General features: G+C 44.1%; 5 protein-coding genes and 4 long non-coding RNA genes across 20 annotated transcripts; 3 read left to right on the forward strand and 6 right to left on the reverse strand.

Annotated features, from left to right (window-relative positions):
• Nucleotides 1–5,722: 5,722 nt before the first annotated feature.
• Nucleotides 5,723–19,804, reverse strand: hpgd (15-hydroxyprostaglandin dehydrogenase). The gene is made up of 7 exons (XM_049721580.2): nt 19,331–19,804; nt 18,813–18,936; nt 14,265–14,371; nt 12,373–12,469; nt 9,982–10,058; nt 9,704–9,867; nt 5,723–7,825 (listed from the first exon to the last, which is right to left on the reverse strand). The coding sequence occupies exons 1-7, from the start codon at nt 19,421–19,423 to the stop codon at nt 7,702–7,704; spliced, it is 786 nt and encodes a 261-aa protein (XP_049577537.1). The 5' UTR covers nt 19,424–19,804; the 3' UTR covers nt 5,723–7,701.
• Nucleotides 19,805–20,336: 532 nt separating this feature from the next.
• Nucleotides 20,337–186,497, reverse strand: glra3 (glycine receptor, alpha 3). Of its 7 annotated transcripts, XM_049721541.2 has the most exons (12): nt 185,767–186,492; nt 170,968–171,050; nt 146,185–146,333; nt 97,485–97,615; nt 94,654–94,721; nt 58,653–58,876; nt 57,416–57,498; nt 39,913–40,050; nt 38,996–39,210; nt 32,841–32,987; nt 29,665–29,793; nt 26,320–27,630 (listed from the first exon to the last, which is right to left on the reverse strand). In XM_049721541.2, exons 3-12 carry the CDS (start codon nt 146,247–146,249, stop codon nt 27,304–27,306), a joined length of 1,527 nt encoding a protein of 508 aa, XP_049577498.1. In that variant the 5' UTR covers nt 146,250–146,333; nt 170,968–171,050; nt 185,767–186,492; the 3' UTR covers nt 26,320–27,303. The 7 variants fall into 7 exon arrangements, with proteins under 7 accessions (XP_068506685.1, XP_049577498.1, XP_049577501.1 ...); XM_068650584.1 differs by lacking the exons at nt 146,185–146,333; nt 170,968–171,050 and adding an exon at nt 20,337–24,725 and having other exon boundaries at nt 27,465–27,630; nt 185,767–186,497; XM_049721544.2 differs by lacking the exon at nt 146,185–146,333.
• LOC125969482 (uncharacterized) lies at nt 24,551–31,131 on the forward strand. The gene is made up of 2 exons (XR_007481593.2): nt 24,551–24,653; nt 29,672–31,131. It is a non-coding gene; the product is annotated as an uncharacterized lncRNA (long non-coding RNA).
• Nucleotides 168,223–176,296, forward strand: LOC125969456 (docking protein 1). Of its 2 annotated transcripts, XM_049721549.1 has the most exons (7): nt 168,223–168,385; nt 168,936–169,014; nt 173,475–173,611; nt 173,692–173,802; nt 173,924–173,993; nt 174,203–174,369; nt 175,241–176,296. In XM_049721549.1, exons 1-7 carry the CDS (start codon nt 168,329–168,331, stop codon nt 176,171–176,173), a joined length of 1,554 nt encoding a protein of 517 aa, XP_049577506.1. In that variant the 5' UTR covers nt 168,223–168,328; the 3' UTR covers nt 176,174–176,296. The 2 variants fall into 2 exon arrangements, with proteins under 2 accessions (XP_049577506.1, XP_068506683.1); XM_068650582.1 differs by lacking the exon at nt 168,936–169,014 and having other exon boundaries at nt 168,381–168,385.
• Nucleotides 186,498–187,251: 754 nt separating the features above from the next.
• LOC137840285 (uncharacterized) lies at nt 187,252–201,143 on the forward strand. Its single transcript, XR_011086818.1, has 2 exons — nt 187,252–190,675; nt 192,879–201,143. It is a non-coding gene; the product is annotated as an uncharacterized lncRNA (long non-coding RNA).
• Nucleotides 190,899–200,998, reverse strand: LOC137840284 (uncharacterized). Its single transcript, XR_011086817.1, has 2 exons — nt 196,151–200,998; nt 190,899–196,105 (listed from the first exon to the last, which is right to left on the reverse strand). It is a non-coding gene; the product is annotated as an uncharacterized lncRNA (long non-coding RNA).
• A 933-nt stretch (nt 201,144–202,076) lies between the features above and the next one.
• On the reverse strand, nt 202,077–227,634 carry gpm6ab (glycoprotein M6Ab). Its single transcript, XM_049721579.2, has 7 exons — nt 227,442–227,634; nt 214,090–214,282; nt 212,442–212,598; nt 210,916–211,069; nt 209,904–209,980; nt 209,732–209,797; nt 202,077–207,832 (listed from the first exon to the last, which is right to left on the reverse strand). Exons 1-7 carry the CDS (start codon nt 227,476–227,478, stop codon nt 207,680–207,682), a joined length of 837 nt encoding a protein of 278 aa, XP_049577536.1. The 5' UTR covers nt 227,479–227,634; the 3' UTR covers nt 202,077–207,679.
• A 15,477-nt stretch (nt 227,635–243,111) lies between these two features.
• On the reverse strand, nt 243,112–246,526 carry LOC125969478 (uncharacterized). Of its 5 annotated transcripts, none has more exons than XR_011086891.1 (8): nt 246,000–246,525; nt 245,182–245,560; nt 244,992–245,045; nt 244,805–244,910; nt 244,393–244,714; nt 244,189–244,320; nt 243,459–243,859; nt 243,112–243,271 (listed from the first exon to the last, which is right to left on the reverse strand). It is a non-coding gene; the product is annotated as an uncharacterized lncRNA (long non-coding RNA). The 5 variants fall into 5 exon arrangements; XR_011086890.1 differs by having other exon boundaries at nt 243,459–243,735; nt 243,802–243,859; nt 244,189–244,714; XR_011086889.1 differs by having other exon boundaries at nt 243,459–243,666; nt 243,802–243,859; nt 244,189–244,714; nt 246,000–246,210.
• A 33,920-nt stretch (nt 246,527–280,446) lies between these two features.
• On the reverse strand, nt 280,447–287,837 carry hand2 (heart and neural crest derivatives expressed 2). The gene is made up of 2 exons (XM_049721586.2): nt 286,761–287,837; nt 280,447–284,086 (listed from the first exon to the last, which is right to left on the reverse strand). Exons 1-2 carry the CDS (start codon nt 287,373–287,375, stop codon nt 283,958–283,960), a joined length of 744 nt encoding a protein of 247 aa, XP_049577543.1. The 5' UTR covers nt 287,376–287,837; the 3' UTR covers nt 280,447–283,957.
• Between the last annotated feature and the right edge of the window lie 521 nt (nt 287,838–288,358).

Below are 288,358 nucleotides of genomic sequence, written 5' to 3' on the forward strand. Positions count from 1 at the left end.
TCTTGCAAGAGCATTTTTATTGAGAGAAACAGGGTGGGGGTGAGAGGGGTTGAGAGTGGACAGGATGGGGTTGAAGCCCCTGGCCTCTGGTCAAAGCATAGGAGGGTTTTTTTTACGACGTTGTGTAAACAGAACAACTTTGATTGCTTCCTCTGCAGATGGTCAATCAGTTCAAAAGATTTTAGCACTTTGTTCTACTGCTTTTAAGACAGGACAATCTAGGTTAATTATTACAGGTTACATTCCAACATAAGCGTAGGATCAAACTAATCTATCAACCCTAACATATCCCTCCTGTTTATCATATGATTATGTCACCCCGATTAACAAACATATGCAAGAAAATATAATGAAGATAGAAAAATAAAAACAAAGAAACAGTACATCAACGTATTCATCACTTGCGAGGCATTTCCAACGGTCAGATTATCAAGTTTCTGTGAAAAACGTTCAGCTAATCGGCATTATCGCAATCTTTTGTCCGCAGCGCATTAAAATTATCACATTCAACATGCCTGAGCTGTTGCATTCGCACTTCAGCTACGGTAGAAGACACAGATCTTGATACAGCTGACTTCAAACATGAGATGACACAGGTCGTAAACGAGCACAACAATACCAGCACAACAAGCATAGGAGTCACAAGTTTCAACAGCAGTTGCCACCAGCCCCCGGAGAATAGTCATGAAAAGAAATTCCATTGATGTGGGACTTTGTCTTTTGACAAGGCCTGCTGTAAGTTCTTCAGTGAGTTCACGGCGTCGTTGATGTGAGTGTCATTAACTCCTGGAATGTATGTGCAACAGGAAGTCCCAATGATGTGGCACACGCCACCTTGCTCTGCAGTCATCAAGTCCAGAACCATCCTTTTTTGCAAGACCATCAGTCCAATAGCCTGAATCTCTCAGTTGTGTTCATCATTGACTTGCAGTGAGAGATTCACAAAGATTTGAAAATGATAGTTCAGTGTCTCGATGAAGACTGATTGTTTTCCAACTCCGATCCAAGGAAAAAGCGCATGAACGACTTTGTCTCTGACGGACCACATTTTGTGGCTGTCAGGGACAGTCGCACCCCAGACGGGGTAATGTGGTTCAAAGGCTGCAACAGCCCTGCGTCGACGTCCAGAAGAGTTGTGTGCTGTCGTCAGCTGATGATGTTGTATCCTGTAGGTGTGGTCGGTCCCCCACACTGGTGCACACACCCGTGTCAAGTTGGCGGGCAGCATCGGACAACTCTTGTGACCACAAAACCACGAGCCATTCTGAATGAAGTAGGTCCCGTCCGATGGTGCAGCCATGTTGGTAGGAGAGCCCTTACGCCTTGAAATGGCTCTCCCATCCTGGCACTCAGCGGTGATGTCCAAAGCTCCCATCCAGTTTCCTCCTGGAGAGCAGTCGTTAATGCATTCGTGGCTTTCATTTTCTTGGATGAAACACGTGTAGTCCATTCTAGGTAGCCTTTTTGTTTAGGCCACTTGTGGCATCTGTCATCCTTCAACAGTCACATTGAGATTAATACAAAAGAGTTTGATCACAGGTTCTTTTCTGTGAGTCCAGGGCAGTAGGGGTAGCGTCACTGACTGTGATAGGACGGAGTTGAAATCCAACTCCTCCCACAGAGGTCATGCATTTCGCTTCGGTGACAGTCATTGTTCTGGCCTCCAGGTGAACTTGCGTGGAGGAAGGGGGGGGGAGTTTGGAACACACAGCATCCCTCCTGTGTGTGGGATCGCACAGTGAACGTCACACACCGGTACCAAGTGTTGGTTTTGTATGGGTTTCTGGAGTCCCATGACCAGTAAAGAGTTCTCATCATGTGACCATCTTTTTCCTCGGACGACATTGTCACTTGGTCTATTCAGATGAGCCCATAGACCATAGCACGCTTCAGCCACAACGCAGCAGAGGATCCACCTGGCATATGGAGCCCCATTGCTATGAGGATGGCAGAGACACCGATATTTCCCATTGCCGAGTCAGAGTGGGGATCTTATGGATTCCATTCTTCACCAACATTGAGACGACCCGCCCTAAACGATGAAGCCCCTTTGTAGTCAGACTTCCCCCCACTCCGAAAATGGGGTACAGCATTCTCTGTAACGTCCAGTAGTTGAGGTGAAACTTCGCTGGCCCTTCCAGCAATGTTCAGTGCAGTGGGAGTAGTCAGCAAGACTTGGAATGGTCCCTCCCACCATGGCTGGCCCAGTTTGTCCTTTTTGACGACCTTTCTGTCGTCTCTGGCTTGGAGCGGTTGTTGACCTGTGGGAAAGAAAGATCAGGCGGCAGTAAATTTGCATTTGACACATCTTTCAGTTTGAGTCCTCTGATCATGCTATCTGCCAAGGACTGTTCTTCGTCTGTTCTTTGCAACTCTTGTAGTCAATTGTATTGCCCTTTTGAATTGGGCAAATAGGAGTGTTTGCGGGAAGAGTTTGAGCGCTTCCTAATGATTCCTCCTAACCAAAGACCATTTATGACAGTGGCTATCCCATTTATTGCCTCCTGTTTTAAAGGAGATTCTCTGATCTTGGTTGGATTTGTACTGGAGTAATGGACATTAAAAGTCCTACATCAGATGGGCACTTTGTCCACAGTTTTTCACCAAGCCCAGCCAATTCCCCCTCCTCCTTTTCATTCAAGTGTTGATTAGCCAGGGAAGCGCATAAGTGCGTGCCCTTAACACCTACGCCACTTCCTCATAGCTTATTTAGTCACTTTTCAATCATCTTCCGATTGCTTCAAGCAAAAGTTTGAAGAGCTTGAGAAAATTTTAACTTAATGGTATGACGCCATTCCACGTCCGGCCCTCGCTGTGTGGAGTTTGCATGTTCTCCCCGGGCCCGCGTGGGTTTTCTCCGGTTTCCTCCCACATTCCAAAAACATGCTTGGTAGGCCGATTGAAGACTCCAAATTGTCCCTAGGTGTGAGTGTGAGTGTGAATGGTTGTCTGTCTCTGTGTGCCCTGCGATTGGCTGGCAACCAGTTCAGGGTGTCCCCCGCCTACTGCCCGATGATGGCTGGGATAGGCCCCAGCACGCCCGCGACCCCCGTGGGAACTAAGCGGTTCAGAAAATGGATGGATGGATGGTATGACGCCAAATGTATTAGAGAATCAATTTGTCGTAAAGTGTTGTATTATTACTATCTTTCACTATCTGTCCTACTCCCTCCCTCCTTCTGAGGCTTGGCAACGCCCATGCCTCACACTTTGTCAAACTTGTTTTTTTTTTTTGAAGACGTGTCCTTTACTACATATGATTCTATCATCATTTAATTTGACCTTCTTTCCAAAACACTTCTCAATTTCCCAGTTCACACATTAATTCAAATTAATCAGAATTGTTTTCTTTGTTTTTTCATTTAAAGAACTCAATCTCTCAGATTTAGCTCACATATAGAAGTATGTATAATCTTATAACACAACCAATCGATTATTCCTATTAAATGTAGCATTGCAATGTCTTAAATTCACAATTTTGCTTCTTCCAAGCATGTTCTGTTGTTTTTTTTTTTTTTCCCGAATTTCTCATGAGGGCTTGACACTAACATGCACTAGTGTGGATCAGTTTCTTCGCGCAAACAGATTTTTCTCTTTTCCTCTCATTTTTATTTTTCAAAATTCTTTCTGTTCTGCGGTGCAAATTGGATAGACCACAGTCTAGCAAATTTCTTTACACTACAAGTTTAGCCAATTGTCATCATTTTAACACATACACATATACATGCACAGCTCTCGCGCGCGAAAGGTAAGTCTCAGCACCAATGATTCGTCACAGGCTGGCCATTTCCTGCAGTTGATCATGAGCTGGTTCCTGCCCACACACGCGAGGACAGCACATTCTAATTTTTTATTTATCTTCTAGAAGCAATTTGCATTTATTTACCACTTGATTTGCAAATTTTAACTTTAGTGTGCACACAATTTGATCTCTGGTCATTTGTCATTGGGCATACAAACAGCATTGTCATACTTCTTGTATGGACAGGAGCTCTAATAATCTAAAAATAAATTCTAATAATCTGACAATGACATGTTTTGTTGTATGGACATCTATTATTTCTTTCTCTGTATGAGCATGAGCGGTCAAAGGGGAGGAAGCTTGTCATGCTGAAAATTTGACTTTTGCTCTGCCTCTTCCTCCGCCCTTTGATGGGTTTTGTTTTTTACGACGACACTCTCTTGACCAGTGTCCATGTTTCCCACAGTTCCAACAGTTGTCTGAATCTGATGAGGGTTTTGATTTGAATAGTGGCTTGTGACCTTGTTGGTCTCTAACTCTTCCTCTGCCCCTTTGGGAACTTTGGAAGAAGACCGTTGTATCTTCATCTAGATCATTACCATCATCATCTAGATGAAATTCATCAGAACTTTCGCTTTTTTTGATCACTTTGTCAGCGTCTCTGGCCCACTGCATGGTCGTTGTAACACAAGCAGTGTCCGCTTCCACCAAGTGTTTCCTCACCCAGTTGCCTAAGTCAGGGGGGAGACCAGTGAGGAGCGCATTTTTAAGATGTTGCTGATAAGCACTCTCAGCTGCATCATTGAATGGGATGCCACTGTGCACCCTGAATTATTTTTCAAATCTTAATTAGTAAATGGCGGCCTCATCACTTTTTATCTATTTTTTGTCTTTTGAATTTGTTCTCTTCTCTCTTGTGAAGCTTTCAACCACACTCTAGCACAATGCACTTCTCTCTCTTTTCTTTCCTTTCTCAATCCCTTTGGCTTCCTAGCCACACTCTCCTCCAAAAGTTCTACCACAACGTTCCACATTTCAACTTTCCTTGCACCCCATACTTTTTCTACCACTTCGGTATGTATTGCATACAATTAGAAAATCTACTCGCCATGTGCTTCTCATCTCCTTCAAGAGCTAGAGATTTACCGTTTTTATTTCCCATCTTAATTTTAGTAGTTTTAGTTTTTCCAATTTTTTTCAAGTTTTTTTTTCTTTGAGGATCCTCAATGCTACTAGCCAGTGTTATTGCCGTGGATCAATGCTAGAACTGCTTTTTAGTCAATTTATCCTACCAGTCACACTCAACCACACAACTTTCATGCAAACAGCTTGGAAAAACGGACAAAAAAAAAATCTACGCCCTTCTTCAATTAAGAAAAAGAAGCTCTGTTTTTTTTCTAGCCCGTTTATTCCACTGGGAGTCGTACCCAAGCTGTTCTTTGGCCGGAAAAACGGACAAAGAATAATCTACGCTCTTCTTTGATTAACAAAAAAGAAGCTCTGTTTTTCTTAGCACGTTCCTTCCACTAGGACACTAACCCAAGCCCGATCCCTTAGCTTGGAAAAACAGACAAAGAAGAATCTACGCACTTCTTCGATGAACGAAAAAGAAGCTCTGCTTTTCTTAGCCTGTTTCTTCCACTGGGACTTAAACCCAAGCGATATCTCGTGCACCTCTACTTTTTATGCGTTTCACATCTTTTACTTTAGGGCTTTTACTTACTTGTGCCCTGGTTCGTTGCACTACCGGACCCCGTCAATCCACTGTTGTCAGACGAAGGCAGACCTAAGATGCTGGCCCAGCGAAGAATTTTCTTCCCAGGTCTTTCTTTTCTAGGTCCTCCTAATGGACGCTGGCTTGTCAGCACGCCGTCCTCCGTCCACCAGCAGCGGGTATGAGGATCCGGGTCACGGCACCAAAATGTTAGAGTGGTGCTCACTCTAACTTATTTTTGCAAGAACCACACGGGAGACAATATGCCCTTTTTAAGCACTTGCAAGTGGAGAATCATTCGTCGCTGTGCGTACAGCGATGATCGAATGAGGTCTGACTCAGGCCTCTTGCAAGAGCATTTTTATTGAGCGAAACAGGGTGGGGGTGAGAGTGAGGGTGAGAGTGGACAGGATGGGGTTGAAGCCCCTGGCCTCTGGTCAAAGCATAGCAGGGTTTTTTTTTTACGACGTTGCGTAAACAGAACAACTTTGATTGCTTCCTCTGCAGCTGGTCAATCAGTTCAAAAGATCTTAGCACTTTGTTCTACTACTTTTGTTAAGACTGGACAAGCTAGGTTAATTATTACAGGTTACATTCCAAAATAAGCATAGGATCAAGCTAATCTATCAACCCTAACAACAGGTGTATTAAATAAGTACGTACATGAGCTATAAAGGTGTCATGGTCTTGATTTTATTTCATTTGCTTCCACCTGCTCCAAAGCTTTAATAACTTTTGATTTTCTCTTTTAGTCTCCAAGCACAACTCTGGCAGCTGCTCCCTTTGCATACATGCATTTGAGGATAAGGTAAAACAACATCAACAAACAGTATATTCAAATGTCAATTATCACTGCTCAATGTGTGGTAATTGGCAGCAAACATCCTTCTAAGTCAAAACACAAATGCAAACAATCCCACGTTTTTTGTGCAAATATTACTTAGGTAATAATAGTTAGTTACAGTAGTGACTGCTTAATTACAGAAGCTTCATGATTGACTATATATGCAATATATATATATATATATATATATATATATATATATATATATATATATATATATATATATATATATATATATATATATATATATATATCAGCATATATATATAGCAGCAGTAGTGCTTCTTCCTGGTTTTAAAAGAAGAGAGAAGAAAACAACAAGGACGAAGAAGAAGAAGATGACAACCAAGAAGATAACAACGACCAATAAGAAGCAGCAGAGGAGGAACAGGCATGGCCATCAAACTTGATTTTAAAGGTTGAACGTCGCATTAATCCACCAGGATTGTACCCTTGGCTAAAATGCATGGCAGGAGTCTTGTTCTGGTAAACCATTTTAGGTTCAAATAAAAATATTTTAACTGAAGTTTTAGCCAAAGTTCCGTTGTATTAGTCTGTTGCCAGCGGGCAGAAGACACTCCTCACAGAGCCTGCGGCTCGCTATTTATTCTTCATTTTGCATTTTAAAAGGTAAAATTATTAAGTCTATCAAGTTTTAGAGGAAAAAAAATTGTCATCAAAAGCCAACCTCGACTTCGCGGATTTCACGTATTGCGGGCATTTTCAGGAACGATTTGAGGAACGAAACCCGCGCGATAATCGAGAGACCACTATTTATACAAGCACCCTATAAGATAAATGCTATAAGACCCTTCAAACCTAGCACAACTGGCGCAATTTGGTCATGATGAGTGGGCCAAAATACCCGTTCAGAGGTGTATGTCTCATTGAAAGTTCATTGTAGTTATTACTCTATCAAGTCGTATTTGTCATTATTTTTGTCCAGGCCAATTTCATGCATTTGTTTTTCAAAATAATTCTGATGAAACAATTCAAAAGTAATATCTGATTTTCATTTTCTATTTTGCACATCCATTTGAATGTATTACTTTTGTCAGATTCTATGACCACTGTGGTTTTTTGGGTGGTGGAATAGCGGCCGGGGGTCCATTGTATTGCACTTTTGGTTTTCTGAGGGTTGCATTGGTAATAAAGCTAGTACTGCATTAATTATATTATTTTGTCATAGAAATTTGTTCCTTTATTTGTATTGACATACTATTTAAGTAATGTTCAAGCCACGTTGTGCACTAGAATCCAAACATTTGTGGGTTCTATGCTGATAGGATTCCCACCACATGTCCTGACATATCAGACTATTATGTTCCCGTCTTTCAGGTTACAGCTTTGTACCACTGCTCTCTTCAGCTCTCCAGCACGGGGTAATCCATTATGCAATGGTCAAGCAGACATGGGTTCATAAGTGTGGAAGTGGATTCCTTTGGAGCATGTAATCTTCATCACTGCACCGTTTAGGCTGGTGTCGTTAATCAATCTCATCATACCTTCTGCGATCATTGATGGCCTGGAGATGAGGAAGGAGATTGGTATTAAACGACATTTAAAAAAAAAAAAAAAAAAGCCACTTAGATTAGCATAGACGAGACCAGGCATGTCTAGCTCCCGTCCTGGAGGGACGCAGTCCTACCTGTCTTCTAAGATCCTCTGCTGCAAGACACCTGATTCAAATAATGAATTCATCAGCAAGCTCTGATGAAGCTTGATCATGGAAAACAGGCAGGACAGCAGCACTCCAGGACTGAGTTTGGACACCCCTGCACTGATCTGGTTTAATCACTTCTCTGGAGAGGCCTCTTTACTATTAAAAAGCTTTGCCAACATCTTGCACTACGCCATAAAATACTCCCCACAATCGCAACTATATATCTATACTTATATCAGCCTCAATTATGGATTGGGGCTTGTAGTGTTAGTGTTGACTTTATTATTTAAACAATGTTCATCATCACCTCTGACACTACTGGTTCACTTTAATGTGAGTAATTTAGTGTCACAAGCCATTTGTTGGCTGATTATAACTATACTATACATGAATTTCCTCAAAGACAAAACATCCTCCCAACTCCAAACAACATAAACAACTTGACAGTAACAGGAATCTAAACAGAATAGGGTAAAAAAATCACAAAAAAACTGTGCTGTCTTCTATACTTTTCAACAAATGGTTTAACTAAATCTTTAAGAACTATATCTGGATTTATTGTCAGCCTTTTGATGTCCTGTATTCAAAGAACATATTGCGAGCTGAGTTAATTCATAGGCCACAGATTCATACATTTTCATTTCAACCCAATTTTCTGTCAACCAAGACATCACACACGAAGGCCGTATTTTTCTACACTGGCGACTGTGCGCTTGCCGTAAAATTAGCTTCATTCATGCCAGCGCAAGTCTGGTCAAGCATTTTTGGGCCATCTGGCCATCAACTCATCTGGCAATTTGGTAAAAGAAAGAAGTCTGTGTTTGGCAAAAAAATGGATGCATCATCATTTTAATGCTGGGTTTAGTTTGGCATGTTTGTGAATTTGTTGACACGTTATACCGCACTAGGTCTTCTTGGCGTGCCTCAGGGGCATTTTGCAATTTGGCAACAAAAAATAGACAACATTTAAGACAGGTCAAGGGAGCTTTATTTCGATGCGCAGGTGGTCTAACACAATTTTGGTGTATTTAATTGAGGTGCAGGCAGACAAATTTGGCGCTCTGCGGTTGTTCATGGTGGACATCATGATTTTTCATTTAGAAATATGACGACAGCGTGGGACACTCTGAATCATTGTAGAAATCCATTGATTGAAGAAATTATAATCATTATCATCTCAAATATATTTTATTAGCAGTGCCTTCAGTATTAAAAGGAGAGGGGGGCTGGCATCCACAGCACCCACACCCCCACCACAATTTCAAAATCCCCGGTCAACGTACATGAATTAAGTGCACGTTGATCGGCTGATCAAGAAAAGATTACCATAATGTCAGGCACGATGTACTCGGGTTTGTGTGTTGAACACCCCAATTTTGATGCAAATGAACACCACATTAATGTGCAAGGAAAAGTCTACTTCCATCCAACAATGGCGCGCACAGACAGGCCTGCTGGGTGAGAGGCCTGGTCCTGAGGTCCACCACAATAATATAAATTTCCTTAAATTCTTTCTTGTACAATTAAAATTAAATGATTAACTGTAAAAGCAGCAAATTAAGATGATAGTTCCGTAACTACTTTTATTTCTATTAAATCAAAATAAATGGTCAGCTACTATTTCAGAAGAGACTGTTCAAGCTTAGTTGTTCCACTACATTCCATTACAGTTGGTAATCGCATGATTACAGAATGAATTACAACTTTTATGTTTGCATGTGTTATGGAAGGCATACTCACTGTAAAACTCCAAACTTGTTCATGCTGCGCTTGAAATCATCCTTGAATTTGACAAATTTCCCCATGTTTTCCTCCTGTTCTACTGAGTGGAGCAGAGGAGTGTCGACAAAGGCAGGACACAGCACATTGATACGCACGCCGTAGTCACTCTGCGAAGATGCATCCTGTAAAATATGACAGTGATGTCCCACCGTAGACAGCATTCAAAGTATATGTTTGGTTTACATGACTAGCTCCTATCTAGCTACTAATGGTGCATTTGAATATGTGCTACTTACGGCCATAACCCTGGTAAAACCAATGACTCCATGTTTTGTGGCTGTGTAGACAGGCTGGTGAGGAGAGTGCAGGAAGGCTGTAGCAAAACGATGCAGAAAAGACAGCCATATTAATGTTAATTAAACATATAGCAATAATCTAAAGAAAATATCAACAGCTACTCCTTCAGCCATCACCTTATCATGGCGGAGGGGTTTTTGTGTCTCTACATTGTTGTGTTTTTATGCCTTTATGCCTAGGTGAAAAACCAGACAAAGCACTGCTTAATAACCCCGAAGTAAAGATATTCATTGGGCCATATTTTGTTTCGCCTGGACGCGGATCACCAAGGCCCTTCCCTGAAGCTAAGCCCGAAAGTTGGTGGAGGGGTTTTGTGTCTCTACGTTGTTGTGTTTTTTATTCTTTATGCCAAGGTGGAAAACCAGACAAAGCATGGCTTAATACCCCAAAGATGAATAAATCCATTGGGCCATATTTTGTTTCACCTGGATGCGGATCACCAAGGCCCTCCCCTGATGGAGTTGACTGAGTAAAATTAACCAAATGGGGTCATATGTGAAAAGCAAACCAGTTCCACCACTCCACTGTCGATTCAGGTCCTTGGAGAAAGTCATACTACTCCATATATGTTGACTACCTACAATAGTTAGTTTCCCCATTTATATAGTTTACCGTAATTTCCGCACTATTAAGCGCACTTAAAAACTTAAACTTCACTAAAAAAACCACAGTGCGCCTTTTAATGCAGAGCGCCTTATATATGGATCAATTGATGAATTTGTTGATTCACACTGGTTTGTACACAGCGCTCTGCCAAAATGTTTCAGTACGTCTTAGTACGACTAGTAAATTACAAGGTCGCATTGCTTCCCAGCATTACGGCAACCGTGGTCAGGGGGCGTCACTGAGTAGCTGTTGTACCCACGAGGCTATTTCATTTCAAAAGAGGCTGTTCCGTTAATGTTTTCGAGTACGTTTACGGATCAATATCCAATGGAATCATGAATAAGCAGCACCAATGTGTTAAATCAGTCTTTAGTCCGTTGCGATCACTTTTATGGGAGAGAGTTTGAGAAATGTGATTATTTACAGGGGGCTGCCACGACACTTTGCTGAGGCTCATGGGAGTCTGCGAACTGAGGCTCATGGGAGTTTGCGGGTGGCTAGTGCTATAATGATAGCTGCTATAAGCACGAGGCTATTTCATTTCAAAATAGGCTGCTCCGTTAATGTTTCGAGTAAATTTACGGATTGATATGGAAGGGAAACCTAGGTAAGCAGTACCAATGTGTTAGATTGAACTTTAGTCAGTTCGGATCATTTTATAGGAGATTGTTTGAGAAACGCGATTGTTTACAGGGGGCAGCCACGACACTTTGCTGAGGCTCATGGGGTCTGCGAGCTGAGGCTCATGGGGGTCTGCGAGCTGAGGCTCATGGGAGTTTGCGGGTGGCTCATGCTATAATGATAGCTGCTATATGCACAAGGCTATTTCATTTCAAAATAGGCTGCTCCGTTAATGTTTCAAGTAAATTTACGGATCGATATGGAAGGGAAACATAAGTAAGCAGTACCAATGTGTTAGATCGAACTTTAGTCAGTTCCGATCATTTTATAGGAGATAGTTTGAGAAACGCGATTGTTTACAAAAGGCTCATTGTTTATTGGCTAGTGGATGCATACCGCAACCATAGTCAACCTCAGTTTGTTGCAATATAGCTTCTATTTTATGCGCCTTTTAATCCAGTGCGCCCTATGTATGAAATAATTTCTAAAATAAAAAATTCTATGAGGGTGCGCCTTACAATCCAGTGCGCCTTATGGTGCGAAAAAACGGTAATACACTTCTGCTTTATGGTAGGTCTCAGGTCAAAGCACAAGGTGAGACAGGATGTTTGTGGGACAGTTCTATAGGTAAAAGTACTCACCAAAAGGTCATTTGTTTATAATGAGGCTTTGTCATTTTATATGAACAACAAGAAGCAAGATGTTGATCCATCTAGCAAGATGTGCATTTCTCTATTCATTCAGTACAGGGGTCCCTGATCCCAGTCCTCGGGGTCTGGTGTCCTGCCTATTTTTACATGTCACTTCTGCAACACACCTGATTCAAATCTTCGGGATGGTTATCCAGCTTCTGTAGAACTTGCTGATCACCCAACCATTTGAATCAGATGTGTTGCACCAGGGGAGACATGGAAAACATGCAGGACACTGGCGGACACCGAGGCCCAGAATTGGTAACCCCTGATCTAGTGAGTCAATGTCTGTGTATGAATTTAATTTGTGAAAAATTTGATTTGCTCTTGAAGGCGAAAAAAATGGTGGCAGTGCAAGCTATTTGTCCACATGTGACAGTGTGCACAATATAGTGTGTAACTGTTTAGTACCTGCCATAGAAGAAACATTGATGATTGTGCCTCCTTCCTTGCCATGCTCCTTACTCATATGTTCTAGAGCCAGGTAGGTCCCATTTATGACAGACGTCTGTAACAAAATGGACAACCTCATCATGGTGACATTCTTCACAACAGACGTGTGGCACACAAGCAGAAATTAAAATCTTAATAATTTTTTAATTACATGTTAATCAAAATTGGAACATTTTGTTCAAACATGGTAACAACTTAGGAGCGATTTTACGTCCTTACTAGCACATACCAAGAAAATCCTATAGAACATCAGATAAGTCCCCTGGAAAACAATCCCTGCTTATGTTTGTTGATGAGGAATTTCCTCCTCTTAATTAGCTCAGCAGTCAAAGATGGTAAAGAAAGATAAACATTTCTGCTCTCGGTGCTCAGCCAAATTGTAGAATTACAATTACTTTGCAGTCATATAATAGTTCACGAGAGCAACTCCTCTTTTTTCCTTCTCATGTATTTTTCTGTGTGAATCCATTCCCGAGCTCCACAATGCATCACATGAGGCACGTGGACGGAAAATGTGTTAAAACGGAAGACTATTGCTCTACCTTGTTGTCTGTCAAGAATAGAACCTCTGGATTTACATTAGTATGATCTTTGGTGTTGAAATATCATATACAAAATGCTTAATTACAAATTATTTTATGGTTTGAGGACATAGGCATATTTATAGAAGAAAATGCTGAGTGCAAAACGATGATTTGTTATCGTAACATTTCACTTTCAACGAAAACTTTATAAATCTCCCAGGGAGTCTAAACATTGCTTTTTTATTTTGTTTGCTTGGCAGAATTTGTACAGTGCTAAATCTTCCCCGGCTCCCAAAAAAGTGTCACTCCTGCTCCCGAGGCTGTGTGAATGACAAACTAAGAGTTGACAGCATTATGCCTCTGGACAAAGAATTGGCAGGAACAGGAAATTAGTCAAGCCACACAAAGGAAATATAACTCCAAACAGCACTAAAATAATCGAGAAACAAGTTTAATGTACACAATCGCTCATAAATTCAATTAAATCACATTTTAAAGGCCGCTCCTCCGGTGAATATGATGACCATCTACTCAAAACACTTCACTGTAAAAAAAAAAAAAGTTTTTCTAATTCACTCGCTGGGTAGCTGTAGTTGGTTTACTTACTTTACTCATTTGGACCCAGCAGACTTGGTCAGAGATTGAATTTGCGCGGTCAAGAAATATGAAGCTGACTGCCTATTTGAAGGCTAAAGCTCAACTAAAGTTAAAGCAAAATAATACTGAAAATTGATTGTCCTTCATTTGATTAGGCAGTATATGAACATTAAATTAGTAATGCAAGTATTAATGGGAACTGATTCCCTGTAAAAAAAAAGAGCTAAATTTGATTAAGTATCAAAATAATGACATAACCTGCGCAGCATCCGTTTGACCTGTTTTGACATAGTAAAATAGTACATGGCACTGTTCTTCTTTTTTTCCTGGTTTATTTTGCTGTAAAACTGCATCAATAAGTGCTGCCATGATTCAGATAGCACTCCTAAAACTGTAAGGTGTCATGTTCTCATTTACAGCGGCAGTGGTTGGCAAAGGCAGGTAGCCTGTCAGCCTCCACTGTAGGTCAGGGAGGCCCAATTCTGATTCTCAAAAGCCCCTATCCAGCCTGTTTTAGGTGTGTCACTTCTCCTAGACACCTGATTTAATAGATCAGCTAATCATCCAGCTTTGGGAAAGCTTGATAACGTTTCAGATTTGTAGTCTGTTGAGTGAATCAATATTTGGAAGCTCACAAATGTACTTTGTGGGGATTCTAAGGAGTACATTGAAGTTTGTAGTATTAGTTAGCAAAATAAATAAACTCCACACCTATTATCATCACCTCACCAAGTTCACTTGAATGGTCTTCTCCCAGTTCTTTTCATTGTTGATTCCAGCATTGTTGATGACAATGTCTAGACGACCAAACTGATCGACGGTGCTCTGGAAGGCATCTAAATGACAGAAATCAAATGGCATGAGTGAATGATTCAAGACATTTGTATAACAAAGGATAAAATTTGACACGGGCTCTTATGATAACAATCGTTGAATGCAGGGTTTCTCAAACTACGTCAAGAGGAGCAGAAAAATAGTACTTTTATGATTCTTTTTCAACAAACAAAATTTAACTTTGACAAGATAGTTGTGGATTTTTTTTGTTAAATTCCATCATTTTATGTACTCATTCACTTTCCAAAAACAAATGTGAATGGAACGCATTTGTGATGTGACACACATGCACACAAAGCAAGACGCCGAATGACAAGTACAAAAGACGACCGGCAGTGTTTAGCCTCCATAGAGGCTCATCCTATAGAGGAGCGATGTGCGAGGAGGTCAAAATAGGTAGGGAAAATTAGATGAGGCTTTTTGATCACTTTTCCTGGAGACCTCTACTAAAGAAGACATCACATCACGATTGCCGCGCATGATGAATGAACCACGTGTGACTTATTGCAATACACAGGTCAAGTGGATAGTTTTCATTTTTTGTAATCTTTGCTTTAATATGAATTGTTATGCCTCAAAAAAACATAGTTTAAATCAGTGGTTCTTAACCTGGGTTCGGCCGAACCCTAAAGGTTCGGTGCGTCAGTATCAGGGGTTCGGCAGAGCCTCCACTGCGGAGGTCTGAACACACCTGAATTATTGTGTAAATTCGTGACGACACATATCTGAACTGGTCTCACAAAGGCAACAGCACAAGTCACACTGATTTGCAGGTATGTACCGTATTGGCCCAAATATAAGACGATATTTTTTGCATTGAAATAATACTGAAAAAGTGGGGGTCGGCTTACATTCGGGGTCTAGACATTATACCCAGTTACAACGCTAGACGTGGCAGATATCTTTAAAGGTAATGCTGAACTTAACTCCCCAGGACAAAGCAAACCCGTCACAAAGAATAAAAATAAAAATAGCTGTTAGAAAGGTTCCTATGTTGATGTTAAAATGTTGGAAAGTTACGTCACCGTGCCTTAAGTCTCGCGTGAGTTACCTCAGCTTATCGCGATTATTGGAGCTTGTGCGCAGCGGTAATTTAAAGGTTGCTGGTATCGACTGAGTATGTTGCTGTGATCGTGTGCGTCTTTGACACAAAGTGAGTATATGCATTTCATTGTTACTACTGTCTACTGTTGTGCCGTTTGTCTGATTGCGGTTTGTTTCGTGCGTGCGCCGTTTGATAGCTTCGTCAAACTCCTTTAAGTTTGCTTCACATTGTACGAGTAGCCATTACGCAGCGGCACGGCGACTAACAGTCGCCAGCAAATGTATTTTGTTGTCTCGATGACTTATGTTTGGTGTGTTGCTGAGAGTATTTCATTTATGGTTATTTAGTATAGCGTAACCGTTATGCGCAGTTAGTTATGTAATGTTTGCCGTCTACTAGTGTTGTGTGATGTTAGAAGTTGAGCGTTGACTTGCGTGCTGTATTTCTGTCTGTTGCAGAACCACACACCACACACACCACACACACCCCACACACCCTTCACACGCTTCATACAATAATCACACACACAAAAATCACATTCACACCCAAAGACTCACCCATGTGCACTACACACACCTGCTCTCACATCCTTACGACCAAACATGTGCCTATACCCTTTTGCCAGTTTGCCTGTATGCAACTATGAGCCACAGTGCCTGTTACTTTTTTGCCAGTAATTCAGTAAAGCAATCAAAACTGAACCACATCTTCCCTCCTGTGTTCTGACCGACACCCGGGGGCGAAAAGAGCATAACCATCCGAGCCAATGCCCTGTACAGTCCTCAGGCTCCCCAATAATAGCGGTAGCAGTTTTCATTATTTTATTGCAATGTTTTTCCTTATTCAGCTTTGTTTCAAGACTAGTTACAGTTAGACTTCACTTTGATGGTTAATGCAGTTATTGCAATTTTGTTGTTTTATCACAGTAGATTGGTTTATTTACAATTCAAAAACCAGAAGCCATTCATTTACAAATGTGATTGCATTTTAGTTTATACATTTAAATATTCAGATATTAAGATGTGATAGACAGTTTTTGCATGATTTGAATGAGGCAAAATAACATGGTTTTTCTCTCGAATATATTATTATAATCATTTGTTTCAGATTTACTGTAATTATTTTCTGTATAAATATTACATTTGGTGTTCAAAAAGTCTTTTTTCAAACTTAAGTCTTGAAAAAGAGGGGGTCGTCTTATAATCAGGGTCATCTTATATTCGGGCCAATACGGTAATTTGTTTTGAGTTCATGCATTGTGTTGGTTATGTTCTTTGAACAAGGTGATGTTCATGCATGGTTCATTTTGTGCACCAGCAATAAATAAATATTGAAGTCTTGAATTTGAAAAAAACACTTTGTTCACTAAAGAGGGGTTCGGTGAATGCGCATATGAAATTGATAGAGTTCGGTACCTCCTATAAGGTTAAGAACCACTGGTTTAAATGTTTTGAATAAATCTGCCCAAGAGGGACAGAGAGAATATTGATATTGATTATTTTATATCTACAATGTTTCAGTGTTTTTGTTTTGCAAATAATTTCCTGGAAGATTTCTTATTTCATTATTACATTATTTTGCTGCATTACACTTAATTTGAGGTCGTGTTTTAATGCCCGCCATATGATAAAGGATGATGTAATACTGGTGAAAAATAAACTAATCTCGTCTAATGGAATGTGACTTATACTAGAAAGCAACTGCCACGGGGAACGCTACTCCCACTGAAAATTACTGACCAATAATTGCAAAAAAATTGCAAAAATTATTTCCAACCTTTGTTGCCATGAGTACAAAGGAAGAAAACTCATGGTATAGCCAACATTATGCCATCAGGCCATGTGGAGCATCCTTTGAATTAAGATCAATTACTTGTGACATATGTTATACCCCCCAACAGCAAGGAAATTCTTACTTCCTCAAATGAGATGCAGGCAGAAACTATCCATGAACTATCCATTAGAGTGGATGAGAGAGTTGTTAAGATGAAGAAGAAGAGGAGGAGGGCATCTCGGGGACCCACCCTAATTGGTTAATATTGATCAAAAAGACCTTCTGTCTGGGGTTGTTGGCCCCCATAAATTAGTCTGTACCCCTTTACTCAAGGTTTAGTCTTATGGCACAACCTGTTTGAGGTCTGCGTGCTTCTTTTTTGAGACGACATCCGGAAATTTCCAAAGGCAAAAAGCTACTACTTGTATGTTGTTGGTCATCAGCTTTATTTTTTCTTTTAATCGTGATAGTATAGATGGGATAAATTCGCTGCAAAACAGGGCTGGATGGTTCACAGCTTGCTTCAGCGGAATGCGGCAAAAATTAAGAAAGTAAAAAAGTATGAATTGTAGCCCCTGACAGCTGAGCTTCTATTCACTTAGAATCACTTTCTGGTGATTTCTGGTGACTGTTGATAGCTTTGTAACCCATTCCTTCTTTTATTACCGAAGAACGTATCTAAACTTGGTCCATGATAGCTCATTTTGAACTAGAAATGATATTTTATGCTTTCTCTATATCTTCAAAGTTTCTCTTCAGCTGTCTAAACCACACGTCATCTCCAGTTAGTTCAGAACGGTGTCGTTGTACTGTCTCCCTTTTTATTTACGGATTCAGTACATTTTCAGTCACTTAAGGACCCGTCAATGGCTTTTTCGTGCACAAATCCCTCCCACAGGGAGCCACCAGTTTGTTTATCTCCACATGTGAACAGACAGATCAGGTTTCATCAACAACTGAAGAGGTGGTAAAACCTGCATGTGTCAATAGCGGCTGCATTCCACACTTGGCCAACACACAATCAGAAACAAACACACCTGACTTCAGAAAAGTTATCTTTTCATCACATACTAGGTAGACACATTCTAATTGACAGCAGTCACACATTTAGAAGCAACGTCAAACAGCATTCCACAGTTCCTGCAGGGTTTTGCAGTGTCACACATGGAAAGCACTTTCCTTTTGCTTCCTCGAAGGCGCATTTCCCCATATACAGTGCACAATGTTCAACATAACGCACTGTCGAACCAACAGTAGAAATGCAGCGAAACAAGCAGTCATGTGACTACGTACAAGAACAGACAAGCTTCATTTGAACTGAACTCTGATTGCTGCTTGTCAGCGAGAACCTCAAGTGACCGGATTGTCACAGCTTGTCTGTGGCAGCTGTTCTCACACTCTCAATGTAACCGTCAGCATATGCAAGCATAGAAGCAAGGAAACGCTTCTGGAAAACGTTTGTAAAGCCTCTTGGAAAGTCGGAAATCATTTACCAATCCGAGACCTTTTATGAATTCGCTATCGTGTTGGGCTAAAACCATAGGAACAAAAATTTGACTTTTCTATTATGGGATAACTATATGAAATGTTCCCTATTACACTATGTCACTCCCACAAGCTGTTACCTCTCAGTGAGTCACCATTGGAAACATCACACTGAATAAAAGTGCAGCTGTCAGCTCCAAATTCCGTGTCCAGTTGTTTCTTGCACTCGTCACCACAGGTCTTGTTCAGGTCAACCACAGCCACCTAAAGGACACAAAAGCTTGAAGGAAAACATCAAAAGGACTGTGCTGATGTTTTTGTTTGTTTGTGTAAAATAAATACACTCGACTGCCAATCAGTCTCAGGTAATATTGTCAGTATTTCAGCCAACAATCCCCCAGACCGCTTCATCAAAACAGTCACTTTCATGACTAGATCATTCTATGACAGTGATGCAAATTAGCACACAGAATCTGTGCCACCAGGTGAAACCAAAGCAGTTAGGTCAAAACAGGTTGTGCAGCAAAAGATAAGAGTCAAGACAGTTGTGCAAGAGCTGTCTATTCAGGGAAACACAATTGGTTTCATGGCAATGTTTCGACAGAGTGAGAAACGGTCAAAGTGATGACAAGAAGCGGTTAGACAGATCAGGACTGACCTTAGCTGAGCTCTGTAGGAGGGACTGGACTACGGCTCTCCCAATGCCCTGAGCTCCCCCGGTCACCAGAGCCACCCTCCCATTCAAAGACATGATCCTATACACTTTGGCTTCTCTGTGTCAACCTATCGCTCACTTTGAATTCTTTCTTTTTTGCTGTCCACCTACCTGAGGACTCACATACCTATCTGACGCCTTCTCTGTCTTTGAACACACTCGGAGGCTTGCTCAGTATTCCGTCTGTTTCTACTCTTTTGGTTGGGTATTGCTTTCCCTCCCCCTTTTCACTGTCTCCCTCTCTCCTTCTGCCTATCAGTCCAAACAAATACTGTGTGTGTGTGTGTGTGTGTGTGTGTGTGTGTGTGTGTGTGTGTGTGCGTGTGCGTGCGTGCGTGCGTGCGTGTTTGTGCGTGAGTGAGTGAGTGAGTGAGTGAGTGAGTGAGTGAGTGAGTGAGTGAGTGAGTGAGTGAGTGAGTGAGTGAGTGAGTGAGTGAGTGAGTGAGTGAGTGAGTGAGTGAGCGCGTCATATAGTCTAAGTAAACTGTTGGATAATAATTACAGATTTATTCAACAGTTGTACCTGCCCTCCTAACTCCACCTATTTCCTTCCCCACCCCTTTCTCAGCACTCTTTCACGCCTCTCATTTTCACATTCATAATCTACGGGATATCCTACAACTGAGTACAACCATTTGGATCCAGTATTAACGATCTGCATTTCCCATCTGGAAAGACGTTGAACTCACCCAGGTTATGGGACAAAGGAGAAGCAGTGGGTGCAGGATTTCACTCCAGTGTTTGGTAAACGTTGCATTACATTGAGTAACAATGGGCTTGAACAGATGCCGTGTAAACATCTACAACTCGGAGAAGGAGGAGACCAGGAGCTCTATTTACTACTATTCACTTGAATACGATTTATATTTTAGGTGTATCAGTTTTAACCTTGTTTGAAAAGAACCCTATTATAACAAAAGACTTGTCGTTTTAACAACAATGCTATTGGATAATAAAAACTAACCAGTTAATTTTCCAGTTTGATAAATTATCCTGTTTCACCTCACACATCTTTCAATACAATTTTTTTACAGTCACAATTTACAATAACCGCTATAATAATCAATAATATTTGGTCATTTTGCCAAAACAGCCAATGAAAACACATGTTTTCAGTATGTCCTATGGCCACTAGAACCACCCTTTAAACACATTCTACAGATTCACACCACACGGGGGGGATCTAACGACTTATTGATGTATTAAATCTATCATGATCTGTCATACAACTTACTCAGAGGAGCAATTAACATCAATACACTGTAGGAAGAGCCCTGCAGCAATAATTTGACAATTCAATCCATTCATCCATCTTTTTTGACAGTGACGTCGCATTTGCTTATAATGTGTACAAAGATTGTGATTTTAGCAACTATCTTTAAACATAAAGATATTTCATTATCATTTTTATTATTATTGGTCCAAAATACACGAATTGCATTGAGTGTCATTTTAGCAACTATCTGTAAACATTTTATTATTATTATTGGTCCAAAATACATTAATTGCAGTGAGGGTAATTATTTTTGCATGGTTATCACGTTTATCTACCACAGCAACTCGCTCAAGGCAGGACTGAAAAGGTTCCTGTTTATTCCTGGGGAGTTTGGAAGCCAAGCTATCGCGTGGTGTTCTTTACTATATCTTCCCCTTGTTGGAATGAGACAGGCCTCATGATCACAAAGAAAGGTGATCCTTAACTATATGTTAAGGGTACTGAAAGTTTGCTGAAGCAGGTCTGTCTATCTGTTTATTGCTTTGTGTCTGTTTATACCTGAACGCGTTTAATGAATGAAGGTTCATGAACTCGTTCATATTTTGAATGAATGTGAACTGGACGTATCACATTTTTGCTTCGTGAACGCTCACAGCAACCTTCTTTTTTTTGATTGGGGGAAAAAAAGAACTACGAACTCTTCATTTTTGGAATGATGAACTTAATTTAAAAAAATCAATTATGAACTATGAACTGAACCAGTTTATTTTAAAATTCGTGTATTGAACTTTCAACTAGCTTGTGTAGAAAATGAACTTTTCCAACACGGGTTTAATGAAATGTATCGTGATAATGCCTGCAATGGCATTTGATATGACATTAGTAAAGCAAATCATTGAGGGGATTTCAAAGCCACTTGTGCACATCTGTAATTTGTCATTTTTAACTGGTAAATTCCCAAAGGAGATGAAAATTGCTAATGTCATTCTGCTTTATAAAACTGGGAGCAAACACAACTTTACAAACTACAGACCTATCTCAATATCGCCTCAACTCTCAAAAATATTGGAAAAGCTTTTTAACAGTAGAATGGAAGGATTCATGGTAAAACATAAATTAATTGCAGAGAACCAATATAGCTTTAGGGTTAACAGATCAACAACACAGGCTTTAATGGAATCAATCGAGGAAATCACAGATGCAATAGACAACAAAAGACATGCAATAGGAGTATTCATCAACCTCAAAAAGGCTTTTGACACAATTGATCATAACACACTCCTTAATAAACTGGAAAAAATATGGGATAAGGGGATTAGTATTAGACTGGATAAAGGATTATCTGAGAGGACAGCAACAGTTTGCAAAGATGGGTAATCACAGCTCTGGATATTTGGATATTGCTTGTGGTTTCCCACATAGGTCAGTATTGGGCCCTGAATTATTTATTTTGTATATAAATGATATGTGCAAAGTATCTAGAGAATTAAAACTCGTCAATTTTGCAGATGACACCAATATGTTTTGTTCAGGTAATAACATCCAACAAGTGGAATCAGTGTTAAATGAGGAAAATATGGTTTGACTGGAACAATTGATCATTAAAGGCATGTAAGACTAAGTTTATGTTATTTGGCAAAGGCACTGCGAACATAAAGGTACAAATAGAAATAGATGGGACTGAAATTGGGTGCAGGAAAACACATTTCTTGGGGTTACAATGGAGGACAGGCTGAGTCGGAAGCCACACATCAAACACGTACCGTCCAAAATCTCAAGAAGCATTGGAGTCATACAAAGCAAAAGAACTACTGGATTATCATTCACTTCGGACACTTTATTGTTCACTTATCTTACCATATTTGCATTACTGTGCTGAGGTTTGGGGTAATACTTACAAAACTTCACTACAGCCAATATTCTATTCTATTCTATTCTTATCATCCTGCAGAAAAGAGCAATAAGGACTATTCATAAAGTCAACTACTTTTCATACAATCCAAACTATTGAAATTTACTGACATAGTATCTTATCAAACAGCAATCATCATGTATAGGGGAAAAGCAAAACAACTACAAGAAATTATCCAAAACTTTAGGATTCGGGAGGGAGTTAAGGGGGAATCACAACTTCAAAATCTTAAACATAAGAACAACCTTAAAAGGTATCTGTATAACTATTACCAGGGTCAAACTATGGAACAATCTGAATGAGGAACTCAAGCAAAGTCCAAATATCCACCAGTTTAAAAAAAAAAATACAAAAATATGTTGTTTAGCGGGTACAAGGGCTAAAAATGCCAAATGGCTACACACAAGCAAAAATGAAACAGAAAAATAAGTGTGAAAGTGTGTCTACTTGTGTTCTGTTGTAGATTTATATGTTGAATCATTAGTTTGATGGATAAAGTGAGAAAGGGGCAGGAATCTAAAAAGCTATGCTTCCTCCTACTCCTTTTTGAGCATTCTTTGTTATTGTTTTTTTTCAGTTTGGTTTATTGTTTGTTTGTTTCATGGACTTAAATATGGCACTTTAAAATGTTATTTCTTTTATTTTTCTGTTTTTCTGTTTTAAATATGTTCGAAATAAAGATATATCAATCAATCAAATAATCCCAAATACAATTTGTCTTTCACCTGCCTCAGTGTGGCTTTCTTTGAAGAATACAATGATGATGTCATATGAGTGATGATCATTGCAACAATCACGCAAAGTGACATTTAATTAAAAATGCTCTTTGCTCTTATAAAATCACAACCTCTCAGAGATTTGTATTTAAGTGATAAAGTGAAATCCCCACAAATCCAAACACCTATACCACCTTTGGACCACAGTTGAAGAAATAATACAAAATCAGAATAGAGCCAGTTCATTGTTGAAACAATACCAATAAACAAAATGAGTCTATCATGTATACAGTACATATAGTGCAATAAATATAATTTTAATTGAATGAAACTACAATGGAAATCTAGCAAGGAAAGGTTAATATTTTGAGGATTTTCACTTTCATCAAGTGAAATTGAGTGCTACTTTTCATTAAAAAATACTGGGAAAAGAGCCACCGTATTTGCGGTTCCACTCATCTTACCTGTCTGTGAATACAGAATCAATTTTGATGTTTGAAATTAGAGCAGCACATCAATGAAAACGATCATTTAAAATAACATTTAATAGAGTCAAACTGCAAAGGCAGAACTTTGTGTCCAGAATGAAGACATCCACATCGATTTGAATTAGTATTCTGATTAGGAGTTAGGAGGGTGCGGGTTCGATTCCAGCTCCGGCCTTCCCTGTGTGGAGTTTGCATGTTCTCCCCATTGTTTGTGCCTTTTCAAACGTGTTAAACTGTGTCCGTGTTCAAGGGCCAGAATGTTCTGCAAGACACATCTGCAACCCAAATTATGTTACACCATCTTCATTCATCATGAAGTGTCTCTAAAATCTTTAGTAATTAAATTTGTTCTTGTTATTGCTAATCAATAGTAATTATATTCTACGCTTGTATGACGCTTGTATGGTCATTCAGAATATTAATATTAATTTTGAGGATTTTGAAATTCCATGGTGCACCAATTTAACCAAACAGTGATAGAGATAAAACTAAACTGACTGTTGATGAGTTATATAACAGCTAACAGGAATTAACACACAGGTTTACAGTGTCAGTTTTAACGGCGACTGCTTACTCTTCTTTGTCTTTGTCCTGTCTTGATCTCTGCTACTGTGATTCAGATTACTATGGTAAACTGATTTTTTTCCCATCTCCCCCGATTATGATGGGACATTTCTATAGATAACAGCTTCCATTTTATTTCACCAAAAATCTCATACCTGTCACGCCCGTGCCAGAGCACGCTCGGCCGGCAACTTCCCTCAGCCACACCCCTTCATCACCGTATTGTCTGTCACCTGCTTCCTCTTGTTACCTCTTATTTAAGGCCTGCCCGTGTGTTTCTACCTGTCGGTGTCTACTGTTGTCTTCCGTGCCTGTCCGCGCCCGGTGTTCCTGTTGTCTGGTTTTCCCCCGGATTGTCTGGAGGCTCACGGTCAGAATTTTCCCCTTGTCCAAGTGGACTTCGGTCGGTCGGTCGGTCTGTCTGTTTTTGCTGGCCGTGAGTCTGTGTGATAACAAGTGATAACAAACTTGACTTTTCCAGCTAGCAATAATATGAAACACTTGTAAGACTCTGCCCTTTGGTGTGACATCTTTATTTGTACACATTTAAAAAGACACAAATAGAAAGTGTTCAAAACAAATAGTCATGCTCGTATATCATATAAAACCTTAAAAAAAAATGGAATACAAGAACCCAACTGCGACCAGAACTGCTTATGTGGGGAGGTGAAAATGGACTACTATATTTTAAAATACAAATACATGTTTAAAAGATAAACAGATTTTGAATTAACTCTGAACGCTTTATGTAGCATTTAATTACTGCTGCATACGTATATACATAAATTGCATACATGTAATTTTAATTCATTTATTCATTCATCCATTCTCTGTACCACATTTTTAAATTCATATTTTAAATGTTGCGCTGAGCCAAATGCCATGAAATTCATTGTGTGTCATACACCTGTGCAGATCTTAACGGTTAGGTTAGTTTTCTGAATGACAAAGTCTGTCAAAGTGTATGAGCTCTATTTTTGTGTTCTGACAAATCCAGAGTTGATGTGGGTTAGATCAGCAGTTGGTAGTTTTGCAGACAAGTGCAAACTGGCATACTGTACTGTATTTAAAAAGGAGCAGTTTCCGCTGTGAACAGAGCTGACCATTCTCCGCCAATAAAGGTGGCTCCGAATTCCCTTTATATGGAGCACCCTAACGTCTCTTATTGAGATAGCTCTGTGCAGAAAATGAGGCATGCCAGAGAATTTTCATTGCTCTTAGCCAGTGTGGCGACAGACAACACAAGGTGGTAACATCGTTACATTTGGTGGTAATCACTAGCGAATTAAATAGTTGGCATTTATGATGTCCGCTGTTGTCAATTTTATTAATCCACACACGTCCGGAGAGCTCTGAGTCTGTCTGTGCCCCGATCAAATCTGTCAAAAATCACATTAGACTACGTGTGTCACTATTTAGACATGGTACGGGCAGGCATATCCTTGAGTCCGACTTTCCGCTACTCAATGGTCATTCAGGCGGTCCAGCCTCTGATTAAGCAAAGCACGCCTATACCATGAAGCTCCCTTCACCATGCTTCCCTTCACACATGGTGTTGTAATGTGTGTTCCTCCCAAACAATTCAATTTGGTTTCATCTGTCCACAGAATATTTTTACAGTAGTGCTGTGAAACAGCCAAGGGCTCGTTAGCAAAATTCAAAATGCCCTCCTTGGTGTTCTCCCATGAACTTCATTATTGTTTGATGCTTGTAGATTTGTCAACAAACATTGGGGTTTGCCAGTTATTTCCACGTCTTTAGAGAATTGGTTCTTTTTTTACCTTTTGCAGACCCCTTTACTTGATAGCCATACATTAGAAGAGAAGCAACAAATTCGTCTGACCATAGACTGATGAACATCAAGACTCTTAGACACTTGTGTAACCTATTCCATCGTTATACAACTTTAGTTTAAATACAAAGACAAAACCTGACCTCAACCCATCCGAGATGCTGTCATAAGACCTCATGAGAGATATTCACACCAGGTCCCCCACCCCCAAAAAAGAAACAAATAATTCTTTGTGTGGTATTAGTTCATGCAAACTCTGTGTTTATTCTTGTGATTTTGATGAGACTTCATTTTATGACCAACCTTTGCAGAAATTCACAGAATTCCAGAAGCTTCCCGGCAGTGGTGGCTCATCAAAAGAGGGCGCGAGCGAGGGCACCGCCCTACGAGATCAGTTCTTATTATCTTTCACTTCTTTTCAAAATTAGTGCACTTTTTTTGTAATTAGCAAAAAGTGGACAGAGTTCAAACAAGTCAAGAACAGTCTGGCTGGATTTAGGCGAAACGGTTCAAGTGACCCAATTCTGGTGTGTTTTTTTTTCCTCCAATGTGGCTCAGTCTGGATAGAGAACGAGGCAGTATAATCAGGAAAAAACAGTACAAATGCAAACCATATCAGGCCTTAAACATATGAGTTATGAATTGCGTCAGTTACGGAAATTTAAGTAAACTGGTTAGATGCACAAAGCCATTGTGATCCGGATGTCATTGCAAATCTCAATCGAATAAACTGTCTCTCGGCTGGCCTAGGAAACTGTGAAATGTAAAAACTGGCCAAAGTATCAATTAAGATTAGTAGATTTACAGTCACTTCCATTTTTTTTGTTCTTCTGCCATGTGTTTGCCTGCTTGCCTTTCTGGCATGAGTGTTGTTTTTGGTGTTAATTTAATATAAGCACGTGATCATAATTTGAACGTGATGGAGATGAAACAATACAGACCCTCAAAAATGAAGTAGGCACTGAATTGAAATCAGGCATTGAAATTTCAAGCACAGATCTCAAACCCTGTTTTCTCATAAAAAAAAAAAAAAAAACATAACCATCTGAGTCATGCCGAATTGTCTTCAACATGACCAAATCATGATTATCTTACATCTTTGTTTGCTTGTTTCTTCTTGTACATCTATGATTGTGGCAACATTGGGGCAATTTGAGGTCACAGGTCACATGATAGAGGAAATGTGACCAAATAAAGGAAGAAAACATGTCCCCACAAATGTCTTTGTTTATGGATAATGGAAATCTTCATGGCGAAGTATTTTATAAAGAACCCAGTAGAATATGTTGAAAAACAGGAAGGCAAGGGGGAAACCGGCCCTCGACACCGTGTCAATCTTTTTGGCTCGGTCGATAAATAACTTCCTCATCTCCTCCATGCTTTTCCCACCTCCTGAAGCGACGCCCGGGCGTTTCAGAGCAGTGTTTGCCGTGGCTCCTTGAGTGTTGGGTGCAGTGACAGTATTGTTAGTGGTGGCCTTGGAGTCCTTGCTATTGCTGGGAGTGGAGGTTACAGCAGCTGTAGAGGTCACTCTGGTCTCATGCACTTCCCCTTCCTGTTGGACAGAAGAGAGCAGTAGAAATCTCACTGTTTTTGTGTGCTTCATAAACTTCAAATTTTTATTCTTAAATTTAAAGGACAAAACAGTGAAACCTCCAAAGCCAAATAATTTGTGGTCTGATGCTGGTTGACATTACACTTGGTCTAATTTTAAAGGCAGTTTGCTTTGGTAAACAAATAATTAATAGTACATTAATTTGGCCCACTCTTTTCTTCAAAGATCCACAAGTCATTCCATATTTTTCCCCTCCTATTTACAGCAACATTTTACATACATTCAAGTGACAGCTAAAACATTTAACATGTCATTTAAAACATGATTTGTGTAGTTAATAAGGGTTTTGTTGACACCTGACATTTTCAATATTTCCTATTAATATAATATTTTTCTCAATCAAAGATTTGCCACCTTCTCAAAAGAGATTGTTTGGGTAAACTACCCTGTTTGTATTCTTGATGAGGAAAGATCTTGTGCAGTACAAATTGTAGACCGTAGATCCTGAGCTTTTCTTAAAAAAAACAAGTATTTTGTGTGAAAATGTTGGGCATCGCTGCTTTATTGTAAAATTGTGGGTACACATATATTTAAATATGGCAAGTTCAAATTGTCTGCTTACTGTGTTTTACAGTATGCAAATAAGCAGCAGTCTGTTAATTGTCTAGAGGCTTGATTTACTAAGGGTTTGTGCCAGCATAAACGTTTGCAAACTTGAATGATCACACAAACAGATGTAGATGCTGATCTGCTAACCGGGTGCTCAGAGGATTTGCCAAATGGGCAAAATGAACGTGAGGTTCATTTCGTAGGTTCCCGCGAGGACTATAAGAAAATAGATTCATTTTGCATGCAAAGTGAGATTTGTCAATCCCGAACCAAATTGTGTAGCTGATTGAGCTAAAATACCATGTCTGATACGCAGGTCAAAAGTGGCACACAGTGTGGCACCACTCTGTCGTCCAGGCATGATGAGAGGGGGCAGCGAAAACCTTGACGCTTGGGTAAACATTTTTGAAATGCCAGAATAAAAAAAAAAAAAATGGAGACAACGGAATTCTGGAACTAAATGTTGAGCCAGTCTCGAGGTGTTAGGCCATAGTCTCACCTGTGACAAACCTCCTTTTTTCTCTGCATTTCACAGTGTCAATTGCAGCTGGCATCTGCAGAGCACATTTATGGGTCTGCTGTCCTAGTTTTCAACACTATGATATGCAGGATATGCACATCCGATTGCTGTGCACTCTGGACAACACGGCTTTTACTGAATTGCTGGCTTCCCCCAAAATTTACTGGAGGGATCTTTTTTTTTCTACACCTCACATTTCTTTACCTCTTCAACCAACACTTCCCACTCCATCACGACAACCTTTATTTTGCATTTTTCCAAGACAAAAACAATGTGCGCTAAATTAAAGTGCAAAATCCTCTTTTAAATGCTTGACCATTTTTACCCCTGTCAACATTACGCTCAATCCTGTCCTGAGTGTTGTTGTTAGTCACCTAAATGTTGAACAGAGGCTGTGATTTACCGAAGTCAAATTCCTTGTTTGGCACGCTCAAACATGGCGAATAAAAAACTCTTGAATCTTGAATCTTGAATCAGTTGGAGTAGGTGAACACGCAATTCCTTATTCAGGGTCTAAATAAAAGATGTCAATCATGTGTAACACGCCTACAGTGCACGCAATGTTAGTGTGACATGCAATTTAGCACACACTATTGGGGAATTTAGTAAATCAGGCCCTCAGTGTTTAGATTTGTCTGATATTTGCTTAGAATACAAGCAGATACTTGTAGAAATACATGACAAAAATGTTTGGTGCAGCATGATTTTAAATATACTGTAGGATATTTCCCTGTCTTTGCATTTTTCTGTGATTAATACCCTCCTTAAGGTTATGCCCTGATCTCCTCTCAACCAGCTTTATTTGCCGGCAGAATGCTGGTGAAGAAAGACAATAAACTCGTTGCATTGTCACATGCACATGCAAATACATGCCAACACACTCAATGTATTGTGCCATTCATTACCCTGCAGTTGCTGCTGTAGATGTTGGTGATAGATCCATAGAGAGGGTCTGATGCTTTGAGGCCGTTGTTGACGTTTACATGATGGAGGGATTCAACTAGCGCATCTGCATCAACTGCACCTCCACCGCTCTACCAGTTGACAGCATGCACACCAGTGATCAACGAAGAGAAACCAAAAAGGGGGAAGGGGGGTGCATCCAACACAAATACCAAGTACGGAGTGCTCATTCATTCAGTCAAGGTATTATACGTGTTCGTTACATTTGTAAAGTCATTCAATTATAGTTACACAATTACAATTATAGTTACATTTTATTGCTGTGGGTTGAATTTCAAACTACCTGCTACATTTTTAGAAAAATTTACAAAACACTTTTAATTACAGATACTTAAATTTGAAATGTATATATCTTTTAGACTGATGTTTTTCCATCCTTAATTATCATGGTAAAGCTACATTCAAAATAAGATCTTACACATGTACGTATGTCTTCTTCCTTTTTTAAAATCATTTTCTTCCAGTCCAGTATTCCACTAACACACAAAATTTCTCATTTACATCATTATCTTGTGTTAGTTAAAAACTTCATTTTCTCAAATAGTAGGCAGAAGTCAAAAGGAGAAAATTGCTTGAGAAATACACTGTCATTTTCTAAAATTTTGCAATCATTTGCTATCATATATTTGTTTTGTTCAGCGAGAAGAAGTGGTTTAATCTAAAAGAGAATTTTCAGCGAGAAGAAGTGGTTTAATCTAAAAGAGAATTGCCTTCTAATTCGTATGCAAAACTTCTAATGGAAAAAAGTCCACCACTTCTATTAATTTTCCAATACATTGAAAGAAGTAAACGTGTTATCTGCAGTAAATGTGAAATCTGCATGTTGACTGAATGCTGGATGCTCCCAGAAAACAAAGATTCAAATCATGCTCATCTTGTTTAGATGGCTTGTGAAAAAAACAAAACTACATACTGCGATGAAGCCATGCAGAGCCATGCATTAATTAACACAGTGTAGCGACAATCACCTCGGCATTTAAACTCCACAGGAGTTGTCTGAAGACCCATCCTGTGCATGCACATATCAAACATTTCACCCCCCTCAATAAGCATGCATATGCAATTTTGAGGAGAACTTTGAGAGAATTTCATTTCCGTTTTTAATTTTTCTTAATTTGTATCTGATTATGTTCTATACAGTGATCTATTAATTAACCTATTGGAATATGAGGTACGTAGTATATTTTAGAAACACAATGTACAATGTTTTTCAGATTTTACTCATGGTGGATTATGTGACCATTGATTAGATTTCAAAGCTAGTTTTAGGCACAAAGTAATCATTGCACATTTCAATTTTAGGAATGGGTGATCCTAACTCCTCCTGTTCAAAAGACCGGATTGGATTACAGAGTGCTTCAGCCTATCTGTGAAGCGGAGGCCGGATTCCCTTTTTTTTTTTTTTTTTTGCACTATAAAAGACAAATCACTTCCTCCACTCTCTCGTTCCTTTCTTTGTTTGCTAGCTTATCTCCCTAAGGCCTGTTTTACGACCTTCACCCATGGGCGCGGCTGGACTCTGCTGGCACGTGGTCTCACTTGGGAAACCTGTTTTCTTTGTTGGCTGAATGCCAGCACTGGTCCACGCGTTTGTACAAAGGCCGTGACTGTGAGCTCACGTCGGCCCCTGACCGACTCCGCAATAGGGGGACTTAGCGTGCTAAAACCTTTCTGAGGCCTAAAACAGGCTGAACATTGCAAAAGCCGGGTGTGCATCACCAGGCCGGCACTACTAGAGAACTCCCCCTGACCACGTGCTGTGCAAAACCAGCCTTTTCCAATTTCCAATTTTTATTTTTGCCTTTTTCTTTCAACCTTCTTTCTACGTGGCCTGGCTGGACCTCTAAGTTTTTTTTTAACCAAACTCATTTATTAACTGTAGCCTCCTTCAGATTAATAAACTGATTTCAGGTTTCCGTTAATTTAAACTTTTTTTGAAACTATTAAGAAAAAAAACAACGTGGTGCCCTAGTGGCAGTTGATTACACCGCTGGCAGTAGATTTCTGCCACCACTAACAAAATGGATAATTATTTAACTAACTAATTAATAATTAGTTACTTAGTTAATTAATTTCATCCTTAATTACCCCATATTCGCTACAACAGAAATAAGGTGAGGAAACTTAATCATGCTCAGTCAGTGCTCGGTGGCGCACTGGGTAGCACGTCCGCCTCACAGTTAGGAGGGTGCGGGTTCGATTCCACCTCCGGCCCTCCCTGTGTGGAGTTTGCATGTTCTCCCCGGGCCCGCGTGGGTTTTCTCCGGGCACTCCGGTTTCCTCCCACATTCCAAAAACATGCTTAGTAGGCCGATTGAAGACTCCAAATTGTCCCTAGGTGTGAGTGTGAGTGAGATTGGTTGTCTGTCTCTGTGTGCCCTGCGATTGGCTGGCAACCAGTTCAGGGTGTCCCCCGCCTACTGCCCGATGACGGCTGGGATAGGCTCCAGCACGCCCGCGACCCCCGTGGGGACTAAGCGGTTCAGAAAATGGATGGATGGATGCTCAGTCATAATAGAAGTCGAAACCTCAGTGTGTCGGGAATGATTGGAGCAGGACGACCAAATACAGCTTGAACCAGGGTTTATTAAAGGGAAAGGGAGTTGGAAGGGAGGTAGGTGGGGAAAATGAAGACACAGACGGGATAGAGACTTACGGCCAGCAAACAGACAGACAGACACAAGTCCACTCGGACACGGAACAGAATCTGACCGTGAGCCTCCACACAAGACCAGCGGGGAAACTGGACGAGCTGACAGGAGCACTAGGCACGGACACAGACGGGAGACAACAGTAGACACCGACAGGGAGAAACAAACGGGCAGGGTTTAAATACATCAGATAATAAGAGGGAGCAGGTGACAGACATTACGATAACGAAGGGGTGTGGCTGAGGGAAGTTGCCGGCCGATCGTCTCTGGCACGGCACGTGACAGAGTTCTCATTTCATGTTGCAGCAAGGGAATGAAGTACTAGTATTTCACTACTGGGGGGCAGCCTGATGCCCTTAAATTGACATGCTTAAAAGATAACATGAATCACTATTTCATTGTCCAGCTACAGAAAAATGCTCCAATATTGGAGTATTTATTTTTCCCCCGTACATATCTTTGAGTACCTTGCTCTTCTTGGGATATCGCCTGAATCGTAGCAACTCTTTATGTTGCCTAGAAACAAAATTAACTGCAGCATACTCCAACAGTGCAGAGAAGACAAAGAGAAGACACACTGCCATCCAGATGTCTATCGCCTTCACATAGGAGACCTGTAAGATACAATGACACAACTCATAGTCAAGGTCCAGATTTGAATATGAATTGAGGATTTTGTTTATATTTCATTAATTCACTCGAAAGCGCATGTGAACCTTGTCTGTAGTAATTATTGTTTTACAGCAACTCTCCGTAAAACGCTTTTAAATATTATTTTAAAGTAGAAGCTACTAATTGAACATCTGATGCCTGTTGTGTCAGAGGATGTGACCTCATTTTTTAATGAAATTATGCTGTATTCAGACATGCGGAACATAGTAGAGTGGAAAGCTCTGTTTGGCACTGAGAACACGATAAAACTCCTTGCTCCTAAACACACACGCACACGTTAATGTGGTGTTGGTTGGCAATACGTGAGAGCGAAACGGGCATGCTAATAAGGGTGACGTAACAAAGTGCTTCATTTCTAATTTTTTCTCATGCATACAAGATGCCACAAAAAGACTGAGGGGCTCTTTCTCTCCCTCTCTCACACACAAAAACACACATACACACACACGCACGCACACACATGCATGCACACACCAGATGTGCTTAATTCAAGATTCAAGAAGTTTATTGGCCATGTTTGGGCATGCCAAACAAGGAATTTGACTCCGGTAGATCTCAGCCTCTGTTCAACATTTAGGTGATTAACATTCAGGACATGTGCAAAAATTGACAATTATTCTCAAGCATCCCCTGATCTTCTCCATCCATCCATCCATCCATCCATCCATCCATCCATCCATCCATCCATCCATCCATCCATCCATCCATCCATCCATCTTCTTCCGCTTATCCGGGGTCGGGTCGCGGGGGCAGCAGCTTTAGGAGGGACTCCCAGACTTCCCTCTCCCCAGCCACTTCATCCAGCTCGACCCGGGGGATCCCAAGGCGTTCCCAGGCCAGCTGAGAGACATAGTCTCTCCAGCGCGTCCTGGGTCGTCCCCGGGGTCTCCTACCGGTGGGACATGCCCGGAACACCTCCCCAGGGAGGCGTCCAGGAGCCATCCTGATAAGATGCCCGAGCCACCTCATCTGGCTCCTCTCAACGTGGAGGAGTAGCGACTCTACTCCGAGTCTCTCCCGGATGACCGAGCTTCTCACCCTATCTCTAAGGGAGAGCCCGGACATCCTGCGGAGAAAACTCATTTCGGCCGCTTGTATCCGAGATCTCGTTCTTTCGGTCACGACCCATAGCTCGTGACCATAGGTGAGGGTAGGAGCGTAAATCGACCGGTAAATTGAGAGCTTTGCCTTTTGGCTCAGCTCTCTCTTCACCACAACGGACCGGTACAGGGTCCGCATTACTGCCGACGCTGCACGGATCCGCCTGTTGATCTCACGCTCCATCCTCCCCTCACTCGTGAACAAGACTCCAAGATACTTGAACTCCTCCACTTGGGGCAGGATCTCATCCCCGATCCGGAGAGGGCATTCAACCCTTTTCCGATCAAGGACCATGGACTCGGATTTAGAGGTGCTGACCCTCATCCCGACCGCTTCACACTCGGCTGCGAACCGTTCCAGCGAGAGCTGGAGATCACGGCCTGAAGAAGCCAACAGCACCGCGTCATCTGCAAAGAGCAGAGACGCGATGCTGAGGTCCCCAAACCGGACCCCCTCAACGCCTCGGCTGCGCCTAGAAATTCTGTCCATAAATTTATGAACAGAATCGGTGACAAAGAGCAGCCTTGGCGGAGTCCAACCCTCACTGGGAACGAATCTGACTTACTGCCGGAAATGCGGACCAGATTCTGGCATCGGTGATACAGGGACCGAACCGCCCTTATCAGTTGGCTCGGCACCCCGTACTCCCGAAGCACCCTCCACAGAACCTCCCGAGGGACTTCTCCAAGTCCACAAAACACATGTGGACTGGTTGGGCGAACTCCCATGCACCCTCGAGGATCCTGCCGAGGGTATAGAGCTGGTCCACTGTTCCACGGCCAGGACGAAAGCCACACTGCTCCTCCTGAATCCGAGGTTCGACCTCCCGACGGACCCTCCTCTCCAACACCCCTGAATAGACCTTACCAGGGAGGCTGAGGAGTGTGATTCCCCTGTAATTGGAACACACCCTCCGGTCCCCCTTCTTAAAGAGGGGAACCACCACTCCAGTCTGCCAATCCAGAGGCACTGTCCCCGATGTACACACAACGTTGTAGAGGCGTGTCAGCCATGACAGCCCCACAACATCCAGAGCCATTAAGAACTCCGGGCGGATCTCATCCACGCCCGGGTTTTTGCCTAAGCAACCGCCGAAGCTGCGTTCCGCTTGGTCATCCGGTACCTGTCAGCTGCCTCCGGAGTCCCGCAGGCCATAACGGCCCGATAGGACTCCTTCTTCAGCTTGACGGCATCCCTTACCGCCGGTGTCCACCAGCGGGTTCGGGGATTGCCGCCACGACAGGCACCAACGACCTTACGGCCACAGCTCCGGTCAGCCGCCTCAACAATGGAGGCGCGGAACATGGTCCACTCAGACTTAATGTCCCCCGCCTCCCCCGGGACGTGGGAAAAGCTCTGCCGGAGGTGGGAGTTGAAGCTCTTCCTGACAGGAGATTCTGCCAGACGTTCCCAGCAGACCCTCACAGAGCGTTTGGGTCTGCCAGGTCGGACCGGCATCTTCCCCCACCATCGGAGCCAACCCACCACCAGGTGGTGATCAGTTGACAGCTCCGCCCCTCTCTTCACCCGAGTGTCCAAAACATGCGGCCGCAAATCCGATGACACGACTACAAAGTCGATTATCGAATTGCGGCCTAGGGTGTCCTGGTGCCAAGTGCACACATGGACACCCTTATGTTTGAACATGGTGTTCATTATTGAAAATCCGTGTCGAGCACAGAATTCCAACAATAGAACAGAATAGAACGGGTTCAGATCGGGGGGTCGTTCCTCCCAATCACGCCTTTCCAGGTCTCACTGTCATTGCCCACGTGAGCATTGAAGTCACCCAGTAGAATGATGGAGTCCCCAGAAGGAGCGCTCTCCAGCACTTCCTCCAGGGACCCCAAGAAGGGTGGGTACTCTGAGCTGCCGTTTGGTGCATAGACACAAACAACAGTCAGGACCCGTCCCCCCACCCGAAGGCGGAGGGAGGCTACCCTCTCGTTCACCAGGGTGAACCCCAATGTGCAGGCGCCCAGCCGGGGGGCAATAAGTATACCCACACCTGTTCGACGCCTCTCACCGTGGGCAATTCCAGAGTGGAAGAGAGTCCAGCCCCTCTCGAGAGGGCTTGTACCGGAACCCAAACTGTGCGTGGAGGCTAGTCCGACTATATCTAGTCTGAACCTTTCTGCCTCGCACACCAGCTCGGGCTCCTTTCTAGCCAGAGAGGTGACATTCCATGTCCCAAGAGCCAGCTTCTGCAGCCGGGGATCAGACCGCCAAGGTCCCTGCCTTTGGCTGCCGCCCAGCTCATATTGCACCCGACCCCTTTGGCCCCTCCTACAGGTGGTGAGCCCATGGGAAGGGGGACCCACGTTTCCATTTCGGGCTATGCCCGGGCGGGCCCCATGGGCGAAGGCCCGGCCACCAGACGCTCGCCTTCGAGCCCCGCCTCCAGGCCTGGCTCCAGAGGGAGGCCCCGGTGACCCGCGTCCGGGCGAGGGAAAACAAAGTCCATTTGTGTTTTTCATCATAAGGGGCTTGGGTGAGCCGTGCTTTGTCTGACCCCTCACCTAGGACCCGTTTGCCATGTGTCACTCTTCTAGGGGCATGAAGCCCCCGACAACATGGCTCCTAGGATCATAGGGGCACGCAAACCCCTCCACCACCTGATCTTCTTCATTTTATGGCTGGTGCGACTTGTACTCCGGAGCGACTTATAGTCCGGAAAATACGGTAAATGATTAATGGACTGCACATAGCGCTTAATCTACAGCGTATGGTGCCCAAAGCGCTTTACAATGCATCACATCCACCCATTCATACACCAAATGTGAGTGACAACAGGCCATATTATTGTGTCCAGCTGCTCGCTTTTCAGGCCGCACGCATTCTCCTGTCCACTCAAATCTGTCAATTATGCTCCCTCACACCAGGTACGCACTCTGGGTGGAGCAAACCTACACTGTGGGTGTTCTCTGTCAAATCTGGCTCTGTGCGCATGCTATGTGTACCGCTGATCTACAATATAGGACCTTCTCACTGACACCAATTTACACAAAATGCTATGCTTCCGGTCGCCAGATTCCAGGACAAAATTGCAAAAGGAAAACACTGTTTCAAAGTTAGTTAAATGCTATCTTGGTTAGTTGGAGAATAGGGCTGTCACAACCAAAACGTTTCAGAATCAAATTATCCTATCAATAATTCCATCAATTACTCTGCTAATTGTCTCTTCAAACTATGAAGTAGCTGCCTATTTTTTAAATGCTTGACAGTGATAAGCATGCATCTGAAAATAATTGTGTTTGCCAAGGTGGGTGTATATTAACAGTATTCTCACATATTAATAATATGAGTGAGCCCACGAGCCGCTGGAACAACGAACGTGCATTATATTGGTTAGCTATTTATTTTTGTTGTACACGTTTCCAAGACATGTACATGTTTCCAAGACCCCTCCGTGAGTCGTCACCTTATCGTGGTGGAGGGGTTTGCATGTCCCAATAATCCTAGGAGCCATGTTGTCGGGGGCTTCATGCCCCTGGTAGGGTCACCCATGGCAAAAGGGTCCTAGGTGATGGGCCAGGCAAAGCATGGCTCACAAAAACTCCTTATGATGAGTACAACAAATGGACCTCATTTTCCCTCGCCCGGCCGCGGGTCACCGGGTCCCCCCTCTGGAGCCAGGCCTGGAGGTGGGGCTCGAAGCCGAGCGTCTGGTGGCCGGGGCTTTGCCCATGGGGCCCTGCCGGGCACAGCCCAAAAAGAAAGCGTGGGTCCCTTTTTCCATGGGCTCACCACCTGTAGGAGGAGCCAAAGGGGTCGGGTGCAGAGTTAGCTGGGCGGCAGCCAAAGGCAGGGGACCTTGGCGGTCCGAACCCCGGCTGCAGAAGCTGGCTCTTGGAACATGGAATGTCACCTCTCTTGCTGGAAAGGAGCCCGAGCTGGTGTGCGAGGCAGAAAAGTTCCGACTAGATGTAGTCGGACTTGCCTCCACACACAGTTTGGGTTCTGGTACATGCCCTCTCGATAGGGCTGGACTCTCTTCCACTCTGGAGTTGCCCACGGTGAGAGGCGTCAAGCAGGTGTGGGTATACTTATTGACCCCTGGCTGGGCGCCTGTACGTTGGGGTTCACCCCAGTGAACGAGAGGGTAGCCTCCCTCCGCCTTCGGGTGGGGGGGACGGGTCCTGACTGTTGTTTGTGTCTATGCACCAAACGGCAGCTCAGCGTACCCACCCTTTCTGGAGTCCTTGGAAGAAGTGTTGGAGAGCGCTCCTTCTGGGGACTCCATCGTTCTACTGGGTGACTTCAATGCTCACGTGGGCAATGACAGTGAGACCTGGAAAGGCGTGATTGGGAGGAACGACCCCCCGATCTGAACCCGAGCGGTGTTCTATTGTTGGAATTCTGTGCTCGACACGAATTGTCAATAATGAACACCATGTTCAAGCATAAGGGTGTCCATGTGTGCACTTGGCACCAGGACACACACACATCTGGGTGTGGCGAAATTTGTCTCTGCATTTAACCCATCCCTGTGTGATTTTGATCCATCCCCTGGGGGAGAGGGGAGCAGTGAGCAACAGCGGTGCCGCGCTCGGGAATCATTTTGGTGATCTAACCCCCCAATTCCAACCCTTAATGCTGAGTGCCAAGCAGGGAGGCAATGGGTCCCATTTTTATAGTCTTTGGTATGACCCGGCCGGGGTTTGAATCCACAACCTTCCAGTCTCAGGGCGGACACTCTACCACTAGGCCACTGAGCTGACTGGCAGTACACGCTCCAAGTTAGGCAGTGCTCTAACTGTCAAATTGCTGTTGGATGTTAAGAGGAGCGTAACGCATCGAAATGAAAGCCAACCAGACTAAAGCTAAACAACAAAATACCCCACCTGACCTTTGGCAATGAAGTCCTGGAGCCTGAGCTCTGTGTTGTCATTGTGAGGACAGTAGTGATGCCAAGTGCCACTCTGGCCGGGGCCGCATCCATGTTAATCCAAAAGGAGACCCAGGAGAGAATAACAATCAGCAGAGACGGGATGTACATTTGGATCAGGTAGTAGCCCATCTGACGCTCCAGGTGGAACCGCACTTCAATACAAGTAAATTTTCCTGTAACAGGGCACATATACAAGGTGGAGATACTGCTGTCTATGTTTCACAAACTATACAGTGAAGGCCGGTTGATGACTTTTCCAGTTTCAGTGTTTCAGTGTAGTACCATGTTGTGCCATGACATGCGTTGTGGCATTGTAGTCTGTTAATAAAGATGCAGTGTAATAACATCAAGAAGAAAAAGCAGTGAGGGTCCTCGAATTATACTGAAGTACCCAACAGTGAGAGTTAGTCATAAAGAGAAGAGAACATTTGCCTGGGTGTATGCTCTAGTTGGATGTGTTATTTAAACCAGTGTTAAAGTAGCAATTGTGTGAAAGTTTACTGTAACATCCATGCTACATTCCATTACAAACTTATGCGGGCCTGCCTTGTTTTTGTTTCAATACAGAATGTTTAATTCTCATCTGTATTGTGTCAGTTTCACAGTAGAGTTCAACTCTGAATAACTAATAAATACTTTAGTCATTTCCTGACTGATATAGTGGGAAAAGGCACTTAGGAACACTAAATGTGTATTTTAGGAAGTGCAACTGTGTTTTATTATCGAATAAGTTTAACTTTCAAAATAATATGTACTCTCTATTTAGCAGATGCGTCTGGAATGTACTATGTCCTGCAATAAAGGGGAATTTATTGTACTTTTTTAGGGAGTGGAATATTTTCGTACATTCAGAAGTGTATGAGTATGGATGTTACCTGTGTTGTAGTGCTTGGTACAGTATCTGAGGTCGGATTCATCTTTAAGAATGAACTGTGGGAGCGTTAGTCCTTCGGCCACTTGGACCGGTCCATTCTCCTGCCACTCGAAGATCAGGTCATTCATGGTGTAACCGACTGTAAAAGGTAATTCATAAAAAACAGGATAATTTCTTTTCATTCAACTTGTGAGGCAGTAGGTGCTCATCTGGGACATTTACACTGCTTTATCTCTAGGGATAGGATGAGACAAATCCAACAAAATGAGATGTCTCACAAGATTGAGTCCTCGGGAACCAGATGAGATTTTTGCAAATTTTTTTATATAAAATAATGCCTTTGTCAATTTACAAAATGTTTTCTTTTTATTGAGCAGACTGCAAGAAATTGTATGATTTAGCCCTAAAGTGCAAATGTGAATACAAACACGAGAGTTAGTTAGTTAGAGGCAAATTTTTCAAATGCAGCTGAGGTCTTTCCTCCTACTGAATAGTTTAACAAAAAAAGTATCCAGCCATCCATTATCTGAACTGCTTAGCCTCACGAGGGTCGTGGGCAATGGCGTGCTGGGTAATCGGGAAAGCCGGGCATTTTCTCGGAGGGCCACTACAATGTGTGTGTGAGTGTGTGTGTTGGGTGTGTGTGTGGGGGGGTGGACCATCATTTTCATATAGGCTACTACTTAATTAAGTTGTATAAATGGTTTTAATCCATGAAAAACCAACATGTCTTAAAACACCCCTTTTCCATCGCAGTTTTCTTTCATGTGTTTTCAGTTGGGAGCTACTGTCACGCCCGTGCCAGAGCACGCTCGGCCTGCACTTCGCTCGGCCACACCCCTTTCGTTACCGTAATGTCTGTCACCTGCTTCCTCTTGTTACCCTGTGTATTTAAGCCCTGCTCGTGTGTTTCTCCCTGTCGGTGTCTACTGTTGTGTCCATTCCTGTTCGTGCCCAGCGTTCCTGTTCTTGTCATCTGGTTTTCCCTCTGTCTGTCTGAAGGCTCACGGTCAGAATTTTAACCTTGTCCAAGGGGACTTCATGTCGGTCAGTCTGTCTGTTTGCTGGCCGTGAGTCTCCCTCCCGTCTGTGTCGTTGGTTCCCCACTTGCCTCCCTTCCAACTCCCTTTCCCTGCAATAAATCCTGGTTCAAGCTGCATTTGGTCGCACTCGATGGATGGATGGATGGATGGATGGATGGATGGATGGATGGATGGATGGATGGATGGATGGATGGATGGATGGATGGATGGATGGATGGATGGATGGATGGATGGATGGATGGATGGATGGATGGATGGATGGATGGATGGATGGATGGATGGATGGATGGATGGATGGATGGATGGATGGATGGATGGATGGATGGATGGATGGATGGATGGATGGATGGATGGATGGATGGATGGATGGATGGATGGATGGATGGATGGATGGATGGATGGATGGATGGATGGAGAAAAATCAAAGCAATTGTGTTTGTCTAATTTGTAAAGAGACGGTTGTCGTGTTTAAGGATTTCAACCTAAAGAGACACGATCAGACTAAACATGCTTGTTAAAGTTAAAAGTTAAAGTCCCAATGATCATCACACACACATCTGGGTGTGGTGAAATTCGTCCTCTGCATTTAACCCATCCCCGTGTGATTTTGATCCATTCCCTGGGGGAGAGGGGAGCAGTGAGCAGCAGCGGTGCCGCGCTCGGGAATCATTTGGTGATCTAACACCCCAAATCCAACCCTTAATGCTGAGTGCCAAGCAGGGAGGCACTGGGTCCCATTTTTATAGTCTTTGGTATGACCCGGCCGGGGTTTGAACCCACAACCTTCCAGTCTCAGGGCGGACACTCTACCACTAGGCCACTGAGCTGGTATGTCACGCCCGTGCCAGAGCACGCTCGGCCGACAACTTCCCTCAGCCACATCCCTTCATCACCGTAATGTCTGTCACCTGCTTCCTCTCGTTGTCTCATGTATTTAAACTCTGCCCGTGTGCTCCTCCTGGTCGGTGTCTACTGTTGTTTTCGGTTCCTGTCCGTGCCCAGTGTTCCTGTCATCTAGTTTCCCCCCGGTCTTGTCTGGAGGCTCGCGGTCAGAATTTTAACCTTGTCCAAGTGGACTTCTGTCGGTCGGTTTGTCTGTTTGCTGGCCGTGAGTCTCTCTCCCGTCTGTGTCGTCGGTTCCCCACCTGCCTCCCTTCCAACTCCCTTTCCCTGCAATAAATCCTGGTTCAAGTTGCATTTGGTCGCCCTGGCTCAACTCAATCCTGACAGATACCATTACATGTTGCCCCCCCCCGCAGTCATTGAAGTTGGTAGAGTCCAATTTAGCTTTGAGCCTGAATGACGCAAGTTGTAGGGAAGAGGAGTGGCCTGTGAGTAAAAAGAAAATCCAGGTGGGGTTGAAAAAACTAAGAAAAAAGGAACGCTTTAGATCACAGATGTCAAACTCAAGGCCCGGGGGCCAGATACGGCCCAGCACATCATTTTATGTGGCCTGCAAAGACAAATTGTGCATCAAATTCGTGTCATTACTAGAATTGCAAATTGTCTTCACTTTTAAAAATATCTTTTTTTTTAAATATTTGACCAGTTTTTACTAGTCTGATTTAAAAACGAGTTATTTGTCAGTTTGTTTTTTAGGTTATACTGTATATACTGTGAGGTGCTCATACAATTATTTGGGTTGACATTCATAATGGCCCTCCGAAAGAAACTATGACTACAATGCGGCCCGCGAAAAAAAAGAGTTTGACAGTGAAGGAATGGGATCGAAATACAAAAAGTCCTGCCTAGCTACAAAAACCTCATTGAATAAAGTACATAAGCAGACAAGTATATTCATATATTAAATCAATAAAAGAAACATTTTAAGCATATAATTATACCTACACACCAAATCAATAAAGAAGACATAACTATACATTTTTGATTGGTGGTGATGACAAAGGTTTTTATAACTTTATGATCTGATATGTATTTTTGTGCACTTTGAAATCCATCCATCCATCTTCCGCTTATCCGGGGTCGGGCCGCGGGAGCAGCAGCTTTAGGAGGGACTCCCAGACTTTCCTCTCCCCAGCCACTTCATCCAGCTCTTCCCGAGGGATCCCAAGGGGTTCCCAGGCCAGCTGAGAGATATTGTCTCTCCAGGGCGTCCTGGGTCATCCACGGGGTCTCCTACGGGTGGGACATGCCCGGAACACCTCCCCAGGGAGGCATCCAGGAGATATCCTGATTAGATGCCCGACTCACCTCATCTGGCTCCTCTCAACGTGGAGGAATAGCGACTCTACTCCGAGTCTCTCCCAGATGCCTTCCATTCTACTGGCGTACGTTCGTTCGCGGGACGACAAGATGGGTTGCGTTCGCCTGATAAGATCCACGAACCGGACAGTGCGTGCCTGCTGTGTGCTCGTGTTCACAGTGGCCTGGTTGACTGTCATCTTTCCGGACTCTGCTGTGGATCGGGAGCGGCTAGCGTGCTATCACTCTTATTGTTCATCTTCTTGTTTTATTTTTCCTGTGTTGTTTACTTGTATGTGCGTTGTGAACTCTGTCTTGTTACCCTGGGATAGTGAGAAACGTAATTTCGATCGCTTTGTGTGTCTTGACATGCGGAGCTATTGACAATAAAGGAGACTTTGACTTTGACTTTTTTTGACTTTGAGATGACCGAGCTTCTCACCCTATCTCTTAGGGAGAGCCCGGACATCCTGCGGAGGAAACTCATTTCGGCTGCTTGTATCTCGTTCTTTCGATCACGACCCATAGCTCGTGACCATAGGTGAGGGGAGGAGCGTAAATCGACCGGTAAATTGAGAGCTTTGCCTTTTGGCTCAGCTCTCTCTTTACCACGACGGACCAGTACAGAGTCCGCATTACTGCCGACGCTGCACCGGTCCCCTGTCGATCTCGCGCTCCATCCTCGTGATCCGGAGAGGGCATTCCACCCTTTTACTACGACCGAGGACCATGGACTCGGATTTGGAGGTGCTGACCCTCATCCCAACCGCTTCACACTCGGCTGCGAACCGCTCCAGTGAGAGCTGGAGATCACGGCCTGAAGAAGCCAACACCACCACGTCGTCTGCAAAAAGTAGAGACGCAATGCTGAGTTCTCCAAACCGGACCCCCTCAACGCCTCGGCTGCGGCTAGAAATTCTGTCCATAAAAATTATGAACAGAATCGGTGACAAAGGGCAGCCTTGGCGGAGTCCAACCCTCACTGGGAACGAATCCGACTTACTGCCGGAAATGCGGACCAAACTCTGGCATCGGTGATACAGGGACCGAACCGCCCTGATCAGTTGGCTCGGCACCCCGTACTCCCGAAGCACCCTCCACAGAACCTCCCGAGGGACACGGTCGAACGCCTTCTCCAAGTCCACAAAACACATGCGGACTGGTTGGGCGAACTCCCATGCACCCTCGAGGATCCTGCCGAGGGTATAGAGCTGGTCCACTGTTCCATGGCCAGGACGAAAGCCACACTACTCCTCCTGAATCCGAGGTTCGACCTCCTGACGGACCCTCCTCTCCAACACCCCTGAATAGACCTTACCAGGGAGGCTGAGGAGTGTGATTCCCCTGTAATTGGAACACACCCTCCGGTCCCCCTTCTTAAAGAGGGCAACCACCACCCCAGTCTGCCAATCCAGAGGCACTGTCCTCGATATCCACAAAATGTTGTAGAGGCGTGTCAGCCATGACAGCCCCACAACATCCAGAGCCCTTAAGAACTCAGGGTGGATCTAGTCCACCCCCGGGGCGTTGCCACCGAGGAGTTTTTTTTAACTATCTCAGTGACTTCAACCCCAGAGATTGGAGAGTCCGCCTCAGAGTCTCCACGCCCTGCTTCCACAATGGAAGGCGTGTAGGTGGAATGGAGGAGGTCGTCGAATTATTCTCCCCACCGACTCACGACGTCCCGAGTCTAGGTCAGCAGCACGCCATCCCCACTGTAAACAGTGTTGAAGTTGCACTGCTTTCCCCCTCCTGAGACGCCGGATAATGGACCAGAATTTTCTTGAAGTATTCCGGAAGTCATTCTCCATGGCCTCGCCAAACTCCTTCCACGCCCGGGTTTTTGCCTCCGTAACTGCCGAAGCCGCGTTCCGCTTGGCCATCCGGTACCTTTCAGCTGCCTCCGGAGTCCCGCAGGCCAAAACGGCCCGATAGGACTCCTTCTTCAGCTTTGACGGCATCCCTTACCGCCGGTGTCCACCAGCGGGTTCGGGGATTGCTGCCACGACAGGCACCAACGACCTTACGGCCACAGCTCCGGTCAGCCGCCTCAACAATGGAGGCGCGGAACATGGTCCACTCGGAATAAATGTCCCCCGCCTTCTCCGGGACATGGGAAAAGCTCTGCCGGAGGTGGGAGTTGAAGCTGCCTGGTGCCAAGTGCACACATGGACACCCTTATGTTTGAACATGGTGTTCATTATAGAAAATCCGTGTCGAGCACAGAAGTCCAATAATAGAACACCGCTCGGGTTCAGATGGGGGGGCCATTCCTCCTAATCACGCCCTTTCAGGTCTCACTGTCATTGCCCACGTGAGCATTGAAGTCACCCAGTAGAACAATGGATTCCCCAGAAGGAGCGCTCCCCAGCACTTCCTCCAGGGACCCCAAAAAGGGTGGGTACTCTGAGCTGCTGTTTGGTGCATAGACACAAACAACAGTCAGGACCCGTCCCCCCCACCCGAAGGCGGAGGGAGGCTACCCTCTTGTTCACCGGGGTGAACCCCAATGTGCAGGCGCCCAGCTTGGGGGCAATAAGTATACCCACACCTGCTCGACGCCTCTCACCGTGGGCAACTCCAGAGTGGAAGAGAGTCCAGCCCCTCTCGAGAGGGCTAGTACCGGAACCCAAACTGTACATGGAGGCAAGTCCGACTACGTTTCGAACCAGAGAGGTGACATTCCATGTCCCAAGAGCCAGCTCCTACAGCCGGGGATTGGACCGCCAAGTTCCCTGCCTTTGGCCGCCGCCCAGCTCACAATGCACCCGACCCCTTTGGTCCCCCCCACAGGTGGTGAGCCCATGGAAAGGGGGACCCACGTTTCTTTTTCGGGCTGTGCCCGGCCGGGCCCCATGGGCGAAGGCCCGGCCACCAGACGCTCGCCTTCGAGCCTCACCTCCAGGCCTGGCTCCAGATGGGGGCCCCAGTGACCCGCGTCCGGGTGAGGGAAATCTAAATCCATATGTGTTTTTCGTCATAAGGGGCTTTTTAAGCCGTGCTTTGTCTGGCCCCTCACCTAGGACCTTTTTTTCCATGGGTGACCCTACCAGGGGCATGAAGCCCCAGAAAACATGGCTCCTAGGATCATTGGGACACGCAAACCCTTCCACCACGGTAAGGTGACGACTTGCGGAGGGGGCACTTTGAAATAAATGTTTTTTGATATATTGCCTGAATAGCTCAATGACCCTTAAGGAACTGTTTAATGCATGCCTGATAATTTTCTAAATCACGGACACTGCCAAAGTTGTCTAAAAACGCTCAGTACTTGGTTATATCTTATGTTTGTCACGTCTCGTCCCCAACTGCGCCACTATGTGTCTGTTGTCTTGGTTTCTGTCTGTGTGCTCGCCCCTCCCCTCCTGTGTGCCCATGATCAGTGTGATTGTTGCCACCTGCCTCTCGTTACCTGTCGTGTATAAAAGTCCTGTCTGCCCCTCACTCCCTGTCGGATCATTGGTTGCTGTCGTGTTGGTTGCTGTCGTGTTGGTTGCTGTCGTGTCGTCTTCATGTCCTTTTGGTTCCTGTCGGTGTCAAGAATGTTTTCGTTGGGAAGTCATTTTGTTTTGCTAAGTCATGTCAGTTTACCGAGTCTGTATTTTGAGTTCCGCCAATAAACCCTGGTCCAAGCTGCACTTGGTCGTCCTGCTCCATGCTCCACCCGACCGTGACAGAAGACACCGACCATCACAGCGACCAGCGCTTGGACCAACCGTTGCCGGCTCCCGCAACTGCTGCATGGTCGCCAAGGAGATGAGTTCCAGCGACGCAAGATGCACGGTTGCCCCCCCCCCAAATCAGATCCGATGGCGCGGATGTTGCGGCCGCCACTTGTTCCGGCGGCGCGGATCCAGCGGCTGTCACCGTCGGCCTTCAACGGTGCATGACGCACGGCCTCCCCCCGACCCAGTCCCGACGGCGCGGATGCTGCGGCCGCCACCAGTTCCGGCGGCGCGGATCCAGCGGCCATCACCCAGTCGGCTTCAACGGCGCATGACGCACGGCCGCCCCCCGATCCAGACCCGACGGCGCGGATGCTGCGACCGCCACCAGTTCCAGCGGCGTGGATCCAGCGGCCGTCACCCAGTCGGCCTTCGGCGGTGTGTGACGTGCGGCCACCTCCCCATTTCCTCCCGGCCCTTGTTGGACAGTCTTGGATTTTTTCTTTTTCGGGACGTCGGGAGCCGTCCCTTGTGGGGGGGGTACTGTCACGCCCGTGCCACAGCACGCTCGACCTGCACTTCGCTCGGCCACACCCCTTTCGTTACCGTAATGTCTGTCACCTGCTTCCTCTTGTTACCCTGTGTATTTAAGCCCTGCCTGTGTGTTTCTCCCTGTCGGTGTCTACTGTTGTGTCCATTCCTGTTCGTGCCCAGTGTTCCTGTTCTTGTCATCTGGTTTTCCCTCGGTCTGTCTGAAGGCTCACGGTCAGAATTTTAACCTTGTCCAAGGGGATTTCATGTCGGTCAGTCTGTCTGTTTTGCTGGCCGTGAGTCTTCCTCCCGTCTGTGTCGTCGGTTCCCCACCTGCCTCCCTTCCAACTCCTTTTCCCTGCAATAAATCCTGGTTCAAGCTGCATTTGGTCGCCCTGGCTCAACTCATTCCTGACAATGTTTTGACTAATAATAGATGCCAGTTTTCGATTACTACGTTCTGGACAGAGGGAAATATTTTGCCTAACAAAGAAAAGATATGGTTGGAAGCATGATTAAACTAAGAATATGATGACGTAAGCATCTACATGGAGTATCAAAAGAACAAACAAACAAAAACATGGTAAGTGGTGATTACAAACTTTGCATAGTCAGGTAACATTAATAAATTGAAGATGTCACAGCCAAAAACTCACATAATTCCGTACAAAATGACAAAATTGAAAGAATGATGAATGGGCGGTGTGCAGCAGTGGGTGAAGTGGATGTATGTGCAAGAATGGTTTACAGGAAGGATAAAAACGCTACAGATGCCAGAGGAAGAGCGGCAGGAGGAAAACAACCAAGAACGAAGGTGATCGCCAAGGCCGAAAGACGGGGTGGAAAACAACAGCCCCCACACACACCGAATCGCCCATAATCAGCACCCACCCCCACGGAACCAGCTCTCACCGAACAAGCACCCACTCCCGTGGAATCAAACTCTCCTGCGAACTTGCCACACCCCCTGACTCATCACCCATCAAACTCGGCCCACACTGGCATGTGCAACTGAATATAAGCTGACCAAAGAACCTTGAACGTGGCCTTTTCTGAATGGAGACCTTCTGCTCTTGAGCATGGTTGCACAAAAAGCCCAGCGCTGTATTGTACTTTCTTGAAAACAGAGCTTTCTTAACAAGAATTGTGATTGAACTCAACCAACCTGTGTAAGTCTAAATTTTGTTTCGGTGTCTTAGCCTATTCCTAAAACTGAAGAAATAAAAAGAGCACGCGGTGAGTAAATTGGATAACAGGTGATTGGCTATGGCTTTTGCCGTGAGGCGCAGATAGCGCGCTTCCCAAATTGTGGACCAAATCCAACAACACCCCTGATGATCCTGCCAAGTGTGCAAAGCTCACAGATATGTTTGCATGAAAACGGACTGAAGAAGAAAATGGTAGAGAGCCAGGGCCATGGGCACACGCTAATTAGAATAGAATAGAATAGAATAGAATAGAATAGAATAGAATAGAATAGAATGCCCTTTATTGTCAGTTTACAACTTAGTTGTACAACGAAATTCGGATAGCTGCTCCCTTCTTAGTGCAAACATTACAAAATTTAAAAAAGTATAAAAGGAAATCTGAGAATAAAAGTGAAAGATATTTACAGTATAGCTATTAGTCTAAGAATGAAGGTTAAAAAAATCTTATTTACAGTATTTTCAATGTGGTTATATGTATTAACATGAATGAGGTTTGTACAGAAAGTACACTTAGAAACTGGTTTATTTTTAGTTAAGAAACTACAAATCATAATTATAAAGTGATTGCCGGTACATAGAGTTCAAAATTCGTCTTCATCGTCGCTATTTCCGAAAAGCTCGTTCCATTCGTTTTCGTTTAGTTTGTCGTCATAAAGGGCATCTTCTTGGTTTTCTCTATCCTGAGAGCGTTTGGCGAATATTTTCTAAGTGCCAACAGCTCTTGCGCCATAAAGAGTCCGCCCCGGCTGGTTCCCCATGTCGGCCAGAACAAGTGAAAATTCGGCCTCTTCCCCTGGAAGTCTGGCCAAGTTTGGCGAATATTTTCTAAGTGGCAACGACTCAACCGCTGTAAAGTGTCCGCCTCGGCTGGTTCCCCATGTCGGCCACCACAAGTGAAAATTCGGCCTCTTCCCCTGGAAGTCTGGCCAAGTTTGGCAAATATTTTCAAAGTGCGAACGACTCAACCGCCGTAAAGTGTCCGCCTCGGCTGGTTCCCCGTGTCGGCCACCACAAGTGAAAATTCGGCCTCTTCCCCTGGAAGTCCGGCCAAGTTTGGCGAATATTTTCTAAGTGCCAACGACTCAACCGCCGTAAAGTGTCCGCCTCGGCTGGTTCCCCATGTCGGCCACCACAAGTGAAAATTCGGCCTCTTCACCTGGAAGTCTGGCAAAGTTTGGCAATTATTTTCAAAGTGCGAACGACTCAACTGCCGTAAAGTGTCCGCCTCGGCTGGTTCCCCGTGTCGGCCACCACAAGTGAAAATTCGGCCTCTTCCCCTGGAAGTCCGGCCAAGTTTGGCGAATATTTTCTAAGTGCCAACGACTCAACCGCCGTAAAGTGTCCGCCTCGGCTGGTTCCCCGTGTCGGCCACCACAAGTGAAAATTCGGCCTCTTCCCCTGGAAGTCTGGCCAAGTTTGGCGAATATTTTCTAAGTGCCAACGACATTCATTTAGACACGGCGATTGAATGTTTACGTACCGGTAGTTATTGTCGTTGCTTGACGCGCGATGACTCGCACATTCGCACATACCCAGTACTTCCCCCTAGCAGTCATCGTCGCTGCCTGGCTTCCTGTCCGTTATTGAGGTGAGAATATTTGAAATTGTTGCTGAGGATGCGTGTTAATGCGACGAACGCTTTATAATGATTCAGTTTCTCGCTGTTTGATGAGCCTGACGGACGCACACCCACGCACAATGAGATGCATGAGAAACGGCCTTGGTTACCATCACATTTGAAGCGATGAATACGAAGTTAAATTTTATGACTCGGTGTATAAGTCGAGGTCGATTTTTTTCGGTCGATTTTGGATCGAAAACGGTCGACTAATACACCGGCAAATCCGGTAAATAATGCAATATAAAACATACGCTACATATGCTACAGCAGCCTACTAACCATCTGAATTATGTGTTTTTGGACAATAAACTGTGTGTAATTAAATGAAATTAACAATGTACTAATGAATCATAAAGATCAAACAGCCCTTACCAATCGCCATCTCTGTGGTTGCACAATGAAGTGTTGTTCCTGTCACGAACGGATGGAAATGGCGACCAAGTGCAGCTTGGACCAGGGTTTATTGACGGAACTCAAAATACAGACTCGGTAAACTGACATGACTTAACAAAACAACATGACTTCCCAACCAAAACATACTTGAAACCGACAGGAACCAAAAGGACATGAAGACGACACGACAACAAAACAACAATGATCCGACGAGGGGTGAGGGGCAGACAGGACATATACACGACAGGTAACAAGAGGCAAACTGAACATGGGCACACAGGAGGGGAGGGGCGAGCACACAGACAGAAACCAAGACAACCGACACATAGTGGAACGGCTGGGGACAAGACGTGACAGTTCCGACTTCTTATCAAACGCCTTTGAATTAGCCACATAAGTTAAATACCATATTTTTCAGACTATATGTCGCATTAGCCATAAAATGCACAATAAAGTGAAAAAAATCATATATAAGTCACTCCCGAGTATCAGTCGCATTTTGGGGGAAATTTATTCGACAAAACCGAACACCAAGAACAGACATGAACGAGCAACAACAGGCCAAACGATAGGTATGCTAACGTGACATGAACACAAACGAAGAGCAGAGAACGGGCCTGACGTAAAATTCAGTTATTCAAATACTATTACATAAATAACACGTTTATCAAACTATCTGTGTCACTCCAATTCATTAAATCCATCGATCGTCCTTTATGGAAACAATGCCGCCTATGCACCACGCCGCTGACGTCTATATATTCTAAATATTCCACAGACCCATATAATGATATATAAAGTATATATCAAATAACTATCATATAAACAACAATATTATCAAACCATCTGTGTCACTCCAAATCATTAAATCCATCGATCAAATTCCTCGTCCTTTGTCAACAACGCCACGCGTGCGCCGCTGACGTCAGCCTCGTCGTTATTCCACAGATTAGTATATAACTATATTGTAGCGTTAACAAAGTACCAGGAAAGACGTGGGTTTGGTAAACGGCTCTTTATTCAACAAAACAAGAGTTCAACAAGCCAACAACTACTGAACTGTAACGATAAAAACATATACAAGTTGTTACACTAAATAAAATATATCAAAGAACTATCATATAAACAACAATATCAAACCTTCTGTGTCACTCCAAATCATTAAATCCATCGATCAAATTCCTCGTCCTTTGTCAACAACGCCGCGCGTGCACCGCTAACGTCAGCCTCGTCGTTATTCCACAGATCTAGTACATATATAACAACAATATTGTAGCTTTAACAAAGTACCAGGTAAGACGTGGGTTTGGTAAACGGCTGTTTTTTTAACAAAACGAGTTCAACGAGCCAACAACTACTGAACTGTAACGATAAAAACATATAAAAGTTGCTACATGAAATAAAATACATCAAAGCACTACAACATAAATAGTTCACCGCCACACGGCCCCAAGCACCGGCGTCGACTTTCAGGCGTGTGGTGGCGTGGACTTCCATCCCCGGAGGTGGCACTTCCAGCCATGAAGGTGGAAGAGAGCTCCATAGAATAGGACCGGGCGTGCATAAAAGCCATGTCCGTGCCCCATCCACCGTCCCTGGACAGCCACCCGAGCGCCGGCCCCCGACTTCCATCCACGGAGGTGAAAGAGAGCTCCGTAGAGAAGAACCGGGCATGCGTAAAAGCCATAATAGTTTTTCAAACCTTGTGTGTCACTCCAAATCATTAAATCCTTCAAACTCTTCGTCCTCGGTGTCACAAACAAAGCTGCAAATGATGCCGGTAGTACGTGGGCCCCTTCGTCATCCCATGATCGAATCCTTTGTCCTTTATGTTAACAACCGCTGCGCCGCTGACGTCACTTGCAGTTCAAACTACAAACTGTAATCCCTTGCTATTTTTTTTTTAATTTGTGAAAAAAATCACATATAAGTTGCTCCTCAGTATAAGTCGCTCCCCCCCACCCAAACTATGAAAAAACGCGACTTATAGTCTGAAAAGTAGAAAAGTGTAATATATCACTCCAGATGCTGCAGAGAAACTTTTATGATCATTTTGGGGGGGCTATTTTTTACTCCGTTCTTCGTTTTCTATTACCGTAATTTCACAACCATAGGATGCACATAAACGCGTTTAATTTCCTCAAAAAACAAAGGTGCGCCTTTTAATAAACAGGCGTAATGTCAGGCATGTCAGATGGCGAACTTGTCCAACTCTTTAATTTGGATACAGAAGATGAGGACTTGGACGGATTTGCGTATGAATATCGATCAACAATAATGTGAGTACAGTAGAGTACATGGTTAAACAGCAGAATAAAGTACAACGGAACTCACTTTCTTGCTCCCGTGACGTTTTTTGTTTGTTTACCGTAGATCATGGCATGCGTGCGCCCTATGATGCGGTGCGCCCTATGTGCGTGTTAAATACAGTAATGGTACACATAACTGAGACTGCGCCTTTCAGCACGGTGCGCCCTTTGGTCGTGTAAATACGGTACGTATTTTTATTTATTACATCACATCCGTTGGGGCGTGACAAACCAAACAAGGTAATGGGTGTTGCCAAACAGAAATCCGAGTAACAAACATGGTGGATTCGCAAATCCGCCATGTTTATTACGATTCGGACATGTTTATTACTTGTGGCCCAAACAACTCAAGGATGTCGAAGCGGAGAGATCAAAATGTTCCGTTGTTGGATGCATCAATCCACACAAATCATTGCACCATCCCCTAACATCACAACCTCAAAGAAGTGCCAGGTCAAATTTCATATTTCAAGCAGTGTTCCCACGCCTGTGGTCGAAGTCCTGCTTGTTCAGGGAGTGTTTCAGAAATCTTTTGTCAGTATAGAGAAGGATTTGCTGAAAGACTTTGTTTCGTTGATGTTTCAGGTCCTTTAACTTTTAACTTTAACTTAACTTCAATCTATGGAAACGATGGACACAGTAAAGCTTGAGATGACACGAACATAAACTGTATTTCACTTTGTCTATGCACTAGTTTTCATATCATTAGCGTCAGTCTTTCTGCTGATTTTGTAGCTGTTTTCACTTCTTCTGGGTGTATTTTGAGTAGTTGTATCAGATAAATAGCATCGAAGGTGCTGTATTATTCCTGGGGAACACAATAATGTGTTAAATGCATTCGTTAGCGTCTCGCTAACGCTAGTGCTAGCTTTATCTCAGCCTCCCACAGTGCTACGTATCCAATCTTCCATTTCGTTCATGTCAGCAGAATTGGCAGCAATTCTGATTTGCACTTCATTTTGTCACGAATGAGGCAGGACAACCAAATGCAACGCGGGCTCATACTAAATTTAAAGGAGAGTGTTTAAAAAAAGTGTTTAAAATACAATAATGTATTTAAAAGTACAATAGAGTGTTTAAAAATAAACACAAGGTGTCAGGCAGGGGACAAGGCGAAGGACTCGGATGCAGAGTCGTATCTATCTGGGATTTATTCCAGCAAGCACTCAGAGCAAAAGTACAAAACAAAGCGCCTCTTGCGAGGGAAAACACGGGGCAAAAAGTACAAACAAAAGGCGTCGCACTGTGGCGAGTCAAAAGGCTAAAAGTACAAATCAAAACGCCTCTTTCGAGGGAAAACGTGTAGCAAAAAGTACCAACAAAAGGAGTCACACTGGAACGAGACAAAAAGGCGCTGGAGACCCAGGCACAACCAAAAGCGTCGCTCGGCGGCGAGACAAAAAGGAGAGTTCTTTCAGAGAGTTCGAACATCAAGGAATCGCTGGTGGTCGGGACGAGGCTAGACACACTGGCACAAGACAAGGGGAAGACACGGACTAAATACACACAAACGGGCGGGGACACAGGTGATGACAATTAGTATCGATTACGCGGGTGCACACAATCGGGATCAGGGAAGACAAGACAACCAACACCGAGGAAGGAAACACGAACTGAAACGGAAGGAATGACAAAATAAAACCGGAAGTAAAGTTACGACAATTGACGAGACAAAAAACTGAAAAAATAAACGCGACCGCATGACACAAGGGACGCGCCAACCGGCCAGCACGCAAGGGCAGAGAGGAGTTAGATATGTTTACACTTCATAAAAGGTTCATAAAAGTCTTGTGTGGATATTGTAACAATGTATTTACTCTAATTCATTCTCTTATTTATTCAAATGAATTAGAACGTTTCTGAAAGGGTTAACATTTCTACAAAAGTGTTTAGAAATACAAAAAAAGTGTTTAGAAAAAACAATGAAGTGTAAAAAAACTATTATAAAGGTTCATAAAAGTCTTGTGTGGATATTGTAACAATTTGATGGTTTTTAATTACAGATTTTACAGAACCTGTGAAGCATGGAAAATAAGGCTGTTTTGAACTGATTTCATATACTGGTCCAAATACTGCATCATTTGATTTTTGGTACCTCATATGCCCATGCAGGCTGGGCTTTCAGTAGCATGCATGACACATGCAGGCCCCCTACCACACACGCACACGCACGCACGCACGCACTCGCGCGCACGCGCGCACACACACAAACACACGCGCGCGCGCGCACGCACGCAACGCACGCACGCACACACACACACCCACCCACACACACACACACACACACACAGGCATGCACACAATAGAACCTTAAGAGAGAAGACCAACTTCATCTTTTGTGTATGGCTTTAGGCGTGTACCAGCTTTTACCAGCTGTTCCGCTTTTTAAAAAAATGGTCCATAGAGCACCATCTCAATGCAGGTTTTTAAAATCTTCCTCCTCTTGCGTAGTTTAGTGGTTTCTGTTTCTCCATTTTACCATTTTTAAGCTTTCTCAAGCTGGGTCATCCTGGTCAGAGCATGGTCATTTAAATGATTATCTCAGTATAACACCAGTTTGTCCAATCTGTCTTCATCATCTGAATACAGATGCGGCTTGAAAATAATTACTTTTCTCATCCCAGTAAGCACGACAGTTGCATATGGTTTCAACATACATGTTAGCATTGGACGTTTAGTTTAGTGCTATAGTGAATGAATGAATTTGTGTGTGCGCGCATGTGTGTGTGTGTGTGTGTGTGTGACGTGTGCTCATGTGCATGCAAATAAGTACCGTGATTTTTGGACTATAAGTCACAGTTTTTTTCATAGTTTGGGTGGAGGGGCGACTTATACTGAGGAGCGACTTATATGTGAATTTTTTCCCAAATTTTCAAAATTCAAAAAAAAAAAGAAAAAAGTTAAACTGCGATAAACTAACCGCGATGTAGCAAGGGATTACTGTAATTTGAATTTCAAGTGACGTCAGTGGTGCGGTGCAGCGGTTGTTTACATAAAGCACAAAGATTCGATCACGGGATGACGAAGGGCCCCACGTACTACCGGCATCATTAGCAGCTTTTTTTGTAAGTGACACGGAGGACGAAGAGTTTGAAGGATTTAATGATTTGGAGTGACACAGAAGGTTTGAAAAACTATTATGGCTTTTACGCACGCCTGGTCCTACTCTACGGAGCTTTCTTTCACCGCCGTGGATTGAAGTCGGGGGCCGGCGCTCGGCCGGGTGGCTGCCCAGGGACGGTGGATGGGGCACGGACATGGCTTTTACGCACGCCTGGTCCTACTCTACGGAGCTCTCTTTCACCTCCGTGGATGGAAGTCGTGGGCCGGCGCTCAGCCGGGTGGCTGTCCGGGGACGGTGGATGGGGCTCGGACATGGCTTTTACGCACGCCCGGTCCTGTTCCATGGAGCTCTCTTCCACCTCCGTGGCTGGAAGTGCCACCTCCGGGGATGGAAGTCCACGCCGCCACACACCTGGAAGTCGACGCCGGTGCTTGGGGCCGTGTGGTGGTGAACTATTTATGTTATAGTTATTTGATATATTTTATTTCGTATAGCAACTTGTATATGTTTTTATCGTTACAGTTCAGTACTTGTTGGCTCGTTGAACTCTTGTTTTGTTAAATAAAGAGACGTTTACCAAACCCACGTCTTTCCTTGTACTTTGTTAACGCTATAATATAGTTATATACTAGATCTGTGGAATAACGACGAGGCTGATGTGAGGGCGCACGTGCGGCGTTGTTGACAAAGGACGAGAAATTTGATCGATGGATTTAATGATTTGGAGTGACACAGATGGTTTGATAATATTGTTGTTTATATGATAGTTATTTGATATATACTTTATATATCGTTATATGGGTCTGTGGAATATTTAAAATATTTAGACGTCAGCGGCGCAGCGCATACGCAGTATCGTTTCCATAAAGGACGATCGATGGATTTAATGAATTGGAGTGACACAGATGGTTTTATAAACGTGTTATTTATGTAATAGTTATTTGAATAACTCTGAATGTTACGTCAGGCCCGTTCTCAGCTCTTCGTTTGCGTTTATGTCACGTTAGCATACCTATCGTTTAGCCTGTTGTTGCTCGTTCATGTCTGTTCTTGGTGTTGTATTTTGTCGAATAAATTTCCCCCAAAATACGACTTGTACTCTGGAGCGACTTATATATGTTTTTTCATGTTATTTTTTCATTTTATGGCTAATGCGACCTATATTCCGGAGCCCCCCGATTAAAATTTAGAACCAAATTCGGCCCGCCAGTCAAAAGGTTTGCCCACCCCTGGTTTAGACACAATGCACGTGACCTCTGAAATCACAAATGCTGAGTATTTTATAAGATTTCTCACACCATTCACGGCTACCATTGAGGAGTATGGTGAGTCCCAGCAGACCATATTTCTCATTTCAAATAAATGATTCAAGACAGCATGGTATGTAATGCCAGATACCCAAGCCTCATTGCACAAATTAAGGCAGCTATATTAAAGTGGTGAATTTGTATTTGTGTCCAGTACTTACAGCTTTCCAACTGCATAATGCAGGTCTGAACATCCATGGGGAAGTTTTTTAGGTCCATGGGACATGAGAGCGTTAACGTTAATCTGAAAGCGTACAGAAAAGTGTATAAGTCAGAAGTAAGTGAAATACATTGACAGTGTTGAACTGTGAACTGAAAACTGAAAATCACAAAACAAACACGACAGGTTTAAGCATTTTATGTGCAAGTAAAGTGCTTATAAATTGTATGAAATAAATAATTACAAATGGGTGTTTATAATAGTAGAATATAATAGTTCACTGTGAATTAATCCTGTGTTATTGTGTTTCAATGAAAAAACAATGGAATGCACTTGCTTAACAACTACAAAGTTGCATTTGAGTACCGTAATTTATAATATACATTAGTATATTACAATAGTATAATACATTATGCCCTTCAAAAGCAGTTTTTTTCCACCTGGACTTGTGTATTATGAACTTCACCATTTTGCTGGTAAGCATTCTCAAAAATGTGACTGTTATCGGCATAGTAATTCGAGAGAATGGAATGGTCTTATGTTCATGACATGTTTATGTGTAAGATAAGTGTAAGTGTAAGATGAGTTGTCTTAGCTTTCTAACAGTTTCTGCTTTCACTTGTCAACTCAAGATATGAATACTGGTACCTAGATGCATGTCCCTTTTGAGCTGCGTGCCTATGACAACGCTTAATTTGATCTTTCATTTTTTGTCATTTTTCATTTCCATCATTTATTTAATTCATTATAAAGAAAAAAAAAAACATAAATACAAATGTTCTCTAACCTAGAATGAAATGGAGCAGAAAGACGACTAGTCTTACTTTATCTGCTGCTTTTCTTCCCATAATTAAGTTACAATATGCACTATATTTAATTATCACGTCAACCTTGCTGACATGGCTGCACGTACGTACCCAAAATGGGGGAAAATGAGCTATGTGTCTTGGATGCAATCAAGCAATGCTTATGTGGTGAAAAAGACTGTGTGGTTCTGCTAATTATTACTTTTAAGAGCCTGAAATAATAATCAACAGATTTGGATCATCTTTAGTTAAACAATTTTCAAACAAAATTGGTTTGGTTTTTCAACCTTTTTAAATTTTATTTATTGGTTTTAGCCTTGTATTTGATTATACATTGTACAATGTCTCTGCGGAACCAAAAGGTTGCTGAGGGTCTGCTGGACTGTTTCTCTGCTCCTTTTCTACTTGATGTAAGAGTCACGTGGAACTCACCTTATAGAATATAAAACATTCCCATTCTTAAAAATCCGCAGCAACTTGTTGTCTGTTGTAACCTCATGGAAGTGTGCACCCTTTTCATTGGCGAAGAACAGATCTGGCTTCCAAATGGAGTCTAACATAGAGGGGTCCAAATCCAAAGAGTCATCTGGATATTCTGCATAGGCAAGCCTGGGATCATTCCACTGCTGACGAAGGAAAATGTTTACGCGATAGTCCTAAATGCACAAGAAATAACAATATGAAGATTAAGCAATACCACATGGCATCTGAAAATGCATCAACACACAAATTGCATTTGGTGATAGAAAGTATTGAATTAGATTACGCATGTTACTTCAAGAGGGATTTTTTTTTTGTGTGGACTGTGCAAAAGCTAGAGTTGTAAGTTTATCTGTGTAAAAAAGTTGTATTTGTACTGTATGTAGTATGTATTCAAATCATACAGTAAACCATTAGAATTAGAACCCTTTATGATAATGACACTAGATGAGCTATGATTGATTTTAATACAATAAGATAAAGCATGAAGCAGAGAAGTGACATTTTAAATATTTTTATTCAATCATTGTTTTTTTCGGACTTCATGAGTTCATGATTTTTCTGCCTTCTCTGAGCATCCCTGCTACAATGTAAAATATTACTTAATATGTAACACACTTAGCTAAGTGGAAGTAGTTCCCACCATACAGGTCATTAAATCAAGATCACTATAGCTTAGTCACCTTCCCCTGTATACTAAGGATATAAAGTATGTTAACCCTCGAATGACTGAAGTATCAATATTTCGATTTGAGAATCGATTTCAGCGAATACAGATATGGTATCGGACGTACTGATATCTCAGTATTGACCTGCACATCACTGACTTGTGCTGCTTGTTGCATTCAACTATCAATTACGCAACTTCCCAACATGGAGTAAAGAAAAAACTGTGACTACCGCTACCTGTGAGTCTAAGGGCCTGATTTACTAAGATCCAAAATAATGAGCGCAAAATAGCATGTTCACAGAAGGTGCCTAGTTCACAACAAGGCCACTGTATCTAAAAGAGGAGTTTTAGGTAGCTCTATTGGTTTCTTTTCACCATGCAACATTTGAATGAGCACTGCGAGCACAAACAAGCATATGATTGAGTTACAGAAATATATCGCTCCAATAATTTTTGTGAAGCCAACGATTTATCTCATTCTAGTACTCGGCCATCCTGCATAATTGCATTTCAATGTTGGAATAGCTGTTCTGCGATACCACCAGACAATTGTCACAGTGCGCTGAAATGATTTTGACACAAGGACATGCATAGTGGAAACTAGTTTTGTAATAGGTGTCCGGATTCATTGTCAGAGATGGGACGAGACACAAACATAGTGAGACGAGATACGTATCTCACGAGATCGATTTCATGAGAACGATTTCTGCAAGAAAATCCTAATAATGTCTAATCTAATAATTCTCCAGTTTTTAAAGTGTGCAGATGAAAAGAAAATGAATGATCTACCGTAATTTCTGGACTATAAGCCTTTACTTTTTGCTCAAGTTTTGAACCCTGCGGCTTGTCGTCCGGTGCAGCGTATCTATGGATTTTTCGTGATTATTGTGATGACTTGATTACTTGTACACTCATAAAAAGGCTGTAGACCGCTGTTGTGCGGCACCGCTTCACTGGGTGAAGGGATATGTGACACGGTCACTGAATAGAATAGTGGTGTGTTGATCACATGTCCATCCGTCAGGCAAATAGTGCCGTATAATTGACACAAAGAAGAGACAGAACAAGATCAAGACGGATATTACTGAAGAACGGAAGCTTTTATACACAAACCCTCATTTTGGGGGACAAGAGAAATGCATATGATGCCGCTTTTAAGTTAAGGCAGTCGATTTGGCTCTTAACAAGCACTGTAGAGGTTTCTGCCAGTCATTAGGGGGCACTGGGCTATTGTTGATGGCATCTTGTTGCGTCACCCTTTATTTATTTCCTGGTCACACGTCTCAGTGACTTCTACTGGTATGTTTTTTTTTTATCCAGCCCTATCAGTGCTGTGTTACTTCCGTCTTGCTGCGGTATTACTGCCACGTCACAGGCAGTGTTTGGAACGAAATGTTAAGGTATGTTATTAAAACTTTAAAAAGGCTTTCTGTGTACTGTCTTTCTTTGTAAATAACTCACGTGCACATGCGGCTTTTAGTACGATGCGGCTTATTTATGAAAAAAAAAAAAAAAAAACACATTTCCCTAATTTTTGCTCGGGTGGCTTATAATCAGATGAGGTTTATGGTCCAGAAATTACGGTAGCTCTAAAGTGCAAATGTGAACATAAACAGGGGAGTCACTTTTGTTACAGGCTTGTTGTTAGGTTCAAAATCAGAAAAAGGATCAGCAGACAAAACCAGTGAGGCAGAATGTTGAGTCTTTTCTCGCGAGGAGTGCATTCAGACTTACAGTAGTCCCGAAATACACTAAAGGTCTGTTTGCACTCCTCACTCTTTTATTTAGGAATGCCCTACCCACAATGTGAGACTAGCCCCTGAGGTGGGGGGAAGCGTGGGTTTTGTCTCATGAGAGAAGAAACAAGATTCTATAAACAAAAAGAAGTCATAGACAAGATGTCATGAGAATCGAAAAGAGTGCAAGGACAAAATGCTATGTGAAATAAGAAGTCACAGACAAGACACCATGAGAAAAGAGTGCAAGGACAAAATGCCATGTGCAGACATCAACAAAATAGTTTGAGCTATCAACAGCTTTCTTGGATTCCCAGAGCAGTAGAAGGTCAGGAAGCTCCAGACAGCATCGTATGACTTGTTGTGGTCTGGTGGACGTCTGCAAGGCGAAACAGAAAGCATTCTGTGCAATAATTTTATTAATAAGTACTCATTAGGGAATGCATGATAACATATATATACAATTTATCTAACACTTGTTTTTTAAAATACTGCTTGCAGTAACAGCTGCAGCTGAGAGCTTTTCTTTTACTGAAGAGTTTAAGAAAAAATATATTGATTTTAAAGTGCCAAACATAAAACAAATAGCATTAATGCAAATAATTACAATAGTGACCTTATTACTACTGGGCACCATACCGTCTATGGCCTCTTGAGTTATACCATTTAATGGCACAATAAGTCCACAATTAGTTTGTGCGTGTTTGTGTGTTAAGACCTCAAAAGTACTGTTTCTGTCGAGATTCAGTGACTATAATAACTACTACTAGGCGACTGATACGTACCAGCAAACGTGATATGCGGCCAACTTTAAGATCAGACTGACCAGCGAGATGTTGCGATCTTTGTCTGTCACAACAGACTGTATGATTTGGACGAGAAAGCTCCAAATAGGTGAAAGTTCTCTTCAGGACATCGGCTATATTCACCACAGGGTGGGTCTCAAAGTGGGCGATTGTACAAGCGCAAAATGACAAAAGCCACAGGAAAATAGATCTTATGCTGCGCAAGGACTGTCCATTCTCCTTGTTGTCTCTCATCTTGCCTACGCTTCATTATACTTAGGCACAGAGGTGTTGTTTGCACCTTACTTTCTGTTGCGGTATTTAGAGATACAAAATCCGCTCCTGTCTCAGGTTTGACAAATCATGTGAGTGCTAAATGAACCTGTTTGCATGCACTCCTCTCAGAATGCACAAAGTAGTGTGGACATTTTGTGAATTTGGCAGGCACAATCCTGGCTGTGCTCGGTTAGTAAATCAGCTGTTTGTGTGTGCAATCAAGTTTGCTCCCCTTTTTGCACATGCAAAACCTTTGGAACTCAGACTTTAAATGGCAGCAATTCTATAAAAGTATTTTTGAAGATACTGTTCAATTTAGATATGATGAAATCAAACATTTAAACACAATCCAACAGAGCATGTAAATATACAATACTACAAGTAATTCAATACAATTAGATCTTTAGAAATTTGTTTCACTCTCTGTAATTTGATGTTGCAGGGTCCTCTTCCATACAATTATTTTTGAAGACGCTGTTCAATTGAGATGATGAAATGAAACACTGCACAACTCAAGTTCACAGTTCAATTAAGACATGATGAAATTAAACACTACACAATTAAACGTGTCTGTTTCACATGGATGTACTATACTATTCAGTAATTCAAACAATTTAATCTTAATGACCCTTACATGCATTATCATTTACTGAGCTGTACCTCTTTGATCTACGTCATTAATTTTTTTTACTCCCTGTAATATCATTTTGTAGATTCTTCCTAAGGCATTTGATGTGAATGTAATTCCTTCACATTGCGACAGTTTCATAATCATCGATGAGAGAGAGAGAGAGAGAGAGAGAGAGAGAGAGAGAGAGAGAGAGAGAGAGAGAGAGAGAGAGAGAGAGAGAGAGAGAGACACAGAGCGAGGGAGATAGAATTATAGAATTATAAATATTTAAAAAACATCCACAATTATGTGGAGAAGCCTTTTTATGGGGAAGGAGGGTAACACTGGTTATATAAACTGCAATTACTTTTATCCTAATGTAATTTGTGGATAGATGTAATTTTAAATGTGTTACTCTAGATAGAGTTTGTGTTCTTATATTGCAAGTGAGTCCCACAGATGACATTTATAGTATTGTTAGGAGCAAAACATTTAGAAGTGTCAAAGTGTTTTGGTTTTCTGTCCTGCATATTTCCTCATACTAATTCCAGTTATTAGTTGTAGCATTGACATGTACACAAAATGAAGAAATATGAATGTACCCTTATATCACCACTGAACTGGTGGACTGTAGTTACTGTGAGGAACACTTGAACGAACATATACATGTTTTTACTTGAAGTGTTCTGCTCTGAAGCCAAACTTTTGCTAATGTAATTTCTCTCTTTGTGCTCTGCTCACACACAGAGAGAATGGATTAAGAGGGATTGCGTGAGCAATTGAAAAAAAGAGAGTCGAACAGCAGTAAATCTGTTTAACATAGATAGCGTGTGCAGACCACAGCGACCAAACCGGGCTTTAAGCCTTCCTTCTGTGTATACATGTGTGTGTGTGACTTACATTAGATATTTAATCTTAACCTTAAATCTCTTGACCTTCCTGTATTTGTTTCCACTTTCAAGGTAAAAAAAAAAAGTGTTTCAGAAAAAAATATCTCTGAAAAAGGAACTCTTTTTTTAAATATTTACTTAAAATTATATTATTGACAATACTGACTCTATTAAATCTCTAATAAGACTAAAATAACCACTATTTATTATCTATTAATGTCATTTCCATTCATGGCAGTAAACCATATTTAAACATGGTAATGATATCATGAGGTTATGTCACTGGGAACTCCCATTTATCAAGAGGAAATGAGTTGTGGGTGGCTCATAAGACAGATGGTAAAGAGTAGAAAAAGGTCTTAATCCTAAAGTAACATATGTCACGTGCTGGTGCCACCTGCGACAGGACCACGCCCCCCTGTCAGTGGAATCGCCGTCACCTGCCACGGGCTCATGGACAGCGCTATATCAGCGCCGCCAGCGCAGACCTGAGTGTCAGTCTGTCCCTTGATGCTGCTTCGCTCATCAGTCCCTGAGATACTGACTCGCTTGACTATTGGAAATCCCGCAGAACCGCTTGTCCTCTCCAGCCCGATCGCCGCTCCAGCGCCAGCTGTTACCATCATCCCCTTCCACAATAAAGTCTGTCGCTACGCACTTGGCTGTACTGTCCGTTCCCTTACAGTACAGACTGACCAACGCTATGCAGCCAGCGAACGACGAGACTGCATTGAGCCGACTGGAGCGAGCCGAGACCGCCGTCAGCAGCCTGTCTGCCGACATTCGGTACCTGATCAAGGTTGGTCAGCAACAACAGCTACAGCAGCAGGAGATGGCCCAAGCCCTCCAGAGACTGTCGGTAGCTGCGTCCCCGGCTGTCACGGCACCCCCTGCCGAGGCCAGGACGCTCGTGGACGTCCCGGAGCCCCGCCTTGGCAACATTGAGAAGTTTAACGGCGATCCCAAGCACGTGAGGGCATTCGTGACCAACTGCCGCATAATGTTCAGCCTCCAGCCAATCACGTTTTTGTCGGAATCAGCCAAGGTCGGGTTCGCCCTAACCCACCTCGCGGGCGAGGCGCGGCTGTGGGGTCTGGCCGAATATGAAAGGATGGCCCCGGCTTGCGATTCCTTCGACGCCTTCGCGGAGGAATTGCTCTGCCTGTTCGACCTGGGATCCGACGCCGAGGACGCCGCCGAGGAACTGGCGACGCTGCGTCAAGGTAGCCGATCGGTCGCGGAGTACGCCCTTAAGTTCCAGACGTTGGCCGGCAGCAGCGGATGGAACACGCCGGCGCTCGTTAGCACCTTTCTAAACGGCCTCGCTGAGTACATGAAAGATGGACTGGTGTCTTACGATTGCCCGCGAACCCTGAAGGGCGCGATGGACTTGGCGGCCCGAGTAGACCGGCGGATCCGGACGCGGCGGCGCGATCGGGAGAGGAGGTCTCCGCGAAACCCGTGTGGTCACATTCCTCCGTCTGCTGGGGACCCGCCAACCACACCACCCGCCGAGCCCATGGATCTGGGAGGGGCTCTGGTTCCCTCGGAGGAGCACCGTCGACGCCCCTCACTGGGCTTGTGTTTTTACTGTGGGGAGGGGGGTCATCGGGTAGCGGGGTGCCCGTTAAAAAGGTCGGAGCTCACGCGGCGTCGGGGGATCCGCGTGAGCTCGACCAGCACCGGCTCTCCCAGCCCCAGCACGCTCACGCTACAGGCACGCGTCCAGCTCGCGGCGGGCGACCAGAACGTGGCGGCCTTGGTGGATTCCGGCGCGGAGGGGAACATCATGGACATTAGCCTGGCACGCCAGTGGGGTGTCGGCTTCCTCCCTCTGAGCCCGTCCATTCCCGCACGTGATGGTCGTCTGATCGGCGAGGTGGCTTTCGTGACGGAACCACTTAAGTTACTGCTCTCCGGCAATCACCACGAGACCATCCAGTTTTTTCTTCTTTCCCTCCCAGGACAGCAGCTCATACTGGGGCACCCTTGGTTGCGGCAGCACAACCCGGTGCTGGACTGGGAGGTGGGGGTTGTTCGGCAGTGGAGCGAACGCTGCCATCGGGTGTGCCTGAAGGCGGCCACCAGCCCACTTGGCAGAGCCCCGCCCAGGTACAGTCCCGACATCCCCAATGTCCCAGCGTTTTATCACAAACTCAAGGAGGTTTTTAGTAAAGCCAGGGCCACTTCCCTTCCTCCACACCGGTCCTACGATTGCGCTATCGATCTGTTACCCGGCACCTTCCCTCCCAAGGGACGCGTCTACTCCCTGTCCGCTCCTGAGCGCCGGGCTATGGAGGAATACATCCGGGAGTCCCTGGCAGCCGGTATCATACGGCCGTCCTCTTCACCTGCGGGAGCGGGGTTTTTCTTCGTGAAGAAGAAGGGGGGCACGCTACGCCCGCGTATCGACTACCGGGGAATAAACGAGATCACTGTAAAGAACCGATACCCTCTGCCTCTTCTGTCTTCCGCCTTCGAGAGCCTTCAGGGTGCCACCATTTTCACAAAGCTGGATCTTCGCAACACCTACCACCTGATCCGCATCCGGGAGGGAGATGAGTGGAAGACGGCTTTCAACACCCCGAGCGGACACTACAAGTACTTGGTGGTTCCGTTTGGGCTCACCAGCGCCCCAGCGGTTTTCCAGTCCCTGATAAACGACGCGTTACGAGACATGCTGGACAAATTCGTGTTCGTTTATTTAGACGACATCCTCATCTTCTCCCGCTCGCTCCCTGAGCACATCAAGCATGTTCGGGCGGTGCTGCGCCGTCTCCTTGAGAATTCGCTCTACGTGAAGGCAGAGAAGTTCCACGCCTCCTCTGTCAAATTCCTCGGCTATGTGGTGCGTGAGGGATCCATCGAAATGGACCCTGGGAAGGTGCAAGCGGTCACGTCATGGCCTGTTCCCGAAACACGCAAGCGACTGCAACAGTTCTTAGGGTTCGCAAACTTTTATCGCCGTTTTATCCGTGGATACAGCACGGTGGCCGCGCCCCTCACCGCCCTTACCAGCCCCGCCTCCCCGTACAAATGGACGGAACGGGCAGAACAGGCATTTCAGGAGCTTAAGAGGAGGTTCACATCCGCTCCCATCCTCAGGGTTCCCGATCCCGACAGACAGTTCGTGGTCGAGGTGGACGCCTCGAACGTGGGTGTCGGGGCGGTGTTGTCTCAACGTAGCCGCCAAGACGATCGTCTCCACCCGTGCGCCTTCTTTTCTTGCCGTCTGTCAGCCTCGGAACGAAACTATGACATCGGGAATCGGGAGCTCCTCGCCGTCAAGTTGGCCTTGGAGGAGTGGCGGCATTGGCTGGAGGGCGCCACCACTCCGTTCATCGTCTGGACCGACCACCGCAACTTGGAGTATCTGCGATCGGCCAAGAGACTGAACGCGAGACAAGCACGGTGGGCTCTGTTCTTTGACCGGTTTGAGTTCTCTCTTTCCTATAGACCGGGTTCCCGTAACGCAAAGGCGCGTTTGTTTCCTGGGGGGGAGGAGGGACAGGGTCCGCCTCCCACTATCCTCCCGAGCTCGGTTCGGGTGGCGGCTCTTACATGGGAGATCGAACGCCAAGTGGAAGCCGCATCACGCGATCAACGGCCCCAGCAACTGCCCGGAGGGTCGCCTGTTCGTCCCTGAAGGCCTGCGGTCGTCCGTGCTGCAATGGGCGCATGACTCACGCCTGGCCTGTCATCCCGGCGCTGCACGCACGAGGTACGTGGCGGCACAGCGTTTCTGGTGGCCCACCGGGCAAGTGGTTACGTCAGAGCCTGCTCAATTTGTAACCGCTACAAGACGTCTACTCGTCCTCCAGCCAGGCTGCTTCAACCCTTGCCGGTTCCCCAGCGTCCCTGGTCTCACCTGTCAATCGACTTTGTCACGGGCCTCCCCCCCCTCAGAGGGAAACACGGTGGTCCTCACGGTGGTGAACCGTTTTAGCAAGATGACGCATTTCATCCCTCTGCCTAAGCTCCCATCTGCAAAGCAGACGGCGTCCATCATGGTGCGGGAGGTGTTTCGTCACCACGGTCTCCCACAAGACATCGTGTCAGACCGAGGTCCTCAATTCGCTTCCACCTTCTGGGCGGAGTTCTGCCGACTCCTCGGCGCCACGGCCAGCCTCTCCTCGGGGTTTCACCCTCAGTCCAACGGTCAAGCGGAGCGCCTGAACCAGGAACTGGGCAGGTCTCTCCGATGCATGGCCGCCGGGGACCAGCGCGGGTGGGTCCAACAGCTTCCCTGGGTAGAGTATGCTCACAATTCCCTCCCCAGCTCGGCTACGGGACTTTCGCCTTTCCACTGCGTCTTCGGGTACCAGCCACCCTTGTTCGCCCACCAGGAGCGTGGTGCGGCGTGCCCGTCGGCCCAGGCTTGTGTCCGCCGTTGTCATCGTGCCTGGGCGAGGGGCCGGGTCACTCTTCTCCGCTCTGTTTCAGGCTACGCCCGCCAGGCGAACAAGCACCGGACGCCGGCTCCGGAGTACAGAGTGGGGCAGCGTGTGTGGCTCTCGACGCGGGATTTGCCGCTGCGAGCAGGATCCCGCAAACTGGCGCCCCGCTTTGTTGGACCGTTCCCTATTCAGAAGGTGATTGGCCCGGCCGCAGTCCGTCTTCTCCTAACCAGATTCCATGAAGGTTCACCCCACGTTCCACGTGTCCCGTGTGCGGCCCATCCATGAGAGCGCGTTGGCGCCGGCGCCCGTTCCGCCGCCGCCGCCTCAGCTCGTTGATGGGGGCCCGGCTTACGCTGTCCGCTCCCTGCTCCGATCACAGCGGCGCGGTCGTGGTCTCCAATACCTCGTGGATTGGGAGGGTTATGACGACGCGCACCGCTCCTGGGTTCCGAGCCGCTGGATACTCGACCGTTCGCTCATCACGGAGTTCCATCGCTGCCATCCGGACCAACCGGGTCCTCGGCGCGGGCGCCCGAGGAGGGACGAGGGGACCAGGGGTGAGGGTCCGGGGAGGTCTTGTCCGCCGGTACCGGGGTCTTCTGCTCCCGCGTCCGTCGATCCTGCGTCTGGCGAGGTGTTGGACGTTTCGGCGGTGTGCTGACCCCCCCACCTGGTCGCCCGGGGTATTTCCTTCCTTTTTTTTTGTTTTTGGTTCCTGGGGACGTCGGGAGCCGTCCCTTGTGGGTGGGGGGGGGGGTTCTGTCACGTGCTGGTGCCACCTGCGACAGGACCACGCCCCCCTGTCAGTGGAATCGCCGTCACCTGCCACGGGCTCATGGACAGCGCTATATCAGCGCCGCCAGCGCAGACCTGAGTGTCAGTCTGTCCCTTGATGCTGCTTCGCTCATCAGTCCCTGAGATACTGACTCGCTTGACTATGGGAAATCCCGCAGAACCGCTTGTCCTCTCCAGCCCGATCGCCGCTCCAGCGCCAGCTGTTACCCTCATCCCCTTCCACAATAAAGTCTGCCGCTACGCACTTGGCTGTACTGTCCGTTCCCTTACAAACATATAGTCTCTGTATATCTCCCTCTCTCTGGACCGGTTTGAAGTATGAACTTTCGATCAAAACCTCACTGATTGTCTTGACCCTTTCACTTTCCCTCATAACTCAATAGGCCCTTATTGGCCATATGCCACTCACAAGTTTTCAAATCACTCACCAGCTTAGAGCAGGGGTGGGCAAACCTTTTGAATTGTGGGCCGAATTGGGTTCTAAATTTTGACTGGGCCGAACCAGCAGCAGATGGATGTAGTGTTTGTGTGAAGTAATACTAACGACATGTAAAGGTAATTGCATAAAAGGTTTTGGCCTTCAGTAGGTAGTAAAGCATGGATATTCAAAAAAAGCTTCTTGAAAACAAATGCATTTATTAACAGCATTAAAAATGAAATTTCACCCAAAAACTACTATCAGTGATTTTCATTAAATATGACACTGTTATTATGAATAACTTCAGTGCCTGCAGATCAGATTTATGAAATATGTTTATCTTATGAGGTGAAATCACATCAAAGTCAAAGTCAAAGTCAGCTTTATTGTCAATTTCTCCACATGCCAAAGACACACAAAGAAACCGAAATTTCGTTCCCCCCTATCCCACGGTGACAAGACATGGCTCACAACAGACAAACAAGTAAACAAGTATAACAAAAGCGTGCTGAATAAATAATGAATAAATAACACAACAATAAATAAATAAATAAGAGGAGCAGGAAAAAAAGGAGCAAGTGCGCGTACAGTAGACATTCCCGAAAATAGCGCAACAGTGCCGCACGCTACGCAGAAGGGGGTAGCGAGTTCAGGGCCCTAACAGCCTGGAGAAAGAAGCTGTTGGCAAGTCTGGTGGTGCGGGAGCGCAGGCTCCTGTACCTCTTCCCAGAGGGCAGAAGGTTAAACAAAGAGTGAGCCGGGTGACTCACATCTCTGGCAATCGAGGTTGCCTTGCGGGCGAGATGGGAGGTGTAAATGTCCTTCAGGGAGGGGAGCGAAGCACAAATAATCTTACCAGCCGTATTCACTATACGCTGCAGGGCCTTCAAGTTCTGTTCAGTGCAGTTACCACCCCAGACAGCGATGCAACTGGTGAGGACGCTCTCAATGGTGCCATGGTAGAATGTAGACAGGACTGCCTGAGGAGCACATGCACGCCTGAGCTTCCGCAGGAAGTACAGGCGGCGCTGAGCTTTCTTTGCCAGTGACGAGGTGTTTGCGGACCAGGAGAGGTCCTCACTGATGTGCACCCCCAGGAACTTGGTGCAGCTCACCCTCTCCACCACAGCACCGTCGATGATCAGCGGCAGGTGTGTTGTGTGACCCTTCCGGAAGTCAACAATGATTTCCTTGGTCTTATTGACGTTCAGCAGGAAGTTGTTGTCCCTGCATCACGTGGTCAGAAGGTCAACTTCCGACCTGTACCGAGTCTCGTCGCCCTTCGTGATGAGACCCACCAGAGTCGTGTCGTCAGCAAACTTCACTATGTGGTTGTCGCTGTAGGTCGCAGTGCAGTCATGCGTCAGCAGGGTGAAGAGCAATGGACTGAGCACGCAGCCCTGGGGGGCCCCCGTGCTCAGCGTGATGCTGGCGGAGATTTTGTCGCCAACACGCACCACCTGAGGCCTCCGACAGAGGAAGTCCAGTATCCAGTTGCAGAGGGAGGTACTGAGGCCCAGCTCGTCGAGTTTGCAGATGAGTCGCTGCGGCACAATGGTGTTGAAGGCAGAGCTGAAGTCCACAAACAGCAACCTCACATATGAGTCCTTTCTCTCCAGGTGGGTGAGGGCCGAGTGGAGGGCAGAGCAGATGGCATCCTCAGAGGACCGCTTGGCACGGTACGCAAACTGGAAAGGGTCAAAGGTGGGGGGGAGAACGGACTTGATGTGCGCCATGACCAGCCGCTCAAAGCACTTCATGATGATGGGCGTCAGTGCCACAGGGCGGTAGTCATTGAAGCAGGACGGTGCAGGTTTCTTCGGCACAGGAACGATGGTGGCAGCCTTGAAACACGAGGGGACGACGGCCTGCTGCAGGGAAACATTAAAGATGTCCGTGAAGACACCCGACAGCTCCCCAGCGCAGTCCTTCAGCGCTCGACCCGGGATGTTGTCAGGGCCCACCGCCTTACGGGTGTCAATAGCGGCAAGCGCCCTCCTCACACCGTCGGCAGAGAGGCGCAGGGGCTGCTCGTGTGGGGGGGGAGTGGTCTTCGCGGGCAAGTGCTGTTCTGGGCGTCGAAGCGAGCAAAGAAGCGGTTCAGATCGTTCAGCAGACGGACGTCGCCCTCACAGCTCCTCGGCGCGGGCTTGTAGTCCGTGATGGTCTGAATGCCCCGCCAAAGGCTACGTGCGTCCTTGCTGTCCTTGAAGTGGGTGGAGACCTTGCACGAGAACGCCTTCTTCGCTTCTTTGATGCCTCGGGACAGGTCAGCCCTCGCTGTCCTCAAGCCAACCTCATCCCCCGCTCTGAAAGCCTTGTCCCTGGCCCTCAACAGTCTGAGGACAGCCCCCGTCAGCCACGACTTCCAGTTCGCGCGAGTGACGACGGATTTCGAGCAAGTCACATCATCGATGCACTTCGTGACGGCAAACATTCTGACCAAGTACATCATCTTTAAGAATCAGTGAAAGTATACATCTAAATAAAGTAATAAAGACATCAAAACGGTGACGGATATCTGAAAATCAGAGCAGAGCTTTAACTCACAAATATCTGGTGACAGAGGTGAGGAAACAGGAAACACTTAAAGTCAGCCTTAAAAACTTTAAAAGTTAAGATTAGTCGAAAACAGGAGCATCAAAAACTTGCCTCTGTACTTGACTTTTGATCTGCAGTTTGTTGGTGAAAAAAGTTTTGCTGAGTCTTCAAAGTAGCTGTCAACCTCTCCGCTGTAGCCGCTCGTTCATGTGTTGACTGCTAGCGTAGTTAGCATTTCATTGTAGCAGAGTGACTGCTAATATTGTATTCCTTGAATACTGCAACCGTTTCTTGGCATATTAGACAAACCGGCATTGATTGGACTTCAGCAAAAAAATATTTTGTTGTCCATTCTTTTCTAAACAGTTGGCACTCAGAGTCCACCTTTCTTTTCCTTTCATTTTAATGGAAGGATTCCAGGGGAAGGTTTGTGGGTGGCTTTAGCATAAAACTTTATCTGAAAGCTCAGCACGCAAATTACGAGAATGCTAACGTCACAGCCCACACTCACAATTCTGCACTGATAGAAATCGATCGCGGAGTGCGCCGGGTCTATACTATTGAGTACTTACAAGCACTTGTGAGCGTGCACTGAGCTTTCTGACACGGCTTTCGGGAGTAAATGCAGGGGTGGGCGGTTCCCCATCTACTGGGGAAACACAGTCATTGCAGGGAAAATGACCCAAACACATTTTTAACAATACAATTTATTCCGGTTTGGCGGGCCGGATTAAACGGGCCCGTGGGCCGGATGTGGCCCGCGGGCTGTATTTTGCCTATGTCTGGATTAGAGTAACAGTATGTATACACATCCTGCTGCCACCATTAGACGTTCATCTATTGGTCATTGAGTTATATTGGTTTTAATTTTAAAAAAAAATTCTTCTCACAAACACTTCTCACAGTCTGCCTGTCACAAACAAGAGTTTATTGTTGCTCTTTTATTAACCACAATAACCAGCTCTCCCAGGATGAAAGTTCCTCTTGTGTGTTTCAGTTGCTCCTTTTTGCAAGAAGGTAAGATATTATTTTGTCCACCATTTCCAAAACAGAGCTGCAAATTACTGTGCTTCTATCCTTTAATAATGATCATTTTTGTCAAAAACACTTGATGGCATGATTGCTTTCTCCTTGAGCTGAAGCAAATGATATGGACTTAATCGTTGGGGTCAAATGACACTATAGTTATTGGTTGGTCTTTGACGATGGCTTCTATCTCACAAACTAGTGGTTGTTGTTTTAGAACAGGTGATTCATCGTCATAATTCAGTTATTGTGTGTTGTTACCCTGTCTTTGTTTAATGCCGATGAGTTTGTTCCATTGTGTATTGCTGTGGTCCCTTTGAGAGGGACGCATAAGGGGTTGACAGGAGTTTTCTTCCTGGGTTATGTGACTGTGGAACACGGGAGTAGAAAAATAAACAACACGTTGTTGCGTAGTTAAAAAGTAGAACTTGCCTTATGTTTTCACTCTGCAATTTCTACAATGCAAAGATCTTTATGACTAGTCTGATCAGTCTCTCCCAGACTCTGCCACGGTGGGAAAGAAAGGAAGGATCAAAGTCCATTTTGCTCCTTCTGTTCGAAGACTGTTTTGAATCACGCAATGTGAGCTGATTTTAATGGGAAAGAGAAGCACTTGTGAATGTGAACACCAGACCCTTGAAAATCAAGATTGAAATTAAATTATATTTTAAATTGGTATCGTGTTCAAACGTCAACATGAGGCCCGGAAGAGCGAAGTCAGTGTAAAGTGAGGAGGATCTAATTGGAATAAAGTGAAAAGGATCTAATTGGAACTGGAAAATTGACCAATCTTTCTCTGACATGTTCCTCACCAATGGACGCAACAGTTACTTGCTATTAAGGATGGGATGAGACACAAATCCCATGAGACAAGATGTCTCACGAGAATGAGTCCACGAGAATGAGGCAAGATTTTTGCAAACTTTCTAATATATAATAATTATTCTAATATAATTATATTAATATTATAATTATTATAATATAATTATACATTTCCCAGTTCTCAAAATGTTTACTTTTTATTGAGTAGATAGCTAGAAAATGAATTATCTCATGCTACACTTGATCTGGTGAGACTCCCCCTCCACGCAAGGAAAATGTTAGATTTGTGCACACTCCAACTTATTTTGCAAGACCCACACGGGAGACAAGTAAGTCCTTTTAGACACCTGCAGGTGTAGAGTCCATCCGTCGCTGTGCGTACAGCGATGATCGAATTGAAGTCTGACTCAGGCCTCTTGCAGGAGCATTTTATTGAGAGAAACAGAGTGGGGGTTGAGAGTGGGGGTCAGAGTAGACAAATGGGCCGAAGCCCCTGGCCTGCTGATCAAAGCACAGCAGGGGGTCTTTCACGATGTTGTGTGAACAAAACAACTTTGATTGCTTCCTCTGCAGCTAGTCAATCAGTTCAAAAGATCTTAGCACTTTGTTCTACTACTTTTATTAAGACAGGACAAGCGAGTTTAATTATTACAGGTTACATTCCAACATAAGCATAGGATCAAACTAATCTATCAACCCTAACAGAAAATGTAATGGCCGTCATGATTAGGGATGAGGATTGATAAGATTTTTACGTTTCCGATTCCATTTTTGATCCCGTTTAACGATTCAAGACCTTATCGATTCTCTTATCGATTCTTATTCAGGAAAAAAAAAATCATTTTGTTTTATATATTGCAACTTTGTGTAAATATGACATTACAAACCTAAGAGTGAAGAATGCAAAAAATGTTTTTACAATAGAAATCATCACCTACCGAAAATCAGGGGCTTCTACAGTGGCACTTCCTTGCCTCCGTGAACGGATAAGCTAGAGCAGGGGTGCTCAAACTTTCTCAGTTTAAAGTTAAAGTCCCAATGATCATCGTCACACACACATCTGGGTGTGGTGAAATTTGTCCTCTGCATTTAACCCATCCCCATGTGATTTTGATCCATCCCCTGGGGGAGAGGGGAGCAGTGAGCAGCAGCGGTGCCGCGCTCGGAAATCATTTGGTGATCTAACCCCCCAATTACAACCCTTAATGCTGAGTGCCAAGCAGGGAGGCAACGGGTCCCATTTTTATAGTCTTTGGTATGACCCGGCCGGGGTTTGAACCCACAACCTTCCAGTCTCAGGGTGGACACTCTACTACTAGGCCACTGAGCTGAGCTTACGAGCTACTTTTAAAATGACCGAGTCACAAAGATCTACCCACTACAATAAAATAAATAAATAAATAAATAAATAAATAAATAAATAAATAAATAAATAAATAAATAATATAGTGCGTGTATTTTTGTAACGCACTTAGAAAATGACATTGTGAGAAAAAAGTCCAACTCCCATTCCGTATAAAAGTGATACGTTTTTGGCTTCTTACTTGGTCCAGCAACCCCACTCATTTTTGATGGTCATAAACTTTGTTTTGTTTAAAAGAAACAAGCGAGTGCGTGCGTTGATAAGCTTATAAATTTTGGCGGTTTGTGTGTGCGCGGCCGTTAAACTTGCTGCGGTGAGGGGTTGTAGTCACTGTCTATTGCGCATGTGCAGTTCACTGTGATTGCCTCCCGACAGGCCTACCTGTATGTCAATAAAGCGATGGGCTGGATTCTCGCATACAGCATTTTTTTTTTTTTTTAAACGTCATGCGATCGACCAGGAGGAGCTTGGCGATCGACTGGTCGATCGCGATCGACGTATTGAGCACCCCTGAGCTAGAGGTACAGTATTGCTGGCATCTGACGAGTCAGACGATGTCTCTCGTTGTCATCTAAAATAAAACATGAGACGCGATTTGCATGACAGATTTTACAATTATAGAAATAGAGCTACCACAAAAAAGCAGTGTTACCTGCAGTAAAACTGCACGTCGAGCTCTGGTTAATGCTGCTGCTAGGTTTTTGGCAGTCCCTCCGCAGCGGATAAAACACGTGACATTCCGTTAAACTAATGGCATGCTGCATGTACAAATTATTTTGTGTATTAGAGGTACTTCCTCCCTTTGTTGAAATTAGCAGGAAGCAAGAGCGAGACAGACGAAGAAGAGATAATGCGCCGAAGAAGACGTGCTAGTTTGTGTTTTGATCGTCTCGCGCATCACGCACACACCCGCGCTCACACAAAGACAGGAAGCTTTTATACACAAACCGTCATTATGGGGGACAAAAGAAATGCATATGATGCCGCTTTTAAGCTATACGTGTCGCTCGCTAGTTTAATGTAATTTAGCGCTTCGTGCATGACTAAGATTAGCATGAACAGACCCTCTTCACACTCGAAGAAATGCATAAAAGCGACGACGAAAGAGAGACTGAGAAAGTGTGAGGCGAAGGATATCTAACGCTATTCCAATCGGACACTAAGGAGGAAGACTTCGATGGCTTTTACTGGTATGTTTTTTTTTAACCAGCCCTGTTAGTGCTGTGCTACCGTGTTGCTGCTGTGTTACCGCCGCGTCTCAGTGACTTTGCTGTGTTACTTCCGTGTTGCTGCGATATTACTGCCGCATCACAGGCAGTGTTTGGAAAGAAATGTTAAGGTATGTTATTAAAGCTTTAAAAAAACGTTCTGTGTCCAGTCTTTCTTAGCTAATAACTCGCGTGCTCACTTCCGCGTTGCTGCGGTACTACTGCCATGTTTAGAAAGACATGTTCAAGTATGTTATTAAAATGTTAAAAAGGCTTTCTATGTACTGTCTTTCTTTGCAAAAAAACTCGCGTGCACGTGTGGCTTATAGTCCGGTGCGGTTTATGTAAGAAAAAAGCTGAAATATCCCTGAATTTTAGCTGGTGCGTTTTATAATCCGGTGCGGCTTATAGTCCGGCAATTACGGTATGAATAAATCAAAGATTTGAATCACTTAGAGTTAAAAACAACAAATAAAAACGACATTGCAAGGGGGCACTTTTTATCAAAAGAACACCAAGAATAGTATTAAGTAGTGGGCATTCGTAATTGGGATTAAATTAAGGATAAAATTAGGTCAATGATTAGAAATCAATGGTGCTCTACACAAAAAGGCTAAAATTTTAATGAGGAAATATTTGGAGTACTGTGTGGGTCCACATATGTCATGGTTCTAGTATATTTGGTTTTGATTGTGGGTCGGGTTTATTTTGTTTATTGTTAAGGTGTTCCTTGTTATTCTCTTATTCCCTGCATTGTAAATGTCTTCTTTATGCAGATAGGTTAACAGGCTAAGAATTTAGTGAGGAGATAATTGATCAATTGATGGGGGTTAATAATTGTCCAAATCCTAGTCACATGTTTTGAGGGACCACAGCAACAACATTATATTTAATTTGCAGGCCATTATTATGTGATGACAGTGTCTAGCTAAGTAGACTGTTCTATCAAAAAATGTGAGAGTGAAGGAGGAGGTTTGATTTGTAATCTGGCATTTGGGTGACACTTTGAAGAGTCTGTGCAGGAGCATAGATTGTTTTTGTTTGTTTTTAAAGATATATTTAACAGTTTATCTCGGTGCAGGAAGGATATAGCAATTTTGAAAGACTTAAAATTAAAAGAAAAATTACATTTTAATTCTGACATATGACCGCTAACATCAGGATGGAAAATAAATACATAAATAAATACTAGCTCAAATGTGGCATGTGTTTTGAATTGGGCGATAAGACATTCACTTTCAAGCACTATCATTTAGCACTGCTGACAACAATAACTTATGAGATGGTAAACCAAGGAGGAGTGTCATAGTTGTTACACAGGCGCTGTATGACCTATAGATTGAACAATAACATTCATCGCATATACAACCATGTTGGTAGATTGTTAAATTACATTACAGTTTATTACCAAAGATTTCGGAACTTTATTTGATGATAAACACTGGAACGAGGATTTTAGCCGTGTTAATTGGATGGATTACTCAAAAAAAAAAAAAAGCATTTGATAAGGGCGGCTTGATAGTAAGATGATGAGTGCGCGCAACTGATAGGATGCAAAATGTTAATAGGAAGATTTGGGGTGTAAGGAACAAATACTACACAGGAAGACTGATAACACGAAGATAGTTTCGTGAAAATTGTGTCCCAGTGTGTTCTGCCCTAGCGTGTGAACTGAGTCCTTGTACTCTACTGGCTGCATCAAAATCAACAGAGGACTGTCCCTGGTCATGAGACACCTTTGACCTTTGGGAGAACAACAGGAACTATTATCATGCTTGAAGGGGGCAAGCACAGCTCTTCACAGGACAAGAACCATACAGTTGGTGCAATATACACAGTTGCAGATCAAAAAGAAAATGGACTGAAAGAACAAAGACAAGATGGACGCATTTGAGAATGGCGGACGACCCAGCCCTGAGTCATCATCATGAGAATCTAAGATGAGTAGGGCTTTAAAGGCCTAGAGAAATCCCTTTTTTTATTTTTCAATTAGAACGGAATTTGATAGAATGTATAAAGTGAACACATTTGCCGCGTTGGAAATTAAAAATGGACAACGATTACTAAGAATAAAGCCAAAATGAAATGCCAGTTTATCGATCGGGTCCCGCACGAAGCCACACTGGCGGCGCCATTACTGTGATGTCACAAGTTGTACATCTGGATGTCAACAAACCCAAACAACATGGCAGATGATCGCGACAGCTCCGTTTCTTGCGGCAATATTAGCATCATTTTATCCGATTCAGAAACCTCTTTTGACGTAGAATATGATGAATTTAGCAGTTCACTTGGGCTGAGCTGAGCACATTTTCTGAATTGTGCCCCTCCCGTCACTCTGGTTAGGTTGGCATAGTAAAAAGTGCTCTTGGGGGCTTTAGAGTGCTGAGTTGATCTCGGCACATGAAGAAATGACCACCTGCAACGTTTGGTTTAGGTTTTATAAGCATTTTTAATTTTATTGCTTAAGTCGCATTTTCTCGACGAGCTGAGCACGTTTTCTGAATTGTGCCTCTCCCGTCACTGTGGTTAGGTTGGCATAGTAAAAAGAGTAGAGTGCCGAGTTGACCACTGCGCATGGAGAAATGAACATCTGCAGCGTTTGGTTTAGGTTTTAGGCGCATTTTTAATTTTATTTCTTAAATCGCATTTTTTCGACGAGCTGAGCACGTTTTCTGAATTGTGCCCCTCCCGTCACGCTTCGACATACTTTTCAAAGTCAAAGTCTCAAAGTCTCCTTTATTGTCAATTCCTCCGCATGTCAAGACACACAAAGAGATCGAAATTACGTTTCTCACTATCCCAGGGTGACAAGACAGAGTTCACAACGCACATACAAGTAAACAACACAGGAAAATTAAAACAAGAAGATGAACAATAAGAGTGAAAGCACGATAGCCGCTCTCCTTACACAGCAGAGTCCGGAAAGATGAGTCAACCAGGCCACTGTGAACACGAGCACACAGCAGGCACGCACTGTCCTGTTCGTGGATCCTATCAGGCGAACGCAACCTATCTTGTCGTCCCGCGAACGAACGTACGCCAGGACGTCTCCGCGCTGGCCCCTCTTCTCTTTTTGTTTACATTCACTGAAGCTAAACGCGTACAACTTGAGACGTCATGAGACGTCACTTCCGGCTGGCGGCTCGGTGCAGTCAAACTCGTCTGCGCGGCAAATTTAAATAATATTTTTCAGAGCAACAGCTTCCTTTTTGTTGTTTCGATCGTCAATTTATATTTATAAGCTCATAAGCTAACTAAAACCGATTTATACATATACTGGTGTCTCTGGGCCTTTAAATAACAGATACATTGACATGACCCTTGCGACAAATTATTTAAATTGCAATTTATGATACGCATTTGGGGTTAGGATTAACAATCCATCCATCCATCCATTAGTGGTGCGGCTTGTCCTTACGAGGGCCACGGATGATTAACAATAATAACTAGAATTATTAATTTCTGTAGAAATTGCGTGTGAAGGCGAAGAGGCTGAATAAAAATTTGGGGAATGCTACAAGATTGTTTAAATTTGGAACGTGTTGAATTGGTCAGAAAATTGATAAAAATATAGAAAGAATTTTGTAAAATTGGGCGTGAATTTTAAAGTTGAAAATTTGAAATTTTTCACAAGTGGGAAGTTTTGGAATAGGTAGGCATACAATGAACAGTTAAAAATTTTTAAATGGGTTGAGTCAGTGGGGAAAAAAAAGAAGAAAAAAGGAAAACTAGAAGAAATTAGAAGGGAAAAAATGAAATTTTGCAAAATTTTACCGCAACGTTGGAAGTGAGGATGTGAAATTTGAATTTGAATCTAGGAGGTTAAAAGTGTAATGGAGTAAATCAGATGAATTATGTGGAAGTAGTTAAGATCCATCCATCCATCCATCCATCCATCCATCCATCCATCCATCCATCCATCCATCCATCCATCCATCTTCTTCCGCTTATCTGGGGTCGGGTCACGGGGCAGCAGCTTTAGGAGGGACTCCCAGACTTCCCTCTCCCCAGCCACTTCATCCAGCTCATCCCGGGGGATCCCAAGGCGTTCCCAGGCCAGCTGAGAGACATAGTCTCTCCAGCGCGTCCTGGGTCGTCCCCGGGGTTTCCTACCGGCGGGACATGCTCGGAACACTTCCCCAGGGAGGCGTCCAGGAGGCATCCTGATAAGATGCCCGAGCCACCTCATCTGGCTCCTCTCAACGTGGAGGAGTAGCGACTCTACTCCGAGTCTCTCCCGGATGACCGAGCTTCTCACCCTATCTCTAAGGGAGAGCCCGGACATCCTGCGGAGAAAACTCATTTCGGTCGCTTGTATCCGAGATCTCGTTCTTTCGGTCACGACCCATAACTCGTGACCATAGGTGAGGATAGGAGCGTAAATCGACTGGTAAATTGAGAGCTTTGCCTTTTGGCTCAGCTCTCTCTTCACCACAACGGACCGGTACAGGGTCCGCATTACTGCCGACGCTGCACCGATCCGCCTGTCGATCTCACGCTCCATCCTCCCCTCACTCGTGAACAAGACTCCAAGATACTTGAACTCCTCCACTTGGGGCAGGATCTCATCCCCAATCCGGAGAGGGCATTCCACCCTTTTCCGATCGAGGACCATGGACTCGGATTTAGAGGTGCTGACCCTCATCCCGACCGCTTCACACTCGGCTGCGAACCGTTCCAGCGAGAGCTGGAGATCACGGCCTGAAGAAGCCAACAGCACCACATCATCTGCAAAAAGCAGAGACGCGATGCTGAGGTCCCCAAACCAGACCCCCTCAACGCCTCGGCTGCGCCTAGAAATTCTGTCTATAAAAATTATTAACAGAATCGGTGACAAAGGGCAGCCTTGGCGTAGTCCAACCCTCACTGGGAACGAATCCTACTTACTGCCGGAAATGCGGACCAGACTCTGGCATCGGTGATACAGGGACCGAACCGCCCTTATCAGTTGGCTCGGCACCCCGTACTCCCGAAGCACCCTCCACAGAACCTCCCGAGGGACACGGTCGAACGCCTTCTCCAAGTCCACAAAACACATGTGGACTGGTTGGGCGAACTCCCATGCACCCTCGAGGATCCTGCCGAGGGTGTAGAGCTGGTCCACTGTTCCACGGCCAGGATGAAAGCCACACTGCTCCTCCTGAATCCGAGGTTCGACCTCCCGACGGACCCTCCTCTCCAGCACCCCTGAATAGACCTTACCAGGGAGGCTGAGGAGTGTGATTCCCCTGTAATTGGAACACACCCTTCGGTCCCCCTTCTTAAAGAGGGGAAACACCACTCCAGTCTGCCAATCCAGAGGCACTGTCCTCGATGTCCACACAACGTTGTAGAGGCGTGTCAGCCATGACAGCCCCACAACATCCAGAGCCTTTAAGAACTCCGGGCGGATCTCATCCACCCCCGGGGCCTTGCCACCGAGGAGTTTTTTAACTACCTCAGTGACTTCGACCCCAGAGATTGGAGAATTCGCCTCAGAGTCTCCAGGCTTTGCTTCCTCAATGGAAGGCGTGTAGGTGGAATTGAGGAGGTCTTCGAAGTATTCTCCCCACCGACTCACGACGTCCCGAGTCGAGGTCAGCAGCACGCCATCCCCACTGTAAACAGTGTTGACGTTGCACTGCTTCCCCCTCCTGAGACGCCGGATGGTGGACCAGAATTTCCTCGAAGTCGTCTGAAAGTCATTCTCCATGGCCTCACCAAACTCCTCCCACGCCCGGGTTTTGCCTCAGCAACCGCCGAAGCCGCGTTCCGCTTGGCCATCCGGTACCTGTCAGCTGCCTCCGGAGTCCCGCAGGCCAAAACGGCCCGATAGGACTCCTTCTTCAGCTTGACGGCATCCCTTACCGCCGGTGTCCACCAGCAGGTTCGGGGATTGCCGCCACGACAGGCACCAACGACCTTACGGCCACAGCTCCGGTCGGCCGCCTCAACAATGGAGGCGCGGAACATGGTCCACTCAGACTCAATGTCCCCCGCCTCCCCCGGGACGTGGGAAAAGCTCTGCCGGAGGTGGGAGTTGAAGCTCTTCCTGACAGGAGATTCTGCCAGACGTTCCCAGCAGACCCTCACAGAGCGTTTGGGTCTGCCAGGTCGGACCGGCATCTTCCCCCACCATCGGAGCCAACCCACCACCAGGTGGTGATCAGTTGACAGCTCCGCCCCTCTCTTCACCCGAGTGTCCAAAACATGCGGCCGCAAATCCGATGACACGACTACAAAGTCGATCATCGAACTGCGGCCTAGGGTGTCCTGGTGCCAAGTGCACACATGGACACCCTTATGTTTGAACATGGTGTTCATTATTGAAAATCCGTGTCGAGCACAGAAGTCCAACAATAGAACACCGCTCGGGTTCAAACCGGGGGGGCCGTTCCTCCCAATCACGCCCTTCCAGGTCTCACTGTCATTGCCCACGTGAGCATTGAAGTCACCCAGTAGTACGATGGAGTCCCCAGAAGGAGCGCTCTCCAGCATTTCCTCCAGGGACCCCAAGAAGGGTGGGCACTCTGAGCTGCCGTTTGATGCATAGACACAAACAACAGTCAGGACCCGTCCCCCCACCCGAAGGCGGAGGGACGCTACCCTCTCATTCACCAGGGTGAACCCCAATGTACAGGTGCCCAGCTGGGGGGCAATAAGTATACCCACACCTGCTCGACGCCTCTCACCGTGGGCAACTCCAGAGTGGAAGAGAGTCCAGCCCTTCTCGAGAGGGCTTGTACCGGAACCCAAACTGTGCGTGGAGTCTAGTCCGACTATATCTAGTCGGAATCTTTCTGCCTCGCACACCAGCTCGGGCTCCTTTACAGCCAGAGAGGTGACATTCCATGTCCCAAGAGCCAGCTTCTGCAGCCGGGGATCAGATCGCCTTTGGCTGCCGCCCAGCTCACATTGCACCCGACCCCTTCGGCCCCTCCCACAGGTGGTGAGCCCATGGGAAGGTGTTTGTGTATTGTGAATGGTTAACATGATTCAAGGTTGGGGTGATGTGATCACAGCAGAGGATAACATTCCTCTCACCTGAAAAATATAAAGATAATACAGATTTGAAAAAGCAAGATTGATCAGGGCTAATTTTGGACTTAATATGGGTTTAGGATTACTCTGGGGCACCATTGACAACAAAAGACTTCAATGGAGAAGGCCCATTTCAAGATTATGACCAGACGTGACTATACCAGCATTGACAATCAAGACTCTGAGCCAAGACAGTGTATGACAACAACTCTGGACTTACCTGACAGTGTAAAGAAATGTATGTGACGGAATTTGTGATGACTTGCTTTGTTTTGATGTTTTACCTAATTGTATTGCAGCCTCTAACAGCAACCCAGGGAGATTGTGCTTTATTTGTTAAACTTCCGTTTACTTTGCAGGTTGTCAACTGCAGTCTTGGAGAATTTTGTGTCATGTCTGTGAACATGCATTAACAACTAACCCCTTACTTTTCATAATGAGTTTGTAAATGTGATCGTTTTCATGACAGGCTCGGCAGGCTCCAATTTTCAATTTCATACGTTTGACATGCCCGTGTGTGTTAACCATTGTGACACATTTTTTAGAATGTGTCAAATGGGGGAGGTGGAAGACCAAAAAAATAAAATAAATTAAAAAAAAAACAAAGGGGGGAATTGTGAGATTTTAAGTGTTTTCAGATTTGATGGTTTTTAAGTCTTCAACATGCTGGACGGAGGAGAAGAATTAGCTCGGCAGAAATGAAGTGAATGGGAGACATCGTCATGAGATGGAGCCAAAGCCTGGTAACAAGTGTGAAGAGTTTCAAAATAGCTTATAATAAACTGTAGACCTTCACAAGATAGGATCAAATAGGTGGGAGAGTATTAAATGTAAAAAATTAGAACAATAACATACAGACTCCAAACAAATTGGGAACAGGTGGATTATGAACGTTAAAGTTTGAATAACACATTATTCACGTGATTCATTTGCAGGATAAACAATGGAAGGGATTGATAAACTGAACAAATTTAAGATGATTGCGGAAGTATTATGTCGAAAACAAATAGATTCAACAAGTTTTTTCCCTATAAAATGGTGCCGTTTGGGTTTGAAGTACATAGTCACTTCAAAGGAGGAAAAGCATGATTTAAGATACGTGATCGATCAATGAGAAGGCTATCCCTTGTACCAGGGGGGTCAAACTCATTTGTTCACGGGCCGCAGTGTAGTCATAGCTTCTTTCGGAGGACCGGTATGACTGTCATACCCAAATAAATGTGTGAGCACCTCATATTATATAGAGTAAAAGCTACAAAACAAACTGACAAGTAACTTGCTTTCAAATCAGACAAATACAAACTGGTCTAATATTTAAAAATAAAATTAAATATTATTAAAAGTGAAGACAATTTGCAATTCGAGTAATGACACATGAATATGAAGCACAATTTGTCTTCGCGGGCCGCATAAAATCTAATATCATGTGGCGGGCTGCATCTGGCCCCCAGGCCTTGAGTTTGACATCAGTGCCTTATACAACGGTAAAGTAGGATTAGAATTTGATAAAACAGATATGGACATCCACATATTCCATTAGAGTTTAAATTGCTTGCAATACAATTACAAATTAGTTAACGGCTGTGTGATTGATTGATTGATTGATTGATTGATTGATTGATTGATTGATTGATTGATTGATTGATTGGTTGGTTGGTTGGTTGGTTGGTTGGTTGGTTGGTTGGTTGGTTGGTTGGTTGGTTGGTTGGTTGGTTGGTTGGTTGGTTGGTTGATTGATTGAGTGATTGATTGAGTGATTGACTGAATGACTGAGTGACCGAATGGGCAATTGTTCGATGTCTGTCTGTCTATAGCATGTACTATACATGTATGTATGTATTTCGTTATTTGTTTATGTATTTCTCTTTCACATTTTCTTTCTCATCTTCCACTTCTTTCGGCTGCTCCTGTTAGGGCCCGCGACTGCGGAGCGATCGTTTCCATATCTTTCTGTGCCACCAACCATCTGCATGTCCTATCTTTGTCTCTGCCACACTCGCCATTATTTTGGCCAGTAGATTTCCAAGCCTCGCTTCTAACATTCTTTCCGATAACTTCATGCTTTGCTTAATCAACATAACAACACCTCTGTAGCTACTACAGTTCTGCGCATCGCCGTGGTCTAAAATAAAAAAAATAGAAGTCAACACTTTTCCGGGAATCTTCTCGCTTTTTAAGAATCTAACCCTAACCCTGTCATCTCTCCTTGATAGTTCCATGCTGTCACTGGAATGTCGTCTAAGCCAATTGCCTTTCCACTCTCCATCTTTTACAAATGTCTGGGTATGAATTTTATCTATATTTATTTTTCTCACTCATTGGCGGCCCCACAGAGGGACTTGAAGCGGCTCCACAGAGGGACGTGGTGTGCCAACAGAGGGACCCTGGTGGCATCAACGATTTTGGTGACCTCAGTTAAACTGAGATCAACAGAGGGAGTGAAGGAAATGAGGTCAAAATACAAAAAGTCCTACAAAAACAGATAAGGTTAAGAAACTAACTACTTTTGGCAATTATCATATATTACATTATGTACGCACATTATGTATATATACTCATGTAATCTATGAAGAAACGCGGGAAACACAACATATGTGTAATTGAAGAACATTGAAGGAATGGGGTCAAAATACAAAAAGTGCTGCCTAGCTACAAAAACAGATATGCTCAAACCTCATTGAATAAAGTACATAAGCAGACAAGTATATTCACATATTAAATAAATAAAAGAAACATTTTAAGCATATAATTATACCTACACACCAAATCAATAAAGAAGACATAACTAGACATTTTTGATAAGTGGTGATGAGAAAGGTTTTTATAACTTTATGATCTGATATATATTTCTGAGCACTTTGAAATAACAAATGTCTTTTGATATATTGCCTAAATAGCTTAATGACCCTTATAAAAATGGGACCCATTGCCTCCCTGCTTGGCACTCAGCATTAAGGGTTGGAATTGGGGGGTTAGATCACCAAATGATTCCCGAGCGCGGCACCGCTGCTGCTCACTGCTCCCCTCTCCCCCAGGGGATGGATCAAAATCACATGGGGATGGGTTAAATGCAGAGGACAAATTTCACCACACCCAGATGTGTGTGTGACGATGATCATTGGGACTTTAACTTGGGACTTTAACTTTAAGGAACTGTGTAATGCATGCCTGATGTTTTTCTCTAAATCATGGACACGGCCAGAGTCGTCTTGACCGTTCAGTACTTAATTGTATCTTATGTTTTGACTAATGCTAGACGCCAGTTTTTGATTACTACTGAACGCTCTGCACAGAGGGAAATATTTTGCCTAACAAAGAAAAGATACGGTTGGAAGCATGGTTAAACTAAGAATAAGCAAAGACATGAAGTATCAAAAGAACAGCAATAGATTAATGATGTCACAGCCAAAAGCTAACATAATTTCGTACAAAATGACAAAATTGAAAGAATGAGGTACGACAGTGTATGTCCAAGATTGGAGAAGAATGTTCACAGGAAGGTCACGTGGAGATAAAACCAGCAGGTGCCAGAGGGAGCCAGCCAAGGACTCGGCCAAAGATGATCGCCAAGGCCAAAAGACGGGATGGAAGACAACAGCCCCCACACACACCGAATCGAACTGAACCAGCACCCACTCTCATGGCGAACTTGCCCCACCCCAAAGACTCCTCACCCATCAAACTCGGCCCACACTGGCATGTGCAGCTGATATAAGCTAACCAAAGAACCTTGAACGTTACCTTTTCTGAATGGATACTTTCCGCTCTTGAAGGGCCCAGCGCTGTATTGTACTTTCCTGAAAACAGAGCTGTCTGAACAAGAATTGTGATTGAACTCAACCAACCTGTGTAAGTCTAATTTCTGCTTCAGTGTCTTAGTATTTTCCTAAATCTGAAGAAATCAAACGAGCACGCAGTGAGTAAATTGGATAACAGGTGATTGGCAATGGCTTTTGCCGTGAGGCGCAGATAACGCGCTCCCTAAATTGTGGACAAAATCCAACAGTACAAAACGTAATAGAGTTTGTATCAATTGAGAGCAGTAAGAGAAAAGGTAAAAAAAAACATAATATCTACATGAGTAATTTGCTTGCTAATCTGAATCAGAATGAGGCCTCCCTGTGTGAAATAATGATGTCTGTGCATCTGAGGGCCTTAAAAAAACAGTCAAGAGTTCATTGCTACAACAATACCATTGTCAGCATGTCAAAATGATGAAATGTACCCCAACTTATTATAACTGAATCTGGATACCGTATTTCCTTGACTATAAGTCACAGTTCTTTTTATAGTTTGGCCAGGGGTGCGACTCAGGAGCGACTTAAAATTATGAACACATGACAGTAATCCCTCGCTACATCGCGACTCCAGTACATCGTGGATTCCCCCCCCAAAAAAATAAAAAAATAAATAATTCTAAATAAAAATTCTAAATTGAGGAATTATGGAACGAAAGTTGCCCGCACACCAGCAAAAGGCAGGGAGTGCTCACACAATTGCAGTACGTACACTTGTACCTTGTTATAAAAAAGTTGTTATAATAATAAGAGTTCTAAAACATATTTACGGTATTTTTATTGTACCTTGTTTAAATTATTATAATAATAAAAGCGTTCTAAACACATATTTACAGTATGTACACTGTATTTATGGAGCTAGGCGATGGGCAGGACTGGATAAGCAAAATTGCTTCATCCCCTTGCCCATTTCGGCAAGTCGTGTTGTGTTAACTGTGTAGGAAATGTTATAGTGATGAATGGTGACAATGTACTAGCCAAAACAAGCAAACAAATAAAACAAACAAACAAACAAACAATGTACCATAGCAATGTTTAGCTCGAGTTTGCAGAACAGTTGCTTAATTTATTCATACTTATTTATTGTTTAATGTATTTATACATCCATCCATCCATTTTCTGAACCGCTTAGTCCCCACGGGGGTCGCGGGCGTGCTGGAGCCTATCCCAGCCGTCATCGGGCAGTAGGCGGGGGACACCCTGAACTGGTTGCCAGCCAATCGCAGGGCACACAGAGACAGACAACCAATCGCACTCACACTCACACCTAGGCACAATTTGGAGTCTTCAATTGGCCTACCAAGCATGTTTTTGGAATGTGGGAGGAAACCGGAGTGCCCGGAGAAAACCCACGCGGGCCCGGGGAGAACATGCAAACTCCACACAGGGAGGGCCGGAGGTGGAATCGAACCCGCACCCTCCTAACTGTGAGGCGGACGTGCTACCCAGTGCGCCACCGAGCCGCCCCCTGTATTTCTACATATTTTTTTATTTTATTACATGTGTAACGTCATTATATTCTCTGAAATAGGAGGTCAGTAGGTCATAGATATGTGATTTTGTGTTTTTTTTTTTTTTTGTGTGATAGTATGTTTTTTTAGGAAGAAAAAAAAACTTCCTCGCAGGACTGTTTTATTGTGAAATATACCAGATCCACCTCTTACAGGGGTCGGCAACCCGCGGCTCCAGCCGCATGCGGCTCTTTAGCACGCCCCTAGCGGCTCTCTGGAGTTTTTGCAAAAATGCGTGAAAATGGAAAAAGATGTTTTTTTGTTGTTGGTTTTTTAGATATGGTTTTTAGACGCTAATCGTGACACAACCATAGGTCACAACGATTCTTATACCGTAAAATGTATGTAGTTGTAAATATATTAAAAATACAGAATTTAAGAATGACACCAAATAGCAAAATTGCGTCATAGCCTGCGACACAGCACAGGTGAGTTGTAAACAAAGAGTGAGTGATGGGTCATGGATTCAAAAGGCAAAAAAAAAAAAAAAAAAAAAAAAGTATTTTAACACTGATATTTTCAAATTTATTCATTTTCTAATCTAACAATGTATATTAAGTTGTGATACAGTACTTGAGGGCAGACTCTGAATACTACGTGTGTGAGGGTATTCGATAAATATATGTACAACACAATTTTGGGTCTGGACTGAATTCATGCCACCTAAAAGAGTATTTGCTGTCAGAGTTACTAAATGTCTTGACTGCACATCTGCTATTCCTGTCTGCTTGACTGTCACTTCTCATTTTGATCACTTTATGCTTCTCTCTGTCATTTTCTCTGTGCAATATTGTTTCTGGTCAGAGTTTAGGACTTGAATTCTAAACTAAACTAAACTTCTAAACTTCATAATTTTCTTTGGGAAAATTATGTACCGTATTTTTCGGACTATAAGTCGTTCATGTCTGTTCTTGGTGTTGGATTTTGTCGAATAAATTTCCCCCAAAATGCGACGTTTTTCACTTTAGTGTGTATTTTATGGCTGATGTGACGTATATTCCGGAGCGACTTTTAGTCCGAAAAATACGGTAAACTTCAGATGTAAATAATTGTGCTTGACCATAATTACCGTATTTGCCGGTGTATTGGTCGACCTTTTTCGATCCAAAATCGACCGAAAAAAATCGACCTCGACTTATACACCGAGTCATAAAATTTAACTTCGTATTCATCGCTTCAAATGTGATGGTAACCAAGGCCGTTTCTCATGCATCTCATTGTGCGTTGCACTTAGAAAATTTGAACCGGGCGGCGTGCGCGAGTGCGCGGCCCGCTGGAAGTCCAATGAGGCGCCGCGATCTCCTGCGCGGTGCTTATAAAGTGCCGATCCGCTCGGCTTGGAGCTATTTCCGGCCTCCCGTTGGTGCCGGGCGGCGTGCGCGAGCTCGCCGGCCGCGATCTCCTCCGCGGTGCTTATAAAGTGCCGATCCGCTCGGCTTGGAGCTATTTCCGGCCTCCCGTTGGTGCCGGGCGGCGTGCGCGAGCTCGCCGGCCGCGATCTCCTCCGCGGTGCTTATAAATTGCCCATCCGCTCGGCTTGGAGCTATTTCCGGCCTCCCGTTGGTGCCGGGCGGCGTGCGCGAGCTCGCCGGCCGCAAGCTCCTCCGCGGTGCTTATAAAGTGCCGATCCGCTCGGCTTGGAGCTATTTCCGGCCTCCCGTTGGTGCCGGGCGGCGTGCGCGAGCTCGCCGGCCGCGATCTCCTCCGCGGTGCTTCTAAAGTGCCGATCCGCTCGGCTTGGAGCTATTTCCGGCCTCCCGTTGGTGCCGGGCGGCGTGCGCGAGCTCGCCGGCCGCGATCTCCTCCGCGGTGCTTATAAAGTGCCGATCCGCTCGGCTTGGAGCTATTTCCGGCCTCCCGTTGGTGCCGGGCGGCGTGCGCGAGCTCGCCGGCCGCGATCTCCTCCGCGGTGCTTATAAAGTGCCGATCCGCTCGGCTTGGAGCTATTTCCGGCCTCCCGTTGGTGCCGGGCGGCGTGCGCGAGCTCGCCGGCCGCGATCTCCTCCGCGGTGCTTATAAAGTGCCGATCCGCTCGGCTTGGAGATATTTCCGACCTCCCGTTGGTGCCGTTTAATTAAAGTTTAATATAATGCAACAATTGAGCTCGACTTATACAAAGGATATATCATAAAATCGTAAATTTCCGTCGAATTTTAGGGGGTCGACTTATACACCGAGTCGACCTGTACACCGGCAAATACGGTATCCAGATTAGCTGATTTATCAATTATGCGACCTATTAGTGTTTGCGCTTTCAAAATGTTTGCAGTTTTCCAACCATTTTGAGTGGTTTTGTGATTGATATTAATAGTTTTACAAATTGAGGTTCAAGAATCATTGTTAGAGTTTAACCATTTAGAATAAACTGTAATGAGTAACAGTAATTAGAAGTAATTCTTGGTTTCCAAAACGTTGGTGACATACTCTAAGGAATTTTTTAACAGTAGTCTACTACATATCTACAGATTGTTCTACTAAGTTTAAATGTAGTATTTATTGTGGACGAATCTGTGGTAAGTCGAATTGAGTAACGATTTGGCCATAAAATATGAATACTGATTGCTATATGCTAAATGTATTTATATATATTTAAATATACGCTTGTGGAAGGCTTTTAATGCCTTGCAGCATTTTTCACTTTTCTTATTAGCACTTGTTAGATAAATTGTATATATATGTTATCATGCGCTCCCTAATGAGTACTTATTAATAAAGTTATTGCACAGAATGCTTGCTGTTTCGCCTTGCAGACATCACCCAGTCCACAACAAGTCAAACGATGCTGTCTGGAGCTTCCTGACCTTCTACACCTCTGGGAATCCAAGAAAGTTGTTGATAGCTCAGTCTATTTTGTTGATGTCTGCACATGTCATTTTGTCTTTGCACTCTTTTCACATGACTTCTTTTTGTTTCACATAGCATTTTGTCCTTGCACTCTTTCTGCGACTTCTAGTTTCACATAGAATCTCCCTTCTTCTCTCATGAGACAAAGCCCACGCTCCCCCCCCCCCCCCCCCAACCTATCAGGGGCTAGTCTCACATTGTAGGTAGGGCATTCCTAAATAAAAAAGAGGAGTGTAAACAGACCTTTAGTGTAGTCGGATTGATGTAAGTCTGGATGCACTCCTCGCGAGAAAAGACTCAACATTCTGTCTCACTGGTTTTGTCTGCTGATCCTTTTGCTGATTCTGAACCTAACAGCACTTTTGAATCGCGTTTTATGTTGTTTTATATATTGTTGTCTTTATCCTATTGTAAGGCACTTTGCGTACCAGTTGGTTATTGTAAAGGGCTATACAAATAAAATTTGATTGATTGATTGATTGATTGATTGATATAAATACATTAATATATTACGCGTCCATGAGCAGTCACCTTATCGTAGTGGAGGGGTTTGAGTGTCCTAATGATCCTAGGAGCCAAGTTGTCTGGGGCTTTATGCACCGGGCAGGGTAACCCATGGCAAAATGGTCCTAGTTGAGGGGCCAGACAAAGCACGGCTCACAGATAATTGAGATGATGATGATTAATTGAGAACATTGGAGTCAGCTTTCCCTTGCCCGGACGTGGGTCACCGGGGCCAACTCTGTAACCAGGTTTAAAGGTGGGCCTCGAAGGCGAGCGTGTGGTGGCCGGGCTTGCACCCATGAAGTCTGCTGCTGAGTCTTTTCTCTTTTCTTTATAGTACACGTCAGTAAAATAAACCTGACAGAGGGCATGATGGAGCACGACATCAACAGGCGGATCGTTGCAGAGTCAATTGTGATGTGGGCTCTGTACCGGTCTGTCGTAGTGAAGGAGCTGAGCCGGTCGATCTATGTTTCTGCCCTCACTTATGGTCACGAGCTATGGGTTGTGACCGAAAGAACAAGATCTCGGACGCAAGTGGCCAAATTGAGTTTCTTCTGCAGGGCGTTTGGGCTCTCCCTTAGAGATAAGGTGAGAAGCTTGGTCATCCACGAGGGACTCATAGTCGACCCGCTGCTCCGCGTTGAGAGGAGCCAGATGAGGTGGCTTGCGCATCTCATTAGGATGCCTCCTGGACGCCTCCCTGGTGAGGTGTTTTGCCAGCAGAATGCCCCGGGAATGACCCAGGACACGCTGGAGAGACTATGTCGCTGAGCTTCCCTGGAAATACTTTGGGATCCCCTGGATGAGCTGGACGAAGTGACTAGGGAGAGGGAAATCTGGGCCTCTTTGCTAAAGCTGCTGCCCCCGTGACCCGACCTTGGATAAGCGGTAAAATATTGATTCTGTTTGAAAATAAAAGCTTATAACATACCGTAATTTCCGGACTATAAGCCGCCACTTTTTTCCAAAATTTTGGACCCTGCGGCTTATAGTCAGGTGCGGCTTATATAAGATTTTTTTCGTGATTGTTGTGATGACTTGATCACTTTTACTCTTAACACTATTATATACAATAAAAGCTACAAAACAAACTGACAAATAATTCGTTTTCAAATCAGACGAGTAAAAACTGGTCATATATTTAAAAAAAGAGATATTATTAAAAGTGAAGACAATTTGCAATTCTAGTAATGACACACGAATTTGATGCACAATTTGTCTTCGTGGGCCACATAGAATGATGTGGCGGGCCGTATCTGGCCCCCGGGCCTTGAGTTTGACACCTGTGCTCTAAACCCTTTCTCTTACTCCGCCATGTGACTCAGAGATTACACAAAGCAGTGGTGCTGTTTGGACCATCTGCATTGTATTAAAACCCAATCAATCAGCATTTAAATTCAATTCTTCTGACATTTTGCTCACTAAAAACAAGTTGTAATCAATGAACTTTTAATGGATTTTATTCAGAAGGTTACTTTGAACCTTAAACGGCGGCGCGGCGTACTTATGGATTTTTACGGCCTCCGGCCTCCAGGGGGCGCTCTAGCAGGAAGCAAGAGCGAGACAGGCGAAGAAGAAATAATGCGCCGAAGAAGACGTGCTAGTTTGTGTTTACATTTCGCGCATCAAGCAGAACGCGATTAAGACGGACATTACTGAAAGGAAGCCTTTATACACAAACCGTCATCATGGGGGACAAAAGAAATGCATATGATGCCGCTTTTAAGCCAAATGCAGTCGATGTTGATGACATTATGTTGTGTCTACACTGGAGCGTACTTATGGATTTTAACGGCCTCCGGTCTCCAGGGGGCGCTCTAGCAGGAATCAAGAGTGAGACAGACGAAGAAGAGATAATGCGCCGAAGAAGACGTGCTAGTTTGTGTTTTGATCGTCTCGGGCATCACGTACACGCCCGCACTCACACAAAGAGACAGAACGAGATCAAGATTGACATTGCTGAAAGGAAGCTTTTATACACAAACCGTCATTATGGGGGACAAAAGAAATGCATATGATGCCGCTTTTAAGCTATACGTGTCGCTCGCTAGTTTAATGTAATTTAGCGCTTCGTGCATGAATAAGATTATCATGAACAGACCCTCATCACACTCGAAGAAATGCATAAAAGCGACGACGAAAGAGAGACTGAGAAAGTGTGAGGCGAAGGATATCTAACGCTATTCCAATCGGACACTAAGGAGGAAGACTTTGATGGTTTCAGTGCACAGGAGGAAGATGAAGACGGCTCTTTTTTTACTTCTACGCTACCGTTTTGCTGCTGTGTTACCGCCGCGTCTCAGTGACTTTGCTGTGTTACTTCCGTGTTGCTGCGGTATTACTGCCGCGTCACAGGCAGTGTTTGGAAAGAAATATTAAGGTATGTTATTAAAGCTTTAGAAAAACTTTCTGTGTCCAGTCTTTCTTTGCTAATAACTCGCCTGCACACTTCCGCGTTGCGGTTTATAATCCGGTGCGGTTTATAGTCCGGCAATTACGGTAACTCGCATAAAGTCCACTTTAAAATGTCTCTTAGCATTCAAAGATATGTCCGGATCGCTCAACTCATTATTTAGTTGATGTCTTGCATGAATATACTTGACACATGATTGTAATAAAAATGCATTGAAATTGCCATTTAGTGGTGTGAAAAAGCGGACCTATAAACCCACAAATTTCTACACATTGTGAATGACTTGAGATTTATTCATTCTCATTATTATGTACATACCATGGTGGTTTCAGCAATGGAACCAAAGCTGTTGATGAAAATGTTACAGGAGACATTGACTGGAGGACCTGTAAAGGGAGAATTCGAACTATTATACATTTTGTTGTTGTTTTTTTCCAAACTTCCCACTGTTGGATACATAGTAGCAATGTGTACTCTGACTATTCTATCATTAAACATACTATCTTATTTTGAAAGAAATTACCTGTAAGAGATTCAGTCAAAATGTTAGTGCCAGTGTGGCTAATCTGATGAACAAAAAAACTGTGGCTATGTCAATCAGGTGCAGGCTTTGAACAGGCCAAGGTGGCACCAATGAAAACTACCAATCTAGTTGGTTAAAGATAATATTGGTTAGATTAACCCATAGATCCGTCAGACATTCTTGGTCAAAATGACCAATTTTCATTGGTTGGTCCTACCAATATAGACTGGTTGAAAATGGCTTTAGATGTTGGTGTGGTATTATGCCCACTGAGTGTTCTTCTTATCAAGATGCATTTTATGTTACTTGACAGATAAAAGAGTTTTGTCTTTATTTCTCTATTTACGGTCAGTTATTGTGTTGCTTTGCAGGTTAGTTGTTTTTAGGTCATGAAATTTGTTATCTACAGCATAAAGTAAAAAGAGACTGATGCCTATTGAAATACACACTAGTTCAGTAAATTTAGATCAGGTCAAGAGCATTGAACTTTGTATACTTTCAACTGCTTAGGCAGAGTATATTTAAAAAGGTTTTAAATCTCAATGGTGAGAACCTGGTTAAATTAAAGGAACAATAAAGCAAACCCAACATTGGCACTTATATGATAGGACTGTATTAAATAATGTACTACAATTCCCCTGTGAAAAAAAAATCTGAAAAGATTTAATGGTATTTGGGGACAGAGTGGTGGTGGTGCATTTACTTACACCCACTTTTTGGGTGGTGTCTGCTTGATTGACACATCAGCCTGGCTACGTTAGACAAGGAAGCGAAGGCATTAAAGGAAAATGTGCTTTCGGGAGTTTGCAAACATATTTTTTAAGGTTGTGTTAAACTTATAATCATATTAATATCTAGTATTGGAGTGCTCGTGTGGATTGGTGGGTGGCGAAGAATGTGCAGGCAAACTGCATGAACTTGTTTTCTTCGAAGTGTTGTGGAATAGGCCCAGACAGGGAGTACCGGACGAGAACACCTCAAGGTCGGTGAGAAACGAGAACAACAGCACGTCTATGTGGTCAGGCTTCGCGGGTAAAACCCAAGATCCTGACCAGCGACACCTAGACGGGGAGGAGATGGCCATCGACCAATCATCTCACAATATTTTGCATTCTTTAATATTCATATTGTGTTTCTTCAAAACTGGGCAACCCGGAAGAATGTGTCGTCTTTTGGTGGTCACAAAAACGCACGAGTTTTAGTGTGAGGGACCCGGGACCCAGGCCTGTATTAGTGCGCTTTGTCAGGAATAAACAATTGGTAAATTTGGTCTGATTGATCTACTGGTCTTCTCTTTGACAGAACAAACTCGCAAAATTGTTAGGTGCGCCAGTGTGTGGATTAGGACATAGCAATTTACGTGTTAAGTGTTGATCGCAATTTGGAGTCAGATCAATAACTAAAATCCGTAATCTAACAGCATGTTACTCTTGTTTTCTGGCTTGCTTAATATGCTTAGTCAACATCCTACTGTTTTGGAATACAGTATTCTTGGAACATTTAAGACAGCTAAGATGCCTAATAGATTCACTGTGGCTGGGTGTTGCAATACGCCCAAAGAAAAAAATCAATGTACATCTATTCCCGAAGGATGAAAAAATTAGGCTTGCCACTCAGCGAGAAGGCTTGACGTGGACCGCGTCAGCTGCGTTCCAATTCAATTTTGGATAAATAAATGCAAGACAAGCCCCCGGAGGTCGGCTTGTTGGAAAGATTGGGAGCACTAGGAGGAGGCTGACTGATAAGCTGAGTGTGGCCGTTTAAAGCACCTCCTTTTCGGATAGGCTGCGGAGGGGATACCCCACACGTGGACTTCAGGGGAAAATGTAAGTTAAATGAATCCTTACAAATTTCAATTGCAAATATGACGGCCTATGAACAATTCAGCTTTTATAAAGTCTTTCAAGACGTGTCGTGTTTGCATATGTAGGTGACTGATAAAAGGAAATAGACAATGTGGCATTTTAGCTGCAGAAATTCTCATTTCATCCTCTTAATTTAGCCATGGAAAGGTGAATCGTTTCATGTGGTTTTCAGAGGTTGAAATGGGCCTAAGTAGAGGTGTCCACAAGCAATGTCTGTACAATGATTTCTAATGGGGAAATTGTGATCGCTTCCTTCCGTGATGTGATCAACCAAGACATGGAGGGGTGTGGCCATATTCCTCATTAAAAGTTGGCCATTCTAAAGGCATTAGTTATTTTATTATTTCTCTACAATTAATTGATTAAATAGAACATTCTAACTGTTTAAATTTTCCTGATCAAAAAATATACAAAACTGCTAGTTAATGAAAAATGGACCATCTTTGGGTTTGTGTCCCTTTAAGGTTAAATAAATGAAAACAAACCCCAATAGTTCAGACAGATATGGGTATGCTGTAATTTAAAATCATAGCTGTTGTCAGCAATATATGAAAAAATTCATACATTACTGCTTATTGTGTCGCATTTGTGTCATTTTTGTGGCGTTTTGGAACTAGACAACAATTTCAAAAACATACTACGGCCTGAAATATTTGAAAGTAGAAAGGTATATTCTTCAAATTATTTTCCTCCTTTGTACAGAAACGTCTTTTGAAAAAAACCCTATAAAAAACAGAACCATCAGCTTGTTTATGTGATACCTTTAAAATTTGGTCTTATTCTGGCATCATATCCAGATGTCCTTCCCATCAGTTTGTCCAGAAAGTCAGAGGGAGACATTGGCACTTGTCGAGTTCTTGGAGCATGGTCAACCTCCTTACACTGGCCAACACTGTTATAGTGGCAAAATACACAAAAAAATATAAAATTTAGCTGCACAACACATTTTTTATTTAATACAGACGAGCAAGTAAGCAATACGGATGAGCGAGCAATGCAGACAAGTGAGCGCGTGAGCAATACGGACGAGCGAGTAAGTGAGCGAGCAACATGAACGACTGAGTGGAGTACGGATGCTGCATTCGAAGAAGGTCGGAAAACGGAATCATCCCACTCTGCTTTTCTCAGTTCCCACCTTGAAACGTTCAAGGCGAATGTCAACAACAGATCTGGGTGATTCCAATAGATTGTTGTTCTCTTTCATCACAACACATTTTCACCTCCAGCAAACCCTCTTCATAATTTCATTAATTTATATAAATAAAAAATAAATGTGGGGCGGCACGATGCGCACTGGCTAAGACGTCCACATACTTTTCACATACATTTTCCATGTTCTCTCGTCTTCGTTCTTAAACATGAGAGAACAAACACAGCATAACATTCAAACCTTGTAAATATTTTATATGTTTTTAAGGTAGAACTACTGTCTCTCATACACTGAATACATTAGAAGCGTGTAGAAGGAATGTTAATCTTACAATGAGAAATGTGCTGCATTTAAAAAGAAATAAATTCATCTAAATATTTTTATATTTTAGTTTGTGGACACTGTACATAGTCTCAGGTTACGTCCATCTGAGTACCAAAGCTGAGGCCACCTGCCTAACCAGAGAAGGGCCGTGCTTTGTTGTTCAGTCAACCCAAAACGCATAGATGCCTGCACACTCGCGCTCCAGACCTTTGGAATGCCCTACCGATAGATATCAGAACTGCTACCTCAGTAGAAACATTTAAGACGACGAAAGACATAATTTTATGCTATGGCCTTTAATTAACCTGTGTTGGCCAATTCGGCTGGAGTTTGTGTTCTCTGTCATGCCCTGAATATGGACATCCACTTTTTCTTTGGATTGCTCTACATTATGTGTTCTATGTGCCCTCTCTGCATCCATTGCAGCATGGTCATCATGGAAGGGGGATCCTCCCATGTGTGGTCTCTTCTCAAGGTTTCTCATTTTCCCCAGTAGAGTTTTTTGGGGGTTTTCCTTGCCCTCCTGGGAGTTTATGATCAGGGGATGTTGAGAATAATTGTCAATTTTTGTACATGTGAAGCCCTTTGAGACTTGTCTGTGATTTAGGGCTATATAAATAAATGTTGTGCTTTTCTGCCCGACTCCTAGCGATGTCAATCAGTTTACAGTTGACCACTTGTTTTCAACCAGATGTGCTTACTCTGCTGTGCTCACTTTGCACATAATGCGAGTGAGAACATAAAAAACTAAAATAAAATAAAAGGAACCTAGCTTCTAAAGATGGAAATTGACAAACACAAAAGTGTATTCTTCATTTTTTTTTTTGAAAACACGCTGTCTACCGCACAGCAACGGCTTTCGCCTTTCACTCATTGCTTGTACGCTCCTGCAGCAGGGGGTGATCACGGGGGTACCTACTTTGGCACAACACCGGACGTACCCAGTCATAAGCTCTACGATTAAAAATAATTTTTAAAATGAACTAGGAGGCGCACGAAAAAGACATTGCATGGATGGCAGCACATACTACAACTCGATGACAGCTGGACTTGTTTACATCAATGCTGGCCACACACTGACGCGACATAATCTGGAGCCAGGCCTAGAGTTGGGGCTCGAAGGCGAGCATCTGGCGGCCGGGCACGGGAATGTGGGTTCCCCTTCCCATGGGCTCACCACCGGTGGGAGAGGCCAAAGGTGCAAAGAAAGCTGGGCGGTGGCCAAAGGCGGGAGGACCCATGTCTCTCAGCTGGCCTGGGAAAGCCATGAGCTCCCCTGGGATGAGCTGGACGAAGTGGCTGGGGAGAGGGAAGTCTGGGAGTCCCTCCTAAAGCTGTTGCAACCACGACCCGACCCCGGATAAGCAGAAGAAGATGGATGGATGGATGGATGGATGGATGGATGGATGGATGGATGGATGGATGGATGGATGGATGGATGGATGGATGGATGGATGGATGGATGGATGGATGGATGGATGGATGGATGGATGGATGGATGGATGGATGGATGGATGGATGGATGGATGGATGGATGGATGGATGGATGGATGGATGGATGGATAATACAATGGTATCTCTACTAACGAACATCTACCTCTAAACTTTAGTTTTTTTTTACATTAGGCATTAGCAAAGCTGAATTGGTTTAAAAATGAAATTCAATGAAATAAGGTATGTTTTTTTTTGGAGTTTATTTACCATTGCCATACCAAAGCCATTGCTACTATATTGAAATATCGTGTTGAAATTGCCTTTATCAGATTATAAGAGAGCAATATATGTATCTGTACGTATATGTCAAATTGTCGGGCCTTATATCAATGCATATTGTATCGGTCAAAAAACATATCGTTACACCCCTAGTATTTACCCCAGCTTTGCAAAATTAAAAGTACTGCGTGGATCAGTGGTAGGGACTGTTCCTTCTAAGCTGCGCAGCTGCGCAATTGCGCACTGCTCACGCAGTCTCTGTGCACAAGAAACTCTATGCTGCACACAAAATAAAATTCAGCATAAACTGTAAATTAATATCTAATGTTAGATGTAATCTAATCTAATCAAATCAAGTGGACGAATGATTTTCTTTCTGTGCCTTTTTGTAGTGTAAATCAGTGATTGACAGGTGTCCAGCCAATGATATGGTTCACTTACAGTCACACATCTATGAAAGCAAGCAAGACTGATAATAAATAATAGTAAACCATACAGTAATCCCTTGTTTCTCACGGATAATTGGTTTCAAGACCACCCGCGATAGGTGAAAAGCCGCGAAGTAGTCACTCTCTAATTTTTAACATACATTTTTTGTGTATCAATAAATGTATATTAAACCATATAAGTGTATATGTTATCATTAGAAGATTAAATAATAGTTTCACACATGTAGATACTATATTAATAGTATAAACGACATAGAGAAAATAATGTAAAATTAATATAAATACCGTATTGGCCCGAATATAAGACAATGTTTTTTGCATTGAAATAACACTGAAAAAGTGGGGTCGTCTTACATTCGGGGTCTAGACATTATACCCATTCACTTGTGCACAGCGGTAAGTTAAAGGTTGCTGGTATCGACTGAGTATGTTGCTGTGATCGTGTGCGTCTTTGACACAAAGTGAGTATATCCATTTCATTGTTACTACTGTCCACTGTTGTGCCGTTTGTCCGATCGCGGTTTGATTGACAGCTCCGGCGCGCTCCTTTAAGTTTGCCTCGCATCGTACGAGTCGCCGTTACACAGCGGCACAGCGTCTAACGGTCGCCAGCAAATGTATTTTGTTGTTTCGATGACTTATGTTTGGTGTGTTGCAGAGAATATCTCATTTAAGGGTTGTTTAGTGTAGCAGAACCGTTACGCGCAGTTACTTATGTAATGTGTGCCGTCTACTAGTGTTGTGTGACATCAGAAGTTGAACGTTGACTTACGTGCTGTATTTCTGTCTGTTGCAGAACCACACACACACGCACACACACGCGCGCACATGCACGCACGCACACATGCACACACACACACACGCACGCACGCGCACGCGCGCACGCACGCACGCACGCACGCACGCACGCACACACACACACACACACACACACACACACACACACACACACATCTGCTGCCATGCCTCGTGTACTGGCCACCATTAAACAACCCAAGATCTTGCTAATAAAGAACCAACTGTTATTCCACATCTTTGTTTTGCTTGCTCAACAACGGACATCTCAAACTACACGCAACAGTATGAAAACCTCAATATACGTATGGTACACGGTACACAGCAAAATATTGAACCATTCTGTCCTCTCACAATATGCCCTAATGTACCGAAGGATTTCGGTACTTCATTTCACACGGATGCATTCACAGCCCACCATTTATGTGTATGTGCCCATCTGCGCTGGTAAAACCGCCCCCTCCGCGAGGTCATGCCCAATCGCTGTTGTGCTTGGACTGGCACTCACGCTCTTGCACTGTTGTAACTGTAGGTGAGTAGAAGGGTAGCCATGCTTGCCGGTTGACCAGTTACTTTGGGCTTCTTGTACAGAAATATTGCTTGTAAATGTTGAGTCGTAAGATAAGGATATCATTTGCTTTTTGCAAAGGTCTATCTACTATTTTGGACTTTTTCTGCTCCCAAATTCAGGAAAGACCAGGGACTTGCTCATGTCTTTCATTTATTTTACTGTACACAGCTGGCAACACAAAGTACTTCTCACATTTACAGAATCGGGAGAGAGTTGCAACACAGAGAAGTCATCGTTTCTGAGATCAATCACAGTCTTGGTTTCATGAAATTAAAATGCAAAACAAGACAGTCAATTATAATTTTTTTATCTTTTCCCTTTGCTTCATGTAGTAAAGAGAATTACTACTAAATGAACTCAGAATTGTGCTTTAACACTAGTTAACACGAGACCCTCGTTACAAGTTAACTTTATCAGCTACGGTATGGATGCAAATTTAGCATTTTCCTTACAAAGAGTCTAAATCAATGATTAAATTAATCCCAGATTTAAAAAAAATACTGCTGAAAAGCAAAATAAAGCAATATTTCCATGGAAAAAGGCGTTTTCTGTACGCACAAAAAGGTGTCCTGAAACTGAACCAAAAACCGTGGCGCAAAAATGGAGGCACAGACCTTATCGTGGGTTATATGTACTGTTGCACCCCTAGTGAATAACACAGATCTCTCTCCATAGAGGGTAGTCATCCAAGGTAATATTTTGTTGACATCCAACAATGCCATCCTCAGCTGCAGTGTGACGTAGGACACCAAAAGGCAGGGATGAAGGCAGGTAGAAAATGGTTGATAACGCTTTATTCATAGAAAAACCCAAAAATATGCCTGACCTGCCAAGAGTAAAAAATCAAAATCAACAATCAAAATCCTCAGCATTTATGGGTGTGATAAGTGTTAGTCTGAGTAGATTTGAGTGGCTTAGTGTCAAAAGCTTTTGAGGGAAATGGCAATGGTCCAATGAGCCTTTTTATTCCTGATTAAAGTCAAAGTCAAAGTCAGCTTTATTGTCAATTTCTCCACATGCCAAAGACACACAAAGAAACCGAAATTTCGTTCCCCCCTATCCCACGGTGACAAGACATGGCTCACAACAGACAAACAAGTAAACAAGTATAACAAAAGCGTGCTGAATAATTAATGAATAAATAACACAACAATAAATAAATAAATAAGAGGAGCAGAAAAAAAAGGAGCAAGTGCGCGTACAGCAGACATTCCCGAAAATAGCGCAACAGTGCCGCACGCTACGCAGAAGGGGGTAGCGAGTTCAGGGCCCTAACAGCCTGGAGAAAGAAGCTGTTGGCGAGTCTGGTGGTGCGGGAGAGCAGGCTCCTGTACCTCTTCCCAGAGGGCAGAAGGTCAAACAAAGAGTGAGCCGGGTGACTCACATCTCTGGCAATCGAGGTTGCCTTGCGGGCGAGATGGGAGGTGTAAATGTCCTTCAGGGAGGGGAGCGAAGCACCAATAATCTTACCAGCCGTATTCACTATGCGCTGCAGGGCCTTCAAGTTCTGTTCAGTGCAGTTACCACCCCAGACAGCGATGCAACTGGTGAGGACGCTCTCAATGGTTCCATGGTAGAATGTATGGTAGAATGTAGACAGGACTGCCTGAGGAGCACATGCACGCAGGAAGTACAGGCGGCGCTGAGCTTTCTTTGCCAGTGACGAGGTGTTTGCGGACCAGGAGAGGTCCTCATTGATGTGCACCCCCAGGAACTTGGTGCAGCTCACCCTCTCCACCACAGCACCGTCGATGATCAGCGGCAGGTGTGTTGTGTGACCCTTCCGGAAGTCAACAATAATTTCCTTGGTCTTATTGACGTTCAGCAGGAGGTTGTTGTCCCTGCACCACGTGGTCAGAAGGTCAACTTCCGACCTGTACCGAGTCTCGTCGCCCTTCGTGATGTGACCCACCAGAGTCGTGTCGTCAGCAAACTTCACTATGCGGTTGTCGCTGTAGGTCGCAGTGCAGTCATGCGTCAGCAGGGTGAAGAGCAATGGACTGAGCACGCAGCCCTGGGGGGCCCCCGTGCTCAGCGTGATGCTGGCGGAGATTTTGTCGCCAACACGCACCACCTGAGGCCTCTGACAGAGGAAGTCCAGTATCCAGTTGCAGAGGGAGGTACTGAGGCCCAGCTCGTCGAGTTTGCAGATGAGTCGCTGCGGCACAATGGTGTTGAAGGCAGAGCTGAAGTCCACAAACAGCAACCTCACATATGAGTCTCCAGGTGGGTGAGGGCCGAGTGGAGGGCAGAGCAGATGGCATCCTCAGAGGACCGCTTGGCACAGTACGCAAATTGGAAAGGGTCAATGGTGAGGGGGAGAACGGACTTGATGTGCTCCATGACCAGCCGCTCAAAGCACTTCATGATGATGGGCGTCAGTGCCACAGGGCGGTAGTCATTGAAGCAGGACGGTCCAGGTTTCTTCGGCACAGGAACGATGGTGGCAGCCTTGAAACACGAGGGGACGATGGCCTGCTGCAGGGAAACGTTAAAGATGTCTGTGAAGACACCCGACAGCTCCCCAGCGCAGTCCTTCAGCGCTCGACCCGGGATGTTGTCAGGGCCTGCCGCCTTACGGGTGTCAATAGCGGCAAGCGCCCTCCTCACACCGTCGGCAGAGAGGCGCAGGGGCTGCTCGTGTGGGGTGGGGGGAGTGGTCTTCAGCGGGCAAGTGCTGTTCTGGGCGTTGAAGCGACCAAAGAAGCGGTTCAGATCGTTCAGCAGACGGACGTCGCCCTCACAGCTCCTCGGCGCGGGCTTGAAGTCCGTGATGCTCTGAATGCCCCGCCAAAGGCTACGTGCGTCCTTGCTGTCCTTGAAGTGGGTGGAGACCTTGCACGAGAACGCCTTCTTCGCTTCTTTGATGCCTCGGGACAGGTCGGCCCTCGCTGTCCTCAAGCCAGCCTCATCCCCCGCTCTGAAAGCCTTGTCCCTGGCCCTCAACAGTCTGAGGACAGCCCCCGTCAGCCACGGCTTCCAGTTCGCGTGAGTGACGACGGATTTCGACCAAGTCACATCATCGATGCACTTCGTGATGTAAGAGGTAACAGAGTCAGTATACTCTTCTATGTCCGTCCAATCGTTGTAGGTGGCTGCCTGCTTAAACAAGTCCCAGTCAGTGGTGTCGAAGCAGTCACGAAGTGCATCGGAGGCACCCTCAGGCCACACTCGAACCTGCCTCCGAACCGGCCTGGATGCCTTTACCAATTGTCTGTATGCGGGCAAAAGCAAAACGGTGAGATGGTCAGAAAGCCCCAGATGGGGGAGGGGGGTGGCTTTGAAAGCTCCCTTTTGCGCCGAGTAGACTAGGTCCAGGAAGCTGTCTCCACGTGTCGGAAAAGGAACATGCTGGTGAAGCCTCGGGAAAACAGACTTCAGGTTGGCATGATTGAAGTCTCCAGCGAAGATGGTGAAACCGTCAGGGTGCGCTGTTTGCTGTTCACTGACAGCCTGGCGAAGTTAACCCAAAAATTCGCTTTACAATAATATGTTTTATGCGCCACCACGTGTCTAAACACAGCATTCTGATTAATATTGTGTTTGTGGAATACGAATTAACCAGCAAAATTAACCCATTTTTATCCATCTCAGTGGACTGCCATTTTACCACCTGCTGTCAACTGAAAATTACATCATAGTTGGTCAGGTCTCTGGTAAAAAACAATCATATCTCTGCAGTTTTCTTGAGCTGATCTGGTTGGTTCCAGCATAGATCGCTGATGTCTTACTGTGGTGCTTTTTGAAACCATGTTGATGGTTGAAAGGTTTTCCATCAGTGCCAGAAGTAATAAAATGTCATGAGTTTTCTCAACAGGCGAAAGAAGGCTGATTGGTCAAAATGATTTGCGTTGACTGATAGGCTTCCCAGGTTTGGGCAGTGGAATTATACACGTTTCCAGATAACCAGTATTTCAAGTGTTTGTTGCGATAGATAGAAGAGTTCTGTGAGATATTGCATGGGGACAGAAACATGGTTTTTGAGGAACATTGTGCAGATCCCATCTGGGCCTAAAGTCCTCATCTCATTGAGAGGCAAACATTTACGAACATTTGCAGAAGTAGCAAAATGCGCATTCACGTCAGAATTGTCAACAGTTTCAGTAATATATATATATATCTATATCTATATCTATATATATATATATAGATAGATAGATAGATAGATAGATAGATGGATAGATATAGATATATATAGATAGATAGATATATAGATATATATAGATAGATAGATATATAGTATATATACACTGCTCAAAAAAATAAAGGAATAGTTTTTTTTTATCAGGGTATGGCATGAATTCAATTACATTTTTCTGATAAGGTTTTGGTCAGGTACGCGGCAGAGGAAGTTGTTAATCAGTTTCAGCTGCATTGGTGTTGATGGAATTAACAACAGGTGCACTAGAGGGGCAACAACGAGATGGTCCCCAAAACAGGACTGCTTTTGCAGGTGGAGGCCGTTTCAAGTTCCTCCCTCTTGGTCTTTTTTAACTGGTTTTCAGCGTGTTGGCTTTAGCTAGAGTCATTATCATGACTGGGAGCATGAGGCGATTTCTTAACCCTCCTGAAGTTGAGCAGTTTGTCCAGCTCCTCCAGGATGGCACATCCATGCGTGCTGTTGCAAGAAGATTTGATGTGCCTCCCAGTACAATCTCCAGAGCATGGAGGAGATTCCAGGAGGCAGGCAGTTACTCTAGGAGAGCTGGACAGGGCCGGAGACGGTCCTCATTCCATCAGCAGGACCGATATCTGCTGCTTTGTGCAAGGAGAAACGGGTTGAGCACTGCCCGAGCCCTACAGAATGACCTCCAGCAGGCTACTGGTGTGAATGTCTCTGTCCAAACAGTCTGAAACAGACTTCACGAGGGTGGCATCAGGGCACGACGTCCTGTAGTGTACCCTGTGCTCACTGCTCAGCACCGTGGACCTCGATTGGCATTTGCCATAGAACACCAGAATTGGCAAGTCCGCCACTGGCGCCCTGTGCTTTTCACACATGAGAGCGGGTTTACACTGAGCACCTATGATAGACATGAAAGGGTCTGGAGAAGCCAAGCAGAGCGCTATACTGCCTGCAACATCATTCAGCATGACCGGTTCGATGGTGGGTCAGTGATGGTCGAGGGAGGCATTTCCATGGAGGGACGAACAGACATCTACAGGCTAGAGAACGTCAGTCTGATTGCCATTAGGTATCGGGATGACCCATGGTCAGACCCTACGCTGATGCAGTAGGTCCTGGGTTCCTCCTGATCCACGACAATGCCCGGCCTCATGTGGCAGGAGTATGCAGACAGTATGTGGAGGATGAAGGAATTGACACAATTGAATGGCCCTCACGATCACCTGATCTAAACCCGATAGAACACCTCTGGGACATAATGTTTCAGTCTATCAGACGGCGCCAGGTTTCTCCTCAGACTTTACAGGAGCTCACTGATGCCCTTAGACAGATCTGGGAGGACATCCCACAAGACACCATTCGTCGTCTCATTAGGAGCATGCTGCGACGTTGTCAAGCATGCATAAAAGCATGTGGGGGCCACACAAGATATTGAAAATAATTTTGAGTTGCAGAAATTGAATTTAGGCAAAATGGATGAGCCTGCATTTTTTCACGTAGATTTTTGGGGTGTCTATATACTTAGCCCTCTGTAGGCTGAAAACGTTTATTTCCATCAAAAGATGTGGCATCTTTTTGTTCCTGAGACATTAAACTGTCCATATCAGTATAGATATCCAACATTTTTGTTGTCACCATTGAAATCTGACGTATTTTCAAAGTGTTCCTTTAATTTTTGAATAAGAGTTATATTGTGTATATCAAGATTAATTGCAATTGCAATTAAAGGGGCTCTTTTAAAATATCTTGGAGCATATACTACTGTTCTAATTAAAAAAAACTGCATAGCCGAGATAAAATGTGTGGGGTTTGTCCTGCCCAGGGAGTAATTCAGTGGAGAATAGCCACTGGCTGATCAGAGAGATCATCGTTTCCTCAGGAGAGTTGTGTTCTACTGACTTGCTTTCTAGTTAAAAAGACCCTTATAAATATTTCTCCATTTCAACAAATGTTGTGTTAAGTGAGAGAAAGATGGTTGAGCAATGTTTGGCAGGGAAAACCCTACATAATGCATTGCATGCGTGCTCACAAAGAGTTGTGTCTCTCTTGAATGTTTTAGTAATGGTGTCTGCTGTCTTTGTCCATGATAAACCTTTGTACGCCACAATAGTGAAGAAGCAAACTGAAAAATCATGGCTCAAAACAACCTTTTTCCTCTATTTTGCTGCCATGAGATCTTGAAGGTGGACCAAAGACTCTGCAAGACTACTTAACAGCGGAACAGTCATGAGTAATGCTGTCAAAAGAACTGATAATTTCGGTACCAATTCGGTACTAATGCGCAAAAAAAATTGTCTTTCATAACAATGGCTTCAGCAAGTGGGAGTGGAAGTCCAACACGCCAACTTGTTGAGAAGCCAGGTCGCTCAAAGAGTCTTGTATGGAAATATTTTGCATTTGAGGCGGGTGCAGCCGGAGTAGCGCAACGGCAGGGGGGCGAGGCTGTTGGTGACAGTGCTGGAGTTGGCGGTGGCAGTCAAAAAACAAAATCCTGGACAATTTTGAAATTCCCCCTAGAAATTTTCTTAGGTCTCAGAAGTAGGACATGTCTGGGAAAAAGAGGACGTCTGGTCACCCTAAACTGGAGCAATAATCTATTCGAACAAGCCAACGTGCAAAAAATGCTTGAGATGTTTGAGGCTTGAGAGGCCCCATGCCACTGCTGCTCTTTTTTAATATATACAGTAATCCCTCACTATATCGCGGTTCATTTATCACAGCTTCAGTACATCGCTGATTCCCCCCCAAATAAATAGAAAATCCATCCCTCCATCCATTTTCTTCCGCTTATCCATGGTCGGGTGGCGGGGGCAGCAGCTTTAGGAGGGACTCCCAGACTTCCCTCTCCCCAGCCACTTCATCCAGCTCATCCCGGGGGATCCCAAGGCGTTCCCAGGCCAGCTGAGAGATATAGTCTGGGTCCTGGGTCGTCCACGGGGTCTCCTACCGGTGGGACATGCCCGGAACACCTCCCCAGCGAGGCGTCCAGGAAGCATCCTGATGAGATGCCTGAGCCACCTCATCTGGCTCCTCTCAACGTGGAGGAGCAGCGGCTCTACTCCGAGTCTCTCTCGGATGACCGAGCTTCTCACCTTATCTCTAAGGGAGAGCCCGGACACCCTGCGGAGGAAACTCATTCCGGCCGCTTGTATCCGGGATCTCGTTCTTTCGGTCACGACCCATAGCTCGTGACCACAGGTGAGGGTAGGAGTGTAGATCGACCGGTAAATTGAGAGCTTTGCCTTTTAGCTCAGCTCTCTCTTCACCACGACAGACCGGAACAGAGTCCGCATTACTGCTGACGCTGCACAGATCCGCCTGTCGATCTCGCGCTTCATCCTGCCCTCACTCGTGAACTAGACCCCAGGATACTCGAACTCCTCCACTTGGGGCAGGATCTCATCCCCGATCCGGAGAGGGCATTCCACCCTTTTCCGACCGAGGACCATGGCCTTAGATTTGGAGGTGCTGACCATCCTCCCGACCACTTCACATTCGGCTGAGAACTGCTCCAGTGAGAGCTAGAGATCATGGCTTGAAGAAGCCAACAGCACCACGTTGCCTGCAAAAAGCAGAGACGCAATGCTGAGGTCCCGAAACAGGACAACCTCAATGCCTTGACTGCGCCTAGAAATACTGTACACAAAAGTTATGAACAGAATCAGTGACATAGGGCAACCTTGGCGGAGTCCAACCCTCACTGGGAACGAATCCGACTTACTGCCGGAAATGCGGACCAAACTCTGGCATCGGTGATACAGGGCCAGAATCGCCCTTATCAGTTGGCTTGTCACCCCGTACTCCCGAAGCACCCTCCACAGAACTTCCCGAGGGACACGGTCGAATGCCTTCTCTAAATCCACAAAACACATGTGGACTGGTTGATTCAAGATTCAAGAGTTTTTTATTCGCCATGTTTGAGCGTGCCAAACAAGGAATTTGACTTCGGTAAATCACAGCCTCTGTTCAACATTTAGGTGACTAACAACAACACTCAGGACATGTGAAGAACGAAAGATATTCTCAAACACCCCCTGATCTTAAACTGATCTTAAACTCCCAAGAGGGCAAGGAAAAACTCAAAACTCCAGCTAGGGGAAATGAGAAACCTTGAGAAGAGACCACAGATGGGAGGGTCCCTCTTCTAGGATGACCAGCCTGCAATGGATGCAGAGAGGACACATAGTACAAACAGTGTAGACCAGGGATGTCAAAGTCAAACACACCGAGGGCCAAAAAAACAAATTTGCTACAAGCCGAGGGCCGGACTGGTTCAATGTTTATTAAAATATATCGGAATGATTGCACATAGCCTTTTGAACTAAGACCTAACACAGTGTACATTATTTAATGATTAAATGAATATGGCAATATTTTGTTATGGCTCTGTCAGTAACTTCAAGGGAAAACATTTTCAACAGCCAAACAGCAAAAAATTCATCCATCCATCCATCCATTTTCTGAACCGCTTATTGTTTTAAAAACAAAATGTGTTTCTTAATATCAATATAAATGCATAAGTAAAAGTGCATGCATTATAAACTGAAAATGTATTATTGTGCTGCTCTATGATCTACCGATCATTGCTTTCAAATCGTAAAATAAAAAAATAATCAAATCAGTTGTATTCTTTCTCATGGCTCTTATCTGCAGTTTTCCCTTGGTCCATTCAACTGAAAAATAAATATAAATAAATAAAATTCAAAAATTTACGGCACACAGACAAAACAATACTTTCTGTTAGAGATTTGCTCACTCCAACTTATTTTGCAAGAACCACACGGAAGACAAGGCAAGTTCTTTTACTAACCTGAAAACCCTAACACTTTCTTCAAAGAAAAATCACGTCTTGTAGAAACAAATGTAAAAATGTAACCGAATTAAAAAACGGAAAATACGTTACTGTTCTGTGATGCTCACTTGTCTGAGGCTGAGCCTGATACTTAGAGGTGTCTCATTGTTTGTACAAGTTCATCAATGTTCGGGGTTAGGCTCTGAGGCTCAAAACCCGTTTTTGATCCACTCTCCTTCTGCAAAGGGCCGGGCTGATTTGGCGATCTCTTTTGCCACAATAAAGCTAGCCTTGGCAGCAGCCTCGCTTTGTGATTTAGCATACGTGAACATAGCCTGTCTGGACTTAAGGCCTCGTTTTAATTCTTCCACCTTCTGTAGCTTTTGTTCATATTCCATATTCTTGTCTTGGTCTGTGTGTTTCTTAGACGTTTGATAGTGCCTTCTTAAATTTAATTCTTTCATTACAGCCGCATTTTCTCCACACAGAAGACACACAGGTTTGCCTCTTACCTCCGTAAACATGTACTCTGCCTCCCACCTGGCCTGAAACCCCCTGTTCTCAGCGTCCACCTTACGTTTAGCCATTTTTGAGGAGGGGGGTATCGGAAAGTTGAACTCTGCTCTGACTACTGATGAATAATGAAGCCGCTTGTGCGAGCTGCAGGGACATCGCGGGCTACCGTTGCATTGTGGGAAATGTAGTGTTGGTGCGTGCAGAACACCAGCGGGCGGCTGTGGCCTACGGGCCGGTTCTAATAGTAATTTAATATCATCCAGGGGGCCATAGATAATCAATTCGCGGGCCGGATCTGGCCCGCGGGCCGTAACTCTGACATATGTGGTGTAGACAAAAAAGGTGTGGAAAGCGGGATGTTATTGCACAGTAATGACTCTGAGACTCTAAGAGTGGTGTGAGTTCATCAGAGCGACAGCCTGGGGGAAGAAGCTGTCTCTGTGTCTGCTGGGTTTAGTGTACAGAGCTCTATAGCGGCGTCCGGAGGGGAGTAGTTCAAACAGGCTGCAATCTGGGTGCGAAGGGTCTGTTGAGATGTTACTTGCACGTTTCCTGGTCCTGGACAGGTACAAGTCTTGGATAGATGGGAGGTTGATTCCAATTATCTTTTCTGCAGTCCTTATTGTCCGTTGCAGTCTGTGCTTGTCTTGTTTGGAGGCCGATCCAAACCAGACAGTGATGGAGGTGCAGAGGACAGACTGGATGATGGCAGTATAGAAGGTCTTCAGCAGCTCCCGCGGCAGGTTGAACTTTTGAGCTGTCTCAGAGTCTATGTGGCCGGTCCATTTCAGGTCCCGAGAGATTGTGGTTCCCAGGAACTTGAGTGAACTCCCATGCCTCCTCGAGGATCCTGCCGAGGGTGTAGAGCTGGTTCACTGTTCCACAGCCAGGACGAAAGCCACACTGCTCCTCCTGAATCCGAGGTTCCACCTCCCGACCGACCCTCCTCTCCAGCACCCCTGAATAGACCTTACCAGGGAGGCTGAGGAGTGTGATTCCCCTGTAATTGGAACACACCCTCTGGTCCCCCTTCTTAAAGAGGGGAACCACCACCCCAGTCTGCCAATCCAGAGGCACCGTCCCCGATGTCCATGCAATTATTTAGAGGCATGTCAGCCATGACAGCCCCACAACATCCAGAGCCTTTAAAAACTCCGGGTGGATCTCATCCACTATGGGGCGTTCCCACCGAGGAGTTTTTTAACTACCTCAGTGACTTCGACCCCAGAGATTGGAGAGTCCACCTCAGAGTCTCCAGACCCTGCTTCCACAATGGAAGGCGTGTCGGTGGATTCGAAGAGGTCTTCGAAGTATTCTCCCCACCGACTCACGACGTCCCGAGTCGAGGTCAGCAGCGCGCCATCTCCACTGTAAACAGTGTTGATGGTGCACTGCTTCCCCTTCCTGAGACGCCGGATGGTGGACTAGAATTTCCCCGAAGCCGTCCGGAAGTCGTTCTCCATGGCCTCACCAAACTCCTCCCACGCCCGGGTTTTTGCCTCAGCAACCGCCGAAGCCGCGTTCCGCTTGGCCATCCGGTACCTGTCGGCTGCCTCTGGAGTCCCGCAGGCCAAAACGGCCCGATAAGACTCCTTCTTCAGCTTGACGGCATCCCTTACCGCCGGTGTCCACCAGCGGGTTTGGGGATTGCCGCCACAACAGGCACCAACCACCTTACGGCCACAGCTCTGGTCGGCTGCATACACATCCTGCTGCCACCATTAGACGTTCATCTATTGGTCATTGAGTTATATTGGTTTTAATTTAAAAAAAAAAAAAAAAAAACTTCTCACAGTCTGCCTGTCACAAACAAGAGTTTCTTGTTGCTCTTTTATTAACCACAATAACCAGCTCTCCCAGGATGAAAGTTCCTCTTGTGTGTTTCAGTTGCTCCTTTTTGTAAGAAGGTAAGATATTATTTTGTCCACCATTTCCAAAACAGAGCTGCAAATTACTGTGCTTCTATCCTTTAATAATGATCATTTTTGTCAAAAACACTTGATGGCATGATTGCTTTCTCCTTGAGCTGAAGCAAATGATATGGACTTAATCGTTGGGGTCAAATGACACTATAGTTATTTGTTGGTCTTTGACGATGGCTTCTATCTCACAAACTAGTGGTTGTTGTTTTAGAACAGGTGTAGCGGACACTGATTCATCGTCATAATTCAGTTATTGTGTGTTGTTACCCTGTCTTTGTTTAATGCCGATGAGTTTGTTCCATTGTGTATTGCTGCGGTCCCTTTGAGAGGGACGCATAAGGGGTTGACAGGAGTTTTCTTCCTGGGTTATGTGACTGTGGAACACGGGAGTAGAAAAATAAACAACACGTTGTTGCGTAGTTAAAAAGTAGAACTTGCCTTATGTTTTCACTCTGCAATTTCTACAATGCAAAGATCTTTATGACTAGTCTGATCAGTCTCTCCCAGACTCGGTGGGAAAGAAAGGAAGGATCAAAGTCCATTTTGCTCCTTCTGTTCGAAGACTGTTTTGAATCACAAAAAGTGAGCTGATTTTAATGGGAAAGAGAAGCACTTGTGAATGTGAACACAAGACCCTTGAAAATCAAGATTGAAATTAAATTATATTTTAAATTGGTATCGTGTTCAAACGTCAACATGAGGCCCGGAAGAGCGAAGTCAGTGTAAAGTGAGGAGGATCTAATTGGAATAAAGTGAAAAGGATCTAATTGGAACTGGAAAATTGACCAATCTTTCTCTGACATGTTCCTCACCAATGGACGCAACAGTTACTTGCTATTAAGGATGGGATGAGACACAAATCCCATGAGACAAGATGTCTCACGAGAATGAGTCCACGAGAATGAGGCAAGATTTTTGCAAACTTTCTAATATATAATAATTATTCTAATATAATTATATTAATATTATAATTATTATAATATCATTATACATTTCCCATTTCTCAAAATGTTTACTTTTTATTGAGTAGATAACTAGAAAATGAATTATCTCATGCTACACTTGATCTGGTGAGACTCCCCCTCCACGCAAGGAAAATGTTAGATTTGTGCACACTCCAACTTATTTTGCAAGAACCACACGGGAGACAAGTAAGTCCTTTTAGACACCTGCAGGTGTAGAGTCCATCCGTCGCCGTGCGTACAGCGATGATCGAATTGAAGTCTGACTCAGGCCTCTTGAAGGACCATTTTATTGAGAGAAACAGAGTGGGGGTTGAGAGTGGGGGTCAGAGTAGACAAATGGGCCGAAGCCCCTGGCCTGCTGATCAAAGCACAGCAGGGGGTCTTTCACGATGTTGTGTGAACAAAACAACTTTGATTGCTTCCTCTGCAGCTAGTCAATCAGTTCAAAAGATCTTAGCACTTTATTCTACTACTTTTGTTAAGACAGGACAAGCGAGTTTAATTATTACAGGTTACATTCCAACATAAGCATAGGATCAAACTAATCTATCAACCCTAACAGAAAATGTAATGGCCGTGATGATTAGGGATGAGGATTGATAAGATTTTTACGTTTCCGATTCCATTTTTGATTCCGTTTAACGATTCAAGACCTTATCGATTCTCTTATCGATTCTTATTCAGGAAAAAAAAATAATCATTTTGTTTTATACATTGCAACTTTGTGTAAATATGACATTACAAACCTAAGAGTGAAGAATGCAAAAAATGTTTTTACAATAGAAATCATCACCTACCGAAAATCAGGGGCTTCTACAGTGGCAAACGGGTACATGCCTTCAACTACAAATTTTGTCACTGCATTATGACATTTATGTGCTTGGACATTTTGCACTTCCTTGCCTCCGTGAACGGATAAGCTAGAGCAGGGGTGCTCAAACTTTTTCAGTTTAAAGTTAAAGTCCCAATGATCATCGTCACACACACATCTGGATGTGGTGAAATTTGTCCTCTGCATTTAACCCATCCCCATGTGATTTTGATCCATCCCCTGGGGGAGAGGGGAGCAGTGAGCAGCAGCGGTGCCGCGCTCGGGAATTATTTGGTGATCTAACCCCCCAATTACAACCCTTAATGCTGAGTGCCAAGCAGGGAGGCAACGGGTCCCATTTTTATAGTCTTTGGTATGACCCGGCCGGGGTTTGAACCCACAACCTTCCAGTCTCAGGGTGGACACTCTACTACTAGGCCACTGAGCTGAGCTTACGAGCTACTTTTAAAATGACCGAGTCACAAAGATCTACCCACTACAATAAAATAAATAAATAAATAAATAAATAAATAAATAAATAAATAAATAAATAAATAAATAAATAATATAGTGCGTGTATTTTTGTAACGCACTTAGAAAATGACATTGTAAGAAAAAAGTCCAACTCCCATTTCGTATAAAAGTGATACGTTTTTGGCTTCTTACTTGGTCCAGCAACCCCACTCATTTTTGATGGTCATAAACTTTGTTTTGTTTAAAAGAAACAAGCGAGTGCGTGCGTTGATAAGCTTATAAATTTTGGCGGTTTGTGTGTGCGCGGCCGTTAAACTTGCTGCGGTGAGGGGTTGTAGTCACTGTCTATTGCGCATGTGCAGTTCACTGTGATTGCCTCCCGACAGGCCTACCTGTATGTCAATAAAGTGATGGGCTGGATTCTCGCATACAGCATTTTTTTTTTTTTAAACGTCATGCGATCGACCAGGAGGAGCTTGGCGATCGACTGGTCGATCGCGATCGACGTATTGAGCACCCCTGAGCTAGAGGTACAGTATTGCTGGCATCTGACCAGTCAGACGATGTCTCTCGTTGTCATCTAAAATAAAACATGAGACGCGATTTGCATGACAGATTTTACAATTATAGAAATAGAGCTACCACAAAAAAGCAGTGTTACCTGCAGTAAAACTGCACGTCGAGCTCTGGTTAATGCTGCTGCTAGGTTTTTGGCAGTCCCTCCGCAGCGGATAAAACACGTGACATTCCGTTAAACTAATGGCATGCTGCATGTACAAATTATTTTGTGTATTAGAGGTACTTCCTCCCTTTGTTGAAATTAGCAGGAAGCAAGAGCGAGACAGACGAAGAAGAGATAATGCGCCGAAGAAGACGTGCTAGTTTGTGTTTTGATCGTCTCGCGCATCACGCACACACCCGCGCTCACACAAAGACAGGAAGCTTTTATACACAAACCGTCATTATGGGGGACAAAAGAAATGCATATGATGCCGCTTTTAAGCTATACGTGTCGCTCGCTAGTTTAATGTAATTTAGCGCTTCGTGCATGAATAAGATTAGCATGAACAGACCCTCTTCACACTCGAAGAAATGCATAAAAGCGACGACGAAAGAGAGACTGAGAAAGTGTGAGGCGAAGGATATCTAACGCTATTCCAATCGGACACTAAGGAGGAAGACTTCGATGGTTTCAGTGCACAGGAGGAAGATGAAGACGGCTCTTTTTTTACTTTTACTGGTATGTTTTTTTTTAACCAGCCCTGTTAGTGCTGTGCTACCGTGTTGCTGCTGTCTTGCTGCTGTGTTACCGCCGCGTCTCAGTGACTTTGCTGTGTTACTTCCGTGTTGCTGCGGTATTACTGCCGCATCACAGGCAGTGTTTGGAAAGAAATGTTAAGGTATGTTATTAAAGCTTTAAAAAACCTTTCTGTGTCCAGTCTTTCTTTGCTAATAACTCGCGTGCTCACTTCCGCGTTGCTGGGGTACTACTGCTGCATCACAGGCCATGTTTAGAAAGACATGTTCAAGTATGTTATTAAAACGTTACTGTGTGGGTCCACAAATGTCATGGTTCTAGTTTATTTGGTTTTGATTGTGGGTCGGGTTTATTTTGTTTATTGTTAAGGTGTTCCTTGTTATTCTCTTATTCCCTGCATTGTAAATGTCTTCTTTATGCAGATAGGTTAACAGGCTAAGAATTTAGTGAGGAGATAATTGATCAATTGATGGGGGTTAATAATTGTCCAAATCCTAGTCACATGTTTTGAGGGACCACAGCAACAACATTATATTTAATTTGCAGGCCATTATTATGTGATGACAGTGTCTAGCTAAGTAGACTGTTCTATCAAAAAATGTGAGAGTGAAGGAGGAGGTTTGATTTGTAATCTGGCATTTGGGTGACACTTTGAAGAGTCTGTGCAGGAGCATAGATTGTATTTGTTTGTTTTTAAAGATATATTTAACAGTTTATCTCGGTGCAGGAAGGATATAGCAATTTTGAAAGACTTAAAATTAAAAGAAAAATTACATTTTAATTCTGACATATGACCGCTAACATCAGGATGGAAAATAAATACATAAATACTAGCTCAAATGTGGCATGTGTTTTGAATTGGGCGATAAGACATTCACTTTCAAGCACTATCATTTAGCGCTGCTGACAACAATAACTTATGAGATGGTAAACCAAGGAGGAGTGTCATAGTTGTTACACAGGCGCTGTATGACCTATAGATTGAACAATAACATTCATCGCATATACAACCATGTTGGTAGATTGTTAAATTACATTACAGTTTATTACAAAAGATTTCGGAACTTTATTTGATGATAAACACTGGAACGAGGATTTTAGCCGTGTTAATTGGATGGATTACTCAAAAATTTGATAAGGGCGGCTTGATAGTAAGATGATGAGTGTGCGCAACTGATAGGATACAAAATGTTAATAGGAAGATTTGGGGTGTAAGGAACAAATACTACACAGGAAGACTGATAACACGAAGATAGTTTCGTGAAATTTGTGTCCCAGTGTGTTCTGCCCTAGCGTGTGGCACAAGTCCTGAACTGAGTCCTTGTACTCTACTGGCTGCCTCAAAATCAACAGAGGACTGTCCCTGGTCATGAGACACCTTTGACCTTAGGGAGAACAACAGGAACTATTATCATGCTTGAAGGGGGCAAGCACAGCTCTTCACAGGACAAGAACCATACAGTTGGTGCAATATACACAGTTGCAGATCAAAAAGAAAATGGACTGAAAGAACAAAGACAAGATGGACGCATTTGAGAATGGCGGACGACCCAGCCCTGAGTCATCATCATGAGAATCTAAGATGAGTAGGGCTTTAAAGGCCTAGAGAAATCCCTTTTTTTTTTTTCAATTAGAACGGAATTTGATAGAATGTATAAAGTGAACACATTTGCCGCGTTGGAAATTAAAAATGGACACCGATTACTAAGAATAAAGCTGAAATGAAATGCCAGTTTATCGATCGGGTCCCGCATGAAGCCACACTGGCGGCGCCATTACTGTGATGTCACAAGTTGTACATCTGGATGTCAACAAACCCAAACAACATGGCAGATGATCGCGACAGCTCCGTTTCTTGCGGCAATATTAGGATCATTTTATCCGATTCAGAAACCTCTTTTGACGCAGAATATGATGAATTTAGCAGTTCACTTGGGCTGAGCTGAGCACATTTTCTGAATTGTGCCCCTCCCGTCACTCTGGTTAGGTTGGCATAGTAAAAAGTGCTCTTGGGGGCTTTAGAGTGCCGAGTTGATCTCGGCACATGAAGAAATGACCACCTGCAACGTTTGGTTTAGGTTTTATAAGCATTTTTAATTGTATTGCTTAAGTCGCATTTTCTCGACGAGCTGAGCACGTTTTCTGAATTGTGCCCCTCCCGTCACGCTTCGACATACTTTTCAAAGTCAAAGTCTCAAAGTCTCCTTTATTTTCAATTCCTCCGCATGTCAAGACACACAAAGAGATCGAAATTACGTTTCTCACTATCCCAGGGTGACAAGACAGAGTTCACAACGCACATACAAGTAAACAACACAGGAAAATTAAAACAAGAAGATGAACAATAAGAGTGATAGCACGATAGCCGCTCCCGATACACAGCAGAGTCCGGAAAGATGACAGTCAACCAGGCCACTGTGAACACGAGCACACAGCAGGCACGCACTGTCCTGTTCGTGGATCCTATCAGGCGAACGCAACCCATCTTGTCGTCCCGCGAACGAACGTACGCCAGGACGTCTCCGCGCTGGCCCCTCTTCTCTTTTTGTTTACATTCACTGAAGCTAAACGCGTACAACTTGAGACGTCATGAGACGTCACTTCCGGCTGGCGGCTCGGTGCAGTCAAACTCGTCTGCGCGGCAAATTTAAATAATATTTTTCAGAGCAACAGCTTCCTTTTTGTTGTTTCGATCGTCAATTTATATTTATAAGCTCATAAGCTAACTAAAACCGATTTATACATATACTGGTGTCTCTGGGCCTTTAAATAACAAATACATTAAATAAATTATTTAAATAATAAATAACAAATACATTGACATGACCCTTGCGACAAATTATTTAAATTGCAATTTATGATACGCATTTGGGGTTAGGATTAACAATCCATCCATCCATCCATTACTGGTGCGGCTTGTCCTTACGAGGGCCACGGATGATTAACAATAATAACTAGAATTATTAATTTCTGTAGAAATTGCGTGTGAAGGCGAAGAGGCTGAATAAAAATTTGGGGAATGCTACAAGATTGTTTAAATTTGGAACGTGTTGAATTGGTCAGAAAATTGATAAAAATATAGAAAGAATTTTGTAAAATTGGGCGTGAATTTTAAAGTTGAAAATTTGAAATTTTTCACAAGTGGGAAGTTTTGGAATAGGTAGGCATACAATGAACAGTTAAAAAAAATTAAATTGGGAAAAAAAAGAAGAAAAAAGGAAAACTAGAAGAAATTAGAAGGGAAAAAATGAAATTTTGCAAAATTTTACCGCAACGTTGGAAGTGAGGATGTGAAATTTGAATTTGAATCTAGGAGGTTAAAAGTGTAATGGAGTAAATCAGATGAATTATGTGGAAGTAGTTAAGATCCATCCATCCATCCATCCATCCATCCATCCATCCATCCATCCATCCATCCATCCAACCATCCATCCAACCATCCATCCATCTTCTTCCGCTTATCCGGGGTCGGGTCGCGGGGGCAGCAGCTTTAGGAGGGACTCCCAGACTTCCCTCTCCCCAGCCACTTCATCCAGCTCATCCCGGGGGATCCCAAGGTGTTCCCAGGCCAGCTGAGAGACATAGTCTCTCCAGCGCGTCCTGGGTCGTCCCCGGGGTCTCCTACCGGCGGGACATGCCCGGAACACTTCCCCAGGGAGGCGTCCAGGAGGCATCCTGATAAGATGCCCGAGCCACCTCATCTGGCTCCTCTCAACGTGGAGGAGTAGCGACTCTACTCCTAGTCTCTCCCGGATGACCGAGCTTCTCACCCTATCTCTAAGGGAGAGCCCGGACATCCTGCGGAGAAAACTCATTTCGGCCGCTTGTATCCGAGATCTCGTTCTTTCGGTCACGACCCATAGCTCGTGACCATAGGTGAGGATAGGAGCGTAAATCAACGGGTAAATTGAGAGCTTTGCCTTTTGGCTCAGCTCTCTCTTCACCACAACGGACCGGTACAGGGTCCGCATTACTGCCGACGCTGCACCGATCCGCCTGTCGATCTCACGCTCCATCCTCCCCTCACTCGTGAACAAGACTCCAAGATACTTAAACTCCTCCACTTGGGGCAGGATCTCATCCCCGATCCGGAGAGGGCATTCCACCCTTTTCCGATCGAGGACCATGGACTTGGATTTGGAGGTGCTGACCCTCATCCCGACCGCTTCACACTCGGCTGCGAACCGTTCCAGCGAGAGCTGGAGATCACGGCCTGAAGAAGCCAACAGCACCACGTCATCTGCAAAAAGCAGAAACGCGATGCTGAGGTCCCCAAACCGGACCCCCTCAACGCCTCGGCTGCGCCTAGAAATTCTGTCCATAAAAATTATGAACAGAATCGGTGACAAAGGGCAGCCTTGGCGTAGTCCAACCCTCACTGGGAACGAATCCGACTTACTGCCGGAAATGCGGACTAGACTCTGGCATCGGTGATACAGGGACCGAACCGCCCTTATCAGTTGGCTCGGCACCCCATACTCCCGAAGCACCCTCCACAGAACCTCCCGAGGGACACGGTCGAACGCCTTCTCCAAGTCCACAAAACACATGTGGACTGGTTGGGCGAACTCCCATGCACCCTCGAGGATCCTGCCGAGGGTGTAGAGCTGGTCCACTGTTCCACGGCCAGGATGAAAGCCACACTGCTCCTCCTGAATCCGAGGTTCGACCTCCCGACGGACCCTCCTCTCCAGCACCCCTGAATAGACCTTACCAGGGAGGCTGAGGAGTGTGATTCCCCTGTAATTGGAACACACCCTTCGGTCCCCTTTCTTAAAGAGGGGAACCACCACTCCAGTCTGCCAATCCAGAGGCACTGTCCCCGATGTCCACACAACGTTGTAGAGGCGTGTCAGCCATGACAGCCCCACAACATCCAGAGCCTTTAAGAACTCCGGGCGGATCTCATCCACCCCCAGGGCCTTGCCACCGAGGAGTTTTTTAACTACCTCAGTGACTTCGACCCCAGAGATTGGAGAATCCGCCTCAGAGTCTCCAGGCCCTGCTTCCTCAATGGAAAGCGTGTAGGTGGAATTGAGGAGGTCTTCGAAGTATTGTCCCCACCGACTCACGACGTCCCGAGTCGAGGTCAGCAGCACGCCATCCCCACTGTAAACAGTGTTGACGTTGCACTGCTTCCCCCTCCTGAGACGCCGGATGGTGGACCAGAATTTCCTCGAAGCCGTCCGAAAGTCATTCTCCATGGCCTCACCAAACTCCTCCCACGCCCGGGTTTTTGCCTCAGCAACCGCCGAAGCCGCGTTCCGCTTGGCCATTCGGTACCTGTCAGCTGCCTCCGGAGTCCCGCAGGCCAAAACGGCCCGATAGGACTCCTTCTTCAGCTTGACGGCATCCCTTACCGCCGGTGTCCACCAGCGGGTTCGGGGATTGCCGCCACGACAGGCACCAACGACCTTACGGCCACAGCTCCGGTCACCAACCTTTCTTAAACCGAGAGCTACTTCCTCGGTACTGATTAAAGCAAAGGGCTACCAGTTTGACACACACTTCTGAAATAGCCAATTTGCTCAATTTGGCTTTCACTGTGTTATTATTGTCATTTCCAACTCACATGTAAGTGTGATTTTAACAAGAATAGCAAAAATACAGTCAAACCTTGGTTTTCGACCACAATCCTTTCCAGAAGGCGGTTCGAGAAGCGAATCGGTCGAATTCCGAATCTATTTTTCCCATTACAAATAATGGAACATTTTTTAAATCAATTTTAAGACAAAAACCCCCCGCCTTTTTAAAGCATTTTTCCATTTGCGCATATTTGTCCGATCGTGCAACTGCAGCGTACCGCCGAACGCGCAACCGTAGCGTCGCCTACCGCGCAACTGCACCGCGCTGGTCACATTATTGTGGCAGAGCCGTCGCTGAAATTTAGAAAATATTTTTAAAGTCCTGATGTAATTTCCAAAATTTAAGTGGACCTAAGTGCACAGGGAGCTTAATTTTGTCCGATCAAGCAACGGCAGCGCACCGCCGAACGCGCTACTGTTGTAGCGCGTCGCCGACCGCACAACTGGACCGCGCTGGTCGCATTATTGTGACAGAGCCGTCGCTAAAAGTGGACCTCAGTGCGCTGGGAGCTTAATTTGGTCCGATCGTGCAACCGCAGAGCGCCGGGCGCTCACTGTTGCATTGTTTTAAGAGCGTCTTTGTGTTTTAGGATGGCTTTATTGCTCCCTCTTGCTTTCTTTGGAGGCATGATTAGGGGTTAATACAAACCTCAAAGTAACAAAAATACAATAACAACGGAGTCAGTCGGCATCCGGGCCGCGCGGTTGGGTTTTCTCGGGTCCTCCCGACTCATCTCGCGAGGTTCGACCCCCGAATTTTGTTCGACAACCGAAGCAAAAAAATCTCAAATTTTTGTTCGAATTCCGATTTGTTCGAGAACCAGGACGTTCGAAAACCGAGGTTTGACTGTAAAATAAATAGATGCAGCTCACTGACAAGTGCCGCCATTTGAGCTAATTTTAGAACAGTCCTGCGGGCAACTCATGCGGTCTTCACGAGCGACCTGGGCATCGTGTTGGTGACCCCTGAACTATAACATAAATAGTTCACCGCCACACGGCCCCAAGCACCGGCGTCGACTTCCAGGCGTGTGGCGGCGTGGACCTATACTATAGGGCAGGGGTGGGCAATTAATTTTTACAAGGGGACACATGAAAAACCTGAGTTGTGTCAGAGGGCCACACCTACGATAACTTAAATCTGCTCAATTTTCTTCTATTGTAAAATGCACTAAATTATTTATTTTAAATTCCTGGTACTGATCAAAGTCAAAGTCAAAGTCAGCTTTATTGTCAATTTCTCCACATGCCAAAGACATAATTAGAAGAATACAATTATTCCGTTTATATTTACATTAAGCTATGTGAAATTGTGGTGTATAGGTCAAATAAAAAAATCATTAATCAGTACAATTTATTCTTAACTTCTTTAACTTTTCTTCAAATGAAAAAGCCACTGCATCTCTGAGTGTGAAGTTTGATAAAAAAGTGCTTGTTGGGCTTGCAGTTTTGCTAGCAATGCATCAGCCTCTGATGCGCGCTGTTTATCAGACAGATGTATTTTTTCTCATGCTTGGTCGTGTAGTGGTGACTCAAATTATATTCTTTAAACACAGCTGTTAGAAAAAAAAATAAAAAAATACCCTAAAAACAATCTTTTTCATCCAATGTTTTTCTTAACTCGTTTAGCTGGTTTGGCTCCCTTATCCATGAAAAGGTTTTATATCTACTTCAAGAAAAGGGCAAAAATATATATTTTTTTTTACACAATAGGAAGGTTAAAGAGTTTGTTAAAATCCACGGGAGGGCGGACTCCCCTGCTTGCCTGTGAGATGATAAGAGTGCGCATTGTGTGTGTGTGTGTGTATGGTTTGACTGAGAGTGATCTCATTTGAGCTCTCCTTTATATAAAACACACAGGATTGTAAACAGTAGCTTTGTGTGGAAGCAAAGGAAAGGAGACTTACCACTCATTGAATATTTTACCACTGTCCTGTGAATTAAATTGGCTTTAGGAGACTGTAGGTGCCATTCGAATTGCCAACTCCGAAATTTAGAAAAATAAACCATGGGAAAATCAAATAGCAAACAAAAGTCGCTACCCCAACATGAATTAAAATGCAAAGATTGGAAATTAATGGAAGGGGTCAAAGTCAAAGTCAGCTTTATTGTCAATTTCTCCACATGCCAAAGACACACAAAGAAACCGAAATTACGTTCCCCCCTATCCCACGGTGACAAGACATGGCCCACAATAGACAATCAGGTAAACAAGTAAACAACAACGTGCTGAATAAATAATGAATAAATAACACAACAAATAAATAAATAAGAGGAGCAAAAAAGGAGCAAGTGAGCGTACAGCAGACAGTCCAGAAAATAGCGCAACAGTGCCGCACGCTACGCAGAAGGGGGTAGCGAGTTCAGGGTCCTAACAGCCTGGAGAAAGAAGCTGTTGGCGAGTCTGGTGGTGCGGGAGCGCAGGCTCCGTACCTCTTCCCAGAGGGCAGAAGACAAACAAAGAGTGAGCCGGGTGACTCACATCACTCGCAATCGAGGTTGCCTTGCGGGCGAGATGGGAGGTGTAAATGTCCTTCAGGGAGGGGAGCGAAGCACCAATAATCTTACCAGCCGTATTCACTATGCGCTGCAGGGCCTTCAAGTTCAGTGCAGTTACCACCCCAGACAGCGATGCAACTGGTGAGGACGCTCTCAATGGTGCCATGGTAGAATGTAGACAGGACTGCCTGAGGAGCACATGCACGCCTGAGCTTCCGCAGGAAGTACAGGCGTCGCTGAGCTTTCTTTGCCAGTGACGCGGTGTCTACGGACCAGGAGAGGTCCTCACTGATGTGCACTCCCAGGAACTTGGTGCAGCTCACCCTCTCCACCACAGCACCGTCGATGATCAGCGGCAGGTGTTTTGTGTGACCCTTCCGGAAGTCAACAACGATTTCCTTGGTCTTGTTTACGTTCAGCAGGTTGTTGTCCCTGCACCACGTGGTCAGAAGGTCAACTTCCGACCTGCACCGAGTCTCGTCGCCCTTCGTGAATTTCGTGAGTCTCTGCAGGAGTATAGATTGTTTTTGTTTGTTTTTAAAGATATATTTAACAGTTTATCTCGGTGCAGTAAGGATATAGCAATTTTGCAAGACTTAAAATTAAAAATTGAAAAGCAAGATTACCTTCTCATTTTCCCAGATGAGAGGAAAATTGAAAGATAAGGAAGACGAAGAAAAGATAAAAAAGAACTTGCTGTTGCACAGACAAGAAGATGATGACACAGTGTCAGCGCGAGCTCACTTAAGAACCGCAGCTGAGAATGTGATGAATGAAGATGAGAAAAATGATCAAATTACAAAGACAGATGTTGTGGCACGGCGATGACAGCGATGCAACTGGTGAGGACGCTCTCAATGGTGCCACGGTAGAATGTAGACAGGACTGCCTGAGGAGCACATGCACGCCTGAGCTTCCGCAGGAAGTACAGGCAGCGCTGAGCTTTCTTTGCCAGTGACGCGGTGTTTACGGAACAGGAGAGGTCCTCACTGATGTGCACTCCCAGGAACTTGGTGCAGCTCACCCTCTCTACCACAGCACCGTCGATGATAAGCGGCAGGTGTTTTGTGTGACCCTTCCGGAAGTCAACAACGATTTCCTTGGTCTTGTTTACGTTCAGCAGGAGGTTGTTGTCCCTGCACCACGTGGTCAGAAGGTCAACTTCCGACCTGTACCGAGTCTCGTCGCCCTTCGTGAATTTCGAAAATTTCGACACAGAAAATATAAAATATCTTGACAAATGCATATTTTGGACAGAGGTGGGGGGTTGCATTATGCGACGTGGCGGTGGCGAGGCTCTCCGCACTACAGTTGCTCCCCCCACCCTTGTTATCAGCTGGGAAGATTGTCATGTCTATGTTGTGGGCCCATGTGTTTGTTTCTCTGTATGTTTGTCTTTGTGTATCAGTTCGTTATAAAGGTTGGAATTGCGTTAAATTGGTGCACGGAAACGGTGTGCTAGACAATGGTTTATCAGATTTGCATTGTTAAATGTAAAAATTAGAAATTATAGAATAATATGAGGGTTGTGGGCAGAAACTCGTCCGACGAGGAGAGTGCCCAACCCTCATAAAAATGTGAAAGTAAGAGAAAACATACATTGTAGAACTGGATAAAATGAGGTTAATGATTAGAAATCAATGGTGTTCGACACAAAAAGGCTAAAATCTTAATGAGGAAATATTTGGAGTACTTGGGTTTATTTTGTTTATTGTTAAGGTTTTTCTTGTGTTCTGGGGTTAGGGTTCAGGTGTTATTATTATTCTCTTATCCCCTGCATTGCAAATGTCTTCTTGCTGCAGATAGGTTAACAGGCTAGGACTTTAGTGAGGAGATAATTTATCAATTGATGGGGGTTAGTAATTGTCCAAATTCTAGTCACATGTTTTGAGGGACCACAGCAACAACATTATATTTAATTTGCAGGCCATTATTTAGTATGATATGACAGTGTCTAGCTAAGTAGACTGTTCTATCAAAAAATGTGAGAGTGAAGGAGGAGGTTTGATTTGTAATCTGACATTTGGGTCCCATTTTGAAGAGTCTCTGCAGGAGCATAGATTGTTTTTGTTTGTTTTTAAAGATATATTTAACAGTGCAGTAAGGATATAGCAATTTTGCAAGACTTAAAATTAAAAATTAAAAAGCAAAATTACCTTCTCATTTTCCCAGATGAGAGGAAAATTGAAGGATAAGGAAGACGAAGAAAAGATAAAAAAGAACTTGCTGTTGCACAGACAGGAAGATGATGACACAGTGTCAGCGCGAGCTCACTTAAGAACCGCAGCTGAGAATGTGATGAATGAAGATGAGAAAAATGATCAAATTACAAAGACAGATGTTGTGGCGCGGCAAATATGTGGAATATAACGGGGTGCCATTACAAATACAAATTGACAAACTATTGGGCAGGATAAAAATAAAATTCCAACGTAGAGCAAATTACACAGACATTGGCCGAACTAAACAAAAAGAAGATGAGTTGTTTGAAGGCTTTAGACACAGACCAGAAAGTGTTCAACTGATGTCTATGATCAACAACTCAAAAATGCTCTACATGCAAATTTGCGACCAGTATTATGTCGAAAACGAATAAATTCAACAATTTTTTTTCCCTATAAAATGGTGCCGTTTGGGTTTGAAGTACATAGTCGCTTCAAAGGAGGAAAAGCATGATTTAAGATACGCGATTGATCAATGAGAAGGCTATCCCTTGTGCCAGGGGTGTCAAACTAATTTGTTCGCGGGCCGCAGTGTAGTCATGCCACTCTCGTTCCCCTTCCTGACGACGGCAAATTCCATGATTGTGTTGGTGCTGCTCAACAGATTGCAAAGGCTCGGCCTGATTTGGAAGATACGCCTCTGCCAGATGGTCATGTGGTTTTTGTTGATGGGTTGAAGTGTAATTTGGAATTCCCTCTCTATTCCTGTAGGTGGCCTTAGAATGTCCACCTGGCGTCAGTGATACGATTCTATTCTATATTTGCTGGTCAGGGAGAATTCAGTTTCAGCAATGTGTGCAATCCTATAATAAGGTAAAGTGGCTGTTGTCGTCCATCACCAACAGCGCTGGTCAAGATCTCCTTTTTAGGACTGAAGTAAACTAGTAGATTGAAAACCGCAGCTGGTGCACAAAGCCATGACATCAGCTCCTTGCCAGGTATAAAAGATACGGGCCTGACAGGGGTTGGGGGGGCTTTTTTACATCCATGCCTGGGGCCACTCAACTTTTTGGAAAGACTTCACTCTGACATCGGTTGAATAAAATCTTTTCCCAATCAGCCGTGGGTCTCTGAAGTGCTCATTCGTCGGGAAACAGCCACCGATCACCGAGTGTTTTTTGGAGACCAGCGAAGCAGCAAAAACCATATACCACAGGGTCTTCTAAGAAAAATGAATCTGGTGTGACCCTTACTGGGTATGCCATTGTTACTGCCGACGAAGTCTTGGAGGCTGCTAAACTGCCATCCTATATGTCAGCACAGGCCGCTGAGCTCATTGCTTTGACTGGGGCCTGCAAATTGTTTGCAAACAAGTCCGTCACTATCTGGACTGATAGTCAGTATGCTTTTGCTACAGTGCACGTTTTTGCTCAGCAGTGGAGCAACCGTGGCATGATAACTTCTACGGGGAAGCCCGTCACCCATTCCACAATACTAACTCAGCGTTTGGACGCTGTCCAGCTACCTTTAAAGGTAGCGGTTTGCAAGTGTGCTGCTCACACTGCAAGCTCTGATCCTGTTTCTCTCGGTAATGCTTTTGCTGACAAATCCGCTAAGGCCGCTGCAGAAGGCCTGCTCCATGTCCTCTCGTCTCTCACAGCTCATGATTCGATGTCACACGTCTCCCCTGATGTGTTGCTTGACATGCAGTGGGGGGGGGGGGGGGGGGTATGGTGAAACAAGTTGAAGCTATTTATACGACATACGGTTTTGCAGCTTTTTCACAAGGCAATTTAAGACCTCAGAGAGGAAAGTTCCCGACTCCATTGTATCCGTTTCAGACAATATATATGGTTTATATCCAATTACATAAATGTGAAGGGAAAGAATATTGTTTTTTCTGCATTTATTTGTTTTCTGCATTTATCTCATTGTAAAGAGGTGATCTCCGCAGACCCAACCTAAGTACGGAAGGTGAGCAAAGTCTGGTAATAGTGCCTGATCCTGGTGCCAAGATCCAGGGTTGACACGAAAGCTAGCAGAAGCCAATTTCCAAGACACCAACCCGAAGCTCAGGGTGTTGACTCTGAGGAGATCCAAAACATGAGCATTAGAGAGTAATTCATAAAGTGCTTTAATCGGGCTGTAGCCTGCGCAAAGTCTACCACTTGCTTTTGGTTGCTTTTGCTGGTTTGTGTTATTGTTACATTTTTTTTCGGGGGTTATTTTATTTGTATGGATAGAGTACCATGAGCCTCGAACATTCTGCTCTCAGGCAACTACCAACGCTGATTCTAATCAATATGGCTCATGGGGAAAAATTGTTAGACATAAGCGCAACACAAAATCCCCTTTTGATCATGTTGTTTGTACACCAGAAACCGTCCGCGTTCCAACTTGCGTGCCATGGCTTTTGTCTTGGACTTACAATAACTCATTAATGTTTACTGTGGCCCCCAATACATCTTCTTCTATTATTTTACCTATGAAAAGTTTGAAAGGTTTTCGAAATGGTCACCCCACTACTGGGGATAAATGGCTCGGATATTGGTGGTATTTAACTAGTCACCGGTTAGCACCGACTGGGGCACCCTTGTCACCACACACACGCAAGATTTTTGGCCCTCTGGTTCCAGTGAAGAGGCTGTATTCTTTGCTAAACGAGTAACTTTGAAGAATCAGGGCACAAGCCTCCTTTTGACTCTTACACTCCCTGATGGTCAAATTCGTCCTCCAAATGCCACCTTGTTTAACACTTCTTGTTGGGGTTTTCAACTGTGGGCTTGGTCCTCTGGAATTGATCCTCACTTTCCTATTGCTATTTGCATTAACAAAACAATGTCGATCGCAGACCGTCCCGTTATAAATAATTACACCCTGTCAGCAGGAGCAAAAATCACAAGTATGCTCCTCACTGATGTAGACAGCTATTTTGTAGCCTCCACAGGAATAAGCGGTCAAACCAACAACTGGCTTCTTATGGCTGAGCAAGCCGCAAAGATGGCTAACACCAGTTGCATTGCATGTATGGGTCCAAGACCTCTTTTGAAAATCATACCTGCAAATATAGTTCCTAAGTGTGCTGTTGTTTTAATGTTAAATTCATCCATTTCACCCACTCATGATTGTTTTAAATGGGATAAGGTTTACCCTGTTGCCTCTATAACATAATATAAACCCCTTTTTCATCTGATGTAGCTAAGGGTAATTTTGACCAATGACCAATGTCACTGCCCCTTTTTTTTGCCCATTGCTCGTAGTGATATTTGGTTTTGGTGTAATAGTAACAAACTTTATGATAGGTTGCCTTTAAACAGCTCTGGAATTTGCGCTTTGGTAACCCTATTGTTTCCTGTTCATTTGATACCAATGTCCTCTTATGATCTAACATCTTTTGCTAAGTCCGTAGTGCCCGAATTCTGGCCGAGAACGAAGCGAAACGCCGAATGGCAGGGCGCAGCTAATCCAATTTACATAGACGCCATTGGTGTTCCTAGAGGAGTACCGGATGAGTATAAGCTGGTGAATCAGATAGCAGCTGGTTTTGAATCCGCCCTGTGTTGGTGGTGTACTCTTAACAAAAATGTTGATAGGATTAACTACATCCATAATTTACGATTGGCCTCATGCGGGCCGGACAGGGATGCACAAAGGGCCGGGGATGCGGCCCGCATTTTGCCCAGGTCTGCTATAGGGGGTTGGCTCGGATGGTTATGCTCTTTTCGCCCCTAGGTGTCGGTCAGAATATAGGAGGGAAGACGTGGTTCAGTTTTGATTGCATTACTGAAATAAATAAAGACGTCATCTGATGGCGCCGCGGATGGCTGCCACGGTGAGTCGCTCTCTGTTTCTTTGTCTTATTTTGTATGTTTTCTGTGTCTTCTGCTGTCCATCCCGGATCACTTTTACTAGAGAAGCACTGTTAAACATCGGTCAGTCTTCTTCTGGTATTTTCTCTCCTGTTCTCTCTGATTCAGACTGTTTGTCGGAGATTTTAGCCGGAGTGGCGGTGCTATACAAGCTAGCGCGACGGCGGCGACGCGGAAAACGAGCGGGAGCCCTCATAAAGCTGAGGCAGAGAGGGTTCCATTCTGCCCTACCGTCAATTCATCTGGCGAATGTCCGCTCCCTGGCGAACAAGATGGACGAACTGCTGCTCCTCACTTCAAGGAACACGGACTTCAGCAGATCCGCCGCGCTGTGTTTTGTTGAGACGTGGCTTAGCGAACGAACCCCCCACCACGCCATGGAGTTAGCTGGGTTTCGGCTAACGCGTGCAGATCGCAGCGCGGAGCTCTCCGGAAAATCAAAGGGAGGTGGTCTCTGTTTCTACATTAATGAACGTTGGTGTACCGATGTCATGGTGTTGAAAGAGTTTTGCAGCCCTCTCCTAGAAACACTTTTCATAAACTGCCGGCCGTTCTATTCACCACGGGAGTTCTCCTCGATCGTCATGGCGGCTGTTTACATCCCACCACACGCACGTGCGAGTGAAGCCACGCAGATGCTGGCTGACCAGGTGACAGACATGGAGAAACTTCTACCAAATTCACTAATCATTGTTCTGGGTGATCTTAACAGGGCGAACCTCGCACACGAACTCCCCAGATACAGACAGCACATAACGTGTCCCACCAGAGGGGCACAGACACTGGACCACTGCTACACCGTAATTAAGGATGCATACCACTATGTGGCTCGTGCAGCTTTAGGACTCTCGGACCACTGTCTAGTTCATCTGATCCCTGCCTACAGACAGAAACTAAAAACTTCTAAGCCTGTGGTGAGGACTGTCAGGAAGTGGACAGTGGAGTCAAGGCAGGACCTCCAAGCCTGCTTTGACTGCACCGATTGGAGTGTTTTTGAAGCTGCAAATTCAGACTTGCATGAACTCACTGACACTGTCACATCATACATCAGTTTTTGCGAGGATCTGTGTGTGCAGACTAAGACCATCTGCACGTACAACAACGACAAACCTTGGTTTACACCGAACCTTAGGAGGCTGCGCAAAGTCAAGGAGGAGGCCTACAGGAGCGGCGACCGGGACCTGTTCAAGCAGACCAGAAACACACTGAACCGAGAGGTCAGGAGGTGTTACGGGGAGAGCCTGGAGAGACACCTCTCTGCCAATCCTGATCCCTCAACAGTGTGGAAAGGCCTGCAGAGCATCACGGGCTTCAAGAAACGAACCCCCCGTCCTGTGGAGAGCCCAAGGCTCGCTGACCAGCTAAACAGGTTCTACTGCAGGTTTGATCGGTCCTCCCACACAACGGGACCTCCTGCAGCACAATCCACACAATCCACATACTCACCTCCCCCCACAACTGCTCTGTCCACACCTCCATCACCGTGGTCACCGACTCTCTCTCTTGCAGAGGCCGCGCCCGCACTCCAGATTCGCGAGGAGGAAGTGCGCCAGATGTTCCGGAGACAAAAGATCAGGAAGGCACCGGGCCCAGACGGCGTGTCACCTTCCTGCTTGAAAGTCTGCGCTGAGCAGCTGGCGCCCACCTTTGCACGGATCTTCAACCGTTCCCTGGAGCTGTGTGAGGTGCCCTCGTGCTTCAAGAGCTCCACCATCGTTCCAGTGGCCAAGAAGCCCGCCATCACAGGTATGAATGACTATAGACCTGTTGCACTGACATCTGTGGTCATGAAATCTTTCGAGAGGTTAGTACTGAACCACCTGAAGGATGTCACGGGCCCCCTGCTGGACCCCCTCCAGTTTGCCTACCGGGCAAACAGGTCGGTGGATGATGCGGTCAACATGGGACTGCACTACAACCTGCAACACCTGGACCCAGGAAAGTACGCCAGGATCCTGTTTGTGGACTTCAGCTCGGCGTTCAACACAATTGCTCCTGACATCCTCCAACAGAAGCTCATCCAGCTCGCGGTGCCTGCCTCCACCTGTCAGTGGATCACCAGCTTCCTGACCAACAGGAGACAGCGTGTGAGGCTGGGGAGCATGACATCTGACATCCTGACCACCAACACTGGAGCCCCTCAGGGATGCGTCCTCTCCCCACTGCTCTTCTCCCTCTACACCAACGATTTCTCCGCAAGTGACTCTTCCGTGAAGCTCCTGAAGTATGCAGACGACACCACTCTCATCGGACTGATCCAGAACGGTGATGAGACTGCGTACAGACAGGAGGTGGAGCGGCTGGTCCACTGGTGCAGCCAAAACCACCTGGACCTGAACCCGCTCAAGACCGTGGAGATGACAGTGGACTTCAGGCGAGGCCCTTCACCACTTTCACCCCTCACTATCCGCAGTAATACTATTCTCTCATCAGACACCTTCCAGTTCCTGGGAACCACAATCTCTCGGGACCTGAAATGGACCGGCCACATAGACTCTGTCCGGAAGAAGGCCCAGCAGAGGCTGTACTTCCTGGGACAGCTCAAGAAGTTCAACCTGCCACGGGAGCTGCTGAAGACCTTCTACACTGCCATCATCCAGTCTGTCCTCTGCACCTCCATCACTGTCTGGTTTGGATCGGCCTCCAAACAAGACAAGCACAGACTGCAACGGACAATAAGGACTGCAGAAAAGATAATTGGAATCAACCTCCCATCTATCCAAGACTTGTACCTGTCCAGGACCAGGAAACGTGCAAGTAACATCTCAACAGACCCTTCGCACCCAGGTTGCAGCCTGTTTGAACTACTCCCCTCCGGACACCGTTATAGAGCTCTGTACACTAAAACCAGCAGACACAGAGACAGCTTCTTCCCCCAGGCTGTCGCTCTGATGAACTCACACCACTCTTAGAGTCTCAGAGTCATTACTGTGCAATAACATCCCGCTTGCCACACCTTTTTTGTCTACACTGTTTGTACTATGTGTCCTCTCTGCATCCATTGCAGCCTGGTCATCCTAGAAGAGGGACCCTCCCATCTGTGGTCTCTTCTCAAGGTTTCTCATTTCCCCTAGCTGGAGTTTTGAGTTTTTCCTTGCCCTCTTGGGAGTTTAAGATCAGGGGGTGTTTGAGAATATCTTTCGTTCTTCACATGTCCTGAGTGTTGTTGTTAGTCACCTAAATGTTGAACAGAGGCTGTGATTTAACGAAGTCAAATTCCTTGTTTGGCACGCTCAAACATGGCGAATAAAAAACTCTTGAATCTTGAATTACTGGCAAAAAATAACAGGCACTGTGGCTCATAGGGGCATACAGGCAAACTGGCAAAAGGGTATCGGCACATGTTTGGTGGAAAGGATGTGAGAGCAGTTGTGTGTAGTGTACATGGGTGAGTCTTTGGGTGTGTGAATGTGATTCTTGTGTGTGTGGTTATTGTATGAAGCGTGTGAAGGGTGTGTGTGTGGGGTGTGTGTGTGTGTGTGTGTGTGTGTGTGTGTGTGTGTGTGTGTGTGTTGTGTCCGCCGTCTGTGTCCATGTGGCCACAAAGTTCTGGGTGCTGTATCCGTGTTCTGATGGAGCAGATATGTTTATATAAAATAATGAGAAGATTTGCACACATATGAACATGAAAACGTATATGAGTTTGTCTAACCTAACAGAATATGTACACATTGCTGTTTCACACACTTCAATACGTACATTTATCGTACTACAAGTACAGCAGGCAGGTTCTGCTCGACATCGGCAGAAGTGGGTTTTGCGGCGTTCTGGACTTTGAAGCGTCGACATTAAAGGCGCTCGGACTGCTACGTGCTGAAACGTCACCGACCTCACCCGCTATTCCTCCCCCGGTTGGGAGCCGTCGGAAACGGTGTGCGAGGAGGCAGAAGAGGGGCAAGCGCGGAGGCGTCCCGGCCAGGCTGATGGCCAACCCAGCGCGCCCGGCGGTGCCCTCCATTCTTTTGGCGAATGTTCGATGGCTGGACAACAAAATGGATTACGTTTGCCTGCTGAGGTCTACGAACTGGGCGGTGCGGAACTGCTGTGTGCTCGTGTTCACCGAGACCTGGTGGAGTGACAACATTCCGGACTCTGCCGTGCATATGGAGCGGCTAGCATGCTATCGGGCGGACCGTGCCATTGTACGAGGGGGAAAGTCGCGAGGAGGTGGAATATGCGTCTACATTCGAGAAGAATGGTGCCGGGACTCTGTGGTGGTATGTAAGCACTGCTCGCCGCTTGTGGAGTTTGTGATCATTAAGTGCCGTCCTTTTTATCTGCCGAGGGAATTTACCGCGATTCTGCTAGTCGCGGTATACATCCCGCCTTCCAACATCGGAGGCGACAGGATCGCGGCGCTTGGTGAACTGTACCAGGCTGTCAGTGAACAGCAAACAGCGCACCCTGACGGTTTCACCATCTTCGCTGGAGACTTCAATCATGCCAACCTGAAGTCTGTTTTCCCGAGGCTTCACCAGCATGTTACTTTTCCGACACGTGGAGACAGCTTCCTGGACCTAGTCTACTCGGCGCAAAAGGGAGCTTTCAAAGCCACCCCCCTCCCCCATCTGGGGCTTTCTGACCATCTCACCGTTTTGCTTTTGCCCGCATACAGACAATTGGTAAAGGCATCCAGGCCGGTTCGGAGGCGGGTTCGGGTGTGGCCTGAGGGTGCCTCCGATGCACTTCGTGACTGCTTCGACACCACTGACTGGGACTTGTTTAAGCAGGCAGCCACCTACAACGATTGGACGGACATAGAGGAGTATACTGACTCTGTTACCTTGACCTTCTGCCCTCTGGGAAGAGGTACAGGAGCCTGACTCGCCAACAGCTTCTTTCTCCAGGCTGTTAGGGCCCTGAACTCGCTACCCCCTTCTGCGTAGCGTGCGGCACTGTTGCGCTATTCTCGGGAATGTCTGCTGTACGCGCACTTGCTCCTTTTTTTCTGCTCCTCTTATTTATTTATTTATTGTTGTGTTATTTATTCATTATTCATTCAGTACGCTTTTGTTATACTTGTTTACTTGTTTGTCTGTTGTGAGCCATGTCTTGTCACCGTGGGATAGGGGGGAACGAAATTTCGGTTTCTTTGTGTGTCTTTGGCATGTGGAGAAATTGACAATAAAGCTGACTTTGACTTTGACATTTACATTCATAATGGCACTCTAATGTAATCAAAGTTCATGGGACCTTACTACTGAAAGTCATTAACGATGTACACAGTGGCTCACAGATAAAGCATTGGCATTCTGCATCTTTTGTATGCGTCTGATGAGAACCCTGAGGGCAATAATTGACCATGATGATGGGCCATAAGGGCTTTGATCAAAAATTCCAATCATGCTCTTTAAATCGACCAATGGTCACCGATTGCTTGGCGCATCCCTAGTGTTATACAGGGTCCAGCATAATGATCTGACGCATTTGTAAGTTTAATAAAATGCAAATAAATTACAGAAACAAAACTTTCTTTTTTAATATTCGAAAATAACATATAATGCCATTTTGTTTTGTTTTGTTTCGTTTCCTTTCATTTTCGTTTCGTTTTTGAATAATGTTATTTTGGTCTTACCACTCCCGCATTTTCTGGAGTGCTGGCGGTGCGAGGTCGGCCGGTTGATTTTCGTTTTAATATTGATCCACTGGCTCTGAAGTTAGTAAACCATAACAAGATCGTGTTTCGAGACTTGGATCATGTCTACCAAGTCTGAAGCGCAAACGGAATGCTCGTTGTGTTGCAGTTACAGATTTGGTGTTGATAAACGTTTCCACTATGAAAGCGTGATGCTCACCGCTCCAATTCATGTTAGCAACTGAAACGAAACACAATAACATTATTCGAAAACGAAACGAAAATGAAATGAAACGAAACGAAACAAAACAATATGTACATTTTTTTTGTTTCTTTAATAATTTATTTGCATTTATTAAACCTACAAATGTATCAGATCATTTTGCCAGACCCTGTATATGCCTGATTAGCGAGCATTTGTGTATTTGGTACACTAACGACCTAATGTTCTTAAGGTGTGCAAACTTGCCAAACGAGCAATAATGCCTTTGTGAATTCTGAGAGGAGTTTATGAAAATAGATTAATTTCGTATGCATGGTGTGATTTATCAGACCATGAGGAAAATTGCGATAGCTGATTTTGAATCTTTATTGAATACTGAATCTGAAAGGCTATGGAATTTGCTTTAAAGGCGTAGAAAATGAGCCGAAAACTTCTCACAATCAGACTCTGTGAGCTGTGTTTATTAACTGACTCCGTAACATCCAATGCGCATGACAGAAAAAGCCGGCAACGGTAAACGTCACAGGAACTCTTCAAGGGACCGCAACTATAAATTTAATCAGAGCGTCATAACATTTAACAGAACACACATATGATAAAGTGAATTATGTCATCCTTGGAGAAAGCACTACACAAGAATTTACATCAACAGAAAACCTGAGAAAAGAAAAAAAAAAAAAAATCGATGATCAACGGCGTGGGGGGCGAAGCAAACGTCCAGTGCGGCTCCACTGCACGAGAGAAGGCAGAACCGCCCCCTCCGTGCCTGTCTGCAGGACTCCCCTGCGGCATGGCAGAGGAGCAGGAGGAACGGGAAGAGGGGGCCTAGTCGAAGGCCGTCCCCGTTTCGGGGGTTGCGCCAACTCAACAGGCCTGGCCAGATCTAGGTGAGCTGGTTTAAGGCGGTCCACAGACACACCCCCAATGTCTACCACAAAGTGCTTGTCTCCTGTTTCCACGACGCGGAAAGGGCCCTCGTAAGGCAGACGGAGAGGTCCGCAGTGGCCGTCAACTCGAATAAAGACACAGCCAGCAGACTGAAGGCCACTGGGGACGTGAAAGTTTGGCAAACCATGGCAGGAGGTAGGAAGCGGAGGAAACAACCTGGCATTGTCCAATATGCTGGAGCGTTGGAGTGCGGAGGACCAAGGGGTCGCGGTGTTGGGGACGAACTCCCCGGGGACCCGGGGTGGTTGACCAGAGACCAGCTTCGTGGAGGAGGCCTGGAGGTCTTTCTTTGGTACAGCCCTGATGCCCAGCATGACCCATGGAACTGTCCTTCAGGCCGGCACGCAGGGAGGCTTTCATTGACCTGTGAAAACGTTCTGTTGGAATAATTTTAAGTGAAGCTTTGGCCTGCCAGACCTGTAGGCCTCGCCTTTACGAGTTTATCTTTCCTTTTATCTAGGTTCTTCCTTTTTAGTGATAGGGATGTCTTTTGATCCCTGTCAGCCATTTGTATCCTTCCTGTCCTTATGTTGTCTGTGTGTTTTGGTTCCCGTAAGAGGCCTTCACTAACAATGAGCAGGGCTTATTTGCATAGGTGACATGTTCTTTGTTTGATTCACAGGAACTTCATTCCTTTTCATTTAGATGTAGGTTTGGTTCATAGATTGTAGTTTATCAGACCTATTTTTCTTTGTTAAGGGTTACATACAGTTAGAAGTAGTTGCATAAAAGTTATCCCATATTTACTCAATGTTTGTTTAAGGAACTGCATACCGGTTACCTCACATTTGTTTATTGTGTGTTGAAATGTTTAGGACAAGTTACTTATTATTATTACGTGTTAATTACCAAGTAGATAAAGTTAGCAAAGGTCTAGTTGCATTTGTTCCACAGCAAAGCGGCAATCAACGTGCTTCAGGGCATTTGACCCCGGTCGAGGAAGAGTCAGCCAACTGAGGGAGGACAGCTGGGGACGGCCTCTGCGGGGGGTCAAGAGCCAACAACGAAGTGCTAATTCACACCACACTACATTCTTTTGCTAATCAGCGTTGCTACAGACACAATCCCCCCTCCCTTTAGTGTAGCAACGCCTCTGTAACCAGGGCAACCATAACATTAAAAAGAGGGGCACGTGGAGTAAGGACTCAGAACTGATGGAGGTTGTAACTGAGATTGCTTTCTCTATCGTTCTCCTCGCGAGTAAACCTGTTCTGGTTGTCTTCTCCTCTTCATTCCAGTGAGTGATTTAATGTTTAATCGTATTTAGACCCAACATTTCACAGAGCCCATTGCCCTGGGGGTGGTAGGCTGTGGTGCGGTGGAGTTTAACACCCAAGCTCCCTGCGACAGTGTTCCAAAGTTCAGAAGTGAACTGAACGCCATGGTCTGAGGAGATGTCAGATGGGGTGCCAAAACGGGACACGCAGGTGCCAATAAACACCAGTGCCACATCAGCTGATGTTATAGATGACAGAGGAACCGCCTCAGCCCACCGTGTGGTCCTGTCGACCATGGTGAGCACGTGAGTGTAACCCTGCGAGGGTGGAAGTGGGCTAACTGGTCGAAACGGCATTCTGGCACTTGAAATTGTTCCAGTGGCGCTTTGGTGTACTTTGGCACGTTGGCATTCGACACAGGTGTTCGCCCAGTCACTCATGTCCTTTTTAAGTCCGTGCCAAACTTGGCTGCCACCAGCCATTGTGAGGACTTGGTACCGGGGTGTGAGAGGCCATGGATGGCGTCAAAAACAGGCCGCCTCCACTTCACAGGCACAACAGGCCTGGGACAGCCCATAGAGATGTCACAAAGCAGAGTGGTGCCAGCGTCTTCGAATGCCACCTGCTGCAGCTGCAGTCCAGTAGTGGATGAAGCATGCACATCCGAGGCAGTGGCCTGCTTTGCTGCCATGCTGTTGTAGTCCAAGCAACAGCACGGGAGAGGCAGTCTGAAACCTGGTTGTGTTCTCCAGAAAGGTGTGCAATGTCCGTCGTGAACTCCGAGATGTAAGTCAGCTGCCGCCGTTGCCTGCCAGATCATGGTTGAGCGACTTTAGACATTGCGAAAGTGAGAGGCTTGTGGGCCACAAAAACGGTGAACCGGCGTCCCTCCAGCAGTGAACGAAAGTGTCGGATGGCAAGGTACACACCAAGTAGCTCCCGGTCGAAGGTGCTATTCTTCCGTTCACTGGGACGTAATTGCCTGCTGAAAATGGCGAGAGGCTGCCAAGCATTACCCACCCACTGCTCGTAAACCGCACCGACCATATAGTCTGAGGCGTCTGTGGTAAGTGTGATTGGGACAGACGAGGCGGGATGGGGCAACATGGCAGCCTTCGCCAGGGCAGTCTTAGCCTTGTCCCTTTCTGGGTTCCAGTCCACAGCGTGTTTAGGCTTGCCACCTTTCAGAGCTTCGTACAAGGGTTGCATGGTTTGGGCAGCCCTGGGGAGAAAACGGTGGTAGAAGTTAACCATGCCAAGAAACTCTTGTAAGGTTTTGACAGTGACTGGGCGCGGAAAAGTAGTGATGGCCTCCACTTTTGACGGGAGAGGAACGATCCCGTCCTTCGTGACTCTGTGCCCCAGAAAGTCCATGGTGGAAAGGCCGAACTTGCACTTTGCGGGATTGATGATGAGCCTGTGCCCTGTAAGGCGCTCAAACAGAGTGCGAAGGTGCGAAAGGTGCTCTGAAGGCGATGAACTGGCCACCAGGATGTCGTCAAGGTATACAAACACGAAAGGGAGATCCCGTAACACGTAGTCCATGAGCCGCTGGAAAGTTTGAGCAGCATTTTTGAGCCCAAATGGTGTGCGCAAGAACTCAAACAAACCAAATGGTGTGATCACAGCTGTTTTGGGGATGTCGAGAGGGTGTAGGGGCACCTGATGGTATCCCCTGGTCAGGTCCACCTTCGAGAAAATGACCTTGCCAGCCAGGTGCATGGAAAAATCCTGGATGTGGGGCACCGGGTAGCGTTCAGGCGTTGTCACGTCGTTGAGCCATTGGTAGTCCCCGCAAGGACGCCAGCCCCCTCCTGGTTTGGGGACGAGGTGCAGGGGGGAGGCCCAAGGACTGTTGGAGCGTCTAACATTCCCCAGGCGCTCCATGGACTCGAACTCCATCTTGACTACGGCAAGCTTGTTCGGCTTGAGGCGACGAGCGCGGGCGTACAAGTGGGCCAATGGTGTCAATGTGGTGCTCTACACCGCGCTTGGCTGTGGAAGAGGAGAAGGTGGGCCGGGACAGTGCTGGGAACTCGGCGAGCAGTGACGGAGAGCAGGCTGGAGAGGTGTAGTGCACCAGAGTTTCTGAGCGCGCAGGCATAAGGACAGAAAGTGACGTCGTCGATCAAGCGCTGATTTTTAACGTCCACTAACAGTCCATATGCACACAAAAAATCTGAACCCAAGTGCGGAACAGCGACCTTGGCCATCACAAAGTCCCAGCCAAAGCGTTGTCCCCCAAAACATAGTTCGACACGCCTTGTGCCGTACGTATGGATAGGGCTTCCATTGGCAGCTTCCCTGGGGCGGGGGCGTGGGTGTCCGCCACCACGTCCACCTGTGAAGCAGGCAGTAGACTCCGCTGCGCCCCTGTGTCGCAGAGGAAACGTCGGCCGGACATGGGGTCGTGGATGAAGAGCAGCCTGCCGGCATGGCCGACGCGTACAGCCACTAGTGAGCGCCGACCTTGGCGTTTCCCACACCACCGAAGCTGCATGGAGAGCGGCATCGTTTGGCCTTGGAGCCAAACTTGGCATGATAGAAGCACACTCCCGAAGACTGTTGACGCGGTTCTGCTTCTGCGACGAGCGTGTGACCATCCAGTACCTCAGATCCAAGACCAGTAGGGAGGAGGGCAGCTGCGCAGAGCTGCTGACTAGCCAGGAAACACTTGTCAACCTCAGCTGCCAGTACTCTGCAATCCGTGCTGGCAGTGTGGGCCAAAGCAGGAAAAGAAAATCCGGCTTGTTGTCACCCAGCAGATCGAGTACCCGGTCCATTAGTACTGAGGGCTTGCTGTCACCGAGCCCCTGAAGAGAAAAAAGCCTACTGGCCCTCTCCGTGTCAGACAGTTGAAACGTCTTTAGTAAGTATTCCCTCAGAGACTCATACTTTCTTGTCAGAGGAGGACATTTAAGAAGGCTCATCACCCTTGAAGTTGTAGAACTTAAGAGGGCAGATACCACGTATTAGTATTTCGTTTCATCGGCGGCAATCTGACGTAAGGCAAACTGTGCCTCAGTTTGAGCGAACCAGGCTGAAGCAGAAGAATCCCAGAACTCGGGGAGCTTAAGAGACACACCGTTGGCATTCATGTCGATCTGGATACGTCCAGTAAACAAACGTCGGGGTCACCAGTGTGGAAGTTGCTTTAAAGGCGTAGAAAACGAGCCAAAAACTTCTCACATTCAGACTCTGTGAGCCGTGTTTATTAACTGACTCTGTAACATCCAATGCGCATGACAGAAAATGCCGGCAACTGTAAACGTCACCGGAACTCTTAAAGGGACCGCAACTATAAATTTAATCAGAGCGTCATAACATATAACAGAACACACATATGATAAAATGAATTATGTCGTCCTTGGAGAAAGCACTACAAGGCACACATACTGCAGGCAAAAATAGAGGAAGAAGGGAGAACTTTCTACTTGTGAAAACATTTTTGAAATGTCAAAAGAAAAAATTATTGCAACACTATCTATTGAGGAATACAATCTTAGAGGTTCTAAAAAATCTAAAAGCTAACATGGAACCAGTGATAAGACGGATACCATGTTTCATGTCTGCATTTCCTTGCATATGAGTCATTTGATTTTAACGCAATGTGACCACTGGTGCTGGCATCTCCTGCAGCAGTTTCCAGGTGTGTTGTCCCAACTGTTAAACACACAGGATGGGAAGATACGTTACATCCTACTCATGCTCAGGACAAGTTAAATCAAATAGATTTGGCGTCCAAAAAATGATTGTAGACATGCAGAAGCTATTCGCCATATTTGGGAAAACAATGTATTTGTACGACAATGAATAAAACCATGACAACAAGTCTGAATCTTCCCCATTCTTCTCCAGCTAGTCTTGCTGACCTGGTGTTCTTTTTGGTCGCCTGACTAAAGCGAAAGGACAATCTTGTCAAAAACCTTGTGCATCAGCACCACCTGCATAAAAATAGACAGCATCTACTCCCTCTCGCACAAGATGGTTCCCCCTGCCACTGTTCTCAGCTGCCTTTTTCATATCGGCCATCTTAGTTTGAGGTCATCCACCACCTCTTGAATGTTTTTGTGCCATTCAAACACATGAAACATCAACATCATCTCCATAAATCTCTCGAAGAAGTTTGAGACAATTTAACTTGGTATGTTTGGTTGTGTAACAAAGTTTACCAGCATCGATTTCACAAATTAATAAAAAGTGCAGAATAACTCGAGAGAACAATCAGTCTAATCATTTTCAATATTACAGCCAAATAGTGTCAAGATTTTGCACAAACTTGTCACATAAGCAAAATGGATAGAGAAGACTCAACGCCTGAGTGTTATACAAGAAACACAAACATGAGGACGAGTCAGTCTTGATTCTATTGAATGACAATAAGCTTGTGAAACTGTGCCTCCGTATCCATGCATGACCTTCTAAGAAGATTTTCTGGCAGGGTCTTAGTGAACACATACAGTATAAGTAGAGCGGAACCTATGTTCTGTTCCACCACCACAAGTGATTTGTATGCCTATAGTTCTGGAATACACCACTTGCCAGCCTTTGCTCCGGCACTCAGACACCAACTCAGCATATTTGGCCCTCTTATGTTCGTTGGCCTCCTCCAATCGATCTTCCGAGGTGACTGTTAACTATATCTACTATTGTATATATATTAGAGCTGAAACGATTCGAGTAATTCGAATAATTCGATTAGAAAGTTGCATCGATTACATTTACTCTGCCTCGAGGATTCGTTTATTCCAACTAAGCTGCAAAACCGAATGCCCGGAACTATGTACACGTGGAGTATGTTTCCGCGTATGTTTCAGTATAACCTTTAATTTACGCAGGTATTTTATGTTTGCACTTTTAAGTCAAAGTCAAAGTCAAAGTCAAAGTCTCCTTTATTGTCAATAGCTCCGCATGTCAAGACACACAAAGCGATCGAAATTACGTTTCTCACTATCCCAGGGTAACAAGACAGAGTTCACAACGCACATACAAGTAAACAACACAGGAAAAATAAAACAAGAAGATGAACAATAAGAGTGATAGCACGCTAGCCGCTCCCGATCCACAGCAGAGTCCGGAAAGATGACAGTCAACCAGGCCACTGTGAACACGAGCACACAGCAGGCACGCACTATCCGGTTCGTGGATCTTATCAGGCGAACGCAACCCATCTTGTCGTCCCGCGAACGAACGTACGCCAGTAGAATGGAAGGCACGGCTGGGCGAGGTGGGGTGGCCGCAAGCCTGGCCCGATGTCTCCGCGCTGGCCCCTCTCCCGCTGCCTCGCAGACCCGCTGCCGACGCATCCCAACAATGCGGAAATATAGTAGGATAATAATGATCTTGTGTCAGTTTACTGAACTTATTAACTCAGTATGAAATCGTGTTAGATTTAACACTCACAGAAAGCCATGACTTATTCTGTTGTATAAATGGCATCAGGTGCATACACCTGTTTATTGTACAGTGGTGCCTTGAGGTACTAGTGCTTTGATTTAAACAAGTTTTTCAAGATACCAGCAATCGCTTGACCATTTCTTTGTCGTCAGATATAGAAAATTCTGATCTCCGCTGCCAGATGGCAGCAGCAAAGTCCACAAGATCTGGCAACCATCAATTGCATCAATTGCTTGCCATGCAATGGAAGGGCACTATTAGTTGGTCGCAGATTAAAGCACTAATTAAGTTAGTTAAGCAACCAACAAAAGACACCACAGAAGAACTAGGAAGGACATTACATTAGGTACAGCTGTGTTTTTGTGTTTACAGGTTATGTGGAGAGCTAATCTCGATACTGTACTGTTGAGTGCATTTTATTCCTATGAAAAAACATTTAAAAATATATATATTGTGTGTTTATATGCTAGAGTAGAACAAACTAATTGCAATTCCATTCATTTCAACATTGAAAGACAAGAAATATGAGCGTTTTGTTGTAGAAGCAGGCCTGTAGTACTTTAATATGGACTCAAAACTGTCTTTTGTCTTCTCTGACTTGACTGAGACTCCTTGTCATTTGACTTGGACTTGTCTCTGACTCAGGCATAGGACTCGCCAAAATATTTTTATTGAATCGACTGAGTCCAACTATTTTTATTCCTGAAGATTAACATCCTTCTTCAAATCCTCCCCAGGCTGTCACTCTGATGAACTCGTACCACTCATAGAGACTCAGAAACATAACATCCTGCTCTCACCACTTAAATGTTGTTCGTTACCTGAATGTTGCCAGTCACTTAAATGTTGTACAGAGGCAGAGATCAACCAGAGTCAAATTCCCTATTTGGCATACACAAACTTGATCAATAAAGCTGATTCTGAAAAGAACCTTGAAATAAAGATTTTCAGAGGCCTATTCTAACATGATCAAAATAGCTATCTGATTGGTTAACCTGACAGCGGTCATCAAATAATCTTTCAGTCATGTCAGCCAAGAGTAGAATTACGAACAATCATGATCTGACATTAGCCACAACATCTTAAAAAAGAAACAACAATGAAACAACCTGTAAGACAATGTTGGCGCTGTTTTGTAACCGCCTCACAGTTTGCTGTTCCCGAGTGACCAATCTCCTCCATATCTAATAGTTATTAAATAATTATTTTGGAAAATAGTTTTTTTTTGTTTATGTCAAACACTTTTGACAAATCAATAAAAAGAGACGCAAATTGTTATTTTCTGTCTACCACAACAGTAATGTCATTTGCCATTTTAATTAGCACAATTTTTTTTGGTGACAAAAATGATTTTACTTGCTCACTAAAAAAAGTTTGTATTGGTCAATAATTTGTCAAGATTGCAGGGTCACCCCCTTTTATTAATGGGAGGGCAAAAGTCGATTTCCATAGAGACAGGATATCCATTTTTTCTACAGAGAGGTGAAAATGAATTGTAAAAAACTTTGCTACTATGTTTGCTGCCAATTTCATGCAAAATCATGCATCTATCAAGTTGCAACCAGAAGGTTCTTTTTACAACTAATGTTTTGAGGGCTTTAAGGACTTCCTTAATAAAAGGATCTCCAGCGTAAGTAAGAATTATGAAGGTTTTCACCAAGACAATTCAAGACAGAGTCAAATATCCCGATTTTATAAAAATACAAATTAAGACCGTTTGGAATTTAAATGCCTTTACAGAATAACATAAAAATAAAATAGTAAAATATGGTAAATATCTTTGGAAAACACAGCTGAACCGCATTCGGGGATCTCATTATTTGCAGTAATGCCATGTTTTGTTCAATGACTGCTATTCTGAAAAGCTTTAATATTGACTTAAATCTCATTTAGAAAGAATGTTTTGCCTAATCACTCATCTGTTCTTTAAATAATGGTTACATATCTCACTAATTTTGTCAAGGAACTGGGTAAATTTGAAGACACATGTATTTTGAAACAATTTGGTCTACTGTTACGCGAGGAAAATAAAGTATTATGCACTTCGTAGTTCGTCTCGAGCAGTGGCGTGGAACAACCGTAATTTATTTAAATGACAATTTATTTGAGTGACCTCTTACCCGAGAAACAGCGACAGTCTCCAGAAGAGTAAGAAAACTCCAATAGAGTGGTTCTTCCTCTTCATCGCTTCAGCGACGTTCGGACGGAGCCGTCCTGTCTCCTCGCGATTTTGGAGCTTTCAGCACAGCAAACACAGCTCTTCCGTCCGCTGTAATTTAAAGACCAAAACGAGGACTGCCAAATTCACATGGTTGTGTTATTTCACATCACTTAATGACATAACACAAAGGTTGGGCTAGGAATCCGCTAGTAAAAACAGGTGACTGGAAAAATACAAACAAAACAAGGACCAATGAGGTGCGCGCACGCCAGCTGTTCAAGCTCAGCTCTGGACTCAATGCGCTCGAGCAAGTACAGAGTCGTAAGCAGTCAGCACGGGGCAGAGATAACCGCCTACCTCATTGGATGATTGACAGAACGCCAACCCAATCATTTTGTCGCGTTTCCCTAAACAGAATAGCTTCTGAAATTAGAAGATCAGCGAAGTGGAACTAATATAACACACGCCAATGAACCAGTATGCGTCCCCGTAGCTTTCCATCCTGCTGCCCTGACATCTTCCTCCTGTTCTTTCCATTTGTTTCTTCCTCCATCTGGCTTAAACACACTTACTCATTCTGCTCTGTTGGGCAGAATTACATTGAGACGCATATGGTTGATATTCCCTGTCGTAAAGTAACCTAAGTTTATGCAAGTTTGCCATATGTGGCCAAAGTGGTGCGTAGAGAGGAGAAGTTGATCGAAATGACATTTGAAGCCACAATTCTGTTCAGCCTACTGCGTTTAAGGTTAAGAAACTAACTACTTTTGGCAATTATCATATATTACATTATGTACGAAATGGACTTAGTTTTCCCTCGCCCGGACGCGGGTCACCGGGGCCTCCCTCTGGAGCCAGGCCTGGAGGCGGGGCTCGAAGGCGAGCGTCTGGTGGCCGGGCCTTTGCCCATGGGGCCCGGCCGGGCATAGCCCGAAATGGAAACGTGGGTCCCCCTTCCCATGGGCTCACCACCTGTGGGAGGGGCCGAAGGGGTCGGGTGCAATGTGAGCTGGGCGGCAGCCAAAGGCGGGGACCTTGGCGGTCTGATCCCCGGCTGCAGAAGCTGGCTCTTGGGACATGGAATGTCACCTCTCTGGCTGGAAAGGAGCCCGAGCTGGTGTGCGAGGCAGAAAGATTCCGACTAGATATAGTCGGACTAGCCTCCACACACAGTTTGGGTTCCGGTACAAGCCCTCTCGAGAGGGGCTGGACTCTCTTCCACTCTGGAGTTGCCCACGGTGAGAGGCGTCGAGCAGGTGTGGGTATACTTATTGCCCCCCGGCTGGGCGCCTGCACATTGGGGTTCACCCCGGTGAACGAGAGGGTAGCCTCCCTCCGCCTTCGGGTGGGGGGACGGGTCCTGACTGTTGTTTGTGTCTATGCACCAAACAGCAGCTCAGAGTACCCACCCTTCTTGGGGTCCCTGGAGGAAGTGCTGGAGAGCGCTCCTTCTGGGGACTCTATCGTTCTACTGGGTGACTTCAATGCTCACGTGGGCAATGACAGTGAGACCTGGAAGGGCGTGATTGGGAGGAACGGCCCCCCTGATCTGAACCCGAGCGGTGTTCTATTGTTGGACTTCTGTGCTCGACACGGATTTTCAATAATGAACACCATGTTCAAACATAAGGGTGTCCATGTGTGCACTTGGCACCAGGACACCCTAGGCCGCAGTTCGATGATCGACTTTGTAGTCGTGTCATCGGATTTGCGGCCGCATGTTTTGGACACTCGGGTGAAGAGAGGGGCGGAGCTGTCAACTGATCACCACCTGGTGGTGGGTTGGCTCCGATGGTGGGGGAAGATGCCGGTCCGACCTGGCAGACCCAAACGCTCTGTGAGGGTCTGCTGGGAACGTCTGGCAGAATCTCCTGTCAGGAAGAGCTTCAACTCCCACCTCCGGCAGAGCTTTTCCCACGTCCCGGGGGAGGTGGGGGACATTGAGTCCGAGTGGACCATGTTCCGCGCCTCCATTGTTGAGGCGGCCGACCGGAGCTGTGGCCGTAAGGTCGTTGGTGCCTGTCGTGGCGGCAACCCCCGAACCCGCTGGTGGACACCGGCGGTAAGGGATGCCGTCAAGCTGAAGAAGGAGTCCTATCGGGCCGTTTTGGCCTGCGGGACTCCGGAGGCAGCTGACAGGTACCGGATGGCCAAGCGGAACGCGGCTTCGGCGGTTGCTGAGGCAAAAACCCGGGCGTGGGAGGAGTTCGGTGAGGCCATGGAGAATGACTTTCGGACGGCTTCGAGGAAATTCTGGTCCACCATCCGGCGTCTCAGGAGGGGGAAGCAGTGCAACGTCAACACTGTTTACAGTGGGGATGGCGTGCTGCTGACCTCGACTCGGGACGTCGTGAGTCGGTGGGGAGAATACTTCGAAGACCTCCTCAATTCCACCTACACGCCTTCCATTGAGGAAGCAGGGCCTAGAGACTCTGAGGCGGATTCTCCAATCTCTGGGGTCGAAGTCACTGAGGTAGTTAAAAAACTCCTCGGTGGCAAGGCCCCGGGGGTGGATGAGATCCGCCCAGAGTTCTTAAAGGCTCTGGATGTTGTGGGGCTGTCATGGCTGACACGCCTCTACAACGTTGCGTGGACATCGGGGACAGTGCCTCTGGATTGGCAGACTGGGGTGGTGGTTCCCCTCTTTAAGAAGGGGGACCGGAGGGTGTGTTCCAATTACAGGGGAATCACACTCCTCAGCCTCCCTGGTAAGGTCTATTCAGGGGTGCTGGAGAGGAGGGTCCGTCGGGAGGTCGAACCTCGGATTCAGGAGGAGCAGTGTGGCTTTCGTCCTGGCCGTGGAACAGTGGACCAGCTCTACACCCTCGGCAGGATCCTCGAGGGTGCATGGGAGTTTGCCCAACCAGTCCACATGTGTTTTGTGGACTTGGAGAAGGCGTTCGACCGTGTACCTCGGGAGGTTCTGTGGAGGGTGCTTCGGGAGTACGGGGTGCCGAGCCAACTGATAAGGGCGGTTCGGTCCCTGTATCACCGATGCCAGAGTCTGGTCCGCATTTCCGGCAGTAAGTCGGATTCGTTCCCAGTGAGGGTTGGACTCCGCCAAGGCTGCCCTTTGTCACCGATTCTGTTCATAATTTTTATGGACAGAATTTCTAGGCGCAGCCGAGGCGTTGAGGGGGTCCGGTTTGGGGACCTCAGCATCGCGTCTCTGCTTTTTGCAGATGACGTGGTGCTGTTGGCTTCTTCAGGCCGTGATCTCCAGCTCTCGCTGGAACGGTTCGCAGCCGAGTGTGAAGCGGTCGGGATGAGGGTCAGCACCTCCAAATCCGAGTCCATGGTCCTCGATCGGAAAAGGGTGGAATGCCCTCTCCGGATCGGGGATGAGATCCTGCCCCAAGTGGAGGAGTTCAAGTATCTTGGAGTCTTGTTCACGAGTGAGGGGAGGATGGAGCGTGAGATCGACAGGCGGATCGGTGCAGCGTCGGCAGTAATGTGGACCCTGTACCGGTCCGTTGTGGTGAAGAGAGAGCTGAGCCAAAAGGCAAAGCTCTCAATTTACCGGTCGATTTACGCTCCTACCCTCACCTATGGTCACGAGCTATGGGTCGTGACCGAAAGAACGAGATCTCGGATACAAGCGGCCGAAATGAGTTTTCTCCGCAGGATGTCCGGGCTCTCCCTTAGAGATAGGGTGAGAAGCTCGGTCATCCGGGAGAGACTCGGAGTAGAGTCGCTACTCCTCCACGTTGAGAGGAGCCAGATGAGGTGGCTCGGGCATCTTATCAGGATGCCTCCTGGACGCCTCCCTGGGGAGGTGTTCCGGGCATGTCCCACCGGTAGGAGACCCCGGGGACGACCCAGGACGCGCTGGAGAGACTATGTCTCTCAGCTGGCCTGGGAACGCCTTGGGATCCCCCGGGATGAGCTGGATGAAGTGGCTGGGGAGAGGGAAGTCTGGGAGTCCCTCCTGAAGCTGTTGCCCCCGCGACCCGACCCCGGATAAGCGGAAGAAGATGGATGGATGGATGGATGGATACATTATGTACGCACATTATGTATATATACTCATGTAATCTATGAAGAAACGCGGGAAACACAACATATGTGTAATTGAAGAACATTAAGGGATGGGGTCAAAATACAAAAAGTCCTGCCTAGCTACAAAAACAGATATGCTCAAACCTCATTGAATAAAATACATAAGCAGACAAGTATACTCACATATCAAATAAATAAAAGAAACATTTTAAGCATATAATTATACCTACGCACCAAATCAATAAAGAAGACATAACTAGACATTTTTGATAAGTGGTGATGAAAAAGGGTTTTATAACTTTATGATCTGATATATATTTCTGAGCACTTTGAAATAACAAATGTCTTTTGATATATGGCCTAAATAGCTTAATGACCCTTAAGGAACTGTGTAATGCATGCCTGATGTTTTTCTCTAAATCATGGACACAGCCAGAGTCGTCTTGACCGTTCAGTACTTGATTGTATCTTATGTTGTGACTAATGCTAGACGCCAGTTTTTGATTACTACTGAACGCTCTGCACAGAGGGAAATATTTTGCCTAACAAAGAAAGAATGAGGTACGACAGTGTATGTCCAAGATTGGAGAAGAATGTTCACAGGAAGGTCATGTGGAGATAAAACCAGCAGGTGCCAGAGGGAGCCAGCCAAGGACTCGGCCAAAGATGATCGCCAAGGCCGAAAGACGGGATGGAAGACAACAGCCCCCACACACACCGAATCGCCCATAACCAGCACCCACTCCCATGGTGAACTTGTCCCACCCCAAAGACTCATCACCCATCAAACTCGACCCACACTGGCATGTGCAGCTGATATAAGCTAACCAAAGAACCTTGAACATGGCCTTTTCTGAATGGAGACTTTCCGCTCTTGAAGGGCCCAGCGCTGTATTGTACTCTCCTGAAAACAGAGCTGTCTGAACAAGAATTGTGATTGAACTCAACCAACCTGTGTAAGTCTAATTTGTGCTTCAGTGTCTTAGCATTTTCCTAAATCTGAAGAAATCAAACGAGCACGCAGTGAGTAAATTGGATAACAGGTGATTGGCAATGGCTTTTGCCGTGAGGCGCAGATAACGCGCTCCCTAAATTGTGGACAAAATCCAACAACATACGTATATTTGGAGACGATCTGTAAGTGGCAAAGGAGCCTCTTGTCTTTTGCATCTCTCTTTAATGGCTAGGAACAACTTTTTCTAAAGGTGTGGACTCCCCCACCCCCCGCGCATGACTTTCGCGAGACTTTGCGAGACCTTCACTGCATCAAATTATCGTACTGCTCTAACGTAGGGGTGGGCAAACTTTTTGACTGGCGGGCCGAATTGGGTTCTAAATTTTGACCGGGGGACCGAACCAGGAGCAGATGAGTGTAGTGTTTGTGTGAAGTAATAGAAATGACATGTAAAGGTCATAGCATATAAGGTTTTTTATTTTTAGTAGGTAGTAAAGCATGTATGTTAGAGATTCGCTCACTCCAACTTATTTTGCAAGAACCACACGGTAGACAAGTAAGTCCTTTTAGACACCTGCAGGTGGAGAGTCCATTTGTCGCTGTGCGTGCAGCGATGTTCGAATGACTCTCGGCTCCTGCAAGAGAATTTTTATTAAGAAAAACAGAGTGGGGGTAAGAGTGGACTGGATAGAGAAAGCCCTTGTCCTCTTGTCAAAACATATCAGGGGGTGTTTTACGACCTTGTGTAGGATGGGACAAGCTATCTTATTTATTACCGGTTGCATTCCAACATAATCATACGATAAGGATAATCTGAAAAACCCTAACATCTCCCTCCTGTTTTATCATATGATTATGCCACCCCAAACAACAAAGACAAGTAAAAAAACATATATATATGTACAATGAAGAAAGAAGAATAGTAAAAATAAAAAACAACAACCAATGATAGCAACATTTCCAGTGAAGATGAGGTTTTCCCTCAATACCCCAGATCCAACTTATTGTGTAAGCGAAAAACCTGCTGGCCAGATGTTATTAGCAGGAAAAGTCTCACACGGTCTTAGGCGACCAGAATGCTATCAATAAAAAAAAGAAAAAGAAAAACACAGAAACAGTACATCATTGTATCCATTACTTGCGGAGCATCTTTGATGGTCAAATCAACAAGTTTCTGTAAAACATGCTCAACAGAACAGCATCTACGCAATCCACGTCTCATTATCATTATCACATCTGTCACATCTAAGAAGTTGTATATGTGCTCGTGTTTTCGTCAGCTGATGATGTTCTAGTCTGTAGGTGTGGTCTGTCACTCACACTGGCGCACACACTCGTGTCCAGTTGGCAGGCAGCATCAAACAACTCTTGTGACCACAAAACCATGATCCGTTCAGAACAGGCACGTGCACTCATAGGATGCAGGTGAGGCAGTGCTTCTGAACTTCTCAGTGGCCTAGTAGTAGAGTGTCCGCCCTGAGACTGGAAGGTTGTGGGTTCAAACCCCGGCCGGGTCATACCAAAGACTATAAAATGGGACCCATTGCCTCCCTGCTTGGCACTCAGCATTAAGGGTTGGAATTGGGGGGTTAGATCACCAAATGATTCCCGAGCGCGGCACCGCTGCTGCTCACTGCTCCCTTCTCCCCCAGGGGATGGATCAAAATCACATGGGGATGGGTTAAATGCAGAGGACAAATTTCACCACACCCAGATGTGTGTGTGACGATGATCATTGGGACTTTAACTTTAACTTTTCTGGACGAAGTAGGTCCCGTCCGATGGTGCAGCCATGTTGGTAGTAGAGCCCTTACACCTTGAAAACGGATCTCTCACCCTGGCACACAGCGGCGATGTCCAAAGCTCCCATCCAGTTTCCTCCGTCTGCAAGTCCAGAGCGGGATGGGTCGGCAACACTGACTGTGACAGTCACGACTCGTCCCCGGTTGTTTTATTATGTGTAGGTTGTCATTATTTCTGTCCGTGTCTGTGTACTCGCCCCTCCCTTCCTGTGTCTACTCACAATCTATGTACTAATCACAGTCACCTGCCTCTCGTTACCTGTCTCGTATTTAAATCCTGTCTGCGTGTCACACCCTTGTCGGATTGTTTCTCGTCTCTCGTCTGTAGTCTCGTCTGTAGTCTCGTCTGTAGTCTCGTCTGTCTTGGTTTTTCTCGTCTTGTCGGTTACCCCTGTCACTCTGCCTCAGTTAGCCTAAGTTATGTTAGTTTGCTGGTTCTGTTGGCTTGTTCCCCTTATCCTCTCTTCCAACTACCTTTTCTCTTCAGTAAACCCTGGTCCAAGCTGCATTTGGTCGCCCCGCTCCATTCCAATCCGTGACAAAACGAGGTCTCGGTCCGTTAACCTAGATCTGTGACGGGATTTGTTGACGTTCATGTGGATGAATGTCTGCTCACAGACGTAGGTCGAGCCAAATTGTCCACTCTTTTTTTTTTAAACACTCGGCACTCAGTGTCCACCTTTCTTTTCCTTGGGCCACTCATTTTGATGGAAGGATTCCAGGGGAAGGTTTGTGGGTGGCATGAGCGTAAAACTGCATCTGAAAGCTCAGCGCGCGAATTACGAGAATGCTGACGTCACAGCCCACACTCGAAATTCGGCACTGATGGAAATAGAGTGGGGAGTGTGCCAGGTCCGTACTACTTAGTATGTACACGCACTTGTGAGTGTGCACCGAGCTTTCTGACCCGGCTTCCGGGAGTAAATGCGCGGGCGGGCGCTTCCCCATCTATTGGGGAAACATAGTAATTGCAGGGAAAATGACCCAACATTTTTTAGAATGATTCGATTTATTCAGGTTTGGCGGGCCGGATTAAACGGCCCCGTGGGCCGGACATGGCCTGCGGGCCGTAGTTTGCCCATAAATGCTCTAACGTTTGCGCAAGGGCAAATTTGGCATGATTACATGACATCTCCCCCTCTTTTGTGTTATTTTCAAAGGCTGTTTCACCCAGAACCATCGCGTCACCCTCTTCAAGATTCAAGATTCAAGATTTTTTTATTCGCCATGTTTGAGCGTGCCAAACAAGGAATTTGACTTCGGTAAATCACAGCCTCTGTTCAACATTTAGGTGACTAACAACAACACTCAGGACATGTGAAGAACGAAAGATATTCTCAAACACCCCCTGATCTTAAACTCCCAAGAGGGCAAGGAAAAACTCAAAACTCCAGCTAGGGGAAATGAGAAACCTTGAGAAGAGACCACAGATGGGAGTGTCCCTCTTCTAGGATGACCAGGCTGCAATGGATGCAGAGAGGACACATAGTACAAACAGTGTAGACAAAAAAGGTGTGGCAAGCGGGATGTTATTGCACAGTAATGACTCTGAGACTCTAAGAGTGGTGTGAGTTCATCAGAGCGACAGCCTGGGGGAAGAAGCTGTCTCTGTGTCTGCTGGTTTTAGTGTACAGAGCTCTATAACGGCGTCCGGAGGGGAGTAGTTCAAACAGGCTGCAACCTGGGTGCGAAGGGTCTGTTGAGATGTTATTTGCACGTTTCCTGGTCCTGGACAGGTACAAGTCTTGGATAGATGGGAGGTTGATTCCAATTATCTTTTCTGCAGTCCTTATTGTCCGTTGCAGTCTGTACTTGTCTTGTTTGGAGGCCGATCCAAACCAGACAGTGATGGAGGTGCAGAGGACAGACTGGATGATGGCAGTGTAGAAGGTCTTCAGCAGCTCCCGTGGCAGGTCTAACTTCTTGAGCTGAGTGTCTGTGCCCCTCTGGTGGGACACGTTATGTGCTGTCTGTATCTGGGGAGTTCGTGTGCGAGGTTCGCCCTGTTAAGATCACCCAGAACAATGATTAGTGAATTTGGTAGAAGTTTCTCCATGTCTGTCACCTGGTCAGCCAGCATCTGCGTGGCTTCACTCGCACGTGCGTGTGGTGGGATGTAAACAGCCGCCATGACGATCGAGGAGAACTCCCGTGGTGAATAGAACGGCCGGCAGTTTATGAAAAGTGTTTCTAGGAGAGGGCTGCAAAACTCTTTCAACACCATGACATCGGTACACCAACGTTCATTAATGTAGAAACAGAGACCACCTCCCTTTGATTTTCCGGAGAGCTCCGCGCTGCGATCTGCACGCGTTAGCCGAAACCCAGCTAACTCCATGGCGTGGTGGGGAGTTCGTTCGCTAAGCCACGTCTCAACAAAACACAGCGCGGCGGATCTGCTGAAGTCCGTGTTCCTTGAAGTGAGGAGCAGCAGTTCGTCCATCAGGGAGCGGACATTCGCCAGATGAATTGACGGTAGGGCAGAACGGAACCCTCTCTGCCTCAGATTTACGAGGGCTCCCGCTCGTTTTCCGCGTCGCCGTCGTCGCGCTAGCTTGTATAGCACCGCCGCTCCGGCTAAAATCTCCGACAAACAGTCTGAATCAGAGAGAACAGGAGAGAAAATACCAGAAGAAGACTGACCGATGTTTAACAGTGCTTCTCTAGTAAAAGTGATCCGGGATGGACAGCAGAAGACACAGAAAACACACAAAATAAGACAAAGAAACAGAGAGCGACTCACCGTGGCAGCCATCCGCGGCGCCTCTTCTTACAAATGTGCTAGATAAAAGAAATTGAGTTGACTCTTAACATCAACATGAATTCCGACCGCATATGGAAACAATACCATTGTGTATATGAACATTCCAGCAGTTAAATTTCCATATGATCCTATATTTTCTCTCTGTTTTTCTTTTCTCCCACCCCTCAAAGGCCATATGCCGTTCAGTCGTTACAGGTCCAGCCTGTCGACCGTTTTGCACACCCGTCGGTGTTGATAGTGTCGTCGTCTGTCATCGTGCACTCCTTAGGCGCTGCTGGAACGGACAGTGAACCTGGTCTCGGCTGTAGGTGACAGGGGTTCCGCCTCAGCTCTGTCCCATGTGGCGTCCGGATAATAAAGGTTCTAGGTGTTGCATGAGACCACCGCTGGCAAACACCATAACTTCTCGTGATCTAGTTTGGAAAACACTTGATCACCCGGTTGCAGAGTAGGCAAGGTCCTGGCCTCATGACAACGGTTGAAATAATGTGCCTGTTGAGTCTTTTCTATCTTGTCTGTTTCCTCCACAGCTGTCCTGCTGGGCCACTTTGGTTTGAGATTCACCTCCAGAGTCCGTATGTACTACTTCTGATTTTCCTCCCCATCAGCAGCACCGCTGGGCTATAGCTTGGTTTGGAACGCAACACATGAGTGCCATGACAGGATCTTTGTGTTTTAGGATTTTTTTAGCTGCCTGTACTGCTCTTTCTACATGTCCGTTGCCTTGTGGGTGATGAGGTAGCAAACTTCTGGAACTTGGCATTTGTAAACTGACCACTTCATTTGGAATGCCAAATCTAGCAAAAACTGTTTACAGCTTTTGGATCATTTGTGTACTTGTTGTAGATGGCAGGTGCAATATCTCGATGAATCTCGAGGTGTAATCTGAAATGACAAGGTAGACTTGTTGTTTGAATTCGCAAAGGTCCATAGCTACTCTCTTCCAAGGTCGCTCCGGAAGTGGTGTGGATCGGAGTGGCTCCTTTTATTGTGTTCTTTTCATCTTGTAGAAAAACTTGCCATGATGACACAAGCCTGCTAATTTTTGATTAAAGTCCAGGCCACCATACTGATGAACCCGCTCTCTGTCTACATTTGGTAAGACACTGATGTCCCTCGTGGATTTTCTGAACTTCTTTCATTGATCTTGGTATGACAATCTTGGCATGACAATCCTGCACCCTCTCAGAACAAGGCCATTGTGTACAGAGAGCACTGTTTTTACTTGAGCATATGCTTTAGTATCAACTGGCCATCCTCTCTCTGAGTCTCGTAACACATAGGAGTTCAGGGTCAGCAGCTGTTGCTACCCTAATTTCATCTAACTAGCTTGTGGATGCTGGGATCCCTTCCGCCACACTAGCCACATAGCAGGCCACATTGCTGTGCGTTTCCTCTACTGAGCTCGTGTTGGACAGTGGGTTGTGTGACAACGTGTCCGCAACAATCAGGGTTTTCCCGGGAGCATGTTCAGCTATTGGGTTGAATCTCATGAGCCTCATGAGAAGACGCTGGCAACGTTAGGTTACGTTGTCCCGGCTACGATTATTGATGAGAGGCACAAGTGACTTGTGATCAGTTAGCAGCTTAAACTGTTCCAGTCCATTACGGTCATATCTGTCAAATAGTATCTGTCAAACTTCTTGCATGCCCAGATACCGGCCAACACTTCCTTCTCTATCTGTGCGTAGCGCGATTCTGCATCACTAAGCCTTCAAGAACAATATGCTACTGGCTTCCAGTGACTCCCATGGATTTGGCGTAGGACACCACCCAGTCCATAACCAATTGCATTAGCCGACACTGAAGGTGGCTTGTTCACATCGTAGTAAACAAGTATCGATGCAGTTGTTAGCAAGTGTTTAACGTTCCCAAAAGTTTTTGGGTGAGCGTGACTCCATGTCCACACAGCATCATTCCTCAGTAGCTCGAGCATTGGCTGGCTCACTGTCGAAAGGTTTGGAATGTACCTTCCCAGGTGATTCACCATTCCCAGTGCTCTGTAGCTCTTTTATATCCGCTGGTGACGATAGCTATCGTATAGCCTCCAGCTTGTCAGGATCAGGTCGGATGCCAGACCTGTCAATGAGGTGATCAAGGAATCACAGCTGGCTCTGTTTGATTTTACACTTCTCCTTGTTAAACTTCAAGCCATCAGTCTCCATGCGTTGCATTACATTCTCCAAGTGATCATCATGCTCCTCCTCTGTGGCCTGTATACCTTCTTCTACGGCTGTCATCTATGAAGACCGCAACCCCTTTCAGGCCCTGAAGAGTCTCCATCATTTTCCTCTGGAAGATCTCTCATGTACTTGTAATTCCAATTGGGAGCCGTTTGAAGTTGAAGCGGCCAAAGGGAGTGATGACTATTGTAAGCCTACAGCAGTCTGGAAGAAGCCAGTTCTTTGCAGGTAGCTGGATAACTCTGAGGTACCAGTTTAAAATGTTAAGCGTCTGCAATTGGGGAGTTGGTATCTCAATAGTCAGTTTTTCCAGGGCACTCGTTTCACCAATCTGATCTTTGCATTCGTTGAATGGAAGTTGATTTCACACATACATCAATAGACCACACCCTCTTGCCTCCCCTTGCACTGGTCGGTTTCGTCGAACGGCCGTGAAGTTACAGAGCTCAGTGGTGTTGTCTTTCGGCATCAGTTTTGTTTCTTGAATACACACTAGGTCCACATCTGTTGCTTCAAGGAGGTCTTGTATCTGTCCAGGACCAGGAAACGTGCAAGTAACATTTCTACAGACCCTTCTCACCCAGTTTGCAGTCTGTTCGAACTACTCCCCTCCGGACAGCGTTACAGAGCTCTGTACGCCAAAACCAGCAGACACAGAGACAGCTTCTTCCCCCAGGCTGTCACTCTGATGAACTCACACCACTCTTAGAGTCTCAGAGACATTGCTGTGCAATAACATCCTGCTCTCGGCGCTTTATTTTGAATTATCTGTATTATGTGTCCACTCTGCATCCATTGCAGCCTGGTTATCCTAGAAGAGGAAACCTCCCATCTGTGGTCTCTTCTCAAGGTTTCTCATTTCCCCGAGTAGGAGTTTTGAGTTTTTCCTTGCCCTCCTGGGAGTTTAAGATCAGGGGATGTTTGAGAATATTTCAAAGTTGTTTCTGACAACAATTTGCTTTCACCTTTGCAGAATGAATTGGTGCTTGACTTCCAATCTGTGGTCTTGCTGATGCACCGTATTGCCTGCTGGTTTTGAGTAAGACTTCTATCAAAATGTGTTCCCCTAGCTTTGTTAACATTGTGAACTGAGGGACAAAAAAATTAATGTTAAATTACAATTTGTTTTAATTTTATTTAACTTATTATAATTTACTATATACTTATTTACGGCTATTATGAATTTTAAAAACATTGAATGCAAAAACTCTTTTGGGGAAAATATTCTTACAAAAATAATAGGTGATCAGTGATTGTGAGTATCAGTGACAATTATAGTGATCATGTCACAACGGGCCATAGAGAAAGAAGTGAGGGAAGTGTTGCAGGAATGGAGGCAAGGCAGAGTGACAGATTGCCATGTCAAAGACGACAAGGAACATTGGAGACGGCAGTACTTTGCACCCTTTCTGTTCATCTAGCCATCCTCACTATCCTAATGTGAAAAATATGAATTAGACATTAGGTTCTGGGTATTACAGAGAAGCATGGTGAAACAACATTTGCTGTCAGCTGCCTACCACTCTATGCACCTGCTCTGATCCAGCTACACAAATTTTGCAAGCTCACTTGCAGCATGCACACTAATAAAATAATCAAGAATAAATTATATATTAGAAGATTTTTAGACTTGACATTTTAATCAACTATTCTGTGAGCTTTCTTAAAACATGCTCTCGCTGTCTCTCCCGCACAATTTCTCTCTATACTTTGTGTGAATACAGTGAACGTATATAAACGTATACAGTATAGTATATGTATATACACACACACACACACACACACACACACACACACACACACACACACACACACACACACACACGCACACGCACGCACGCACGCACACACACACACACACACACACACGCACACACACACACACACACACACACACACACGCATACACACACACACGTCACACACCGGAGTAAAAAAAAGTGTGTTGAGAGTGTGTGCGTGTGTGTGTGTGTGTACGGCGAGTGGTGTGGTCACAATGCCATTAAAAGAAATGTATCCAATGCTTTATATTCTCTATGGTTGAACAATACAAAACAATGTTGTGTTTGCTTTTGCCTTGTTTCCAGACAGGAAACGCTCTTCATATGCCTCAAAATAGATAACTAAAATATTTTTAATCTAATAACATTATTTTCATATGCACACTTCAAATGGTTCCTGGTCCATATACAGGTGCACTGTAATACAGCATCATGTTACTGCACTGAGAGAAAGATAGGCACTATGGGACTATGGCACTCTTTGGGACTGAATATTAATTTACTGTTGTTTCTACAATGCATGTATGAGATTCGTTTATCAAGAACAATTTTGATGTCAACCCAAATGACAGTTTTCCCACTCCCCCACTGTTACTTAACTTGTTAGACAGTCTGAGTTTTCTGAATGCTGTTTGAAATGTGATAGAAGTCACATTGGTCTTAACAAATAGGCCACAGCCTCTGGTCAACAAACTTCCTTTTCCCTCATAGTACGCATCCTGAAGGACACAGAATATCACCCATGTCATTCCAATCTAGTGTCACTCTCCCTCTGCCAACCCCAAGGGGGAAGTCTCTGATGAGCTTTTTTCCTCTTAAAATATAAGGATATTATGAGGACCAAACCTCTTTGCATATTTGCATGCTGACATTAGCATTTACCTCAAAGCAATGCTGTGCTCAGTCTCACACAGCCTCTAGCATGACTGTTGACGCTTACTAAGTCCTTTTAAAGCACTAAACAGTCAGATTATATTTTTTTTCATCTGACTGTGCATGGAACTGTGCCAAAATGTAGCCGAACTGAAGCGAGACTGCATGTTTTGTTTTTTGTAATGGGCAATTTCATAAATGCAACTAATATGAAATTTAGGCAGGCTTTTTATATGGATGTGTTCATAACTGATTTTTGGTAGTCACCACTGTGATATACATACTCCAGAATCTCAATTTGCCCCCATGCAATTTTGTAGAATGCAGCACCATGAATAAAGAGAAGAGACAGTCGTGCCAACTTGTGTGACAGCCTGCTTAACTCGTGGACATAAATAGCTTGAAAGACTAAGGAGAGAGAAACAGAGGGAAAATGCATTATTAACTTAGTTCATTACAGCTCACGGTTAAACACCAGAATACAAGGCATAAAGACAACACTGAACAGTGGGAGTTATTTTGTACCATATTAATTGATTTATTTGGTATCTTGTATGTAATTATGCATTGGTGGCAAATAAATCCTATTCCTTCCTGTTCACTGAACTAACCCATTTACAAAGAATGGCAAAACCCTGCTATTTTAAATGAAGAAAAAGGCTCAATGAGGCCTATTTATTGGAAAGTTAGAAGAAGCATCAAGCAAATACCCTTTGGTTGTATCAACAACAATCAGCATCAGTGCAAAGATGCATACCATGAGACCGGACATGAATTATTTTATCATCTGCATTTGTTTAATCTATCGAATAACATGTCATCTCTGTAAAAGAAATGTCAGCAGAGACAAATGATATGACAGACAGCATTTACCCCAAACAGGAAATCCTTCATGCACACAGTGTAGTTAATATAAGTGTATCTCTAAAGGTGACCTTCCTCTGAGGGCAGATGATGCTCATTCAATCCATTCTGCAACTGACAGTGAAATGCAGAACGTGTTATAAATAGATGTTGCTCACACGCATGTACTTACAGACATGCAAAGACACACAAGCACGCACGCATGCTCGCACGCACAAATGCACACACTTACAAACACACACAATCACATGCACGCACACGCACGCACGCACACACTCAATCATGCGCGCACACGCACACACACACACGTGCACACGCACTCACACGCGCACACACGCACACGCACACACGCACACACACGCACACACACACCACACACACACACACAAAACGGCATTTTTTTTCACTAATTACCTTATTATACGAGTACACCACACATAACAAAACTGGGTGCTTCAACTGTCTGGCAGATTTATTAAAGTTTTTTTTTCCAAAGGAGCCAGTAGCCACAATGTACTTTATCATGAGTGACTTACTTCCACCGAAAGCTATCACAGTTTGTATTGATTGCTTTGTCCTATCTGAAGAAACTGGGAATCTCTCCGTCTTCATCATCACCATCTCAGATGAGCAGGAGAAACCTCATGCAAATGTGTTAACACGTTCTCATTGGATTGACACAGTTTTCCCACCGTTTGGCAAAACAATTAACACAGATGTCATTCAAGGAGTCCAAACTCCATTGTTTTAGCTGTAGTTACCGAACAGAGGCCATATGCTCCGAGCTTTTTGAAACTCCCTGATCACTATGCATTCACTGAAAGCACCTGTCTGACACTTCTTTACAAAATGTTTCATTTCTTTGCAAGCATGGATCGAGGAGGTCTAAAGCAGATGAGAGGTAGAGTGAGAGTAAGAGGTAAAATACAACAGATACAAGAGCTATAATACAACACCGATACTCCTTTAAAAACTACGTGCAATAACTATTTATTATCTACTTTCTGTACAAACCTCATTCATGTTAATACATATACCCACATTGACCTCTCCAACTACCGTCCCATCTCCAACCTTTCATTCTTTTCCAAAATCCTTGAACGCATTGTCTCCGCCCAACTCCACACCCATCTCCAGTCCAACAACCTCTATGAACCCTTCCAGTCCGGATTCCGCCCACTTCACAGCACTGAAACAGCTCTTGTTAAAGTCACCAACGATCTCCTCATTTCCGCTGACTCTGGTGCCCTCTACATCCTACTACTACTTGACCTTAGCGCAGCCTTTGACACTGTGAACCATTCCATCCTCCTCCAAAGGCTGCGCCAACTAGGTGTTGAAGGCACTGCACTCGACTGGCTCACCTCCTATCTCACCAACAGAAACCAGTTCATTTCTCTCTCCGGTCACACATCCATCCTCTCCCCAGTTACACAAGGGGTCCCCCAAGGCTCAGTTCTTGGCCCCCTCCTATTCATCTGCTACCTCTTTCCTCTTGGTAATGTCATCCGCAAACTTAATCTGGACTTCCACTGCTATGCGGATGACACCCAGATCTACGTATATACGCACCACACCAACCCATAACCCTTCCCTCACCCACTTTGAAACCTGCATCTCTACAATAAAAACATGGCTGTCCCACAACTTTCTCAAACTCAACAGTGATAAAACAGAGCTCCTCCTCATAGGCACTAAATCCTCCCTTAATAAAACTGGATCCATCACACTCACCATCGACTCCACAAACATCACTCCCTCCCCCCTGGCACGCAACTTTGGCGTTATTTTTGACCCCACACTGTCCTTTCACCCTCACGTTAGCTCAGTTGTCAAGACTTCCTACTTCCACCTCCGACGCATTGCCAAAATCCGGCACTGCCTCTCTCTCCCTGCCACTGAATCCCTCATCCACGCCTTCATCTCATCCCGGCTTGACTACTGCAACTCCCTTTTCACTGGAATCACTGCTCACTCACTCCATAGACTGCAACTAGTCCAAAACTCTGCTGCCCGTCTCCTTACCCACACCCGGTCCTGTGAACATATCACTCCTGTTCTCCGCTCTCTTCACTGGCTCCCCATTGAGGAGCGCATCATCTTCAAGATACTCCTCCTCACCTTCAAAGCCCTCCACAACCTGGCTCCCACTTACCTATCCGACCTCCTTGTCCCCTACTGTCCCAACCGCCCCCTCCGATCCTCCAACACCTCACGTCTGACAGTCCCAAAATCTAAACTCAAATCCTTTGGGGACAGAGCCTTCTCCTGCACTTCACCCCGACTCTGGAACTCTCTCCCTCAGTCTGTCTGTGACTCACCCACACTCCCCATATTTAAGTCTCGTCTAAAAACTTACCTCTTCTCTCAAACCTATGACCTCCCCTACCCATAATTGTTTTCCTCGTCTTAATTTTATCCCATTGTCTCTTCCCCGACCACCTACCCCTCCCCTCCTGTTTGTCTTTACCTTCTTCCCTGTAAGCGTCTTTGGGTTTTTGAAAAGCGCTATACAAATTTAATGAATTATTATTGAACATACTGTAAATAAGATTTTTTTAACCTTCATTCTTAGACTAATAGCTATACTGTAAATAGGATCTTTCACTTTTATTCTCAGATTACCTTTTATACTTTTTTAAATTTTGTAATGTTTGCACTATGAAGGGAGCAGCTGTCCGAATTTCGTTGTACAACTAAGTTGTAAAATGACAATAAAGGGCATTCTATTCTATTCTAAAGGGGTCAGAGGAAGAGGAGTCTGTGTGCGAGGTGGAGGTATAGCTGAAAGGGCTCAGAATAAGAAATGGAAGAGTATCACTTGTGGCTTTCTCTTATACTCTTATAGTATAGGCCTACTATAGATTTTTGTTCTTTACTGTAAAAGACTTAAAATTTTCCTCATTTCTCACACAGTAATGGATTTTATTTTTATTTCCATGTATTCTCTGTGTGAATATTTCATTTGTTAGCCACAGTCTGAAAAAATAATAAAAAATAATTTGCATCAAAGCTCATTTGATTATTGATGCATTTTTTGCAAGAGGGCAAATCTGATTACAAACGGCACTGGCATGTACTAAGCTACGTACCGTCATAGGTTGGAATGGTGCACTGATTCGCACGAGTGCTGTGTTTTGTATTTTGTTGCTCATTGTATAATGATTGATTGGCGGTGCTCATACACTTGTGTCAAAATTTAGTTGTTTAAAGGCAAAATTTCGATTTCAGTATTTTAAATGTTTTGGGACAGGTATTGCCTTTTGTAAACAAAATGTGTAATTTTGACCACTGTGCCATGTGTTTAGCCCTCTGCGTTAACTGTTTTGAAAATGTCAATTTTGACTTGACGGCTGTGTCAAAACAATCAATAAAAACTGTACTTCGTCAAAGATAAAGTGATTGCTAGTTATTTGTTGCTTGCCAAATCAGGAGAACTTCCAAGAACTTCCTTTGGTCAAGGTGAAATCATAATCAAAGCATCCAATGTGAATTTTCTCGAAATCATACAGCAGAAACAGTTGTACTTGTAGCTTAATTTATTTAGTAAAGACATGCTTTATCACTTAGAATGTTTTTCCAAGGATATATTTGGTCTTGTTCTTTCAGAGCTGACAAAGCATGTACAGAGGCAACTAAAACATTGAGTGATGAACTTTCAAAAGGTTTACTACATGTATTGTCTTTTAACCCTCACTGCTTTCCGATGCAGTATAGGGGCTTCCTCATCCATGTTGAAGAGTTAATCATCTGTGGGATAGTATCATGCTTCTACTTGGTATTATGTTTCACAGATGTGCTTCCTGTGGAATTAACTATGATATGTCTTTGAGGCCAAACACAGAGGCTCGATGAATAGGTCACTAAAAGAATGGAAGCAAGGATGTCATATGGTAAAGTGACCTCAATTGGAATATGAAAAGCTGCTGTCTAATCAAATTTGTCAATTAAGATTGCATGACACATCAAAAGTCAATCTGTCAAGAAGAGCCTGGGTAATTTATAAGAAATTAGTCTTTCTGGTTCAATGAACTCATGATCGATAGTGTACCGTAATTTCCGGACTATAAGTCGCGTTTTTTTTCATAGTTTGGGTGGGGGGGCGACTTATACTCAGGAGCGACTTATATATGTTTTTTTTTCACAAATTTTTACTTGATCATTAAGACATCACTTACAAGTATAGTTGACCACTTCCCATGTTATTTTTAGTATAGTTGATCACTTCACATGCTTTTATTTCTTTATCTTGAACATATTCAAAACATAAAAAATAGAGAAAACATCAAATAAAGCAATTAACACTTTAAAGCACCATATCCAAGTCCACTGTCTGCTGTATGTACACTTGCTCCATTTTTGCTCCTCTTATATTTATTATTATTATTTATTATTATTTGTTTATTTATCATTTATTCAACACTTATTTATTCATTGTTAGTGCCTTCTTGGTTTTTTTTGTGTTGCTTGTATGCATATGTGTACTATCTCACCGAGGGATAGTGGAAGTGTAATTTCAATCTCTTTGTGTGTCTTAGTATATAAAAAAATATATCAACGATAAAGCAGACTTTGACTTTGATAAAACAACCAAAAAAAATTATATTTTCAGACGAAACTGGATGAGGGCGCTCTAAATTTTACCGTTGGCCGTGACTCATCAACTGGGTGGGCTTAAGAAAAATGGCACCAAAAAGAAACTCATATTTTGCAGGTTACAAACTTCAAGTTGTAAAATATGCAGCTGAAAACAGTAATCGAGCAGCAGAAAGAAAGTTTGGAGAACCGTGATGTACCAATGGATTACTATTTCAAGTGACGTCAGTAGCGCGGCGCGCTGGTTGTTTACATACAAACGTGCCCACACAAGGACTACCGACATCATTAGCGGTGATCATTTCTAAGTGACACGGAGGACAAAGAGTTTGAAGGAATTAAGGATTTGGAGTGACATAGAAGGTTTGAAAAACTATTATGGCTTTTACGCACGCCCGGTCTCTACTGAGTCGGGGGCCGGCGCTCGGCCGAGTGGCTGTCCGCGAACGGTGCGCGGGGCTCGGACATGGCCATTACGCACACCCGGTCTGTCTGTAAGTCCACGCCGCCACACGCTTGGAAGTTTGTTTTGTTTAATAAAGAGCCGTTTACCAAACCTACGTCTATCCTTGTACTTTGTTAACGCTACAATATAGTTATATAGTAGATCTGTGGAATAAAGACGAGGCTGACGTCAGGGCGCACGCGCGGCGATGTTGACCAAGGACGAGGAATTTGGATGGATTTAATGGAATTAAAGTGCACGGATGGTTTGATAATATTATTGGCTTGTATTATAGTTATTTAAAATATAGTTTATCTATCGTTATATGAGCCTGTGGAATATTTTGAAGCGCAAGCGCCCTCAGCCGTGCGCACCCATTGTTGACAAAGAACGATCGATGGATTTAATGAATTGGAGTGACATCGATGGTTTTATAAACATGTTATTCATGTAATAGTTGTCCTTAATCACTCTATATGTTACGTCAGGCCCGTTCTCAGCTCTTTGTTTGTGTTTGTCACGTTAGCATACCTATCGTTTAGCCTGTTGTTGCTATTTAATGAATTGGAGTGACACCGATGGTTTTATAAACATGTTATTCATGTAATAGTTGTCCTTAATCACTCTATATGTTACGTCAGGCCCGTTCTCAGCTCTTTGTTTGAGTTTGTCACGTTAGCATACCTATCGTTTAGCCTGTTGTTGCTATTTAATGAATTGGAGTGACACCGATGGTTTTATAAACATGTTATTCATGTAATAGTTGTCCTTAATCACTCTATATGTTACGTCAGGCCCGTTCTCAGCTCTTTGTTTGAGTTTGTCACGTTAGCATACCTATCGTTTAGCCTGTTGTTGCTATTTAATGAATTGGAGTGACACTGATGGTTTTATAAACATGTTATTCATGTAATAGTTGTCCTTAATCACTCTATATGTTACGTCAGGCCCGTTCTCAGCTCTTTGTTTGTGTTTGTCACGTTAGCATACCTATCGTTTAGCCTGTTGTTGCTATCGTTTAGCCTGTTGTTGCTCGTTCATGACTGTTTTTGGTGTGGGATTTTGTCGAATAAATTGCCCCCAAAATGTGACTTATACTCCGGAGCGACTTATAGTCCGGAAAATACGGTAATTGTTATTGTCTTGTTCATGTAATGTAGGACACTGAAATTTCCTTGTTGTCCGAAGAGCCCATACTACAAATCATTGTGATCCTTATCAGGCTTTCCTGGCTTTTAGCCAGGCTTTGAGTCAGCTGCGTAGGAGTATGGGGACACACCTATAACAGGCGGGATAGGGGCTCTTAAGGACCAGTTTCCTGAAAGGTTTGAGACATTTTCCATATTTTGCCAATTTTTAAAATGTTTTTACTCTTGTAAATGTATATTGTATAATGTCATTTTGGATTGTAGTTTCTTCATTTGTTTGGTTTTATATAAATATTTCACATATACTCTTCAGGGTTGCAGGGGTCAGCAGCCAATCCCAACAACTAAGCAAAACAGGAAAACAATTTTGGTTATTTCCCAGTCAAACAGAAAGAAAGTAAAATAAGGAAGTGAAAATTGATGAAAATAAATGGAAAATGCAGAGGAAAATTAGAAAAAAACATGGTGAATATATGAAACATATATTGTCTGTGTAATGTGTGTATATTGTCAAATACTCTTGAACTCGTTCTATTTCCTTATCCTAAAAGCACACTTCCAGGTGAGGCTCATGTTACAAACATTCCTGGATATAGACACGCCCTTCTCTAAGAGGGAGGGAAAAAAGACGAAAGCAAGCTGCTCAAGTCTTTATTGAATTCAAAGATCCGTAATAATGTTTTTGCTTCCTTGATGGATTCTCCCACGAAAATAGGGCAGGTTTACTTACAACCTCGCAAAGCTGGCAAAGTAAGTAGAAATTTGTGTGAAATGACGGGGTTGGTTTAGTGATTTTCAAGTGAAATTATGTTTTCGTTTTGACAAAATTAACCTGAAAATACTCTAAAGTTCTGTTTGTATTCGATTATTGAAACTATTCATATCCCACATACAATAGGAGGACCAGCTGCGCTTCATCAGAACCTTAGAGTTAATATGAAAGGTCATTTCATAAGCAGTGTAATTATACCGTAGTGTATGATGCAGTTTGTTCATTGGAATGATTGCTTGATTTAGAAAATTTAAATAGAATAGTTTTCATTCTTTCCTCTTTATGCTTAAACACAACTGTACAACTGTTGTGCAAGTGAGCAAGCAGGAGCGGAGTCCAAACGAGGCATGTTGAAACACAACCAGTTTTTGTGATAAAGATTCCTGTACAGTAGATAGTGTCACACCACAGTGAGGGAAAACCTCGTCTCAACTATGATTGGATACTACTTCCAAATAAAGTACTAACTAAACAAACTTAATCACAATGTATTTATTATCTATGTAGTACTTTTCTCTTTCCTTTTAGAAATGGAAGCCTGTGTTGTTGTCACTGGTTCCACCCAGCAACAATGGGGTTGGTCGATTGGAGATTCAGTTTATAGCAGGTACATTCATCTTACTTTTTATCTGCATTCGAGTACCAATAAGCACACTGTAATTGTCTGGCAAATTCTCACTCAATGACAGCATTTATTTATTTATTTTATTTATTTATTTATTTATTTAAATCGGGAGAACACACATTAATGAACATCGGTACCATCCAGCACACCTGGTACCCTAGTAAGGTTACATGAGTCAGGAAATGAATGGATGAGTACCAATACTTTTTATTTGGGATGTATTTGTCATCTATGGCTGTAGTATAAACTTTTGTATTGGAATTTAACTTCAGTATTTTCTGCACTATAAAATGCAGTGGATTATAAAGCACACCTTCATTGAATTTTTTATTTTAGAAAATTGACTAGGGTTGCGTTATGCATCCACTAGATGGAGCTGTGCTAAAGGGTATGTCAACCCAGTCAATGAGGTAAAAAAAAAAGTCCAACTCCCATTCCGTATGAAAGTGATACATGGCGCATGTCTGCCTCACAGTTCGGAGGGTGCGGGTTCGATTCCACCTCCGGCCCTCCCTGTGTGGAGCTTGCATGTTCTCCCCGTGCCTGCACGGGTTTTCTCTGGGCACTCCGGGCTCCTCCCACATCCCAAAAACATGCTTGGTAGGCCGTTTGAGCACTCCAAATTGCCCCTAGGTGTGAGTGCGAGTGTGGATGGTTGTTCGTCTCTGTGTGCCCCAGTTCAGGGTGTACCCCGCCTCCTACTTGATGACAGCTGGGATAGGCTCCAACACGCCCGCGACCCCAGTTTTTGCCAATCTTCTAAATTGTGTGTTTTAAAAGGTATTTTTGATTGCTCTCAAATTGATGACGAGCATTTTTACACATTATTTTTGTAGATTTGTCTTTGTTAAAAATGTTCATGTCTCTACAGAGTAGAGTACAGAGAACACAGAGTATTTATCTGTAGGGTCAAATTAATTCAAGTCATGGATTGGTCCACGCTGCTCTACTTTACTTGGCTCTACACCAAAAAACAGTTCATCTCTACTGCCACTGTCACTACCCGGCAGCCCCTACTTATCTTGCTAGTTACGTCATGTTACAGGGACCATAACTCACGTGCACTGCGCACACTGACAAAAACAATGGTTTGTGTGGATGAACACCTTTTGGTCTCTCATGGATCTATCCAGCTGCCTCTTCCCATCTTCGTAAAGTAATAATGTTAAATAATCCAAGTATTTATTTACTGAGAAGTAATTATTTTACCTCTCTTTGTCTGTTAACGGCGTCCGTTTTACCTGGGTGGTGGTTTGCGTAGCCACACATTGATGACAGTTGTCTTGGACCAATCATTGGCCTCCAGAGTATTTCCGTCACGTTTTAAAATCATTGGCCACCAGAGTATTTCCGTCACGTTTTAAAACCGGGCAAGTAGGTACCGAAAAAAGCTAGTCGAGTCGAGCCAAGTAGATTTGTCAATGAGACTGGGCTAAATGTTGAGTCGAGTCAGGGTCAGTCAGCACACTTATAGTGATAAACAGGAATAGTTGGGTTTTATTGGGAAGTGAGACTGCCCTGAACCACAAGTCAGTTATGGATGCATTATTGGATGATGGATGGATGGACGGCCAGCCAGACTGCTGGATATTCTTTATGGATTTGTATACGTACATGCCTTTAGGCTCAGTACATATACAGACACAGACATAGGTAGCTATTGGCTGGTGATTAGGTTTGTGTGTGCGTTTGGGTGTATAAGTGTGTGCGTGTGTGTGTTGTGTGTGCATGCATGTATGTGTGTTTATGTGTTGTGTGTGCATACATGCGTGCGTGCGTGCGTGCGTGCGTGCGTGTGCATGTGTGCTGTGCCTGTGTGTGTGTGAGCAACAAAAAACATGCATGCAACAGCAGGGTGAGCAGCAGAAGATGAAAAGTAAATTTGACAGCTTAAATAGACCCCAGGATTGTGGAGATGAAGTTATGTAAGCTCACCGGATGCACATTTTCTCTTGTTATCTGTTTACACTTGCATGCATGCCTCGATGGTTTACACCAAAATGATGAATCCAATATTCCTGCAAATAACCACATAAGAATTAAAATGTTACTTAAAAATAGAACAAACAAATCAGCCTTGAATTAAAATGCTCCTTTGACATTTGCCAAAATGTGGGCAAAGAATAAAGAATGCTCAAGCTGCAAAAATAGAAGTGGCTCTGAGGCTGGTATATTCATTAGTAGAGTCATTTTGAAACACTCCACACTGAGTTGACCCAAAAAGGTCAAAATGGCTGCCATGATAAGAAATGTTTTATAGTAGTGATGCAAATTATTTCACCTGTTAAAAGTCTTCGGAAGGATGTTTATCATATAAATACTGTCTTCTTTTTCAGCGTAGTGGTGTTTAAGATGGTATAAATATAACTAAATGTAACCAAATACAATATAAAAGGAATGGAAACAAATCTTTGTTAAATATCTCCAGACGTATTCATTAGCCAAGTTACATATAGCCTACATTACTCCGTCAATCAACTATACAAATGAATAGTGAACAGCGGTGGTTGACTTTACCATAAGATTAACCTTCTTTTTTTTTTTTTTTTTTTGAGGATAATGTGTGTTTGGTCTTAATTTAAGTTTGGCATTTGCTGTCAGTACAAATGGATTATCAAAATGAAATTTTAATCCATGAATCAACCAAATATGTCAAAACTGTACACATGCTCAAAGAAACATATATAATACACTGTGTTAAATACCCTTTGACCCATTTCTGTATTTCTTCTAATCCTTGACCTGGCTTTCATAACTCCCTTCTGCACTATTGTTAGCTGACTGATTTGCTTATGTGCCATCTTGATCTTGTCTCCTAGCCTGCTTCTCCATGAGGGGGCAATTTGTATTTTTGCATTATTCATTACTTTTTCCAAGTATCTCAATCTCTATATACTAGCTTGTAGTGCTCTGCACGAATGAGTCATAATTCGCAGGGAATTTTATGACTTGTTGACCAGCTCAGTGGGCTCGTGGTAGAGTGTCCGCCCTGAGACTGGAAGGTTGTGGGTGCTAACCCCGGCCGGGTCATACCAAAGACTATAAAAACGGGACCCATTGCCTCCCTGCCTTGCACTCAGCATTAAGGGTTCAAATTGGGGGGTTAGAGCACCAAATGATTCCCGGGCGCGGCACCGCTGCTGCTCACTGGTCCCCTCTCCCCCAGGGGATGGATCAAAATCACATGGGGATAGGTTAAATGCAGAGGACAAATTTCACCACACCCAGATGTGTGTGTGATGATTGTTAGAGATTTGCTCACTCCAACTTATTTTGCAAGAGCCACACGGGAGACAAGCAAGTTATTTTAGACACCTGCAGGTGGAGAGTTCACTCACTCCAGGAATGAAGTCTGAAAACCCTCCCAACTGCAAGGACATATTTATCAAGAGAAAGAGTGGGGGCAAGAGTAGACTGAATAGGAAGCCCTTGTGCTAGTCAGGGGGTGTTTTACGACCTTGTGTAGGATGAGACAAGGTAGGTTATTTATTACCGGTTGCATTCCAACATAATCATACGATAAGGATAATCTGAAAAACCCTAACAATGATGATCACTGGGACTTTAACTTTAACTTGTTGGATGCTGCTGGAGCCTGCCAAGGACACAAGCTCTGGTTAGATTTGCGCTAACTAGTAAATAGAACGACACAAGCGAATGGATTTAAAATTGGACCAAAACAATGACCAGTTCAGGAATTGGATCGATGGTTGGAAGACCACCCTTAGTGTGAGCATATCTCAGGTCCAGGGATGTACATCGGCACACATGGACTATTCTGGTTGGACCTAAACTGAGGCTTTGAGTTCCAAAATCAAGTGAGTCAGATCTCACAAATGAGTAGCTGAAGAGTGTTGAAACCAAAATTGAAGCATAAACCCTAAAATAATGAGTGATGAATAATGTCTGGAAATGTGAAGGCATCATGGTGCTTACTTACATCATAGTATAATGCAATTAAATTACAGTTTATTTACCAGTGTTTTATATCCATACATTTTCTGAAACACTTCTCACGGGAATTGTGAGGTTGCTGGATCGTATCCCAGCTGACTCTAGGCAGTAGGCAGGGGACACCCTGAACAAGTAGATAGCTAATTTAGAGTGCTCAATCGGCCTACCATGAGTGTCCAGAGAAAACACACGACGGAGCCGGAATTGAACCCGCAATCTCTGCACTATGCCCCCAACCAGTCGACCACCATGTTGTACAATTATTATAAATGTTCCATAATATACTGTTTTAAAAACATTTACTGCAATTTGTTGCAATGACCGTAGTGACACCTATTTTTTTTGCACAGGGTCATCTGTCTGGGGGTTCTGCGTTTATTTTTTAAAAGAAAACACTCCCTTCTAAGAAATGAGGCATGGTGTATACAGAGGCCACTATATGATAATGGACACTATTGTGAAATTTTTCTGTTGCTCATATGTTGCAGGTGGCGGTGGAGCAAGGGAACATATTGGAGGGCTGAAGAGACACCAGCAGTTGCAAGAAAGCAAGATCAAAGTGGTCCGACTCTCTGAGCTTATAAGTGTCCAAAGACTCCCACCAAATGCTGAAGCCTGTCCCATGGTGCCTGTAATTATTATGTAGGATTTCTACATACTGTACATAAATAGCAATAGTTGATTAAAAATGATGTCTGTTTTTAGGAAAACATGTCCGCTTTTTGTGTGGAGTCGCAAGACAGAACAATGGTTTTTGCTACACAAAAAGATGATTGTGTGGACTGGGTAGAGAAACTTTGTCAAGGAACCTTTCAGGTTAGACCACAAATTAAATTGTATTTGATAACTGTCAATGCTTTTCTTTTGCATACACAGTTGTCTCTCTAAACCAAAATGTCTTCGGTTAAGTTAATTGGTGACGTTTCTCTCTCCTCAGAGGAGCACTGGCTCAGACACTAATGAGCTTCGTATGGAGGAAAATCAGATATATGCAACGACAAATGATGGTAATGTCTACTGTAGTGCTTTAATATTTCTCTACCACATGACCCCCTACCCTTTTCAATAAATATGTTTTTATTCTGGTTTCAATGGGGGAAAAAATAGAACAGTCTTTGGGTAAATTATGCTCATAAAGTTTAAAGTGTCATTCATCGAATATTAATATAACTAGCGTGGTAATACATTTCCGTATACTCATCTTTTGTCCCCTCAGAGTTCAGTGTGGTGGTGCAAAGGACAGATGCAGCGATACGTTGTGGACTGCAGGGATCATACTGGCTACAGGTTGGACAAAAGACCCTGCTTTTGAAAGATACCCAGAAAGTCAACATTGTAAGACAATGGCCATATGAACTGCTACGACGATATGGTAAAGATAAGGTAAGGGTTATCAAAGGTATAAATGATTAAAAACATTCAAAGCAAATTGCACATTTAATCGACATTTGAATTGGTTACAGGAACATGTACAATAATATTCCTGCTTTGCATTTTACGTTCATTCATCTGTTGAACTACTCCTCGCAAAAATTAAAAAGCCTTCAAATTCAGAACCGCTTCTGCAATAAACCATGTCGTTAGAGTTTTCTCAATGACGGTACTGACTCTAGATTTCCATCTGGTCCCGGAAATACCATGGAATAAAAGTGTAGATATACAATATAGGAATAAAGTTGTAATTTTATGTTTTAAAGTCAGTCAGAGTAAAATAGTGATTTTATTGGGTGAATGGCAAACAGTGAATACAACAGTAAATGCAAAAGTCAAAGACCAGCACCTGCTCCACTGAGAGACCTGTAATTTAGTCATTATCTTAATAAAACTGTTTTATTGTCATCTATTTTTTAGTGATTTGATTTAGCATTATTATTTATTATATTATTATTATAGCATTTATTATTTATTATTATTATTGTTTTTTTTATCCATCCTCTAGCGTTTCCTCTTGTTGTCTGTTGTTCAGTGCTCTATTATTTGTGAGAGTAAATGTGCATGCAGGAATAGTTTTCTTTATGTGTCTTTAAGTATCAGTGGTATTGGGTTTCTTTAGTCTTCTGTGTTTTATTTGTGTAAAGATTTTTATATTATTGTTTGAAAAATGCTAAATAAATCAAGTCTAATATTAATACTTTTATATCTCCAAAAAATACTTTTCATCATGGCCCTTAATACGTATGAAATTAAAGAGTAACATGTTTGTGTGTGTGTGTGTGTGTGTGCGTGTGTGTGCGTGCGTGCGTGCGTTTTCAAGTTGGCCTTAACGATTGAAGCAGGAAGAAGATGTGACAGTGGTCCTGGAACATTCACCTTTGAAACACAACACTCTGAGAAAATATTCAACCTGATTCAGAGCACAATCAAGAAAAAGACTTTAGCTGTTACATCAAGTAACCTTCATCAGGAAGAAGATAAAGGTTTAGTTGCCAAGAAACAAGTTCATTCCCCTCTGCCTGAAATACCAGAGATGACCAGTGCGGCCTCCATTCGGGAAAACGCAAATTTACAGATAGACACATCTCCCGGCACAGAAGACAATATGGTATGTCAAGATTGTTCTGCTCACTTATCCGAAAATCAATTACAGCCACCTCCAATCACTCTCATGCCTCTCCCAATGGTCCCAATATTTGACAAACCCTCTCGAGATCTTCATGGTTGCCAACCTGAAGCGGAATATGCCAACCCAGCTGACTGCATCAAAAATTTACCAAAACCTCAAGCTACCATGTCTCATGTGTATGTGGACCCCGCAAGTGTTCTTCCCCTTCATCCTCCAACTTCAAAAGAAACTATAAATCCAGGCTCCAAGTCATTCATACCACACCCTTGCTCCATCACCAGTCACCCAGATTCTGTTTATTCCGAAGTGTACGATAAAGTCAATGTGGGCAAGAATGAACAAAATGCCAGTTCAAGTGAGCAACATTTTAAGCATTTGACAGAGGAGGAACCAATTTATGCTGTACCCGTGAGGAAGGAAGATGAAGTTTCTGATAAAGATGAAACCAAACCAGACCCTTTTACCCATCTCTATGCTCAAGTGAACAAAACACCTTCATCATCTAGTCCCTCTTCAACACCACCTCCCTCCTCTTCATCATCTTTAGTGAGCAGCATCGCTGCTGCCAAAATCTCGGACAACCCTCTTGATGATGTAATCTATGAAAACCTGGGCATCATTTAGTAACTCAGTTGTTTGTTGCTGATTGTAAACTCTCAAAGCTGAATAACTTAGTTGCCCAAAATGTCAACTGTACGTTAAGAAATGTACCGTATTGGCCCGAATATAAGACGACCCCGATTATAAGACGACTCCCTCTTTTTCAAGACTCAAGTTTGAAAAAATACTGAGACGTGGCTCAGTTTTGATAGCTTTACTGATTTATTGGTAATAATAATAATAAATAACCATAAATGAAATACTCTCGGCAACACACTAAACATAAGTAATCGATCGAGACAACAAAATACACTTGCTGGCGACCGTTAGTCGCCGTGCCGCTGCGTAAAGGCTACTCGTACGATGGGAGGCAAACTTAAAGGAGCACGCCGGAGCGCACACGAAGCAAACCGCGATCGGACAAACGGCACAACAGTGGACAGTAGTTACAATGAAATGTGCAGGACTGTCTCAGAAAATTGTGATAAAGTTCTTTATTTTCTGGAATGCAATTAAAAAGAAAAAAAGTCTTTCATTCTGGATTCATTACAACCCAACAGATATATTGCAAGCCTCTCATTATTTTAATATTACTGATTATGGCATACAGCTTAAGAAAACTCCAATATCCTATCTCAAAATATTAGCATATCATGAAAAAGTATACTCGTAAGGTATTCAACTAATCACTTGAATGGTCTAATTAACTCGAAACACCTGCAAGGGTTTCCTGAGCCTTGAAAAACAGCTTAGTTCAGTAAACTAAATCACAAGTATGGGGAAGACTGCTGATCTGACTGCTGTCCAGAGGATCATCATTGACACTCTCCATCAGGAGGGTAAGACACAAAAAGAAATTTCTCAAAGAGCAAGCTGTTCACAGAGTGCAGTTTCAGCACATCCACAAAAAGTCTGTTGGAAGGGGGAAATGTGGCAGGAAACGCTGCACAACCAAGAGAGATGACCGCAGCCTTAACAGCATTAAGAGTCGCTTCCAGAATTTGGGGGAGCTTCAAAGACAGTGGACTGAAGCTGGAGTCCAGGTATCAAGAGCCACTGTTCACAGACGTGTCCGGGAAATGGGCTACAATAGCCTTATTCCCATGCTCAAACCACTTCTGAACTCAAGACAATGGAAGAAGCGTCTGACTTGGGCTATGGAAAAGAAGCACTGGACAGTTCCAGAGTGGTCCAAAGTCCTCTTTTCAGTCGAAAGCAAGTTTTGTTTCATTTGGACGTCAAGGCGCCAGAGTCTGGAGAAAGGCTGGAGAGAAGCAAAATCTAAGTTGCTTGAAATCCAGTGTGAAGTTCCCACAGTCAGCGATGGTTTGGGGAGCCATGTCAGCTGCTGGTGTTGGTCCACTGTTTCATCAAGTCCAGAGTAAATGCAGCTGTGTAGCAAGAGATTTTAGAGCACTACATGCTTCCGTCTGCTGAAAAGCTCTATGGAGATGATTTCATTTTCCAGCATGATCTGGCACCTGCCCACAGTGCCATAACCACCAATAAATGGTGTACTGACCATGGCATTACAGCCCTCGATTGGCCTTCCAATTCCCCTGACCTGAACCCCATAGAGAATTTGTGGGGTATTGTGAAAGCTGAAAGACACCAGACCCAACTATGCAAATGAGCTAAAGGCTGCTATTGAAGCATCCTGGGCATGCCACGCCGCATTGATGCAGTAATCCGTGCAAAAGGATTCCCAACCAAGTACTGAGTGCATTAATGGACATTTTCAAATGTGTGATTTTGTTTTGCTGTTTTAAATCTTTTTTTTACTTGGTCTGTGGAAATATTCAAATTTTTTTAGATGGGATTTTTGAGTTTTCTTAAGCTGTAAGACATACTCAGCAATATTAAAATAAAAGGCTTGCAATATTTCAGTTGATATGTAATGAATCCAGAATATATGACATGTGTTTTTCAAATTGAATTACAGAAAATAAACTATCACAATATTCTAATTTTCTGAGACAGTCCTGTATGCAATCTATTGTAAGACCAGATAAAATGTGGATTGATATAAAACTAACAGCAGAGTGAACTTAGAATTGACCTTGATTTTCCATTGGGAAGGGGTTGTGTTAGAGTTGTGCTCACTCCAACTTATTTTGCAAGAACCACAAGGGAGACAAGCAAGTTCTTTTAGACACCTGCAGGTGGAGAGTCCATTCGTCGCTGTCTGAACAGCGATGATCGAATAAAGTCTAAAAGTCTCCTCCCTGCAAGGGCATATTTATTAGGAGGAACAGAGTGGGGGTGAGTGGACAGGTTTGGTGAACACCCGGCCTCTGATAAGATCAGAGCAGGGGGTGTTTTACACTGTTGTGGGAATCAGAACAACTTTGATTGCTTCCCCTGCAGCTGGTCAATCAAGCAGAGGAAGCAACCACTTCATCTTACTCTGCATTGTGAGGGCAAGACAAGATTGATTTAGTCATTATAGTCTACATTCCAACATAATCCTACGATAAAGATAACCTGGAAAACCCTAACATCTCCCTCCTGTTTTATCATATGATTATGTCACCCCAAACAACAAAGACAAGTAAGAAAAAAAACATATATATATGTATAATGAAGAAAGAAGAACAGCAAAAATAAAAACAACAAACAATGATAGCAACACTTTCCAGTGAAGATGAGGCATTACCTCAATACCCCAGATCAAACTTATTGTGTAAGCGAAAAACCTGCTGGCCAGATGTTATTAGCAGGAAAATTCTTACACGGCCCCTGTGCCACAGGCGACCAGAATGCTATCAATAAAAAATAAAAAGAAAAACACAGAAACAGTACATCATTGTATCCATCACTTGCGAAGCATATTTGATGGTCAAATCAACAAGTTTCCGTAAACCATGCTCAACAGAACAGCATCTACGCAATCCACGTCTCATTATCATTATCACATCTGCCACGCCTAAGAAGTTGTATATGTGCTCGTTTTTTCGTCAGCTGATGATGTTCTAGTCTGTAGGTGTGTTCTGTTACACACACTGGCACACACACTCGTGTCCAGTTGGCAGGCTGCATCGGACAACTCTGGTGACCACAAAACCACGATCCGTTCTGAACAGGCACGTGCACTCATAGGATGCAGGTGAGGCAGTGCTTCTGAAACTCTGGATGAAGTAGGTCCCGTCCGATGGTGCAGCCATGTCGGTAGTAGAGCCCTTACACCTTGAAAACGGCTCTCTCATCCTGGCACACAGCGGTGATGTCCAAAGCTCCCATCCAGTTTCCTCCTGGAGAGCAGTCGTCGTTAATGCAGACGTGGGTCTTGTTACCTTGGATGTAACATGTGTAATTCACTCCAGCTGGTCTCTCCGTGTAGGCCACTTGTGGTATTGTTCATCCTCTAACAGTCACAGATTTGCCCAGAAGTGTTCATCATAGGCACCATCTGCAAGTCCAGAGTGGGATGGGTCGGCATCACTGATTGTGACTGCTCGGCGTTGATATCCAACTCCTAGCATGGATGCCATACGTTTCGCTTCAGTGACATTCATTGCTCTGGCCTCCAAGCGAACTTGCGTGGAGGAAGGGGGGAGTTTCGAACACACATAGCACGCCTCCTGTGTGTGAGCTCTCACAGTGAACCTGACATACCGGTACCAAGTCTTGGTTTCGTATGGGTTTCTGGGGTCCCATGACCAGTCTTCAAAGTTCTCATCATGTGACCATCGTTTACCACGGGCAACATTGTCATTTGGTCTGTTCAGATGAGTCAATAGACCATAGCCCGCTCCAACCACAACGCAGCAGAGGATCCATCTGGCATATGGAGCCCCGTTGCTACTAGGATGGCAGAGACACCGGGACATCCCCTCGCCTAGCGGAGTGGGGATCGATGAATTCTTCACCAACATTGAGACGCCTCACCCTAAACGATGGGGCCCCTTTCTAGTCAGCCTTCCCCACCACTCCGAATTAGGGGTCCAGCACTCTCTGCAACTTGCAATGGCTGAGGTGAATCCAGCTGGGCCGTTGAGAAATTTTTACCGCCGTGGGAGTAGCAAGCAAAACTTGGAACGGTCCCTCCCACCGCGGGCTGGCCCAGTTCTTTCTTTTGATGACCTTGATGTAGACCCAGTCTCCTGGATTGATGGGGTTGTCGACCTGTGAGGAGGAAAGATCAGGCGGCAGTAAATTTGTCTTTGACACAGTTTGAGCGTCCTGATCATATAATCATAATAAGGACTGCTCTTCATCTGTTGTTTGCAACTCTCGTAGTTCTTATCGTTCTTATGTTCCTGTTAGCCTGCAATTGTCCAAATCAAAAATGTTTTCTTTTAACTGTCTTTCTTTTGAACCTCTAAATCTCTCGTGTTGCTAACCTATCTACACCAGAACAAAAAATTTACCACAGTATAACACCAAATGTATTTGAAAATTCATTGTCATAAAGTGTTGTATTATTACTATCTTCGACTATCTGTCCTACTCACTCCCTCCTTTTGAGGCTTGGCAACGCCCATGCCTCACACCTTGACAAATTTTTTGGGAGAATGCGTTCTTTACTACCGTAATTTCCGGACTATAAGTCGCGGTTTTTTTCATAGTTTGGGTGGGGGGGCGACTTATACTCAGGAGCGACTTATATATGTTTTTTTTCACAAATTTTTACTTGATCATTAAGACATCACTTATAAGTATAGTTGACCACTTCCCATGTTATTTTTAGTATAGTTGATCACTTCACATGCTTTTATATCTTTATCTTGAACATATTCAAAACATAAAAAATAGAAAAAACATTAAATAAACCAATTAACACTTTAAAGCACCATATCCAAGTCCACTGTCTGCTGTATGTACACTTGCTCCATTTTTGGTCCTCTTATATTTATTACTATTATTTATTATTATTTGTTTATTTATCATTTATTCAACACTCTTATTTATTCATTGTTTGTTGTCCTTCATGTAATAGTTGTCCTTAATCACTCTATATGTTACGTCAGGCCCGTTCTCAGCTCTTTGTTTGTGTTTGTCACGTTAGCATACCTATCGTTTAGCCTGTTGTTGCTATCGTTTAGCCTGTTGTTGCTCGTTCATGACTGTTTTTGGTGTGGGATTTTGTCGAATAAATTGCCCCCAAAATGCGACTTATACTCCGGAGCGACTTATATATGTTTTTTTTCACTTTTTGGGGCATTTTATGGCTGGTGCGACTTATACTCCGGAGCGACTTATAGTCCGGAAAATACGGTACATACGATTCCATCATCATTTAATTTGACTTTCTTTCCAAAACGCTTCTCAATTTCTCAGTTCACACATCTTCTACATGTGTTACTGGTTCTCCAGTTTTTTTTTTTTTTGTAGTTAATTATCAACCCAAAAGCTACGTGTTTCTTTCTAACATTCAACCTGCTCAAAATCACTCTTTCATCAAAGTCGCTCTACTAATTTTCCATAGTAGTCGCCAACAACTTCAACCATTCAACCTGTAATTTCTTTTCATTCAGGCTATCATTCATCAATGTTCATTTGCATCTCACACATAGTCTCCAAAAAGGAGTCTTTCTATCACATTGGTCCCAATTCATCCAAGCTCACCACACAACATTCATATATCATTTTCAACTCAGGTTTCCTGGTAGAACAATCCACCAATTCAAAAAAAAACTTAACTAAAACAAACAATTGGCAAATTAATCTGAATTTTTTCTTTGTTTTTAAATTTGAAGAACTCAATCTCTCAGATTTAGCTTGCATTTAGAATTTAGTATAATCTTGTAACACAACCAATCAATTATTCCTATTAAATGTAGCATTGCAAAATCTTAAATTCACAATTTAGCTTCTTCCAATTCCTGAAAGCATGTTCTGTCATTTTTTTTTCTTCGAATTTCTCATGTGGGCTTGACACTTAACATGCACTAGTATGGATTAGTTTCTGCTTGCAAACAGATTTCTCTCTTTTTCCTCTCATTTTTATCTTTCAAAATCATTTCTGTTCTGCGGTGCAAATTGGATAGACCACAGTCTAGCAAATTTTTTTTTTTATACTAAAACTTTAGCCAATGTTCATCATTTTAACATATACGCACACAGATGCACAGCTCTCACACGCAAAAGGTAGTTCCCAGCACCAATGATTCGTCACAGGCTGGCCATTTCCTGTGGTCGATCATGAGCTGGTCCCTCCCATGCACACGAGGACAGCACATTCTAATTTTATTTATTTATCTTCTAGAAGCAAGTTGCATTTCTTTACCACTTGAACTCTCAACTTCCTTTCTACTCCATACGTTTTCTTCCACTTCGGCATATATTGCATACAATTAAGAAATCTACTCGCCATGTACTTCTCATCTCCGTCAAGAGGTAGAGATTTACCGTTTTTATTTCCCATCTTAATTCTAGTAGTTTTAGGTTTTACAATTTCTTTTTCTCAAAAATATTATTATTATTATTATTATTATTATTATTACTTATTTATTTCTTTGAGGATCCTCAATGCAGGTTTAAATTGACCTTTCAACAAATTACTAGCCTGTTTTATTGCCATGGATCAACGCTAGAACTGCTTCTTAGTCAATTTATCCTACCAGTCACACACTCAATCACACAAACTCCAGCGCTTTTTTAGGCCTATCCAGGGATGGGTGTAAAACCCTCCCAAACAGCTTTGGAAAAACGGACAAAAGAAAAAATCTACGCCCTTCTTCAATTAAGAAAAAGAAGCTCTGTTTTTCTTAGCCCGTTTCTTCCACTGGGACTTGAACCCAAGCTGTTCTTTGGCTTGGAAAAACATACAAAGAAAAATCTACGCCCTTCTTTGATTAACAAAAAAGAAGCTCCGTGTTTCTTAGCACGTTCCTTCCACTGGGACTTTAACCCAAGCCAGATCCCTCAGCTCGGAAAAACAAACAAAGAGTCTACACACTTCTTCGATGAACGAAAAAGAAGCTCTGCCTTTCTTAACCTGTTTCTTCCACTGGGACTAGAACCCAAGCTGGCTCCCGTGCACCTCTACGTGTTACGCGTTTAACAACACAACACAACTTCAGGCCTTTAACTTACTTGTCCCCTGGTTCGTTGCACTGCCGGGTCCCGTCAATCCACCTCTGTCAGACGAAGGCAGACCTAAGATGCTGGCCCAGCGAAGAATTTCCTTCCCAGGTCTTTCTCCTCCAGGTCCTCTTAATGGACGCTGGCTTGTCGACAATGCAGCACGTCCTCCTGGAAAACCCTAACAGGTTGAGCATTGCGATATCTTGTCACACACTTAATTGTCACGGATGAGTTGAGCCAGGGCGACCAAATGCAGCTTGGACCAGGGTTTATTGAGGCAAAAGGTAGTCGGAAGGGAGGATGACTCCGGACCGCAATCGGCATTATTCGGAAGGCTGGAGTCACCACGCACCGCAACAGTGGGAGCGGGTCCAAGGACGATCGCGGGTCCGGCGCAGCTGACAAGAGGTCCGGCAAAGGCCGCGGGTCCGGTGTTGCTGGCAAGAATTCCGGCGACGGCCGCGGGTCCGGCGACAGCCGCAGGTCCGGCGACGCCTGCAGGTCCGGCGACGCTGGGGTGGAGCCCGATGGCGGTCGCGAGTTTGATGGCGCCGGGAGGAACCCCACTGGCGGCCGCGAGTCTGGCGTCGCTGGAGACAAGTCCGATGGCGGCCGCGGAGCCGATGGCGCCAGGAAGAACGCAGATGGCGGCCGTGGGTCTGGCGTCACTGGAGCGAAGTCCGACAGCAGCCGCGGAGCTGGTGGCGCTGGAACAAGCTCCGACGACGGACGTGGATCAGGCGTTGTGGCAGGAGCTCGTGGAGGAGGTTGGTTCAGGCGCTGGTCGCTGAAGTGGTCGGATTGTTCTGTTATGGATGAGTTGCAGCTTGGACCAGGGTTTATTGAGTGAAAAGGTCATTGGAAGGGAGGATGAGGGGAACAAACCAATAGAACCTGCAAACATAACTGAACGGACACAGAGGTAACCGACAGACCAACTTGGAGAGAAACTAACTAAACCGAAAGACAAACCGACGAGACTACAGGCGAGAGACGAGAACAATCCGACAGGGGAGTGAGGGGCAGACAGGACTTAAATACATGACAGGTAACAAGAGGCAGGTGACTGTGATTACATTGATTGTGAGGTAACACAGGAGGGGAGGGGCGACGCGAACAGAAACCATGGTAACATACACATAATAAAACAACCGGGGACGAGTCGTGACATTAATAGTACATGCTATGCACACAAACACATCTGAAAGAAAATATCAAAGGTTAACTGTACTGTAAATGTAAAAAGTACATCTTATCATAAATTATAATTTTAAATGTATGATTTGCAATTAGTTAAAAGTTGACTTTTTTATAAAAAAAAATCTCTTTCTATTGTGTGTTATCAAATTTATTTGTGATAAATCAAATACCGGGCGGCTCGGTGGCGCGCTGGGTAGCACGTACGCCTCACAGTTAGGAGGGTGCGGGTTCGATTCCACCTCCGGCCCTCCCTGTGTGGAGTTTGCATGTTCTCCCCGGGCCCGCGTGGGTTTTCTGATTGAAGACTCCAAATTGTCCCTAGGTGTGAGTGTGAGTGCGATTGGTTGTCTGTCTCTGTGTGCCCTGCGATTGGCTGGCAACCAATTCAGGGTGTCCCCCGCCTACTGCCCGATGACGGCTGGGATAGGCTCCAGCACGCCCGCGACCCCCGTGGGGACTAAGCGGTTCAGAAAATGGATGGATGGATAAATCAAATACCAATTTCTTTTCAATAAAATTACAATGAACAGAATTCCTGATTAATTACAGAATTATTAATTAACTATGGAAATTTGTAATTATTATAGAATTATTAGATTTGTTTTTTTAAATTAGACTTCCAGGGTTAGGGTTGGCCATGGATTGTCAACGCTGACTTGAACCATGCTATTTAGTGCTGGAACTTTCTTCCCTGAAAGAGTATAATTTGTCCTATTTACTGTTTGACAATGTGCCCACCCCTTCTCCCCCCAAAAAGGGTACTTTAAAAGAGAAAGAATTTGGCGCAAGTCATTTGCGCTTAAGAATTATTACAATTAACATAAGAGTAATAATAATAATACTGATAATGGATGGATGGACGGGTTGTAATAATAATAATATTAATGATAATCATTAAAAACTGAGATGACACTTAAACTGTTTTATTAAGATACAATAATAACAATAATAATTATTTCATTCTTTTACAGTATTAATTTGTTATCAATTGTTATCTGAAATGACGAGAAGGCCCGGTTGTAGCGTATGGACGCATTTTGCAATCAGTAGTCGCCACCTGCTGGCCAGTAAAAAATACCACAGGCTGCTCAAAACTGTACGTGCTCCTCACAATATACTATGTGACTTGTTTCCCATATACAGTGTACTGATCTCCCTGTGCGTTATGTACTTCATGTACGTTGTCACAGTTCATCAGCCAGCCAAACTCATGTATAGAACACTTGAGCCAGGATTCAGAGCGTCTTGCTCCCTTTATTTCGATTCAGTGTTAAACACAACGAGTGAAATTGCAAGTGAAACAACAAACACACTTAGTTTCTTCTATAAGTTTTCTTCTTATCTTATAAACAATAATAAAGTTATCCAATAAAACAATGATAACTTACAGCCGTTGATTCCGTGAGCATAAGGAGAGGAGAAAGTTCCGCTTAGATGACGCGAGTAACGCCAACGTCTCTCCACTCATCAGATGTCAAGTCGCTTCAACAAAAACATGCGCAGCTTCCGGTGCATTTCAAAATACATTTCCGGTTTGCTTCCGAACGACAAATAACCATTGTGTATGCTTCTTTACATAGAAAACATTTCTTACATCATGAAAACAATTCTGAGGGCAGAACATACAGACAGGACCTCATTTGTCGTTCTTCCTCTGTACTGTAGTACATTACATTTCCAGTTAAAGTAATTTCTAATTATTATATACAAGAGTGGTTGATGTGTGTCTGGGTGTTTCAAAAAATTAAATAAAGTAGCTGCTTTTTGCGGATGTGGTACTGTCGTCTTCAAGCCGTTATCTTCAATTCTCACTGGAGCGGTCCACAGCCGAGTGTTGACTTGAAAATCACCACCTCCAAATCTGAGACCATGGTCCTCAGTGGATAAAGGGTGGAATTCCCTTTCCGGTTTGGGGATGAGATCTTGCCCTAAGTAGAGATGTGCTTGAGGTATTGTTCACGGGTAAAGGCAGGACAGAGCAGGAAATCAACAGGTGGATCCGAGCAGCGTCTGCTGTTCTGCGGACCCTGCATCGGTCCGTTGTGGTGAAGAAGGAACATATCCGAAAGGCAAAGCTCTCAATTTACTGGTTGATCTGCTGTACGCTCACTTGCTCCTTTTTGCTCCTCTTATTTATTTATTTGTTGTGTTATTTACCGTATTTGCCGGTGTATTGGTCGACCTTTTTCGATCCAAAATCGACCGAAAAAAATCGACCTCGACTTATACACCAAGTCATAAAATTTAACTTCGTATTCATCGCTTCAAATGTGATGGTAACCAAGGCCGTTTCTCATGCATCTCATTGTGCGTTGCACTTAGAAAATTTGAACCGGGCGGCGTGCGCGAGTGCGCGGCCCGCTGGAAGTCCAATGAGGCGCCGCGATCTCCTCCGCGGTGCTTATAAACAGCCGATCCGCTCGGCGGGGGCTATTTTCGGCCACTTGGCGCGTGCGCACGGCCTCCCGGATGTGCCGGGCGGGTGCGCGAGCTCGCCGGCCGCTGGAAGTCCAATGAGGCGCCGCGATCTCCTCCGCGGTGCTTATAAACAGCCGATCCGCTCGGCGGGGGCTATTTTCGGCCAGTTGGCGCGTGCGCACGGCCTCCCGGATGTGCCGGGCGGGTGCGTGAGCTCGCCGGCCGCTGGAAGTCCAATGAGGCGCCGCGATCTCCTCCGCGGTGCTTATAAAGTGCCGATCCGCTCGGCTTGGAGCTATTTCCGGCCTCCCGTTGGTGCCGGGCGGCGTGCGCGAGCTCGCTGGCCGCGATCTCCTCCGCGGTGCTTATAAAGTGCCGATCCGCTCGGCTTGGAGCTATTTCCGGCCTCCCGTTGGTGCTGGGCGGCGTGCGCGAGCTCGCCGGCCGCGATCTCCTCCGCGGTGCTTATAAAGTGCCGATCCGCTCGGCTTGGAGCTATTTCCGGCCTCCCGTTGGTGCCGGGCGGCGTGCGCGAGCTCGCCGGCCGCGATCTCCTCCGCGGTGCTTATAAAGTGCCGATCCGCTCGGAGCTATTTCCGGCCTCCCGTTGGTGCCGGGCGGCGTGCGCGAGCTCGCCAGCCGCGATCTCCTCCGCGGTGCTTATAAATTGCCGATCCGCTTGGCTTGGAGCTATTTCCGGCCTCCCGTTGGTGCCGGGCGGCGTGCGCGAGCTCGCCGGCCGCAATCTCCTCCGCGGTGCTTATAAAGTGCCGATCCGCTCGGCTTGGAGCTATTTCCGGCCTCCCGTTGGTGCCGGGCGGCGTGCGCGAGCTCGCCGGCCGCAATCTCCTCCGCGGTGCTTATAAACAGCCGCATGCGCACGGCCTCCCGGAATTTGAACACATTTCGTCAATAAATTTCGCATATTGAATTTTGAAGTTTAATATAATGCAACAATTGAGCTCGACTTATACAAAGGATATATCATAAAATCGTAAATTTCCGTCGAATTTTAGGGGGTCGACTTATACACCAAGTCGACCTGTACACCGGCAAATACGGTATTCATTATTTATTCAGCACGCTGTTGTTTACTTGTTTACTTGATTGTCTGTTGTGGGCCATGTCTTGTCACCGTGGGATAGGGGGGAACGAAATTTCGGTTTCTTTGTGTGTCTTTGGCATGTGGAGAAATCGACAATAAAGCTGACTTTGACTTTGACTTTTTGACTTTGATCTACGTTGTTCCTACCCTCAAGTACGACCCGTGATCGAAAGAACGAGATCCCAGATACAAGCGGCTGAAATTAGATCCCTGCGCAGGGTGTCCCTTAGAGATCAGATAGGTAATTCTAGAGTGACTCAGAATCGAGCTACTGCTCCTTCACCTTGAGAGGAACCAGAGAGGAGGCTTGGGCATCTGATTAGGATGCTTTCTAGATGCCTCCCCTCCTGAACACCTCACTGGGGCAGGAAGAATCCTACTAAGATGCCTGAGCCACCTCATCTGGCTCTCCACTGACTCAATACGCCCCAAGTTGAGGTCAGCAGCATCCCATTTTCACTATACACAGTGTTAAAGGTGCGCTGCTCCACCCTCTTAAGCTGCCAATTGTGAACCAGAATTTCCTCAAAGCTGTGTGGAAATCCTTTTCCTTGACCTTGCCCATTTCCAGTGGTGGGCCATCAGGGACAGCAAGGCCTTCTTGCTGGCCTAACATAACCATAAATCATAATAATGATAAAGGTTTATTTCATTTTTTAATTTACTTTCCCTAAATATCTATAAGTATTCATATTCTCTTCACGTTATATTATGGTCCTTCCAGTGCTGTTGTTTCTAGGTTAGAGTTTTCATCCAATCAGTTTTCAGCTATCTTATGTTGCCAGGCTGTATGAAAGCTCCCCGGGCCTTTAGAATCACCAATGCGGGCATCTGTTCACTATAAGTGAACGGACAAATACAGTTGATGGATAGTTGTGATGGCCAATCAGATCACGAGTTGTGTCAGTAAGGCCCTCGAGCTAGCCTCATGTTAAACGTAACATTTATGCGTGATTGGATATGGATACTTTCTAGTTTGAGCCACGGCAGTGCTATTCAGATCAAAGGAGTCACACCCCTGGAACTGTTAACGGTTAAAAACATTTTTAACCTACAATGGCCAAAGGATAGCAACATGTGGTTGTGGTTGCTGATATACTGGCAAGGCCGTTTTCAAAACAATCTTTTCAACAAAAGCTAGATCTCGTTATAGGAGGACGGCTGACCCCCGAGCTAACTAACCTGTCCCAGGCGGACAAGGGGTTTGTTCACCATTCCCACCCACGCAAGCAACTACGAGCGGTACCCGTGGCTTACGGTTTCTGGTGGACGCCGCAAATTGTTCTGCTGGGAATGCCTTTTGTACGCAAAGAATCAATTTGGTGTGAGAAGCTACACTGGATTTGCAAACTTAGATTTTTTTAACCAAGGTAGTGAGACACCAAAACACGTCTGGACACTTTTTTTCAAAAGTCAAAGTCAAAGTCAGCTTTATTGTCAATTTCTCCACATGCCAAAGACACACAAAGAAATCGAAATTTCGTTCCCCCCTATCCCACGGTGACAAGACATGGCTCACAACAGACAAACAAGTAAACAAGTATAACAAAAGCGTGCTGAATAAATAATGAATAAATAACACAACAATAATAAATAAATAAGAGAAGCAGAAAAAAAAAAAAAAAAAGGAGCAAGTGCGCGTACAGCAGACATTCCCGAAAATAGCGCAACAGTGCCGCACGCTACGCAGAAGGGGGTAGCGAGTTCAGGGCCCTAACAGCCTGGAGAAAGAAGCTGTTGGCGAGTCTGGTGGTGCGGGAGCGCAGGCTCCTGTACCTCTTCCCAGAGGGCAGAAGGTCAAACAAAGAGTGAGCCGGGTGACTCACATCTCTGGCAATCGAGGTTGCCTTGCGGGCGAGATGGGAGGTGTAAATGTCCATCAGGGAGGGGAGCGAAGCACCAATAATCTTACTAGCCGTATTCACTATTCACTTGCAAGCTACGGTGCTTTTGAAAACTTTGGGCAACACCAGAGTGTACTCACAGCTCTACGAACAGGTGCGCACACCAGATATGTTTTAATTGCTGATGAGAGTTTGTTGATTCGGAAGCTTCGTAAACAGACAAGAGCGGGTGTTAGAAAAATTGTATATATATGTTATCATGCGTTCTCTAATGAGTACTTATTCATAATGTTACTGTTCAGTATGCTTGCTGCTTTGCCTTGCTTATTCTTATCTTGTACAACAGAACAGAAGGATTACGGCTGGGTCAGGGGCGAGATGACGGTTGTGTCAAACAAGATACTGCTAACATCTCAGCGTCCACCAGAACAGATCGTGAAAACAACACGTCAAACGATGCGTCATGAACTTTCTGATCTTCCTTAAAGAACATCACTTTCTCTTCTCATCTCTCGGAATATTGCTTAAACTGTTTTGCTGATATAGCCATATCTGCACACAACACTTTGTGCGTCACTTTTTGTTTATTTTCTTACGAGACGAAGCCACAATCTCTTTCCCCCCCCCCCCCCCCCCCCCCTCAAGGGCTAATCGTCTTACACAGGAGCACTCCTCGCGAAAAAAGACTCAATATTCTGCCTCACTGGTTTTGTCTGCTGATCCTTTTGCTGATTTTGAACCTAACAGATTTTTGGGGGCTCGTTCCGGGGTCTCAATAGACCTATTTCGGGATTCCAGCTGACTTTTCGACCCAGGACAAGTCCTTGGCCAAGGCATATAGAGGAAACCCTTTTCACGGGGCTGACTCGATCAGTCGGCTGGACACCGGAGTGGTTGACGAAATCATCCGAGGAGAAGGCCCAGCAGACTGTGAGTACGAATCTTGATTCTGTTAAAAGTAATGAAAGTGCAGTGACAAGAGGTCACTTAAAACCTTGACAATTCTAGATCCTATCAAGTGCAATTAGAAACAGTTAAATTCCGCTGGGATGATGGAGTCCCCTGACTTATAAGTCAGTTAAATTCCATGGGAGGGCGGACTCCTCTGTTTTCTAAAGAAGTACAGGTAATTTGGAGCAGTTAAATTCCGCTGAGGTGTCGTGGGGCCTCCTAGTTAACCTTCCTAATGTGTTAGCTTTCTGCTGCCATCTGTGGTGTTTTTTCTTAACTCTTGTTTAGCTGGTTTGGCTTCTTTATCCATGAAAAGATAGGTTTTATATCTACTTTAAGAAAAAGGCAAAAATAAGTTTTTTCTTACACAATAGGAAGGTTAGAGTTTGTTAAAATCCACGGGAGGGCGGACTCCCCTGCTTGCCTGTGGGACGATAAGAGTGCGCATTGTGTGTGTGTGTGTATGGTTTGACTGAGAGTGATCTCATTTGAGCTCTCCTTTGTGTAAAAACCACAGGATTGTAGACAGTGGCTTTGTGTGGAAGCAGAGGAAAGGAGACTTACCACTGAATATTTTACCACTGTCCTGTGAATTAAATTGGCTTTAGGACACTGTAGGTGCCATTCGAATTGCCAACTCCGAAATTTAGAGAAATAAACCATGGGAAAATCAAATAGCAAACAAAAGCCGCTACCCAGACATGAATTAAAATGCAAGGGGTCGACACCGAAAATATAAAATATCTTGACAAATGCATATTTTGGACAGAGGTGGTTGCATTATGCGACGTGGCGGTGGCGAGGCTCTCCGCACTTCAGTTGCTCCCCCCACCCTTGTTATCAGCTGGGAAGATTGTCATGTCTATGTTGTGGGCCCGTGTGTTTGTTTCTGTGTATGTTTGTCTTTGTGTACCAGTTCGTTATAAAGGTTGGAATTGCGTTAAATTGGTGCACGAAAACGGTGTGCTAGACAATGGTTTACCAGATTTGCATTGTTAAATGTGAAAATTAGAAATTATAGAATAATATGACGGTTGTGGGCAGAAACTCGTCCGACGAGGAGAGTGCCCAACCCTCATAAAAATGTGAGAGTAAGAGAAAACATACATTGTAGAACTGGATAAAATTAGGTTAATGATTAGAAATCAATGGTGTTATTATTATTCTCTAATCCCCTGCATTGCAAATGTCTTCTTGATGCAGATAGGTTAACAGGCTAGGACTTTAGTGAGGAGATAATTTCTCAATTGATGGGGGTTAGTAATTGTCCAAATTCTAGTCACATGTTTTGAGGGACCACAGCAACAACATTATATTTAATTTGCAGGCCATTATTTAGTATGATATGACAGTGTCTAGCCAAGTAGACTGTTCTATCAAAAAAATGTGAGAGTGAAGGAGGAGGTTTGATTTGTAATCTGACATTTGGGTCCCATTTTGAAGAGTCTCTGCAGGAACATAGATTGTTTTTGTTTGTTTTTAAAGATATGTTTAACAGTTTATAGTAAGGATATAGCAATTTTGCAAGACTTAAAATTAGAAATTAAAAAGCAAAATTACATTCTCATTTTCCCAGATGAGAGGAAAATTGAAAGATAAGGAAGACGAAGAAAAGATAAAAAAGAACTTGCTGTTGCACAGACAGGAAGATGATGACACAGTGTCAGCGCGAGCTCGCTTAAGAATCGCAGCTAAGAATGTGATGAATGAAGATGAAAAAAATGATCAAATTACAAAGACAGATGTTGTGGCACGGCAAAGCGAACCATCCTTTCCGTCTTTGTATCCCAAATTAAACAACTCATTGCTTCCTATAATTTGAGAGGTGATGAAGTACAACAGGTTTTCATGGCATCCTTAACCAAACATTGGGCAAGCGTTAAAGACACCTGGAGTCCTTTTGATCTCCAGGGCCGTCCATTGGAATATAACGGGGTGCCATTACAAATACAAATTGACCAACTATTGGGCAGGATAAAAATAAAATTCCAACGTAGAGCAAATTACACAGACATTGGCCGAACTAAACAAAAACAAGATAAGTTGTTTGAAGACTTTAGGCACAGACCAGAAAGAGTGTTCAACTGTTGTCTATGATCAACAACTCAAAAATGCTCTACATGCAAATTTGCGACCAGTATTGTCGACAACGAATAAATTCGACAATTTTTTTCCCTACAAGATCACCATCATCTTCCGGGACTTCCGGGTTGTTCTGACAGATCGTCGCTCTTCGGACACAAAGTATGGCAGCGGACCAAGAGGTATGTACGGCTTCGTGCACCAACTGCACCCTTCTCTTAGAGAGGTTGTCTCTGCTAGAGGGACGTGTCCGCCAGTTAGAGCAGAATAGTGCGATAACAGTAGTTGCGGCGGACACAGACGCGGGCTGTAGTCAGCCCGCTAGCCCAGTTAGCATTAGCCCCAAGCAGCTTGCTAATCGCGATGAGCCAGGTAAGACGCATAGCCGTCCAAAGTCATCTCGGTCTACTGGCCCTCGCACTTTGGTCATAGGCGACTCCATTACCCGAAACATTACGCTTAAAAATCCAGCCACGGTAATGTGTATTCCTGGGGGCAGAGCACCCGACATAGAAGCTAATCTTAGGGAGCTGACTCGCAATAGGCCTAGTCAACAGCGTGCCAGAAAGATGAGTCGGCATCGAGTATTTGTCTCTGGCCCCCTGCCTGGGAGAGGCACTGATGAGAGGTTTAGTAGATTAGTCTACTTAATCGATGGATGGCTGGGTTCTGTAAAAAGCAGGGACTGTATTTTATAGATAACTGGTCATCCTTCTGGGGCCGCCCCGACCTGCTGAGGAAGGACGGCCTTCACCCTAACCGTGAAGGCGCCTTCACTCTTTCTAGGAATATAGATTACTGTTTGAGCCTCTCATGACAGGTCACTCTAGAGCAGGCCAGGGCACAGGTGATTAGACCACCTGTGAGGATGGGTTTGGAGTCTGTTAAGTTAAAGTTAACTAGCGCTAGGCTAGACTTTCAGCATACACATAGCTCTTCGTGTAGGCTAGAGCGCGACAGTTTAAATAGTGCTGCAGTACACATAAACACACTTTCTACTGGGGTAGTAGACAAATCCAATCACTCCGTCCCGACTGGTCTTGTTGATGAAACGGTGCCTGTTTTAGATAACTTCACGTGTAACAAATATTCATCATCAAATTCCCACGTCGTTTCATCCCACCGCCCTAATAAACTTTTGAGAGGTGATATTAGGTCTAGAGAACACAATTTTACTCGCATCCCGTTTAAAAATCCTTCGATAGATACGCACCCTGATCAACCGATTACACTTAAATTCGGTTTTATGAATATTAGATCACTTCATACGAAAGCAGTTCTCGTTAATGACCTTATCACGGAACATAATCTAAACGTTTTTGGTCTTTGCAAGACCTGGTTAAAACCTAATGAACCGCTGCCACTTAACGAGGCCTCGCCTCCAAATTTTGTGAGCTCGCATGTGGCACGAACCTCAAAAAAAGGGTGGGGGTGTCGCCCTCATCTCAAATTCTGAGCTTAGATTTAGGCCTCGCTCAATTCACGTATTTAAAACATTTGAAGTTCTCATTGTGCGATCCACTGCGTTACCGTCATTCGATCTTGTTGTTATTTACCGCCCACCCGGGGCTTACTCTGGCTTCCTGGATGAATTTTCAGAATTTGTGGCTGATCTAGTGACAAATGCAGATAATATAGTTATCATGGGTGATTTCAACATCCACATGAATTTACCGTCAGAACCACTGACTTCGGCATTTCAAACTTTAATCGATACGTTTGGTTTTACGCAAGCTGTACAGGCAGCAACACATAAGAATGGAAATACCTTAGATCTGGTATTATCCCGGGGACTAGCAACCTCAAATATAGCAGTACTGCCATACACTACTGTTCTGTCTGATCATTTCTTAATAAAATTTGAAATTTTAGTTCCTTGTCAAAGACAAGAGAGCAATCAGAATTATAGCAGCCGTAATTTTAACTCCATGACTGCAACTGCGCTATCTGAGTTACTGTCGCCGGCAACCGCCATGTTTTCCGCATACAGCGGCTCTATCGATAATCTTACAAATGAATTCAATGCGACATTATTAAAAGCCATCGACTCTGTGGCACCGCTACGTCTGAAAACTCGCCGTAGATGGCCAACTCCGTGGTTCACAGATGAAACACGTACGTTTAGACAATTATGTAGAAAGCATGAGCGCAGATGGCGTTTAACCAAACTTGAGGTTTTCCATCAGGCATGGAAGGACAGCCTCCTGAAATATAAAGATGCGCTTATTTTAGCAAAAACTCGTTATTTTTCGCAAGTCATTAATCTTAATAAAAACAATCCTAAATACCTATTTGATACAGTGGCAAAGCTAACTCTGCGCCAGCCGACCCTCGATAGCTCCTTCCACTCAGCTGACGAGTTTATGAAATGTTTTGCTCAAAAAATTGAGTCCATTAGGGACGAGATCAAGAATACCATTCCAATCGCTCCGCCGGTTACTAGCGCTGGGGATCATGCAATAACCCTCTCAAATTTTAAAAGCGTGTCCCTTGAAATGCTTACAAAATTGGTTAGTACGGCTAAACAAACAACATGTTTACTCGACCCGCTTCCAGCCAAACTACTTAAAGAATTATTTCCAATTTTAGGACCGTCCGTCTTAAATATAATCAATCTGTCTGTTTCCTCTGGGATAGTGCCAACAGCCTTTAAAACCGCTATTATTAAACCGCTACTTAAGCGAGCGAATCTTGACCCGGACTGTCTCAGTAATTATAGGCCAGTTTCAAACCTCCCATTCATAGCAAAACTTCTCGAAAAAGTAGTAGCGCAGCAGCTTATTGATTACATGGTCGCTAATAATCGATATGACTTTTTTCAGTCTGGTTTTAGAGCTAATCATTCTACAGAGACAGCACTTGCTAAAGTGACTAATGATCTCCTCATAGCTATGGATTCAAATACGTCGTCTGTATTGTTACTACTCGATCTTAGTGCTGCCTTTGACACTGTAGACTTCGATATTTTATTAGGGCGTCTTAAAAGTTGTGTTGGTATCTCAGGGTCAGCACTAAGCTGGTTCAATTCCTATCTATCAGACAGGACGCACCGAGTGGTCCATGGCAATACGTCCTCTGAGCTTTATAATGTTACGTGTGGTGTCCCACAGGGATCGGTACTCGGAACAATTTTATTTAATATTTATATGATTCCGCTTGGGGACATAATACGTAAATATAATCACTTCACTGGTTTCTTTTATATCAAACAAATTGTTTTAGGTTATTCACCTGACATGTTTCGGCGGTTTCTTCCGCCTTCATCAGAGTGTCACAGATGTGATGGTGACGCGTCTTTATCAGCTGATGGATGAAGGCGCGGCTCACCTGTCAAATTTGACAGGTGAGCCACGCCCTCTGCTGTCCATTCACCTCTCCAGAATGCTGTTCCAGGTTTGAGAGAGCATATAGGCTCCCTCATCCCTGTTGATGGTTCTCGGGCCCCGCTTGCGGATCTCGATAGCCTCCCTGATCCAACGCTGGTGTTTATTTTCTTCAGTGCGGATGACTCTGGCCTTTTCCCAGTCCATGATGTGGTTTTCTCTTTTACAGTGATCGGTTATGGCTGACTTGTAGTGCTCCTGTTCTGCTTGTAGTTTTATTGCTCTTGTTTGTCTTGTTGCCGTCTCCTTCTCACACTCCTTCTTGTGTTCTATTTTTCTTGTGATGAAGTTTCTCCCTGTCTCTCCAATGTATGATTTATTGCATGATTTGCATGGAATTTCGTATATGGAATTGCATTTGTTATCCGGGTTGACTTTGTCTTTTGGGTGGACCAGTATTTGACGGAGTGTTGTATGTGGTTTGATAGGTGTGGTTATGTTGTGTTTATTCATGGCTCTTTTGATGCGTTCCGTAATTCCTCTCACATACGGCAAAATCACCATTCCGCTGGGTTCTTGTTTCCGTGTTTGTTTCTTTCTTTTCCCGTGTTTTGTATCCTTTGTTTTTTACCTGTTCTGCACCTTTGGTTATTGCCCATTGTGGATACTGACATTTTTTAAGTGCCTGTTGTATGTATTGTTCTTCCTGTGCTACGTCCTCCGGATCCGTGATTATTGTTGTGCGTTCGTATAGTGTTCTGACAACTGACAGTTTATGTATAGTGGGATGTTCTGATGTCCAGAGGAGGTATTGGTCGGTGTGTGTGGGTTTTCTGTGTACTTTTATTTTTATGTCTCCGTTGTCTGTATGGTGTATGTTGATGTCTAGAAAGAAAAGAGAAAACCACATCATGGACTGGGAGAAGGCCAGAGTCATCCGCACTGAAGAAAATAAACACCAGCGTTGGATCAGGGAGGCTATCGAGATCCGCAAGCGGGGCCCGAGAACCATGGTGAAACAAGTTGAAGCTATTTATACGACATACGGTTTTGCAGCTTTTTCACGAGGCAATTTAAGACCTCGGAGAGGAAAGTTCCCGACTCCATTGTATCCGTTTCAGACAATACATATGGTTTATATCCAATTACATAAATGTGAAGGGAAAGAATATTGTTTTTTCTGCATTTATTTGTTTTCTGCATTTATCTTATTGTAAAAAGGTGATCTCCGCAGACCCAACCTAAGTACGGAAGGTGAGCAAAGTCTGGTAATAGTGCCTGATCCTGGTGCCAAGATCCAGGGTTGACACGAAAGCTAGCAGAAGCCAATTTCCAAGACACCAACCCGAAGCTCAGGGTGTTGACTCTGAGGAGATCCAAAACATGAGCATTAGAGAGTCATTCGTAAAGTGCTTTAATCGGGCTGTAGCCTGCGCAAAGTCTACCATATGCTTTTGGTTGCTTTTACTGGGTTGTGTTATTGTTATATATATATATATATTTTTTTTTTTTTCGGGGGTTACCGTATTTGCCGGTGTACAGGTCGACTCGGTGTACAAGTCGACCCCCTAAAATTCGACGGAAATTTACGATTTTATGATATATCCTTTGTATAAGTCGAGCTCAATTGTTGCATTATATTAAACTTCAAAATTCAATATGCGAAATTTATTGACGAAATGTGTTCAAATTCCGGGAGGCCGTGCGCATGCGGCTGTTTATAAGCACCGCGGAGGAGATCGCGGCCGGCGAGCTCGCGCACGCCGCCCGGCACCAACGGGAGGCCGGAAATAGCTCCAAGCCGAGCGGATCGGCACTTTATAAGCACCGCGGAGGAGATCGTGGCGCCTCATTCGACTTCCAGCGGTCGGCGAGCTCGCGCACGCCGCCCGGCACCAACGGGAGGCCGGAAATAGCTCCAAGCCGAGCGGATCGGCACTTTATAAGCACCGCGGAGGAGATCGCGGCGCCTCATTCGACTTCCAGCGGCCGGCGAGCTCGCGCACCCGCCCGGCACATCCGGGAGGCCGTGCGCACGCGCCAAGTGGCCGAAAATAGCCCCCGCCGAGCGGATCGGCTGTTTATAAGCACCGCGGAGGAGATTGCGGCGCCTCATTGGACTTCCAGCGGCCGGCGAGCTTGCGCACCCGCCTGGCACATCCGGGAGGCCGTGCGCACGCGCCAAGTGGCCGAAAATAGCCCCCGCCGAGCAGATCGGCTGTTTATAAGCACCGCGGAGGAGATCGCGGCGCCTCATTGGACTTCCAGCGGGCCGCGCACTCGCGCAAGCCGCCCGGTTCAAATTTTCTAAGTGCAACGCACAATGAGATGCATGAGAAACGGCCTTGGTTACCATCACATTTGAAGCGATGAATACGAAGTTAAATTTTATGACTCGGTGTATAAGTCGAGGTCGATTTTGTTCGGTCAATTTTGGATCGAAAAAGGTCGACCAATACACCGGCAAATACGGTATTTTATTTGTATGGATAGAGTACCATGAGCCTCGAACATTCTTCTCTCAGGCAACTACCAACGCTGATTCTAATCAATATGGCTCATGGGGAAAAATTGCTAGACATAAGCACAACACAAAATCCCCTTTTGATCATGTTGTTTGTACACCAGAAACCGTCCGCGTTCCAACTTGCGTACCATGGCTTTTGTCTTGGACTTACAATAACTCATTAATGTTTACTGTGGCTCCTAATACATCTTCTTCTATTATTTTACCGATGAAAAGTTTGAAAGGTTTCGAAATGGTCACCCCGCTCTCTGGTTCTAGTGAAGAGGCTGTGTTCTTTGCTAAACGAGTGACTTTGAAGAATCAGGGCACAAGCCTCCTTTTGACTCTTACACTCCCTGATGGTCAAATTCGTCCTCCAAATGCCACCTTGGTTGACATTTCTTGTTGGGGTTTTCAACTGTGGGCCTGGTCCTCTGGAATCGATCCTCGCTTTCCTATTGCTATTTGCCTTAATAAAACAATGTCGATCGCAGACCGTCCCATTACAAATAATTACACCATGTCAGCAGGAGCAAAAATCACGAGTATGCTCCTCACTGATGTAGACAGCTATTTTGTAGCCTCCACAGGAATAAGCGGTCAAACCGACAACTGGCTTCTTATGGCTGAGCAAGCTGCAAAGATGGCTAACACCAGTTGCATTGCATGCATGGGTCCAAGACCTCTTTTGAAAATCAGACCTGCAAATATTGTTCCTAAGTGTGCTGTTGTTTTAATGTTAAACCCATCCATTTCACCCACTCATGATTGTTTTAAATGGGATAAGGTTTACCCTGTTGCCTCTATGACAAAATATAAACCCCTTTTTTTTCGTCCGATGTAGCTAAGGGTAATTTTACATGCATTAGATTACCTGGTACCGGTGAGAAGCTCGGCGCCCTACCTACTCCATGGTGTGGGTCCATGACCAATGTCACTGCACCTTTTTGCCCATTGCTCGTAGTGATATTTGGTTTTGGTGTAATAGTAACAAACTTTATGATAGGTTGCCTTTAAACAGCTCTGGAATTTGCGCTTTGGTAGGCCTATTGTTTCCTGTTCATTTGATACCAATGTCCTCTTATGATCTAACATCTTTTGCTAAGTTCGTAGTGCCCGCATAGTGGCCGAGAACGAAGCGAAACGCCGAATGGCGGGGCGCAGCTAATCCAACTTACATAGACGCCATTGGTGTTCCTAGAGGAGTACCGGATGAGTATAAGCTGGTGAATCAGATAGCAGCTGGTTTTGAATCCGCCCTGTGTTGGTGGTGTACTATTTACAAAAATGTTGACAGGATTAACTACATCCACTACAACGTGCAGAGGCTTGGAAACTGGACCGAGGCGGGTTTCAAGGCGGTCCACTCCCAACTGGCCGCTATTTCCCTCATGGCTTTCCGGAATCGAATGGCCCTTGACATGCTACTCTCAAAAGAGGGCGGTGTCTGCGCCATGTTTGGTGAGCAATGTTGCACATTTATTCCAAATAATACTGCAGCCGACGGAAGCCTGTCCCGGGCCCTTGAGGGTCTGCGGACCTTGAATGGGAAGATGAAGGAACACAGTGGGGTGCACACAGAGGTTTGGACCGACTGGTTGAACGTGTTCGGAAAGTACCGCACCCTGGTTTCCTCGGTCCTGGTCTCCATTGCCGTTTTCTCTGCCATTTTGACCCTGTGTGGATGTTGCTGCATTCCTTGTCTCCGATCCTTAATTAATAAGCTAATTACAACTGCTATCTCTCCACCAGCTGAGACTTTTCCGTCCAAAGGGATGACCTTTCGATCGACGGGAGTTCTTTCTCTAGTGACGACTCTGTCAGCGAATCCATTGTGGTAAACCTGTCTGATTTGTTTCCTGGCTTTGACGATTAAGACTCATTTTCCTCCCAAGTGTAAGTTAGTTCTTGCGAAATGTGATCCCTTGGCTGAAAATCTTTTGAAGTGGCCATATGGGTGATAAGTTAGTCCCCGAGAACTTATGATAAACAGGGGGGAATTGTTAGAAAAATTTTATATATATGTTATCATGCGTTCTCTAATGAGTACTTATTCATAATGTTACTGTTCAGTATGCTTGCTGTTTTGCCTTGCTTATTCTTATCTTGTACAACAGAACAGAAGGATTACGGCTGGGTCGGGGGCGAGATGACGGTTGCGTCAAACAAGATACTGCTGACATCTCAGCGTCCACCAGAACAGATCGTGAAAACAACACGTCAAACGATGCGTTATGAACCTTCTGATCTTCCTTAAAGAACGTCACTTTCTCTTCTCATCTCTCGGAATATTGCTTAAACTGTTTTGCTGATATAGCCATATCTGCACACAACACTTTGTGCGTCACTTTTTGTTTCTTTTCTTACGAGACGAAGCCACAATCTCTTCCCCCCCCCCCCCCCCCCCCTCAAGGGCTAATCGTCTCACACTGTGGGTAGGGCATTCCCAAATAAAAAGAGCGAGGAGTGTAAACAGATTTTTAGTGTAGTCGGATTGCTGTAAGTCTGAATGCACTCCTCACGAGAAAAGACTCAATATTCTGCCTCACTGGTATTGTCTGCTGATCCTTTTGCTGATTTTGAACCTAACAGCGGGCACATTCACTTGGCCGTGAACCACCTCTGAGCAGGTCATGAGAAACTAGTCCATTTTGTACACAACTGAGGCGATGCAATGCCTAGTATTGCTTAAGTGTGTTTCTAACTATTCTCCAGTCCTGGTGTTATAAATGCTGGCATGATGAAAGTTATCTATTGACCAAGTTGAACATCACTGAAGGCCTAGGTGTGAAATGCTTCACCCACCACTGCCCAACTGCTCACGTGCCCAAATGTCGGGTGGGTTTCGGGATTGCCATCTCGACAGGTACCAACCACCTTACGGCCACAGCTCCGATTGACCACCTCATCAATGGATCCATGGTACACTCATACTCAATGTCCCCCGCCTGCTTCGGCTCGTGGGAAAAGTTCTGCCTGTGGTTTGGGTCTACCAGGTCGGACCGGCATCTTCCCCCACTGTCAGAGGCAACAGAGGGGGTTGACAGGTCCATCGAACCGTGGCCTTGGATATCTTGGTGCCAAGTGCATAACCGTGAGCAGTCAGCATTATACTTAACTGCATTATACCAACGTCCCACACTGAGCTTCCGTAAGTGCTAAATCTGACTGTGTGTACCTGAAAATGTTGGCAAAACAAACACATGTACATCCTTTAAACAATTATACAAAGCTCCACTATTTTGGATTTATTACCTGATATACATTGGACCGAAGAGTTACTTTCTTAAGCAAGCTGCCAAATTTGTTTGATGTTTGAAAATCAACACATTGTGTCATGGCTCCGATGCTTCTGTATGATTAAATTGGGCAGTAGAGCAATACTATTCATTCATTCAAAGAATTATTTTTTTGTCAGCTTGTTGCATTTGTTGTTACATTTTCTTATGAAATTAAGACACAAACACAATTGTTTCCTTATCAACAAGTACACAAGTGTAATATTTCATTTAATTTATATACGCAAGCAAGTTTATGTCTTTAGAAATAAAAAAGCCACTGTCTGCCCAAGCTGTTGGCACAGATATGTACAAAAATGGGGGAGTGAATCAAAGAAAGCCTGCTACTAAGCAAATACAGTGGAGTACAAAAATTCTACTATGAAAATGAAGAAGAAGAAAAAAAATCTCCCTACGTCCAAAATGTCAATATTAGACATTTTGGACTGTATATAGCTGACTCAGACTCACTTCAACTAAGTTTTAAGTCCTGTGGTGGCACTCATGATGGTCAACAGCTGAATTAATTCAGGAACAGAGGAGCAGATTTTTCATCCTGTAATTCAGAGTTGACTATTAGAGCTGCAGAACTCACACTGTAAAATTCCAGTCTTAGATAAAAATAAAATGTCACAAAATGTTGTGAAACACATTTTATGTTTTGGAAGGTTTGCTTTATGCTGAACTGACACATAACCAAAGCTAGAGCTGTGGAAGTGTTGGGAGTGTGAGTCCAATTAAGCACCGGACAGCAGGTTGACAAGAAGGATGCAGGATTGGCATGAGTCAATATAAACATTTTCACAGGGAGTTTCAAACAAATGGGGAACAAGCAGCTCATGTCCACTCCTCTTTCTCACACAAGTTGTGACATTTTTGATTCACACAGAAGATTTCCAGTTCAGGAAATCTGTGATTGTTTCTTACATCATTTGTAGCATGCTACCACAACCAGCAAAAATCATGTCCCCTTTCGACTGTAGCTAATCAAGATTTTCATTAATTTTATCTTTTTTTTTTAAGCAGTCGTTGTAGACTTGCTTTGGCTACATGAGCTGTGCAGCATGGGCTTGTTGCTAGGTAACATGTTGATTTAGTGACAACATGGTTTGAAGGACCAAGACTGAAAGTCCTCAGTGCAATTTCACGTTTGCCAAAAGGGAATTGCTCATTATAACTACATGTGAGAGAAAGAGGCAAAGGGGTGTGAGCTGAGCTGGTTGGTGCATTATGGGTGACCAGAGCAATACATCACGTCATAGCTGCAAATCTCATGAAAACCAAAGAATATGACTTGCAGTTTCATCATGCACGCCTATTCCAGAAATTCAAGGATAAAATGTTATATTTAAATGTAGTTTTGTTAAACTGGTACAATATATTGCTCTGGTGGTGAACAACTAAAGAAGCTAGCTAGCTTAGCAACACCATTAGCAACTAGGACTTCAATACCGCAAGCTAAAAAGTGAGAAACAAAACAAAAATAGCAGAACAGCGCTAGTGGAAATTATTTTTCATCCTGTTTAATCATTAAAATTATGACCATTGAATGCATAACCATGCCACAAACAACAACTAGATTCACTGTCTTTTTTCATTAACCTAGAATAAGTTTTTCTTCATTTTTATGAATTAATTCATTGTTACTTCTTCATGTTATACCAATGCTGCAAGACTATACACAGGTCCCACAAAGGGGACATCAATGCACATACACACCAATAATAAGAGATAGAGAGCTCACAATGGTCAATAAGTGCACAAAACATTTTTTTTATCTGAGGTTAAAAACACTGACAAGACATCCATTGTCAGGCAATGAAATGATATGAAATGAATACTGTTAATGCAAAACTAGACCCTTATAAATACTGACATGTATTCAGCCAAGACACACAAGCACACAGCCACAATCTGGTGAAGGTTGCCTGTTGTGCCTCATCCAGGCTGCATTTACACACTGTCAGGACGCCTTGTCGATTCTAAGTTGGTTTAACTCAATTTCAATATATTCTTTCACAGTACCGTGGTTTTCCACATGATGCAATTCGATCTTTCAAAAGCTCTTAAATGTTGAGAAAACCTTGTGTTCATTTCCAATTCATAGTCAAGACAATGTCAAAGCATTGCACCTTATATACTACAATTTGTGTAAGATGCTTGTTTAATTTTACCAAATCATAACATGTCAAAATCTCAACATTTGTTTTATTAACCAGCCTAATTGTTTCAAAAATATATTTTACGTGATTTTGTCTTCCATCAATATTGTGTATGTGTTTGTGTGTGTGTAAATACACTTCTAAGGGTGAGAAGCTGTACAATGAGACTAAACTTCACCTTTCAGACTGTTACCTATCAGAAATCATTTTCTCGGCTGCTCCCCCCAACTGTTTCACATAAATGTAATCTTTACACAGAATATATGTAGGTGCCGTGCACAATACTTCTTACAAAAAACATGAATTTGCCTTTTTGGACACTCTTCCATAAGTATGATTTGACAAAAAAGCATTAAAGGTTCTTACTAAAATAGTGAAATGTTGCTGTGAATAGTAAAAGAGCAGAATTATGGCTCAGAGTGATGGCAATAGTGGAGTTTGTGTGTGCGTGTGTGTATGTGTGTGTGTGTCTCTGCTGGTTGTCTCGTCATCAATCTATTAATCAGTCAATCAATCATCCTCATTTCAGCTATTCCACTTTCAACCATCTCTACTGGCAGATAGAGACTCACGTTCCCTCAGCGCTTATTACGATCATACAATCATTTTACCGTATTTGCCGGTGTACAGGTCGACTCGGTGTATAAGTCGACCCCCTAAAATTCGACGGAAATTTACGATTTTATGATATATCCTTTGTATAAGTCGAGCTCAATTGTTGCATTATATTAAACTTCAAAATTCAATATGCGAAATTTATTGACGAAATGTGTTCAAATTCCGGGAGGCCGTGCGCATGCGGCTGTTTATAAGCACCGCGGAGGAGATCGCGGCCGGCGAGCTCGCGCACGCCGCCCGGCACCAACGGGAGGCCGGAAATAGCTCCAAGCCGAGCGGATCGGCACTTTATAAGCACCGCGGAGGAGATCGCGGCGCCTCATTCGACTTCCAGCGGCCGGCGAGCTCGCGCACCCGCCCGGCACATCCGGGAGGCCGTGCGCACGCGCCAAGTGGCCGAAAATAGCCCCCGCCGAGCGGATCGGCTGTTTATAAGCACCGCGGAGGAGATCGCGGCGCCTCATTCGACTTCCAGCGGCCGGCGAGCTCGCGCACCCGCCCGGCACATCCGGGAGGCCGTGCGCACGCGCCAAGTGGCCGAAAATAGCCCCCGCCGAGCGGATCGGCTGTTTATAAGCACCGCGGAGGAGATCGCGGCGCCTCATTGGACTTCCAGCGGGCCGCGCACTCGCGCACGCCGCCCGGTTCAAATTTTCTAAGTGCAACGCACAATGAGATGCATGAGAAACGGCCTTGGTTACCATCACATTTGAAGCGATGAATACGAAGTTAAATTTTATGACTCGGTGTATAAGTCGAGGTCGATTTTTTTCGGTCGATTTTGGATCGAAAAAGGTCGACCAATACACCGGCAAATACGGTAATCAGTTTCTTGCCACTTAATGCGAACAAAACATGTATTTTCAAAGAATTACAATTAAGATGCAATGTAGCTCTCAATCCATTAAAGGCATTCTCAAAGGAATAAGCACTAAACTCAAATAAGATGATTGCTGTTAAAGCTATCAAGTATTTCCCTCCTGTATCTCCTGTGATGCCGACCATGTCTAGCAAAGGCCCTCAAAAGAGTCCTACGCTTCTGAAAAAACACAGTTAGGACTGGAAAAACACACACACACTCACCCTTACTTTGAAAGCTACACACACAAAATAAGCTACTATTAAACAGCCGAGATACCATTCACAGTTATCTCTCCTTGATGCCAATGACGTGTTGTCTGTTGTAGTGAGGATCTGGATTAATTTCATTACAAAAAAAGCAATTTTGGTCCAATTAAAGCCAGATACACAAAGACATAGCTACTACTAAACATGATTACAAAACCATAGAATCAAAGTCTCACAATGGCTGGTGTTTATACGTGTACAGATGAGTTTTTTTGTGTAGTTGTGTGTGCAGAATCACATTAAAATGTGAATGTGATACCAAGCCCCGACCCCCAACCCCCTACACACTGCCCTGTTAAAATTACACATGAACGATGCTGGTAGAAATGTGGCAAAAATTCCAAAAAGTGAGAAAAATGTAGTCTTAACAGACATGAAGACAATATGACATTGATATGACATTGTAAAAGATTTTGTGCTGCTAAGATGTGCTGTTTGTGGAGTACAAATCACAAGTTTACACAAACATTGTCAGAGAAAGGTAAAGAAGCCCAGTTTCAACAGTTATTTCAAATCATCGACCACCTTTAATGTTAGTTGTGAACCAATCTAATCTGACATTACGAATAGAGTATAAATAACACTAATTCACTACCAACTTACTGGGCCGTGATACCACCTTATCTAGGCAATATGTTTGGATTAATATCACGATTAAGTAGCATCAACATTTTTAAGTGCATTTTGTTTAAAAAAAATAAAAAAGCCACAGCCTGCTATGCTCATGAACATTGGTGGCATAGGCTACTTATATTTATTGTAATTGGAAGTGAGTACTGTCAAGGAAGCAACTGATGAAACTGGGCTCCAGATGAGAGTTGGGAAAATATTTGGTCAGGGTTTATGTGAGTTAAGCTACCCATTTGCACTCATTTAAGTACAAACTTTCCCGTAAACCATATTTCTTTGCAATACCAGTCATCATAATGTGGATAAATGACATAGCACAGCATGACACCACCATACGACACTGCCTGCACAACACTGACCATTCATCCACAAATATATGTTTGTGTGTTTTTGTGCATGTGTGTGTGATCTGCGCGTTGTCGGTATCGAGGTTTTTGATGGCGGTTTCTTGATATTACACACCCTCGATGAAAAGATGATCTTACATACAATGAAGTCTTCCGTGTGTCTTCGACTGACTGTTGCTTAGTGTCATGCTAGCAGCAGACATTTCTGATGATAGTTCTTCCATTTAATTCATCTGCAGTGCTAAGCATTTTTATTAAACCACTACCCAATTATATGGTTTATGACACAACCTTTAAATTTTTTTAACAATTAACACCCCAGTAGTTTTTTGAAATGCTAAATTGTAATGACAGTTATCCATGATTTTTCAAATGTACTGTTCTACAAAATATAGTATATATATATATATAGAGAGAGAGAGCGTAAACCACATTATCAGTCACATAGCTATTTACTTTCAATGGTTTCACTTGGTGATTATTAATTATTTTTGTTAATTATTTTTTGAATTCTCAGACAAGCCCAGCAGACCAGTCGAGAGCTCAGTGAAATCAAAACTCTACATTTCATGCACTTCATGATGCTGAAAGGTATCTTCTCACTTTAATGACAGGTGGTCTACTAAAATTGTTAAGCACTGCACATTCATATTGCATAACTTTGAATCGTCAGTCTAAGTCTTCATAGTCTAGGCTAGCACACGGAGGATATCAATGTTTCTTTTCTTCATAATTTTTGCTGCTTACCACAGGTCTGTATATATATATTTTTTTTTTTTTCATACTGATGTATATTGATTAATATGTTATGTTCGTATGGATGACTGTGTGCTGCAGGTTTGTGTGTGTGAATAAATACTTTAGTGTGTCTGTTTGGTAAGTGCATGCATTGTTTCGCATCATATGTGTTTATGTGTAGGCATTGAGGCGTTCTTTGGAGCGTGTAGAGTGGATATCATGCAGCTCCTGCTCCTCCTTCGACTTGATATCTTCATATTTCTGCATCCGACTTGCATCTTTCAGGTATCCCCAGTTAGCAGCTAAGGCCATCAGAAAATGGACCTACAGGGACAAGAGGAAAGCAAGAAGGGAAGAAAGGAAGAAGTTATTTTTGTACTTTCATTGCTGAGATTACAGTGGAACCTCTGTTTTCATATGGGAATATAGACAACCATTCAAACTCACAAGCATATCAATGGGCAATTTGGAGTGCTCAATCGGCCTACCATGCATGTTTTTGGAATGTGGGAGAAATCCGGAGTACCCAGAGGAAACCCACGCAGGCATGGGGAGAACATGTAAAGTCCACACAGGAAGGCTGCAGCCAGAATTGAACCCACAACCTCTGCACTGAGGCGAACGTGCTCACCAGTGATCCACTGTGCCGCCCATGGCCCTATTTTCTTGCCTAGCACATTTTTTTAAACTGCAATTTGTTCTTCTGAATTCAGCATGTGAGTGGGTGGAGTGTTTCTGGGATGAATACCAACTCCCTGTGACTCTAAGGAATGACAAAACAGGACTATAGGTGGTCTGTGACAAAATTTAGTTTTTTACGCAATAGCTGACAAAGACAAAGGTACTATGAGGTACTATCATTAACAGCAGTGACATTGGTAGATTTACTCACTATATACGGCATAGAGATAGATCTCTGAAAGAACTGAATCACGCCATCAGTGCAAATCTGCACAGTTTAGTGACTCACTTGCCAACCATCCCCCTCCCTGTTGCCTTCAAAAGGAAACTGAATTCAGTTATATGCTCAGTCTGCAATGTACCTAACTAAAAAAAAAAAAAACATTTTGAATCAACTACTGTATTTTTCGGAGTATAAGTCGCACCTTTTTTCATAGTTTGGGTGGGCGCGATTGTCGTTGTTGGCTCATTGAGCTTGTTTTGTTAAATAAAGAGCCGGTTACCAAACCCACGTCTTGCCTGGTACGTTGGTAACGCTACAATATAGTTATATACGTAGATCCGTGGAATAGTTGGAGCCGCAACTGACGATGAGTCTGACGTCAGCGGCGCATGGAGTTCCGGAGTCAACAGCTGTTTTCTTTTCTTTTTTTTTAAGTGACACAGAGGACGAAGATTTTGATGGATTTAATGATTTCGAGTGACACGGATGGTTCGATAAAATTGTTGTTTATATTATAGTTTGATATATAGTTTATACATAGTTATATGGGCCTGTGGAACAAGTTGAACTGCAACTGATGTCAGCGGCGCACCGCACACACTGCCGGGGTTAGAAGCGCCAGTGTTTACACAAAAGACGAAGATTCCAATGGATTTAATGATTTGGAGTGACACGGATGGTTCGATAAAAGTTTAGTTTATATTATAGTTATTTGATATATATTTTATATCTAGTCATATGGGCCTGTGGAATAATTTGAACTGTAATTGACGACGAGTCCGATGTCAGCGGCGCGCCGCACACGCGGCGTTGTTTACACAAAGGACGAATAATTCGATGGATTTAATGATTTGGAGTGACACAGATGGTTTGATAAATGTGTTCTTTATGTTATAGTTATATGAATCACTGTTAATGTTAAGTCAGGCCCGTTCTCAGCACCTCGTTTGTGTTTATGTTATGTTAGCATACCGTATTGCTTAGCCTGTTGTTGCTGGTTCATGTCTGCTCTTGGTGTTGGATTTTGTCAAAGAAATTTCCCCCAAAAGTGCGACTTATACTCCAGTGCGACATATAGTATATGTTTTCTTTTCCCTTTATTGTGCATTTTATGGCTGGTGTGACGTATACTCCGGTGCGAATTATAGTCCGAAAAATACGGTATATATGATCAATTGAATATCCATCTATTTTTTTGTATTGCTTATTCTCAATAGGGTCGTGGGTGAGATTGAGCCTCTGCCGGCTGACTTTGGCCAAGAGGTGGGGTACTGGTTGAAATTAAATATTCTTTTCTTTGCAATAAGTTGTATGCTCACCATTGCAATCACAGCAGCTCCTGCTCCAGCCAGTGCACACACAAACAGATGGAAGGTCAAGTCCAGCTGCAAGAGTCAAAAGAAGGCTTACAATTGTTCATGTGTACTCTTTTTATGCTTGTTTTATATTTGTTACCATTTTAGTCAGATCAAATCATACTATACTTGTTACCTCATTAGATTCACACATCTTGAAGAACTTCTCAGATCCCGTGCATACCTTCCTCTCCTCAGATATGGTCACGGCCCCTGATGAACAGAAACCTGATCAAGACTAAATTAAATTGCAATTTTTGTGTCTTTAATTTATATGTATAATGGAGCCTCCAAAGTTGATCACAATTCCTCCTGTGACGCCGATTGGCGTTCACGTTGTAATTTCAAAATAGCTATGAAAGATTTTTCATTTTACTGTCAATGTTTGAAGTCATATTTTAACATTAATTGTCATACTAGTGGAATTGTAAATGAATTACTTTTAACAATAATATAAATCATACTTAGACTAACTTATTTGAAGAAAGCACAAAACGCAGTGACCTATATATAAAAAAAAAAAAATGAGGAGCTGCTGACACTGATGATAATAGACAACTTGTTGCCCCCAGTTGCTTACAGAAATGTTGGAAGTAAGGGGAGTGACACACATCATGTCTATAGAACTCCGGATGTTGCTGTAATGCATCCCACAGTGCACTGCGCCAGCCATTCTGGCAGGCTAAAAAGTTAGGCGCTAATTTCACTGCATTGTTTTTGCTGCCCCCCGATGTAGCTCTATGCTGATTTTGGACTTGCTGTATTGTGGGATAAATACTCACTTGTGTTGTGTTGTACTGTATAATAAGAGGCTGAGATGGCTTGCTGGGGTTTGATGGTCACTTTAGTGTTGCACTAACTCACAACCTATTGTCAACTACATTGCAGCAGCGCCCCTTGGTGGTCTTAGGAGTAACAATACACCACACCTACCATTGGTTAACCTGTGAGTATATCTTTTTCAAAACAACTACTTTAATTCCAATTTGCATAATAATTAGAGATGTACGTACAGGGATGGACAATTTTGATTATTGTGAGGAACACATGTTTTGCTGCAAGGGTCAAGGTCGAATTAGCTCATGCGGAACTACCCTTTGAAACATGGGTGTTACTCATTGATCCAAACATGAACAATATTTACATACCAAACTGGCGGAGGTCCAGACAGAGGTTAGCTCCCTCAACCGCGCTAGTGTTCTTGCACATGGACCAAACATTGAAGTACATGAAGACTGGCAGGCTGGTGAGTGCTGTGACACCCAGCCACACCAGGAAAAACAGGTAGGCCAGGAACATCAGCTGAACAGACAGAACGAACTCGGTAACACAAAACTAGAAATATAAATCGTGCTTTTCTAGTCTTTTAGTGAGACAATAGCCAATATATCCAAGGGCCATTATCCAGTAGTTTACATTTTTCAGAAAAAAAAACATATTTGTCAAAACTCTCGTATGTCCAGACAATGTTGCACGAGTAAATTGATCTATGAAAAAGAGTCCTCTCTGACCCCATCTTGTACTTCAAGTTTGATTTCCGAGAAACCACCAAGCCAGATGGAAAACAACCAATTAGAGACAAGGCCTGGCTAACAAGTTTTCAGTCATTTGCAGAGCACTCGACAGCACATTCTTAGTGGGCACACCCACGTGGCATCCTGCTGATTCGTTATGTTGGGCTTCAAGGGGTTGCTGAAACTGTGGTGGAAGATCCACCTCTGTAAAATGAACAAATAATGCCCATCCCTCATTTGGCAACTGGGCATTAGACTGGCAGACATAGGCAGAGTGAAAAGGTCAGCTGAGAAGATTTAAAATGCAGAATTAGCAATATTCCTGCTCAACAAGTACTATAAGTTTATCACCTTTGTTAATTTTTTAGATAATCATATGTTCCAAAAAAATAAAACTTCAAAAGAGTAACATTGAAGCCCCTATTTTGGTAGACAGATGGCCATGTGCTCTGCAAGGAGAGATTTTGCCGTTTACCTGCCAATGTCATGCACGGACCCCAGTTGGTCTATTTCTGTTTTCACATAGTCATTGTGATTAGCGAAGTGAGACTACATTCAAGTTTTGCTACCAGTTTAACACTGTTTAACAAGTTTCCCCTTAAATGCAATTTTCACAATCAATATCTTGGCTAAGTTACATTTTCATTTTTCAATAGGGGAAAAACTTTAATTTCATTGAGGTGTTGGAGATGCTGTTTCCTTGTTTTCCTTATTTTAGATTTCGTATTTATATTTATTGGTGAACGTGTGTGTGTGTGAGAGAGAGAGAGAGAGAGAGAGAGAGAGAGAGAGAGAGAGAGAGAGAGAGAGAGAGAGAGAGAGAGAGAGAGAGAGAGAGAGAGAGAAGCATCTGCTGCAACATCAATACATTGCGGTATTCCTGGGCTTTTTTTTCAAACTTGAACTCTTGTGTTGCTGACACAGCTTAAAATGTCCTGTTATGCCTCCCGTGCTAATTATTTGATGTCAAATTTGAATAAAACATTCGTGTTTCAGAAATCAATGTATTACTGTTTTTCCTGGTTCGAAAATTCACAACAATAGATTATGGTTCCAGTTGATGAGCATAAAGTGAGTCACCCATCTCTTAGGAGGCATGAGCTGAAACAAAATATAAAAAACTGTGAAATCCTGTTGTGTTTGGATATAAGATTTCTTACAAATGCAGTCAGGCAGCGTCCGCAAGCAGTAATCTTGAACTCTCCATACAGATCTCTAATTGCTCCAGTGGTGAAAAATGCCTCCACCAGCAACAGCACTCCAAAGACAAAGAATCCAGCTGCAAGGCCGTAGATGATGTACTTCAGGATGTCAATGCTGCAGTGAAAATAAACATCACTCTTTCATTCCCAAGGTCAATTCTAAATTTTTACATTATGAATCATTTCATCATCAAATCATGAAATAATTACAGAGGTGGATTTTAATTTTCAAAGAAAGGAAATCAGATATAAAAGTGGAAATAATCCTGAAGTATGTTTATTGTGATAAAAGGTGATGGTGTAACAATATATTTTGGTGCCTCGTGGAGAGCTTGTCTTTTTCATGTAATATAATGATCGAATGATCCAGAACATATATTGAATCATAGGTGTCCAAACTATAGACCGGGGGCCATTTGCGGCCTACCGTCCATTTTGGGTAGGCTGCGGCATACACTATAAATAACTGACATGGCCTGTAATGCTACTTAAATAAAAAAGTGGGGGTGGGCAGCATTAGAAACAGAGCTTTCAAAAATCCGAAGGGATGTGAATAATGAGGCCTTCCATTACAACTAACTACCAATTACACAAAAAAAATTCTAGATAGGCAAAGACACAAATAAATTTACAGCTAAAATAGTAACACAATTTCTTTTCAAATCACTGTGGAGAATTCAGATAATTCCATTTTAGAAACAAAAGTGGTTTCCTTTGCTTTCTGCTGGATGTCAAAGTCCGATATTAAATTAATGGTTTTCAAATCTGGTCATTTTACCACAGATTGTTCTTGATTTGGTTTTAAATGTGGAGATGGGATTCAACTGTGACTCATTATAGGGGCTGATTTATTCTAGTTAGCTACCCCACCGCCTCTTAAATGATTTCTTATTGTCTTTAACACAAAATAGCGATATTATACAAAATAATTATAATTGCTTCATTGATTGATTGTTTTTTTCCGTGTTTAGCAAGATAAATTAAAAATACTCAATGTAGCTCTAGCATCATTCTATTTTTCTGGATGTAGCCCTCAGAATAAAAAAGGATAGACACCCCAGTTAAGACTTAAATGAATGGCTTCATCATCAGCAGTGGCAGGTACTAATTCTGATTTTACCACTACTACAGTTGGGCATGTAAGGCAGCTTAAGTGTCTCATTTAATAGAAATTGTTAGCCTAAACAAAAGTGTGATGTTCAAATTTTCATCCAGTGGTCCCAACCACCGATCTCCTGTTTTTGTTTTGCAGGAACAATTCCAGAATTTAAGCTTTTAACTTTGTAATCCTGCATTCCACTTCAAAATCACCAAATATTTACTTAAGCCAGAGTAACGTAGCATCTTCCAAAGGAGTCGAAGAACCACATAAACTAACATGTTTTGTGAATATATGAATATATGCTTGCTCATCTCTGATTGATAGGGATTTTACTTAACACATGTTTAAAAACTACATTATGATTCAAACTGTAACAAAAGCCAAAAGTATTGGTGCATTTTTAAAACAAGACATCATGACAGTTAGTCATTTAAATGTAAACAAAAGTTCTGGCTAATCATGATCAGATAACCAGATATGGTTTGGATTGTTGTTGTCACTCACATGGTGAACACATCCAGTGTTTCTCCAGGTGCTCGGAGGACCTCAAAGTAGTTCTGGAGGATGGTGACGGTTCCACTCAAAGCCTCATGACCACATCCGCAGAACAAGGCCACGCCCATGTAGAGGATGATAGTGGCGATGAGGGATGCCCAGGGCAAACTACCCACACATCGCTCACAACACTCCTTACAACCTGAAAAAAAAAAAAAAAAAACATTATTGAGTAATGCAAGAATGCCTTTACAGTAAAATTATCATGTTGAAGATCGAGTTGATAATACAGGAATGACCTTTATTGACTTTATTTGTTTGTTTCTTTATTGTAATGGAAGAAAAATATTAAAAATTAGACCACAAATTCACAACATGGTAAATGTTGGTAAAGGGCAAAGTGAGCACCCCTTTTGTATTTTATTGTTGTGACATGTTATGAAATAAGCTGTTGAAATGGCTAGTGGGTGTGTCTAAGGCATAGCAATTGAAGCTATTAAGTTCACTTCTGACACAGCATACTTACAGTTTGTCCTTTGGGGATATTAATGTATTCATATACAATATGCAAAAGTCGATTTGGATGGATGGATGGATGGATGGATGGATGGATGGATGGATGGATGGATGGATGGATGGATGGATGGATGGATGGATGGATGGATGGATGGATGGATGGATGGATGGATGGATGGATGGATGGATGGATGGAATAGACTTCAGATTCAAACCTGAACAGGATAAGCATTAGAAAATTATTTCTATTATCAATCTTTTTTCATTTTCATTATTCATTATTTTCACAAATATATTACTATATTAACTTCATAGTGATGGTCAACATACTCCTCATATTTCTTAGAATTATGTGGAGTTGATAACTATATAAGTCTCAATTAATCAGTGAGATCCAGAACAGATGGATATACAAAGCCAAGATACGATTTTATTTCAAGCAAACTAAATTTAATGACTGAATGGAAAGGAAGGAAATGACTAATTATTTGTCATCACTTGTGCTCATTTTCCTTATCATCCTGCAGGTTTTGGCAATCCATTTACCAATTGTAATTTGAATAAGGCCAGGACATCATTCTATTCAACTGTGAGTATGAGCATGGTGAGTGGGTATCTATCCGTCTGTCAATGATATAGGGTGGCTTGTCCTGAACGCCGGTACTTGTTATATATAGCAAAATGTATTTAATATTATAGTGAGCGGGGGTGGGGTCACTGAGTTTATTTGAGGGGCAACTGCTGCCTCTGAATTTACAGCATTTAATATACCTTTGGATGGTTTTAAAGCTCCAATTGCTCCATGTCTTCTACTAGCCTTTATTTAGAAATTCCTTTAAAATGGTCACAGCTGTTTTAGCTCAAATTGTTATCTATTGTGTTTTTGTAATGATAATTTCAAAGTGTATACCTAAAGAACCACACGCACACATGCACGCACATGCACACGCACGCACGCACGCACGCACGCACGCACGCACGCACGCACGCATAGATAAACAGCCCACATGCAAGTACATGCAAAAAACAAAATGTATTGAAAACAATAAAAGCATCTCCCTAGTTCTTAGAAGAGAGCTTGTGTGTTTCCATTTGTGTGAGTCATCCTACTGCTCATGTTTAATTGACCAGCCATGTTGCCATGCCAACAGGGGTGTGGCAGGAGCCTGCTGACCCACTTTGCCTGTAGCGTTGTCATAGCAACAGTGCAGCTCGGCAAGTATCACAGCCATACTAATACACATTTTCCTGCATAGATTCACAGGCACAAATCATGTCAGTTTATTCCGTGATTTATTTTGCAGAGATCAATGTTTTATGTCAAAATAAGAGCCATAACGGTGGAAACATGGTATAAAATAATTTGCACTGAAGAGCTGAAATTTTGAAAATGTTAATTACAATTAAGATCATATCACAAATAAATGTATGGGCACCTCATATTTTATACAGTAAAAGCTTCAAAACAAACTGACAAATAACTCCTTTTCAAGTCAGACGAGTAAAAACTGGTCAAATATTTAAAAAACAACAGATATTATTAAAAGTGAAGAGAATTTGCAATTCTAGTAATAACACACAAATTTGACGCACAATTTGTCTTTGCGGGTCACATAAAATCATGTGGCGGGCCGTATGTGGCCCCCGGGTCTTGAGTTTGACACCTGTGGTTTAGACAATCTCATATTTTAATATTCATATGTGTGCAAATCATCTCATTCATATAAACATAACTGCTCAATCAGAACACAAATATAACACACAGACCTGTATAAAGACACACACATAGACACACACACACGCACGCACACACACACACACACACACACACGCACCCTCCCACACACACACACACACCCTCCCACACACACACACACACACACACACACACACACACAGGGGGGGGGGTGATGCCCCCACACTCACAGATACCAAATGGTCATGTGACAATTTCCCGCCTTTTCCGGACAGTATAAAACAGGGGTCACCAAACTTTCTTAAACCGAGAGCTACTTCCTGGGTACTGATTAAGGCAAAGGGCTACCAGTTTGACACACACTTCTGAGATAGCCAATTTGCTCAATTTGGCTTTCACTATGTGTTATTATTGTCATTTCCAGTTCACATGTAAGTGTGATTTGAACAGTAATAGCAAAAATACATTCAAATCCGTTCCAGAAGGCGGTTCGAGAAGCGTATAGGTTGAATTCCGAATCTATTTTTCCCATTACAAATAATGGAAAAATGTGTAATCCGTTTCGAGACAAAAAAACCCTGCCTTTTTTAAGCATTTTTTCATTTGCGCATATTTGTCCGATCGCGCAACTGCAGCGCACTGCCGAACGCGCAACCGTAGCGCGTCACCCACCGCGCAACTGCACCGCGCTGGTCGCATTATTGTGACAGAGCCGTCGCTGAAATTTAGAAAATATTTTTAAAGTCCTGATGTACTTTCCAAAATTTAAGTGGACCTTTGTGTGCAGGTAGCTTAATTTTGTCCGATCGCGCAACTGCAGCGCACCGCCGACCGCGCAACTGCACCGCGCTGGTCGCATTATTGTGACAGAGCCGTCGCTAAAATTTAGAAAATATTTTTAAAGTCCTGATGTACTTTCCCAAATTTATGTGGACCTAAGTGCGCAGGGAGCTTAATTTGGTCCGATCACGCAACCGCAGCGCGCCGGGCGCTCAGTCACATTGCTTTAAGAGCGTCTTTGTGTTTTAGGATGGCTTTTCTGCTCCCACTTGCTTTCTTTGGAGGCATGATTAGGGGTTAATACAATCCTCAAAGTAACGAAAATACAATAACAATGGAGTCAGTCGGCATCCGGGCCGCGCGGTTGGGTTTTCTCGGGTCCTCCGGGCTCATCTCCCGAGGTTCGACCCCCAAATTTGATTCGACAACCGAAGCAAAAAAATCTTGAATCTTTTGTTTGAATTCCGATTTGTTCAAAATCCGAGGTTTGACCGTAAAATAAATAGATGCAGCACACTGACAAGTGGCGCTATTTGAGCCAATTTGAGAACAGTCAGGCGGGCGACTCATGCGGTCCTCACGGGCGACCTGGTGCCCGCGGGCACCGTGTTGGTGACCCCTGGTATAAAACAAGCTGACCTGGAGAAGGAAACTGTTGTTTCATCTGCTGCCCTGCCATGTGTACTGACCGCCATTAAACAGCCCAAGATCTTGCCAATAAAGAACCAACTCTGTACTCCACACCTTTGTTTTTTTCTGGCTCAACAACGGACATCGCTCACAATACGCAACAATACTTACTATATAAAAACACATTTGCATAAACAATAGCCATTCAGCCATTTTCTGATTAAAGATCATCATTATTTGTCACATTAGTGAGGCAGTTTTAAGCCAGATGGAGGAAATATGACACGCTGTGTTATGCATGTGTGGAGAGGGACTGTTTTGTTTTTTTTTGCTTGTGATTGCATGAATATGACATTACTCGAAATATGTAGAGGATGCATATTAATTAAGTTGTATTAGACAAAGTATGTGTGTGTGTAGCAGGTATTTATCATTGTGTGTTCTATACTTCAGTCATATTATAATCCATCACATATTTCTTTATTTGGGTTTGATAAGCAGGCAAGACCCAGTGACCTGGTAAAAACTGGGGCACGATAAGCACAAATGGCTGTATGTGCTCCATAAACATGAGGGTAATTCCTTTTTTTTTTGTGAGGAGGTACAGCATTGATAGTGCAGTCATTTTTCTTCATTTTTGATGACCCTACACCAGTCACTTACACAAGGTAAGACCTGCTAAACGTCAGGCGGCGTATTCTGCACCTTTTTCTGTCGCCAACTTTTACCAATCCCACAACATTTTGGGGGAACAATTACAGGGGTGCAGCTGCACTTTGTGGGGCCTGTTATCGACAAAGCAAATGAGGGAAGTGTGCTGGCGTCTTGGTGAATCTTCAAATTCAATCTCCTTTGATTTACCTAACCAATCTACACTCTCGGGCAATCAAAATGGACTTTGGGTATTTTGCCGCTCATTGTTGGAGTGAAATCTGGCTCAGTGCATTTCAGACGATGCACTTCAGTCCAATACTGGCTTCGGGCCATCAGACCACAGTTAATGTCGAACCTTTTAAAATTTTTGTTTTTAGTTATTTAATCAGCCTATAAATTTGAGTTTATAGATTCTATATTGTTATTGTGGTTAAACCAAGCTAACATTGCTGTTATTTGATTGCTCAGTTGTGTTAGTATTTAGTCATTTCATTTACTTGTTTACTTATTTTGCTTTGGTCAACAAAAATATGTATGCAATTGCTGAACTCAAAAGCAAAAGACAGCAGTAACTCAAATGTCCCATATACTGTAGATTCTTGAAATCCTCATCGTGCACACAGTCACACGCAATCACACACGAGTGCTCTGCTGGCATGGCCTTCTGAAATTATTCTAACTGTCAGTCAGAATGTTTATTCAACCTTAAATCCCTCCTTGCCTCTCCATGACTGTCCATGGCTCACACTCGTGCCTGCAATTTCTGCTTTTAAGACATGACCAACACATTCACTTAGCACTGTTAGGCATTTAGTAATAAGAGTAATAACAACAATAACATCTGACCTACAGAGAATATAAAAAGTATACACACTCCTGTTTAAACACAAGTTTTTTGTGATCTCATCAAAAAATAGAAATAAATAAACTGAGTGAGGAGTGTAAACAGACCTTTAGTGTAGTCGGATTGCTGTAAGTCTGAATGCGCTCCTCGCGAGATAAGACGCAACATTCTGCCTCACTGGTTTTGTCTGCTGATCCTTTTGCTGATTTTGAACCTAACATAAACTATTCCTAAAAATGTCATGTATAAACTATACAACTCCATTGAATAAAAGGAGAAGTAAATATAAACAATTGAGATCATGGGCCCTATTATTGTGCTCAAGTCTAAAGCAAAACACAGTCTAACTGTCCACATTGGTGGAGTTTTCTTTTTTGTTTTAGTATTTTCCTGGACATTGTACAGCTAGAAATGGACAGAAGAGGGCATTTGGGATGGGACGTAGCAGACTCACGGGCAATCATCGTGGATCTCCTCATGAAAATTAGTAAAGTCTAAGCGCACACAGGGATTTACATTACAGAAGCAAAAGCAGACTTGCTGTGGTCTGTGCACAAAATTGTGTTTATATCGGTAAACTGCAAGATCTCCCCTTGCAAATAATGTAGCCCAATGCGCATGTGATGTGGCCAATTGGAGACCGCCTTGCACCCACTTCTGCCCCCCTTTCATCCCCACAATAGCTATGTTGCGCTGTGGTTATGGGGCAAATTTGTTCAATGAATTCATTTCTAGAATGATTCAGAGAGGTTTTGCCACACTGTTGTCATATCTATGGATGAAATACGATGGCATCCACCACACAAGTACGCAAAGCGACAAAACTGTCTGCTTGCGCCTCAAGAAAATACACCACCTGCGCTACCAATTAGACTGCTTTTTCTCACCAAATTAGCCAGCAGAGCAAGTGTAATAGAAATTGCTCTCAATCTGCCACGACGTCTAATAATGTGCAGGACTAAAAAAAAAGTTAAAGTCAAAAGTCCCAATAATCGTCATCACACACACATCTGGGTGTGGTGAAATTTGTCCTCTGCATTTAACCCATCCCTGTGTGATTTTGACCAATCCCCTGGGGGAGAGGGGAGCAGTGAGCAGCAGCGGTGCCGCGCTCGGGAATCATTTGGTGATCTAAACCCCCAATTCCAACCCTTAATGCTGAGTGCCAAGCAGGGAGGCAATGGGTCCCATTTTTATAGTCTTTGGTATGACCCAGCCGGTGGTTTTAACCCACAACATTCCAGTCTCAGGGTGGACACTCTACCACCAGGCCACTGAGCTGAAACACACTAAACTAGTCCTGCCCTGGCACCAGAATGAATATATGTTAAATTTTATGCTGAAAGCAGGGACGCCTCCAAATGAAAATTGCGATTTTGAAGTTATGGCATGATGCTGCACCATCATGCTTCACTGTAGGTTTGGTATTCTTCTGGTGATCAACAGTCATGTTTGCGCCAAACATACCTTTTGGAATTATGGTCAAAAAGTTGAAGTGTTGTTTGTTTTTTGTTTTTTTGTAAGGTGAGCAACTTTACTCCATAGCCCAGACACATGAATAGATTGCTGTCACATGAACTAAATAGTCAGAAGTTGTGACTCTTCCATGGTGCTGTTGATCCTTTGGTACAGATTTCTCATCTTTTCATCAAGTTCCAAGGCACATCCAGCTTTTGGTAATGTCACTGTTTGATGATGACTCTCTTTACTGTTTATTCATGGTGGACAGTATTTACTGCCTTAAAAATGTATTTATACAATGAGGTTGCTCTGTTGAAGCTAACTCTGGACCATGGCATGCACTGTTGAATGTAACTACAAAAAAAATATCTACTAGAACAGCAAAATTTTATTTAGGGTACCAGTGCTTCTCAATCATTTTATGTTATGATCCCCTAGGAAAAAAGTCCCCCTCCCGCAACTCTTCCCAGTGACTATAATTAGTATTACAGTCAAACCTCAGTTTTCGACTGCAATCTGTTCCGAAGGCGGTTCGAGAAGTGAATCGTTCGAATTACGAACCTCTTTTCCCATTATAAATAATGGGAAAAAAATTAATCCGTTCCAAGACTAAAAAAAAAAAAAAAAAAGCCTTTTTTAAGCATTTTTTCATTTGCGCATTTTTGTCCGATCGCGCAACTGCAGCGCACCGCCGAACGCGCAACCGTAGCGCACCGCCGAACGCGCAACCGTAGCGCACCGCCGACCGCGCAACTGCGCCGCGCTGGTTGCATTATTGTGACAGATCCATCGCTGAAATTTAGAAAATATTTTTAAAGTCCTGATGTACTTTCCAAAATTTTTGTGGACCTCAATGCGCAGGGAGCTTAATTTGGTCCGATCGCGCAACTGCAGCGCGCCGGGCGCTCACTGTCGCATTGCTTTAAGAGCGTCATTGTGTTTTAGGATGGGTTTACTGCTCCCACTTGCTTTCTTTGGAGGCATGATTAGGGGTTAATACAATCTTCAACGTAACGAAAATACAATAACAACGAACGGAGTCAGTCGGCATCTGGGTGGCGCGGTCTGGTTTTCTCGGCTCCTCTCGGCACCTCTTGGCTCATCTCGCGAGGTTCGACCTCTGAATTTTTGTTCGACAACCGAAGCAAAAAAATCTCGAATTTTTCGTTCGAATTCCGATTTTTTCGAGAACCGGGACGTTCTAAAACCGAGGTTTGACTGTATTTGTCTGTAAAATTGTAATAAGTACACCTCTACATCACATTGTATCCTAATTAACATGTTACCAAGGGGTCCCACGCACCACCCCTGCTATCGCACCAGCTGGACCCACCCCATTACTTGAAAAAGGTTAAGCAGATGCACTGTGTGCGCTGATGTCCATTTAATGTGAGTATGAATGTGATTGGTTGATTCTGAACAGTCATATTTCCAGTGAGAAAAGGATGTACACATTTGTACAACCTTATTATTGCAGTTATTTATTTGTTATTCTCTTCTCTTATTAGTTGTCTTATTTTCCGATTTAATTGTACAGGCTATTGGTCAAAAGGTTTTAACTAATTTGACTACAAAAGCTGGCTTTAGAACAGGGGTGTGTAGAATTTTTATATCCACCGTAGCATTCTGTAAACATATTTGACAATTAAAAGTCTTGCTGGACATAATCCATCTCCCAATTTACGCATTCCCTTTTGTTTTATTACTTTAATCTGAATGTAAATATAAAAAAATACATGATGAGGATAAGCGGTGCCAGGGATGATGACAGATGGATGAACAAATAATTGGACAGATTATTTGTTCATCCATTCATTGATGGATGGATACTAGTTGAAAGTCACTAGTCATTAGTCGAAAGTCAAGCGTTGTGTTAGCATGTGTTAGTATTCATAATTTTTGCTGTGGCTCTTCAATTTAAGACTGGTCCATATAGTAGCTATTAAATATCAATAAAAGGAATTTGCAAGTATATGTACATTAGATTCTTTATTATTCACCTTGCACACAAGTTTATAAACATTAAGTTATAATTTTTTTTGAGTCTCCACTTATTGAAAATGTGCACAGTTTGAAAAATTTTACATGACTTTGAGTACCTTTTACACTGATATGAGAACAGCATCGGACATCATCAGAGATCATTTTGTCTGTATCATGAAATCAAACTACATGTATTTCCTGGAACAATCCAATGGAATTAAATATGATTTTGTTTGTTTGTTGGTGGATATGTTCTATTAATCCTCAATTTAATACAATGTATTATTTAAACAATGTATTACTCTGATTTCATTCTCTGAAGGCAAATTCCATGTTCACTGTTGTTGTACATACTGAACATAACACAGGACCCAAACCACTCATATGCAGAGAAGCAGATATATCAACCTGAAAAGAATTTGGTGCTTTGCCAGCCTGTCTCCAACAATCAGATGCATTCGGTTTTCCCCTCTTGTATTTTGTTACCGCTATCACACCACTCTACTAACGCGCTCCCGCTATGAGTGTGCTAAGTCGATTTATATTGACTACTTCTTCTCTCCATTAAATTTTTCTCTATTAGTGGTCATAATAATGAAATGGATACGAGGCTTGTATACAGGGTCTATTTTCATTTGTATGTCTCTTGTCAGCTTTCTTTCAGACTTAATTGAATACTTGTACAGACTAAAGAAATCGTGGAATTACTTTTCTACAAGTGAAATGACCACTCGCTGTTTCCTGTAAAGAGCAGCTGCCTTTCTGGCACCATCATATGCCACAACACATTCTTGATTATTCCAAAAATCCCTAGACAGAGTGGTGTTAGGTCGTTAATGTCTTCCACTTTTGGTTTTCCAGCAACATGACATGTCTGTTTTATGTTTGTTCATTGGGTGATTAAACTATGGAGGATTTGTAAACCAAAAATCTAGACTCAATGGACATCACCATATTCTTAGTTTGCTCTATGGAGACGCTTTGCCATAGACCCACTGCTACCAAATAATGCAAAGCACAATCATTTTGAGTAGCATCAAATTAGACTGTGATAAGTGAACACATAACTGTTTCAATGACTGTCTCAACAACTGCTCTGCTAGATTTCCCAAGCGGCAGCAGAAAGAAGTTCCTCTGCTGGACTCCCATTTTCAGTGCACAAAGATTGTAGTTTCCTGAAACTTGACAGTTTTGATTGTTGACACAGATAATTTGGACAGTGTGAAGAGCAGGCTTTGTAAAAGATGTCTCCTCCAGTCCACAACTTCTTGTGTCTTGAGCATGTTCAGCTCCAGGTTGTGCAGGTTGCACTAGTGCACCAGCCTCTCCAGTTACTGTTGATATGTACACTTAATTCCATCATTGAAGCAGACAATAACTTAAGTGACATCTGCTTAAAGCTGGAAGCACTGAGGTACACTCTTATATAGAGAACAAATAAGAGTGAAAAGAGGACTGGTGTTGATCGTGCATGTGGGTGAGTTTTCCATAGACACGTTGACACGCCTGTTAAGAAGCTGTTAATTCAGTGGCAGGTAGGGAGTGGAGAACTTCAAGGATGATGGTTTGAAATGCATTGTCAAAGTGTTGGAAAGAAGTGCTGCCCCATGTTGACTGCATCAGCCAGTGAGCTATTTGCCCTGTTGGCAAACGGCAAAGAATCCAACATGGTGGTCAGATGCTCTTGAGGTGGTCTAAAGAAGGTACTTAAAGAACTTTATGACTACAGATGTGAGATTGACAGACCTATAAGCATTTAGTGCCAACTGCCACGTTTCTGGAGAACAGGGACAAAGTTGGAGCAGACCAAGTGAGTGGTAATTCATTCTGTTCCAGAGAAACCTTTACAGTGTTCACAGTGACTGAGTGAACACTGGCGCGATCAGCGCAGACATTCAGTAAAGGACGTGGAAACCCATCTGGACAAGGAGCCTTCTTGCACAACATCCTGTTCTTGAATTGTTTAAGGCATTTTTTGAGCCCCAACATTTGGTCGCCAGACGGTTGCCTGCACATGTAAAAGATTTCCTCGCAACAAGAAAAATCACTAAAACAGTTGGCAAACATCTGGCGAAAATTTGCGACCTTGAACAAGCCCTGACGAACTCTGACATGAAAACAGTATTCGTTCCTTTACAAAAAACCCGCAATTGTTCGCCACTAGGGACTTTACTCATTGGCTACGTTTACATGGACGCACATTTATTCAGATTAGAAGTCAAAGTCAAAGTCAAGCCCGATCGGAATAAAAATTAACACACACCCATTCGGAATATTCTGATCGGATCAAGACAATTCAGATTATGATTTTATTTCAAACAAGCGTACATGAAAACACTTGTTCCAAAAGTCGGAACAAACCCTCTTTCCCGCGCATCTCTGTGTGGTCAGTTTATGCGATTCTGTTAGTCCCGGAAACAAGTAGAAGCAGAGCAAGCAAAAGACTCGGCAGACACAAAAATTGTCCTGGAGGATACATTGCAGCTCCATTAAGACGTGTTAATTCGGCATAACAGCGCAGATGGGAAAATACACAGAATAATGCTAACTTTTAAAGTGGAAATAGATGGAGCAATGTTTTGTTGACACGCAAGTCGCAATGGCTTCTTCTTCTACTGCTATTTCCGGTATAATTTGTTGATCTGCGCATGTCAGAATGAATTGTTCCTCGTGAAAGTGTGGCGCATCAACATGCAAGTCCTAATCAATATTTTTAATGTCCATGAAAACGTTGAATCAGATCAGATTGAAGAAATTTTGTCCAATTTTTTTCATTTACATTCAGTTAATCAATCCTCGACACAGTGCAGATAAACAACAGGAGTTAATAGATGGTCTCTCCTTTGCAGCATTTATTGATATGTTAAACTTGATTTTATGATCCTAATAACTATTAAGCAATTTGTTAATCACCACAATGTCATTCTCCCTTGTATTAATTATGAATCTTATTTATAGCTGTATTGCTTGCATTTTCAAAGGATCAATAGAAGACACATTACATGACAGAATAGTGAGTCCACAATCACACTACAGAAAGATAACAAAATGATGGAGAGGAGATGAAAAGAATACTAAACAAGGGAGTGTTCAAACTTGCAATGGCAATGTATAGGGGGGAAAAAACATCTTCCGCCTCCTGCAGTCCACTTGAAGTTGTAACAGCCCATCAGAATAGGGGGTTTTATGCACCCAACAGACTAATAACTGTAAATTGTTTTAGAAGGTGCAGTAGCTATGATTGTACATTTTCCTCCTCCACTTTAAATGACATAATGATAAGAATGAACCCTTAATAGATCATAATAAAAACACGTGGAACATAAAATCTATGAAGACAAACATTATTAGGCTGGTACCACAAATGATTGAAAATACTCGTGATGCCGTTAAATCTCATCTGCGTGTAATTATTGTGCTGTTAAGTATGATTCTGGCTGCCTTGCAGGAGGAGAGAGGGGGTCTCGTGGGCGTAGGCCAAACCACATATTAATTATCAGGTTTGAATCTTGTTCCAATTTTGACAAAAATTAATAATATCAAGGACAGGGAAGAATGACTGAACAAACAGCGGCACGGATAAAAGATAATTACAATGAAAAACATGTTTGCATCAAATACCAACCGCAAATCAAATACCTTCCAGACAAAAAAATGAATAAAAAAAAATCCATGGAAGAAAATGACAATGTTTCTATGGATTCAGAAGTGAATTTCAATGTAATGTTAAATACAATTCAAATAGTAATACTTATTCAAAGCAAAAATGATTTGTGTCATTGGTACAATTTGGGTGCCTGGAGTATGCATGTTTCACAGAATGCGAGGAAGAAAATGGACACGCCCATTTTGACAGACGACAAATGACATACTGTAAAAACACGGCTATGGTCTAAACATGATTGAAAAATGAAATACTCAGAGGGACTAATGATGAGCTAAATAAAGCATGTAATTAAAAATATATAATAAGAACACAAAATGGTTGATCGGTTGTAGAGAGGGGAAGCAATGCTGGTGAGGAGCAGGGAGAGCGAGACAGTAAAAATGCAGCAAGATTGTGATGGACAGACAATCCCGGCAAATCCAGTTAAAAACTGATAAACGGTCACACCGATAAAAAAAAAAAAAAAAAAAACAGCGCGGGGCTCTCATGAGATAGACAAAAAATGGAGGGTAGGCAGGGGAGAGGGGCACAGACAGCCGAAAACAGGAGACATGTAGAGAGAGGAGAGAAAACAGCGCTCAGACAAGCGTGAAGCGGCAACAATAGAGGCTAACAAAGAAAATCCCAATAGAGGCGTCAATCACTGCTCCACTTTAACGTTTTCCCCCTTTCTACATAAACGTTCTTCATCCACCCATCCAGCCAACAATTCCTTCCATCCATATCATCTGTCCATCCAGCCTTTCCTAAGCAAAACAACATCGTCCCTCCAAAGTCTGCCATTTCATCTCATCCCCAATCTGCTTCATTATCCATTCATCAAAAGACCCAGAACAGAATATGGCCGTATGTTCTGCAAGACTAGTCACTCGATGAATGCGCTCACTGGTAAATAATGAGAAACAATGAGTCTGGGAGTAAAATTTACATTGAAACATGTTATTTGGACCATGAGCAATACATATACAGTAAATATCGTGTTTTTCCTCTAGATGCAGCACATGCATGGTGTGTCTGCCTACAATATAAAAAGCCACTTGGAAGGATGTGTGAACAGAACAATGAAATAATGCAAGAATGCACACAGATAATGAGATGAAAATAAATAACATATTTCCTTTATATCCTACCTTTCTGGCTTTGTGATTCATCCATGTTTTCTTCCATTGTTGCAGATTAGATTCCTTTTGTCTCAGTATCGGGTGAAACGTCTCAAAGCTCCTTGCTAGCGCTCAGCAAAGTGTGCTTGTGCGTGTATGTGGGAGGCGGTCTGTGCACGCGCGTATGTGTTTTTCTCTCCCTGCAAATGATGGAGGATCAGGGAAGTCCTGCTTTAAGCGCCGTCTCTCCTCATTTGGGCTTCTCTTGCATCCTATTCTATAGACGTTATAATCATACGGACCTCTCTATGTAGATATAGTACATGTGTATAGAGTATTATACACTGTATCCCTTTTGGAAAATTAGTAATAATAATAATATGACTATTTTTTAAGACAATATCAAATGTGGAAAAAAGTCCATGCTAATGAGCCTGCGGGTTAAAGATTTTATTCAATGCTCACAAACAAAGGGATGTTGACTAAATATGTTGTGATAATTTCAAAATGGCATTTGCACTATAATATGTGAAGAAAATGGGCCTCAGCTAGGCAAAATAATACATGCTTTGTCCAACACTACTACACTAAAAACACTAAACATTTGTGATATCATGTTTTGCTTCTGAAATCAAACTACAAGGTTCAATCTTCATTCATCCGCATTTCATGAAATTACCGGTGCCTTGGTTTTATTAAGTAGTTCATAGAAGTTGAAGCACAATTTCTAAATTTAGAACTCAAGTAGCAAATGTAATGTTATACACACTGTGATTGGCTGTAAAATATTCTTTCTCTGCTCAGCTTCTCTTCATCCAAAGTTTGCATTTTCATCTAAATATGTCTGTTTTTTGCAATAAAGTCTAATAAAAATACAATAATAACTAATAATAAAATTTAAAAAAAAATCCCTCAGCAAAGCTAAAATTGATGTCGACTTGAGTCGCTGTTTTGATGACTTGTGATTTGACTCGACAAAAAATGAAAAAACTTGAGACTCGACTTGGACTTGGAAGTTAAAGACTCGGGACTTGACTTGAGACACGATGACTTGAATGACTTCAGTGTTATTTAGTTTATGTTTTCAGTTTGAATATAAAATTAATAATACATTTTAAAAAAATAATATCGGTCGTGCCCTCTCTACCTACCGAACGTGTTTATTGGAGAATCACGCCCCTTTATATCAGACATGCGCAAACATGTCAGCGGGAGCGGTACCGCGAGTCATCACCTTCGGCTATCGCAATTACTTTTATGACGGCAAAAGACAGACAGCACAGTGCGAGATATGCAACAAAAACATTTCGAACAGCCAGACGACAACTTCAAACTTTGTCCGTCATTTGAAGAGACATTCTGCCAAGTAAGTGCTTTTCATTTATCTAAATAGGTGTGTATATATATAGCTTTAATGCAATGAATATGCTGATGAAACTGATATCTTGTCTTTTCACTACTAAGATCAGATTCTGTGAGTAAAATTGCAATAATAAGGTGGCTTGACTTGGACTTGACTTGACCTATTTAAGGACTTGACTTGACTTGCCCAAGAATAAAATGACTTGGGACTTACTTGAGACTTGAAGGTTAAGGCTTGAGACTTACTTGAGACTTGCACATGTGTGACTTGGTCCCATCTCTGCTCTGTGGTGAGAAATATGTGCAAATATAAGCAAATAACACGCTGACATTATTCATATTATTCATTCTCTTCCTCATGACTGACGTCGCCGTTAACAAGTTCCGGTGTTAGCATGTGCTAAATTGCTAATGTAGCCATTGTCTTAGTTTGTCTAGAATACTTAATATACTTACCATACTGTAATACTGTGGCAGAAGTAAGAAAAACATCTTTATTCTCTGACTGACTGCCAACAAGTCTGACAAAACACACAAGTGAACAAAGGAACAAAGACAAGATGATGTAACAAAGAACATCCGTTAAACCCACTCCTGATTGCAGGTGTTGGATTTTGTCCACAATTTAGGGAGCGCGTTATCTGCGCCTCACGGCAAAAGCCATTGCCAATCACCTGTTATCCAATTTACTCACTGCGTGCTCGTTTGGTTTCTTCCGATTTAGGAAAATGCTAAGACACTGAAGCACAAATTAGACTTACACAGGTTGGTTGAGTTCAATCACAATTCTTGTTCAGACAGCTCTGTTTTCAGGAAAGTACAATACAGCGCTGGGCCCTTCAAGAGCGGAAACTCTCCATTCAGAAAAGGCAATGTTCAAGGTTTTTTGATCAGCTTATATTAAGTTGCTGATTGTGGGCCGAGATTGATGGGTGATGAGTCTTTGGGGTGGGGCAAGTTCGCCATGGGAGTGGGTGCTGGTTATGGGCGATTCGGTGTGTGTGGGGGCTGTTGTCTTCCATCCCGTCTTCCGGCCTTGGCGATCATCTTTGGCCGAGTCCTTGGCTGGCTCCCTCTGGCACCTGCTGGTTTTATCTCCATGTGACCTTCCTGTGAACATTCTTCTCCAATCTTGGACATACACTGTCGTACCTCATTCTTTCAATTTTGTCATCTTGTATAAAATTATGTTAGCTTTTGGCTGTGACATCATTGCTGTTCTTTTGATACTTCATGTCTTTGCTTATTCTTAGTTTAATCATGCTTCCAACCGTATCTTTTCTTTGTTAGGCAAAATATTTCCCTCTGTGCAGAGCGTTCGGTAGTAATCAAAAACTGGCGTCTAGCATTAGTCAAAACATAAGATACAATCAAGTACTGAACGGTCAAGACGACTCTGGCCGTGCCCATGATTTAGAGAAAAAACATCAGGCATGCATTAGACAGTTCCTTAAGGGTCATTAAGCTATTTAGGCAATATATCAAAAGTCATTTGTTATTTCAAAGTGCTCAGAAATATATATCAGATCATAAAGTTATAAAAACCTTTCTCATCACCACTTATCAAAAATGTCTAGTTATGTCTTCTTTATTGATTTGGTGTGTAGGTATAATTATATGCTTAAAATGTTTCTTTTATTTATTTTATATGTGAATATACTTGTCTGCTTATGTACTTCATTCAATGAGGTTTGAGCATATCTGTTTTTGTAGCTAGGCAGGACTTTTTGTATTTCAACCTCATTCCTTCACAGGTTTTACACATACAAGAATGGGGTGGTGTCATGGAGTGAGTGGAGCAGGGTGACCAAATGCAGCTTGGACCAGGGTGTATAGAAGGGAAGGGGTAAGATGAAGAAAGGAACAGGCGGAAAGAGGCTCACGGACAGCGAGCTGGAAACGGAATTCCCCTCGGACCAAGAACAGACTAGGGAGAGGTTCTGACCGTGAGCCTCCACATGAGACCTGGGGAAACAGATGAAGACGCAACAGGCGCGGACACAAACGGGAAAAAACAGTAGACACCGATAGAGAGGAAACACACGGACATGATTTAAATAAATGAGGGAGCAGGTTACAGTCATTACGGTAATGAAGGGGTGTGGCTGAGGGAAGTTGCTGGCTGAGCGTCCCCTGGCACGGCACGAGACAGGTGGAGCTCATCCAATTGCAACACATTTGGGAACATGCTTTTCTTTTGGCTGTACTAGATTAAAGGGTAACTCGACATCCACTGGAGTAGGTGGGAGTGGCGGTGTCACTGGAAGAGTGTGCACAAGGAGTAGTCGCTCTACAGTGTAGAGCGCACGGCACATACGCACACACAGCACAGAGCAGGCGACAAAAAGTGCAGTGGGACACCATGGAAAAATATTGAACAGAGTTGAAAAGAACGGCGGAGAGAGACGGAGATAAGAGAATTGAGAGTCACACGAAAGCTAAGAAGACAAGGAAATATAACGAAGCGTACGTAGCGCTCGGCTTCAGTGCGACTACGATGGGAGACGAGGAAAGACCGGTGTGTTTACTGTGCCTTACAATGTTGGCAGCGGACAGTATGAAGCCAAATAAATTAAGGCGGCACTTATAAAGTCATTGCACCCCAATCACGCTGATAAGATGCTTGAGGTTTTTCAGTGAAAACTGGCTGAATATTGCCAACAATCATCCACTCATTTTTGGCTTGGGAACTGGCCTGAATACTACTGACTACTGACTTTGCTCTGTGACAATACAGCGGGTAATGTCCACAGAGTGTTCTTGTGTGTTTGAGTGTGTGAGTGTATGTGTGTACGTCTGTCAGGCCAGCTTTGGTATGGGTGAGTGTATGTATATGTCCATGGTCTTAAGTGTGTGTCTTTGTTGCTGGATCTCAGTAAATCTCACTCGTTACCCTGTGCATGGGATTTAATAAAATGGACAGTGAAGTAGACGAGGTGATAAATTGCATTGACTATCATAGAAATATAAGTTGCAATCAGTATATTCCTGAGCAATTAAAACAATTAACAAATATAAATAACTGCTCTTTTTTGCACTTAAACATCAGGAGCTTGAAAAAACATCATGATGATTTAGTTACTCTACTTACAAACACAGGCTGCAGCTTTGATGCAATTGGCTGCAGTGAAACTTGGCTGCATGACAAGTGTTAGGGTTTTCAGGTTAGTTTGATCCTATGATTATGTTGGAATGTAACCTGTAATAATTAAACTCGCCTGTCCTGTCTTAACAAAAGTAGTAGAACAAAGTGCTAAGATCTTTTGAACTGATTGACTAGCTGCAGAGGCAGCAATCAAAGTTGTTTTGTTCACACAACATCGTGAAGGACCCCCTGCTGTGCTTTGATCAGCCAGGGGCTTCGGCCATTTGTCTACTCTGACCCCCACTCACATATTATCAGAAAGCGGAAGAGTAATCATTTTGCCGATTTGACAAACGAATCACAGGGTGATTGCAAGAAATCTTGGAGAGTACTGAACAAGGTCTTAAACAGAAGCCAAAAAACTGCTGTATTCCCTGACCATGATAATAATACAGGCAACACCACCAGAAACAACAGTCTTGCCGACGAATTCAATAACTACTTTGTCTCCATTGGTGGCAACATATCCAGTAAAATCAGTCAGCCTCAGGAAGCTTCGTTTAAAGACTACCTATCAGGGCTCTTTCTTCCTGAATCCAACTAACTGCGATGAAGTGCATAAAATAATCATGAATATGAAGAATTCAAACTCAGCTGGAACAGATGGTATCTCAAGTAAAATCCTGAAAAGCATCTCCAATGTAATAACTGCACCTCTTACACATTGCATCAATCTGTCTCTACTCTCTGGAGTAGTGCCACAAATGGCAAAAATAGCGCGTATTATACCGGTCTTTAAATCGGGAGATAAAAACGATATTAGCAACTACAGACCAATATCAATCTTGCCTACTCTAAGAGTAGTTTACAACAAACCTAACAGTTATCTAAACAAACTAAACATCATTGCCCCATCCCAGTATGGATTCAGAAAGGAAAACACTACATATATGGCACTACTTGACTTGACTGATAATATCTACGAGGCAATTGATAAAGGCGAATATGGTATTGGGATTTTTCTGGACTTGTCTAAAGCTTTTGATACCATTATGATTGACATTCTTGTAAATAAATTACACCACTATGGTATTAGTGGCCTGGCATTAGCCTGGTTCCGCAGCTACCTACTTGGAAGATATCAATATGTTTCTATTAACAACCATAAATCTTCACACAAACCCATCAATTATGGAGTTCCCCAAGGGTCCATCTTAGGGCCGCTCCTCTTCATCTTGTACATAAATGACATTGTTAATACTTCATCCATACTACATAAAGTGTTATTTGCTGATGATACAAACTTGTTTCTTTCCCACAAAAATCCAAATACACTTGAACAAATTGTAAATAGTGAGTTAGCAAAAATAAACACATGGTTTAAATGCAACAAACTCTCCCTAAATGTCAATAAAACAAGCCACATCATGTTCCGCTCCCATAAAAAAAAGGACATTGTACAAATTTGCATAAAAATCAATGGACAAAACATTGAAAGCTCTACAAAATTCCTGGGTATCCATATTGACGAGTTCTTAAACTTTAAAAGACATATTGATGATCTCACAATCAAACTGTCTAAAAATGCTGCTTTGTTCTTCAAATTGAGACATTATCTCCCACTAACTGCACTTCTTATTCTGTACAAATCCTTATTTGAACCTCATTTAAAATTTTGCAATATTATATGGTGTAACACATTTCCAACCCATTTTAAAAAGCTTGAGATACTTCAGAAAAAGGTCATACGTGCCATAACATGGTCTGAGTTTAACGCCCCTACTAAAACAATCTTCCACCGACACAATCTTCTGAGGCTTGTTGAACACAACTATTTCCAGAATGCTTGCGTCATGTATCAGAGTATCCATAAACGAAACCATAAACTCTGTCAACTCATTCCAACCTGTACTCCCAGCCACACCCACACCACCAGGAATAGCAATCTAATCATTGGGAAAAAACGTAAACTAAAATCTACAAGCTTTACCATTGTGTGCAGAGGGCCACAGATTTTGAATGAGCTTGACGAAACACTAAAAATGTTGCAATCCATATTGTCATGTAACATGGGGGTAGAGATGGTGCAAATGGTAGAATATGGATTGTTCACAGGAATAAATTGGCAGAGCTGAAATTCCAAATTTGTCCAAAAGATGGCGCCAGACCAAAACGTGAGACCAAAAGAGGGGCCAGAATAGGCTAAACCGGTTAAAAAAGATATAAAAGAGGAACACGGTGTCAGAGTGTGAGTCACGCATGGAAGCACAAATGTGATTTTTATTTTTTTTTATTTCCTTGCTTGGCTAAAAATGCATTCTGTAACCGCTTTAAGCAATATTATTTGTCAATTCGATCAAGAGACCCGTCACTATGAGAATAGGGGCGTGACATAAATTGTTTGGAGAAGCACAAATGTGATTTTTATTTTTTTATTTCTTTGCTTGGCTAAAAATGTATTCTGTAACCGCTTTAAGCAATATTATTTGTCAATTCGATCAAGAGACCCGTCACTGAGAATAGTGGCGTGACATAAATTGTTTAGAAAAGTAGGTCAAGGGTTTGGATTTTTATTTTAGAGTTAATTGAAGCGTAACTTTAAAAAGTTATTTTCATGTAACAGAAAGAGAAGAAAAGGGGAAGTGAAAGGTTTTACCACTAGCTGTGCATTTGGTGGAAACTACTGCGTGGTCAGGGCGGAAACAGCTGCTGAAGGCCACAGATAACCAAGCGTGGGGAAACTGGCCAGTTCCCTCTATGGGCGTGGGAAAACTGGCCAGTTCCCTCTATAGGCGTGAGAAAGCTGGCCAGTCCCTTCTATAGGTGTGGGAAAACTGGGCAGTCTTACCCTATAGGGAGAGTACAGGAGAAAAGAAAGGGGAGGGGGGGGGGGAGAGGTCTATAAAAGGTCCTGCAGGAGCAGCTTCAGGGCTTTTTTCCCCCAAAAGAGCGCTCATACGTGAAGAGGCCCGGAGGAGTTTCAAGATTTTTTTTCCAAAGTCCCAAAGATCTTTGTGTGAGACGCAGGATCGCTGGACTGAAATTAACTTGGATTTACTCCCAAAAATTGGACTGGACAACTTTATAGGAGAAATAGGTGAAGATGACCGTTTTTATGTATTTTAGCGAGAGGGGGGAATAGTCATCGGGCCGCCGGCTTCCTCGTGGCCAGCCTGTTTCTCTAATTTGGATTTTAGAAGCAAAATCGAACTGATCACTCGACTTTGCTTCCACCAAAAATAGCACGCAGCTGGTATTTACCTCTTCCCCGAAGAGATGGGCGGAGCTGTCAACTGATCACCACCTGGTGGTGGGTTGGCTCCGATGGTGGGGGAAGATGCTGGTCCAACCTGGCAGACCCAAACGCTCTGTGAGGGTCTGCTGGGAACGTCTGGCAGAATCCCCTGTCAAGAAGAGCTTCAACTCTCACCTCTGGCAGAGCTTTTCCCACGTCCCGGGGAGGCGGGGGACATTGAGTCTGAGTGGACCATGTTCCGCGCTTCCATTGTTGACGCGGCCGACCGGAGCTGTGGCCGTAAGGTCGTTGGTGCCTGTCATGGCGGCAATCCCCAAACCCGCTGGTGGACGATGGCGGTAAGGGATGCCAGCCCTCGTAAAGCTGAGGCAGAAAGGGTTCCGTTCTGCCCTACCGTCAATTCATCTGGCGAATGTCCGCTCCCTGGCGAACAAGATAGACGAACTGCTGCTCCTCACTTCAAGGAACACGGACTTCAGCAGATCCGCCGCGCTGTGTTTTGTTGAAACGTGGCTTAGCGAACGAACCCTCCACCACACCGTGGAGTCAGCTGGGTTTCGGCTAACGCGTGCAGATCGCAGCGCGGAGCTCTCCGGAAAATCAAAGGGAGGTGGTCTCTGTTTCTACATTAATGAACGTTGGTGTACTGATGTCACGGTGTTGAAAGAGTTTTGCAGCCCTCTCCTAGAAACACTTTTCATAAACTGCCGGCCGTTCTATTCACCACGGGAGTTCTCCTCGATCGTCATGGCGGCTGTTTGCATTCCACCACACGCACGTGTGAGTGAAGCCACGCAGATGCTGGCTGACCAGGTGACAGACATGGAGAAACTTCTACCAAATTCACTAATCATTGTTCTGGGTGATCTTAACAGGGCGAACCTCGCACACGAACTCCCCAGATACAGACAGCACATAACGTGTCCCACCAGAGGGACACTGGACCACTGCTACACCGTAATTAAGGATGCATACAACTCTGTGGCTCGTGCAGCTTTAGGACTCTCGGACCACTGTCTAGTTCATCTGATCCCGGCCTACAGGCAGAAACTAAAAACTTCTAACCCTGTGGTGAGGACTGTGAGGAAGTGGACAGTGGAGTCAAGGCAGGATCTCCAAGCCTGCTTTGACTGCACCGGTTGGAGAGTTTTTGAAGCTGCAACTTCAGACCTGCATGAACTCACTGACACTGTCACATCATACATCAGTTTTTGTGAGGATCTGTGTGTGCAGACTAAGACCTACCGCACGTACAACAACGACAAACTTTGGTTAGCCAGGAGGTGTTACAGGGAGAGCCTGGAGAGACACCTCTCTGCCAATCCTGATCCCTCAACAGTGTGGAAAGGTCTGCAGAGCATCACGGGCTTCAAGAAACGAACCCCCCACCCCCCCGTCCTGTGGAAAGCCTAAGGCTTACTAACTAGCTAAACAGGTTCTACTGGAGGTTTGATCGGTCCTCCCACACAACGGGACCTCCTGCAGCACAATTTACATACTCACCTCCCCCCACAACTGCTCTGTCCACACCTCCATCACCGTTGTCACCGACTCTCTCTCTCGCAGAGGCCGTGCCCACACTCCAGATCCGCGAGGAGGAAGTGCGCCAGATGTTCCGGAGACAAAAGATCAGGAAGGCACCAGGCCCAGACGGCGTGTCACCTTCCTGCTTGAAAGTCTACGCTGAGCAGCTGGCGCCCACCTTTGCACGGATCTTCAACTGTTCCCTGGAGCTGTGTGAGGTGCCCTCATGCTTCAAGAGCTCCACCATCGTTCCAGTGGCCAAGAAGCCCGCCATCACAGGTTTGAATGACTATAAACATTCGTGAATGACAGGCTGCAGTCTGTTTGAACTACTACCCCCGGACGCCGTCATAGAGCTCTGTATGCCAAAACCAGCAGACACAGAGACAGCTTCTTCCCCCAGGCTGTTGCTCTGATGAACTCACACCACTCTTAGAGTCTCAGAGTCATTACTGTGGAATAACATCCTGCTCTCCACACCTTTTTTGAATTGTCTACACTGTTTGTACTATGTGTCTTCTCGGCATCCATTGCAGTCTGGTCATCCTAGAAGAGGGACCCTCCCATCAGTGGTCTCTTCTCAAGGTTTCTCATTTCCCCTAGCTGGAGTTTTGAGTTTTTCCTTTCCCTCTTGAGAGTTTAAGATCAGGGGATGTTTGAGAATATTTGCCATTTTTCACATCATGAATGTTGTTAGTCACCTAAATGTTGAACAGAGGCTGTTATTTACCGAAATCAAATTCCTTGTTTGGCACGCTCAAACATGGCGAATAAAAACTCTTGAATCTTGAATTTATTATTTTATTGTATTTTTTCCAGCATAAAATGGCAGTTGGTCAAGAATATTTATAGTTTAAATAATTATAATTTATTTTTAATTTCAGGCAAAGTGATGCACATTGAATCAGTTCTGAGTTAGACTAAAAAACAATGTTATTAATAGTTATTCTTTATTGTAAGTTGGTCTTTCTTTTTTATTTATGTTTTGTTGTCTTTAATGTTAATAACATGGGAAAGTACACACCCCTGAGGGGCTCCTCCGCTGATAATTCTTGTGTCCCAGACAGTCTTTCCCAGCAGCACGTGTTTCTTCTGGTCCATCAGGTACGTATGTGATCCACCTTCAGTGTCTCTTCTCCACCTGCACCCTGGTTGGTGAAAATCCCTGGTGCACATTGCCCACAGTCACACTTCCACTGACGCACATTGCTCACAGCCACACCCCACAATAATCATCTCTCATTGCAGACACCTGTTTCCCATCACCCACTCATCACCTGTCATCCTGCTTCCTCAGCTCCGCTTCTTCGCTGCTGCTGCTGCTGCTGCGCTGATCGAATTCCAAGCACCCACTACCCTTCCCCCTTTCATCAATAAATTTGTGCTGCAACTGGTTGTCCAGTTTCATCCGTCACAGAACAAACTGACCACAATGCAACCAGTGCATCTGTCACCTGCAGAGGGAGTCGAGCAGGTAGGGCTTAGAGAGCTCCTGAAGTAGCGCTAGGAGGATAAAATTGAAGGCAGAACTGTTGTCCACAAATTGTTGACGAAAGTCTGAAGCTTTGTGCGTGTGTGTGTATGTGTGTGTGTAGGTGTGTGTGTGTGCATGTGTGTGCGAAGGTGCGTGTGTGTGCGTGCGTTTCAAAGTCAAAGTCAAAGTCAGCTTTATTGTCAATTTCTTCACATGCCAAAGACACACAAAGAAACCGAAATTTCGTTCCCCGCTATCCCACGGTGACAAGACATGGCACACAATAGACAACAACAGCGTGCTGAATAAATAATGAATAAATTACACAACAAATAAATAAGAGGAGCAAAAAGGAGCAAGTGAGCGTACCGCAGACACTCCAGAAAATAGCGCAAAAGTGCAGCACGCTACGCAGAATGGGGTAGCGAGTTCAGGGTCCTAACAGCCTGGAGAATGAAGCTGTTGGCGGATCTGGTGGTGCGGGAGCGCAGGCTCCTGTACCTCTTCCCAGAGGGCAGAAGGTCAAACAAAGAGTGAGCTTTGCGTTTGCGTGTGTGTGTGTGTGCATGTGCGTGTATGTGTGTTTGCTTTATTTTCTGTGTTTGGCAGCAATAGAACAAGAGCACAGATTTAACACAATCAGATAACCAGATAACATTCTGAGCCTTTATTAACTCCAGGGGGTTCTAATTCACCGCTGAAGCTTTATAACAAATACGGTGACTTTTACCCCAGAGATACAGGAGTCCACTTCAGAGTCGTCAGAACCTCGCTCCCCCAAAGAAAGGCAAGTTGGTGCAATTCAGATGGTCTTCGAAGTACTTTCATCACTGACCAGAAATGTCCCGTCAGCACCACCACATCTCCACTGTTAATGCTGCTGTTTCCCCCTCAAGAAACACAGGATGGTGGACCAGAAGAAGCCGTCTGGAATGTTTTTTCCTTGCTTCCTTTTCACAAAACTCCTCCCATGCTTGATTTTTTTCGCTCAGCGGCCGCTAAAGCTGTATTCCACTTGGCCAATTGGTGTCAGACAGCAGCCTCAGAAATCCCAGAGGTCATAAAGCATTCCTAACCACTGGTATCCCCCAACAGGTTCAGGGGTTGTCGCCACGACAGGCAACTCTGCTCTAGTCGGCCGCCTTGACAAGGGAGGAGAGAAACACAGACATGACCAATCAAATTCTTTCCTCTTAAGACTAAACCTTTGTCCCACCCTTTTTTTTGCCTTTACTTTTGGAGAGACAAAAAAAAAGGGTTAAAAATAATCCCCCCGGGAATTGGGATCATGGTAATCTCGTATCATCATGACTTGGAGAAACGTGCTGGTTGGGTCGTAAGTAGAATATTTTATTCCGACGCCATTTAAGATAGCTCTATTAGAGAGTGATTACCAAGAACTCAGAACACCTGAGCACCAAAGTATGGAACATCAAATTTAACCACGAGATTCATTACCATAACAATCAATAAATATTACAAACATGTATGAGTTTCCACTTTCTTCTCATTTGCCAATGTTATTGTCACCTGTTGCTGAAGGGAAGGACTGTGTAGAAATCTTGTCGTGTAGGTAGGTTCGCGTCCATCCTGGTGTTTTAGGGACATACACTCCTTTTTTAGTTTAGTTTATGGGGAATTGAGAAACTTCTGATTCTTGTGAACGCGCATTTCTAGGCTGGCACATAAGGGCTGGTTTTACCGTATTGGCCCGAATATAAGACGATGTTTTTTGCATTGAAATAAGACTGAAAAAGTCTTTAACACAAAGTGAGTATATACATTTCATTGTTACTACTGTCCACTGTTGTGCCGTTTGTCCGATCGGGGTTTGCTTCGTGTGCGTGCCGTTTGATTGACAGCTCCGACGCGCTCCTTTAAGTTTGCCTCGCATCGTACGAGTAGCCGTTACGCAGCGGCACGGCGACTAACGGTCGCCAGCAAATGTATTTTGTTGTCGCAATGACTTATGTTTGGTGTGTTGCTGAGAGTATTTCATTCATGGTTATTTAGTATAGGGGAACCGTTACGCGCAGTTAGTTATGTAATGTGTGCCGTCTACTAGTGTTGTGTGACGTCAGAAGTTGAGCGTTGACTTACGTGCTGTATTTCTGTCTGTTGCAGAACCACACACATACGCACACACACACACACACACACACACACACACACACACACACACACACACACACACACACACACACACACACACACACACGCACACGCACACGCACACGCACACACACACATACACACACACACACACCATCATCATCATCGGCGGTCACTCGTAGTCGAGTATGATGGTCCTCCTTCCTGGTCTTTGTGGGTCTTCAGGTGGTTGAAGAGGCTGATCCTGAACCCGATAACTCTGGTGCAGTGTGCACAGGGGAATGTAATGGTGGTGGGTTTGGGTTGGGCCTGTTTGGTGGGGGCTCTCTCCTTTCTGCGTCTGCGTTTGTCTTGAGCGGCATGATGGAGGTCAACGTTATATTGAGTGGCGCCGTCACGGACAAGGTTTCTCCACGTCGTCCCGTCTGCGGCCTTGTCTTCCCAAGTTTTAAGGTTTATGTGACACTTCTTCAGGTTTGCTTTTATGTTGTCCTTGAACCTCTTCTTCTGACCTCCCGGGGCCCGCTTTCCTTCAGCGAGCTGGGAATAAAGAACTTGTTTTGGGAGGCGAGAGTCAGGCATGCGGATTACATGACCAATCCATCTCAGTTGGTTTTGGGCAATGGTGGCAGTGATGGTAGGCCATCTTTAGAGCGTAGGGGGGTTAGGCAGCGGTGGCTGGGACCATACACCGCTCTTGTGGCATCAAAGAAGCCTCTCGTGTCTCCAGAGTCAGCAAGCTGCTCGATCTCCAGAGCCTTCTTTGTCCACCATTGGTTCTTCGGTTTTCTAACCTGTGTTTGGACGGCTGCCTTCGCTTTGGCATGGGCTACTCTTTTCACCTTGCAGTGGATATGATTTTGCCAGGACTTCAGCTCAGCGTTCAACACCATCGCTCCTGACATCCTCCACCAGAAGCTCATCCAGCTCGCGGTGCCTGCCTTCACCTGTCAGTGGATCACCAGCTTCCTGACCAACAGGAGACCTCATGTGAGGCTGGGGACCATCACATCCGACACCCGGACCACCAGCACCGGCGCTCCCAGGGGTGCGTGCTCTCCCCACTGCTCTTCTCTCTCTACACCAGTGGTTCTTAAACGGGGTTCGATCGAACCCTAGGGGTTTGGTGAGTAGGCTTCAGGGGTTCGGCAGACCTGCGTGAAGTTGGCCCCCCCAACCTCGCAAAATTTAAGGAAAATAGTCCGATTCGTTTGTGCTTCGTTTGTGCCGGTTTGTGCAGCAAAAATCATCGTTTGTGCTGCTATGGTTTTTTAGTTATGAACGATTATTTTATAGGTCATCCAGAGTTCACCCAGCCCCCCTTTTCCCCCCAAATGGACCCAAAATGGTACCGTCCGTTTGTGCTTCGTTTGTGCTGGTTTGTGCAGCAAAAACTTTCATTTGTGCTGCTTCCGTTTCGGAGATATTAGGCATTTAATTTGTAGCGATGACGTCACCGTGAACTTGGCCCCCCCTTTTTCTCCAAATGGACCCAAATTGGTACCGTTCGTTTGTGCTTCGTTTGTGCTGGTTTGTGCAGCAAAAAGTTTCGTTTGTGCTGCTTCCGTTTCGGAGATATTAGACATTTAATTTCTAGCGATGACGTCACCGTGAACTTGGCCCCCCCTTTTTCTCCAAATGGACCCAAATTGGTACCTTTCGTTTGTGCTTCGTTTGTGCTGGTTTGTGCAGCAAAAACTTTCGTTTGTGCTGCTTCCGTTTCGGAGATATTAGGCATTTAATTTCTAGCGATGACGTCACCGTGAACTTGGCCCCCCCTTTTTCTCCAAATGGACCCAAATTGGTACCGTTCGTTTGTGCTTCGTTTGTGCTGGTTTGTTCAGCAAAAGGTTTCGCTTGTGCTGCTTCCGTTTCGGAGATATTAGACATTTAATTTCTAGCGATGACGTCACTGTGAACTTGGCCCCCCCTTTTTCTCCAAATGGACCCAAATTGGTACCTTCGTTTGTGCTTCGTTTGTGCTGGTTTGTGCAGCAAAAACTTTCGTTTGTGCTGCCTCCGTTTCGTAGATATTACACATTTATTTAATAGCGATGACATCACGTAGCTCCGCCCCCGTATTTACTTCCAAATGGACCCAAAATAAAATAGTGCCGTTCGTTTGGGCTTCGTCTGTGCTGGTTTGTGCTGCAAAAAGTTTCGTTTGTGCTGCTTCCGTTTCGGATATATTAGGCATTTAATTTCTAGCGATGACGTAACCTCCAAATGAACCCAAAATGGTACCAATTGATTGTGCCGCAAAACAAATTTGTTTGCATGATTATAATCAGGCGGCTCGGTGGCGCACTGGGTGGCGGCTCGGTGGCGCACTGGGTGGCGGCTCGGTGGCGCACTGGGTAGCACGTCCGCCTCACAGTTAGGAGGGTGCGGGTTCGATTCCACCTCCGGCCCTCCCTGTGTGGAGTTTGCATGTTCTCCCCGGGCCCGCGTGGGTTTTCTCCGGGCACTCCGGTTTCCTCCCACATTCCAAAAACATGCTTGGTAGGCCGATTGAAGACTCCAAATTGTCCCTAGGTGTGTGTGTGAGTGCGATTGGTTGTCTGTCTCTGTGTGCCCTGCGATTGGCTGGCAACCAGTTCAGGGTGTCCCCCGCCTACTGCCCGATGACGGCTGGGATAGGCTCCAGCACGCCCGCGACCCCCGTGGGGACTAAGCGGTTCAGAAAATGGATGGATGGATGGATGATTATAATCATACATCTTCATTAACCCCGTGTCATGTATTTTATTCTAACAAATTTTCACTTGACATCATAACTCTTCAATTCTTACACATGTATTATCCAACTAATTACCATGCAAAGTGACCTCTGCAGGCCGGTAAGACATATCGCAACAGGGTTTCATTAAGAACAGTGATGACACACTGGTAGCTCAAAATGGTTTCTATCTGGACAGTTGCGTGTCCAGGTAGCCAAGGAACTTTGTGAGGGCAGGATGGAACCACATGTATGGCGAGCATCACAGGCAAATAAACTGATGACCTTCGGAGTCCCTGAGCCAAGCCACCTGCCAAATTTGGCCACCCTGCGCAAGGCAAAGCAAGAGAAAAATTATTTGCCATTAGGTGACAAAAATCCAATTTTATCATTGCAGATGTTGAAATACAGTGCACCTCACAGTGACAGCATCAGACATTGGACTTGACAAGTTTTTCTGTCACTATTGGAGTCAAACACAAATGCATATGTACAAGAGCTTAAAGAAATCTCACCCAATATTATGTGTTGATGCAACGGGCTCAATAGCTAAAAAACTGATGAGGCCGAATGGCATGTCTGGCCATATCTTCCTGTATCAGGGTGTTATGACAGGGCATACCAGCTCCAGTGTCCCAGTCGTGCAGATGTTGTCAGAGAAGCATGATATTAATGCTATCACACAGTGGCTGAAGGAATGGATCCATGCAGGTGCATCCGTTCCTAAAGAAGCAGTAAGTGACTTTTCGCTGGCGATTCTTGGAGCTCTAGTCAAAGCTTTTACCCCTCATCCTGATTTGAAGAGCTACATCAATGAGTGCTTTAATATTTCACATGGGAATCAGCCTGGACATCTACCTCAATGTTTTGTCAGGGTAGATGTAGCACACTGTATTAAGATGATCTGCCGATGGGACTGCCTGAAAAACAAAAGACCTCGTGTTAAGGATTTCTTTGTCAGGTCAATTGCACAGCTTCTTAAGTCACAATGTTTGCAACATGCAAAAGAACTTCTCCGTGCTATCACCATTGTGGCACTGAGTGAGGCAGAGGGTAATGACAGTTCTGGAGCCCCTATTCCATCAGAAAAGTGCAAGAAATACTTGAGAGCGCAAATCGCGGAGGAATTTGTCCCCATTTCAGATGAGAAAGATGAGGGACAAGAACCAGGTGATGCATTAAACCAACACATCCAGACTAATGTCCGACAGTGGGTGACAGAAATATGTGAGAAGAGCAGGTCACTTGCCATGGCTGATGGGGATAGAGACAACATCCACTTCCTCCCTGAGATTATTCCCCAAATAACAGGACTTGGAAGTTACTTGCCACTCTGGACAGCAATAAAGGTCCCTCTCTTCAAAAGCACCAGCATCACTGCAAGTTCCGCAGCTGTTGAAGCAGAGTTCAAAAACATAAAAAAAAGCCTTTTCAAGCATGAAAGCCTACCCATGCGTGTGGACCGGTTTGTTGCTCGTCATCTTTCCTTCATTGAAGGAAACATGCGGATTTGCTTTGCAAAACAAAAAAGTGAAAAGGATGAGTGTGATGCCACGACTGTCAAAGAGCCTGACAACGTCTGCAGTACTTCTCAAACTGAAGTAGTAAACAAAAGGGAAAAAAAATCTCATCCTGAAGAAGCGGAGCCAGATGCATCTACTGACAGTGCAGTTGAAAACTGGAGAGGTTTAGCGGTCCCACCGAAGAAAAGAAAGATCACGTCATATCTTTCTCCTTGTCCTGAATGGCTGCATATTGATACACGAGTGGGCTGGAAAAAAGTCAAGGTACCATTGTTGAAAAACGGGAATCATCAACAGCCTGTTAAACTTCGCACATCAAAAGTGTTTGTGCTCAATACCTGTGCATTTGATTCTGTCTTGCAATGCTTATGCTGTTCTTTCTGTGAAAGTTTTTCATTTGAAAAGACTGTTCTGAACTATGAACATGGGAACCAATTCCTCCACCTGGTGAAACCATCACAACACAGGGTGTGAACCAACAGGTATACTCACAGAGGGCAGAACTGCTGGGGCAAATATTCAAACCTGTCCTCCTGACCTCTGGTGCTCTCCAAATTGATGCACAATGCCACATCTCCACTGTAATTGAGAGCGCAATGAGGAATATCCCAAGTGTTCATTTGATAAAACAATGCTCCTCACAGTACTGCAGTTTAAGCCAACAAGTAACGAGGCAAGTTTCATTTGTTTGTGTAAACATTGCTGTCCTGCAGACCTGTGGCATGGCTTCTCTTCAGACTGCTGCTGAAGAGGGACTCAGTCTTCCTGACTCTCTCTGCCTCAGGCCAATAGAAAACCCTTCCCAGTGTCCGTCTTCATTCGAAACACAGAACGACAGTACAGGCAAGGCTCTGTGTTCAGGTAATGTCACTCACAGCTACAATCTGGGAGAGTTTGTGTGGATTGGCACTGACCTTAGTAGCAGTTGCAAGGAAGTTGCCTTGCTTGAATTTCCCTCCAGTCTGGAGCTAAAAGAGAAGACATTTACTTTAAGAGCTGTCATTGGCTTTGAACCAGGACTGACCCAGGATTCTCTTGGCCATTATGTGGCATACTGCAGGAGGACTGCATATGCCTGGGAGATCTATAATGACCTGGGAAGTGGAGTGAAAGCAGCATCAGTAAACACTAAAATCTTCCCGCATGCTGTGTTCTACACATTGCAGTGATACATTGTTTGAATTGTTGTAAAAAATGTTGATGATGTTCCCTTTGACAAAGAAAGTTATTTTTTCACGTTTTCAAGTTTCTTTTTCTGGCTGTCATCAACTTCACATACATGTATTAATTGTTGCATTAATCAATGTTTTGGAACAAACATAGACTCACCAGGTATTTAGGTTGCAGTGAACCTTTTACACGTCAGATTTAATTGAAAATAATGATCATATAGGCGTAATGATAACAAGGGAATTAATCGATAAGCACAATAAAAAAATAAGAACAGAAATATCCTCGTACCAAAAGCCGTTTCCCGCAGTGAAAGTTTTCTGCAAGATAAAAAGAAGAAAAAAAACCTCAGAACATATTTACCTTGTATTCGTCCTACATCAGGAGCATTCCAGTCCAGGAGCTTGAAATTCGCGACGAAATACGGTTACGTCATCGCTAGAAATTAAATGCCTAATATATCCGAAACGGAAGCAGCACAAACGAAACTTTTTGCAGCACAAACCAGCACAAACGAAGCCCAAATGAACGGCACTATTTTATTTTGGGTCCATTTGGAAGTAAATACGGGGGCGGAGCTACGTGATGTCATCGCTATTAAATAAATGTGTAATATCTCCGAAACGGAAGCAGCACAAACGAAACTTTTTGCTGCACAAACCAGCACAAACGAAGCACAAACGAACGGTACCAATTTGGGTCCATTTGGAGAAAAAGGGGGGGCCAAGTTCACGGTGACGTCATCGCTAGAAATTAAATGCCTAATATCTCCGAAACGGAAGCAGCACAAACGAAAGTTTTTGCTGCACAAACCAGCACAAACGAAGCACAAACGAACGGTACCATTTTGGGTCCATTTGGAGAAAAAGGGGGGGCTCGATGACGTCATCGCTGAAAAATAAATGTGTAATATCTCCGAAACGAAAGCAGCACAAACGAAAATTTTTGTTGCACAAACCAGCACAAACGAAGCACAAACGGACGGTACCATTTTGGGTCCATTTGGGGGGAAAAGGGGGGCTGGGTGAACTCTGGATGACCTATAAAATAATCGTTCATAACTAAAAAACCATAGCAGCACAAACGATGATTTTTGCTGCACAAACCGGCACAAACGAAGCACAAACGAATCGGACGATTTTCCTTAAATTTTGCGAGGTTGGGGGGGCCAACTTCACGCAGGTGTTCGGCAGAGCTGGTATGTTATTCCCCCCCCCCCCCCCCCCACACACACACACACTCCCCACCCCCCGTGAATGGCCGAACACACCTGAATGTCGTGTAAATTCGCGATAACGCATATCTGAACTGGTCTTGCAACAGCAGAAGTCACACTGATTTGCTGGTATGTCATCCCCCCCACACACACACTAAAGAGGGGTTCAGTGAATGCGCATATGAAACTGATGGGGTTCGGTACCTCCAAAAAGGTTAAGAACCACTACTCTACACCAACGATTGCTCCTCAGGCGACTCCTCTGTGAAGCTCCTGAAGTATGCGGACGACACCACTCTCATCTGACTGATCCGGGACGGTGACGAGACTGCATACAGACAGGAGGAGGAGCGGCTGGTCCACTGGTACAGCCAAAACCACCTGGAGCTGAACCCCGCTAAAGACCGTGGAGATGACAGTGGACTTTAGGAGAGACCCTTCACTACTTCCACCCCTCACTATCCTCAGTAATGCTATTCCCTCCACAGACACCTTCAAGTTCCCGGGATCCACAATCTCTCGGGACCTGAAATGTACGGGCCACATAGACTCTGTCCGAAAGAAGGCCCAGCAGACGCTGTACTTTCTGAGAAGGCTCAGGAAGTTCAACCTCCCACAGTAGCTGCTGAAGACCTTCTAAACTGCCATCATCCAGTCTATCCTCTACACCACCATCACTGTCTGGTTTGGATCGGCCACCAAACAAGACAAGCACAGACTGCAATGGACAATCAGGACTGCGGAAAAGATAATCGGGAACAACCTCCCATCTATCCAAGACTTGTACCTGTCCAGGACCAGGAAACGTCCAAGTAACATCTCTACAGACCCTTCTCACCCAGGTCACAGTCTGTTCGAACTACTCCCCTCTGGACGGCGTTACAGATCGCTGTATGCCAGAACCAGCAGACACAGACACAGCTTCTTTCCCCAGGCTGTCACTCTGATGAATTCACACCACTCATAGAGTCTCAGAGACATCACTGGGCAATAATATCCTGTTCTTGCCACTTAAATGTTGTTAGTTACCTGAATGTTGTTAGTCACTTAAATGTTGTACAGAGGCTGAGATCAATTGGAGTCAAATTCCTTGTTTGGCACGCACAAACATGGCCAATAAAGCTGATTCTGATCCCGGTTTTGTCAATAAGTTGGATTGTTTTGGTCCGATGTTGCATTATCCAACTAATTACCATGCAAAGTGACCTCTGCAGGCCGGTAAGGCATATCGCAACAGGGTTTCATTAAGAACAGTGATGACTCTCTACACACTGGTAGCTCAAAATGGTTTCTATCTGGACAGTTGCGTGTCCAGGTAGCCAAGGAACTTTGTGAGGGCAGGATGGAACCACATGTATGGCGAGCATCACAGGCAAATAAACTGATGACCTTCGGAGTCCCTGAGCCAAGCCACCTGCCAAATTTGGCCACCCTGCGCAAGGCAAAGCAAGAGAAAAATTATTTTTCTATGTGTAATGTCCCCGGAGGAACACAAGGTTGACAGTTACGTGCAGCCAAACAGAAAGTGAGGTGACGAGGCAGCGTAGGTGGGGGATCCAAAATCAAAACTATCATGGCACAAGAGCAAGTCCGTGCCCGCGCTCGCCACTTATTTCTTTTTATGACATTTTATGCTGCTAAAAACAACCAATCACCAATGTTTATTTGTCCCCCTATCTCAAGAGGTTTTGCAAGATTTCCCGTCTGATATGGGAATATTCTTGAATTAAATCAATTGGTGTGCAATGTATTTGTAATGTAATGTGTGGTATTATCATGGTTCCAAACCACACACGATACATTATTATCCAAGGCACTAAATTGTCTGGGGCTTTATACCCCTGGCAAGGTCACTCATGGCAAACAAGTCCTATGTAAGGAAGCAGATCAGGGATGTCTCAGAGACCCGTTATGATGAATACAAACAATGGATTCAGTTTTCTCTTTCCCGGACCCTAGTGGCCAGTCCTACACCCATGCTGTCTGATCCCAGCTGTTTGAAGGGTTTGGATGCTTAAAGACTTGGGCAGCATCAAAAGGCAAGGAAGGACCATGGCGGTCTAATCCTTGGCTACAGAACCTGGTCTCGGGACGTGGTATATCACCTCTTTGCATAGAAAGACCTCAAACTGGTGATACATATAGTCAGACTCACCACCACACCCAGTTTGGGCTCTGGTACCAGTCTTCTCGAGAAAGTGGGGAAAGATGCCTGATGTCTGATTTGGCAGACCCAAATGTACTATGAGGTTTTGCTGGGAACGGCTGGCAAAATCCACTGTCAAAAACACATTTCGCAAAACTTCTCCCACGTGTCAGGGAGGTGACCGACATTGAGTGCGAGTGGACCATGTTCCGTCTCTCCCTTGTTGAGACAGCTGATTGTAGCTGTAGCCTTAAAAGGCTAGAGACATCCCTTTTTTTTTTCAATTAGAATGGAATTTGATAGAATGTATAAAGTGAACACATTTGTCGCATTGGAAATTAAAAATGGACACCGATTACTAAGAATAAAGCTGAAATGAAATGCCAGTTTATCGATTGGGTCCCGCACGAAGCCAAACTGGCGGCGCCATTACTGTGACGTCACAAGTTGTATGTACATCTGGATGTCAACAAACCCAAACAACATGGCAGATGATAGCGACAGCTCCGTTTCTAGCGGCAATATTAGCATCATTTTATCCGATTCAGAAACCTCTTTTGACGCAGAATATGATGAATCTAGCAGTTCACTTGGGCTGAGCTGAGCACATTTTCTGAATTGTGCCCCTCCCGTCACTCTGGTTAGGTTGGCATAGTAAAAAGTGCTCTTGGGGGCTTTAGAGTGCCGAGTTGATCTCGGCACATGAAGACATGACCACCTGCAACGTTTGGTTTAGGTTTTATAAGCATTTTTAATATTATTGCTTAAATCGCATTTTCTCGACGAGCTGAGCACGTTTTCTGAATTGTGCCCCTCCCGTCACGCTTCGACATACTTTTCAAAGTCAAAGTCTCCTTTATTGTCAATTCCTCCGCATGTCAAGACACACAAAAAGATCGAAATTACGTTTCTCACTATCCCAGGGTGACAAGACAGAGTTCACAACGCACATACAAGTAAACAACACAGGAAAATTAAAACAAGAAGATGAAGAATAAGAGTGATAGCACGCTAGCCGCTCCCGATGCACAGCAGAGTCCGGAAAGATGACAGTCAACCAGGCCACTGTGAACACGAGCACACAGCAGGCACGCACTGTCCGGTTCGTGGATCCTATCAGGTGAACTCAACCCATCTTGTCGTCCCGCAAACGAACGTACGCCAGGATAATGGAAGGCATGGCTAGGCGAGCTGGGTTGGCCGCAAACCTGGCCCGACGTCTCCGCGCTGGCCCCTCTTCTCTTTTTGTTTACATTCACTGAAGCTAAACGCGTACAACTTGAGACGTCATGAGACGTCACTTCCGGCTGGCGGCTCGGTGCAGTCAAACTCGTCTGTGCGGCAAATTTAAATTACATTTTTCAGAGCAACAGCTTCCTTTTCGTTGTTTCGAGCGTCAATTTATATTTATAAGCCCATAAACTAACTAAAACCGATTTATACATATACCTGTGTCTCTAGCCCTTTAAATCAGTGGTTCCCAAACTTTTTCAGGCTAGCGCCCCCTTGGCTCCCCAGTGAATTCCTAGCGCCCCCCCCCCCCCCCAAGATTTGGTATGCTGCAATTTGAAAAGAGAAAGGTCAAACACAAAAGTGTATTTGTGAACCAATTTATTTTTTAGCAGTTTTAACTGTTTCAGCAACATAGAATGGTAAATAAACATTTTCTTCCATTTACTCACAGAAAATGGTGGCGGACGTGATCTAAGGCACCCCACCCTCGCCACCCACACAATGACACACGCGCGAACACGCATATATGCACACACACATGCACACACAGGTACAAAGTCATATATGTACATTCGTAACAATATATATCAGTGAATGCACCACCCTAACCAGCTCAACACAACACAACACAACACAACACAACACTGTTGTTCTGATTCTGGTGAATCCCCAATTTCATGTTGACTTGAACTCAAGATGATGTTGACCGCCAGAATGCGGTTTTTATTATAAGATAAAATTCTGAACATTACAAGCTTGAAATTACAAACCTGAGTTTTTGCTTTTGTTGTCTATGCTGTCTATGTAGTGACTACATAGACTTCGGACTGCCGCCCCCCTACCGCCCCCTTCAACTTCTGACTTCGACTTCGGACTGCCGCCCCCCTACCGCCCCCCTACCTCCCCCTTCGTCCTCACCACCCCCCCAGATCTTTCCACCGCCCCCAGGGGGCGGCACTTTGGGAACCACTGCTTTAAATCCATCGTTGCTTGGCAGCAAACCCTGAACCTGTCTGTGGACACCAGCAGGGAGGGGTGCAATGAGGCTGAAGGAGTCCTCTCTGACCTTTTTGATCAGTCGGACCATAGGCGGATACAGGGTGTGGCTACCTAGGCTTAAGCCCTGGATGTTTTCTCAAAAGTCCCGGATCTCACTTCTAAGCAACGTCTGCATAAAATGAGCAGTGCCGAAATTCACCAGTGGGTGGTAGCATGCGTAGGAAAGCAGCATGTTGCCTGCCTGCCCAGAATAGAAGTGTTTCCCCTCGTCCACATCGTTGCAGCTGCCTGCCGAGGTCTCAAGTGCCCCCGCGGCAAATTTTAAACTGATAGGCTACCAATCAAGGGATTATGGATATCAGCATATTTTTCAAAAAGGTGGACAGCTACGCAACAGCTGCTGCTAAACAGACTGATGCGCCAGATTTGTGAAGTATTGACTGATTTTGCTAGCTGGCTACCTGTAATGTGACTGTCCATTAATAAAAACATTTTGTGCATTTAAGTGTCAACTGACATTGCAGAAACAAACAAATAACAATACAGTAATCTCAACCTGCTGTGAAACATGTATAATGTGTAAAATTATAAAATATAACTTAAATAGTAGAGGCTATTTGGCCTTAGTCTTCTTAAGACTAAATAAAAAGGGTTCTATCTGCTGCAACAACCTATCTGAGAAAAAATAATTAACAAAAAAATTATAATAAAAAATAAACAACAAACAATTTCTTCAAAACACTTATATAGTGTAGTATATATATATATAAATGAATAATTAAATAAATAAATAAATCTGGGCTAAGCCCCTGATCTCCTAGAATCGTAGATCCGCCCCTGGTTCTATCTGCTGCAACAACCCATTTGAGAATACAGAACTGACAAAAAACTTGGAATAAAAAATAACAAGAGGCAAACATCCATCCCTAAATCCATTTTCTATACTGCTTGTCCCCACGGGGGTCACAGGCGTGCTGGAGCCTATCCAAGCAGTCATTGGGCAGTTGGCGGGGCACACCCTGAACCGGTTGCCAGCCGATTGCAGGGCACACAGAGAAGAACAACCATCCGCACTTGCACTCACACCTAGGGGAAATTTGGAGTGCTCAATTGGCATACCAAGCATGTTTTTTGGGATGTGGGAGGAAACCGGAGTGCCTGGAGAAAACCCACGCGGGCACGGGGAGAACATGCAAACTCCACACAGTGAGTGCCGGAGGTGGACTCGAACCCACACCATCTGAACTGTGAGGCGGACGTGCTAACCAGTGTACCACCGAGCCGCCCAAGAGACAAACAATTTCTTAGAAATAAATGTATATAAAAACAAACAAAAATCAAACAAACAAACAAACAAACAAACAAACAAACAAACAAACAAACAAACAAACAAACAAACAAACAAACAAACAAATAAGTACATAAATAAATAAATAAATAAATAAATAAATAAATAAATAAATAAATAAATCTGGGCTAAGCCCCTGATCTCCTAGAATTTTAGATTCGCCCCTGAGTGGGACTCCAAAGGCACCTGAAAGATACCGGCTGGCCAAGCAGAACGCCCGGAGGGTGTGTTCCAATTACAGGGGGATCACACTCCTCAGGATTCCTAGTAAGGTCTAATCAGGTATGCTGGACAGGAGGGTTTCATCAAGTTGAATTTCATGTTCTGGAGTAGCAGTATGGTTTTCACCCTGGAAGTGGAACAGTGGACCATCTCTACATCCTAGGCAGTGTAGTCGAGGCTGTATGGTAGTTTGCCCAGCTAATCTCCATGTGATTTGCGGACTTGGAGAAGGTGTTCTTGTCATGCGGTCGCGTTTATTTTTCCGGGTTTCTGTCTCGTCGATGTCGTAATTTTACTTCCGGTTTTATTTTGTCGTCCCTTCCGTTTCAGTTTGTGTTTCCTTCCTCGGTGTTGGTTGTCTTGTCTTCCCTGATCCCGATTGTGTGCACCTGTGTAATTGACAATAATGGTCAGCACCTGTGTCCACGCCCTTTTGTGTGTATTTAGTCCGTGTCTTCCCCTTGTCCTGTGCCAGTGTGTCTTGCCTCGTCCCGACCACCAGCGATTCCTTGATGTCCGAGTTCTCAGTAAGACCCCTCCTCTTTTTCTCGCCACCGAGCGACGCTTTTGTTTGTGCCTGGATTCCCATAGCCCTTTTGTCTCGCCTCAGTGTGACGCCTTTTGTTTGTACTTTTTGCCGCGTATTTTCCCTCGTAAGAGGCGTTTTGATTTGTACTTTTAGCCTTTTTTCTCGCCTCAGTGCGACGCCTTCTGTTTGTACTTTTTGCCACGCGTATTCCCTCGCAAGAGGCGTTTTGATTTGTACTTTTGATCAGTGTGCTTGCTGGAATAAATCCAAGAAAGAAACGACTCTGCATCCGAGTCCTTCGCCTTGTTCCCTGCCTGACAGTACACACTGGCCAGACATGGACTCGGCAGAGTCGGAGCACCTGTGCGCCGCAGTGCGCTCCCATGCCTCACTGCTCGCCCAGCACCAGAGGGAAGTGGGCGACTTGGGAGAAGAGATCCGAGGACTCGCTAAGAATCAAGAAGATTTCAGAGGAGCGGTCGCCACCCAAGTAGCAAAGCTGGGTCAGCAAATGCAGGAAGTGCTCTCGCTCTTAAACGCGGGACCAGCAGCGACCTCCAGTACACCCGTCGCTTCCCCCGTTACTCCCCTTGCAATAGCTCCCATGACTGGCGGTGCCAGACTGGCTCCTCCAGAGCGCTACTCCGGAGAACCCGGCCTTAGCCGGGCCTTTATTACAGAATGCGAGATGCATTTTGAGAGTTCCCCAGCAGATTTCCCCACTGAGCGCTCCAAGGTGGCCTACATGGTATCATACCTGACGGGAAGGGCCCGCACGTGGGCCACCGCGGAATGGGCCAGGGATTCCATCTCCTGTCGCTCTCTCCCCGCTTTCATCCAGGCCCTGCGAACGGTGTTCGATCCAATCTCCGCTGACCGAGACAAGGCTCGCCAACTCTGTCAGATAGTCCAGGGACAAGACACCGTCGGAGACTACGCCATCCGGTTCCGCACGCTGGCCGCGGTGTGCGGTTGGAACGCGGCGGCACTATATGACATCTTCCTCCGGGGCCTGTCTGGATCCATACAGGATCAGCTAATCCCCTTAGACCTTCCCACCGACCTCGACGCCCTCATCGCTCTGGCTATCCGCACTGACAACCGGCTGCAAGAGTGGAGGAAGCACCGAAGCAGCAACGCCCCCGCCTTCGTCCCAGTAGCCGGCCCTGACGTTCACCACTCCAGGCTGTACGGGGATCGGCAGCGCCAGGAGCCAGAACCGATGCAGTTGGGCAGAGCTAAGTTAACAGAGGAGGAGAAGTTATGGCGGCGCCGAGAGGGAAGATGCTACTACTGCGGCGAGCTCGGACACCTCCTTCTCTCCTGTCCAGTGAGGAGGACCCTGAAGGTAAGCGCCTTCTCTGCGGCTCTGTCCCCGGGGCGAGTGCTCCCCAAGGGCAGGATTACACAGTTGGGAAGAGAAATAGAACTCGAAGTATTAATAGACTCAGGAGCGGACGAAAGCTTGATAGACTGGGCATTTGCTCGCCGGTGGGGGGTAAAGACTGAGCTACTGAACACTCCCGTGAAAGCTAAGGCACTCAATGGACAGGCACTCTTTGAGATAACTCACATAACAGAACCAGTCTCGCTGTCAATTGGTCCCCACCAGGAGAACATACGGCTACATGTCGTGACCTCTCCAATGAACCCTCTCATTCTCGGGTATCCATGGCTTCAACGCCACAACCCCGCTATAGACTGGGGATCAGGGGAAATAACGGGATGGGGGTCCGACTGTCATGATTCCTGTATCAAGTCTAACCCGCGCCCTGTGCCTCCTGCTCCAGACGCGCCAACCCCAGACTTAACCGGGGTCCCTGCGTGTTACCACCAATGGGCCGAGGTATTCAGCAAGGCCAAGGCTACCTCTCTGCCTCCCCACCGTCCGTATGATTGCGCCATTGACCTCCTGCCGGGTTCAACTATACCCAAGGGGAGGCTTTATTCTCTTTCGGGACCTGAGAAGCAAACCTTGAATGAATATATAGACTCCTCCCTGCAAGCAGGACTGATTCGACCATCGTCGTCGCCTGCGGGGGCGGGGTTCTTTTTCGTGGGCAAGAAGGACGGCACCCTACGTCCCTGCATTGATTATAGTCCCCTCAATCAGATCACCATCAAGAATCGGTATCCGCTCCCACTGATGTCGACCGTGTTCGACCAATTACAGCAAGCCCGGGTGTTCACAAAGTTAGATCTGCGCAACGCCTACCATCTGGTGCGCATCCGGGAAGGGGACGAATGGAAGACAGGGTTCAACACCCATCGAGGACATTTTGAATACCTCGTCATGCCATTTGGCCTCACCAATGCTCCCGCTGTGTTTCAGGCCATGATAAACGATGTTTTGAGAGACTGTTTGGACCGGTTTGTGTACGTATATTTGGACGATATTTTGATTTATTCCCCAGATCTGAAGACCCATAGGGTTCACGTCGAGACGGTGTTGCAACGACTCCTTGAACACCAACTATACGTAAAGAAGAGAGAAAAGTGAATTCCACAAGAGCACCGTTTCTTTTCTCGGCTTCATCGTAGCCCCGGGCAAGGTTGAGATGGACCCGGCGAAAGTAAGCGCGGTAACGGAATGGCCTACCCCTGACTCACGCAGGAAGGTGCAGCAATTCCTGGGCTTTGCCAATTTTTATCGGCGGTTCATCAAGGGCTTCAGTCCCACAGCGGCTCCCTTGCACGCGCTCACGTCTCCTAAGGTTCCCTTCCACTGGTCGGCGGAGGCGGAGGCGGCCTTCCAGGAGCTAAAGAACCGCTTTAGCACCGCTCCCATCCTCACGCTTCCTGATCCGTCGCGGCAGTTTGTGGTGGAGGTGGACGCCTCCAATCAAGGAGTAGGTGCCATCCTTTCACAGAGAGCCAAGAGCGACAACAAGCTCCATCCGTGCGCGTTCCTGTCTCGACGGCTGACGCCCGCCGAACAGAATTATGATGTGGGGGGTCGCGAACTGTTGGCAGTAAAGCTGGCATTGGAAGAATGGAGACATTGGTTAGAGGGAGCACAGCAGCCTTTTTTGGTCTGGACAGACCATAAAAATTTAGAATACATAAAGTCAGCTAAGAGACTGAATTCACGCCAAGCCCGCTGGTCACTTTTTTTCAATCGTTTTAACTTCACTCTGTCCTACAGACCGGGAACCAAGAACACCAAGCCTGACGCCCTCTCCCGTGTTTTCAACTCGGATCCAGAAATTAAGCAGCCCGAAACCATCCTGCCTCCTCATTGCCTGGTTAGAGCAGTGACCTGGCCTATCGAAGGCCGGGTACAGCGGGCCAATGGTAACAAGCCACCCCCTAGTGGTTGCCCTGAGAACCGACTATTTGTCCCTGCTCAATTACGATCCCAAGTCATCCATTGGGCTCACACCTCCAGACTCTCCTGCCATCCGGGCATGCGCCGAACGCTGTTTGTCATCCAGCAGCGATTCTGGTGGCCCTCCATGAGGGCAGACGTCAATGAATACGTTGCAGCCTGTCCCGTCTGCGCCCAGAATAAGAACTCCCACGGCGCCCGTATGGGGTTGCTGCATCCCCTACCCATTCCTTCGCGCCCATGGGCAGAGATATCCATGGACTTCGTAACCGGGCTTCCGGCCTCGCATGGGCGGACCACCATACTCACAGTGGTGGACAGATTCTCAAAGATGGCTCACTTTATCGCCTTGCCCAAGCTCCCGTCCGCTAAACGAACGGCCACCGTGATGATGGACCACATATTCCGGGTTCATGGGTTCCCGAAAGACATTGTTTCCGATAGAGGGCCCCAATTCGTATCCAGGTTTTGGCGGGAGTTTTGCAGGCTCATAGGGGCAACCGTGAGTCTCACGTCAGGCTATCACCCGGAGGCAAACGGACAGACGGAACGTATTAACCAGCAGTTGGAGACAAGTCTCCGCTGCCTGGTCTCCCAGAACCCCTCCTCGTGGAGCAAGAACCTCTCCTGGGTGGAGTATGCCCACAACTCCCTGCCCACCACGGCTACAGGTATGTCCCCCTTCAAGTGTGTGTATGGCTACCAGCCCCCTGTCTTCCCTGACAGTGAGCCGGAGGTGACGGTGTCTTCAGCCCACGCCTTGGTGCGCCGCTGTCGTCGCGTCTGGTCGGCGGCTCGGGCCACGCTGGTCCGACAGGGGGACCGGGTCAAGCGGATGGCTGACCGGAGGAGACGTCCGGCGCCCGTGTACCAGCGAGGTCAACGTGTCTGGCTATCCGCCAAGGATCTTCCCCACCGGGGGGACTCCAGGAAACTGGCGCCTCGCTTCGTGGGTCCGTTCCCCATCGCCAAGGTCGTGCACCCGGCCGCGGTGCGTCTCCGCTTGCCCAGGTCCCTTGCAGTCCACCCCACCTTTCACGTTGGGAAGGTCAAGCCGGTGGTGGACAGTCCGTTGGTGCCAGATCCTGCGCCCCCTCCGCCTCCGCGGACTGTGGGAGGTGGGACGGCCTACACCGTTAAAGAACTATTGGATGTGCGCAGAAGAGGCCGGGGTTGGCAGTACCTGGTGGACTGGGAGGGTTATGGGCCGGAGGAGCGGCAATGGGTGCCGCCTAGTTATATTTTGGACCCGGGACTTTTTGAGGACTTTTATGCGGCTCACCCTGGGGCTCCTGGGCCGTCTGGGATCCGGCCCTAGGGGGGGGGTTCTGTCATGCGGTCGGTTATTTTTCCGGGTTTCTGTCTCGTCGATGTCGTAATTTTACTTCCGGTTTTATTTTGTCGTCCCTTCCGTTTCAGTTTGTGTTTCCTTCCTCGGTGTTGGTTGTCTTGTCTTCCCTGATCCCGATTGTGTGCACCTGTGTAATTGACAATAATGGTCAGCACCTGTGTCCACGCCCTTTTGTGTGTATTTAGTCCGTGTCTTCCCCTTGTCCTGTGCCAGTGTGTCTTGCCTCGTCCCGACCACCAGCGATTCCTTGATGTCCGAGTTCTCAGTAAGACCCCTCCTCTTTTTCTCGCCACCGAGCGACGCTTTTGTTTGTGCCTGGATTCCCATAGCCCTTTTGTCTCGCCTCAGTGCGACGCCTTTTGTTTGTACTTTTTGCCGCGTGTTTTCCCTCGTAAGAGGCGTTTTGATTTGTACTTTTAGCCTTTTTTCTCGCCTCAGTGCGACGCCTTCTGTTTGTACTTTTTGCCACGCGTTTTCCCTCGCAAGAGGCGTTTTGATTTGTACTTTTGATCAGTGTGCTTGCTGGAATAAATCCAAGAAAGAAACGACTCTGCATCCGAGTCCTTCGCCTTGTTCCCTGCCTGACAGTTCTACCGTTAACTTTGGGTCTTTTGGAGGGTGCTCCAGGAGTATAGGGTATGTGACTTATCACATACCCAAATACGGGCTGTTTGATCCCTGTACGACCGGCGTCAGAGTTTGGACCACATTACCTGCAGTAAGTCGGTTTCATTTCCAGTGAGAGTTTGATTCTGCTATTGCTACTCTTTGTCACTGATCCTGTTCATAAGCTTTATGGACATAATTTCTAGGTGCAGCAGAGGTGTTGAGGCCGTCCAGTTTCGTTGCCTCAGTATTACATCTCTGCTTTTTATGGATGCTGTGGTGCTGTTGGCTTCTTCTAGCCACAATCTTCAACTCTCGCTCAAGCAGTTTACAGCTGAATGTGAAGTGGTTGGGATGAAAATCAGAAAATCTCCAAATCTAAGACCATGGTCCTGTTGTAGTGAGTATATTTTGACAGTATTTTTTAGTATATTCTTTGTTGATTATAATCAGAATTATTAGATAAAGATCACATATTTTAACATAATTTTCCTGATTGAAAATCCATCCATCCATCTTCTTCCGCTTATCCAGGGTCGGGTCGCGGGAGCAGCAGCTTTAGCAGGGACTCCCAGACTTCCCTCTCCCCAGCCACTTCATCCAGCTCATCCCGGTGGATCCCAAGGCGTTCCCAGGCCAGCTGAGAGACATAGTCTCTCCAGCGCGTCCTGGGTCGTCCCCGGGGTCTCCTACCGGTGGGACATGCCCGGAACACATCCCCAGGGAGGCGTCCAGGAGGCATCCTGATGAGATGCCTGAGCCACCTCATCTGGCTCCTCTCAACGTGGAGGAGTAGCGAGTCTACTCCGAGTCTCTCCCGGATGACCGAGCTTCTCACCCTATCTCTAAGGGAGAGCCCGGACATCCTGCAGAGAAAACTCATTTCGGCCGCTTGTATCCGGCATCTCGTTCTTTTGGTCACAACCCATAGCTCGTGACCATAGGTGAGGGTAGGAGCGTAAATCGACCAGTAAATTGAGAGCTTTGCCTTTTGGCTCAGCTCTTTCTTTACCACGACGGACCGGTACAGAATCCGCATTACTGCCGACACTGCACACTGTCGATCTCGCGCTCCATCCTCCCCTCACTCGTGAACAAGACCCCAAGATATTTGAACTCCTCCACTTCGGGCAGGATCTCATCGCCGATCCGGAGAGGGCATTCCACCCTTTTCCGACCGAGGACCATGGACTCGGATTTGGAGGTGCTGACCCTCATCCCGACCGCTTCACACTCGGCTGCGAACCGCTCCAGTGAGAGCTGTAGATCAGGGCCTGAAGAAGCCAACAGCACCACGTCGCCACACTGCTCCTCCTGAATCCGAGGTTCGACCTCCCGATGGACCCTCCTCTCCAGCACCCCTGAATAGACCTTACAAGGGAGGCTGAGGAGTGTGATTCCCCTGTAATTGGAACACACCCTCCGGTCCCCTTTCTTAAAGAGGGGAACCACCACTCCAGTCTGCCAATCCAGAGGCACTGTCCCCGATGTCCACGCAATGTTGTAGAGGCGTGTCAGCCATGACAGCCCCACAACATCCAGAGCCTTTAATAACTCTGAGCGGATCTCATCCACCCCCCGGGGCCTTGCCACCGAGGAGTTATTTAACTAGCTCAGTCACTTCGACACAAGAGATTGGAGAGTCCGCCTCAGAGTCTCCAGGCCCTGCTTCCACAATGGAAGGCGTGTAAGTGGAATTGAGGAGGTCTTCGACGTATTCTCCCCACCGACTCACGACGTCCCGAGTCGAGGTCAGCAGCACGCCATCCCTACTGTAAACAGTGTTGACGTTGCACTGCTTCCCCCTCCTGAGACGCCGGATGGTGGACCAGAATTTCCTCGAAGCCGTCCGGAAGTCATTCTCCATGGCCTCACCAAACTCCTCCACGCCCGGGTTTTTGCCTCAGCAACCGCCGAAGCCGCGTTCCGCTTGGCCATCCGGTACTTGTCAGCTGTGTCCAGAGTCCCGCAGGCCAAAACGGCCCGATAGGACTCCTTCTTTAGCTTGACGGCATCCCTTACCGCCGGTGTCCACCAGCGGGTTCGGGGATTGCCGCCACGACAGGCAACAACGACCTTAGGGCCACAGCTCCGGTCGGCCGCCTCAACAATGGAGGCGCGAAACATGGTCCACTCAGACTCAATGTCCCCCACCTCCCCCGGGACGTGGGAAAAGCTCTGCCAGAGGTGGGAGTTGAAGCTCTTCCTGACAGGGGATTCTGCCAGACATTCCCAGCAGACCCTCACAGAGCGTTTAGGTCTGCCAGGTCCGACCGTCATCTTTCCCCACCATCGGAGCCAACCCACCACCAGGTAGGTGGTGATCAGTTGACAGCTCCGCCCCTCTCTTCGCCCGAGTGTCCAAAACATGCGGCCGCAAATCCAATGACACGACTACAAAGTTGATCATTGAACTGTGGCCTAGGGTGTCCTGGTGCCAAATGCACACATGGACTCCCTTATGTTTGAACATGGTGTTCATTATAGAAAATCCATGTCGAGCACAGAAGTCCAACAATAGAACACCACTCGGCTTCAGATCGGGGGGCCGTTCCTCCCAATCACGCCCTTCCAGGTCTCACTGTCATTGCCCATGTGAGCATTGAAGTCACCCAGTAGAACGATGGAGTCCCCAGAAGGAGCGCTCTCCAGCACTTCCTCCAGGGACTCCAAGAAGGGTGGGTACTCTGAGCTGCTGTTTGGTGCATAGACACAAACAACAGTCAGGACCCGTCCCTCCACCCGAAGGCGGAGGGAGGTTACCCTCTCGTTCACCGGGGTGAACCCCAATGTGCAGGCGCCCAGCTGGGGGGGCAATAAGTATACCCACACCTGCTCGACGCCTCTCACCGTGGGCAACTCCAGAGTGGAATAGAGTCCAGCTCCTCTCGAGAGTGCGAGTACCGCAACCCAAACTGTGTGTGGAGGCAAGTCCGACTACATCTAGTCGGAACTTTTCTGCCTCGCACACCAGTTTGGGCTCCTTTCCAGCCAGAGAGGTGACATTCCATGTCCCAAGAGCCGACCTCTTTGGCCCCTCCTACAGGTGTTGAACCCATGGAAAGGGGGACCCACGTTTCCTTTTCGGGCTGTGCCATTGATTGAAAATTTTTATTTTAATCTTGACCTTGTTAAATATTTATTTTTTGCTGACCAAGCATTTTCTGTTTTTAAAGCCTGATGTTAAGGGTGGCGTGCCCTCTCCAGCATAAGATCCTGCCCCAAGTGGGGGGAAATAAAGTAACTTAGGCTCACGTTCACGAGTGAAGGGAAGAAAGACCACGAGACCAACAGTGCAGTAATGCAGACTCTGCATTGGTCTGTCATGGTGGAGGGACCTTTGCTTAAAGGCGAAGCTCTCAATTTACTGGTCAATCTATGTTCCTACCCTCACCCATAATCATGAGCTGCGGGTCGTGACGAAAAGAATAAGATCCCAGATATGAGCGGCCAGAATTTCCGCCGCAGTGTGTCCGGGCTCTCCCTTAAAGATAAAGTGAGAAGCTTGGTCATCATGCTGGGATTTCAGCCACTGCTCCTCCATGTTGAGAGGAGCCAGATGGGGTGGCTTAGGCATCGGCGCACTGAAAGGAGAATGACCCAGAGACTATGTCTCATAGCTGACTTGGGAATGCCTCGAGATCCCCCAAGAGAAGCTGGATAAATTGGCTAACGAGAGGGAAGTCTGGGCTTCCCCTCTTAAATTGCTGCCCTTACGATCCATCCTCGGAGAAGTGGCAGAGAATTAATGAATTAATTAACTAATCAATATTAATTCAACTATATTTTCTTCAAACAAATGTGATTTAAGCTACAATTGTTTCATTTGCATCATTTGTTATTTTAACATCCAACTGCCTGCACCAGTTGAATTTATGGACTTGTTCATGGCGTCCTCCATGTTAATCCCATCCAAAAACACAACCCCCTACTGTGTGTGCCTCTATCAGTTAGCCCATTAGTTCACATTATGTTGCACACAGCTCTAATGGTGTTAAATGCGGTAATGTGCAGACTCTCTCTCTCTCTCTCTCTCTCTCTCTCTCTCTCTCTCTCTCTCTCTCTCTCTCTCTCTCTCTCTCTTCTCTTTCTCTTTCTCTCTCTCTCTCTCTCTCTCTCTCTCTCTCTCTCTCTCTGCTCTCTCTTTCTCTCTCTCTCTCTCTGCTCTCTCTCTCTCTCCTTCTCGCTCTGTCAGTCTCTCTCTCATGCATGCACGCACGCACGCAGGCAGACACACACACGCACACACACTCCTCAATGCAGTCAGTCATAAGAAAAAAAAACATTTAACAGGACTCTATTAGTCGCCATGTGTGTGACTCTGTGTGTGACAGTATTATAGCCTTGCATATATATCTGTGTTTGCCCACCTTTTACCTGGTTTTATGTGTGTTCCCAGACTTGCTGATCAAAAACATGCACCGTATACTGGGCAACCCGGTGGTCTGAATGGTCACGGGTGGTCTCAGGATTTACAACATGCTGGGTTCATGTGCGTGTACATGTGTTTTCTGGGTTGCAGACTGATGTTTGGTACCTGTCCAGTTGGACAATTTGTATGTCTTTACAAGGCAAGGCCATTTTTTAATGTGGGCAATGCAAGTTTGTGTTGCAGATCACATTTTACCTTGAGTTAAGAGACTTGAGATAAATGGAAGATGCTATCTGTAGGACAGCTGTGATTCAAGATTATAGCTCTTATACTGTATAGAAAATATGCTTTATGGATGATATATGAGGCGGCTCGGTGGCGCACTGGGTAGCACGTCCGCCTCACAGTTAGGAGGGTGCGGGTTCGATTCCACCTCCGGCCCTCCCTGTGTGGAGTTTGCATGTTCTCCCCGGGCCCGCGTGGGTTTTCTCCGGGCGCTCCGGTTTCCTCCCACATTCCAAAAACATGCTTGGTAGGCCGATTGAAGACTCCAAATTGTCGCTAGGTGTGAGTGTGAATGGTTGTCTGTCTCTGTGTGCCCTGCGATTGGCTGGCAACCGGTTCAGGGTGTCCCCCGCCTACTGCCCGATGACGGCTGGGATAGGCTCCAGCACGCCCGCGACCCCCGTGGGGACTAAGCGGTTCAGAAAATGGATGGATGGATGGATGGATGGATGGATGGATGGATGGATGGATGATATATGGTCACTCATTGATCAAAAATATCTTCATTCTAACACAGTAATCGCTCGTTTATCGCGGATAACTGGTTCCAAACACCACCCGCGATAAGTGAAATCTGCGAAGTACGGTCACCAACAAGAAGTACTGGGCAGGCTAACGAGTAAGCGGAAAGATGCTAATTCGTGATCGCGCTAACACGCGAAAACGAACTTCTAAAGGAATGCAAACGAACATTTGGAGAAATACTACATGGTCCTAAAAGTTAGACACGTTTCCTCAATTTAGAAGTTTGATTTTGACTTTTAAATGTTTTTTTTAATTTAGAAAAAAATCTGTGATGTAGTAAAGCCGCGATAAACGAAACGCAAAGTAGCGAGGGATCACTGTATTTCCGGATACCTGCCTATGGATTAAAAAAAATAAAGATCTAACCCTGTTGCTAACCCTGCTGGCTTCAGTCTCCTTGATTTTAGTTTCCCCAGGTAGAGGCAAGTTATACTTACCTGAGATGGCACTATGCAATGGACACCAACTTATTCAAGTTATCAACACTACTAACAGAAGTGGCTCTCAATTGTAATATAATAAATGAACAAATAACAAATAAATGACCCAAACTTAGATTGGCACAGTTGAAGGACCCGGTACATAAATGTGGTGGACTTTGCTAACATATGAATCAAATCATAGCCCAATGAATCAGGCCTGGCAGACAGATAATGAAACCACAAAGCATGTAGCCTACAAAAAAGCATAAATTAAAGAGTCCTGTTTTCATATTGTATTATGTGTCTATTGATACGTACTTAATTGATAAATAGATGAAAACTGTGGAAATTGTCCATGAACAGGTGTTGACAATTTGACAAATTACGGAATTGTGACCTCAACTCGGGACGTCGTGAGTCGGTGGGGCGAATACCGCATTTTCCGGACTATAAGGTGCACCTAAAAACCTCCAATTTTCTCAAAAGCCGACATGTGCGCCTTATAGTCCGGTGCGCCTTATATATGGACCAAATCCCGGCCCGCGGGCCAAATGCGGCCCACGTCTAAATTTAAACTGGCCCGAAGCATGGTGTCATAAAATCAATCATAAGTGGCCTGCTGAAGACTACGAATCATGAATCAAAAAGACTATGGATCATTATTTGGGGATTATAAAGTAATTTGTTGCGTCTGAAGTTGAAATAAAAAAGATAAAATGGAGAATGATTTGATTTGGATTAAAACTCTGACATGGTGCAACCTGGCCTGTTTAGTGCAGTCACAAACACCTTATATCACCCTTCTTATTCATACAAGAATAACAACAATAAAACAAACTTAATACATCTAATAAAAACTTCATTCAACTTTCATAAAATTGTTCATTTGTTATTATTTTAATCTTTAACTTTTCTGTAGTGCAATTGACAACAGATTCTCATTTGCAATATCAACCTACCTGCAAAGGATATAGTAAAGAATATAGTTACATATTTAGTTCATTCACAATGGTAATGGTTTATGGAATGTCGGTGCGAATGGTCGGCCCCTATACAGGACTGTCTCAGAAAATTTGAATGTTGTGATAAAGTTCTTTATTTTCTATAATGCAATTAAAAAACAAAAATTAAATTAATAAAAGGCTTGCAATAATTCAGTTGATTTGTAATGAATCCAGAATGTATGACTGTAAGGATCGGACAGTACAGCCATGTGCAGAGCGACCAGACTTTATTGTGAAAGGGAAGGGGATCGATGGAGTCTTGGGGCGGTGGACGGGCGAGGCTCTATTCGCTGGGCGTGGGTGGCTGGATGGCGATCTAGGGCAGTGGTTCTTAACCGGGGGTGCTCGCATCCCCTAGGGATGTGAGAATGCTTCCTAGGGGGTGCGAGGATACCCTGGGGGAAATTTACAATTTTTCGGGGATAATGGTCGGATAACCGAAAAAAGTGAAAAATTCTGGAAATCAAGAAGTCAGTGTTAATTGGCATTAGGGATAATGCTAATTAAGCCTTATAGCTGTAAAGTAAACCAATTATTATTATAAAAATTATTTAGGGTTAGGGGTGCGAGAACTGGTTGGTGAATCGAATGGGGTGCGAACAAGGAAAAAGGTTAAGATATAGTATATATCCGAATTTATGTCCATAATTACTCCACTGCACTCAGCTGATCCATACTAAGAACATCAACTTCAACCACAATTTATACTCTGATTCTTCCTTGTTTTGTTATTTTCTGTTTGCAGTTCTTCTGTTCCCTTTTAACTATTCCTACCTGGTGTCTCTTTGATTGCTTCAACATCGCTAAGTGTCTATTTTGTTTCGCTTGTTTCTTATTTTGTATAGTGTATCTGTTTATGTATGTATACATACACATTTGTATATATGCATATATAAATATGATGAATCAATACTTAGCTTGTTATGCTTTTGTTTATTTACTTATATTTTCCAAACACTTGAGTGACATTTGACTACACAGCACTTTGTTTGTTTGCACTTTCTTTGTATATATATATATATATATATATATATATATATATATATATATATATATATATATATATATATATATATATATATATATATATATATATGTATATATTGTTGGATTTTGTCCACAATTTAGGGAGCGCGTTATCTGCGCCTCACGGCAAAAGCCATTGCCAATCACTTGTTATCCAATTTACTCACTGCGTGCTTGTTTGATTTCTTCAGATTTAGGAAAATGCTAAGACAACTGAAGCAGAAATTAGACTTACACAGGTTGGTTGAGTTCAATCACAATTCTTGTTCAAAAAGCTCTGTTTTCAGGAAAGTACAATACAGCGCTGGGCCCTTCAAGAGCGGAAAGTATCCATTCAGAAAAGGCAATGTTCAAGGCTTTTTCAGCTTATATTAAGTTGCGCATTGTGGGCCGAGATTGATGGGTGATGAGTCTTTGGGGTGGGGCAAGTTCGCCATGGGAGTGGGTGCTGGTTATGGGCGATTCCGTGTGTGTGGGGGCTGTTGTCTTCCATCCCGTCTTTCGGCCTTGGCGATCATCTTTGGCCGAGTCCTTGGCTGGCTCCCTCTGGCACCTGCTGGTTTTATCTCCACGTGACCTTCCTGTGAACATTCTTCGCCAATCTTGGACATACACTGTCATACCTCATTCTTTCTTTGTTAGGCAAAATATTTCCCTCTGTGCAGAGCGTGCAGTAGTAATCAAAAACTGGCGTCTAGCATTAGTCAAAACATAAGATACAATCAAGTACTGAACGGTCAAGACGACTCTGGCCGTGTCCATGATTTTGAGAAAAACATCAGGCATGCATTACACAGTTCCTTAAGGGTCATTAAGCTATTTAGGCAATATATCAAAAGACATTTGTTATTTCAAAGTTCTCAGAAATATATATCAGATCATAAAGTTATAAAAACCTCTCATCACCACTTATCAAAAATGTCTAGTTATGTCTTCTTTATTGATTTGGTGTGTAGGTATAATTATATGCTTAAAATGTTTCTTTTATTTATTTAATATGTGAATATACTTGTCTGCTTATGTACTTTATTCAATGAGGTTTGAGCATATCTGTTTTTGTAGCTAGGCAGGACTTTTTGTATTTTGACCCCATTCCTTCAATATATAGGGGGCACCAGGTCACCCGTGAGGACCGCATGAGTCGCCCGCAGGACTGTTCTAAAATTAGCTCGAATAGCGGCATTTGTCAGTGAGCTGCATCTATTTATTTTCCAGTCAAACCTCGGTTTTCGAACGTCCCGGTTCTCGAACAAATCGGAATTCGAACAAAAAAAATTTAGATTCTTTTGTTTCGGTTGTCGAACAAAATTCGGAGGTCGAACCTCGCGAGATGAGCCGGGAGGACCCGAGAAAACCCGACCGTGCGGCCCGGATGCCAACTGACTCCGTTGTTATTGTATTTTCGTTACTTTGCGGATTGTATTAACCCCTAATCATGCCTTCAAAGAAAGCAAGTGGGAGCAGTAAATCCCTCCTAAAACACAAAGACGCTCTTAAAGCAATGCGACAGACAGTGAGCGCCCGGCGCGCTGCAGTTGCGCGATCGGACCAAATTATGCTCCCTGCGCACTGAGGTCCACTTAAATTTTGGAAAGTATATCAGGATTTTAAAAATACTTTCTAAATTTTAGCGACAGCACTGTCACAATAATGCGACCAGCGCGGTCCAGTTGCGCGGTCGGCGACGCGCTACTGTTGCACGTTCGGCGGTGCGCTGCAGTTGCGTGATCGGACAAAATTAAGCTCCCTGCGCACTTAGGTCCACCTACATTTTGGAAAGTACATCAGGACTTTAAAAATATTTTCTAAATTTCAGCGACGGCTCTGTCACAATAATGCGACCAGCGCGGTGCAGTTGCGTGATTTGGAATTCAACCGATTCGCTTCTCGAACCGCCTTCTGGAACGGATTGTGGTCAAAAACCAAGGTCTGACTGTATTTTTGCTATTGTAGTTAAAATCACTCTTGCATGTGAATTGGAAATGACAATAATAACACATAGTGAAATCCAAATTGAGCAAATTGGCTATTTCAGAAGTGTGTGTCAAACTGGTAGCCCTTTGCCTTAATCAGTACCCAGAAAGTAGCTCTCGGTTTAAGAAAGGTTGGTGACCCCTGCTTTAGACGATTCCGATCACTTTTATGGGAGAGAGTTTGAGAAACGTGATTGTTTACAGGAGGCTGCCACGACACTTTGCGGAGGCTCATGGGAGTCTGCGAGCTGAGGCTCATGGGAGTTTGCGGGTGGCTAATGCTATAATGATAGCTGCTATACATACGCACGAGGCTATTTCATTTCAAAATAGGCTGCTCCGTTGGTGTTTCGAGTAAATTTATGGATCGATATGAAAGGGAAACATAAGTAAGCAGTACCAATGTGTTAGCTCGAACTTTAGTCAGTTCCGATCATTTTGTAGGAGATAGTTTGAGAAACGCGATTGTTTACAGAGGGCTCATTGGTTATTGGCTAGTGGATGCATACCGCAACCCTAGTCAACCTCAGTTTGTTGCAGTATAGCTTCTATTTTATGCAACTTTTAATCCGGTGCGACCTATATATGAAAACATCCATCCATCCATCCATTTTCTGAACCGCTTAGTCCCCACGGGGGTCGCGGGCGTGCTGGAGCCTATCCCAGCCGTCATCGGGCAGTAGGCGGGGGACACCCTGAACTGGTTGCCAGCCAATCGCAGGGCACACAGAGACAAACAACCAATCGCACTCACACTCACACCTAGGGACAATTTGGAGTCTTCAATCGGCCTACCAAGCATGTTTTTGGAATGTGGGAGGAAACCGGAGTGCCCGGAGAAAACCCACGCGGGCCCGGGGAGAACATGCAAACTCCACACAGGGAGGGCCGGAGGTGGAATCGAACCCGCACCCTCCTAACTGTGAGGCGGACGTGCTACCCAGTGCGCCACCGAGCCGCTATATGAAAACATTTCTAAAATAAAAAATTCTATGAGGGTGCATCCTATAATCTAGTGCACCTTATGGTGCGAAAAATACGGTGTGTGTATTATATATATATATATATATATATATATATATATATATATATATATATATATATATATATATATATATATATATATATATATATATACACACACTGTATATATATATATATATATACACACACTGTATATATATATATATATATATATATATATTTTTTTTTTTTTACACCATAAACTGCATTAATACGTGAGTAGGTAATGTATAAATAAATAATATAAATAATGAACTGAATTAATAGAGTAGGCTAGGCTGGGGAATGTATTGCCGTATCTGTAGCAACTCGCTTATGTGTTTCACTCTAATAGTAAAAGATATATTTTTAAATTGTGAGGGGAAAAAAGCACATCCATTTTTTTTTTTACCAATGAAAGACAACATTTCAAAGATCATGTGAAAGAAAACAGCAAAAACGTTTCCTTATTTTCAAAAAACAAAAAGAACTGCAGAAATTCTAATGAAAGATAAGATACAGTATACGTACCGTATCAAAATTTGCGTGGAGCAAAAACAGAAAAAATATTTTCTTATGTACGTAATTTCACCAATAAAAAAAAAGTTTATTGGTCCCCTCCCACAAAAACATCGGGAAACTCGTCTGTAGTTGTTGTCTCTCTCGCAAATCTCTTGAGTTAGGAAGACTCTTCCACTGGGTGTTCTTTAATTTTTGCAAAGAACCTGTCAAGTGTAATTTCTTTCTGCCTTCTATTAAGAATGTAACAATGAACAGAGTCAGTTGGCATGCGGGTCCTCTCGACTCATCTCCCGAGGTTCGAGAACCGAAATTTTGTCCGACATCCGAAGCAAAAAAATCTCTAATTTTTTGTTCGAATACCGATTTGTTCGAGAATTGGGACGTTCGAAAACCAAGGCTCCACTGCACTAGCTAAACCCACTAAGAAATCAAAGCAGTTTGCAGGGATGAGAACGGCAAATGACAAAAACCACTGAAAAGTAGCCGGGTTCTGGGGGCCGCATGCCCCACTGGGGGGGCAAAGGTTTCCCGGGGGGGGGCTAGGCACAGGCACCCCAATGGGGGTCGCAGGGGGCCAGGGGCCGCAGTGGTCCAGGGGCCACAGGCCCCTATTGGGGGCCACAGGGCCCACAGGCCCCCATTGGGGGCCGCAGGGGACCAGGGGCAACGCCCTGGAGGGGGCTCAGGGGGAAAAGCTCCCTGGAAACTCCTGGATTTTGACAGTATAGCAAGCCTATAACCATTAATTTCATCACTCAATTTCAACAGTTTTGTTAAAAATATATTCCTGCTTGATGGGCTACCAAGGTGAATATAATACATCAAAATGATCACTGAAGATTTATTCTTTAACGATATCATGACAATAGCCTAACATTAGCTTACATGTAACATCATTTGTAAAAAAAAAAAAAAAAAAAAATGTGCTCCTTAATGTTCGAAGCGCCGCGACCTCCATAGCTTATCACATCTTGACTAAGAATGCACAAAACCTTCCCCAGGTCATCTAATTTACGGATATGTTCCATCAGGCAGGTGGTTACGGACTGTGTTAAGATTTGTAAGATGACGCTGCTCTCGAGCCATGCCCATCTGAAGCAGTTCCTGATCCCGTTCGACTTGTCTATTCCCTGGCACGATCGTCGTCTTTTTTGTCTAAAACCTTTGCCATGCTGGCTAAAACTTTTGCTAATTAGGCAAATGAGTAGACAAATGATGTGACGAAAGTAGCGCCAAAATCTGCCGAAAATAAGGCAGCTGTTGTCGCAATACTGCTGCCACCCCTCACACCATATATAAAAATGTTCTCAACGGATCTACATGATTCACGAAAATGCTACACCCGACGGAAAAAAACAAGGAAATCCGCGGATCCGCGGAAGATTCTCATCCATGAAATTGTGGAAATTAGTACAAGGTGCAGAATATTCCCTTTAGATCAGTGGTACTTAACCTGGGTTCGATCGAACTCTAGGGGTTCGGTGAGTCGGTCTCAGGGGTTCGGCAGAGCCTCCACTGCGGAGGTCCGAACATACCTGATTTATCGTGTAAATTTGTGATAACGCATATCTGAACTGGTCTCGCAAAAGCACACTTACGTACTGTATTTCCAGGTAGGTAATTTGTTGTGAGTTCATGCATTGTGTTGGTTTTGTTCTTTGAACAAGGTGATGATCATGCACGGTTCATTTTGTGCAGCAGTAAAAATTGTGTGTCTTGAATTTTTTTTTTGTTTTTCATTTTTCGCTAAAGAGGGGTTTGTGAATGCGCATATGAAACTGGTGGGGTTCGGTACCTCCAACAAGGTTAAAAACCACTGCTTTAGATGTAGTTTTCATCCTAGCAGCTTGATATTGCCATAACGCTTAGACTGTCACACCTGATGCCCAATTCTAATTTTCTGTTAAATCCAATCTATGTTCTCATTCACATTCAAATATGGACGGAACTGTGATGTGACATGCATGGCACAAAGCATGTTCTTGTAGGACACACAAAAAATGACGTCACTTGGCAGTGGTTAAGCAAATAAATTTGGTCTAGTCTTTAGTGTGGCATCTTTTTATCATATTATATGTACAAAACAGTGATGTGGGAGGAGGTAGAAGCGCTGTGGGGAAATGAAGCGAGGCTTTTCAATCTCCTCATTTCATGAAGACATCTACAAAAGATGACGTCGCGTCATTGCCATTCATAATAAATGAACCGTCTGTGCAACATTTGTTTTTACTGAAAGTACCACTTCTACCATGGCATAACCACCATTTGTGAATTTTTGTGTTAGCACGCTACATTTGTTCACATCCTTCATCGCATGGGGGCTACGCCCACCACTAAAATCTCTGTGATGTCCCTGTTCTCCACAAGTTCCACACTAATGCACGTGTCATACTCCATTTTTTTTATTTTAAATGTACATCAAGTTTAAGTTTTGTTCACTAGTTCGAAAGGAAGCCAAGGAGCAGAGGCGGCAACATCAGTGGCAACTTAGAGGAAGACCAATAGGCAGAGGAAGAAGAAACAATCTCATGCTTTCGGCTGAAGAGCTACAATACTTTGGTGTCACCTGGAACATGCTTTGTTTTGTTTTGTTTTTATTTTTTGTTTTGTTATTTCTCCTTATAAAACCTTTTTTTTTTTCCGGATGATTTGGCCTGATTGATCATTTCTAATTTACATTTGGAATGCCATTTGGTTGTGTTCCTTCACTTTATTATTGCTTTAATGAAATAAATATAGTTTAAACCTAAAAGAAAAGAAACTTAAAAAAACAAATCCGGGTGGAAACGGCACCCCTATATGAAGAAAAAGCCGTCACAAAAGGCGGCGGGTAAGGAAGCAAAGGGTGGGGGCGCGGAGTTTAGTGCACAAAGTAATGGCTGCCAGATGTTTTGGTATTGTAAGGAGAAATTCTATTGCACCATCTCAGTCGAGCGTAGAGGGAGAAAAACAGTAAATGGGATTCGTGTGTCTGAAATGAGTATGTCGTGAGGAAGATACTTGCAAACACATAAGCAATTACATTCTACGTTCTTTGAACATTTAAACTTTATTTGGGCTGCATGCTATCCTGAACATTACTTGTAGTTAGATATTTCTTGTATTTGTTTGAAACTTATTTAAAAAATGGCAGTAGCGCATAAGTAAGTGTGTTTGTGTGGTGTGTCTGTATTAGTGCTGTGCACAAATATGCGGTAATTCAAATTGAGTGGCGAGTTGACTATAAAGAATGATAATGATGAAGATGATAGAACTTTATTCATTCCACAGGGGGGACATTTACTTGTCACAGCAGCGCATACGAGTGCAAGAATACAAGTGCCAAAATTTCAAAAAAAGGATAAATAACAGACAAGGACAAAGACAAGTGCCGCTAGTAGAGACGAAACACAATTATATCAGGTGCCAGGCATGTTGTAGAGTCTGACAGCAGAGGGAATGAAGGACCTGCGGAATCGTTCCTTCCTACACCGTGGGTGTAATAGTCTGCTGCTAAAGGAGCTGCTCAGGGACCGCACAATGTCATGGAGGGGGTGAGAGGTGTTGTTCATGATGGATTTCAGCTTAATTAACGTCCTCCTCTCACCCACAACCTCAATGGAGTCCAGGGGACAGCCCAGGACAGAGCTCGCTCTCCTCACCATCTTATTCGGAAGGCAGATTATTCATTGTTAGGGTCGAGTCAATGCAAAAGGAATAATCTAATAGCAAAAAGATAATCTCATTTAGAAAACAAAAACATACTACAGAATGATTAGGCTAAACCAGGGGTGGGCAAACTTTTTGACTTGCGGGCCGAATTGGGTTCTAAATTTTGACCGGGGGGCCGAACCAGGAGCAGTTGGATGTAGTGTTTGTGTGAAGTAATATAAACGACCTGTAAAGGTCATTGCATAAAAGATTTGGGCCTTTAGTAGGTAGTAACGCATGGATATTCAAAAAAAGTTTTTGGAAAACAAATGCATTTATTAACAACATTAAAAAAAAAAACATCCCTAAAAAACTGCTATCAGTGATTCTCATAAAATATGACACTGTTATTATGAATAACAGTCTCCATCACTTCAGTGCCTGCAGGTCAGATTAATGAAAGATGTATGTTTATCTTATGAGATCACATCAAACGGCAAACATTCTGACCAAATATATAATCTTGAAGAATCGGTGAAAGCATACATCCAAATAAAGTAATCAAAACGGCAACACGGTGAGGGGTATCTCAAAATCAGAGCAGGGTTTTAACTCACAAACACCTGGTAACAGAGGTGAGGAAACGGGAAACACTTCCTTAAAGTAAGCCTTAAGAACTTCACAGGTTAAGATTAGTCACAAACAGGTGGTGCATCAATGTCCTTGAGCATCCTGCATTGTTTGAAAATGAGAATGGTCGCTAGTTTCAATCCCTGGTATTTGTACAGCTCATATTCAAAATGCATTTTTTTACAACAAACTTGAAAGCCTCCCCTTCATTTTCAGTGGGAACAGTGTTGTTGGTCTCCATTTTTTTGCTAGTGTGTCATAGTCTGGAGTAAAATTTGTTGTGGCAATTCTTAGGAGGCAATTCTTGTTGGTCCGTTTACCTATATCTGTGACGGGTTGATGTTGATGTTCATGTGGCTGAACATCACGTCGCGTACATCGAGCCAAATTGGCCACTCTTTTTAAACACTCGGCACTCAGTGTCCACCTTGCTTTTCCTTGGGCGACTCAGGGGAAGGTTTGTGCGTGCGTGGCTTTAGCGTAAAACTGTATCCGAAAGCTAGGCGCGCAAATTACAAGAATGCTGTCTGCACAGCCCACAGTCTAAATTCGGCCCTGAGACAAATAGAGCGCGAGTGCGCCATTTCCGTACTACTGAGTACGTACACGCACTTGTGAGTGTGCACCGAGCTTTCTGACACGGCTTCCGGTAGTAAATGCGCAGGCGAGTGGTTCCCCATCTACTGGGGAAACGCAGTCATTGCAGGCAAAATGACCGAAAAAAAAAAAAGTTTAATAATACAATTTATTTAGGGTTGGCGGGCCGGATTAAACGGTCCCGTGGGCCGGATGTGGCCCGCGGGCCGTAGTTTGCCCATACCTGGGCTAAACCAATGGTTCTTAACCTTTTTGGCAGTACCGAACCCCACCATTTTCATATATACCTCTCTTTGGTGAAAAATAAAGTTGTTTTTTTTTCAAATTCAAGACATCAATGTTTTCACTGGCGCACAAAATGAGCTGTGCATGGAAATCCCATTGTTCAAAGAACAAAACCAACACAATGCATGAACTAAAAAAAATACTACATACCTGCAAATCAGCATGACTTCTGCTGTTGGCTTTGCGAGGCCAGTTCAGATATGTATCATCACGAATTTACACGATAAATCAGGTGTGTTCGGTCCCCTGCAGAAGAGGCTCTGCCGAACCCCTGAGACTGACTCACCGAACTCTCAGGGTTCGATCGAACCCAGGTTAAGAACCACTGGGTTAAACATTCAACTGCTTCATTCTTACAACACTTACAATTGTTGATACGAAGCATTTAAAAAAAAAAACATTGCAAAATCCACTCTTGTGCCACTCAATTGTGCTTTCCAGTTGAGGGTGCAAGTGCATAGGGTGTCTAATTTAAAGTACACCATCGCCCCGTACTTTTAAGTCCTTGTGCCACACCGGCTGACTCCGCACTGATGACCTCTCAGCTGAAGTACAGTGATCCCTCGTTTATGGCGGGAGATACGTTCTAGAACAGGGGTCACCAACACGATGTCCGCAGGCACCAGGTCGCCCGTGAGGACCACATGAGTCGCCCGCAGGACTGTTCTAAAATTAGCTCAAATAGCGGCATTTGTCAGTGAGCTGCATCTATTTATTTTACAGTCAAACCTCGGTTTTCGAACGTCCTAGTTCTCGAACAAATCGGAATTCGAACAAAAAATTCGAGATTTTTTTTGCTTCGGTTGTGGAACAAAATTCGGAGGTCGAACCTCGCGAGATGAGCCGGGAGGACCCGAGAAAACCCGACCGCGCGGCCCGGATGCCGACTGACTCCGTTGTTATTGTATTTTCGTTACTTTGAGGATTGTATTAACCTCTAATCATGCCTCCAAAGAAAGCAAGTGAAGCCATCCTAAAACACAAAGACGCTCTTAAAGCAATGCGACAGTGAGCGCCGGGCGCGCTGCGGTTGCGCGATCGGACTAAATTAAGCTCCCTACGCACTGAGGTCCACTTAAATTTTGGAAAGTACATCAGGACTTATTTTAATGTTTTCTAAATTTTAGCGACGGCTCTGTCACAATAATGCGACCAGCGCGGTGCAGTTGCGTGGTCGGCGACGCGCTACTGTTGCACGTTCGACGGTGTGCTGCAGTTGCGCGATCGGACAAAATTAAGCTCCCTGCGCACTTAGGTCCACTTAAATTTTGGAAAGTACATCGGGACTCTGTCACAATAATGTGACTCACCGAACCCCGAGAGTTCGATCGAACCCAGGTTAAGGACCAATGATCTAAAGGGAATATTCTGCACCTTGTACTAATTTCCACAATTTCAGGGATGAGAATCTTCCGCGGATCCGCGGATTTCCGTGTTTTTTTTCCCGTCGGAAGTAGCATTTTCGTGAATCATGTAGATCCGTTGAGAACATTTTTATATATGGTGTGGGGGGTGGCAGCAGTATTGCGACAACAGCTGCCTTATTTTCGGCAGCATTTTGGCGCTACTTTCGTCACATCATTTGCCTACTCATTTGCCTAATTAGCAAAATTTTTAGCCAGCATGGTAAAGGTTTTAGACCAGTGGTTCCCAAACTTTTTCAGGCTAGCGCCCCCTTGGCTCCCCAGTGAATTCCTAGCGCCCCCCCAAGATTTGGTATGCTGCAATTTGAAAAGAGAAAAGTCAAACACAAAAGTGTATTTGTGAACCAATTTATTTTTTAGCAGTTTTAACTGTTTCAGCAACATAGAATGGTAAATAAACATTTTCTTCCATTTACTCACAGAAAATGGTGGCGGACGTGATCTAAGGCACGCCACCCTCGCCACCCACACAATGACACACGCGCGAACACGCATATATGCACACACACATGCACACACAGGTACAAAGTCATATATGTACATTCGTAACAATATATATCAGTGAATGCACCACCCTAACCAGCTCAACACAACACAACACAACACAACACAACACTGTTGTTCTGATTCTGGTGAATCCCCAATTTCATGTTGACTTGAACTCAAGATGATGTTGACCGCCAGAATGCGGTTTTTATTATAAGATAAAATTCTGAACATTACAAGCTTGAAATTACAAACCTGAGTTTTTGCTTTTGTAGTCTATGCTGTCTATGTAGTGACTACATAGACTTCGGACTGCCGCCCCCCTACCGCCCCCTTCAATTTCTGACTTCGACTTCGGACTGCCGCCCCCCTACCTCCCCCTTCGTCCTCACCGCCCCCCCAGATCTTTCCACCGCCCCCAGGGGGCGGTACTGCCCACTTTGGGAACCACTGTTTTAGACAAAAAAGACGACGATCGTGCCAGGGAAATAGACAAGTCGAACAGGATCAGGAACTGCTTCAGATGGGCATGGCTCGAGAGCAGCGTCATCTTACAAATCGGAACACAGTCCGTAACCACCTGCCTGACGGAACATATCCGTAAATTAGATGACCCGGGGAAGGTTTTGTGCATTCTTTGTCAAGATGTGATAAGCTATGGAGGTCGCGGCGATTCGAACATTAAGGAGCACATAAATAAAAAAAAATTAAAAAAATGATGTTACATGTAAGCTAATGTTAGGCTATTGTCATGATATCGTTAAAGAATAAATCTTCAGTGATCATTTTGATGTATTATATTTACCTTGGTAGCCCACCAAGCAGGAATATTTTTTTTAACAAAACTGTTGAAATTGAGTGATGAAATTAATGGTTATAGGGTTGCTATACTGTCAAAATCCAGGAGTTTCCAGGGAGCTTTTCCCCCTGAGCCCCCTCCAGGGCGTTGCCCCTGGTCCCCTGCGGCCCCCAAAGGGGGCCTGTGGGCCCTGTGGCCCCCAATAGGGGGCCACAAATCCCACGATATAGTGAAGCCGCTAAAGGTGAAGCGCAAAGTGGGATGACTGTATATTACCCACAATTCATTGTAGTTTGACCAATCTAGTGGGAAACTGGTGACTTTCTGTAAAATTCCTGCCCCTGTGCCAAAAACTATATCTTTTCAAGTGTAAGTATCAAATTAGTGTGAAGGCGAAGGCCTTTACACTTATGTTATTCGACACCATTTACTCCTCTTTTTTGACGCGCTACTCCTTCCACGTAATTCATCCGATTCACTCCATTCCACTTTTGACGTATTCCAAATATTCACGACATGAGCGCTTGCATTTCTCTCATTTCAAAAAATTTCCGTTTTTGCAAAATTCGCAAATTTACGGCAAATTTTTCCCCATTCATCCTTAATGGCACATTCATCATTTCACATTTACATCATTCCAGTTCGAAATTCACATCATTCAGCACATTCAGATAACATTGGGGAAGGTTTTCATCATTCCTAAAATTGCCAAAAATTTCACGTTTTCATGTTTAAAATTTCCGCAAAATTTCACAAAATTTCGTTTTACCCTTGTAATTTCTACATTTTTCAACCGATTCAACCCGTTCAGACTTTCAACTGTTCATCTTTCTCTTACCTATTCCACAACTTCCCACTTACCAAAAATTCAAAATTTTCAATTTTGAAATTCAGGCCAAATTCTCAAAAATGTCGTTTTTCAACTCTAATTTCTACATTTTTCAACCGATTCAACCCGATCCAATTTTCAATTGTTCATCTTTTGCCTACCTATTCCACAACTTCCCCCTTAACAAAAATTCAAAATTTTCAATTTTGACATTCACGCCAAATTCTCCATAATTTCATTTTTCCCTTCTAATTTCTACATTTTTCAACTAATTCAACCCGTTCCAACTTTAAACTATAGCTACCCCCAAATATTTAACGTCTCATGGATGGATGGATGGATGGATGGATGGATGGATGGATGGATGGATGGATGGATGGATGGATGGATTTACCATCCGACGGACGGATTATAATCCATATTATATATAGATATATCTGATTCTGCACTCATTCGATGATGTCAGCGTGAAAGATTAGTTGAGATTTGGGGCACATCAGCCCAGGCATATCAGGGCCTGTGTGACAACCTCCTGTCCTCCATCAAGACCCTGAAAATGGGTCTCACAGATAAGTCTTAAAGCATAACAATAATCCAAGTCATACAGCCACAGAAATAAAGGAGTGGGTCCATAAGAGGCATATGAAAGTCATGGAATGGCCGAGCCAATCTCCTGACCATCCATCCATCCATTTTCTGTTCTGTAAATAGAATGGTGATAGCCGATGCATCAGGTTTCCAAACATCATGCTCAAAATCTCCACGATTTGGAGATGTACAAAATGTATTCCCGATGTGTGTGCCAACTCAGTAAGCAACTGCAAGAAATATCCGACTTCTGTGTTTGCCAGCAAGGTTTTTCCCACCAAATATTCAATCATGTTTTGTTAGGGGGTTGAATACTTACATATTGCAAATTACGTACGTAATGCAAATTCATTTTTATTTTTCATTCCATAAATTTTTCTCATATGTGTTTTTATAATGTTTCTATCACAGTTAAGATGGAGTTGTCATAAAAAATCTGAAACTCTCCATTCATTTTTCAGTATAAAAATTTTGAAAAACAGTGTAGGGATCAAATACTTATATTTTCTACACTGTCATCCTCTAACCCTACTACATTCAGAAGCAGGATTGAAATGGTTTTAAGATGTTTTGTTTTAAGATGCAACAACAGATATATTTGTAGTATAGAAAAATAAATAAATCAGTTTTCTGTATTGGTCATACAAAACAAGAAATTATCTATTTTCTGTATCGATTGAAATTTTTCATATCATACATCATACATTTTTCACATCACACATCACTAGTAATGACAATTTCTTGAGTACCAAAACCTTCACTGGGCATTCAAGACATGTCAAGGTACCAGTGTGCTAAATACAAACAAACAAACAAACAAACAAACAAACAAACAAACAAACAAACAAACAAACAAGCAATAAATAAATAGATAAATAGATAAATAGATAAATAAATAAATTGTCTATTGTTATTCTGGAAATTGACTGTTTAACCTTTGTTGTCATGGCAGGTGATCTGACGGGTTGGGTGGCAGGATATATATTTCCCTCCATTTTGGCGTCACTTCAGAATTCAGTTTCGCTGAAAACTTTCATGAACCTAAGCTATGATTGCTCATAAGGGACAACAATAAAAAAAAAAGGCCAACAACATTGCAAAAAAAAAAAAAAAAAAAGGCATCTAGGGGGCTACAAAACATCATTCTGTGCTGCAAGTTTGACACCAAGTTTGGTTTAAATATTGAGGAATAAGGACAACTGAGTTGTTATAAACAGAAATCCAATTTAAAACTCATTTTAAATGGATACAATACACCATTCCCGGCCAAAGACATTGATTCCCAACTTTTTTGCTGAGAAACTGAATAAAAATACCCCCAAATAAAACAACACACTAGCCAAGAGTGAAAATACTCATTTGTTTGTTTTCCATAATAATTGTGTAAATTATCCAAAGGCACAACCATCAAATGGAAAAATATTCTGCCAAAGGGGGTCATTCAAAGGTCATTCAAAGGTTCCTGACGCCAGTTCTTGCACCAATTTTATGTTCTGCAGTCTAACTTTAGCCATTATGTCCCACGTCAGTCTTTGTCAGGATATGAAAAAGCCTCTCAAACTTTCTACTTTTTTTTTCTTGTCTCTCTCTATCAACATACCAACTCGGTTGGCAAATAAGCCCTTATCAATAGGTGATTGATTGACAGCTCCATCAGATACAATGACGAGACAACCAGGAAACGAACATTGTTTTATGTTCTACTTCTAGGTATTCTTGTTGTTTTGAGAGACAGTAGGACATATTCTTAATCAATTCACAGATTATCCAGCAGTTTGGCCAAGAGAAGGTTCTCAAAATGCCTGTCTTTGATTGAGATGCCATATCGTTTATCCAGATGCGCCTGTAAAAGTGAACACAGCTGTAAATAAGAAATCAAAAACGTTGGTATAAGAACTACATGATTGGCAGACTATGAAAAAATACTAACAGTCATCCAGTCAAATAAACCTGTTCTTTAAATTACCAGCAGTTGGGCTATAAAATGAATATTCATCCGCTTCCTGAATTATCTCAGTTTTGATATAAAAATGGAATGCTAGCTCATTGTGTATCAAGTTCTCACAATGCTTCAAACAAGAGCCCATTCACAAATTTACACGTTATAATTTGACAAGAAGTAAAGTAACCACTTCAGCCCTTGCACTGATGACACATGATCAGCGGCAAGATTCAAGAATTGAAGTTCTACAAATCAATGTATGCAATGCTCGAGCTGTGCCAGATTTAGTTTCTCTTTTTCAGATTTTGACTGTCAGAACTAAAGAAATCATACAATGTTATAGGATATTTAACATAAGGTGATTTTTTTAGCCCAATAAAATGTATCCGTTATCCATTGCCATTCAACGATCTGCTCAAAGACTTGCTATTGTTGCGCCATCACTGTGTTTATTCCACGTTTTGTTAGAAACAAATACCGTCTTTCAACCCACATTCTCACAAAGGACAACATGTGAAAACAAAATATAGCACTATAAAACATGAAAATGAAACCATTTCTAAGCATTGTCTGATGGATGTATTCAAAGATGGTATTCATTTTTTTTAATTAATACTTATAAAATCCTACCACTAATTTGGCTAAGGACATTCATATAGGTATCATTATGCTGCATATTAACTTTGAATTAAAGATGATGAAGGGGTTCACAAAGTAACCAAACTTTCTAACAGATGTCGTTAAGACAGATGCTTTAGTTTGGGCGTCTCATTTTTAAATTGAAAACAGATCAAGTGTTTTCCAAGATTAACACAAAATGTGAATGATGTTTTTAATCATGGTGAACCATGGTAATTCTTGACATTGTATAGCTTAATAGCAGCGTAATGAGAGTGCAGGGTTACAAAAAGTATATAAAAAACAAAACTGTTATTTCATACTGATTCATTTCTGTTTCTACTGACTGACATTTGGCAAACTAGTTATTTTCTATAAGATTCTTTATTCGCCTTATTTTTTGCAGAGCAAGACTATACTACAGCAGCAATTGCATACGAACAGCACTCTTTAAGACAAAAGGGCTGTATTTGTGATAGTGAATTTAAGACTGACATTTTTTACCGAGTAAGACTATACTACAGCAGCAATTTCATGCCAACAGCACTCTTTAAGACAAAAGAGCTATATTTGTGATAGTGAATTTAAGACTTACATTTAAAATGGGAGATAATGTCTAATAATGCAGTCAGGTATGTTGTGTTAATTCAACCTTAAATAAACTGTCATTATAAGGTCTTTAATTCAGTGCTAGCCGTTTTCAGACCCTGCTTTACCCTAACGCATGGGTTGAGGATATAGTACCTGGGATTACATTTCTGCACACTGAAAATACATATAGTAAATATCTTTAGAACTGAGTTTAATAAATACAGCAACAACAAAAACTCTGCCTTGAAACGAGTAAATCACGGCTCTGGTTATCCTGGGGACGGGAGAAGTGGGTACACATCATATGCTCAACACTGCTAACACTATGATAAATTTAAACTTTCTTTGTCTGTGAAAATTAATAAATTTGGATTTATTTTCTTTTTTTCTTCTTTTTCTCTCTTTTTGCTAACACCTCGGGCACGTTCAGAAATTCGCACCGACGCCAGTGCACGACACTGCGAGTTGGTGTGCTCTGAGAGGAAAACTGCACGGGCTCCGCTTCCATCAATTTCTTAAGGCACCAGCAACAGCACACCGTGTCTCCAGTCGGAGCAGTGACTGTATGCACTGGCAGCCAGTTTTTGGTGCACTCGGAATTTCCGAATGACAAAATCAAGCAACGCACTGAATTTCCGAACGGTCAAACTTGAAGGAGGGTTTACTCAATATAGTTAACGTGACGACCACATATCACGCTTGCTCCAGAGTTCTTTTTTTTTTTAAATCCTGGTTGTAGTACACACAGTGAAATTTACTTAATAAGAAGCCTTTTCGTGTCCTCACGGTGTTGTAATTTTTATTTTTTTAAATCCAAATTTCCTATCTTTTTTCAAGGCAGGGTTTAACAGTCAAACGGCAGCTAAGGGTAAAAAGAGCTCAGATTTCATCACTTTCCATGTAAACAGGTGGTGGTTTATTAAATTCAAAACACAGATTACATTTCATAATTAGCATTATTTACATTCCCACCACGTTCTTCACTTCACAACACGGACACCTTATCATCACAGTGACGTCTCAACATGTAAACTATATACACCCCAGCCCAGAAAGAGCCAGAGAGACAAAACATCTGCAGGTCGACACTACAACGACACAAACACTGCGGCGTGTACTAAGAAATATTATGTCTTTTGGCTTCAGTCGAGTGGCACTTTGGCTCTTCCAAAAGGCCACATTGCACATAAATACGTATATCGAGTTAAATAAAGCTGCAAACTGACTTCTCATTTGTACAGAATGTGTGGGATTAAATTTGTGGCCCAAAGGACGAGTGGTTCTAATATCTTCAGGTAGTCTACTTGTGTTTATTTTCATTAATTAAAAGAGAACAAAACTCAAGGGTTTTTTTCTGCCATCCCATGCTGCTAATAAACCATCTATTAAAATTCAGAAAATCCATTGACATGCAGAAACGCTGTCCACGGTTTAACCTCCACAAACCTGACGCGCTAATGTAGCCTACTGACGTTGGCAATGCAGTCAGTATTACCATTTAAATATCCTGTTGCAGTGTTTCGTTTATTTGTTAACTGAGGTAACAATTTAAGGATTTTGCAGGTCGAAAATGATAGCAAACAGCAGGTAACCACCCCTCCAGGGATAAACCTCCATAATTTTTTACGGGGTCTATTTATTCATTTTCCTTGTGAGGAAGTGATGTGTGTGGCCCGAGGTCTATACTGGACAAAAGGCGATGATAATATAATTCATCTAAGAGCACCATGATCGTCCCACTGCCGAAGACAGAGCAGAGGGGAACGGGGTGCAATTGACCTTCAGGGTGGAAGTTACTGCTTGAGTTCCAGAGCCCAGACGTGCTGGGGCCATCCTGTCCTCCCTTTAGTCTTCTTGTCTCCCAGTGACAATGAGGACGACGACGAGCAAGAAGACGATGACGCCATCTTGGGGACATCCACCTGCAGACAAAAAATTGTTGCGAGAACATGAATTTGTCCTTGAGGGAAACAGAATCGGTACTGTCGATGTACTATTTTGGAGTCTTCTTTTAATTTAACTTTTAATTTAAGCATTATTTGAAAATACGATTATACACAATACGGATTGTCAAACTCATTACTCAATAAATTAAAATGTGATAATGTTGATAGTAGCTACACTCAGTAAAAAAAATATATCCATGTCTCGCACGTGTAGAATCAAGCAATATGACAATATCGGTTTTCTTGCATTATATTATTTTTATATAATTATGATATGATATGATATGATATGATATGATATGATATGATATGATCCGGCTTAATTGCCCCTATCTTACGGATCACTAGGTCCGTTTATTTCAACCATAACTTCGACAACAAAAATAATCAATACTGGGCGCCATCCAGTAAATCTGGATGTGCGCGCAACAATAGTAAATATGCCAAAACATTTATTTAAATGTTGTAAACGACATATGTCCTTCATAAATTGCAAAATAAATACAATCCGAATTCAAATTCGTTGTAAAATTTACTCACGTTGCCCCCATCATGTTGAGGTTTCCATTGTAAAATAAAGCAGTTTGGCGGAGGTGAATTACCCAGAGAAAATCATTTTTATTCAGCGTTACTGCAGTGATTGAAGCTCTGGTACAGCCACATTCCTGTGATTACGCGACATTAAAAATCTCCAAAATTGTAAAAATAGAAAAACGTTTTTCAAATGTAATCGTAAATTGACATTATGTTGCATTTTTCGTGCTCTGTTACAGTCACAAGAAGTCTCTTTCTATATACAATTGTAATCCTTATTTTATGTCAGCTCATTTCACCAGAGGAGTTGTCTTTAGATCGCAGTGTTCATTTCAACAGTTTTCATCACATTCATTAGGGTTAAAGAAATAGCTGCTGAAGCTGTAAGCCCTATCGCTCCAAGTCCAACCCACCAAGCAATAAACTGTACGAAATCTCGAATTCCCTGGCATGTTTCAAATGATTTTCAGTTTTGCACTTAAGAAACTTCACACTGATATTATAATGTTCATTCCCTAATAAACGGTTTACATTTAAACGGATGCCCATTGCATACCACACTGTTTGCTTGTCTGTGTGTAAGCGCGTGTGTATGTATATGTGTGTGTATATATATATGTGTGTGTATATATATATATATGTATGTATGTATGTATATATATATATATATATATATATATATATATATATATATATATATATATATATATATATATATATATATATATACATACATACATACATATATATATATATATATATATATATATATATATATATATATATATATATATATATATATATATATATATATACGCACGCGCTGCGCGGTCACACAGACACGCAAACAATGCTTCGATTTTCGCTTTATTGGAAAGCGTAAGGGGTCGGCCATTTAGTGTAATTCTGAAGTCATTCAAGTGCTAACCCCTTGATTCTTAATGGTGCCACAAATTAAACGGAGCATTACTGCTGATCACATTCAAATCACCTTTCATGATCTGAGGTATCAATTTTCTGTCCGAGGAATCTTCTTTAGGCCTACATGATTTTTGGCACTATATATGTTTTTGCTTGCAGAGCTGCAGCCAACGAGTGTTATCAGTTTTTAACATGCCGGACAACATCCCCATTCCAGTAATTCCAATATGGAACAGGGGGGAAATTTGTCGCTTGAATTCAGTAACGCGCCAGAAACCACAATTCCTATTTGCGTCAAGGACACGGGAATTGATAAATTCTTGCCCATACCATGCTATGTCGTTGTTGGTGGTGGTGGTGATTTTTTTTTACTACCGTTTGATTCAATATTGGATTGGCATATCTTGGCTCTATTTAGACTTCCGGACAATAACGCATAATATAACTCACATCGGTTCATTTTGCTGCACGTATTATTCACAAATATTTGATCGAATAAAACCCAGGTAAAAAGGGAACAATATCGTGGAAAATGTTTAAATGTCTTACAAATAAATCCTAAGCGGTGCGTATATGTATGGTAAAAACCAGAACCAGGCCAAAAAGATGTGAAGACACAAAAATACGGAAAAGCCTTGCTCGAAATGAGTCACTTGGCTCCAAGCTGTCTGTGAATGGAGACCAATTTTCTGGCACAGCTCCTCTCTTATGCTTGATCATTTCGAGCAAACTTTATTGTGTACAACATCTTTTAGTTTGACTCAGGTCAATGAGAATAGATTTTTTTTAAGTGTTTTTTTTTTTTTTTTACAGCCTAATTTTAGTTTTTTTTATCTGTGCGTGTTTGTCTTATTTCCGTGAATCTTGTTTTTATTCATTTTGTTGTTGTGCTATTTACCTAGGCTATAGTTTAGGGTTGTTATTGTTACATTTTCCTTGGCGATTTGTCAGAACTCGGAATCTGCATCTGCGTGTAAAACATTTTTCCCCCATCGCTTATTTGATTTCATCAAACATATCGTTTGAGTCTGTTTTTGTATATTAGACGAGACTATAGTGGTTGTTTTTCTAATTGAAAGCTGTATAATCAGTTAAGTATGACAAACACGTGACATTATATTTTACGACCAGGCAAATTCATGTTCGTGAAACTTTTCAGCCCTGCATTTTTTCAGTCATGTATATTTCGACTTACCGTGTCCCGCTTCCTCCGCTCCTCCCGCGCCTCTGTTTTCTTCAGCTCGGCCTTAAATGCCTGAGTGTCTCCGTGCTGGCCGTCCTTGTCCAGGATGTCCATCAGGTAGGAGATGTAGCTGGTAGCCAGCCGAAGCGTCTTGATCTTGGACAGCTTAGTGTCGGCGGGGACATTGGGGATACACTCCCTCAGTTCCGCGAAAGCCGAGTTGATACTTTGAGTCCGCCGTCTCTCTTTCCGGTTTGCAGTAGGTCTCCGCTTTACTGTTCGTGGATGTGCATGGTGGTGATGCATACCCACCTGGGCTCCATTAACAGAGATAGCGCCAGCTCCGGGGACCAAAGCACCGTGTCCGTAGTGGTGATGGTGGTGGTGAGGATCGAGGCCACCTACGGCCCCTGTGCCACCGTTGCCGTGGTAATCAGGGCTGTAGCCCGGCGCGAGGCCGTATTCTGTGGGCGACATATCCGCGTGACTAATAAGCCAGCTCGTGAAATAAGGAGGCGCTCCCGTGTCCTCGTGACACCGACCCGTTGCGGCCGCGTGCAGGGAGTAGTGGTGGCTGTCGTGGTGGTGCATGACCGGATGATGAGGAAAGCCTGACACTAAACTCATCGTGACCTACCGACGCGCGCACACAAACTCATGCGCACGCACAGGCGCTCTCACGTGCACGCACGTAAACGGAAAACGCGCGAGCCCACACCAAACCTTTGGGGATGTTGCAGAATTGCTGTCTAATGACCTTTCAGAGCAGATGTTTGCACGATGAATAATTTCCACATCGCGACCGGGAATGTCCGCCGAGTCCAAAAATATGAGAGCCAGTACTCCGAGTAGAAAGGGTCGGGCTATCCCAGTCTACAGCTTCTCGAAGGCCCCTCGACTCTCGACATTGTTCTTCTAGCAACCAATCCGAATATATGTAGCGCTTCTTCTTTTTTCACTTTCAGCTCCTCTCACCGACTCAACATCTTCAGCCGCTTTGGGCAAGGCAGGGTTCGTCAGCGCGGCAACCGGCTCAACACTACTGGTGCATACTAGGCGGACAGAGAGGAGAGATAGCGAGAAAGAAAAAGTGGGGGCGAGCAAAGGAGAGAGAGAGAGAGAGAGAGAGAGAGAGAGAGAGAGAGAGAGAGAGAGAGAGAGAGAGAGAGAGAGAGAGAGAGAGAGAGAGAGAATACGTCCGACGCGGGAGGAGAGCGTGCCTTCGCAGATTTCTCTGACCAATGGCCAACCTTCCACCCTCCACTGGCCTCAATTGCAGGGTCTGTTTACTTGTCTTTAATGTCAATGGGCCCGCTAAGTAGGTCTGCTGGCACACCGCTGGGTCAACAGTAATGAGATATGTTCTTGGCATTGGAATTCGTACACCATTTACAATCATTATGTGGCCAACTTGTTTTGCATCCGTGACGTCGTTGTGGAAAACTATTTGTTTTAAAACATTTTAATACAAATTCAAAGGTTACAGGGAATATTGGCACAGAAAACTGTGATTTTAATTTAATATAACTCCATGAAAATATTAAATCTAGGTCCAGGGGATGATCAAATTGTGTTTGTTTCAAACAGGAACACGCTTGAGTCATTGTAAA

This window comes from Syngnathus scovelli, chromosome 5, assembly GCF_024217435.2.
Source record: "Syngnathus scovelli strain Florida chromosome 5, RoL_Ssco_1.2, whole genome shotgun sequence".
Lineage (NCBI taxonomy): Eukaryota > Metazoa > Chordata > Actinopteri > Syngnathiformes > Syngnathidae > Syngnathus > Syngnathus scovelli.

Coding starts and splice junctions, on each gene's coding strand:
- hpgd (XM_049721580.2), bottom strand. CDS start 19,423: ATGTCTTTGAATGGGAGGGTGGCTCTGGTGACCGGGGGAGCTCAGGGC. Junction 18,937..19,330: donor TCCTACAGAGCTCAGCTAAG/GTCAGTCCTGAT, acceptor TGTGTCCTTTAG/GTGGCTGTGGTTGACCTGAA. Junction 9,868..9,981: donor GTTTTACCAGGGTTATGGCC/GTAAGTAGCACA, acceptor CATATTTTACAG/GATGCATCTTCGCAGAGTGA.
- LOC125969456 (XM_049721549.1), top strand. CDS start 168,329: ATGGATTCTCCCACGAAAATAGGGCAGGTTTACTTACAACCTCGCAAA. Junction 168,386..168,935: donor AACCTCGCAAAGCTGGCAAA/GTAAGTAGAAAT, acceptor CTTTCCTTTTAG/AAATGGAAGCCTGTGTTGTT. Junction 173,994..174,202: donor ATATGCAACGACAAATGATG/GTAATGTCTACT, acceptor TTGTCCCCTCAG/AGTTCAGTGTGGTGGTGCAA.
- glra3 (XM_068650583.1), bottom strand. CDS start 185,846: ATGAGTGGAGAGACGTTGGCGTTACTCGCGTCATCTAAGCGGAACTTT. Junction 40,051..57,415: donor CATTATGCAGTTGGAAAGCT/GTAAGTACTGGA, acceptor TACCTTTTACAG/TCGGTTACACCATGAATGAC. Junction 39,211..39,912: donor TACCAAGCACTACAACACAG/GTAACATCCATA, acceptor GCCCTGTTACAG/GAAAATTTACTTGTATTGAA.
- gpm6ab (XM_049721579.2), bottom strand. CDS start 227,478: ATGGAAGAAAACATGGATGAATCACAAAGCCAGAAAG. Junction 212,599..214,089: donor ACACTGGATGTGTTCACCAT/GTGAGTGACAAC, acceptor TTTTCACTGCAG/CATTGACATCCTGAAGTACA. Junction 211,070..212,441: donor GACGCTGCCTGACTGCATTT/GTAAGAAATCTT, acceptor CTGTCTGTTCAG/CTGATGTTCCTGGCCTACCT.
- hand2 (XM_049721586.2), bottom strand. CDS start 287,375: ATGAGTTTAGTGTCAGGCTTTCCTCATCATCCGGTCATGCACCACCAC. Junction 284,087..286,760: donor AGCGGAGGAAGCGGGACACG/GTAAGTCGAAAT, acceptor TTTTGTCTGCAG/GTGGATGTCCCCAAGATGGC.